General features: G+C 44.4%; 1 protein-coding gene across 2 annotated transcripts; it reads left to right on the top strand.

Moving 5' to 3' along the window:
- Nucleotides 1-27,700: 27,700 nt before the first annotated feature.
- TBC1D9B (TBC1 domain family member 9B) lies at nucleotides 27,701-202,077 on the top strand. Of its 2 annotated transcripts, XM_077474302.1 has the most exons (22): nucleotides 27,701-27,977; nucleotides 48,459-48,569; nucleotides 75,254-75,372; nucleotides 102,081-102,309; nucleotides 114,136-114,394; nucleotides 119,153-119,360; nucleotides 137,091-137,321; nucleotides 144,294-144,437; nucleotides 147,629-147,779; nucleotides 150,964-151,178; nucleotides 151,290-151,407; nucleotides 153,550-153,835; nucleotides 154,341-154,470; nucleotides 154,613-154,711; nucleotides 154,827-154,895; nucleotides 156,830-157,070; nucleotides 162,685-162,750; nucleotides 169,573-169,644; nucleotides 189,827-189,877; nucleotides 190,278-190,334; nucleotides 191,126-191,232; nucleotides 196,544-202,077. In XM_077474302.1, exons 1-22 carry the CDS (start codon nucleotides 27,860-27,862, stop codon nucleotides 197,240-197,242), a joined length of 3,780 nt encoding a protein of 1,259 aa, XP_077330428.1. In that variant the 5' UTR covers nucleotides 27,701-27,859; the 3' UTR covers nucleotides 197,243-202,077. The 2 variants fall into 2 exon arrangements, with proteins under 2 accessions (XP_077330428.1, XP_077330429.1); XM_077474303.1 differs by lacking the exon at nucleotides 189,827-189,877.
- The last annotated feature ends 61,623 nt before the right edge of the window (nucleotides 202,078-263,700 follow it).

The following is a 263,700-nucleotide window of genomic DNA, read 5'->3' as shown; positions in this document are numbered from 1 at the left end:
AAGGAGTTATAGGGAAAATAAATCAAGTATTTGGGACATCATTAGAAGCAGAGGCCAAAACATGAATAATGGGTTTGATAGAAGGGGAAGGTGTGTTGGGAGATACTCATACAGCAGTAACTAGAGGTATTTTCCAAGGGAGAAAGGAAAAAGAGATAGGAGATAGGAGATAGGAAAAAAAGAAAAAATTATAGGAAATTTGCAAGGATATGGAAAAATTGGTGTGAGAGAGGACAGAAGGATGTGTAAGCGTGGAAGGGATGAAAGGTGAATGGATGGTGGTGAGCGGGAATAAGGGAAGGGGGGAGAGGGAGGGAAAAATGAAAGAGATGACTGTTAAATTATTTTTTTTGTCATGTTAAAAGGTCATTTTTGCCCCTCTTTTTTTTTGATAAGCTGTGTACTTAACGCCCATGGGTGGGGGTATTGGGGGTGCAATGGGTTGATGGGGAAGGAGGGCATGCATATGCGAGGTTTGTGATGTATGTTTTTTTAAAATAATTGTATATTTTGTGGTTGTGTATCTTTTAACTTGAATAAAAAGAAAAAAGAGTTGGATTAGAAAAAAAAAAAAAAAAGCCTCTGGGGCTGCTAACCCCTGAGGCAGCCCATGGACTGTGTAGCTAGCCTATTTTTTGAGGCCTCAGTAATGACAGAGCCGAGGGCCTGAAGCAAATTCTTGTAAAGAGCTGGCTCTGGAACTTCTCTATAAGGGATCTGGTCTGGAGAAATATTTTCTCCTTCACAGGTGTCACTGGCAGGTGAAAAGATGTGATCCCCTGGCTATGATGAACGCTAACTCACAAGAAAACAATATCATCATGGTAACACTGGATGAAAGTAATCATGTAAATTATCAGCCTGCAGTTGCCACATGCTTTCTAATCCAAGATCCAGACACACACAGACGTACACTCTGTGATGTCCATGGAGATCCATGCAGCTGGCCACCTGTCATTGATTTGAACAGGTGCCTGCATCATGAAACACCTGTGTGTACATCCCGGGCAGCTAATGACGGCCCTTCACAAAGGCATATGGATGTGTTAATGTGGCCTTTTTATACTCCCTTCCTCCTATAGTTCTCTTACTGAATATAGACACTCATGTCCAGAGGTGGCCAAACAAAATTCCGAAATGTTATCACACTTCCCCTCTAACCTGGCTGTACTAGGTAGGTAATGGACCTGAAGGCCATTATGGTTAATACAGCCATGAGATTAGTACAGTATGCGGTTTTTCTTTGTTTCAGTGTTTTGTTTTACAGGCTGCACCAGACATGCTGTTGAGGTTTATAAAGCACATGTTTACAGTGTTGGTGGTTGGCAAATATAATGCAATAACTGAACTATTTTGTGTGTGGAGGAAACTTCTATTACTTTTCTGTCCTTTCAGGCAGCCTGCCTAACAAAAGTATTATAGTTTTTTTTTGCTGACCTCGGCACCCTGTGAAGGTGTAGTTATTATGTACGCACCCATTAAACTGTTAATGAAAAACAGTCAGGGTTCACAGTACACTTGTGAGATGGGGCCACTTGCCCAGCATGTAGGGGTACCTTTCGTGGGAAGCATGCTCATCAATGCCCGGGACCAGGTGAGGACTGCGGTCATGTGAAAGTCTAGCATTAAAATGGATGTAAACCGCATTCATGAAATCTGACCTGGGCACATATATCGGTAGTGTTTACTTATCTCTCTCCAAAGCCCTAGGTGCTGTTGCTTTCTGCTGCTCCATTCCGCTGTTATCAGCATGATAACTCCTGACAAGATCTCTGACACAAGAGATAAAAGCAGCTGAAAATTGTGTCGGGGAGGGAATGTAGAGACAGATAAGCAGAGAGCTGGTCTATTCACAGCACAGCTCTGCACACTTCTCCGTTCCTCTGCTATGGGGAGTGGGGGCGTGTGCCATTACTCCAAAATGCTCACACAGTGTATGCCCAGACTCCCCTCCCACTGCTGAAACAGGAAGGAAAATTTCTAACATGATCTGCACTTTCTAAAGAATCTCTGTGTATCATTTGAGGCTGTTCACTTCACTGTGTATATGTTAGGGTTTACATCAACTTTAAGGCAGTTCCCTGATTAACATACGGGCTGAATGTCGGGTGACATTGGCCAGTTCAATAAAAACCACCTAACATTCGGCCCATGTGTATGGCAGCCAGCCGGAAAGAAGCCAGCTGAATGGAAGAGCATGCTGAAAAACCAAGACGACAGGCTCCCGATCAGTGCTCTCAGCCAATGGCTGAAAGGCCTTTTCCTACCTATGTTACATCACACCTGGTAACAGAATGGGGTCCCACCATGAACGTGTGCACTTGTTTTCTCCTTCCTTGCCACCCCATGTGACCAGGACATGAATCTCAGTAACACGGGTTTGGAGACTGACTGCTAGGGAGGGAGCCAGATCACCGACCTCAGGGTGGATTTGATTTAAATCACTAGTAAAAATGCTTAATTTAAATCAACTCAATTTAAATCATTTAAATGACACTGGCAGTGAAGGGGTTAACCAGGGGGTGGCAGTGTAGGGGTTAAGTGTTGGGGGGCTGGGCTTTGTTTTATTGAAAGCTGATCTCTGCTCCAATCACATGGAGCAGAGGTCAGCGTCACTTGTTGCTAGGCAGAACGGATGCTGTTTACAACTGCATCTCCCCGTTCAGCCGCCCCGTGAGACGATTGCGGGTTTCCCTGCGGCGATCGAGTCCGCGGGACCCGCGACCCGGTCCCGAACGGCACGCAAGTGCGCCGGCGGCAGCGCGCGATGGCAGGGCTAGATATAAAAATGGACGTTACACCTGACTGGAGGAACATGTCCAGGCTCTACATCTACAAAAAGCTACCCCTGCAGTTGTAATGCTACCTCCAGAGCCCAGGGTTCCTACACCTGAAAGATTTACTGGTGATCACAGTAAATTTTGGACATTCCATAATGCTTGTGAGCTTTACCTTGCAACTACGCACCTTCTTCCTGGAAGTCACTAAAGTGAGCCCCAGTCCCCATCGCCTGCTGGAACAAAAATCTGATGCTCTGACCAACCTGACCAACTTTTTTGACTCCATGGACCAGCTCTATGAGGATCCTCAGCAAACTGCAACTTGGAAACAGCTCTACACACCTCCCAGCAAGGTCACAGAGCGTCTGAGGACTATGCTTCTGAATTCAGGCGCTGGAGCTCTGAGACCAACTGGAATGAGGTTGTGCTTCGCCATCAATTCTGCTTGGGACTTTCTGAACCTTTGAAAGATGAGTTGGCCTGACTTGGCATTCCCCACTCTCTGGATACTCTGATTAATCTGGCTATCCAAATTGATCGCCGTTTACGGGAACGGAGATCCGAAAGAGCAACGGAGCCATCCCATCTGGCCTGGATGTTACCTTGATGTCTCCAATTTCAACAGCCTGACGTCATCAGCCCCTGCTGCACCTTCGCCTGATGTCCCTGAACCAATGCAGCGTGGCATGCTCCGCCCCTCATTTTCCTTTGACGAGTATCAACGCAGACGACATAATAACCTCTGTCTGTATTGTTGGAAACCAGGACACTATGTGAGATCATATGCAGCCAAGATCCGCAAGTACCTAATTATATTTTCTGCCTGCATACCAACTCTGCCAACTCACTTGGCTTTTCCTATTGTATTGAAGCTTCCAGGAAGGAGTAATCCAGTTCCCACTATAATTGACTCTGATGCCTGTAGCTGTTTTATGTACTTGCCTTTCATCATGGAACACCAAATCCCTTTGCAACACAGGGCCCAAGGACTCTCAGTACATCTGGCTGATGGTTCTGCCATTAAATGTGAATTAGTCACACAAGAAACTATACCATTATCTGTCGTCATGGCTGATAATCATAAAGAACTGTTACGCCTGGATGCCATTGCATCTCTCCTGGTTCTTGTTATCCTTGGTATGCTGTGGCTTCAGGCGCATAATCCTCTTATCGACTTGGCCATGGGGGAAGTCAATTTCCATTCTCCCTACTGCCTCCAACACTGCTTGCAGGAGCTCTCATGTGACCCGCCATCCTTGCTATTCCTGGACTCTGACACTGAAACTCGCCTATCTTTACCAGCTGTATATCACAACTTCTTAGATGTGTTCAGCGAAAAGGGGGCAGAGACTCTTCCTCCTCATCCGCCCTAAGATTGCCAGATTGAGCTTCTCTCTGGGGGACGAAATCCCTTTCGGGAGGATTTTCCCTTTGTCAGAATTGGAGCTTACCACTCTATAAGACTATATTAATGACAATCTAAAGAAAGGCTTCATCCGCCCATCTACCTTTTTGGCACGAGCGGATACCTTTTTGTGGAAAAGAAGGATCATTCTTTTTGGCCGTGTATAGATTATCATGAACTTAACAAAGTTACTGTCAAAAAACGTTACCCTCTCCTCTTGTTGCCCGAGTTGTTCCAGAGGTTGGGAGCCGCAACTATATTTACAAAGTTGGATCTTTGAGGGACTTACAATCTGGTTCGTATCCGGGAGGGTGATGAGTGGAAGGCAGCTTTTCGCACCCGATTTGGGCATTTTGAATATCTTGTGTTGCCATCTGGCCTGTGCAATGCCCCAGCCACATTCCAGCACTTCATTAATTACATTTTCGGAGACTATCTAGACCTGTTTGTTGTAGTATATCTTGACAATATCCTAATCTTTTCTTCTTCTCTTGATAATCTTTGCACGCATGTCATAAATGTGCTGGGCAGACTACGACAACATACACGATACCCGAGAAGTTTGAGTAACAGAGCATCCGATTTTTGGGACTGATTATTTCTACTGAAGGTGTGGAACTTCCCCCATCAGATGGCTTTACCACCATCTTTGTGGTGGTAGACCGGTTATCCAAGATGGCCCACTTCCTGCCAATGAAAGGCACACCATCTGCCCTGGAAACAGCAAACATTTTTGTGAAGGAAATTATTAGACTCCACGTATTTCTAGCAAACACTGTATCAGCCCGAGGGGTACAGTTTACCTCAAGGTTCTGGAGGGCACTATGTGAAACCCTAGGAACTGAGTTGTCCATCTCTTCCACATCCCCAAATGAATGGGAAAATGGAGAGAATAAACCAGACTCTTGAGCAATATTTAAGCTGCTTCTCCTCATTTTCGCAAGATGACTGGGCTGCATTGCTCCGTTTAGCAGAATTTGCTTATAACAACTCCACTCACTCTGCCACAAAACAATCCCCATTCTTCGCTAACTACAGATTTAAGCCATCATTTCTGACCAGTACCTTCCCAGAATGTTCAGCACCAGCCGTTCTTGAAACCGTAAACTTCTTTAATACCAACAACAAACTGTTACAAACAACAATGGCTAAAACCAGGGGTCAAGTCCTGGGGAAAAAAGTGTGGGAACTCCCACCCAAGATCCACTCCCCCACCAAAAAAAAAAAAGAAAAGGATACGCTCATATGCACGAGCACACCAAAAGTGGTATTTTTCATCCAATTTTCGGATTGTGTGTATGAAGCTTAACTGTTAGTACATAAAAAAAAAACAGTCCTCAATAAACATAAATACGGTAATTCTCTGAATAATCAGCATTCATTCAATTGTGCTTCCATGCAAATGTGAACATCATGTTCTGATTTTTATTGGGGAATGTTATTTTGTATATAGAGTGTTTATGTGGTGAGTTTACACTTTTCATTGAACAGAGTTTGGATAACACAGAGTTAAACGGAAAGGTCATAAATTAACTACACATTATCTGGACAGAATGCTTGGGGAGATAGTGATGTGTTCCTGCTTAGGAGATGTATGTTAGTTTGGGGGGCTGTAAACTCTGCAGGGCTCCAACACACACTCGCTGCTATTCCAACCCTTCACATATTTCCACATAAACTTCCCTCCTGGCATTAAACTTTGCTAGTTATTGTGCTCAGCTTACCACCCCAAACTGATGTTCCTCCCTCAGATCACCTCTCTCCCTGCATGTCCTGTGAGCAGAATAGCTGTGCTCCTACTCTGGGTTCTCTCATCATATAGCACTGAAGATAGAGGAGGGGGGGATTCAGCGGGACACACAGGGCAAGTATGCAGGAGACTGGGGGGGGGGGATGAGGAGACAGAAAATCAGGAGGGGCCACTGGGGAGGAGCGCATCACGTGAGGTCCGACTAAATACAGTCACTTAGCAGCAGGGACCTGATCTACCCATCAGCTAGCTGTAATTGACAGGTAGATCAAAGCGGAAGCTGTCATGGGGCCCCCTACTGGCAATGCCTGAATGGTCAGTACACCCCTGGTGTGCGGCACTTACCATTGCGAGATGTGTCGGCGACTGCTGGTGTAGCACCTGCCACACAGCTCGCATACTTCAAAGTCTTGCAGGACGCGGCTGCTAAGGGGAACTGAGTTCCTGTTGTGTAAAAAGTACAGGAACTCTGTTCCCAATGCGTTCCCGCAGGACTTGAGCCCTGGCTAAAACACAAGAATATAACAAGAAGGTCCTTGATAAAAAGAGGCGGGGAGAGCTAATTCTGGAACCTGGTCATCAAGTTTGTCTGTCCACGGCAATCCTGAAACTAGCATGCCCTTCTAGGAAATTAGGTGCTAAATTCATGGGGCCTTTTCCAGTTAAGAGGAGGATTAACGATGTAGCCTATGAACTGGAACAGCCAGACTCTTTTAGGGTACATCCTGTCTTCCACGTGGCTTTATTAAAACCCGTGATCCATTTCCTGGATGGAATACGGGTCCATCTGTACCAGTTTTAGTCAATGGAGGAATTTGAAGTCGAGGCAATTCTGGACTGTAGGAAAAGAAGAAATCAAATTCAGTATCTTGTTAAATGGAAAGGGTATGGTCCTAGAAGAATTCATGGGAACCCAAAGATAATATTCACACCGGAAGACTTGTTCAGGCATTCAAGAGATCCCATCCTTTATAGTTGGCCCAATTGGGCATCCGGAGGCTGCCCATTGAGAGGAGGCAATGTGAGGAAGAGCACACCAATAATCAAGATGGCGGCCATAGAAGTTCCCCTGTTCTGCATGTCCCACTGAGAGGGGATGCCCGGGCACGCTTGCACACGTGACCCGTGACGGTTCTTGGCATTAACAGGCTATTTAAACTGACTTTTTCTCTTGGATCAGTGCTGTCTGGTCTACAGCCTTCCCTGTGATTCCTGATAACCAAGTGCCTGAACCTGTTCCAGTTTACCTACCTGGCTTGTCCCTATCTATTCCTTTTATCTGCCTGCACCCGACCTCGGCTTGTCTTGACTAAGTTGCTGCCTGCTCCTTCTGTTACTTTTGCCACCAGCCTGTTGCCGAACCTGCCTGTACCTGACTCTGTTCCTGTATCCCACCTGCTCTGGACTCGAGTACCTGCACTTCCAGTCTGTCTGCCTACACCTGCCTGAGCTCTAGTCTCCAGTAGGGATGAGCCGAACACCCCCCGGTTCAGTTCGAACCAGAACCTGCGAACGGACCGAAAATTTGTGCGAACTTTAGAACCCCATTAAAGTCTATGGGACTCAAACGTTCAAAATCAAAAGTGCTAATTTTAAAGGCTAATGTAAAAGTCATTGTCCTAAAAAGGGTTTGGGGACCCGGGTCCTGCCCAAGGGGACATGTATCAATGCAAAAAAAGTTTTAAAAACGGCCGTTTTTTTGGGAGCACTGATTTTAATGACACTTAAAGTGAAAAAAAAAAGTGAAATATTCCTTTAAATATCGTGCCTGAGGGATGTCTATAGTATGCCTGTGAAGTGGCACGTGTTTCTTGTGCACAAAATTACATTTTTAATGGAAAAAGGGTCATTTAAAATTGCTTCGGTTTTAATGTAATGTCTGGTCCCGGCAATATGGATGAAAATCATTGAGAAAAATGGCATGGGTACCGACCCCCCCCCCCCCCGCCCATTACCAGGTGCAGGTGGCACAATACAATGACTGCAATTGCTGCAGCTGCCTGCCTGTGGTACAGGATCAGCAGAACACCAGCAATTGGGGTAGCTTTAGGTGTACACTGTGCAGGTGGCACAATACACCGACTGTAATTGCTAGAGCTGCCTGCGGATAGGATCAGCAGAACACCAGCAATTGGGGTAGCTGTCATAGTTATGCAGTGATCTTCCTGTTTGCTTACCTCCCCTCATGTGTTCAGACTAAGAGGCCAGCCACTTCCACCTGGTGGTTTTTATAACCTCTCCTCTAAGCATGGCTCCACCCCAGGCCCTATCAGGGAACCTTATATTAACCTGTGCACTGCAAGCCAACAGTGCTGATCAACCATTGTGTATTCCTTTGTGTGTTTAGCTTCCTGTTACCTGCCGTGTGCTCTTCTGTTGTTCCGTTACCGACTTTGGCGTGTCTTTGACTATCCCTGTTTGCCTGTGATCCTGACCTTTTGGCGTGTCCCTGACTATTCCTGTCTGCTTGTGGCCCCGACCTTGGCTTTGTCCCTCACCATCCCTATTCTCCTACTGCCTACTGTGGGTGTGAGCTGGGGGACCCTGGGGGTCGCGACCTGGAGCCAGTTGCAGCCAAGTCCATCCTCACCACTCAAGGCTCTGGTGAACACCTGCTGGCTCTTAGACTCCGAGCCCCAGGGAATCTTACGCTCTAACCCTGGTGGGACCTGTCTCTCGTCCGCAGCAGTCAGCCGTAGGGTCCACAACCTTGCAGTGCACTCCTGATCCTTACGGTGTGCATCTGTCACCTCGCCTCAAGGTGACCTGACAGTAGCTTTAGGTGTACACTGTGCAGGTGGCACAATACACCAACTGTAATTGCTGTAGCTGCACCCCTGTGGTATAGGATCAGCAGAACAATAGCAATTGGGGTAGCTTTAGGTGTACACTGTGCAGGTGGCACAATACACCAACTGTAATTGCTGCAGCAGCTTCCTGCCTGTGGTATAGGATCAGCAGAACACCAGCAATTGGGGTAGCTTTAGGTGTACACTGTGCAGGTGGCACAATACACCAATTGTAATTGCTACAGCTGCCTGTGGTATAGGATCAGCAGAACACCAGCAATTGGAGTAGCTTTAGGTGTACACTGTGCAGGTGGCACAATACACTGACTGTAATTGCTACAGCTGCCTGTGGTATAGGATCAGCAGAACACCAGCAATTGAGGTAGCTTTAGGTATACACTGTGCAGGTGGCACAATACACCGACTGTAATTGCTGCAGCTGCGCCCCTGTGGTATAGGATCAGCAGAACACCAGCAATTGGGGTAGCTTTAGGTGTACACTGTGCAGGTAGCACCATACACCGACTGTAATTGCTACAGCTGCCTGCCTGTTGTATAGGATCAGCAGAACAATAGCAATTGGGGTAGCTTTAGGTGTACACTGTGCAGGTGGCACAATACACCAACTGTAATTGCTGCAGCAGCTGCCTGCCTGTTGTATAGGATCAGCAGAACACCAGCAATTGGGGTAGCTTTAGGTGTACACTGTGCAGGTGGCATAATACACCAATTGTAATTGCTACAGCTGCCTGTGGTATAGGATCAGCAGAACACTAGCAATTGGAGTAGCTTTAGGTGTACACTGTGCAGGTGGCACAATACACCGATTGTAATTGCTACAGCTGCCTGTGGTATAGGATCAGCAGAACACCAGCAATTGGGGTAGCTTTAGGTGTACACTGTGCAGGTGGCACAATAAACAGGCTGTAATTGCAACAGCTTCAAATGAAATTCAATCACACTGTCTCTCCGTCTATCTCTCTCAGCCGCCGAAAAACATTACACAAGCCTGCCGCACAGGTGTACTAAACCCCCTGAACCATAATCGGCCAAAGCCACCCATACAATGACTGCAGTTGCTGCAGCTGCCTGCCTGTGGTACAGGATCAGCAGAACACCAGCAATTGGGGTAGCTTTAGGTGTACACTGTGCAGGTGGCACAATACACCGACTGTAATTGCTGCAGCTGCCTGCCTGTGGTATAGGATCAGCAGAACACCAGAAATTGGGGTAGCTTTAGGTGTACACTGTGCAGGTGGCACAATACACTGATTGTAATTACTACAGTTGCCTGTGGTATAGGATCAGAACACCAGCAATTGGGGTAGCTTTAGTTATACACTGTGCAGGTGGCACAATACACTTACTGCAATTGCTGCGGCAGCTGCCTACCCGTGGTATAGGATCAGCAGAACACCAGCAATTGGGGTAGCTTTAGGTGTACACTGTGCAGGTGGCACAATACACCGACTGTAATTACTACAGCTGCCTGCCTGTGGTATAGGATTAGCAGAACACTAGCAATTGGGGTAGCTTTAGGTGTACACTGTGCAGGTGGCACAATACACCGCCTGTAATTGCTACAGCTGCCTGTGGTATAGGATCAGCAGAACACCAGCAATTGAGGTAGCTTTAGGTATACACTGTGCAGGTGGCACAATACACCGACTGTAATTGCTGCGGCAGCTGCCTGCCTGTAGTATAGGATCAGCAGAACACCAGCAATTGGGGTAGCTTTAGGTGTACACTGTGCAGGTGGCACAATACACCTACTGTAACTGCAACAGCTTCAAATGAAATTCAATCACACTGTCTCTCTGTCTATCTCTCTCCGCCACCGCAAAACACTACACAAGGCCACCGCACAGGCGGCCTTATACAGTGTGGGCCATGTACTTAACCCCCTGAGCCATAATTGGCCAAAGCCACCTGCAGAACACCAGCAATTGGGGTAGCTTTAGGTGCATACTGTGCAGATGGTACAATACACTGACTGTAACTGCTACAGCTGCCTGTGGATAGGATCAGCAGAACACCAGCAATTGAGGTGGCTTTAGGCGTACACTGTGCAGGTGATACAATACACTGACTGTAATTGCTACAGATGCCTGCGGATAGGATCAGCAGAACACCAGCAATTGGGTAGCTTTAGGCGTACACTGTGCAGATGGCACAATACACCGACAGTAATTGCTAGAGCTGCCTGCGGATAGGATCAGCAGAACACCAGCAATTGGGGTAGCTTTAGGTGTACACTGTGGAGGTGGCACAATACACCGACTGTAATTGCTGCAGCTGTGCCCCTGTGGTATAGGATCAGCAGAACACCAGCAATTGGGGTAGCTTTAGGTGTACACTGTGCAGGTGGCACCATACACAGACTGTAATTGCTACAGCTGCCTGCCTGTGATATAGGATCAGCAGAACAATAGCAATTGGGGTAGCTTTAGGTGTACACTGTGCAGGTGGCACAATACACCAACTGTAATTGCTACAGCTGCCTGCCTGTTGTATAGGATCAGCAGAACACTAGCAATTGGGGTAGCTTTAGGTGTACACTGTGCAGGTGGCACAATACACCGACTGTAATTGCTGCGGCAGCTTCCTGCCTGTTGTATAGGACCAGCAGAACACCAGCAATTGGGGTAGCTTTAGGTGTACACTGTGCAGGTGGCACAATACACAGACTGTAATTGCTACAACTGCCTGTGGTAGGGGATCAGCAGAACACCAGCAATTGGGGTAGCTTTAGGTGTACACTGTGCAGGTGGCACAATACACAGACTGTAATTGTAACAGCTTCAAATTTAATTCAATCACACTGTCTCTCCGTCTATCTCTCTCAGCCTCCGAAAAACACTACACAAGGCCACCGCACAGGTGTACTAAACCCCCTGAGCCATAATTGGCCAAAGCCACCCTGGCTTTGGCCAATTACGGCTCTCTGTTTTTTCCACGCTGTGATTGGCCAAAACATGTGGGTCATATTGCATGCTTGGCCAATCATCAGCCAGCAATACACTGCGATGTTGCAGTGATTTATGGCCCGTGACACGCTATGACGGGTGCGAACGGCCCATAACATTTGGAATTTGCCGAACGGCGAACAGACAATGTTCAAGTCGAACATGGGTTTCACTCGAACATGAAGCTCATCCCTAGTCTCCTGCCTGACAGCTGTTCCAGGTTCTGTTGCAGCTCCACCATCAGTTCCGGTCCAACTCTTCTTCTAGCAACTCTGCCAGACACTTGTTCAACTCTGCACTCCCACGCCACCTGTTCTCTTTATCAGGGGCCTCGAGTCAGAGGTGTAATGCTACGTACATACATACATACTTTTACTCAACCGAAAGTCCGTCGGAAAGACCGTCGTACCTAGTCCCTCGAAAAGTCCGGTTGTGTGTACGCGGCATTAGAGAAGTCTTCCTCTGCATATCAGACTCCACCACCAGGTACGTGACAACAGCTTAGTTTTGGATAGAGTGGAGAGGGATTAGAACACCTGAGGAAGATATGAAATTTCCCTTGTAGCGTCACACGTAGGGGAGGGGACACGATGGTATAGGAAGCAGCTGGTCTGCTTCACAGAGAATGGACATACGACCTAAACTAAAACCCAGCATTTTAAAGGCACATTACAGAGTGGTGCACTATATGCACCTAACAAATGTGAGTACACTGTACTGGGCTTTTTGTTTGTACAATAAATTTGTGTTTAAACGTTATCACACTATGGAGTTTCTCTCTACTGCTTGTATATGAAGACACAGCACCAGTGAGCAGTTTGGAACTTAGAATCCCTGGGGTGATTCATATGCATGATTAACCAAACTTAATTGCGAGGTCACACGCTCTGAGGAGAGCAGCCATTGCCTGAGGGTGGGGAGCACCTGAGTGTGGACACCGCAACACGTTGCTTTCATGTTTTTATGAAGTCACCATTATACCTTTAATAAGGACTATATACCGTATATACTCGAGTATAGGCCGACCCGAATATAAGCCGAGGCCCCCAATTTACCCCCAAAAAACTGGAAAAAATTACTGACTCGTGTATAAGCCGAGGGTGAGACATGCCTGTCCATCCCTGTGTGTCCGTCCATCCCTGTGGGTCCATCCATCCCTGTGTGTGTGTCCATGCATCCGTGTGTGTGTGTGTGTGTGTCCATGCATCCGTGTGTGTGTGTGTGTGTGTGTGTGTGTGTCCATGCATCCGTGTGTGTGTGTGTGTGTGTGTGTGTGTGTGTGTGTGTGTGTGTGTGTGTGTGTGTGTGTGTGTGTGTCCGTGCAGCCTACCTGTGTCCAGCCTGCCTGTGTCCGTCCAGCCTGCGTCCCGTCCAGCCTGCGTCCCGTCCAGCCTGCGTCCCGTCCAGCCTGCGTCCCGTCCCGGCCCGGCCCGGCCCGTCCCGTCCCGTCCCGAGCCGAGCCTCCGTCCTTCAGCTCTTCGTCGGCGGCCATTCTAGGATTCAAAAGCCGCGCCTCCGTCGGTGATAGGCGGAACACTCAATTTCCCACTGACTGCTGTTCCGCCTATCGGATGTCCGTGATAGGCGGAACACTCAATTTCCCAGCAGCCTGTGTTCCGCCTATCACGGGCATCGTCTCATCCTCGTCCGTAGTACGAGGATGAGACGATGCCCGTGATAGGCGGAACACAGGCTGCTGGGAAATTCAGTGTTCCGCCTATCACAGGCGAAGGCGGAGCCGGAGGCGCGGCTTTTGAATTCTAGAATGGCCGCTGTCTGTCTGCTCGACACGCTGATCGAGCGGGCAGACAGCGATGACTCGAGTATAAGCCGAGGGGGGCACTTTCAGCCTCAAAAAAGAGGCTGAAAATCTCGGCTTATACTCGAGTATATACGGTACTAATTATGTTGGACTGATGTTTGTTTGATTAGGATGTCACTGTTATGCCGCGTACACACGACCAGACTTTCCGGCGGAATAGGTCCAACAGAACGATCCCGTCGGACACTCCGATCGTGTGTGTGCTTCATCTGACTTTTTTATTCAAAAAATCAGACGGACCTAGAAATAGAACATGTTTTAAATCTTCCCACCGGTGTTCTGGCATATAGTGTCCTGGTATCATACAGTGTCTGCCCCGTACTGCACATGCGCAGCGCTTGCGCAATACGGAGCAGAAGAAGCTTTGGAAAATCTCCGAAGATGAACGACGCCTGCGCCGGGAGGGGAGGTGGTAGCCCCACCATCCAAGTGGACATAGGGCTGGGAAAATTAGAGGGCCCCTCGCGGGCTCGCCACGCTTCGGGCTCGGTCTCGCTACGCTCAGCTCTTTTTATTCCAACTCTATGTCCACTTGGATGGTGGGGCTAGAACCTGGACTCATGGCGCAGTTCATCTTTGGGTATTTTCGGAATATGTGTGTGCTGTATCTGATGGGGGACTGTATATGATAGGACACCGGAACTCCACCGGACCCAGTTCCTATCAGGAAACCCATTTGTCTGTATGCTGGTCCGACTGACCAAATACAACGCAAGGGCAGCTACAGCACCTGCCCACGAGAAAGTTTCCAGCGTGCTCCTATCGCGCTGGTTCTCGGCTACAGGGTACTGTACATCTCGTGCTCGCTGCAACAGGAAATACATACATTTTCCTATTGCAGTGAGCGAGAGAGAAGCGACAATGTCCCTTAGGTCTGGTATGGATTTTAAGGGGAACCCCCTACGCCAAAAAGACGGCGTGGGGGTCCCTCCAAAATCCATACCAGACCCTTATCCCAGCACATAGTCAGGCCGGTCAGGAAAGGAGGTGGGAATGAGAAAGTGACCCCCATCCTGAACCGTACCAGGCCGCATGTCCTCAACATGGGGGGGGGGTGCTTTGGGGAAGGGGGCGCCCTGCGGCCAACCCACCCAAAAGCACCTTGTCCCTATGTTGATGAGGACAAGGGCCTCTTCCGACAACCCTGGCCGTTGGTTGTCAGGGTCTGCGGGTGGGGGCTTATCGAATCCGGGAGCCCCCTTTAATAAGGGGACCCCCCACCCTATGTAAATAAGTATGGGGTACGTTGTACCTCTACCCATTCCCCTGGGGGGAAAAAAAGTGTCAATAAAAAAAACACTAACACACTAATAAAAAAACACACTAGGACAGGTTTTTAAAGTAATTTATTAGGCAGCTCCGGGGGTCTCTTCCGTCTTCAGGGGTCTCTTCTGATTCCTCCGTTCTCTCTAGCCTCTTCTCCCGCTCTCCGGCCTTCTCTCCCGCTCTCCGGTTCTTCTCCCGGGCTCCTCCGCTATCTTCTGCTATTTTGCCACTCTTTTGCCAGTGGTGGCCTGGTCTTTTCCGTCGTCTTCTTCCCTGTTATCTTCTTCCGATGTTGACACAACGCTCTCTCCCGCTGTAATGCTGTGTGCACGGTGCGCAACGACTTATATAGGCAAGGGGCGGGGTCACCGGGTGATGTCACCTGGTGACCCCACCCCTTATGACGCCACAGTCCCAGCATGCCCCGGGACTGTGCCGTCAAAAGGGGCGGGTCCCGGGGCATGCTGGGACTGTGCCGTCATAAGGGACGGGGTCAGCCGTACACACAGCATTACAGCAGGAGAGAGCGTTGTGTCAACATCGGAAGAAGAGAACAGGGAAGAAGACGACTGAAAAGTCTGGGCCACTGCTAGCAAAAGAGCAACAAAAGAGCATAAGTTAGCAGAGGAGCCTGGGAGAAGAACTGCAGACCGGGAGAGAAGGCAGAAGTGCGGGAGAAGAGGCCGGAGAGAGCTGAGGAGTCGGAAGAGACCCCTGAAGACAGAAGAAAACCTGTCTAGTGTGTTTTTTTATTGACGCTTTTTTTTCCCCCAGGTGAATGGGTAAGGGTACGATGTACCCCATACTTATTCACATAGGGTGGGGGGACAGGATCTGGGGGAAACTCCCGGATTTCGATAAGCCCCCCGCCCGCAGACCATGACAACCAACGGCCAGGGTTGTTGGGAAGAGGCCCTTGTCCTCATCAACATGGGGATAAGGTGCTTTGGGGTGGGGGGCCGCAGGGTGCCCCCCTTCCCCAAAGCACCCACCCCCCATGTTGAGGGCATGCGGCCTGGTATGGTTCAGGAGGGGGGGTGGCGCTCGCTCATCTCCACCCCTTTCCTGACGGGCCGGGCTGTGTGCTCGGATAAGGGTCTGGTATGTACTTTTTTCGGCGTAGGGGGATTCCCCTTAAAATCCATACCAGGCGCCGGCTCCCGCAAGGTGTCAATCTCGACGATAAAATCGACGAGATTGACTTCCTTTTCTAGTCCCGTCGTACCTCATCACGTTCAAAATGAACAGACTTTAGTCCGTGTGTGGTCCATTTATTCGGAAGTCCGTCATAACTCTGTCGGACCTAGTCTGCCGCAAAGTTCGTTCATATGTGGATAAGTCCGTTTGTTCAGAAAGTCCATTGGAACGCTGCCGAAAGTAAGTCGGGAAGACCGTCGGACCTAGTCTGCCGGAAAGTCTGGTCGTGTGTACGCAGCATTATATGCACTATAGCACTTTATGATTCATGTTTGTGGCACCATATATATCATTTTTAAAAAACCTTGTTTATTATTTTTATTTTGTCTGTGAAATGTGACACTTAACACAGATTTTATTATCACAGCAATCAAAAGGATTTTATATATATATATATATACATGTAGCTTGCAAGATCCTCATTTTGGGATTAGAACACCTGTCAGTTTTTATTGCGGTCTGTGCACCCTCTCTATTTGTCTTGTTTACCATTATCAGTGAAAGTGAAAGAAAATCCTACATTTTGGGCTGTTCCCAGAAAAGTAATAGAGGGGAAATCTTCCAATTAGAACACTAGTCCTGGTGTTCTAAGGGGGTCCAATGTTATAGCTCTCCTTTACTCTATTCAAAATGAAAAAAAAAAAAAAGTTTTGGCTGTAGTTCTGCATTAAGGTAAACAAGTTGAGACTTTAGAACCACCTTTTCTAAAACTAACTTTGTTTCATCTTCTGACTCCTTGTCTATCTAAGGGTAACGTTTGTCCAGTTACCCCCTGGCTCCTGGAATGTTCACGTCACAACCCTGGAGGCAGTGTTTGAGCGTGATATCCCATACAGACATGCCACAGGTCTCTGCCAGTCTCTAGGACCTGAGAGAAACCCCTGGAGTGTCCATGCATGTGTGGGGGACAGGGCCGGACTGGCCTACCGGGATACCAGAAGATTTCCGGCAGGCCCGGACTGGCCATAGGGCAGACCGGGCATTTTCCCGGTGGGCCGGGGCCGCCGGGCCGCATGTCTGGGACATGCAGTCGGCCGCGGGTTCTAACGCCGGCCGCTGGTGTTCCGCCAGCGGTGTAATAAGTGGGGGCGGGCCGCCAGTGACAGGCTCTTAGAGAGTGGAGCCGCACTCGAGTGACACACGTAGGCACGGGGGGGGGGGGCGGCGGCGCAACGATTCCCCTTCTCTCTAGCACGCTAGAAGCAGATCTAATCAGTCTCAGTTCGGCTGTCTCTCACAGCCGAGCAGACTGAAGCCGCCTCCCCCTACCCCTCCTCCTTTGTCTACACAGGAGGAGGGGACTCGACATGCAGTCCTGTGCTGATCTCAGGACATGAGACTCAGGTACATTATGGGTCTGAACTCTGAAGGGGAGGTCTGTAATGTAGGGGGGGGGGTTCTGAAATGTAGGGGGTGTTCTGTAGTATAGGGAGGTCTGTAATGTAGGGGGGGGGGGTTCTGTAGTGTAGGGGGGGTCTGTAATGTAGGGGGGGGTTCTGTAGTGTAGGGGGGTCCTGTCATGTAGGGGGGGTTCTGTAGTGTAGGGGGGTCTGTAATGTAGGGGGGTTCTGTAGTGTAGGGGGTCTGTAGTGAGGGGGGGTTCTGTAGTGTAGGGGGGTTCTGTAATGTAGGGGGGTTCTGTAGTGTAGGGGGGTCTGTAGTGTAGGGGGGTCTGTAGTGAGGGGGGGTTCTGTAGTGTAGGGGGGTTTGTAGTGTAGGGGGGGTCTGTAGTGAGGGGGGGTTCTGTAGTGTAGGGGGGTTTGTAGTGTAGGGGGGTCTGTAGTGAGGGGGGGTTCTGTAGTGTAGGGGGGTTCTGTAGTGTAGGGGGGTCTGTAGTGAGGGGGGGTTCTGTAGTGTAGGGGGGTTCTGTAGTGTAGGGGGGTCTGTAATGTAGGGGGGTTCTGTAGTGTAGGGGGTTCTGTAGTGTAGGGGGGTTTGTAGTGTAGGGGGGGTTCTGTAATGTAAGGGGGGTTCTGTAGTGTAGGGGGGGTTCTGTAATGTAAGGGGGGTTCTGTAGTGTAGGGGGTTCTGTAGTGTAGGGGGGTCTGTAATGTAGAGGGGTTCTGTAGTGTAGGGGGGTCTGTAATGTAGGGGGGTCTGTAGTGTAGGGGGTCCTGTCATGTAGGGGGGGTTCTGTAGTGTAGGGGGGTCTGTAATGTAGGGGGGTTCTGTAGTGTAGGGGGTCTGTAGTGAGGGGGGGTTCTGTAGTGTAGGGGGGTTCTGTAATGTAGGGGGGTTCTGTAGTGTAGGGGGGTCTGTAGTGTAGGGGGGTCTGTAGTGTAGGGGGGTTCTGTAGTGTAGGGGGGTCTGTAGTGTAGGGGGGTCTGTAGTGAGGGGGGGTTCTGTAGTGTAGGGGGGTCTGTAGTGTAGGGGGGGTCTGTAGTGAGGGGGGGTTCTGTAGTGTAGGGGGGTTTGTAGTGTAGGGGGGTCTGTAGTGAGGGGGGGTTCTGTAGTGTAGGGGGGTCTGTAGTGTAGGGGGGTCTGTAATGTAGGGGGGTTCTGTAGTGTAGGGGGTTCTGTAGTGTAGGGGGGGTTCTGTAGTGTAGGGGGGTTTGTAGTGTAGGGGGGGTTCTGTAATGTAAGGGGGGTTCTGTAGTGTAGGGGGGGTTCTGTAATGTAAGGGGGGTTCTGTAGTGTAGGGGGTTCTGTAGTGTAGGGGGGTCTGTAATGTAGAGGGGTTCTGTAGTGTAGGGGGGTCTGTAATGTAGGGGGGTCTGTAGTGTAGGGGGTCTGTAGTGAGGGGGGGTTCTGTAGTGTAGGGGGGTTCTGTAATGTAGGGGGGTTCTGTAGTGTAGGGGGGTCTGTAGTTTAGGGGGGTCTGTAGTGAGGGGGGGTTCTGTAGTGTAGGGGGGTTTGTAGTGTAGGGGGGGTCTGTAGTGAGGGGGGGTTCTGTAGTGTAGGGGGGTTTGTAGTGTAGGGGGGTCTGTAGTGAGGGGGGGTTCTGTAGTGTAGGGGGGTTCTGTAGTGTAGGGGGGTCTGTAGTGAGGGGGGGTTCTGTAGTGTAGGGGGGTTCTGTAGTGTAGGGGGGTCTGTAGTGTAGGGGGGTCTGTAATGTAGGGGGGTTCTGTAGTGTAGGGGGTTCTGTAGTGTAGGGGGGGTTTGTAGTGTAGGGGGGGTTCTGTAATGTAAGGGGGGTTCTGTAGTGAGGGGGGGTTCTGTAGTGTAGGGGGGTTCTGTAGTGTAGGGGGGTCTGTAGTGAGGGGGGGTTCTGTAGTGTAGGGGGGTTCTGTAGTGTAGGGGGGTCTGTAATGTAGGGGGGTTCTGTAGTGTAGGGGGGTCTGTAGTGTAGGGGGGTCTGTAGTGTAGGGGGGTTCTGTAGTGTAGGGGGGTCTGTAGTGTAGGGGGGTCTGTAGTGAGGGGGGGTTCTGTAGTGTAGGGGGGTCTGTAGTGTAGGGGGGGTCTGTAGTGAGGGGGGGTTCTGTAGTGTAGGGGGGTTTGTAGTGTAGGGGGGTCTGTAGTGAGGGGGGGTTCTGTAGTGTAGGGGGGTCTGTAGTGTAGGGGGGTCTGTAATGTAGGGGGGTTCTGTAGTGTAGAGGGTTCTGTAGTGTAGGGGGGGTTCTGTAGTGTAGGGGGGTTTGTAGTGTAGGGGGGGTTCTGTAATGTAAGGGGGGTTCTGTAGTGTAGGGGGGGTTCTGTAATGTAAGGGGGGTTCTGTAGTGTAGGGGGTTCTGTAGTGTAGGGGGGTCTGTAATGTAGAGGGGTTCTGTAGTGTAGGGGGGTCTGTAATGTAGGGGGGTCTGTAGTGTAGGGGGGTCTGTAATGTAGAGGGGTTCTGTATTGTAGGGGGGTTCTGTTGAGGAAGAAGTGGAAGGTGAACATGGAAGTAGAAATGAAAGTGGAAGTTGAAATTGAGGTGGAAGTTGAGGATGAAGTGGAAGTTGAATTTGAAGTTGAGGCGGAGCAGATGGGCCAAATCGTTATATAATGCAATGCAGCATATCCCAGAGTATGGGTCCCCTCCTGTGAGTCCCCATGAGTGGATCCGGTCTGTATTGTAGGGGGTTCTGTAGTGTAGGGGGGTTCTGTAGTGTAGGGGGGTTCTGTAGTATAGGGGGGTCTGTAATGTAGGGGGAGTTCTGTAGTGTGGAGGGTCTGTAATGTAGGGGGGTTCTGTATTGTAGGGGGGTCTGTAATGTAGGGGGTTCTGTATTGTAGGGGAGTTCTGTAGTGTAGGGGGGGTCTGTATTGTAGGGGGGTTCTGTATTGTAGGGGGGTCTGTATTGTAGGAGGGTCTGTAATGTAGGGGGGTTCTGTAGTGAGAGGGGGTTCTGTATTGTAGGGAGGGGGTCCGCACTGTAGAGAGGGCATCTGCACTGTAGGGGGGTCTGTGTAACATGCAGGGGGTCCAGAACTGGAGGTTCAGGGTGCTGTGTAATGTAAACGGGCCCAGAGGTTCAGGGTGCTTGTAAAGGGCTCCATAGGTGCATGGCACTGTGTAATGTAAAGGGGTCCAGAGGTGCAAGGTGCTGAAACCCCACATCCCATCATCAACCGCCCCCACGAAGCGCCGATGCTGTGAACCCCCCCCCCCCCCCGGGCTGCTCGGTCTAAAATGCCCGGGCCTATTTTTTGTCCCAGTCCGGGCCTGATTTCCGGGTATCCGCCTGCCCTGGGGCCGTTTTTAGTTGCGGCTGCATTTCTCTCCTCTCTACTGCAGATCACAGTGCTGGCTGGCAGTGGCTCTGTGTTCGGCGGCCGCTCTGTAACATGGCCCCGCCCCGTTAGACCGGCTCGTGTGATAGTAGATAGAATCAACTTTCCGCCTATCACACGAGCTGGTCTGAGGGGGCGGGGCCATGTTACAGAGCGGCCGCCGAACACAGAGCCACTGCCAGCCAGCTCTGTGATCTATAGGAGGAGATGCTGCAGGTACAGCCCGCCCTGTGTGCCACATTGCCTGGATAGGAGGATCAGGGGGGGGGGGGGGCTGCAGGGGGCCCCCCTGCCAATTCTCCTATCCAACTTACTTTACTGTCCCCAGTTCACCTTGTGCTTCCTGTCCCCCTGCTCTCCTCCCCCACCACACTCTCCTGCCCCCCCAGTGCTCTCCTCCCCCACCACACTCTCCTGCCCCCCCAGTGCTCTCCTCCCCCACCACACTCTCCTGCCCCCCCAGTGCTCTCCTCCCCCACCACACTCTCCTGCCCCCCCAGTGCTCTCCTCCCCCACCAAACTCTCCTGCACCCCCCAGTGCTCTCCTCCCCCACCACACTCTCCTGCCCCCCCAGTGCTCTCCTCCCCCACCACACTCTCCTGCCCCCCAGTGCTCTCCTCCCCCACCACACTCTCCTGCCCCCCAGTGCTCTCCTCCCCCACCACACTCTCCTGCCCCCCCGTGCTCTCCTCCCCACCAGACTCTCCTGCCCCCCCAGTGCTCTCCTCCCCCACCACACTCTCCTGCCCCCCCAGCGCTTTCCTCCCCCACCACACTCTCCTGCCCCCCCCCAGTGCTCTCCTCCCCACCAAACTCTCCTGCCCCCGCAGTGCTCTCCTCCCCCACCACACTCTCCTGCCCCTCCAGTCCTCTCCTAACCACCACACTCTCCTGCCCCCCCAGTGCTCTCCTCCCACACCACACTCTCCTGCCCCCTCCCTAGTGCTCTCCTCCCCCACCACACTCTCCTGCCCCCCCAGTGCTCTCCTCCCCCACCACACTCCCCTGCCCCCCAGCGCTCTCCTCCCCCACCACACTCTCCTGCCCCCCCCAGTGCTCTCCTCCCCCACCACACTCTCCTGCCCCCCCAGTGCTCTCCTCCCCACCACACTCTCCTGCCCCCCCCTGCTCTCCACCACCACACTCTCCTGCCCCCCCCAGTGATCTCCTCCCCATCACACTCTCCTGCCCCCCAGTGCTCTCCTCCCCCACCACACTCTCCTGCCCCCCCAGTGCTCTCCTCCCCCACCACACTCTCCTGCCCCCCGCTCTCCTCCCCACCACACTCTCCTGCCCCCCCAGTGCTCTCCTCCCCACCAAACTCTCCTGCCCCCGCAGTGCTCTCCTCCCCCACCACACTCTCCTGCCCCCAGTGCTCTCCTCCCCACCACACTCTCCTGCCCCTCCAGTGCTCTCCTAACCACCACACTCTCCTGCCCCCCCAGTGCTCTCCTCCCACACCACACTCTCCTGCCCCCTCCCTAGTGCTCTCCTCCCCCACCACACTCTCCTGCCCCCCCAGTGCTCTCCTCCCCCACCACACTCCCCTGCCCCCCAGCGCTCTCCTCCCCCACCACACTCTCCTGCCCCCCCCAGTGCTCTCCTCCCCCACCACACTCTCCTGCCCCCCCAGTGCTCTCCTCCCCACCACACTCTCCTGCCCCCCCTGCTCTCCACCACCACACTCTCCTGCCCCCCCAGTGATCTCCTCCCCATCACACTCTCCTGCCCCCCAGTGCTCTCCTCCCCCACCACACTCTCCCGCCCCCCCAGTGCTCTCCTCCCCCACCACACTCTCCTGCCCCCGCTCTCCTCCCCACCACACTCTCCTGCCCCCCCAGTGCTCTCCTCCCCACCACACTCTCCTGCCCCCCCAGTGCTCTCCTCCCCCACCACACTCTCCTGCCCCCTCCTGCTCTCCTCCCCCACCACACTCTCCTGCCCTCCCAGTGCTCTCCTCCCTCACCACACTCTCCTGCCCCCCAGTGCTCTCCTCCCCACCACACTCTCCTGCCCCCCAGTACTCTCCTCCCCCACCACACTCTCCTGCCCCCCCAGTGCTCTCCTCCCCCACCACACTCTCCTGCCCCCCCAGTGCTCTCCTCCCCCACCACACTCTCCTGCCCCCCCAGTGCTCTCCTCCCCCACCACACTCTCTTGCGCCCCCTGCTCTCCTCCCCACCACACTCTCCCCCCCCCCCAGTACTCTCCTCCCCCACCACACTCTCCTGCCCCCCCAGTGCTCTCCTCCCCCACCACACTCTCCTGCCCCCCCAAGGCTCTCCTCCCCCACCACACTCTCCTGCCCCCCCCAGTGCTCTCCTCCCCCACCACACTCTCCTGCACCCCCCAGTGCTCTTCTCCCCCACCACACTCTCCTGCCCCCCCCAGTACTCTCCTCCCCACCACACTCTCCTGCCCCCCCAGTGCTCTCCTCCCCCACCACACTCTCCTGCCCCCCCAGTGCTCTCCTCCCCCACCACACTCTCCTGCCCCCCAGTGCTCTCCTCCCCCACCACACTCTCCTCCCCCCCCGTGCTCTCCTCCCCACCACACTCTCCTGCCCCCCCAGTGCTCTCCTCCCCCACCACACTCTCCTGCCCCCCCAGCGCTCTCCTCCCCACCAAACTCTCCTGCCCCCGCAGTGCTCTCCTCCCCCACCACACTCTCCTGCCCCCAGTGCTCTCCTCCCCACCACACTCTCCTGCCCCTCCAGTGCTCTCCTAACCACCACACTCTCCTGCCCCCCCAGTACTCTCCTCCCCCACCACACTCTCCTGCCCCCCCAAGGCTCTCCTCCCCCACCACACTCTCCTGCCCCCCCAGTGCTCTCCTCCCCCACCACACTCTCCTGCACCCCCCAGTGCTCTCCTCCCCCACCACACTCTCCTGCCCCCCCAGTACTCTCCTCCCCACCACACTCTCCTGCCCCCCCAGTGCTCTCCTCCCCCACCACACTCTCCTGCCCCCCCAGTGCTCTCCTCCCCCACCACACTATCCTGCCCCCCAGTGCTCTCCTCCCCCACCACACTCTCCTGCCCCCCGTGCTCTCCTCCCCACCACACTCTCCTGCCCCCCCAGTGCTCTCCTCCCCCACCACACTCTCCTGCCCCCCCAGCGCTCTCCTCCCCCACCACACTCTCCTGCCCCCCCCAGTGCTCTCCTACCCCACCACACTCTCCTGCCCCCCCCCCAGCGCTCTCCTCCTCGCCACACTCTCCTGCCCCTCCAGTGCTCTCCTCCCCGCCACACTCTCCTGCCCCCCCAGTGCTCTCCTCCCCCACCACACTCTCCTGCCCCCCTTGCTCTCCTCCACCACCACACTCTCCTGCCCCCCCAGTGCTCTCCTCCCCACCACACTCTCCTGCCCCCCCAGTGCTCTCCTCCCCCACCACACTCTCCTGCCCCCCCCAGTGCTTTAGTCCCCCACCACACCCTCCTGCCCCCCCAGTGCTCTCCTCCCCTACCACACTCTTCTGCCCCCCCAGTGCTCTCCTCCCCCACCACACTCTCCTGCCCCCCTTGCTCTCCTCCACCACCACACTCTCCTGCCCCCCCAGTGCTCTCCTCCCCACCACACTCTCCTGCCACCCCCAGTGCTCTCCTCCCCCACCACACTCTCCTGCCCCCCCCAGTGCTTTAGTCCCCCACCACACCCTCCTGCCCCCCCAGTGCTCTCCTCCCCTACCACACTCTTCTGCCCCCCCAGTGCTCTCCTCCCCCACCACACTCTCCTGCCACCCAGTGCTCTCCTCCCCACCACACTCTCCTGCTCTTGTATCATGTCTGCAGTCCCTGACCATTTCCTGTATCATGTCTGCAGTCTGAGGGAGTCTGGAATTTGAATATATATATATATATATATATATATATATATATAAAGCCCTATGTGATTTCATATCTATATATAATACTCTTCATCAAATGTGCTTTAAAATGTATGGTTTTCCCTTTCGTGAAGAAAATAATGACGTTATGCTGTAGGGCTGGTATAATAATGCTGTGGGGCTGGTATGAAATTTTTTCCAGGGCTGGTTTTCATTCCCAGTCCAGCCCTGGTGGGGGATCTTGTGCATGCACAGACATGAGTTGGGTGCAGGCCAGGTCTACATTTTAAGATGATGGCATGGGAGCAAAGCAGTAAGGATGAACTTTGGTTGCAAGGAAGAGGATGCTGGACTACATGTACTAGTAGGGTTGCTACCTGTCCAGGATTCACTGGACAGTGAGCGTTTTGAATCGTGTGTCCAGGTTTCAGGCACACGTTATTCAAAACGGTCAGTGGCTCCTCAAGTGACCAAGATAGTCACACATATCTGTTGCCATTTGGGAGCTGCAGGCGGCTGTCTTGGGGCAAGTTTGGCATCACTGGTTGGCAGGGTAATGATGTCAGAAAGAGCAATTTGGCCACACTCACTGTTTGCTGCTGCACGCTATGCACACCACATTACTACTCTCCTCGGGGCACCCAAAGGTGTCCCAGGCCGCTAAAGTGTTTGGGTTTGGCTTGAAGAAAAGGTGGCAACCCTATGTACTAGTATTTTTTTTTTCTTTAGAGGAACTTTGATTAGACTTGAAATGTAATTTTAACTAGATAGGGAGAAAAAGAAGCAAAAGAACCTTCAACATTATTGAACAAGTCCAGCTGAATGTGAATAACCACTACTACCTATAGCTATCCTTCAAGTATACCCCCTCTATTGCAACCCCTTCCACCCCATGAAGGAGGCAGACAGCTCCCCTATGCCCCCCTTCACTGCACCCCCCTGCGAAGGAGGAGGACAGCGCCCCTATGTCCCCTCCATTGCATCCCCCTGAGAAGCACAGCTCCCCCATACCCCCTTCATTGCATACATGAAGGAGGCTAGCTCCCCTCAAACCCCCTGCGAAGGAGGCCAGCTCCCCATACTCTCTGCTCTTTCTGAATCATGCTCCCTTTCAGCCCACAAAACAAACATTACAAGTAAACTACAACGCCACCTGTCATTGCACCCCCGAGAAGGAGGAAGACAGCTCCCCTATGCCCCCTCCATTGCACCCCCATGGAGGAGGACAGCTCCCCTATGCCCCCTTACTTGCACCCCTGTGGAGGAGGACAGCAACTCTATGCCCGCTTCATTGCACCCCCTGTGAAGGAGGGAGACAGCTCCCCCACCCCTCTGAGAAGAAGGGACAGCTCCCCGTGTCCCCTCTATTACACCCCCAAGGAGGAAGAAGACAGCTCCCCATTGCACCCCCTGTGAAAGAGGGAGACGACTCCCTATGCCCCTTCCATTGCACCCCCCCCTGAGAAGGAGGACTGGAGTCAAGAAATCAGACAGTTGCAAATCAGTGGTCTTGCTATCAAACAAATTTTTTTTGGTTGGATATAAAACACAGAAAAACTAAATATAACATAATGTATGTGTGACAGCTCTGTGTAATCATTATTTTATATATTACATCACCCTCTCTAACATTTACAATATGGTATGATTTTACTGTGGAAATTTAAAGATATAGAGCCCAAAATATCAACCCATTGGCTAAAAACTGACATTTCCGCAATGCTTCAAAATGAGTCAGAAACAAAATCCCCCCATTGGACCAATACGTTTACAATGCAGATGTGTCATACAAACCCCCCTCCATGATATCTTACAATATGGTATGATTTTACTGTGGAAATTTAAAGATACAGAGCTCCAAATATCAACCCTTTGGCTACAAAGTGACATTTTGGCACTACTTCTAAATGGGTTCAAAACAAAATCCCCCATTGGACCAATACGTTTACAATGCAGATGTGTCATACACACCCCCCTCTATGATATCTTACAATATGGTGTGATTTTACTGTGGAAATGTAAAGATATAGAGCACCAAATATCAACCCTTTGGCTACAAAGTGACATGTTTTGTAAACGTATTGGTCCAATGGGAGATTTTGTTTTGAACACATTTAGAAGTAGTGCCAAAATGTCAGTTTGTAGCCACTGGGTTGATATTTGGGGCTCTGTATATTTACATTTCCACAGTAAAATCATATCATATTGTAAGATATCACAGAGGGGGGTGTGTATGACACATCTGCATTGTAAACGTCTTGGTCCAATGGGAGATTTTGTTTCTTATCCACTTTGAAGTATTGGAAAAAATGTCAGTTTGTTGCCAATGGGTTGATATTTGGGGCTCTGTATCTTTAAATTTCCACAGTAAAATCATACCGTATTGTAAATGTTAGAGATGTTAGAGAGGGTGATGTAATATATAAAATAATGATTACACAGAGCTGTCACACATGCATTATGTTATATTTAGTTTTTCTGTGTTGAATATCCAACCAAAAAAAACTTGTCTGATAGCAAGACCACTGATTTGCAACTGTCTGATTTCTTGACTCCAGGGACAGCTCTCCCCTCTATTGCACCCCTTTGAAAAGGAGGAGGGACAGCTCCCCCATGCCCCCTCCATTGCACCCCCAAAGAGGAAGAAGACAGCTCCCCAATGCACCCCCTGTGAAGGAGGAGGACAGCTCCCCATTGCACCCCTGTGAATTAGGGGGACAGCTCCCCATTGCACCCCTGTGAAGGAGGGGGACAGCTCCCCATTGCACCCCTGTGAAGGAGGAGGACAGCTCCCCATTGCACCCCTGTGAATTAGGGGGACAGCTCCCCATTGCACCCCTGTGAAGGAGGAGGACAGCTCCCCATTGCACCCCTGTGAATTAGGGGGACAGCTCCCCATTGCACCCCCTGTGAATTAGGAGGAGGACAGCTCCCCATTGCACTCCCTGTGAAGGAGGAGGACAGCTCCCCATTGCACCCCCTGTGAATTAGGAGGACAGCTCCCCATTGCACCCCCTGTGAATTAGGAGGACAGCTCCCCATTGCACCCCCTGTAAATTAGGAGGAGGACAGCTCCCCATTGCACCCCCTGTGAATTAGGAGGACAGCTCCCCATTGCACCCCCTGTGAAGGAGGAGGACAGCTCCCCATGCTCTCTGCTCCCTTTCAGCCCAAAAACAAACATGACAAGTAAACTACAACGCCGCCTGTCATTCTTCCGTCCATCCAGCAGGGGGCTCTGGAGATCGGCACGGCCTCCAAGGCCTGGGCTCCGGACCTCATAGGGAGTGAGGGGCGGAGGAGGCCAGTACACAACACCGAGCACTGACACTCATCTCCCCGGACATTGAGGACTTGCACCGGGCCGCTGCTCCTTCCCCCACCCGGGGCTCGGCTGGTCAGGATGTGGCTGAACCCGGAGGAGGTGCTGCTGGCCAATGCGCTATGGGTGACCGAGAGAGCCAACCCGTTCTTCATCCTGCAGAGGCGGCGGGGACACGGAAAAGGCGGAGGGCTGACAGGTGAGGGGGTCAGGGGAGGCCCATGGTGGGCTCAGGAATGTTCCGGATCTTCTAGTCTGCCTAGAAACTTACCTCCAGTGTGACTGTCCAATGTAAACATTGCAGGAGCCCTCCTTTCTGGGGTCATCATATACTCACATTACATTGTTATTACAGGTCATACACCCTGAGATCTGTCCTATCAAAGGTCTCTGGATTCTTCTGTCTGCTGCGTGCACCATCTGGATCAGGATCAGTACCCCCCCCCGATTCGTGATCGGTACAGGGCCCCCCCGATTCGTGATCGGTACAGGGCCCCCCCGATTCGTGATCGGTACAGGGCCCCCCCGGATCGTGATCGGTACAGGGCCCCCCGGATCGTGATCGGTACAGGCCCCCCCCCACGGATCGTGATCGGTACAGGCCCCCCCCCCACGGATCGTGATCGGTACAGGGCCCCCCCCACGGATCGTGATCGGTACAGGCCCCCCCCACGGATCGTGATCGGTACAGGCCCCCCCCACGGATCGTGATCGGTACAGGGCCCCCCCACGGATCGTGATCGGTACAGGGCCCCCCCACGGATCGTGATCGGTACAGGGCCCCCCCCCCCCACGGATCGTGATCGGTACAGGGCCCCCCCCCCCACGGATCGTGATCGGTACAGGGTCCCCCCCCCACGGATCGTGATCGGTACAGGGTCCCCCCCCACGGATCGTGATCGGTACAGGGCCCCCCCCCATGGATCGTGATCGGTACAGGGCCCCCCCCCACGGATCGTGATCGGTACGTGATCGGTACAGGGCCCCCCCCACGGATCGTGATCGGTACAGGGCCCCCCCCACGGATCGTGATCGGTACAGGGCCCCCCCCCCCCACGGATCGTGATCGGTACAGGGCCCCCCCCACGGATCGTGATCGGTACAGGGCCCCCCCCACGGATCGTGATCGGTACAGGGCCCCCCCCCCACGGATCGTGATCGGTACAGGGCCCCCCCCCACGGATCGTGATCGGTACAGGGCCCCCCCCACGGATCGTGATCGGTACAGGGCCCCCCCGGATCGTGGAGGCTACGCGGCCTCCCCGAATCGTGACGGTTACGCCCCCCCCGATCGTGGTCCTTACACGGCCCCGGATCGTGAGCGTTACGCGCCCGCCCCGGATCGTGAGCGCTGCGCGCCCTCCTCGGATCGTGACTGTTATCCATTGAGCTCCACATTCACTCTTGAACTTCCCAAAAGTTTCTTTTTTTTTCCAACCGCCCCTCTTCTCTATTGTATTAGAGAGGTTTTTTTGGGGGGGGGGTTGTGGGGTGCAGGTACTTAGTTTTTGAAGTTCTCCCCTCCACCCCCTTCTCCCTTTCTGCAACCTCTTGGGACACATCACAAGTCTCAGAAGACTGCAAGACCATTCGCAGAGCGCGGCTTGTGTATGTGCATTTGGAAGCTGGCCAGCCAGCTTCCCAGGGCAAACATGCTGGCATCGGGGACACAAAGATTGTTGAAGAGCTGGCCCGGGCAGCACTGGATCCCTGGGTAGGTATATAAGTCAGCAGCTTTAATATTTGTAGATGCTGGCTTGGGGGGGGGACCTCTGTACATTCCCCATGTTGGATACAGGGGCTAAACCTTCTTGCGTATTAAACTGTTTGACTCCATAGGGATTGTACATATTAGAAGTATGAGAGGTGGCATTGCTGACTAGTTTGTGTGGGCACACGCTTGGATGTAGTCCTCTTTAGGTCACCTTCACCTGGGTGAACAATATACCATAATGTATATGGATTTGAACATTGCTATGGACCCCACTGCCCCATTTTGCTTCATAGCATTTAGCAAAAAAAAATAAAAAAATTGCATCTACAGTCTTGACTGTATTTTATGTGTGTAAAGGTTTGTGAGAATGTTTACATGAGTAGACGCACATGGCCTTGTTGCTGCCTATGTATATATTGACTGTGCAGATAGCAGAGCTGGTGCAGAATTATTTCTGCTTTTAGTCATTCTGCGCTGACACTGCCTAGTGAATGATTCATTCAGACAGTAAATATTCACATGATTCCTCCATCAACACAGACAGTGATACAGGGGGATCCCTCCTGGTGAGCAATTGTCTGTTTGTCTTGTAGCCCACTTGATTGTGCAAATACATTAAGCCTGCCCATTAATGGTTCCAATCTCAGCCGGTTTCTGCTGAACCAGCTGAGTTTTGAACTGTCTATGGCCGGCCTAAGGCGTCATTCACACAGGTGTACTACAGCATACACCCATGAGAGGGTCGTGTTTGCCCACACTGGCATGCACAGGTGTTCGTGCACGCCTGTCAGATTGGAAACAGTGGCTTCATGCAAGACATGAATGGGACTGTCTGCATTTGATGCATGGAACAACTGTAAATCCATGTGCGGTAAAACATGGCCCTTGTGTGGGTGTACGCTGTACTACTCTCCTGTGAACGAGGCCTAAATGTCCACAATGTGTAGACGGGGCAGGTGCAGAATGACTAAATACAGTGAGGAAAAAAGGTATTTGATGCCCTGTTGATTTTGTACGTTTTTCCCACTGACAAAGAAATGTCTACAATTTTAATGGTAGGTTTATTTTATAACAGTGAGAGACAGAATAACAACAAAAATATCCAGAAAAACTCATAAAAAATAAATAAAAAGTTATAAATTGATTTGCATTTTAATGAGTGAAATAAGTATTTGACCCTTTCGCAAAATATACATTGGTAAGTGCATTACTTTGTTTTAATAAAAGTTTTATTGAGATTTACACTATGTGGAGCCTTTTGTTCCTTTGCGATACCATCTCAGCCTACACGCTACCATAGAGTGATGCGGTGGGGAGATCATCTGGACCCGATGTAAAGGCCTTGGCTGGGTTATAGCCACAAGCGTCATTTATCCCTTGTAATGAGGGATCGATAGGTGGAGGCACTTCTGTAGTGGTTGGTGAAGATAACTTCAGGATTCACTCTCCCAACACTTATGGACTGGTTATCAATGCATTATTTATGCGAATATTCACAAAATTTGTTGATTTATACATATTGGCGCAACCTGTTTTGTTTGTGATTTACTGTGTATATGTTCCACAGGAGGTTTGCTGCTTCACTATTAGGATTACTTCACAATTTTTGTTTTAGTGTGGTTTCTTCATTTTCCTTTTAAAACATGACTTGGTACTTGGTGGCAAAATCTTTATTGGCAATCAGAGGTCAGACATTTCTTGTAGTTGGCCACCAGGTTTGCACATATCCCAGGAGGGATTTTGTCCCACTTCTCTTTGCAGATCCTCTCCAAGTCATTAAGGTTTTGAGGCTGACGTTTGGCAACTGGAACCTTTCAGCTCCCGCCACATATTTTCATTGTCATACTGGAATACCCATCCACGACTCCTATTCAATGCCCTGGCTGAGGGAAGGAGGTTCTCACCCAAGATTTGACGGTGCATGGCCCCGTTAATCGCCCCTTTGATGCGGTGAAGTTGTCCTGTCCCCTTAGCAGAAAAACACCCCAAGGCATAATGTTTCCACCTTCATGTTTGATGGTGGGGATGGTGTTCTTGGGGTCATAGGCAGCATTCCTCCTTCTCCTCAGCAAACACAGCGAGTTGAGTTGATGCCAAAGAGCTCGATTTTGTTCTCATCTGACCACGACGCTTTCACCCAGTTCCCCCCAGAATCATTCAGATGTTCATTAGTAAACTTCAGATGGGCCTGTACATGTGCTTTCTTGAGCTGGGGGTTCTTGCGGGCGCTGCAGGATTTCAGTCCTTCACAGCATAGTGTGTTACCAGTTGTTTTCTTGGTGACTATGGTCTCCGCTGCCTTAAAGTCATTGATAAGATTCTCCTGTGTAGCTCTGGGCTGATTCCTCGCCGTTCTCATGATTGTTGAAACTCCATGAGGTGAGAACTTGCATGGTGCCCCAGACTGAGGAAGATTGATATCTACTTTGTGTTTCTTCCATTTGCGAATAATCACACCAACTGTTGTTGCCCTCTCACCAAGCTGCTTGGTGATGGTAGCCCATTCCAGCCTTATGTACAATCTTCTCCCTGATATCCTTGGACAGCTCTTTGGTCTTGGTCTTGGGCATGGTGGAGAGATTAAAATGTGGTTCTGTGGACAGGTGTCCTTTTATACAGGTAACAAGCTGAGATTAGGAGCACTTCCTTTAAGACCCCTTTCACACTGGGGCATTTTTCAGGCGCTTTAGGGTTAAAAAAAAGCGCCTGTAAAGCGCTTGAAAGAAGCCTCATCTGCAATCCCAATGTGAAAGCCCAAGTGCTTTAAGACCCCATTTCACACTGCCAGTGCCCGAAAAACGCTCGTAAAGCGCCGCTTAAACTGGCGGCGCTTTTAACAGCGTTTTTCGAGCGCTAGTGGGGCACTTTTAACCCCTGCTAGTGGCCAAATAAAGGGTTAAAAGCACCCACAAAGCGCTGCTGCTAAAAGCGCTTTTCAGGCGTTTTGCAGGCGCTAACCATTGATTTCAGTGGGAAGGGGCGTTTTAAGAGCAGTGTATTCACCGCTCCAAAAGAGCTGCAAAGAAGCTGCTTGCAGGACTTTTTTTGAAGCCCTGCCAACGCAGCACCTCAATGTGAAAGCACTCAGGCTTTCACATTGAGATTGCAGATGAGGCTTCTTTCAAGCGCTTTACAGTCGCTTTTTTAAACACTACAGCGCCTGAGAAACGCCTGAAAAAATGCTCCAGTGTGAAAGGGGTCCTGGAGAAGAGCGTGCTCCTAATCTCAGCTCGTTACCTGTATAGAGGACACCTGAGAGCCAGAAATCTTGCTGAGTAGGGATGAGCTCAGGCGTGTTCGTGTTGGAACACGTGCAGAGCCTGACAGGAAGTCGGTGCAGAGCTGCGCTAATCACAGGCAGCGAGACATTGCTCGATCTCTGCAGCCGCGCATCGGGGCAATGTCTCACTGCCTGTGATTAGCTCAGCGTGCACCGACTTCCTGGCGGGTTCTGCACTTGTTCCATATGAACACGCCTGAGCTCATCCCTATTGCTGAGTGATAAGGGATCAAATACTTATTAAAATGCAAATCAATTTATAACTTTTTTGAAATGTGTTTTTTTTTTTTTTTTTCTGGATATTTTTGTTGTTATTCTGTCTCGCACTATTAAAGTAGACCTACCATTTAAAATTATAGATTGATAATTTCTTTGTCAGTGGGCAAACGTACAAAATCAGCAGGAGTTCAAATACTTTTTTCCATCATACATCTCCACTCATAAGGACATAAGCGCACTTACAGTATGTCCATGTGAGTTTAAGTCCGGTACAGACCACTTTTTTTTACAGCTAAATGCATGGGGCCTTATACTTGAATTGAAAATATGTTGCCAACACACCTTAGTCTTCTAACAGAGATCATGCAATCGGATTATAACATGTGTGGCGAGCTTTAGTCTTCTAAAATAAGAACCGCCTTTTTGGATGTTCGTTCAGCATGTCATACAGTGAGTATGTATGACACACTGAACAAATGTCAATAAAGCTGGTTCTTATTGCAGATGATTAAAGCCAGCCATAGAGACTTTGTTTGAGATTTCAACCATGTATGGGCAGGCTGAATGTACTCAACTTGCTATCTGTTATTACAGCCACTATCAGTTATCACTAAAGTGGCTCCCCCTCCATCAGGAGAACACCATGGCTCCGCAAGAGGGATTTCCCTTGATGGAGGAATCAAGCCTCTACACGCCCCCCCCTGAAACCTGTAGGAAAAGAAAATCTCTCTGGCTGGCTTAAAGCTCACCACGTGGGTTCTAATCTGATTGCGCAATCTCCATTAGATGTATCCACCAGTTTGTAGTGCATGGAGGGGATCCTATGATTTTATTAAAAAATAGGACATTCTAAATGACTCAAGTAAGGTGTACAGTGGATATAAAGGGTCCACACACCCCTGTTAAAATGTCAGGTTTCTGTGATGTAAAAAATGAGGCAAAGATAAATCATTTCAGAACTTTTTCCACTTTTTAATGTGACCTTTTAAGCTACATTTTAATTTGAAAAACAAACTGAAATCTTTTTTGGGGAAAGTAAAAATAAAAAAAATAAAATAATGTGGTTGCATAAGTCTGCACACCCTCTTATAACTGGGGATGTAGCAGTTTTCAGAATTAAGCAATCACAGTCAAACGCATATTAAAGCGGGATTCCACCCTAAAGTGGAACCTCCGCTGATCAGATCCCTCCCCCCCCTCCGGTGTCACAGTTGACACCTTTCAGGGGGGAGGGGGGTGGAGATGCCTGTCAAAGACAGGTATTTACACCCACTTCCGGGCATAGACTCCCGTGGGAGTCTACGCCATTTCCTGCCCTGCCGCGCTGTCTGCTGGGACACACACGGGTCCCAGTGACAGCGCGGAGATTTCCTATTGCGCGGCGCAACTCGCGCATGCGCAGTAGGGAACCGGGAAGTGAAGCCGATTCGCTTCACTTCCTGATTCCCTCACCTAGAATGGTGACGGCAGCAGCCGAGGGCCGAGCGACCGATCGGCTTCGGCTGCCGGCATCGCTGGAACCCGGGACAGGTGAGTGTCCATTTATTAAAAGTCAGCAGCTGTAGTATTTATAGCTGCTGGCTTTTAATATTTTTTTTTTTTGGGTGGAATCCCTCTTTAAATAGGAGTCAGTACACAGCTGCCATCAGTTAAAGTGCCACTGATTAACCCCCAAGATGTTCAGCTGTTCTAGTAGGTCTTTCCTGACATTTTCTTAGTCACATCCTACAGTAAAAGCCACGGTCCGCAGAGAGCTTCCAAAGTGTCAGAGGGATCTCATTGTTAAAGGTATCAGTCAGGAGAAGGATACAAAAGAATTTCCAAGGCATTAGATATACCATGGAACACAGTGAAGACAGTCATCATCAAGTGGAGAAAATATGGCATAACAGTGACATTACCAAACACTGGAGGTCCCTCCAAAATTGATGAAAAGAAAACTGGTCAGGGAGTCTGCCAAGAGGCCTACAGCAACATTAACCACATCAATACCGAGCACTTTCACCCCCTTCCTTCCCAGACCAAATTTCAGCTTTCAGCGCTGTCACACTTTGACAGACAATTGAGCGGTCATCTAACACTGTACCCAAATGAAATTTTTTTTTTTAATTTTTTTCACACAAATAGAGCTTCTTTTTGGTTGTATTTAATCACCGCTCAGGTTTTTATTTTTTACATTACAAATAAAAAAAAAGACTAAACATTTTCCAAAAAAAAAGCATTTTTCTTAGTTTCACTTATAAAATTTAGCAAATAAGTAATTCCTTGTGATAAATTTTGACCAAAAAATGATGTTGCTACATTTCTTTGGTAAAAATAACCCAAATCGGTGTTTATTTGGTGTTGGCAGTCATGGGGGACAGACGGATTTTTTTTTTTTTATTGGGACAGTGAAATGTGTATAGAGAGGGGTGTATCAGTGGTTGGTGTGTTTTGTGGGGTGATCTGTTACAGCTTTCTGTGTAAAATCATCCTCGCACAAAGAGCTGTCACAGAGACACACGTCTCTTTTACATTGTGAGGGCTGTGATTGGACACAGCCGTCAGGTGATCGGGAGGACCAATCGCAGCGCCCATATCCTGAACTCTGCTCAGCTGGATCCTGTGATCAGAATGATCACAGGATCAAGCCGCAGCACGCCTTGTGGCTGCGCTGCAAACACTCGTTCTGAGGGATGTTCCTGGACGTCCACTCAGAACGAGGAAAGGACCACCCGGCTGTATATGTGCAGTGGCTGGGTGGGAAGTAGTTAAAGGAGCTGCAGGACTATCTGACAAGTACTGTCTGTGTGGTACATGTGACAACAATCTCCCGTATTCTTCATCTGTTTGGGCTAAGGCAGGGGTTGACAAATTTGCTTGGAATCTAGGAGCCAGCTAAAAAAGTTAGGAGCCAGGTCCGTGACGGTGATATGGAGACGAGTGAGGGGAAGATAGCCCCCAGCCCCCCACCTGTCTCCAAGTCATTGCCCATAGCTCTTAGAGGGACATTTTATTTTTTTCAAATGACGAATTCTTTTTAAATTGCATTTTAGTGTAAATATGAGATGTGAGGTCTCTCTGACCCCAGATCTCATATATAAGACCTGTCATGCTTTTTTCTATTACAAGGGATTTTTACATTCCTTGTAATAGGAATAAAAGTGACACACTTTTTTTTTTTTTTTTTTTTTAAAGAACAGTGTAAAAAAATAAAATAAAAGTTAAAATAAGAAAAATTCTTTTTTTTAAACGCGCTCTGTCCCGCCAAGCTTGCGTGCAGTAGCGAACGCATATGAAAGCAGTGTTCAAACCACACATGTGAGGTATCGCTGCGATCGGAAGAGTGAGACCTGTAGAATTTTTTAAACATCGCCTATGGAGATTTTAAAGGGTAAAAGTTTGTCGCCATTCCATGAGCGGGCGCAATTTTGAAGCATGACATGTTGGGTATAGATTTACTTGGCATAACATCTTTCACATTATAAAAAAAAAATTGTGCTAACTTTACTGTTGTCTTATTTTTTTTTTATTAAATAAATTATTTTTCCCCAAAAAAGTGCGCTTGTAAGTCCGCTGTGCAAATATGGTGTGACAGACAGTATTGCAACGACCACCATTTTATTCTGTAGGGTGTTAGAATAAAAAATATATATCATGTTTGGAGTTCTAAGTAAAGGGAAGGCTGGCAGGCAGGGGAAGCTCCATAAGCATTGCTGGTTGTCATTCCAAGGGCCACCACAAGAGGGCGCCAGATTCCAGAAGGAACCATAGGATCGCAGAAGGCCTCAAAGCCGGGGGCTCAATTACCGGTAGGGCGGCCCGTCGCGATCACGCCGGGGGGGTCCACAGAGACAGGATACCCCCAGCTGTGCTGCCTCAGGCGCCAGGTCGCTAAATCTAGTCGCAAATGCGACCTGGCGCCCGGGTTTTGTCGAGCCCTGGGCTAAGGGTTAGAGTGACAAGATGGAAGCTTTTTCATAGGCTGGATTCACACCTATGCAGTTTTAGTGCTTTTTGTATTTTGCAGATTTGCACTACAGTCCATTTAACATGGTTTCCTATGGAACACGATCTTTATTGCAAATCTGCAAAATGCAAAAAGCACAAAAAATGCATAGGTGTGAATCCAGCCTTACAAAGAAAAACATCCGAGCCCGGCCAAATTTAGTAAAAATGCACCTGAAGTCTCCCAAAAACATGTGGGAAAATGTGTGTGAAACCAAGGTTGAACTTTTTGGCCATAGTTCCAAAAGATGTTTGGGGCAAAAACACTGCACATCACCAAAAGAACACCATACCCACAGTGAAGCATGGTGGTGGCAGCATCATGCTTTGGGGCTGTTTTTCTTCAGCTATAAACTAATTTCTCTTAAACACTCATAGACTCACCTAAACTTTGTACAATATGCTTCAATTTGCATCTTTTATGGCACGTTTTTAAGCTAAAAACTTTGACCTTTTTTCTGCTCCTAGTGTGCATGGAGCCTTACATGTACACAGGGTCGTTTACAGCAGGGCTCGACAAAACCCGGGCGGCGGGTCGCATTTGCGACTAGAATTAGTGACCTAGGGCAGCACAGCTGGCGGTATCCTGTCTCCGTGGACCCCCCGGCGCGATCGCGTCGGGCCGTTCCGCCGGCGGTCGGTAATTGAGGCCGCGGCTTTGAGGCCTTCTGCGGTCCTATGATTCCTTCTGGAATCTGGCGCCCTCTTGTGGTGGCCGTTGGTATGACAACCAGCAATGCTAATGGAGCTTTGCCTGCCTATCTCCTTCCCTCTATTTAAAACCCTTAAACCCTATATATATTTTTTTATTCTAACACCCTAGAGAATAAAATGGTGGTTGTTGCAATACTGTCTGTCACACCGTATTTGTACAGCGGACTTACAAGCGTACTTTTTGGGGGAAAAATTATTTATTTAATAAAAAAAAATAAGACAACAGTAAAGTTAGCTAAAAAAAAAATGTATATTGTGAAAGATAATGTTACGCCGAGTAAATTGATACCCAACATGTCACGCTTCAAAATTACGCTCGCTCATGGAATGGCGACAAACTTTTACCCTTTAAAATCTCCATAGACGACGTTTAAAAAATTCTACAGGTTGCACGTTTTGAGTTGGAGGAGGTCTAGGGCTAGAATTATTGCTCTCGCTCTACCGATCACGGCGATACCTCACATGTGTGGTTTGAACACCACTTTCATATGCGGACAGGACAGGACAGGGCGCGTTTAACTTTTTTTTTTTTTTTTTTCTTATTTTAACTTTTTTATTTTGATTTTTTTCACTGTTCTTTTAAAAAAAAATTGTGTCACTTTTATTCCTATTACAAGGAATGTAAAAATCCATTGTAATAGAAAAAAAGCATGACAGGTCCTCTTAAATATGAGATCTGGGGTCAGAGAGATCTCAGATCTCATATTTACACTAAAATGCAATTTAAAAAAAAATTGTCATTTGAAAAAAAAAAAAAAAATGTCCCTCTAAGAGCTATGGGCAATCACTTGGAGACAGGTGGCGGGGGGCTATCTTCCCCTCACTCGTCTCCATGTCAGGCCAGGGACAGGTCCGGATCGCCGTTACGGACCTCGCTCCTAGATTCCAAACAAATTTGTCAAGCCCTGGTTTACAGTCATTTCTAGGCAGTTTAATTTAGAGGCTTTTTTCGGAATTCAGGCAAAATGGATGTTTTTTTGGTTCAGAAGCTGAGTTTAAAGGCATTTCAAGCGCAAACGCTTCTAAACGCAGTAACTCCCATTTAGCTGCATTTCGTTTACAGGCGTTTTTCATTTTTGGCTATTTTGAAAATACAAAAAAAAAAATTGTATTTTTATTTTTTAAAACGCTTCTAAATGTAAACGCAGCATGTAAACGTGGCCAAATGGATGTTTTAAATGTGGGTTAACTGTCAAGTTAAATTGTTCAGGAGAGGTTGTAAAAGGGTCCCGTGTACATGAAGCCCCCAAGTTTTGGAATAGCCCAGACCTGAATCTGATTGAAAATCTGTGGAGTGATCTGAAGAGGGCTGTGCACAGGAGATGCCCTCGCAATCTGACAGATTTGGAGTGTTTTTGCAAAGAAGAGTGGGCAAATATTACCAAGTCAAGATGTGCCATGCTGATAGACTCATACCCAAAAAGACTGAGAGCTGTAATAAATTCAAAAGGTGCTTCAGCAAAGTATTCGTTTAAGGCCTCTTTCACACGGGCGGTTGTTCTGCAGCTGTTAAAAGCATGTTTTGTTATTTTGAAATTCCAAGACTCCAGGCGCAGTGATCACTTGCAGTGGTACATTGCGATTAGCTGCGTTTTACATGCGGCTGAGTTGGAACATTCTTGCCATTTCTGATGTTTCCTGTTGTTTTTCTTTCCTTGTTGCTGCTGCTATCCGTAGGAGAAATAGTACACTGAGATTACCTGCAGTTATGTGCAGATAGCTGCAATAAATCAGTCCTGGGCGCAGTCAAATTAATTTTTTCTAACCGCACAAAACCTTCAAAAATGTACGGAAATCGTCGCTAAATGCAGTGTGTGAATGGGGCTATTGTCTGAGTTTAGCTGCGGTAGATAACGTGATCTATCGACAGCTAAAATCTGAATTCTATCTGCCTGTGTGAAAGGGGCTAAGAGCCGGTTCACACAGGGGCAACTCAGATCCGACTTCAAGTCGCCCCTAGTCACCTCAGGTCGCACAACATGTAGAAATCAATGTAAGTGAATGAGAGCTGTCTTAATGCACACTACTGAAGTCGCTCCAACTTCAGAAAAGGTTCCTGTACTACTTCAATCCGACTTGTAGGCGACTGGTACCCATTGATTTCAATGGAGGTCGCCTCCAAGTCGGATCTCCGTCTATACGGAGGCGACTCTCAGAGGATTATCAGCTCTCAAAAGGAGTTCCCCCTGAGAGCTCATTCTCTGATTGGCCACGGCAAGTCGCCTGGCCTGGGGCGACTTAAAGTAGTGTTGTAAGTCGTGTCCAAGTCGCATCCAAGTTGCCTCCAAAAGTCGTGTTGCCCCTGTGTGAACCGAGCTTAAGGGTGTGCTCACTTATGCAACCATATTATTTCAGTTTCTATTTTTACATCCCTCCACAGAAAAGATTTCAGTTTGTTGTTAAACTGAGTTGTACAGTTTATAGGTCACCCTAAGGCTGCATTCACACCTGAGTGTTTCAAATTGTGCGTTTTTTACCGCGATTTTGTACAGGTCAGCAATGTAAAAAGCAGAAAAATGCCTGTAATCTGCCCCAAAGAAGCTCCATGTTCTTTTTTGAGCTTAAGGTGTTTTTCAGGCGTTTTGCTTCAGGTGACAAAACGCTCACATGTGAACAGGTGAAAAGAATGGGATTTTTCTTGTTGGGCGTTTTACAAGCTGAAAACACTCAGGTCTGAATGCAGCCTAAAGGTGGAAAAAGTTCTCAAACTATTTATCTTTGTTTCATTTTTTTACATCACAGAAACCTGACATTTTAACATGGGTGTGTAGACTTTTTGTATCCACTGTATGTATAGTTTAAACCTTTAGTTTTTTATTTTGTAGGGTTGTAGCTGATAGTGGTATTGGCGCCGATACTAAACTTTTGCACGAATATTGGCACTTGTGTAAACCGATACTTTCAGGCTTCATTCTTTCAGCTGTCAGTAGGATTCCCCCAATGACAGCTGAAATGTAAAAAAATATATAAAAAGACCTTGATTATCGGTTGTTAAGGAGCAGGGCCGCTGTGTCCTTAACAACCAATGACTCATTCAGCGGTGTTCCCCTGTTGACAGCTGATGTGTTAAAGAAGTCTGGCAATTGGATCTGTAAAAAAATAAATAAAAAAAGTGGGGCAATCTTTATCAATAACATTGCTCAGCTGCTGAAACACTTATGCCCTGTATACACGATCGGACTTTCCAACAATAAAACTGTGGATTTTTGTTTGAAGGATGTTGGCTCCAACTTGTCTTGCATACACACGGTCACACAAATGTTGGCCAACAATTACGAACGTAGAGACGTACAAGACGTACGTGATATCTCCATTACGAACAATAGTTTTACAAGACCAATCGTTTCCGGCTCGTCCTTGAATCTGAGCATGCGTTAAATTTTGTGTGATGGACTTGTGTAAGCATGATCGGACTCTGACAACAAAGTTTTGTTGGCAGAAAATTTGAGAACCTGCTAGCCAACATTTGTTGGCAGAAAGTCCAACAGCAAATGTTCGATGGAGCATACACATGGTCAGACTTTCAGCCAACAAGCTCACATCCAACATTTTCCGTCAGAAAATCCGACTGTGTGTACGCGGCATAAGGCCTCATGTACACTGCTGATGGTAAACGGACGTTTAGGAGCAGTTGGGCGTTTTTTTTTTTCAGCTGCCCCTGAACTCTCCTCTGTTATCTTATTAGTACAGGTACACAGGGTCATTTATAGTGTTTCCAGGCAGTTTAGAAGCATTTTTTGGAAAGCAAAATAATGCATTCAGGACGGATGTTCAGAGGCATTTAAAATATCAAATGCCTGTAACAATGTGTAAACACGATAACTCGCGTTTATCCGTGTTTAGTTTACAGGCATTTTTAATGGAGATACATTTTTGACTGTTTGCAAAAAAAACCCCCAAAAACGCAGCATGTAAACACAGAAAAACGAACGTTTTTAAACGTCGGTTACTATCTGTCAAGTTGAATTGTTCAGGAGAGGTTCTAAAGCGTACTGTGTACATGTACACGGGACATTTTTACAACCTCTCCTGAACGATATAACTTGACAGATAGTAACCCACGTTTAAAACGTCAGTTTTGCCGTATTTGTGTTTAGAAGTGTTTCTTAAAATATATATAATAATAATTATTTTTTTAAAATTAAATGCCCATAAACGAAACGTGGGTTGCCGCATTTGGTGTTGGAAACTTTGACATCTGACATTTAATTTTTTGCCTTCAAAAAAAGGCTTATAAACTTGCTTAAAAACGACAGTACACAAACCTTTGTACATGTACACCTAAGATAACATTGGATGAGTTCAGGGGTAGTTAAAAAAAAAAGTGTCCAACTGCCTCTGAACTTCAGTTTAGCAGCAACTGTATACATGGGGCCTAAGATAAAAAGAAACATTGTTTCTTTTTGTATCTTTCTGTTTCTTCATCTGCAGATCAAAGGGATGAGCTTGATCTGCAGATAAAGTCAGTTTAAAGCAACCTGTCAAGTAAAAAAAAAAAAAGTTTTTTTTTATTAAATGTTCCTCCTGCTTAACCCCTTATTAAAGTGGTTGTAAACCCTTACAATCCACTTTTTACGACAGGTAAGCCTATAATAAGGCTTACCTGTAACTACCCCATATATCTCCTAAACCTAAACATTCATGCCATTGCTGATGCTAGTGTACCATTTACCGGCGGCTCACTTGCGCATGCCAATCAGCGCCAGAGCCCGTGATACCCAGAAATAACTCCGGGAGAGATGTCTTGCAGTGTGTGTGTTTTTTTTTTTTTTTTTTTTTTTTTTTGGGTTTACAACCACTTTAACCCTTAATTTACTCTAATCTACCTTAATTAACTCTTTATTCTCCTCCATTTAATTTAATATTTTCCTGCTGATTTACTGTTATTTTTTTAAATTATTGATAATTTAAGTGATTGTAAAGCTTCCTTTTTTTTTCCCATAAAATAACAAACACGTTATACTTGCCTCCTCTGTTCAATGGTTTTGCACAGGGTGCCCACGGCGCTCCCGGCTCCTCTTCTCGAGTGCCCCCACGGAAAGCTGCATTCCACGGGGGCACTCATGCTGGCACGCTTCTGAGTCCTGCTGTTGCGTCCATTGACACAGACAGCAGGACTTGGCCCTGCCTTCTGGGTCCTGTGTCACTGGATTTGATTGACAGAATGGTTCCTGTTGCTATCAGTTTATCCAATGAAGATCTAAGACAGTGGCTGGATCTGCTGCGCTTGTCCCTGTTGCTGGAACGAGTTCAGATAAGAAAAAGGGGGGGGGGGGGGTCTGGGGGAGCTGCAGAACAAAAGGTTTTTCACCTTTTTATAAAATTTGTGAGGGTTTGCAACCCCTTTTTTAAAACTTTTTTTTTGTTTTGTTTCTATTTTTAAACCTCTAACATATATTACATGTTTCACATTGAAAAAATCGCAAAATGGGAAAATAAAAATGTGTTTTCATTTGTATTCAATACTTTTTAGCATTGCTGACAGTGTGTGTAAACAAAAAAAAAAGTTGCGGTATATCAGTAATTGGTATCGGCGAGGGCTAAAAATAAATAAATAAATAAATAAAGTATCGGTGCATCCTTTTTTATTTTCAACAAAACTGGGAATGCTTAAAAGCCCTGTCAGATCATTTTTTGGTTGCCTGTCTGTATCCTGTTGGGGGTATTTTACTTCCATTCCCATCATGGAGAAGCAGCAGGAAGTGAGAACAATTCCTCTTTTTATACAGTTGTCACCAGAACAGTTGTTCTCGCTGTAAAGGCAGCCATAGACCGTTTGAATCTAGGCCAGTTTAGCAGGTATCAGCCGACATTTGAACCATGTATGGGCAGACTGAATGTTCAACTAGCCTGACGGATTTTACATGCGTTTATCACCTGCAATTATAGTCGCTTGCAATACTTATTGCAGGGCTCAACAAATCCCAGGCACCAGGTTACAGTTGCGACTAGAAATTGTGCCCTGATGCCTGGGTTTTTGTCACTGACAGGTGCCTCTGTTGCTCTGTGTCTGGAGGCACCAGGCACTGTCTGGTAGTCGAGATGGAGCAGGAAGAGAGCGGCTCAGCAGCCTCTGACATCCTCCTCCCTTCTCCACACACTGTTGGGAGAGCAGCGCCGCAGTGTGTGAAACTGTGTGTAGAGAGGAGCTGTCAAAATTGAGGCTGAATGTCGGGGTGGGCGGGACCCTGATTTCCAACACCAGCCAATGGGATGGGATCTGGGCGGGCCGATATGTGTATGTGGCCCCTCCCCTTTCTTAAGCAGCCCAATCATTGGCTGGATAGCTGACAGGTCCCGCCCACCCCGGGCCCCGCCCACCTCTGACATCATGCTGAATTTGTCAGCTCCTCTCTCGCCATACCGTTTCACACAGTGCAGCACTGCAGGGAGCATTCAGTCTCACAGTTACACTATCGGCTGTGAAACCTGCCAGTGCCACCTGCCAATGCCAGTTAGTGCCAGTGCCATCCTGTGCCACCTGTCAGTGCAATCCAGTGCCAATTGCCAATGCCAGTAAGTGCCACCTGCCAATGCCTTCTGCCAGTGCCACCTGCCAGTTAGTGCCATCTGCCAGTGCCAATCAGTGCCACTTGCCAATGGCAGTTAGTGCCACCTGCCAATGCCATCTGCCAGTGCCACCCATTGCCACCTGCCAGTGCCAGTTAGTGCCAGTGCCAGTTAGCGCCACCTGCCAGTGCCAGTTAGCGCCACCTGCCAGTGCCAGTTAGCGCCACCTGCCAGTTAGTGCCGCCTGCCAATGCTGCCCATCAGTGCCACCTGCCAGTTCCCATTAGTTGCACCTCAGTACTGCCTATTGGTGCCCATCAGTGCCACCTGTCAGTGCCCATCAGTTCCAACCTCAATGCTGCCCCATCAGTGCCAATTAGTGCAGCCTATCAAAGCACAGCATTGAAGGAGAAAAAAAATTTGCAAAATCTTATAACAAAACAAAAGTTGATTTTTTTTTTTTTTTTTTTTTTCATTTTTAAATATTGTCTTTTTATCTTGGCATCAGGCATCAGCAATTCTTATTGCCCGATGCCCCAGACATGCAGTTCTGGGCGCTGGGCAGAGGATTTAAATAACTGGCTCCTAACTTTTTCAGCTTGCTCCTAGATTCTAAGCAAATTTTCAAGCCCTGACTTATTGTGTTCTCCCGCCGGGAGATTACAATGGCTCCACAGGGGGATGGGCCTGTCAGCACTGTCGAAATTATCACTGTCTATGGCCGGCCTTAGATTTCCCCTCACTCTTTTTATAGCGGAGGACAGTGATCACCAGGACAAAGTGAGGTGACTGTCTGACAATGACATCTTGACAGGGGTTCCAACCCTTCCCCAACTGTATCAAAAACTAAAACGCTTTTTCATTTTTTTTTCCTACATTTTTATTTTTTATATTTTATTCACATTAGCCCTCATTTACATTAAATGCGGCTTTGAAATTGTGCGACTTTATCTTAAATATCATATCAATCATATCATATCAATAGCATGCTAGTGCAACTTTGAAGATATCTGTGCAACTTCATGCACAGATGTCTATTCAAGTCACACCCAAAATCGCCAGAAGTAGTGCAGGAACTACATTTTCAAAACAATGCGGTACCACAAAGACGGCCACCCGTGTTCGCTCCACAGTGAGGCAGAGCAGGGATCTGCCAGTGTAAACAAAGCGGATCCCTGTTCTGTCAGGGGAGTCAAGTGAGATTGTCGGTGATTAGAAACAGCAATCTCTTTCTACTCCCTGTCAGTCCACTTCCCCCACAGTTAGAAAGCATCTCCGTAGGGAACATTTAACCCTTTGAGCACACCTCGTGTTAACCCCCTTCCCTGCCAGTGTCATTTATACAGTAATCAGTGCATTTTTATAGCACTAATCGTTGTATAAATGTCACTGCTCCCAAAAAAGTGTCAACATCCCTGGGGTATACAGATGGAGACCGCAGTCCCATCCACCAACAACAGCAGGTGGCTCAGTGTGAAAGAATTTTAACACCTGTTGATCCTGTTAGAAATCCAGTGTCCTTCTAACTTCCTTTGAACCAAGCTAACATCTCAAATAATGTTTCTCAGCTATTTTCAATGAACTGCAAAACATCGCTGTCCATGTAATGGAGAAAAGGAGATATTTTGTAGTCCCAAAACATGCCCTGGCCTAGAGTGACAACTCTGCTTCTCCATAGACACTCTGTGATGAGTTAGCATTGTTATCTTGGGAAAGGAAGTATGTTACAAACAGGATTACCAGGTGAAAAGAATGCAATAATGCAACAAAGTCTTAAAACAATACCGATACAGCCAGGACTGTTAAAGCAGAAAGAACGCTATGGAAAACAAATGTGCACTGCATGGGTTATCTGCTCCTTTTGTCTAGCGGCGCACAGAAAGAGTATACTCGCCCGATCCTTTGATCTTCCGGAAAACATCGCTCCTCCGGCACATCCACCAGGATGGAGTCGGGAACAGTCCATTGCGCAAGACCTCTAATATGTGTGGGCAGGAGTAGCAGGGACCTGTCTTGTGCTCAGAGAATCGGCGGATTAGGTAAGTAGATTTCACCCCTAGACAAAAACTAGCCATTAACCCATCCACCCACTGCATGGGATTTTTTTTTTTTTTTTCCTGGAATTCTTTAAGCTGCAATATATTATATTGTTGTTTTGGAGTTTAGATAACCTTTTATCTATTTACAGTAGCTTTGTGATATTCTTTTTCTAGGTCAAAAGAACAAAGAACAATTTGGTGCTTTATAGCAAATAGGATTTATAATGGTAATAATGTATTACTGCAGTGAAGGGGCCTGGGAGTTATCTGTAGGTAATTGGAGTTGCTCAGCAATGACTCATTGAAGATGTAAATACTGTATCTTTGTGGCAGCTTGAGATTGCTGAACCCTCATGCCTGGAAAAGAATGTTATTCCACAAACATATGAAGCTCCAGCCCCAGGGGGGTCCAATGCTCTAGAGATAATCTCATGGTCCTCACCGCTCAGTAAAACGTGAAGACTGCTCTTTTCTGTGCTGTCGTTTCTCATTACATGAAATTGCAGTGCAATAAAGTGAATAACTTCCCATTATTTCTCCACAATCAGAAAATAGTTTTGCTCCCTGTATACCTTTTTTATATACCAGATTTCACCACTTCCCTTGAATGAACTATGAGAGCACTCATCGGTGTCCTTGCAGTTCATTGAGAACTAAAAGCTGTCTGCCACAGTGGAAGTCGGGACTTGTAGTTTTCTCATTCACGGACTGCTGTGAATGAATGACACTGTCATTCGTATTTCACCCTTTCACTTCCTGATTTTTCACCTAGGGGAGGGTGGTACAGAGATTGGCCACCCGCTGCCTCCTGGGATGTCCATGTCACACATCCCAGCTGGCATTTTTTTCAGTGAGGGCTGAAAAATCCCTGACGCAACTCAACTATTTGGGACCTGACCCAGTTCTGCTGCATGTCTGCAAAATTGAGGTTCCCGCAGAACCCATGCTTGTGGAAAAAAAAAAAAAAGAAGAGTCTTGCTATTGACAGGACATTGAAAAGATGGCGGTGTGGAAGCAGAGTGTAACAAGGAGAACTTAAAGTGATTTTAAACCTCACCTTGTAAAATAACCTATTCAGTGGGAGGAAAGGCAAACATTTGTGTATAGATATAAAAACATTAGAAATAACTTTTTTTTTTTTACGTGATCACATTCCCCCTGTTCTCAGCTGCATGAGAATTTGGAGTGGAAAAGAAGAAACAGCAGCACACTAATTTTGTCAGTGGATGGCTGTGCAGGGGAGGCGTGTCAGGATAAGTCTGATCATTGGGGGAAAGCGGGCTGAGTTTAAGATGGCTTTCACACCAAGCCGCCCCGGCGGTAAATCTTCACTATTTTTAGCGTCACTTTACCGTGGTTTTAGCGGTGCTATTCGCCTACGATCGGGCCGTTTTTACCCCCTGCTAACAGCCAAAAAGGGGTTAAATCTGCCCGCAAAGCGCTGCCCCATTGATTTCAATGGGGAGCAGCAGCGGTGGAGGAGCGTTGAGTTCACCGCTCCAAAGAAGCTGCTGTCAGGACTTTTTGTGACGCCCTGCCAGCGCACCACTCCAGTGTGAAAGCCCTCTGGCTTTCACACTGAAGTGAATGGAGCCGCTTTTTTCAGGCGCTATTTTTAGCACTGTATCACCTGAAAAACACTGGCAGTGTGAAAGGCTGGAATCACACCTATGCATTTTTAAGGCTTTTTGCATTTTGCGGATTTGTACTACAGTCCATTTACCATGGTTTCCTATGGAACATGTTCTGTTGAGCAAATCTGCAAAATGCAAAAAGCACTAAAACTGCATTGGTGTGAATCCAGCCTTAAAGCACAGCTAGAGAACTGACTGTGCTGTGCTCTCCTGCTTAGTGTGGTCAGTTTTTAATGGGAAAGCAGAGGGGCTGGCAGGAACACCAGGGAACTACATGCTACAGCACCATATCATACATATGAGATTTGGGGTTTACATATTCTTTAATCTGCATGGAAGACAACACTGGTCTCTGTTTTTGTTTAGGAACACATTAGGTGCGCTTTTTAGAGAGCTGAGATTTTAACCTCGGTAGGGGAAGTTCCTCTTTAGGTTCATTGTTGTCACAACAACTAGAAATAGTCTCTTGATTAGTCACATGGTGGAGACACCACAGGCAATCGCATGACACGCAAAAACAACTTCTGTTTTAAAACCACTTTGCACTCATATTAACTCCTGTCATTTACTGTTTTTTCCTTAGGCCTGCTGGTGGGGACACTGGATGTTGTACTGGATTCAAGTGCACGTGTGGCTCCGTACCGGATCTTACACCAAACCCAGGAATCTCAGATCTATTGGACCGTGGCTTGTGGTTCGTGTCTATACACTGCATATTGTGATAACAAGTCTAAGATGATGTAGATTTGGGTGGAACAGATATCTAAATATATTTTATGTGTGACATCACTACTTTTTTACATATACAATACATTTATGTGCCATTTTACACGAAATATATAGTATAAATGACGTGACTATAGCAATATTTCACAAGGGCCAATCTACTTATAAGAATTATTGTAAAGCCCAACTCTGGGCACAAGAATAAAAAAACGACCCTTCTTGTGCAACACAAGCGCACGCTCTCCTCCTCAATGTACAGTGTAAGCTCAATATCCTGTGATTTTTCTGTGATGACGTTGAAGAAAAAAACAAAATTCCTGAACTGAATCGCATAGGTATGAACACCCATGCGTTCGAGTTCCAGTGCGAACAAAAAAAGAAGCTGCCTGCACCATTGTGATGCGGTGCGATTCCTGTTCGACTCACATGCAATGTGACAGTATGAACCAGGACTTAATGTGTATCTAGAGCCAAAACTTTTCTTTTCATTTTGGATGGAGTAGGGAAGGGTTAAAATCCCTCTGTTTATTTTTTGCTTTGGATGCAACAGGGATTGAGGCTCAGTTCACATATGTGCGCTGTGCGACCTTGCATGTGATTCGCTCCGCATTGCAGTGCAAATCACATGCGAGGTCAGTGCGATGCAATTTCAGCCATACAGATAGTATGGCTGAATTCGCATTGCAGTCGGACCAAAGTCATGCAGGACACTTTTTTTTGGTCCGCATCAGAATCAGATCGCATGGGTGTTCACATCCATGCAATCAGATTCATGTCTGAATTGACAGTTCGCTGTACAATATGCAAACCGATCTGTGGATGTCAATAACTTTGTATTGACACTCCCAGCGGTTCGCATAAGGCAGTGTGAACTGCCTGCAAGTCAAGTGTGATGTGGATTTGCAGTGTTCCCGCATCGCACCTATTTGAACTGAGCCTGAGAGGCCTTCCTTTCTTTTTTTTTTTAACCAGAGTAAAGTTTATTGAGCATATAAGTAAAAAAGATGACATAACAATACTCAAACAAAAAGTAGGCGCAACAGGCGCCGCACACCATGAAAAAAAAGATACAGTCCATGTCCGAGATGACAGGTAAAACACAGCGTAATCAAGAATCATGAATACGGGTAATACATGTATACACACAATAGAGCGCCCAGACAGAATTGGTAGAGAGGATCGTTACCACCCCCCTATGTACATCATCTACCCCGTGCAGCTATGGGGAGTATCCAGCCACACATCCCATATTTTATGGAACTTGGTAGGGCACCCTCGGTTGGAATAAATAAGTCTTTTATAGGGTATAGTCTGGTTAACAGCTCCCTTCCACTGCTGGAACGTCGGGGGGTCTGGTCTGAGCCGCAGTCGGGCTATCTGCATCCTGGCCGCAAAGAGGGTCTCTTGTAAGAGTATCCTGAGGTATTTACTTTCGTCCTGAAGGGGGAGGAGGCCGAGAATACACTGGCGTGGGCAAAGTGTGAGGGGGGACCCCATATGGTCATGCAGGAATTGAATTATCTGAGCCCAGTACCTCTGAATGGGGGGACAAGTCCAGATGAGATGATAAAACGTGCTGGCCGGGTCGCCGCAGCGGGGGCATGCAGGGTCAAGTCCGGGTTTGTACTTAGCTAACCGTCTCGGGATGACATAGGAACGATGGAGTATATACAGGTGAGTCAGCCTGTCCGACAACTTGGGGGAGACCTCCGTCGACACCGACAGCATCTCACCCCAGTGCTCATCCTCTATCGGTCCAACATCGGCCTCCCATCTAGGTTTAAGACTATAAGCATGGGCCGTAGCCCGAGGAGTGAGGAGGTGTGCATAAATGGTGGAAGTGAGCTTATAAGAATCATTGCCAAGAGCCAGGCTCGCCAGGGGGGCACGTACCAGGATCGGAGGCGCAGTACCAAACTGAGCTTGCAGTGCATGGCGGACCTGCAGGTAGCGGAAAAACACATAATTCGGGAGGCCAAACTCATCCTTTAGAGCCTGGAAAGTCTTAACCCCGTGAGTTGTATAAAATTGAAACAAGTATATGACCCCTCTACATATCCATATTTTGTAGTCTGGTATACCCAGCAGCTCTGGGATGTCAAGGTTGTCCCAGAGAGGCGTATGTGCATGCAAGGAGGGGGCCCCAGATCTAGACTGCACCACCCGCCACAATCGGCAGTGGTGCGCAATCATAGTATGTTTATAAGACGGGTAGGGGACAGCTCTGTGCCTGCAAAAGAGTATTTGAAAGGGATGCGCAATGACATCTGTAATCGAGGCACACACCAGGAGGGAGTACCTTAGTTTATCATACGTGTTCAAATAATAAAAGTGGGAGAGCTGGGAGGCCAAGTAATACATCTCCAGGTCGGGGAGGGCAGCGCCGCCGAGACGAACCGGGCACTTGAGGGTCTGCCAGACCAACTTATGCCTGGAAGAGCCCCAAACAAAGGAGTTGAGAATCGATTGCATATCACGGAACAGTCGCGGCGGTACATGAAGTGGGGCATGCCAAAAAATGTAGAGGAGTTTGGGGAGTAGAATCATTTTAACAAGACCCAGGCGGCCCATGACCCCGAGGGGGAGCCTGGACCACACCTGGGTCTTCCGTTTCAAAAGGGGGTAAAGGGGCTCAAGGTTAAGGCCGATGTAGTCCGCGGGGGAGCGAGAGCAGTGTATACCAAGGTATTTGATGCGGTCCGTACGCACGAGAGGCAATAAGGTCTGTGCCCTCGTGGGGGCGGTAATATCGATGGGGAGAATTTGGGACTTGGACCAATTGATGCGGAGACCCGAAAAAGCACCAAAACGGCGAATCACCTCCAAAACCGCCGCCAGGGAGGGACCAGCATCCTCCAAATATAACAACATGTCATCCGCATAGAGGCTGATAACCTCCGACAGCTGACCCACGCGGAGGCCACGGATACCCGGATGCGCTCTGATGGCAATTGCCAGGGGCTCCACCGCCAATGCATACAACATGGGCGAAATGGGGCAGCCCTGACGCGTGCCTCTCGCCAGGGAAAAGGGGCTGGAGATCTGGCCATTGACAAGAACTCGGGCAGTGGGGGCCTGGTAAAGAAGCTGTATCCAACGCACAAATCTAGGGCCAAAACCAAAACTGTGCAAGCATTCCCACAAATACCCCCACTCCACCGAGTCGAATGCCTTGGCAGCATCCAAACTAACAACAACCCTAGAACCAATATTGTCATGGGAGGCCTGTAGGTTCATAAACAGCCGTCTTAGGTTAAAGGCAGTGTTTTTCCTGGGCATGAAGCCCGTCTGATCCGTGTGTATGAGATGGAGTATTACCTTGTTGAGTCTGAGGGCGAGGATTTTGGCCAAAATTTTAACATCCAACTGCAGAAGCGAGATGGGTCTGTATGATTCGGGGAGGCCTTCCTTTCTTAGGTGTCAACTGAATAAATTGGATTTACCCTCACTTCATATTTTCATAACTGTAACATTACTATAAAAAATGTAAATGTATTTTATGTGATAGACCAACACAAAATTGTGAAGTGGAAAATAAATGGTTTTTCATTTTTTTTATTTTTTTTTACAAATATGTGAAAAGTGTGGGTGCATTTATATTCAGCCCCCTTGAGTCAATACTTTGTAGAAACACCTTTTGCTACATTTACAGCTGAAAGTCTTTTTGGGGATGTACCAGCTTTTCACGCCTAGAGAGTAAGGGTGAGCCAAACCACCCCCCTGTTCGGTTCGCACCAGAACCTGCGAACAGACCTAAACTTCGTGTGAACTTTAGAACCCTATTAAAGTCTATGGGACTCGAACGTTCACAATCTAAAGTGCTAATTTTAAAGGCTACTATGCAAGTTACTGTCCTAAAAAGTGTTTTGGGACCTGGGTCCTGCCCCAGGGGACATGGATCTAGGGCTGCAACTAACGATTATTTTCATAATCGTTTAGTTGGCCGATTACTGTTTCGATTAATCGGTTAATAACCTTAACATTTTTTTTAAAAAAGTCATTTTGCTTCGATTTGCATTTTTACATTTTTTTTGGCCAATTTGTTGTTGGGCAGATTAAAAAACACAAATTGGCTGTGAGGACTGGATGGGGAGGGTAGCTGGTGGAGGCCCCACCCCCTCCCTAAGCCAGATTGCGCATGTCCCTCCTCCCTTCTCTCTCCCCCCCTCTTTTTTTTTTTTCCCTTTCCCCCCGCCTTATTGCCCCTCCCCCCCATCCTTCCTTCCCTGTCCCCCCCTCCTTCATTTGATCTCTAGGTTGGGGTGATGCGGTGCTCGGGACCGACCTTTCGGGAGGCCCCCGGTCCGCATCTCCCTGTAATTAGAATGTACAGACATCAGGAGGTCGGGCTTCCTTTTGGACCAACTCCCATAGGACAGACACACAATGGGAAATTGACCCATGCTCCATTTGACACATATAAGCCACTTTGCGTAATGTTATAAAATACGTGTGGTCAAATTGGGTTACTGTTGCATGATTTAATTCTGGATACGACCAAGTGCTATATAATCTTACTGCTTTGTATACGTGACTGTCTCTCTTTGTGAAACTGAAAACGTGCCAGAATTATCTGTTTTATTATTTCTGCATTATTTCTGTTGTATTTTGCATTATCTTTAATAAAAGAAACTCTTTATGGTAAAAAAAAAAAAAAAGACAGATTACCATCTCAAAAAAAAAAACACAAATTGCCACAAAAACATATTATTACATGCTTTTCTGCAGCTTCCCCTTGAAGTATATTGATGCAAAGAAACCAAATTAGCACCGTTTTGCGTTAAAAAAAAAAAAGTCCTTGCCTTTTCCAAATACGCAGCAGCTGAAAAACTCATGGATATGAACGTGTCCCATAGGAAACCATGTCAATTAACTAGTATGTTTCTGCAAAAAGCACCAAAAAACACAGAGGTGTGACCCAGGCCCGAGATGTTTAGTAACATAATGGGGTTAAAAAAAACTAAAATTAGTACAAAAAGAGCAAATAATCGCTACTGTAAGTGGTTAATTTTTTACTATGGGACAGTGAAAGTAATATTTACAGTAGCAATTTTCTCTTTTTGTACTATAAAGGGCTAATTTTTGTTTTTTTAAACCCTATTATGTTAGTGGCCGATTAATCGCTCATGAAAATAGTAATCGATTAATTTCATAATCGATTAGTTGTTTCGGCCCTACATGGATCAATGCAAAAAAAAGTTTTAAAAACGCCTGTTTTTTCAGGGGCAGTGATTTTAATAATGATTAAAGTGAAACAATAAAAGTGTAATATTCCTTTAAATGTGGTACCTGGGGGGTGTCTATAGTATGCCTGTGAAGGGGCGCATGTTTCCCGTGCTTAGAACTGTCCCTGCACAAAGTGTCATTTCGCAAGGAAAAAAAGTCTTTTAAAATTACTTTCAATTGTCGGCTCCCGTAATACAGAGAACACTCAATGAGTGTTCTCTGTATTACGGAGCACAATTTGTTCATTGATAAAAAAAATAAAAATAAAAAAAAGCGTGGGGGTTCCCCTAAATTCAATTACCAGGCTCTTCAGGTCTGGTATGGATATTAAGCTGTCCATACATGCATATATCCAGCGCTGTCCATACATGCATCCGTCTTCTGTCTCCACTGCGGAGATCCCAGTGCTGACGTTTCTGACCTTGCCCCCTCTGACCTGACCCCGCCTCCTCTGATGCTGGGGAGGGAAGCCATGGGGTTCCCCAGTGACGTATGGGTGACCCTGCCCCCCTCTGATGTAACGCAGGTTTGAGGTGGAGACGGAAGGCGGATGCATGTATGGACAGCGCTGGACTGAAAATCACCTGTCGCTGGATCAGATCAGCCATCGCTGGACCCCGGAGAGATGATCATCCATCGCTGGATAGCAAGACTGGATTACCACCGCTGGCACCGCTGGAATCTTCTTTTCTTTTCTTTTTTTTCTTTTTTTAATAAAGGAATTTTTCAAAAGTGTGTTTGTTTGTCTTATTTAACCATTTTTACACTTTCTTTGTGAAATGGTAGGGGTACTTTTGTATGTCCCCTGGGGCAGGACCCAGGTCCCCAAACACTTTTTAGGACTGTAACTTGCATATTAGCCTTTAAAATGAGCACTTTAGATTTCTCCCATAGACTTGTACAGGGTATTCCAGCTTTTCGAATTTGCCGCGAACAGCCCAAATTGTTCACTGTTCGCTGAACAGGCGAACAGGCAATGTTCTTGAAGCTCATCCCTACTAGAGAGTGACATTTTTGCCCATTTTTCTTTGCAAAATAGCTCAAGCTCTGTCAGATTGTATGAACAGCGTCTGTGAATAGCAATTTTCAAGTCTTGCCACAGATTCTCAATTGAATTTAGATCTGAATTTTTATCGGGCAGTTCTAACACATAAATATGCTTTGATCTAAACCACGTGGTCTACAATACTGCAGCCCATGTGCTAAATGTGGCCCTTTGCCTGCCTTTATGCAGCTCTTGGGGCACTTTTTCTTCTACTGACACCAATGATGGGACATTCTATCCTCTGACACCAACAATAAGTCCCTATTTCTTTACTGACACAAGAATTGGGGCACTGACCCTCCTACTGACACCAGTAATGGGGTACAATATCTCTCACGGACACCAGCAATTGGCAATATTTCCCTCACTGAAACCAATGATGGGGCACTATTCCTCAGCCTGAAACCAATGATGGGGCACTATTCCTCAGCCTGAAACCATTGATGGGGCAATATTCCTCACACTGATGCCAATGATGGGGCACTATTCTTCCCACTGATGCCAATGATGGGGCACTATTCTTCCCACTGATGCCAATGATGGGGCACTATTCTTCCCACTGATGCCAATGATGGGGCACTATTCTTCCCACTGATGCCAATGATGGGGCACTATTCTTCCCACTGATGCCAATGATGGGGCACTATTCTTCCCACTGATGCCAATGATGGGGCACTATTCTTCCCACTGATGCCAATGATGGAGCACTATTCCTCCCACTGATGTCAATGATGGGGCACTATTTCTCCCACTGATGACAATGATGGGGCACTATTCCTCTCACCGATAGCAATGATGGGGCACTATTCCTCCCACTGATAGCAATGACAGGACACTATTCCTCCCATTGATAGCAATGACGGGGCACTATTCCTCCCACTGATGGCAATGATGGGGCACTATTCCTCCCACTGAAGCCAATGATGGAGCACTATTCCTTTCAAGGATGCTAACAATTGGCAATATTCCCCCCCACCAGTACCAATGATGGGGATGTATTTTTTTATTCCCACTGGCAACCAAGCATTTTCTACTCCCACTTTCCTCCATCCCCCAAAGTCTGAAGTTTGGAGACCCCTGTTCTAAACCATTCATTTGTAGCTCTGGCTGTATGTTGAGGGCCATTGTCCTACTGGAAGGTGAACCCCCTCATTTAGTCTCAAGTCTTTTGCAGACTCTAACAGGTTTTCTTCTAAGATTGCCTTGTATTTGGCTCCATCCATCTTCCCATCAACTCTGACCAGCTTCCCTGTCCCTGCTGAAGAAAAGCATCCCCACAACATGATGCTGCCACCATGTTTCACGGTGAGGATGGTGTGTTCAGGGTGAAGTGCAGTGTTAATTTTCCGCCACACATAGTGTTTTGTTTTTAGGTCAAAAAGCTCAATTTTGGTCTCGTTTAACCAGATTACCTTCTTCCACATGTTTGCTGTGCCCCCCACATGGATTCTCGCAAACTGCAAATGGGACTTCTTATGGCTTTTTTCAACATTGCCTTTCTTCTTGCCACTCTCCATTTGTGGAGTGCAGGACTTGGGTTCCATGCACACTGCACATTAAAATAATGTTATAAAAATGCCAGTAGCTTTGCAGAGTCTTTCAACATTTTTCTTCATTAGTGCAATAGCGTTTTTCAGCTCCTGAATGCGATTTTAGGACGTTCAGACAACAGCCCAAAAACTCCTGCATGGAAACATAGGATAACATAAAGGAGAGTTTATGGGCTGTTAAAAAAAAATCTCAAACTCCCAAAAACTGCAGTTTATGAGCTTCATTGTGCATGGAGCCTAATAACATAGTTGACCTGTGGACAGATTCTCCCACCTGAGCTGTGGATCTCTGCAGCTCCTCCAGAGTTACCATGGGCCTCTTGGTAGGTTTGCAGTTGTGCCATACGCTTTCCATTTTTGGATAATGGATTGGATAGTGCTCTGTGAGATATTCAAACCTTGGGTTTTTTCTTTTTTTAAAACCTAACCCTGCTTTAAACTTCTCCACAACTTTATCCCTGACCTGTCTGGTGTGTTCCTTGGCCTTCATAATGCTGTTTGTTCACAAACATTCTCTAACACACTTCTAAAGGGCTTCACAGAACAGCTGTATTTATACTGAGATTAAATTACACACAGGTGGATGCCGTTTACTAAATGGGTGACTTCTGAAGGCAATTGGTTCCACTAAATTGTATTTATATAGTTAATTAGATATTTTATTTGTAAAAAAAAATCTTGAAAACCATTTACCATTTTCCTTCCTCTTCACAATTATGTGCCACTTTGTGTTGGTCTATCACATACAATCCCAATAAAATACATGTACATTTTTTGGTTGTAACATGGCAAAATGGGGAAAATTTCAAGTAGTAGGAATACTTTTTCAAGGTACTATAGGCTGTGCATTTTACTTTCAGGACCTGTTCACTCCAGTGCAGTTAGCTGTCAGTTTTTGACTGCAGTGAGTCTCAGTGACGAATTCCATAAAGTAAATGCTACATGAATCATCTGCCCTTACTTAAGATGGCCTCCGCCAGAAATGCTAGGAGGTGTTTTTCAAAGTGATTTTCTCAACACAATAAAGCATAGAGATGTGAATGGATGGGTTAGGTTGGGTTCATATATGTGCGGCTGCAAACTTAGTCGTGTGCGTTCCTCTTTACCAGTTCAGGTGCAAATTTTTGCCTAAATTTGTGCCTGAACCAGACCCAAAAATCCACTGCCTCCCCGGACATGTGTGAACTGGCTCCATTGAGAGCCAGTCACATTTGATATATTTGAATATTTGATATTCCAGTATTAAAAAAGCATATATGATAATCCACATACAATTGGCAGAATTTTCGCCACCTCCCCTTAGGGCCAGTTCACACCAGATGCAGTTCCGTGTGCTTTTTTTTCTGCACTAAAAATGCATGCACAGTGTTTTCCATGTATTCCAATGGCTCTAGTTCACACCAATGCAGTCAGTTCCAGTCAGTTTCTGCACCGGAAACTGACCGCACTGGTGTGAAGTATAGTCATTGGAATAGATGGAAAACACTGCATGCATTTTGCAGTGTGCTACACTTTTTTGAGCCATTGGACTACATTGAAAACACTGCATGCATTTTGGGTGCAGAAAAAAGTGCACGCAACTGCATCTGGTGTGAACTAGCACTTAGTGCAGAAAAAAAGCACACGGAACTGCGTCTGGTGTGAACTAGCACTAACTCAATTGTTGTGGATGAAGAGGGGTGTGTGGACTGATTAGAGGATAACCATAGGGACCAGGTAAATTTCTTAGGCTGCTTTCACACTTTGGAGTTGGGGGCGTTGGCGGTAAAGCACTGCTATTATTATCTGAACTTTTCAGTAGTTTTAGCAGCGCTATTTGGCCGCTAGTGGGGTACTTTTAACCCCCGCTAGTGGCTGAAAAAGGTTTAAAACCGCCCGCAAAACGCTGCTGCAGCAGCGCTTTGCCAGTGGTTTGGCGGCGCTGCCCATTGATTTCAATGGACAGGGGCACTTTAGGAGCGGTGTGTACACTGATCCTACAGCGCTACAAAGATGCTGCTTGCAGGACTCTATACTCTTTCCTATACCCAGTGAAGTGAACAGCCTCAGATGATACAAAGGGATGAAACAAATCTCCCTACATAAGTTTTACATGTATATCTGCTGTCTTCAGCTTTCTAAATACTTTAGAAAGTTTACATCCTGTTACAAATAGTTCTTCTTGTTTCAGCACTGGGAGGGGAATCTGGGCATACACTGTGTGTGAGCTGATTGAAGGAAAGGAACCCCCCCCCCCCCACATAGACAGAGGAACGAAAAAACTTGCAGAGCTGTGCTGTGAATAGACAAGCTCTCTGCTTATCAATCTCTACATTCCCTCTCGAACACAAATTTCCACCTGCTTTTATCTACTGTGTCGGAAGCATTGTCAGAAGTTATCATACTGATAAGAGGACTGGAGCAGCAGAATAACACAAGACTTAGGGCTCTGGAGAGGAGATAAGTAAACACTACAGATATATATGCACAGGTCAGATTTCATGAATAGGCTTTACATCCACTTTGGTGTTTTTAGGTTTCTGGTGCTCAGATACAGTGAAGATCTACTTTTTAAAGTGTCTATTCACACTTGTGATTGCACATTATCATGCATACACTACTGAGCATATGTGAATGGCTCCTCAACCCGTATATACCATGTGAAGAAACATTTCTGTTCAGTACATCACAATGCACAAATGTGAATGCATTGTGCATTGCAGTACACTCTATTGGCAAAACATTAGATCTTTTTTTGTGTGTTGAGTCTCATTAAAGGTCAAAGTGAATGAGATTCCCCTAACACAATGCTGCAGCTGGAGTGTGACTTTATAGAGTGGAGTTGGCAGGGAGGGGGGTTATTGGATATGAGAACATGGTGAGTGGAAGCAGAACCAGCTGTCATCATGTATTCCTCTAGCCAGGAGTAAGCTTGTGTGTTGGTTGAAGGGGGATGTTCTAATGCTTGAAGCTTGCATTTAATAGATGGCACATAAAACGCAGGCGCGGTGTGGAGTAAAGGCTGCGGTGTCCACTTTGCTCTTTGCTATAAACATGCCCAGCAGGTTTTCATTTCAAATAAATGCAAGTTGCCTAATTGCAACATTTTATCAGTGCTTGTTAACATTTAAAAAAAAAAAATTCTATATGTAGCTTGTAATCCTATATCTACAAGGGGCAGCTTGTACATACCTACACAAGCTTTGTTTCTTGGTTGTGCCTTGCTGATCTATCCAACTGCAAATCCATAGGATAGGTTCTGTATAACAACAATGGACTCTTTACACACTCTGTGAATCATCCACAGTGCTCACTGATAGCCTCAGGTCATGTGATCTAGGTTTATATTCTCTGCAAGATAGAGATTTCTCAACCCAGTTACTTGATTTGGTAATGCTGACATGTGCCCTAATTATTGCTGTAAAGTATAATTCTTAACAATAGTCTACTCCGAAAGGAAACCTGTCAGCAATAGCTGACATGCAAGCAGGGAACTGCCTACCCACTATCCACTGCCTAAGAACTAGTATATACCTTGTGAACTAGACAATAGCAGCTTCTAGCACACAGGTATTTAGCTTACCGTAATAACCAATAACCTTTTAAAACAATTGAAAGTGGAAACAGATTGACAGCTGTGTGATTTTCAGTGCATTAAAGTGGTTGTAAACCCTTACAAACCACTTTGACCTACAGGTAAGCTTAGATTAAGGCTTACCTGTAGGTCCAAGAAATAGCGTCTAAACCATTTGAACCATTAATTTGTTCTATCTCCTAAACCTATACGGCTTAGGGGATATTTACAAAAAGACAGGCACCGCTGTCAACGGCACATGCGCCGTAGACAGCGGCGCGCAGGCGCACTGGGTAGGCTGCAGATCATGGCGATATGCCGCTCGTGTCGGCTCCCGTATGCATGCGTGGGAGTGACGTCTTCGTGGCTCCGGCGAATCACAGCGCCGGAGCAGTGAGACCCGGAAGTCACTCCGGAATACATGGCAGCAGCGAAGATGAAGACGGAGGACCACTTCGGGGGCTTCGTTCTTGGATAAGTTATTCATAATGAGCTAGTATGCTATGCATACTAGCTCATTATGCCTTTGCCTTGCAGGTTGCATTTTTTTTTTTTTTTTTATTGCCTTTACTTCCTCTGTGTACTCATAAAGTAGTGACAGCTGCTGCATTAGGCTCGTGACAGGTTTGCTTTAAAGCATTTGGGGAAAAAATGAAAAATGGCCTGCAAAACAAGATGCTCCATGGGGCCATGGCTATTGAAGTGGGCAAAGTGAGAGGCAAGTATTAAAGTAGAACTTTAGGCAAAAGTTTTTTTATTTATTTATTTATTTATTTTGGATAGGGCATCTGTGTCCCATTGCAGAGGTTTCCTTTTGCTTCCTGTTCCATAGCCAAACAGGAAGTGAGAAGAAAGCCCTGCAAATTAGAATTCCTTGGGGACCCCCAGGCCACCAGAACCAGTGTGGTAGATTTCCCCTCTAGTACTTTTCTGGGGACAACACAAAATTTACGTTCACTTTCAATGATAATTCTAAACAGGACAAATAGAGAGGGTGAATCTCCTTAATTGGAGCACAGACAGCAATAAAAACTGACAAGCATTCTAATCCCTCTCTACTCTATCCAAAACTATACTTACCGGAGCCCCATCTCTGTCCAACGATGTCGGCGAGTGTCTCGGCCCTCTGAGACTCTCCCTCCGGATTGGCTGAGACACAGTAGTGGCGCCATTGGCTCCTGCTGCTGTCAATCAAAGTCAGTTAGCCAATCAGGGGATAGAGCTGCGGTTCGGCCTCACCCCCTCTGTTTCTGAAATGGATACACGGAGCTGCAGTTCGGCTCGGGTGCCCCCACAACAAGCTGCTTGCCATGGGGTCACTCAACAGGAGAAGAGAACAGGAGGATTTGGGCTGCTCTCTGACAATCCACTGCAACAGAGCAGATAAGTATAACATGTTTGTTATTTTATATAAAAAAAAAAGAGACTTTACAATTACTTTAACCGCTACCGGACCAGCCGCCGCAGTTTTTACTATACGTTGGCTCGCTGGGTCCGAATAGCACGTGCGCATGCGCCGCCAGAGCACAGCCACGAACGATTGTGAGCTGGAGACACAGAACAGGAAGGGGGTGTGTCTAAACACAAACTTCGCTGTTCTGTTCTGACAGGAGTGACAGATCGTGTGTTCCTATTAGCTAACTTCCTGTAGTTAGTCCCTCCCCCTTCAATTAGAATTACCTCCCAGGGAACACAGTTAATCTCTTCACCATCCCCTAGTGTTAACCCCTTCACTGCCAGTGACATTTTTACAGTAAAAAAGCATTTTTAATTGCACTGATCGCTATATCAATGCCAGTGGTTCCACAAATGTGTCAAAATTGCCCGATGTGTCTGCCATAATGTCACAGTTATTACTAGTAAAAAAAAAAATGCTATAAATCTATCCCCTATTTTGTAGACGTTATAGCTTTTGCGCAAACCAATCAATATATCAATAACAGAAATCGTTTTTTTTTATATATTTTTGGGGGATATTTATTATAGCAAAAAGTAAAAAAAAAAACTTTTTTTTTTTTTTCAAAATTGATGCTCTTTTTTTGTTTATAGCGAAAAAACAACGCAGCGGCGATCAAATACCACCAAATGAAAGCTCTATTTGTGAGAAAAAAAGGACGTCAATTTTGTTTTGGTACAACATCGCACGACTGCACAATTGTCAGTTAAAACTACGCAGTGCTGAATCGTAAAAGGTGCGATGGTCAGGTAGGGGGTAAATTCTTCCGGTGCTGAAGTGGTTAAGGACCAAGCCTCTTTTTGAGATTTGTTGTTTACAAGTTAAAGTTTTTTTTTTATTTTTTTTTGTACAACATTACATAGAACCCCCAAACGTTATACTTTTTTTTTTTTTTTCCCCTAACACCCTAGAGAATAAAATGTCAGTCGTTGTAAAACTTTGTCACACCGTATTTGCGCAGCGGTCTTACAAGTACACTTTTTTTTTTTATTTAAAAAATAAGATAACAGTAAAGTTAGCCCAATTTTGTTTACTTTATATTGTGAAAGAGTAAATTGATACCCCAGTAAATTGATATCCAACATGTCATAATTCAAAATTGCGCCTGCTCGTGGAATGACGACAAACCTTTTACCCTTAAAAATCTCCATAGGCGACTTTAAAAAATTCTACAGGTTGCATGTTTTGAGATACAGAGGAGGTCCTAGGGCTAGAATTATTGCTCTCACTCTGATTTTAGCGATGCCTCACATGTGTGGTTTGAACGTATGCGTTTGCTTATGCACACGAGCACGGCGGGACGAGACACGTTTAAAAAAAACCTTTTACCTTTTATTTTTTATTTTTTATTTTTACACTGTTCCTTTAAACATCCCTTGTAATAGAAAAAAAGCATGACAAGACCTCCTAAATATGAGATCTGGGGTCAAAAAGACCTCAGATCTCATATTTACACTAAAATGCAATTTAAAAAAAACGATTTGATGTCGCTTCCGCCCTGCAATGGTATGGAGACTCCATACCCAGCATGTGAAAGGATCCGATCGCCTCCGCCACTGATTAAAAGAGACCACTTTTATCTGAAAGCTTGTTGCTGACCAAAGAGGATACCAGGGTTATGGTACCTAGCTGCTGCCATAACAACGATATTCCTCTTCAAAGTTAGGACGTACATCGGTGGGCAGCGTTCCATAAGTGCTTAACCATTTGCCTACTGGGCACTTAAAGCGGGGTTCCACCCTAAAGTGGAACTTCCGCTGATCAGAACCCTCCCCCCCTCCGGTGTCACAATTGGCACCTTACAGGCCCTAGACCCTAGGTTTCGGGAACTAAAAGAGGCCGACCGTTCCCAGGTTCGACACTTCCTCATAAACGGACAGTGGATGTCCAGACAGCAAATCATGGTTGACCCATCACTGATGGCCTATCCTTCTGGCAAAAAATACAGCTAGCTCACTTCTTTGGCTCCCTACCTTCCCCGGAAACTTTTGGGAGTCGCCTTACTCATTTCCAAAGCTTGTGTCTGGAACAGTCCCCTGCACGCCACTTGTTCTCCCAGACATATCAGTTATTGCCAACACCAACCCTGAACTTCAGACCTCCATACATACTTAGGTGGGAACAAGACTTGGGAATTCAGTTCACAGAGAGACAGGTGGAGAGAATTTTCCTCTTTACAAGCAAGATATCTGTGTGTGCTAAACACCAGAAAGCAGGTTACAAGGTACTGAGAAGGTGGTACTACACGCCAGGATTCACAGGATGTTCCCTCAAAGCTCAGAGCTGTGCTGGAGATGTGGGGAGGAACCGGGATCTCTCCTGCACATTTTCTGGTCCTGTCGCCTCTTGTGTCCTTTTTGGACCGAGGTTCACCATATAGTTCAAAAATTCAGAGACCGCGAACTGCCATGGACCCCCACGTTCTTCCTTCTACATCACCATGAGATCCCAAACAAAATATATAGGCATTCCATTCTGCCTCTTCTGCTCACATCGGCGAAGAGTTGCATTCCGCTTTACTGGAAGCAGACACAGCTGCTGAGCGTGGCAATTTGGCTGAAAAATGTGGCTGAAATCTATGCAATGGAGGACCTGGTGGCTGGGGAAAGGGGCATCCAGGAGAACTTCAACACAAAATGGTATTTTTGGCACGAGTTTGTCTACTCCGAGGAGCATGCCGAGCTGTTGACCCTATTCTTGAGAGATGGGTCCTGAGGATGGGCTCCCCGCAGACATGGATGGCGGAACTGGCCGGGGGTGGTCCCCCCCTGCTCTTTTTCTCTCCCCTCTACTACTATACTCTTGACTCTGATCTTGATCTCTCTGTTCTCTTGGTATAATTATCAAGAGAAAGGGATCCTAAAAAGGAAAACTTCCTAGTCCTCCTAGCTACATTTGATGTGTTTTGGCCATTGATGCCAAGGGCTGTATGTACAATATCCAATGTGGATTTAAAGTTGTGGTTTCTGTATCACCGTTTCTAAAAAAAAAAAAAAGAAACCTGGAAGCTGATGGTTTCTATGTAATGCTGCACCAGATTTTGCACACTCCAGTTTTAGTAAATCAATCACACTGTGTGGTGCATGGAGCACATTGCACTTTATTGCTAATTTGTGGTTATTCATGGCAATTCTTTTTCTTTACAGTATTGTTTTCACATATCAATTTTGATATATATACAAGGATTATTGCACTTTAAATGTATATGCACATTGGATGTTTATAATGATTGATTTATAGGGGTGCAACGGATCGTCACTGATCCGTGATCTGAACGGGTCACCCCGCTCGGATCGGCACACGCCGCGATCCATAGAGCGCTTCACGGTCTCTGCCTTAGGAATGACCACGGCTTCGGCCTAGCTCTGGAGCGGTAGCCATCATTCTATACCCAGGCCGTTTACAATGTGATCGCTCTGTCAAATGACGAAGCGATCATTTGTAAACAAACTGGCGGTTCCCCTCTCTCCCCTCTCTGTACTGATCTGTACAGTGGAGGGGAGAGATCGGATGGAAGCAGCGCTGTGGGCTGGATCTGTAAGGCCCACAGCGCTGCTCTGTGACAGCCATCCCTCCATACCCAGCCAATACTCTGCAATACCCTGCCAATACTCTGCAATACCCTGCCAATACTCTGCAATACCCTGCCAATACTCTGCAATACCCTGCCAATACTCTGCAATACCCTGCCAATACTCTGCCATACCCCGCCAATACTCTGCCATACCCCACCAATACTCTGCCATACCCCGCCAATACTCTGCCATACCCCGCCAATACTCTGCCATACCCCGCCAATACTCTGCCATACCCCGCCAATACTCTGCCATACCCCGCCAATACTCTGCCATACCCCGCCAATACTCTGCCATACCCCGCCAATACTCTGCCATACCCCGCCAATACTCTGCCATACCCCGCCAATACTCTGCCATACCCCGCCAATACTCTGCCATACCCCGCCAATACTCTGCAATGCTCTGCCATACCCAGCCATACTCTGCAATGCTCTGCGATACCCAGCCATACTCTGCAATACTCTGCGATACCCAGCCATACTCTGCAATACTCTGCGATACCCAGCCATACTCTGTAATACCCAGCCATGCTCAGCGATACCCAGCCATACTCAGCCAATATTACAGTGGGGGGAGATGTCCATTACAGTGGGGGAGATTGTGGATATTACAGTGGGGACTATATGGTGGTAGAATTTTCACAGGTTTTTGCAAATTCAATTATTTGCGGATCCGAAAAATGATCCGATCCGTGACTCTTATCCGAGGAACGATCCAATCCATGAGTTTTTTTGATGTGTTGCACCCCTATTTATTTAGCGCTGCACTTATTTATTTTTATTTGTATTATCACACACTCAGGAAGTGTGGAAAGTGCTGGCAGCTTCTTTCTAGGAGCCATATAGCAGCTCACAAGGTTTTTTCACTTATTTGTGTTTCTTTTCTGGCCATTTTTATCATTTTTTTTTTTCATTTTATGATAATGTAAACTCCGTTCTTTGGTCTTTTATTTAAAAGAGTCTATAGCCAACTAATCACACAAATGAAGCATGAGCTGTAAGTCCAATACTCTTAGAGAGGGGTTCCCTGAGATCTTAAAAGGATAAGTTTACCTTAAAATAATATACACATCTTTTTGCAGGTAAAAAAAAGAAAATCAGCATTTATTTTAATACACTGGAGTCTGTAAACCATTACAGCCATGATCAGTAGATCGCGGGTGCAGTGTCAGTATTCTGCAGACTCCCAGTTTGCTGTCTGCCCGTACCTTTGATTTGGCCAGGCAGTTACTGAATTGCAGGAAGAACCACACTGGGTTCACACTGATGCGGCCGCGGGTCACAACAGGGGTTCCGGTGTGTCCCTGTTCACCGATTCAAGTGCGAAGCATGTCCGAATTTATGCCTGGATTTGCACCTGAAACTGAATCAAAGGCACGGTACCCTTTTCCAATGCGGACCGTGACCTCCCCGGAGGTGTGATCTGCCTCTATTGAGTGCTGGGCACACTCTCCTGTCATGCGACTTTGATGCGGGGAAAGCCGCATCCAAGTCACATCAGTGTGAACCCAGCCTTAATGTACTATGTAAGAAATCACCAGCGCCCTCGCAGCTCATTGAAAACAACAAGCCATCAGCCATGGTGGATGACGGTACTTGTAGTTTATTCATTCCTAGAATCATCGCTCATGTGGCTATTCTGTTTGTAAATTGTACCAGCAGGTGCAGGGAGAGGATCACCTGCCTGCTCTCACAGGGAAGGAGGGATTGGGGGAGAGGATGCAGGAGCTGGAACATGTTACATGTTCTATCCTAAAAAATAGTGGAACCTGTTACATGTTCCAAAGGTGAACTTAGCCTTTAAAACTCTCAAGTAATCCTTCATGGTAAAAAGGCTGCTCTGCTGTATGTACCTGACAGGTTCTCTTTATACACATCCATATATTATGAAAGGGGTGATCTCATCACATATAATTTGAGAATAGCTATTGCACACTTTTGGAAGTTTGGGGTTTGTCTGACAAATGACTCATAAGTTAATGGCACTGCTATTGGATAAAGATATTTACATGCCACTTTGGTTTCAATAAAATTGTTCCAGCTGATTTTGGCTTCTCGGTGTGGTAACATAGAGCCCCCTTCTTTTTACCGCTATAAGCAATATTGTGACACTTTTCCCACTTACATTGCATGTATGACTACGTTTTGTCATTTTTAACACAAAGTCTTTGAAGATGCAGTAGGGGGTGGGATGATCCTGAATTTTTAATAAGATTTTTCTGTTGACATTTTGGGAAATGTGCAATTCAGTAATGAAATATTGGATTTGGAAATGTTTACTAATTCATTAAGAGTTGGTGAATAGATGAAGTACTAAAGACACCAAAAATATATTTGTTAGTTATGCATTAAAATACATTACTTTGTAAATATGCTTATACAGTAGTTTATTTCTCTAGTCACTAAAATTACAGATTTCAGGAAAATTGGGTATTTCGTTATTAGTATAATTATAAAGCAGCGAGTCGGACGTTATCCAAACATTCACCACAGGTGAATCTTCCTGGTTGCATGAGGTTTAAATGACCGTGACTAATTCACCACAAGCGAATGTTTGGTGAACAACACATTCACTGCTTTATAAATATACCCCCAAGTGTAAGCATCAGTTTAAAACCACATGAATCATTTGCTACTTTTCCTTTTTGAATCCTGGGCATAATGTATTACTATCAGATCATGTGCACATCTAGTACAACCCCAATTTCAAAAGAAGTTTAGACACTGTGTAAAATCTGAATGAAAACAGACTACAATGATTTACAAATCTCATAAACCCATATTTTATTCACAGTAGAAAATAGAAAACTTGAAATGTTTAAAGTGAGAAAATGTACAATTTATTTTTTTTAAGAAAAAAAAAAAATAAGGTAGTTTTGAAAATGATTCCAGTAACATGTCTCAAACAAGTTGGGGCAGGGCAACAAAATGCTGACAAGTAATGCCACGTACACACGATCGGACTATCCAGCGGACTTAGTCTGGCGGACAACCCGTCATTCATTCCATTCATTTTGAACGTGGCTCCAGGTAGATGGAACTAGCAAAGGAAGTGAAAGTTGCTGCCTCCATCGGCGAGATTGACACCTCGCTAGCCCCGTCACCTGGTATGGATTTAAAGGGGAGCCCCTACGCCAAAAAAACGGCGTGGGGGGTCCCCCCAAAGTCCATATCAGGGGAAAAAAGTGTACATTAAAAAAAACACAACACAGGTTTTTAAAATACTTTATTAGACAGCTCTGGGGTTCTTCTCTTCTTCCGTCTTTGGGGGTCTTCTCGCTGGACTCCTCCTCTTTCTTCTGCTAGCTCTTTTATTAGCGGAGGAGCCCGGCTTTCTACTTTGTCACCGCTGCCATCCGGGGGTCTTCTTCCGACTTTGGGGTCTTGTTCCGCTCTTCGGTTCTTCTTGCCGGGCCTCCGCTTTCTTCTTCCAGCTCTTTAACTAGCGTTGGCCCGGTCTTGTCACCGCCGCCTTCTTCTGCTTCTTCTTCCGATGTTGACACGACGCTCTCTCTGGCTGTAATGGCAGGGAAGCATTGTGCGGCGACTTATGTAGGGACAAGGGGTGGGGTCACCGGATGATATCACATGGTGACCCTGCCCCTTATGATGTCACAGTCCCAGCATCCTCCGGGACTGTAACATCATAAATGGCGTGGTCACCATGTGTCATCACCCGGTGACCCCACCCCTTGTCCCTATATAAGTCACCGCACAACGCGTCCCTGCCATTACGGCCAGAGAGAGCGTTGTGTCAACATCGGAAGAAGGAAGAAGGCGGCGACAGAAGACCGGGCCAATGCTAGTTAAAGGGCTGGAAGAAGAAAGCGGAGGCCCGGCAAGAAGAACCGAAGAGCAGGACAAGACCCCGAAGTTGGTGAGAAGACCCTCGGACGGTGACGAAGGAGAAAGCTGGGCTCCTCCGCTAGTAAAAGAGCTAGCAGAAGATAGTGGAGGAGTCCGGCGAGAAGACTACTGAACATGGATGAAGAGAAGACCCCCGGAGCTGTCTAATAAAGTATTTTAATAGAAATGTGAAAAACAGTGCAGCGCTTAATGTGTAACACGTGACTGAATGTAATGAAACAATAAATCAGGAAAAAAACTTTCAAAGATGATGTTTCCAAAAAGTAAAACATCAATGATAAATAATACACATGTGCATATTGTGCAATAAACAAAAAATGGGTTATTAAGCCATAAAAAAGGGTCAAAAAAAACACTTTTAGAAGGACAAAAAATAATTATTTAAACTACAGCTTAGTGCTGTGAAGCACAAACTTATGATTAAGTGAAAAAAACAAACAACAAAATTGAAAAACAAATCAAAACAAATCCCATGCTTTGGATAAATGAAGTGATTTACAAGGCCCCATAAATGTGAAGATATAAGTTCATTAGATGGAACGTGAATGGAACTTTATAGTTGAACGTGAATGAAGCTTTAAAACTGGTCCCAGGTGTCACTGGTATAGGTGCTTGACCACGTAAATTCTTTCACTCTACAGTTTAAGTAAGTAGTAAAGGCTTACCAGAACCACCTTTAGTGTGCGCAAATACGAACTCCCCAAGTGTTGGGATCGGACAAGATCGTTCCTCCGACGCTCCTCGTGTGAATGGATGACTCGAATCACCTTTCCGGATAGGAAGGTAAAGAATGACCCACACCTTCGGGTGTTCCTTGAACGTCGTCCGTTCCGGTCCGTTCGAAAAATGTTGGCGTGTCACCAAATGGATGAAAAAAGGAAAAAAGCGCCCAATCGTGTGATAAAGTCTAAAACATATGTACTTTATTTTCCAACCAAATAGGCGTTGAAAGATACAAATGACTCAATGGAGTCGTATAAAATTGAACGAAAAAAAATTGCTAGCAAAAATATAAAATAAAGCAGATAAAATTAGCACGAGGTGTAGACGTATCTACCCGACGATCGTTTCGTCACAGATTGACGTCATCAGGGGTACGCCCACACCCTCGTGCTTAAGGTTTAAATAGCCTATGGGTGAGGTAGGGAGCCCTGCCATAGGTGCAGACCAAAACGTCCGTGCTTAATGGGATTAACCCACAAATGACCAGTCCCTTCGGAATGGTTACCACACATGGAAAAGAGGAAAAAGGGAAAAAACGGTCAACGACCAGTTAATTCAAATAAAGTTTGAGTACCATCCTAACTAAATGGTGGGACTCAAATATACAATAGACTAGTAAAAGTGACCACTGAAAAAAGCAAACAATGAGTTCTGTGAAAAATCACATTTGTTTGACAGATGGCCAAATACAATAATGGTGGCTGTCTCACTGTGTGTATGTCCCAAAAGGGTAACTTGGTTCAAAAAATATACGAAATGTATATGTATGCAATACATGCGTGTAAATTACCATAAAAAAGAGAGAGAGGAGAATAACCATAATATTGAGGCGGGGGCCTAAACAGCATTAGCTGCCCACCATCACCCTTAGTCCAGTTAAAGAAATACATGGATGAGACATAACCAACAGGTTTAGAAAGAACATTACAATCACTCTATTATCATAAATATAGTTTACATAAAAATCATATGAACTACCTAGCAAACATTGCTACAAAAATACAAATAATAGTAGTGAAAATGGTGTATGAGACCCAGACTGAATACAAAATCAGTACAAAAAAAGGAAAAAGGGAATATTAAATCAACTGTTGTTAATAAAACAATTAATGTCCCACTCAACGTTGAGCCCCCCAGGGATATGTGTCCCTAATTTGTGGATCCAGTTTGTTTCTGCCCTGGAAATGGTGCGCTTAGCGTTACTGCCGCGCCAATGTGGGGTATATTTTTCTAAGGCCAGAAAGGTGGTGCCTCTTGGGTCCCGATTATGTTTAAGATCGTAATGTTTACTAACGTTATGTTTGTCAAATCCTTTACAAATGTTGGTGATATGTTCCCCCAGGCGTACATGTAACATGCGTACTGTGCGTCCCACATACTCCAAACCACATGGACATCTAAGTAAGTACACAACGCACTTAGTGGTGCATGTGATGAATGTTCGTATGGGGTATGTAAGTCCATTGCTTCCTTTTTTTGTACTGATTTTGTATTCAGTCTGGGTCTCATACACCATTTTCACTACTATTATTTGTATTTTTGTAGCAATGTTTGCTAGGTAGTTCATATGATTTTTATGTAAACTATATTTATGATAATAGAGTGATTGTAATGTTCTTTCTAAACCTGTTGGTTATGTCTCATCCATGTATTTCTTTAACTGGACTAAGGGTGATGGTGGGCAGCTAATGCTGTTTAGGCCCCCGCCTCAATATTATGGTTATTCTCCTCTCTCTCTTTTTATGGTAATTTACACGCATGTATTGCATACATATACATTTCGTATATTTTTTGAACCAAGTTACCCTTTTGGGACATACACACAGTGAGACAGCCACCATTATTGTATTTGGCCATCTGTCAAACAAATGTGATTTTTCACAGAACTCATTGTTTGCTTTTTTCAGTGGTCACTTTTACTAGTCTATTGTATATTTGAGTCCCACCATTTAGTTATGATGGTACTCAAACTTTATTTGAATTAACTGGTCGTTGACCGTTTTTTCCCTTTTTCCTCTTTTCCATGTGTGGTAACCATTCCGAAGGGACTGGTCATTTGTGGGTTAATCCCATTAAGCACGGACGTTTTGGTCTGCACCTATGGCAGGGCTCCCTACCTCACCCATAGGCTATTTAAACCTTAAGCACGAGGGTGTGGGCGTACCCCTGATGACGTCAATCTGTGACGAAACGATCGTCGGGTAGATACGTCTACACCTCGTGCTAATTTTATCCGCTTTATTTTATATTTTTGCTAGCAATTTTTTTTCGTTCAATTTTATACGACTCCATTGAGTCATTTGTATCTTTCAACGCCTATTTGGTTGGAAAATAAAGTACATATGTTTTAGACTTTATCACACGATTGGGCGCTTTTTTCCTTTTTTCATCCATTTGGTGACACGCCAACATTTTTCGAACGGACCGGAACGGACGACGTTCAAGGAACACCCGAAGGTGTGGGTCATTCTTTACCTTCCTATCCGGAAAGGTGATTCGAGTCATCCATTCACACGAGGAGCGTCGGAGGAACGATCTTGTCCGATCCCAACACTTGGGGAGTTCGTATTTGCGCACACTAAAGGTGGTTCTGGTAAGCCTTTACTACTTACTTAAACTGTAGAGTGAAAGAATTTACGTGGTCAAGCACCTATACCAGTGACACCTGGGACCAGTTTTAAAGCTTCATTCACGTTCAACTATAAAGTTCCATTCACGTTCCATCTAATGAACTTATATCTTCACATTTATGGGGCCTTGTAAATCACTTCATTTATCCAAAGCATGGGATTTGTTTTGATTTGTTTTTCAATTTTGTTGTTTGTTTTTTTCACTTAATCATAAGTTTGTGCTTCACAGCACTAAGCTGTAGTTTAAATAATTATTTTTTGTCCTTCTAAAAGTGTTTTTTTTTACCCTTTTTTATGGCTTAATAACCCATTTTTTGTTTATTGCACAATATGCACATGTGTATTATTTATCATTGATGTTTTACTTTTTGGAAACATCATCTTTGAAAGTTTTTTTCCTGATTTATTGTTTCATTACATTCAGTCACGTGTTACACATTAAGCGCTGCACTGTTTTTCACATTTCTGTTAGTTGGACCTAGTATCTGGTTTTTTGTGCTCAGCTGCTTTTTTCTTAATTGATTTTTCCCATATCAACTATTTCTTTACCAAGCGCAAGTTTCACTCCTTTTGTTTTTTAAAGTATTTTAATAACCTGTGTTGTGTTTTTTTTTTTTTTTTATGTACACTTTTTTTTTCCCCCAGGTGAATGGGTAGGGGTACATGGTACCCATACTCATTCACATAGGGTAGGGGGCCCCCTTATTAAATGGGGCTTCCGGATTCTGATCAGACCCTGACAACCAACGGCCACGGTTGTCGGGAAGAGGCCCTTGTCCTCATCAACACGGGGACGAGGTGCTTTGGAGTGGGGGGAGCAGTGCCCCCCCTTCCCCAAAGCACCCCCCATGTTGAGGGCATGCGGCCTGGTATGGCTCGTGGAGGGGCTCACTCGTCCCCACCCCCTTTCCTGACCGTCCGGGCTGCGTGCTCGGATAAGGGTCTGCTATGGACTTTGGGGGGACCCCCACGCCGTTTTTTTGGCGTAGGGCTTCCCCTTTAAACCCATACCAGTAGATGGGGCTAGCGAGGTGTCAATCTCGCCGATGGAGGCGGCGACACTCGCTTCCTTCGCTAGTCCCGTCTACCTGGAGCCATGTTCAAAATTAACAGACTTTTCTCCATGTGTGGGCAAGTCCGTTCATTTCAAAAGTCCGGCGGACTAGCACACAGACAGGTGGATTGTCCACCGGACTGCTGAATTTGGCGGACAATTTTGAGTCAAAACTTCTTTCTAAGTCTGCCGGACTTTTGGGAACAAAAAGTCTGCCGGAGCCCACACACGGGCGCATTGTCCGCCGGACCAAGTCCTCCAGATAATCCGATCGTGTGTACACGGCATAAGAGGTACTAACGAGGAAGAGCTGGAAGAACATTTTGCAGCGAATTAGGTTAATTGCCAACAAGTCCCTAACATGATTGGGTATAAAAAGAGCATTTTAAAACTTATGGGGGAAAAAAGGGCATCTTGGAGAGTCAGAGTTGTCTGGGAAGTAAAGATGGACAGAGCTTCACCAATCATTGAGCAGCTGTATCTAAGAATTGGCAATTTCAGTATAATGTCCTCCAACATAATAAAAACTTTAAATTTATCATTGTCTACAGTACATAATATTATCAATAGATTCAGAGAATCTGGAGAAATCTGTGTGCATGGGACAAGGTCATAACACGTAAATGCACGTGATCTTTCGGGCCTTCAGACGGCACTGCTTTAAAAACAGGCATGATTCTGTGATACACATCACTGCATGGACTCAAGAATACTTCCAAAAATCACAGTCTGTGAACACCGTTTTCCTTCCCATTCAAAAATTAGGATCAATCTTCTATGCAAAGAAATCTTCTATGCAAAGAAAAAGCCATATCTGATCATGAAAAACAGAAATGTCTACTTCTCTGTGGCACAGCTCATTTAAAATGGTCTATTGCAAAGTGGAAAGCTGTTCTGTGGTCAAATGAATTGCAATTTGACATTCTTTTTTGGCAACCATAGGCACAGAGTCCTTCGGAATAAAGAGGAGAGGGATCTTCCGGTTTGTTATCAGTACTCAGTTCAAAAGCCTGCACATCTAATGGTATGGGGAAGCATTAATTCGTATGGCATGGGCAGGCACTATCAATAATGAAAGATATTTCCAGGTTTTAGCGCAGCATATGTTCCCATAAAGATGTGTTTTTTTCAGGGAAGGCTTTGTATATTTTAGCAGGACAATGCTAAACCACATACTGCATCGACGACAACAGCATGGCTTTGTAGTAAAAAAAAAAAGTCTGGGTGTTTAACTGGCCTGTCTGCAGTCCAGACCTTTCACCAATTGAAAATATTTGGCGCATCTTGAAATGACAAAACACAGCAAAAAAGACCCGGGACTGATGAGCAGTTAATCCTATATTGGGCAAGAATTGGACGCCATTCCTCTCCCCAAACTCCAGCAATTTGTCTCCTCAGCTCTCAGACATTTACAGATTGCTTTAAAAGAGGGGATGCTACATCGTGGTAAACATGGTCCTGTCCCAACTTTTTTGAGACATGTTGCTGCCATCCATTTTAAAAATACCTTATTTTTTTTTTTCTTTTCTTACATTTTCTCAGATTAAACAGTTGATATTTTGACTATTGTGTATAAAATACAGGTTTATGAGATTTGCAAATCATTGCATTCTGTTTTTGTGTCTATTTTACACACCGTCCCAACTTTTTTGTAATCAAAGTTGTAAACATGGCTCCATCCATCCACAGTATTTAGGTAAAGTACTCATGGCTTTCAAGGTCTGAAACCTCTGGAGCTTAGCCAATCAGACATGGTTTGAGAGCAGGTGAATGTTTTTTCCTGGGCTCAAACCTCTCCACCCTTTTATATCTAGTTGAAAGTAATAATTATATAGTGTGTGTGTGTGTGTGTGTGTATATAAAATGGCAATCATTACACATTTCAATAATGGGACTTTCCAAATATTTGGAGCAGAAGAAGATGGCCATTTGATGTTATTTTTGTGGGTCCTAACCTATATCTTTCTTCAGGGTCATCACGTAAAGAGATCACTGGACACTGGGAATGGTTGGAAAATAATCTGCTTCAAACTCTTTCTATCTTTGAAAATGAAGATGACATCACAACCTTCGTCAAAGGGAAAATTCACGTAAGACAATTCAGTGATCGTACTGTGGAATCTTTTTGTTGGCCATTTTTTTCATGTATATCCAACATCTTTTGACTAAATGTGACATTTTATGTGCTTGCCATTGCCAGCAACATGTCTTTTAATTTCAGTAATTTGTCAGTCCACCCCAACCTGTTTTTTTTTTTTATATATATCTCTTGGAGACTGATGGCGAGATCTCAGCTTTTGAGTTTCTTGGTTCACACACCTGCTGCAGTCATTATGAAAATGTCCCACTCTCCTGGTTGGATCTTTCACTTATTATATTTTACGAATAATTCACCAGGCGACTCTTACCCAACACCCAAAACACCAGAGGTGGTCAGGAAAAGATTTAGGGACTGTGACCTAAGAACTCACCTAAGAGGCGTTAGAAGCCAATAGGTGACCTGCCATCTGTAATTTTTAATATCTTTTTGGGATGCAATGATTTTTTTTTTAAGGACTTTAGGCACTATAAGAAACCAATGGATGACCTGCTGTATGTAACCAAAATATAATCTTTGGATGGGTTAACCTCCCTAGCGGTAATCCAGAGTCTGGCTACGGTTGGGATTTTACTAACACAAGCAGTAACCCCCGAGCCAGACTCGGGATCACATCGCTGGATGCAGGGAGGACACGGAGAAGTGACTTACCTTGTCCCCTGGATCCAGCGATGTCCTCTGCGCTGTGTGATCGAGCCGTCCTCCGCTCGATTCACACAGTGCCGAATGCCGCCGAGCTCCGTTCCCTGCGACGTTACGGCGCACGGGAGCGGAGATCGGTGCCAAATTCAAAAAAGTTAAAGTACACAAAACACACACAGTACTGTAATCTTACAGATTACAGTACTGTATAAAAAAATTGCACACACCCTTTGTCTCTAGTGGTCTGTGCAGTGCCCTGCATGCACTTTTATATTATAAATACTGTTTTTTCTGCCTGGAATTTGGAGATTGTCCATAGCAACCAGAAAGTGTCCCTTTTTCAGTGTTTTAGAATTTGATTACATTATTGAATAATTTTTATTATTATTTATTATATTCTAAACTTTATCATACCCGGGATGTCTGTTTAGACTCTGGTTTGAACAGATTTAAGAGAGTTATTCCTAAGAATTACGGGACTACAATATAAAACGCCAAATTTCCATGCAAAATAATTGTACCGCTTTCAGCACCTAAAACCAGAATGAATCATACCGCCAGGGAGGTTAACTATTTAAAAAACAGGCCTTTTCTGACACTTTATTTACAAGTAAAAAATCTAAGTAATTTTCTTGCAAGAAATACGGAACTCCAAACATTATATATTTTTTTCAGCAGAGACCTTAGAGAATAAAATATTAGTCGATGCAATTTATGTCATGTGATGTTTCCGCAATTTTTCAAACACAATTGTTTGAGAAAAGATACACTTTATTGAATTTTAATGCAAAAAAAAAACACAACATATAACCAAATGTTTTGGTAAAATATAAAAGATGATGCTATGCCAAATAAAAAGATACCTAACGCGTCACGCTTTAAAATTGCAGATGCTCGTGGAAACTACAATACTCTGAAATCTCCATAGGTGACACTTTAAAAATGTTTTTAGCTTACCAGTTTAGAGTTTCAAAGGAAGTCTAGAGGTTGAATTATTGCTCTTGCTATAATGTTCGCGGCTATACCTCATGTGCGGTAGGAACACTGTTTGCATATGCTTTTACACTGTTCCTTTTTCATTTTTTTTTAATTTTTTTATTGCTATCACAAGAAATGTAAACATCCCTTTTCATAACTGTAAAGCATGATTTGGTCCTCTTTATTGAAACATCTGGGGTCTAAAAGTCCCTAGATCTCTCCTCTACCCTTGAAAGCATCAAATCAGAAAAACCCATTGAGCAGATGCTTTCCAAAAAACATCTGCTCTAAACCAGAAGTAAAAATCATGATGTCACTTCCGGCCTCCTAGATAATAGAGGTGATCAGCGTTAAACTGGTCTCTCTTCCACCTCTATGGCCAGTTGCACTGACCATTGGATCGTTTCCCAGGCTCGCCAGTGAGAATGGCAAGACTGAGAAACACTAGAGAGTAGCAAAAGGGATGGGGATGACCCTTCCCACTGCTTCTAAAAGCAATCCAGTGGCTAATTAGTGGCTTTTAACGGAAACAGAATCGCCAGCCAAAAAAAACAATACTGGGGTTAACAGCCATAGCCCTGATAAACTGGTTCAAACCGCAACATGAATATATTTTCTTATTGTGGTCTTAACCACTTGCCGACCGCCGCACGACGATATACGTCGACAGAATGGCACGGGCAGCCATATGGGCGTATATATACGTCCCTGCCTTCCCGCGGGTGGGGGGCCCGATCGCCCCCCCCCCCCCCCCCGGTGCCTGCGGCAGTCGGTATTCGTTCGGGAGCGATCCGGGATAAGGGGGCGGCCATTCATTCATGGCCACCCCCTCGCGATCGCTCCCGACGAATGGAAATGCTCCGTGACATCACTTCCTCTCCTGTAATGTAAACACAGGAGAGGAAGTGATGTAATCTCTCCTCCGTGTCGGTATTTTTCGTTCCGGCACCGAGGAGAGAGGATCGGTGAGTTGCACCAACACGACACTACACAGTAGAACATGCCAGGCACACTCACACCCCCCCTTCACCCCCCGATCACCCCCCCAATTACCCCTGCCCCCCCCAGTCACAGTGACACCAATTGCATTTTTTTTTTGCATTGGTGTCATTTGTGACTGTAATAACTGTTAGGGCAGTTAGGGTTAGCCCCCTTTAGTTCTAATGTACCCCCCTAACCCCCCCAATAAAGGTTTAACCCCGTGATCACCCCCCGTCGCCAGTGTCACTAAGGCTGGGTTCACATTGCAGCGGTTTATGAGAAAGGATGTGATTCGCACCGCACTGCAGTGCAAATCACATCCGATCTCTGTGCGATTTGAGTTCAGCCATACAGATAGTATGGCTGAATTCGCGCCGCACCCGCCGCAAATTCGCACGGGACCCTTTATTTGGTCCTCAGCAGAATCGGATCGCATGGGTGTTCACACCATGCGATCCGAGTTTGCAGATCGCACTGCGATATGTGAACTGATCTGGGGGTGTCATTAACATTTCACTGACACTCCCAGCAGTTCGCATAGGGCAGTGTGAACTGCCGCTGGGAGGCATGCGATGCGGGAACCTGCCGCGGATCCGTGGCGTTCCCGCATCGCTCCAGTGTGAACCCAGCCTAATAAGCGATCATTTTTCTGATCGCTGTATTAGTGTCACAGGTGACGCTAGTTAGGCAGGTAGGTATTTAGGTTCTCCGCAGCTTTTTATAGCGCCAGGGACCCCCATATACTACCGAATAAAGCCCCCTGATTGCCCCCTAGTTAACCCTTTCACCAGTGATCACCATATAACTGTTACAGGTGACGCTGGTTGGTTAGTTATTTTTTTATAGTTTCAGGGCACCCGCCATTTATTACCTAGTCTCACTAGTGTACCCCTAAATTTAGGGGTGTCTACTTTCCAAAATGGGGTCATTTGGGGGGGGTTTGTGCCATCTTGGCATTTTATGGCCTTCAAAACTGTAACGCCCTTAGAAAGCCTGAAGGCGGTGCTTGGTTTCGGGGCCCCGTACGCGGCTAGGCTCCCAAAAAGTCCCACATATGTGGTATCCCCGTACTCAGGAGAAGCAGCAGAATTTATTTTGGGGTGTCATTTCACATATGCCCATGGCATGTGTGAGCAATATATCATTTAGTGACAACTTTGTGAAAAAAAAAAATAAAAAAAAATTAAAGTTTGTAATTTTCCCGCAACTTGTGGCAAAATATAAAATATTCCATGTACTCAACATGCCTCTCAGCAAATAGCTTGGGGTGTCTACTTTCTAAAATGGGGTAATTTGTGGGGGTTTTGTGCCATCTTGGCATTTTATGGCCTTCAAAACTGTAATAGGTAGTGAGAAGTGAAATCAAAAATTTACGCCCTTAGCCTGAAGGCGGTGCTTGGTTTTCGGGGCACCGTACGCGGCTAGGCTCCCAAAAAGTCCCACATATGTGGTATCCCCGTACTCAGGAGAAGCAGCAGAATTTATTTTGGGGTGTCATTTCACATATGCCCATAGCATGTGTGAGCAATATATCATTTAGTGACAACTTTGTGTAAAAAATTTTTTTAATAATTTTGTCATTATTCAATCGCTTGAGGCAAAAAAATAAAATATTCAATGGGCTCAACATGCCACTTATCAATTTCCTTAGGGGGTCTACTTTCCAAAATGGGGTCATTTGGCGGGGTTTTGTACTGCCCTGCCATTTTAGCACCTCAAGAAATGAGATAGGCATTCGTAAACTAAAAGCTGCGTAAATTCCAGAAAACGTACCTTAGTTTGTAGATGTGACAACTTTTGCGCAAACCAATAAATATACAGTTATTGACTTTTTTTTACCAAAGACATGTGGCTGAATACATTTTGGCCTAAATGTATGACTAAAATTGAGTTTATTGGATTTTTCTAATAACAAAAAGTAGAAAATATCATTTTTTTTCAAAATTTGCAGTCTTTTTACGTTTATATCGCAAAAAATAAAAATCGCAGAGGCAATCAAATACCATCAAAAGAAAGCTCTATTTGTGGGAAGAAAAGGACGCAAATTTTGTTTGGGTACAACATTGCATGACCGCTCAATTACCAGTTAAAGCAGCGCAGTGCCAAATTGTAAAAAGACCTCTGGTCATTTACCAGCAAAATGGTCCGGTCTGAAAGTGGTTAAAGAAACACTCTAAACATTAAAAAACATAATGGGAGACCTGCCATTTGTAGCCAAAGCACTATATGCATCTAAAATGACAGTGTTAACTCCATTATGACTTTAGAAATCTACATATGAAATCCATATGCTTTTTAAAGCCACCAGTCTTGTGCAGAAACCATTATGTGTTCTGTGTTTGGCCGATCTTTCTTTTTATTTGTTAGGGCTGGTTCACACCACAATATATGCGTTCCAGATTCCTTTCTGCATGCATGTTGTGATGCATTCCAGTGTGTTTTTCTCCCCTTTCTTTTTCTTCAGGACATGTGCATTCTGGTGCATTTGTGATGCATTCTGGTGCATTTTGTAGCCTTTCAGATGAGTTCCATGTAGCAAAAATGGAGCATGTTCTACTTTTGTTGACTGCAGTGTAGGACTGCAACTAACGATTATTTTCATAATCGACTAGTTGGCCGATTATTGTTTCGATTAGTCGATTCATCGGTTAATAACCTTAGAAAAAAGCCTGGTGTATAATTTAGTTAATATGTAAAGTTTAAAAAAAAGGCAATTTATTCTTTAATATCTCTATATGCAATGGTAACTATAAATAACCAACTATATGGTTAGGGAACAAAATATCTAATCCACTCTGAGAATAACAGACAGAAGAGATATACTGTATATTAGAGGGGATATATACTGTATATACTGTTAGAGGAGTTATACTGTATAAACTATTGAAGATATACTCTACTGTATATACAATTAGAGGATATATACTATTAGAGGAGTGATATACTGTATATACCATTATAGGAGAGATATACTGTATATACTGTATATACTATTAGAGGCTATATACTGTATATACTATTAGAGGAGAGATATACTGCATATACTATTAGAGGGGATATATACTGCATATACTATTAGAGGAGAGATATAGTGTATATACTATTAGAGGATATATACTGCATATACTGTTAGAGGAGAGATATACTATTAAATGGTCAATCTGGTAAATATCATCAGACTCATTAACTTTAACCCCATTTTGTTGCTGGCCGATTAATCGATTATGAAAATAGTAATCGATTAATTTCATAATCGATTAGTTGTCGACTAATCGATTAGTTGTTTCAGCCCTACTGCAGTGGAGAGCACTACACTAGTGTGAACTACGGCCATTGGAATACGTAGAAAATACTTTGCCTGCTTTTTCGATGCAGGATAAAAATGCACTTTACTGCACCTGGTGTGAATATTTTAACCGCTTGAGCCCTGGAAGATTTTACTCCCTTTCTGACAGAGCACTTTTTGCGATTCGGCACTGCGACGCTTTAACTGACAATTGCGCAGTTGTGCGTCGTTGCACCCAAACAAAATCGATGTCCTTTTTTTCCCACAATAGAGCTTTCTTTTGGTGGTATTTTATCACTTCTGCTTCTTCGGTTTTAATTTTTTGCACTATAAACAAAAAAAGAGTGTCAATTTTGAAAAAAATGCAATATTTTTTACTTTTTACTATAATAAATATCCAAAAATATATATAAAAAAACGATTTTTTTCCCTCAGTTTAGTCTGATATGTAATCTTCTACATGTTTTTGGTTAAAAAAAAATCGCAATAAGCGTATATTGATTGGTTTGTGCAAAAGTTATAGCGTCTACAAAATAGGGGATAGTTTTATGGCATTTTTATTATTATTTTTTTTTACTAGTAATGGCAGTGATCTGCGATTTGTATCGGGACTGCGACATTATGGCGAACACATCGGACAATTTTGACACATTTTTGGGACCATTGGCATTTATACAGCGATCAGTACTATAAAAATGCATTGATTACTGTAAAAATGTCACTGGCAAGGAAGGGGTTAACACTAGGGGGGGATTAATTGTATTCCCTTGTGAGTTTTGTAACTTTAGGGGAGAGGGGACTGTGTAGGGGAGATGACAGATCGTTGATCATACTCTGTATGAACAGATGATCTGTCTCTTCTCCCCTCAGAGAATCTGAAACCATGTTCCCCGGTTCTCCGTGTGTCAACCGTGATCCCGGGTGCCGGGCACTCACATCGGCTCCGGGGGCAAGCAGCGGGCTTGCTCACCCCTAGTGGCCGCAGGGTGAAGCGAGGTAACATAATGTTGTTTCACCCAGCCGTGCCATTCTGTCACAGTACAACTGCGGCAACTGGCTGACAAGTGGTTAAAATTATAAACGTGTCATACTCCACCTTCTCTGTGCAATGATATTGCACAGAGCGGGCCCAGGACATCCTCTTCTGGTGTCCCCTCTAATGTTTTTGGGTCCTTCTCTTCATGTGCCCCAATAGCAAGCCGCTTGCTATGGGGGTGCATCTGTAGGCTCGCTCCTGAGCTGAGTTGTGTTTGTGTTCATAGTTATCCACAGCATGACTTGGCCCTGCCCCATCCTCACAAGATTTGATTGACGGCTTGCCAATGACTGCTCCTGCTGCCTCTGTGTCCTGTGAGAAGAACACAGACCAGCACTGCTGCAGACAGACACAATCCTGGATTGAGGTAGGACTCGGGTAAGTACATAGGGAGGGGAGGGTGCAGTACAACTACTGAGACATTTTCAACTTGAATGCATTCCCTGCAATAAGGTAAAAACTGTATTGCCTTTAGAACCACTTTAAGTGTACAGTAGTTCTGTATATCCCTCCAACCTATTTAGTTTTACTCACATGACTGATTGTCTTGATGTTTTATAACATTGTAGATCCTGGAGCTGAATCCTAGACTGAATACTTATACTCCTTTTTATTGTTAGTTGGATATAAAAAGAGTGTTCCAGTTACAAGTCCACCCACTGCATTTTGTGTGGATCCTGGCAAGGTAATTCCCATGAATTCTATCTGTTGAGGATCCCATGGCAAGAGATCCACATTAGATCAGTTTTCCAAAATTGTCAGTGGACGTAACTTGGATAATAAGCAAATAGGACAATCTAGCAGTGAACTAGTTAAAATAAGGATAAAAGGGGTAGACAGGTTTTTAAAAGAAAAGTTGCCTTTGACTGTGCTTGTGATTTAAATCATTGATGAAGGATCAAAACTAAAAAAAAAAAATCCTTTGAAGAGGGTTTTTTAAAACTTTTTAGCTTCTTCCTAAAATTATGGAATATGTGTTCCATAGGGTTCCAAGTGAAGTTTGATGAAGATCACACAAACCAGTCCATTCTTTGACCACAAAATCTGAAAATCTAATAGTGGAACATTCATAAAATTAAAGGTTACCTTTTTTATCACCACAGCTTTCTGGATATGCTAAAACATTCACAAACCGAGATATCTTAATGAATGTAGAAATGTGTAACTGTAGTGATCTTTTATAAGGATCTATGTTGTAATTTTATAAGCAGATGACCGTATTCTGTCATAAAAAGGGCTTTGCTGTATCATATGAGATTAAAAAAAGGTCAAATATCACAAAGCCGAATTGCAGTTGGAAGTAATTCTATTTCTCCAATTATTATTTTTTTTTCTTTAATGTGTGCCCATTTGATTTTGTTTCACAGAAGCAAAGAAAACAGATGGAGGGGGTAGGTAGGCAATAGGTAAAGAATGTCATTCACATAGTACAAAATAGTACTTGCAGAACTCTGGACACATTGTTTTGGTTCCCATGCAGTGGGGCTGTGCCTACACTGCATAGGTTAACTGCTCATTTTTGTTCCTAGAGAGATCCTCCTAGTGCAAGACCGGACCCTTCACCTCTGGCCTCCCCCCATGGTCCAGTGGTCTTGTACGTTGGACTTGTTCTTGAGGTCATCATGCCCATAGACCGGATCTGGATGTGAAGATGTCAGGAACAGTCCACCGGTGGATGTGGTAGAGAGAGTCGTTTTCCGGAGGATCAGGCAAGTGTAATCCTGCACTTAACCTACTCCGGAAGTATGACTGTCGAAATGGAGAAATCAAACGCATAAATAAATGAAAATATATAGATAAAGAAAAGCTGCAATTTGAAAGGTCTGAACCCCTACCACAAGCATAGATAATTGAAAGAAACAGATGCGCTAATCTATAAGACTATTCACAGTGAAAAAATACACATGACAAAATGTAAGGGCATAAAGTCCACTCCTACATAAACAAGTGTATAAAAATAAATAAAAAAATTGGATGAAATGACTTTTAAAGTGAAACATATACAATTCAGTTCATAAAAGGTGCAAAAAAATGTGCACAAAAAGATTTGCATGAAAAATGTCCAAATGACAAACCCTTATACAAAAGGGAACTGAGTGAACCAAATATATGAAAAATTCTGCGCTCTTCAAGGGAATTGGGTGAACCAAATATAAGGGAACTTCAGTGCTCTTCAAAACACAAATACTTTAACCACTTCGCACCCAGGCCAATTCTGACATTTCTCTCCTACATGTAAAATTCCTAATTTTTTTGCTAGAAAATTACATAGAACCCCCAAACATTATATATGTTTTTTTAGCAAAGACCCTAGAGAATACAATGGCGGTCGTTGCGACTTTTTATCTCGCACGGTATTTGCGCAGCAATTTTTCGAACACATTTTTTTCAGGAAAAAAAAAGTTTCATGCTTAAAAAAAAAAAAACTGTAAAGTTAGCCCAATTTTTTTGCATAATGTCAAAGAGGAGGATACGCCAAGTAAATAGATACCCAACATGTCACGCTTCAAAATTGCACGTGCTTGTGGAATGGCGCCAAACTTTGGTATTTAAAAGTCTCCATAGGTGACGCTTTACATTTTTTTACTGGTTACATGTTTTGGGTTACAGAGGAGGTCTAGAGCTAAAATTATTGCTCTTGCTCTAACGTTCACGGCGATACCTCACGTGTGGTTTGAACACCGTTTTCATATGTGGGCGGGACTTACGTATGCGTTCGCTTCTGTGTGCGAGCTCATGGGGACAGGGGCACTTTACATTTTTATTTTTTTTTATTGTTAATTTTTATTTTTTTAGTTTGACACTTAAAAAAAAATAATAATTTATGACTTTTATTCCTATTATAAGGAATGTAAACATCCCTTGTAATAGGAATATGGCACGATCGGACATATTTACAGTGAGATATGGGGTCAATAAGACCCCATATCTCACCTCTAGGCTGGGAAGAATAAAACCCCAAAAAAAAAAGATCATGGCTTCCCTGCCAAATCGGCGCCGTTAATTTGAATACCGAGGCAGGCGTGACGTCATAACATCGCGCCCGGCCTCCGAACGATCATAGAGACTCCGCCGGAAATCTCTATGGTAACTGGCGGGGGCCAGTCTGATCCTGTCACCGACTCACCGATGGAAGCGGTGAGTCGGTACAAGCACCGGAGGGCGGCGGGAGGGGGGGCGTCCCCTCCCGCCGCCCGTAAGAACGATCAAATGGCGGAACAGCCGCTATGATCATTCTTATGGTGCAGGGAATCGCCGGCTGAAAACGCTGATATCTGAATGATGTCTGTGGCCTCAGGCATCTTTCAGATATAGCCACCGAAAGCCCATGACATCAATAGACGTAGTATGGACGCCAAGTGGTTAATATCCCATCACCACATAGATTCACTTCTTACCAGATGGCAGTAGTTTCAAGCATTGGATAATAATCCCACCATGCTCCAACAGACTGGGTTGTAAAAACAAACCAAATTCCAGATAACAGTCGTATCAGACACTGGACAATGATTCCATCAAGCTCCAACACCTTAAAGTGGAGGGCCACCCTGAAAAAAAATATATATATAAAAAAATTAAAAAAAAAACTAAAAAAAAAAAAATGAAAAAACATTTTTTTTTTTACTTACCAGAAATGCCTGTTGCTAGGCACATAATCCTAATCTTCCGCTTCCTCCTCCGCAGAGATCTTCTTTCTTCTCTCCTCGTCGCGTTGTCTTCTGGGTAATGGGTCGTGCTGTGTTCTGGGAACTGTGTGTCCCAGAACACAGCGCGTCCCATTCACAAAGCGCTGCGCGACTCGCGCATGCGCAGTAGGAAACGGGCAGTGAAGCCGCAAGGCTCCACTGCCTGTTTCCCTTAGAAGGAATGGCAGCGCCGGGACCCGAGGGACGGGTCGGCCTCGGGCGGCTGACATCGCGGGCGCCCTGTACAGGTAAGTCGGCTTATTAAGTCAGCAGCTGCAGACTTTTAATTTTTTTTTTTTTTTTTTTTTTTTAAACAGCCCTCCTCTTTAAGCTGTAAACGTGGACCCGTTTTTTCAATAGATGCAGCAATCACGGTATCTTTGGAAAAGCTGATAGATAATCTGGCAGCTCAAGGATAAATTCCAGAGCATAAAGGAAGAAGAGGATAGCCTCGTAGTGCAATATGTTTCAACAAAAGGGTTTATTAAAACAGCACACTAAAAACTTACATCAAGGCAACCAAACATCAGTAAAAAATAAATGCACATAAAAAAACAACAGTGGTTTGCACCAACCAGCTCAAACTGTTAAGACTTCTCAAAATGGGCTCTACCCGACTAGTTTCTTCATAATAATAGGCTTCTGCCGGGAAAGGAGACTCACCCAAGACGTCTGCTAATAGCATATAAATACAAGTGGATGTAGGTGACACTGGAAGTTGCATTGATCTATACATCCTTTTGGTGTCACCTAGATGGACACTAAAGAAATAGTTGCACTCCCAAGATCCATAAAAATTCTTATTTAATAAACGAACATCCCAAGTGTTACAGCCAGTTCAAATGGTAGAAGCGTTTCACACACTTAACAAGTGTGCTTATTCATTACAAAGATAAGTCAGCATTATTCTCCTTATATAAACCTATACAATATAGCAACAGGTGATATAGATCATTAAATTGCAGACTTCTTTCTAGCCACATGTGATTTACATAAACATTAATGAGAAAGAAAAAACATAGACATATAAACTTGCACATATTTGGATATCCATTCATAAACAAATGGTATCCATTCATAAACAATTGGTAGTAGTGAGGATATACCAATATAGATATTGCATGTGCTATGAAAAAAAAACAGGAAAAATGTGTACATATAAAGTATTTGTACAAAATAAAAAAATTAAAAATATTTTTGTTTGTTGTGTGCAACCCCACTTTAAAGTCTAAATCTTTTTCTGACACTTCTTTCTTAAGTTAAAATCAGTATTTTTTTTACTAGAAAATTACTTGGAACCCCCAAACATTATATATATTTTAGCAGAGACCCTAGGGAATAAAATGGTAATTGCTGTAATATTTTATGTCACACTGTATTTGCCTAGCGGTCTTTCAAATGCAATTTTTTGGGGAAAAAATTCACTTCAATGAAAAAAAAAAAAACGAAACAATAAGGTTAGTCCAATTGTTTTTTCTTTTAATGTGAAAGATGATGTTACGCCGCAAGAATCTTGACAGAATCGTGATCCATCTTCTAAGCAAAAAAATTGTGATTCTCATTTTAGCCAGAATCGTGCAGCTCTAATGAGATGTAAAGGAAGCAGTCCTCAGCGTTTTTGAATCCTTACATGTGTTACACCTTCTGCATGGATAAAAGGCCTTTTAGATTCTCAAACATTCTGATTTTGGGGAACACCTCCGTGGAACTAGGAGCTACCAAATCATTCTAGTTTTTCGGTTCTTCAAAAAATGACATTCGTTCGATCAGGGAGAGGTGGACCCAACACATTATCTCCCTTCAGGACTTTCCAGTGTTTTGTCAAAATTTTATTACCCCATTTATTTTACACTGGGTAGAGAAAGTGGTCAAAAATAACCATTCAAATTTATTAGAAACATAAAAATTTTTGTTTCTAGGGACTACGAGTGTGTTCCTATCCTGAGTCAATATTCTCTGGATTTCTGATTCTAGAACACAATTATCATAACCCTTCTCCATGAAGCGCTCTCATGAAGGAGTGAATTCCTGCAGACTAAAATCGTCTAAGTTAGAACAATTTCATCGAATTCGTTGAAATTGACTTTAAAGAACTGATTGTAACTAGTTGGGATGATAACTCCCAACTGGTATAAAACCATTTCTATCAGTGGTTTTAAAGAATTTTTTTGTCTGAAGTTTGTGTTGCTTTAATATGGTAACATACAAAAAGTTGATAGAAGTATCACTCCATTCATGAGTGAACCCAATACCCCAATTGTTAGTATTCAGTAAATTCATGAAAATATGAAGGGAGCTCACATTTTAATATTTGATAGATATTATGTCTACTTGTCATACTGGGTTATGTTATATTATGTTCAGTTCTACCTACCAATACATTGGGTTTATGATGACTCTTTAATATGTATATGTATCTGTAAATGGTGATCAACATGGAGAGAATCAGTGTATCTCTACATCCTGAACATATTTAAAATGAAATTATTTTTTTTCTTTGGAAAGAGGTTTTTTTAATTTAATTTGTTTTTTGGTAATCTGTTTTAATTACATTTTATTTACCTTTGGCCCTGGTTCGCACTGAAGCATTTTGACATGCGATTTGACATGTCAAGTTGCATGTAAAATCGCCAGCAATTATCGTCAATGGCACCATCCTAATCGGTGTGGCACCGCTGCACTGATTTCAAGGGCTAATTTCTGTACTGCTTTTTGCGATTTCAGGCTGCGATTTACATTGACATCTGTGCAGAAACCTGCACGGATGTCTCTGGGATTGTGGCCGAAATTGGGACTGAAATGCGGGGGTGAAGTCGTGCGAGTTCAGCTGAGCTCGGTGTGAACCTGGGCTAATGCACACCTAATACCAAGTATTGATTACACTTTGGCTTTGCTTATTTTTTTTCTTATCTAGAATTTCTTACATGTCCCATCTAGATGACACCAAACCGTTTTAGCTGGCTGGTGCAAATCACTGCTCTGTTTTTTATGTGCATTTATTTTTGCTGATGTTTGGTTGCCTTAATGTAAGTTTTTAGTGTACCGTTTTAATAAACCCTTTTGTTGAAATATATTGCACTACATGACCATCCTCTTCTTAATTTATGCTCTGGGATTTATCCTTGAGCTGCCAGATTGTATATCAGCTTTTCCAAAGATACTGTGATTCCTGCATCTATTGAAAATCAGGGTGCACTTTTACAGCTTAAAGTGGGGTACCCCCTAAAAAAAAAAAAATTAAAAGTCAGCAGCTACAAATACTGCAGCTGCTGGCTTTTAATAATCGGACACTTACCTGTCCCGGGTTCCAGCGATGCGGGGGAACGAAGCCCCCCCCTCGCTCCCCGCTCCGCTCGCGGCGCCGTCATGCATACTGTGGGCACCCGGCTGTGGCTTCACAGCCGGGCACCCACTGCGCATGCGCGAGCGGCGCAGGGCGCCGTGATACGCCGTACAGTCACCTGGGACACGTGACAGGTCCCAGGTGAATGTGCGGCGCGAGGGGAAGTGATGTCACCAGCCCGGGCAATGAAGAAGGCAGACTACGAGGGACCCCCTAGCAACCGGTATTTAGAGGTGAGTAAAAAATTTTTTTTTTGCCAATTATTTTTTTTTGATTTTTTTTAAGAATTTTAAGTAGTTTTATTTTTTGGGGGGCAACTCCACTTTAAGGCATTGGAGCTTGATGCAGTGGCGTACCAAGGGGGGGGGGGCGGGGGCTGGTCCGACCCGGGTGACACACAATGGGGGGGTGTCAGGCACTGCCTAGGGACCCCAGGTACATCTGGGGCTCCTGCACTTTCCCTGTCATTGCAGCTTTGTAAACAGTTGATCTGATCAGCAGTGAGCCCAACGGTGTGGGGGAAGCTGTCTGTAACTCCCCCCTGTCATTAGGCTGTCCCTCGGGGATGATAATTATCTGCCCTTGTGGGCAGGGTCAGGGTGTGGCTGCCTCCTTCACTTCTCCTACAGACTCCTCCCCTTAGGCTGACCCCCTCCCACAGCTAAAAAAAGAAAGAGGAGGAGAGACTACATCAGCCTAGGAATCTTCAGACGTGCTTTAAGTGACTGAACAATGCACATTGTCACTACATGCAGACCTAACCTGTCGCTATATACCACCATGACCTGGCACTATATACCACCCAGACCTGGCACTATATACCCACCTGACACTATATACCACCCTGACCTGGCACTATATACAGACCTAACTTGGCTCTATATACCACCCTGACCTGGCACTATATACCACCCTGACCTGGCACTATATACCACCCGGACCTGGAACTATATACTACCCCCACCTATAAATATATACCCCATCGACCTGGCACTGTGTACCCCCCCCCCCCCCTCGGTTCATGTGTTTATCTGATTTTATCAAATCGATATTTAAGGTCACAGGGATATTGCCTTTGGACACAGTAGGCTGCAGTACGAGTCCTCTGGCCTCCTGTTTTTTTGTTGTCTCCCTCACTTCAGTTGCCATTGCTATGGGACATCCCACATAGTAAGTACTATGGCTCTGTGTCCCCTAATGTAAGAAAAGAAAACAGGATTTTTAAAACTGCTTCCCTGTAAAAATCCTTTTCTTTGATGTACATCAGGGGACACAGAGGTTCATCCCTTCTTGGTATACACTTTAATTGCTTGGCTACAAAACTGAGGACTCCTCTCTTGCCTTAGGGCGTGCCAGTGTTCATCACCCATCGGTGACCCTATCACCCACATAGTATTAATTATGGCTCTCTGTCCCCTAATGTACATCAAAGAAAAGGATTTTACAGGTAAGCTGTTATAAAAATCCTGTTTTTGTGACCAATCACAGAGATCAACACAATAAATGGCTATAAATGCATGCCATTCATTGTGTACAATTGCCATATAATCTGCTGTTATTGATTACAGCGACCAGTTTCACTGATCTGTCACACAATTGGTGACAGATTGGGCAACAGGACAGCCCGATCATGGGAGGAAGTCATATGCCATCCATCCAGTTTAGCCACTCTTCCGCTCAGCTGTCAAATTTATTATAAGCCAGGTGGGAAGTGGTTTAATTGCAAAGTGCAGTTGATTGTATATATATATATATATATATATATATATATATATATATATATATATAAAAAAAAAAAAGTTCTTATTATCAGAAGGACAAAATCCATTGCAGAGGTGACGTTAATGTAAAATGGCATGATATGAGGAGGCGAGAGAACAACTTGCATTACATCATTTCCTGTTGCCAAAAACAAAACTTTAATATAAATAGAAGCTATAAGCTATAAAACTACAATAAAAACAATGTTTGAGGTGCAATGGGATACAAATTAAAAATTCCTTCCATTATGTTTTTTTTTCCTTTTGCCTCCCCTGCATCCTCTTGTCCTTCTCTTCTTTCCCCATCTGGATAATTTTGAGGTGCCATGGAATGCAGGGGAAGCAAAAGAAAAAGAGAAACTGGTAATATTATTTGAGATGTGCCCATTTTTCTAATTGATTGCTTAGAGAGATATTTCATTGTATTTATTTTTTAGTTTTAATTTTAATTTAATTTTATTCCTATTTTTATTTTATTTTGTTTTTATTTTCATGCTTATATATTTTTTCTATAATTTTAATAACATTTTTTTATTTTCATTTCTTTATTTTTCTTAATTGTTTATCATGTATTGTAAATCTTTTGCATACAGTGCCTTGCAAAAGTATTCACCACCCCCCCCCCCCCCCCCCCTTGGCTTTTTACCTATTTTGTTACATTACAACCTTTCGTTCGATGTTTTTTTTAATCTGAATTATATGCGATGGATCAGAACACAATAGTCTAAGTTGGTGAAGTAAAATTTGAAAAATATATACATAAAACTATTTTTCAGAAATAAAAAACGAATAATTGGCATGTGCGTATGTATTCGCCCCTTTTGTTATGAAGCCCATAAAAAGCTCTGATGCAACCAGTTACCTTCAGAAGTCACACAATTAGTGAAATGATGTCCACCTATGTGCAATCTAAGTGTTGCATGATCTTTCATTACATATACACACCTTTTTGAAAGGGCCCAGAGGCTTCAACACCTAAGCAAGAGGCACCACTAACCAAACACTGCCATGAAGACCAAGGAACTCTTCAAACAAGAAAGGGACACTCTTTCTGTGACATACAAAGACCTGTTTAAAGTTAGCCCTAAGGCATTACTTAAGTGTAGAGAATGCTGGGAGGTTGAGGTGCCAGAGATACAAGGGGAAGACTAGGACGACATGTCTTTTCATCATTTAGTAGTAGCAAGGGATAGGTTTATTCAGTTCAAATTTTTACACAGAATGTATTATACCCCAGCTAGATTGGCCTCGATATACCCCTCTGTCTCCTCGGACTGCTGGCGATGCTCATTTGCTCTGGCTGACGCACATCATGTGTTTTGGGGCTGCCCCCAAATTCAGATGTTCTGGTCTGGGGTCACTTCCTGTATAGCTGAGGTGTTGTAGGTGCCGGTACAGATGACCATTAATGTGTGTCTCCTGGGCTTGGTTGAAGAGGTGGTCCCCTCAAGGGCTCTCAGAACGTTACTTACAATCCTACTTTTCTACGGGAAAAAGTCTATTTTACTTGGAAAAAACAGGTGCTCCAGAGGTAGCCTTTTGGAAAGGGTTGGTAAATGCAATGATCCCTCTGTACAAGGCTACATACATTGCTAGAGGCTGTGGCAAGAAATTTGTAAAAGTTTGGAGAGCATGGTACGAGTCTGATCAAACAGTGGGTTAGTGCTAGGTTTATCTAAGTCTCTGTGATAGGTCTACTTTCTCCTGAATTGGGTGCAGTCTGGATATATGTTATCCGTCAATGGTTACGACCTGGAAGGCTTTCGCTCCTATGACTTGATTATGTTGTTGAAGGGGGGAAGGGAACTGAGTAATGGGGGTGGAGGGCAAGGGTATATGATTTTGCACTTTGTATTTTCCGGCCATGTTGGCCGTATATCTGACTTGGTGTCGGCCAAGCTGTTTGTTTTTATGTTGTGTGTATAAAACTTAATAAATAGAATTTTACAAAAAAAACAAGAAAGGGACAATGTTGTTGAGAAATATACGTCAGGGTTAGGTTATAAAAAAATATCCAAATCTTTGATGATCCCTAGGAGCACCATCAAATAAATCTAAACCTGCAAAGAGACGGCCACACACCAAAACTCACGGACCAGGCAAGGAGGACATTAATCAGAGAGGCAGCAAAGAGACTTAAGGTAACACTGCAGAGTTCCACAGAAGAGACTTGGGTATCTGTACATAGTATGTCAATAAGCCATACGCTTCATAGAGTTGGGCTTGATGGCAGAGTGGCCAGAAGAAAGCCATTACTTTCAGCAAAAAACAAAATGGCATGTTTGAGTTTGCAAAAAGGCATGTGGGAGACTCCCAAATGCATGGAGGAAGGTGCTCTGGTCTGATGAGACTAAAATTGAAGTGAAAAAGCTATGTCTGGCGCAAACCCAACATATCACATCACCCAAATAACACCATCCCCACAGTGAAACATGATGGTGGCAGCATCATGCTGTGGGGATAGTTGAGGGAAATATGGATGGAGCTAAATACAGGGATATTCTTTAGCAAAACCTGTACCACTCTGTGTGTGATCTGAGGCTAGGATGGAGGTTCACCTTCCAGGACAATGACCCAAACACACTGCTAAAGCAACACAGTGGTTTAAGGGGAAAGATGTAAATGTGTTGGAATGGCCTTGTCAAAACCTGACCTCAATCCAATAGAAAATCCATGGTCAAACTTAAAGATTGCTGTTCACAAGCACAAACCATCCAACTTGAAGGAGCTGGAGCAGTTTTGCAAGGAGGAATGGGCAAAAATCCCAGTGGTAAGCTGTGGCATGCTCATAGAGACTTATCCAATGCGACTTGGAGCTGTGATAGCTGCAAAAGGTGGCTCTACAAAGTATTGACTTTAGGGGGGTGAATCATTTTTTTTTTTCTTTTATTTTGTCCTATTTGTTTGCTTCGCAATAAAAAATAAAAAAAAATCTTCAAAGTTGTGGGCATGTTCTGTAAATTAAATGATGCAAATCCTCAAACAATCCATGTTAATTCTAGGTTGTGAGGCAACAAAACACGAAAAATGCCAAGGAGGGTGGATATATTTTTGCAAGGCACTGTATGCCTATCACATTATGTGTTTTTATTGTAGTTTTATAGCCGAACAGGCAATTTTGTCAGTTTGGGCTTCTGTTTATATTAAAGTTTTATATTTGACAACAGGAAATTATGTAACGGGAGGAAATTAGTGTGTGCGCTTTGTCCTCCCCAGAGGGAGGAGTGATCTACCCTTGGTTATAAGTTGTAATGAAACCAGAAGTAATGTCCTTTGATGGCCTTGAGGAGGGGCGAAACGCGTTGACGTACTTCCAGTTCGTTGTAACCAGTGAAGCAATTTCCGCCTCCGTGGAACACACACCACACAGCGCTGAACTCGGATGTTTTATTACTGATGACTGTCTTTGCCAAATATCCTGTTTGTTGCGCATTTAATGCGCTTGATAACTCATGTTAAACGGTATTTCACTATGAGTTCTCTCTCTGTTTTCCCATCTATGGAGTGTGGTATATCCATTCCATCATAAAATATCTTCTTGGAAGAGTTTGCTGAGGAACCATCCTGCATATCCCCAGATCATTAGATCACTGCTTTTTTGATCCCAGGCTGCGAAGCTGAGGATCTATTATTTCTGGTGAGTGGGGTCACCGAAGGGTGAGTCAACTCACTTGTTTACAGTTTTGGAGTACCAAGCACTTTTCAGATTTTGTGCATTTTTTTTTTTTGTTTATTTTTCAAATACTTTGATTTATAAGGCACCATTCACTAGGACATATATTGTTTGATATAGGCTACTAGCGCTGTTTCATACTTTATATCGCTTTAAGGTTTTTAGCACCTTTGTGCAGCAGCTGCAGTCTCATTCTTATTTTTCATTTGTATTCATTTTGATTTAACACTTCAGCGCAAGTTTTTTATTAGATATATTGTATCGCAAAAAATGGCCTGGTCAGGAAGGGGGCAAATCCTTCCGGGGCTGTAGTGGTGAAATGTGGAAAATTTCAAGGGGTATGAATACTTTTTCAAGACACTGTATAATATCTTAATGTGAAGCTGATAGCTGTGTTTCTGAAAGAGAATTCCTCTTTTGTGGTTTAAACATTTCCTCTGTATTTCCGTTTGAAATGAGGGTGAGAGGGGTGGGTAAGGTAGAAAACCACATTTCTCTCAGTTGTAGTCCCTGGGGAACCGTGGTTTACCAGTGAATGGGACTACTCGTAGATAACCCTTTTGAAATGGTATTTGTCTGTATATTGCTAAATTTGTATACAAACGTATACAAAGTAATAGATTTCTGTCCATTTGGAGCAGACCTTTACTTTTCTTTTCTTTACGTCCCCCTTTCCCCAACCCCCACCTATATTTTTTCACAAATACTTAAAAAAAAAAAAAAAAAAAAGCTGGTGGTGTCCTTGTCAAGTGTGAGTTGGGCATTTGACTGCTTAGGCCTGAACACTGCATCATGGAAGGAAATCACATTCTGCCCCAACCATGCAGCTCTGGATATTTACTGATGGTTGCAGTGGGTGGAGGACGAACTAGAGAGTTAAAGGTAGAAAAGAGTTGATGGGGACTGGATGAGAAGGTGTTATTGAGAGTGATAAAATGAGGTCTGCTTGGCTGTGAGGAGGTAGGAAATGTATTTTCTCTTTCGTTCATTGACTGACACAGCATCTTCATCTTGACCTTAGGGTTATATCGCCCCTTAGGAGAGGACTAAAGTGTTAAAAACAGCAACACTTGCACAGACTCACCCAGGGGGCTGTACTACTGGCTATAACCCCTCACACTGCATCCAGCAGCTCAGTTTTTTTCTGCCTAGTGTAGGAGAAGGACCTGGCTCCCGGTGGGACCATTGTTCCTGGGAATTTTTTTTTTTTTCTGCATTTTTGATTCCTGTGATCTTTAATCAACAGCTGGGCTGGGTGACAGGCTGGATAATATAGATCCTTGTAGTCTCCCCAGCCTGGCCATTGAGCTGGCCCTAGCTACGCGCTGGGTTGGCCACAACATGCCCCATCTGATCCAGGGGTGGCTGGTGAGCTATATTTTCCCGGGGCACACATATGACCTGGCTACTGCTGTCTGTGTCACAGTGTGCTGTGGCCAGGAGCCACCCCGTACTGGTCGGGTGATGGGTCTGTCTGTGGAATGCGTCCAGCAGTCCCTGCAGGAGGGGCAAGTATGGTTCCACCTGTCTGGAGCAGCTGAGCATTCCCTGGGAGGTCGACTAGGGAGTCTCTCACTCCTACCTTTCTTCTCACCCTGTCCCTTCCCTCCTCCCCATTCTATGGGTCACCGTGTGACTGGGCACATGGAGGGTGTGGTGCATGTACCTGGCTGGGTGGGGATCCTCCAGGGGGGGGCTCTGGGTCCTGGCAGGGGGCTGTGCTGGGTGTTGGGGGTCCGCTCATCTTCTTCCCTGTTTCTGGGCCACAGTGGGGTGTTTGTGCTGTTTGACATGTGTGGAGGCTGCCCTCGCTCCACGGCCATTTTCCTGGGGCCGCAGCCATTTTTTTGTAGCCACAGCCAGTATTTGCCTTTCAGCCATTTTCTGGTAGTTCAGTGGCCATTTTCTCGGCGCCCTCAGATATTTTTGCTGAGGCTGCCGGCAGCAATTTTCTATTAGCCTCAGTTAGTTTTGCCTCTGTGCTGGGTGCTTGTTTACTTCTAGAACAATGCGCTTTTCACACAGACACCTCTTGGATGACACAGAGGAGAGCGGACAGCAGCAGCACAGCGCAGTACCTGGGTCAGGGTGGTGAGACCTGCAGGGGGCCCCTCAGTCTGTGGCAGCTAGGAGGGTGGAGATTTTGTGTGACTTGCCTTCGGTTCCTAAGTGGTGACAGGCAAGTGTGGGACAGCATGGCGTCGGAAGCTGGCTCTTTTTCCCCAGACATCCCTGTTATTGCAACTGGTTCCCCTGCCTATGGACGCTCTGTTGGCGGTCCTGGATGCCTTTGTTGCCAGGGTGGAAGCAGCGTGCGGGCGCAAGGGGGGAAACCCCCCCCCCCACGTCTTCTGGGGAAAGCTCTGATTCAGACTCTGGCCCCGCTTTGACAGGCGGACCCTGTTCTGACATATTAGAGGATGCGGACCAGGACCGTTCGGACAGTGAGGATGGCTCCACGTCAGAGTAAGCACAGGAAAAGGCACTTGTAGGAGCACCTATTACAGCGGTGCGGGATACCCTAAAAATGGAGGATACGCCGGGGGCATCTACAGAGGTGTCAGTCCCTTTCGGGTCCCACAAGCCGGCCCACATTTCTAAGGTGTTTCCTTTACCAACTTATTTTGATACGTTTATTTAAAAGGAGTGGGGAAAGCCGCACCGGGCCTTTTCAGTCCTGAAATGCATGGTGGTGCCTTACCCCTTTGAGGAGAGTTTCCTGAAGAAATGGACATCTCCACCGATTGTCCAGGTTAAATAAGGTAACCAGGATTCCGGTGGAAGGGACTTCTTTGGGGCAGTACAGGGAAGGGAAGGCCCTCTTTGGGGCAGTACAGGACCTGCTGCTGTGCGGGGTGATAGTATCTGTACCGATGCCGCAAAAGTTTCAGGGATTCTACTCCAATCTGGGTCTGTCTGGTTCTGGTCCTCAAGGCTCTCAACAGCTTTGTGAAGGTACAAAGGTTCAGGGTAGAATCAGTTCGCTCAGTGGTCCCTGCACTCAATCAGGGTGATTTTCTGGCATCTCTGGACATCAAGGATGCATACTTGCATGTCCCCATATACATCAAGCATCAGAGGTTTCTGCGATTTGCGGTCGGGGGCGAACACTACAAATTTGTAGCTCTCCCTTTTGGCCTGACGTCAGCACTAAGGATCTTCGCCAAGGTGCTAGCCCCAATTTTGGCTTTGCTAAGGCAGTGAGGGATCGCAATCGTGGGTTACCTGGATGACCTCCTTCTGAGAGCAGCTTCTGCCTCTGAATTAAGGGAGGATGTGGCAATCACTATGCAAACTCTTCAGGAGTTTGGGTACTGAACCTACATAAGTCGGTGTTGGTGCCGACTCAACTCCTGGAGGACCTGGGCCTTTTTCTGGACTCCTCCGAGTGGAGAGTCTTTCTCCCTTCGGGCTAGCTGCAGACTCTTCATGCTGCAGTAAAGTTGTTGGTGTCCCGCAGGTGGTCGTCACTGCGTTTTGCATGCGAGCCCTGGGTCTCATGGTAGCCACTGTCAAGGCAGCACCGTATGCACAATTCCACACTTGAATCTTGCAAAAGGAGATCCTGTCCAAATGGGACAAATCTCCGTTGTCCATGGATTGTCAAATTCGGGTGAGCCAGCTAGTCAGGGATTCCCTGCTCTGGTGGCTGAGGTCACCGGCCTTTCGGTCCGGGAAGTTGTTCCTTTTCTTCATTGGACGGCTCATTCGGCCGTGTACATTCCGGGTGTAGAAAACTGGCAAGCGGACTACCTAAGTCGTCAGATGCTGGACCAAGGGGAATGGTCGATACATCCAGATGTATTTCGGCTCCTTTGCCTAAAGTGTGGGGCATGCCAGATGTCAATCTCCTGGCTTCTGGACTCAATCGGAAGGTACAGAGGTTTGTGACCAGGTCAAAAAATTCCTGGGTGGACACGGCAGACGCGTTGGTGGCTCCATGGGGGCATTATTAGCTGATTTATGCTTTTCCCCCCACTCAAACTTCTACCACGTCTGCTTCGCAGAGTGGAGGCTGAGGGGATTCCAGTAATTCTGATTGCCCCAGATTGGCCTCGGCGTCCGTGATACGCCGACATAGTACGAATGGTGGCGGATGTTCCTTGGCGACTGTCGATGCGAGAGGATCTTCTGTTGCAAGGTCCAATACGTCACTGACTTTAACAGCTTGGCTGTTGAAAGCCGGGTGCTAAGGGACTGAGGTCTGTCGGTTTCTGTAATATCCACTATGCTGAATGCACGGAAGTCCTCTTGTCTGAAAATGTATCATCGTACTTGGAAGGCCTACATTTCCATGTGTAAGGAGATGGGGTGGCATCCGCGCACATACTCGATTTCCAGCATCCTGCTGTTTTTGCAGTGAGGAGCGGATCAGAAACTTGCCTTAAGCACCATCAAGGGGCAGATATCAGTTTTGGCTGTCTTTTTTTCAGTGAACCTTGGCAACTCATTCATTGGTGAGTATGTTTGTTCAGTTGTTCAGGGGGTTCGACATGTTGCCCCTCTGGTTTTTTCATTCGATCACGGCTATAACTGACCGCAGCGATTATTGAGAAATCCTGCTGTCGGAATAACGCAGTAGGAGGGTTTCCCCCATCAACGCTCACTATGAGCGATTTTTCTTTCCTTCCACCTGTGCTTAAAGGAAAGAAAATAGAAAGAATATGGCCAGTCTTAGTTGTCAGGTATGTAAAGTGCCTTGGAAAAGTATTCATACCCCTTGAAATTTTCCACATTTTGTCATGTTACAACCAAAAACATAAATGTACTTTACTGGGATTTTATGTGATCGACCAACATAGTAGCACATAATTGTGAAGTAGAAGGAAAAAGATAAATGTTTTTCAAATGTTTTTTTACAAATATCTGAAAAGTGTGGCATGTTTTTTGTATTCAAGAGGAAGTAAATCCTTCTGCAAAAATAAAAATTAAAACACACCCTGCAAGATAAAGGCAAAATTAGCTAGTATGCATAGCATACTAGCTCATTATGAATTACATACCCGAGAACGAATCTCCCGCAGCCAACCTCTTCTCCCTCTCAGGCCACCGACATGTCGCCTGGGGCTTGCTTCTGGGTATCTTGGCTCCGGCGCTGGGATTGGCCGGAGCCGCGATGACATCACTCACGCATGAGAGTGGGAGCCGCTGCGAACGCATTGCTTCAGTTAGCTTAAGTGCGCATGTGCCGCGTGACATCGGCACATGCAAATACAGGGATATCTCCTAAATCGTGCAGGTTTAGGAGATATCCAGTGCAGCTACAGGCAAGCCTAATTATAGGCTTGCCTGTAGTTTAAAGTGGTTGTAAAGGGTTTTCAACCACTTTCAGCCCCTTTACTCTGATATCCCTAACAAAAATTGAGTCGAACCAATTGCCTTCAGAACTCACCTAATTAATAAATAGAGTCCACCTGTGTGTAATTTAATCTCAGTATAAATACAACTGTTCTATGAAGCCCCCAGAGGTCTTTTAGAGAACCTTAGTGAACAAACCACATCATGAAGGCCAAGGAACACACCAGTCTGGTCAGGGATAAAGTTGTGGAGTAGTTTTAAGGCTGAGTTCACACTATTGCGAATTGGATGCGGGTTTCTCCGCATCCAATTTGCATGATAGGAGATTGTGACGGACTCTCTATGGAGCCGGTTCACACATCTCCGGAGCAGCTCCAGGGCAAATTGCACATGAGTCCTGTATGTTTTCTGGTCCATTTCAGGTCCGAATTCAGCCAAAAGTTCAGGCTGAAATCGGACCTGAAACAGTGAATGGGGAAGCATCGGATCCCTGCTGTGAGCCACTCCATGCTTAAGTGTGAACCCAGCCTTAAGCAGGGTTAAGGTAAGAAAAAAATATCCCAAGCTTTGAACATCTCACAGAGCACTGTTCGATTCATCATCTGAATATGGAAAGCGTATGGCACAACTGCAAACCTACCAAGACTAGGTCGTCCATCTAAACTGACAGGCCGGGGAAAGGAGAGCATTAATCAGAGAAGCAGCCAAGAGGCCTGTGGTAACTCTAGAGGAGCACCACAGCTCAGGAGGGAGAATCTGTCCAAAGGACAACTATTAGTAGTGCACTTCACAAATATGACCTTTATGGAAGAGTGGCAAGAAGAAAGCCATTGTTGAAAAAAAGTCCATTTGCAGTTTGCGAGAAGCCATGTGGGGGACACAGAAAACATGTGGAAGAAGGTGCTCTGGTCAGATGAGACCAAAATTTCACTTTTTGACCTAAAAGCAAAACGCTATATGTGGCGGAAAACTAACACTGCATGTCCCCCTGAACACACCATCCAAACCGTGAAACATGGTGGTGACAGCATCATGTTGTGGGGATGCTTTTCTTCAGTAGGGACAGAGAAGCTGGTCAGAGTTGATGAGAAGATGGATGGAGCCAAATACAGGGCAATCTTAAAATCTGCAAAAGACTTGAGACTGGCACGGAGGTTCACCTTCCAGCAGGACAATGACCCTAAACATATAGCCAGAGCTACAATTAAATGGTTTAGATCAAAGCATAATCATGTGTTCAAATGGCCCAGTCAAAGACCAGACCTAAATCCATTCGAGAATCTGTCACAAGATTTGACACCACAAATCGTAACTGTAGCACCTGTTTAATGCTGCTAGGACTTGCATCCCTACCATGTGGAAACAACAATCCTGGCCACCATATAAAAGATTTGCCAGCGAAATGATATTCAATTTATGAAACACTTGACCACTGCCCTCAGGAACAAAACGGAGGAATGTAAAACATGCTTGTTTTAGTGGGATACATTTCATTATTCCTACGAATACTTATCTTTTCGATAACTTGCAGTGTTTTCCTTATTGTGGAGTCAATTACCCATAATGCCGGTGCTGGCTGGTGTAAAGCCAAATCCCTATTGTTGTGTCCTTATTTAACACTGAATTTAACTGAGCAATCCAGGATCTGAGCACCGTTCATTTTAGTGAGGGAGGTTGTGCCATGTACGAGAATGACAGGAGGCTGGAGAGAGTTTTGGACGCACTTTAAAAAGCTTTCTGAATTTGGTTGCAACGGATTGTACAGGTTCCTGCTTTCAGCACATTGAAAACAGTCCTGGATTGCATTGTTGGTTCTCAGATTTTACCTGCTGCCTGGAGTTGTAGTGTGAAGGCTAATTTATTTGGCAGCACTCTGCTAGTAGAAGTTTTTCAAAGCTGTGTGCTTTTTAATGAAGCACAAAATCTGACAGTTCTTGTTGCCATTTAAAATGAGGCATCTTTATAGTCATGATTTTAGTAATATGCATACATAAATGCTTATTTTCTTGTTTTGTAGGGCATCATAGCTGAAGAGAACAAGAGCCTGCCCGCCAAGGATGAAGAAGACCCAGGCAAGTTTAAAGAGGCAGAGCTAAAAATGCGGAAACAGTTTGTTATGCCGGAGGTGGAGAAACTGGTTAATTATTACTCCTGCAGTTACTGGAAGGGACGCGTCCCCAGGCAAGGTTGGCTGTATCTCACTGTCAATCATCTCTGCTTTTACTCATTTTTACTAGGGAAAGAAGGTGAGAAATTGATGTTCCTTTATTTACTACATTTATTAATTTAGCTGGTCCTTGTTATATGCTATTCTAATTGGCTGCTGCTGTCATTTATCATTGTTTGTCATTTATTACCTAACAACAAATGCCTAAGCTTTTAGACCCCTTTAACATGGGAGGTGTTTTTCAGGCGCTTTAGCGCTAAAAATGGTGCCTGTAAAGCGCCTGAAAAAAGCCTCATCTGCAATCCCAGTGTGAAAGCCGGAGTGCTTTCACACTGGGGCTCTGCGCTGGCAGGACATCAAAAAAGTCCTGCAAGTAGCTTCCTTGAGGCGCTTTAGGAGCGGTGTATACACCGCTCCTAAAGTGCCCCTGCCCATTAAAATCAATGTGCAGCGCCTGCAAAGCGCCTCGACAGCTGCACTTTGTGGGCGCTTTTAACCCCTTATTTGGCCGCTAGTGGGGGTTAAAAGGGCCCGAAAAGCACTGCAAAAACGACCTGTAAAGCGCTGCAAAAACTAACGGTGCTTTACCGCTGACGCCTGGGTGCTGGCAGTGTAAAAAGGCTCTTAAATATGCAACCAGAACTTGACCAATTTCTAGCATTTCTATTATGGTGCATCTATCCTAACAAGACCTGTAAGTTAACATTTGAGTATAGCTCCACCTTAAAATGATTCTTGATCTAGGTTTTTATATTTTTATAATAATTTTTTTGTATTTTGTTTTTAAACACACTTTTTTTCTCTCTGCAAGGACAGAGAGAGATAGATACAATGTATCTCTCCTCCATTCACAGATAAAGAAAACACAAGGGCAGATTTCACAGTAAGGCCTCATGCACACGAGACGCAGATGAAACCTCTGTTAAAAAAAAGCTGAAACGCGCGTTTAGAAACGCGCGTTTTGCCGCGTTTGCATGTCGCGTTTAGACGCGTTTAGACGCGTTTAGACGCGTTTGCGTTTAGACGCGTTTATAAAGATAACATCATGTAGACCCTCCCCAAGCTCTCAAAGCATTTTTTTTAACTATTTCTGCTATTTTGATCAGAGTGAGCAGCAGCAGCATAGAGAGCAGTTGTACACTTGCATTTGCCGTGTCACTTGCCACGGCACCTGCCACAAGTTGTGGATTGTCCACTTGCCACGTCACTTGCCACAAGTTGGGGATTGTCCACTTGCCACATCACCTGCCACGTCACCTGCCACAAATTGTGGATTGTCCACTTGCCACATCACCTGCCACGTCACTTGCCACGAGATGTGGATTGTCCACTTTCCACGTCATCTGCCATGCCACCTGCCACAAGCTGTGGATTGTCCACTTGCCACGTCACCAGCCACATCACCTGCCACAAGTTGTGGATTGTCTACTTGCCGCGTCACTTGCCACATCACCTGCCACGTCACCTGCCACAAGTTGTGGATTGTTCACTTGCCACGTCACCTGCCACGTCACCTGCCACAAGTTGTGGATTGTCCACTTGCCACGTCACTTGCCACAAGCTGTGGATTGTCCACTTGCCACATCACTTGCCACGTCACCTGCCACATCACTTGCCACGTCACCTGCCACAAGTTTTGGATTGTCCACTTGCCACGTCAGCTGCCACGTCACTTGCCACAAGATGTGGATTGTCCACTTTCCACGTCATCTGCCATGCCACCTGCCACAAGCTGTGGATTGTCCACTTGACACGTCACCAGCCACATCACCTGCCACAAGTTGTGGATTGTCCACTTGCCACGTGACTTGCCACATCACCTGCCACGTCACTTGCCACATCACCTGCCACAAGTTGTGGATTGTCTACTTGCCGCGTCACTTGCCACTTCACCTGCCACGTCACTTGCCACGTCACCTGCCACAAGTTGTGGATTGTTCACTTGCCACGTCACCTGCCACGTCACCTGCCACAAGTTGTGGATTGTCCACTTGCCACGTCACTTGCCACATGCTGTGGATTGTCCACTTGCCACATTACTTGCCACGTCACCTGCCACGTCACTTGCCACGTCACCTGCCACAAGTTTTGGATTGTCCACTTGCCACGTCAGCTGCCACGTCACTTGCCACATCACCTGCCACGTCACCTGCCACAAGTTGTGGATTGTCCACTTGCCACGTCACTTGCCACATCACCTGCCACGTCACTTGCCACGAGATGTGGATTGTCCACTTGCCATGTCACTTGCTACGTCACCTGCCACGTCACTTGCCACGTCAGCTGCCACGTCACTTGCCACAAGATGTGGATTGTCCACTTGTCACATCACCTGCCACATCACTTGCCACATCACCTGCCACAAGTTGTGGATTGTCCACTTGCCACGTCACTTGCCACATCACCTGCCACGTCACTTGCCACAAGATGTGGATTGTCCACTTTCCACGTCACCTGCCATGCCATCTGCCACAAGTTGTGGATTGTCCACTTACCACGTCACCAGCCACATCACCTGCCACAAGTTGTGGATTGTCCACTTGCCACACCACTTTCCACGTCACCTGCCACGTCACCTGCCACAAGATGTGGATTGTCCACTTGCCACGTCACCAGCCACATCACCTGCCACAAGTTGTGGATTGTCCACTTGCCACGTCCCTTGCCACGTCCCCTGCCACGTCACCTGCCACAAGTGGATTGTCCACTTGCCACATCACTTGCCACATCACCTGCCACAAGTTGTGGATTGTCCACTTGCCACGTCACCTGACACAAGTTGTGGATTGTCCACTCGCCACGTCACTTGCCACATCCCCTGCCACAAGTGGATTGTCCACTTGCCACATCACTTGCCCCATCACCTGCCACAAGTTGTGGATTGTCCACTTGCCACGTCAGCTGACACAAGTTGTGGATTGTCCACTCGCCACGTCACTTGCCACATCACCTTCCACAAGTGGATTGTCCACTTGCCACGTCACTTGCCACGTCCCCTGCCACAAGTGGATTGTCCACTTGCCACGTCACTTGCCACGTCACCTGCCACAAGTTATGGATTGTCCACTTGCCACGTCACATACCAGTCACCTGCCACAAGTTGTTGATTTTCCACTTGCCACGTCACCTGCCAAGTCACTTGCCGCGTCACCTGCCAGGTCACTTGCCACGTCACCTGCCACAAGTTGTCTATTGTCCACTTGCCACGTCAGATGCCAGTCACCTGCCACAAGTTGTTGATTTTCCACTTGCCACGTCACCTGCCAAGTCACTTGCCGCGTCACCTGCCAGGTCACTTGCCACGTCACCTGCCACAAGTTGTCTATTGTCCACTTTCCACGTCACTTGCCACTTCACCTGCCACGTCACTTGCCACAAGTTGTGGATTGTCCACTTGCCACATCACTTGCCACCTGCCATGTCACTTGCCACAAGTTGTGGATTGTCCACTTGCCACGTCACTTGCCACAAGTTGTGGACTGTCCACTTGCAATTGCAATTGTTTAAAATATTTTTCTAATGGTTTTTCATCATTTGCAATAATTTTTGAGATTTTTAATGTAAAAAAAAAGGTCACCTTTAAAAACGCATATAAACGCAAACGCGGCTAAACGCGGTAGCGGCGTTTTGCCGCGTTTTACCGCGTTTTGCGTCTGAAACGCAGAAATTTTTGTTTCTGAACGCATTTTTTTGCTTCTGGAAAAACGAGATTAAACGCAACTGCATATAAACGGAAAAAAACGAGACTGTGTGCATGGACACATAGGATAACATTGAATGAGTTCAGGTGCAGTTGAAAAAACTGTCCAACTGCATCTGAACGCGCGTTTAACTGCGTCTCGTGTGCATGAGGCTTAACTGATCATTGTGATAGCCAGTCAGAGGCTTCGGGATCAGAAGTTCCAGGTCTCCATCTTTAGAACATGCAACGTGCTCCCAACACAGAGGGAGATACACGGAAAAAAGCCAAGTCCATTGGGGCAGCATATTTGTATACACTCAGCCCTAAGGGGTTAAAAAAAGATTTAAATAGCATTTTTGGTTTATTGTGCTCAGATGAAGTATAGTTTCACTTCAAGCACTGGAAGAATTTTCCTCCTTTACCTGTTCCTGACCACCTGCTGCAGTTTTACTGGTACAGTAAATGGTACAGGAATGGTACAGCCAGGCGAGACGCCGTTATGCTACGTCGGGTGCGCCCACAGTACCCCCCCACCGGCCGCAACGATTGGATTTAGTCAGGAGCAGATCAATCCCCAGGCCCAGGCCAATGATTTCTGGCCTGGACCTGATGAACGCTCCTGACGAATGATATCCTTCCCCTGTCCGTGTAAGTGTAAACACAGACAGGGGAAGTGATGTCATCTGTCTCGTGTCGTTTTTTTTCCTTTCCAGATGGAGCGGAGAGAACATCACAAGTGAGTTGCACCAACAGCACACTGACACCAGGTCTTGTAGGCACCCCCCCCCCCCCCCCCGATCATCCCCCGATCACCACCTGTCACTGTGTCACCCAGTACAGCAATCAGATTTTTTTTTGATCGCTGTACGCTGTACTAGTGTCATTTGTGACACTAATCGGTGTTAGGGTAACTAGTATTAGGTTCAGATAGGACTAGAGACCCCCCCCCCCCCATAAAGGTTTAACCCCTTGATTACCCCGTGTCACCTGTGATCACAGTATAAGTGTCACGGGTGACGCAGTTTAGCTAGTTAATTTTTTATTGCATCAGAGAACCCGCCATATTTTACCCAATAAAGGTTTAACCCCCTGATCACCCGGCGGGTGATCAGAGTTAGGTTTTAGGGTCAGATAGGGTCTGCGTTGCCCCAGACAGCGTTAGGTTAGTTCCAGTACCGCTAACACCCACGCACGCAGCATACACCTCCCTTAGTGGTATAGTATCTGAACGGATCGATATCTGATCTGATCAGATCTATACTAACATCCCCAACAGTTTAGGGTTCCCAAAAATGCAGTGTTGGCGAGATCAGCCCAGATATCTGCTAGCACCTGTGTTTAGTCCCTCCGCCCAGCCCACCCAAGTGCAGTATCAATCGATCACTGTCACTTACAAAACACAGCATTCGCAGAGTCAGACCTGATCCCTGCGATCGCCAACAGTTTTTTTGGTAGCGTTTTGATACAGTCACTGACAGCCTAGGAGCTTTTTTTCCTGTGAGTCTCACTAGTGTACCAATAAATTTAGAGCCCAAAATAGCAAATCGAAGGTATACTAGTAAAGAGGCCTACACATTTCTGAGCATGACAGATAGTGGGGAGGAAGTCACTCATCTGTCAGATTCAGGCTCAGAATACGAACCAGTAGACAGCAGCAGCACCCTGACAGATAGCTCTGACGATGGAGTTGTGGTCCCTGGTATGTTCAGGCGTACCAGATCCCGATCTTTTGCTGTCGCTGAGGTGCAAGAACCGCATGTCCCTCGTATGGAGCAGAGCAGTACTAGTGCCGCTATTCCTTCTGGTGAACTGGCAAGCACCAGCACTGCAGTATCATGTGGTGATGTGGCGAGTCCCATAAGTGCATTTCAAGCTTATGAGGTGGCAAGCACAAGTAGTGTCCCACTGCCACCAAGAAGACAAAGACAAGCCCGTCGAGTCCATAGTGCCCTTCCTGCGGCATTCGCCAATCCTAATTGGGAACCCACCACTTCTGCAGCACCCGTACTTCCCCCAATCACTGGCCAACCAGGCATTCAGGTGGAAACAGTTGATTTTACGTCACTTGATTTTTATTCGCCGTTTTTCACAGAAGATCTCTATAGATCTATTGTGGACCAAAGCAATTTGTATGCTGGTCAATACATCGCCGCTAATCCCCAGCTGACCCTTGCCAGAGATTGGAGACCAATTACAGTCTCAGAATTTAAGACCTTTCTGGGCCTTTCTCTCCCCATGGGCATAGTTAAAAAGAGTGAGTTGCGGTCATATTGGTCCACTGACCCAATTCGCCATATGCCTGTGTTCTCTGCCTCCATGACCAGGACACGATACGAGCAGATCTTGCGGTTTATGCACTTCAGTGACAATGAACTCTGTCTTCCTCGGGGGTGACCCTGAATTTGATCGGCTCTACAAAATTCAGCCCCTCGTGAACCACTTCAACCAACGTTTTGCAGCCTTGTTTACTCCCAATCAAGTTGTCTGTGTTGATGAGTCCCTGATTAAGTTTTCTGGCCGCTTGTCATTCAAACAGTAACTTCCCAGCAAGCATGCCAGATACGGGGTCAAGATGTATAAGCTCTGTGACAGGGCCACAGGCTATACATGTAGTTTTATGGTTTACGAGGGAAAACATAGTCACGTAGAGCCGCCGAATTGCCCTGACTACATATGAAGCGTTGGCAAGATTGTTGTGGGACTTGGTGTCACCCTTATTCGGAAAGGGGTACCACTTGTATGTGGACAATTATTACACAAGCGGGCCTTTGTTTAGTCACTTCTTTGATTAACAGATTGAAGAATGTGGCACCATGCAACCAAATGCCAGGGTTTTCCCCAGCGGCTTGTAGATTCCCGTCTTAGGCTGGGGGAGAGAGCCTGCTTGAGATGTAATAATTTGCTCGCTATGAAGTGGAGGGATAATAAGAATGTTTTCGTTCTTACCTCCCTTCAAGCAGACATGACTGTCCAAATTCCTACGGTGACTGGTGTTGTGGAGAAACCCCTGTGTCCACGAATATAACCTTAATATGGGAGGGGTGGACCTCAACGACCAGTTGTTGGCGCTGTACACAGTTGCCCGTAAGGCCAGGCGCTGGTACAAAAAAGTGTCTGTATACTTATTTCAATTGGCTTTACTGAACACTCATGTGCTATACAGAGCTTCAGGACGAACTGGATCCTTCCTTAAATTCCAGGAAGAGACCATCAGAGCCCTTCTGTATCCAGAGGGTGCTCTGGCCCAACTTCCCAGTGCAAATGCAGTAAGCCGGCTGCATGAGAGGAATTTTCCACATGTCCTCTCTGGTACCCCTACCCAAAGAAACCCCCAAGGAAGATGTCGTGTTTGTAGAAAGCACGGATATAGGCGTGACACCCGCTTTTATTGTCCCTCCTGTCCTGACCAACCTGGTGTTTGCATTGGTGACTGTTGCGAACGCTACCACACACTAGTTGAGTATTCGCATATGGTACAGCACTACACAGTCATAGGCACACGTACACAGGGTCTTGGGGTCTCGAAAGATGTGATGGCCATCACATTTTGAGAGACCCTAACCTGCAACGTTCAGTTTATAGTTTTTTTTTTTTAACGGTTTTTATAAAAGTGAAAAAAAAAACACAAAAATAATAAAGCCAAAAATCGTTGGGGTTGTATGTTTCTTCTCTCTCTCTGTTTTCTCTCTTATGTTCCCTCTCTACTTTCCACTCTACTGTTCACTCACTATTGTTCTATAGCTATTGTTCTCTCTCGGTTTTATTTTTACTATGTTTTATTGTATTTGCTTTGCAGGTATAGTATGTTATACTGTAATGTTTGTTTTATTGTTAAGCATCATTTGCTTAGCAGGTACACCATTCAGTTGCAGCCTGTATTTATTTATCTTGACAGCAACAGCGTTTGCTCCCACGATAGATAACGCCGTGACTCCAGCGCTGTAGGAGGTGATTTCACCACCACAGTTAAAAAAAAGAGCATATATGCCGAAGCATGAGGACAGCAGGGTTGGAGGAGCGATTTGCTCCTATCTTTTGGGGAGGATGCCCTCATGCTTCGGCATATATAAATGGTGCATGTATACCCATCATTAAAAGTGGGTGGATGAATGTTACTGGACTTTGAGCGGTTATACCAGAATGATGCCTGCGGGTTTAGATATCATCTTGGTATCATTCTTTTCAGCCAGCGGTCAGTTTTCATGTAAAAGCAATCCTAGCAGCTAATTAGCCTCTAGACTGCTTTTACAAGCAGTGGGAGGGAATGCCCCCCATCCCACCATCTTCCATGGTTTTCTCTGGCTCTCCTGTCCCAACAGGGAAGCTGAGAATGCAGCTGGTGGTTCTGCCAGTTGACCATAGAGATGATCAGAGACCAGAATGGCTCCAATCACCTCTATGGCCTAAGAAACCGAAGCTAAGAACATTTTATGACTTAGATTTCGCCAGATGTAAACAGCGCCATTGGGAAATTAGGAAAGCATTTTATCACACCGATCTTGGTGTGGTCAGATGCTTTGAGGGCAGAGGAGAGATCTAGGGTCTAATAGACCCCAATTTTTTTAAAAGAGTACCTGTCACTATCTATTGCTATCATAGGGGATATTTACATTCCCTGAGATAACAATAAAAATGATAAAAAAGAAAAAAAAAAAAACGAAAGGAACAGTTAAATAAGATAAAAAAGGAAAGAAAAAAAAACACCCCTGTCCCCCCCTGCTCTCACGCAAAGCCGAACGCAAGCATCGGTCTGGCATCATATGTACACAGCAAATAGAAAAAAGGGTAGTGATGCACTGTACATAAATAATAAAGTGCGGAAGTGCTGTGAGTAAAGGCACTGAAAATACTGTGAGAGGCAATGCTGGTAATGACCAAGCCTAAGAACATAGATTAAAGTGCAAATGTCGCCAAAATATCCAATAGATAAAAGCAATACTGAACAAAAATAAACGATATTGATAATAGTAAAATATCAGTACTAACAATAATAAATAAGTGCCAGTAACATTTAAGGTGATATTTAGTGATAAGTCCTTTTATAGGTGAATAAAATATATCAAAGTGTCCGCGAAGAATTCCTTCTCGTAGAATAAAGTGCAGCATATATGGTGACTTGTAGACACAAAGATAAAGTGCTGGTGATAAATCTCTATGGTGTAATACTGGTACTGGGTGACTTCTTTATCCTCCGTGCTGTTTAGTGTATGGGTGTCCCCTTACCTTACTGCTGTAAGGTAACAGCATGTGAATATATGCCTTTGGTATTGGGAACAGTTAGAGATCCCCTGGTGGTCATCCTATTGTGGCATCTCCGGCTCTTCTGGTAAGTGTGTCCTGCTTACAATCAGCGTCCCCCTTTAGAACCCCGGAGGTGTCTCATTTCTTTTTTTTTTTTCTTCTGTAAACCATCAAACAACAACCTTAGACAAGAGCTGTGCAATACAAAAACACTCTGCATTGCACTGCACTTGTGCCGCCGACAGACATCGAATCCACCCGACCTGCGGGCACGCTTCCTCAGCGAGAGCCCGCCCGCAACTGCGCAAGCCAACTTACAATGACAGATGTTGTCGCAGGGGAGCCAACCTGTTGCACTATAAGTGGCTTGTCCTTAAGTGTTTAAAATCACTTTCCATTCTCGTCTATTGAGGAACGCAGGAAGTCGTTAACTTTTGGGTTATACTGCTGCCTACAGGAGGATTGGATACTGGCAAATAAAAGCAACTGTAGGTCAGTCCAAGATATCCCTTCCCACTACCTGTATGTCTCAGTTTGTTTGTTAAGTGTCCTAGGGGGATGAACTCTTCAGAATGCAAAATGCTTTTCAAGCACAGAGCCCCTGGCATTACTTCTGGACTCGCCTTTTCTCTGAAGCCTCATTTAGTGAGTAAGCCAGTCAGGCCAAGCACCAGGAGCTTACCATATTTGCATAGGTCAAATATTTCACATGCAGCTTCAGATGAGATCCGGCTGCACACTCCATGGTCACATCTCAGGTGCTGGCTCAGCTTGTGTCCACCAAAGCAATCAATTTTACCAGGAACAGGAATACTGTACACCGGATCTCTCTTTGCAGTCGAAGGATAATTTTCCATTTAAGTTCAGCCCTTCATAATTACATTACCTAGGAATATATCTTTCTCCAAACACAGATTTTTTTTTTTTTTTTTTATACTTAACATCTATCTTGAATGGGCCATCTAAATGTTCTTAAAATTGATGTCATTCCCCTATTTCTTTACATATTTCAGACAGTTCCATTAAAAAGTCCTCCTTACAAAAGCCCAACAGATGTTTTCTGTATTTCTTTGGCATAGTAGGCTTTGGTATTGGGTGCTTACGTTGCCCAAGATGCAAGGATTAGCTAGAGCGCCTGATGTGGCCCTTTATTATAAAGTAGAAGTCTTTTTTAGATTCCCTAATGGGGTCCAACTTGAAAACCTTATGACTCCCATAGATCTCCCGGCCTTACCGTGTATTTTTCCATCTCTCCGAATCTCCACAGGATGTCTCCCCGACATCACAAAACAAACTCTTTCTCTGTGGAACCAGACTGTTACAAACTTGCAGATCTCATAATATTTTGGTTCTATAACACTCGCACTTCTTTTTGGGAATCAAGCTTTCCCACCTGCCTTACAGGGTAACACTTGGTGGTCCTTCGACCAAAAAGAGATTCTTGCAAAATATCTAAAGTCTTTACAAGCTTGCCCATTCTCTTTTATCTAGTGGCCTGAAAGGGATATACCTGGCCCATGGCTTTATAAGCAATGACTTATCTTGTTTGTTTGTTCTATCCCAGATATTTCTGAACTTCATTCCACCCCAAAAGCTTTTAAGTACACTCCTCCATCTCATGCTGTATTTTAAGTATATTACATTTTTTTTTGTCTCTGGCTCATACAAATTTGCCCAATATACAGCAGCATAAGTGAGTGTACTTCAAACAATTATTCCTTCTCATGAACGAGAAAAATGTTTTATATTTGCCCACAAATTATCAATAGCCACCAGTGATCTGGAAAAGGGATTTAAATTAAATACCAAATGGTATAGATGTCCAGATCTCCTCAACCATATTTATCCAATCATGTCTGTTGTCACAATATGACACATACAGTTTATGGTGGAAGTACCCAGCGATTAACCCATTTAGAGAACATATTATTGAGAGATACTGCACTCTAAGATCACAATGACACAAATTCCAACTCGCCATCTATCTATAATATCAGGCCCTGTAAAAACAATGAAGAAAGATATTCTTCCCCACTTTAACTCAGCAGCAAGAGAAGTTATTCCTTGCCATCAGAAATCAGGAGTTCCATCTTTAGCAAAATCAGCAGTTTTTATTCATACAGTGTTGAAAATTGCAAGGTTTAAAACTATGTTTAACCTCATCCCCATGGCTTAATGTACATATGCGGCCTCTCGGCGAATGGGCCTTCACACGCCTATCACCTCCACCTCCCCATTTAAAACTCTTAACAGGCCGGGAGGCGGCCGGCAAGAAGGGTTAAATAAGCTCTTGTACGATTTACTAACCGTTAAAAATACTGTAACCTATAACAATTTAGTTTGCCTAAATTTAGAGTTAAAGGTCCAGCCGAGTTGTTAGCACTTAAAGCAGAGTTCCACCCAAAAAATTGAACTTTCGCTGTCCGGATTCCACCCCCCCTCTGGTGTTAAATTTGGCATTTCAGGGAGGAGGGGAAGCAGACTACCTGTCTAATACAGGTATTTGCTTTCACTTCCGGCGAAAGATCACTGCAGTATCTGCGGCGATCTACGAGGTCCCAGAAGACAGCAGGGACTGCTCAGAACCTGCAGTGCAACTTACACATGCGCAGTAGGGAACCAGGCTGTGAAGCCGCAAGGCTTCACTTCCTGATTCCCTTAATAGCAATGCCGGCGCCTCCACCTGGAGTTGAGGGGACGGGTCGGCTTCGAGTCAAGACATCATGTGCGCCCTGGACAGGTAAGTATCCTTATTTTAAAAGTCAGCAGATGCAGTATTTGTAGCTGATGACTTTTAATTTTTATTTTTATTTTTTTTGTCAGAACTGCGGTTTAAGTTTGTGTATCAATATGTATAATTTTGTTCTTGATTTTGTTTGATCAATCTGTTGTTTTGTTTGAAATATTGATAAAATAAGACTGAGCATATTATTTTATAAACATAATATTTTTTCATTGATGACTTCCTCCTATCTTTTTTAGTAACCTTAGTCATCCAGTGGCTTGATGTAACTCAACTTGAGAAGAATGCAACTCTGCTCTTCCCAGAATGCATCAAAGTTAACACACGAGACAACGAGTACTTTTTCTCTATGTTCCTTAACATCAGTGAGACCTTCAAGCTGATGGAACAGCTAGCTAACATTGCCATGAGACAACTGCTAGACAATGAAGGCTTCCTGGAAGACCGGAATCTGCCTAAACCTACACGACCACTCAAGAACATCTCTGCTCTGAAACGGTATGAGAAAGTCAAGACCTACTGTACTGTGCAAAAGTTTTAGGAAGGTGTGAAAAAAAATCCTGAAAATGAAGAATGCTTTCAGAAATAGAAGTGGTAATAGTTTATTGTGATGGACACTGTACTCAAGAGGAGTTTGTCCAAAGTATAAGCTTCCCTTGCCCAGTACCAGCACAATCCAAGATCCCTTAGCCCACCCATTCACTTGTCGAGACATCAGTGTAGGGTGGTAAGAAGCATAAGACTGTTTATTCAAACACAGGTACAAAGAGATATACACTCAGGGGACAATCCCCCCTTCTTTGCATAATGACCCAGGGCAGGGTAAAACTACATTCAGGAACGAGACACACAGACAGCCTTTAGGAAGGGCTGCAGGATAAATCCCCCTTGTGACAGATCCTATCCCACACTCCGCTTAAGTGCTTCCGTCAGTAATACCGCTTCCTCCAGTCTGACCAGCAGAGAGATATATATTATTCTAATTGAATACAAGTGTAGCTGAAAATAGCTTGTAGAATCTTGAATACTTTATTGGACAGGGTACAGCCTTTTTTACACTTTTAACACAAGGGGTTAGATAATGAGGTAGGGCTTCCCCCCTCCCCTATAGCAACAACTTAAAAGACAATTACATAATTAGCATGTTAATTAACACAGCACTTAAGGCAGCCTAGGTGACCAGACAGTCCGTCTCCACAGGTCAATGTGATCAGCTCTTTCAAGGATCATGTATTGTTCAGAATTAACAACCATGAATAGTCTTTGGGCATATACAGGGTTCCCAGCGTCTGTGTGTCTTGGGGGACATGGACCTGAATCTAAAGTAACACCACCTCCAGGGTATCCAGGCATACAGCTCATAAAGAGCACCATTCCCCCAAATGCCAGGGCCCATAATCGCAATGCAAGAGGCTAGCATTCAGTCCTCTCCAAAAGCCTCTGTCCCGGCTAGTTCTGTCACACCCCTCCCTTCTAGCAACTAATAGGTGACAGTGGTTTCACATAAGCATATACAGTGCCTTGCAAAAGTATTTACCCCCCTTGGCTTTTTACCTATTTTGTTACATTACAGTCTTCAGTTCAATGGGTTTTTTTTTATCTGAATTATATGTGATGGATCAAAACACAATAGTCTAAGTTGGTGAAGTAAAATTAGAAAACTATTTTTCAGAAAAAAAAAAAACTTGGCCTGTGCGTGTGTATTCACCCCCTTTGTTATGAATCCCATAAAAAGCTCTGGTGCAACCAAATACCTTCAGAAGTCACATAATTAGTGAAATGATGTCCACCTGTGTGCAAACTAAGTGCCACATGATCTGTCATTACATATACACACCTTTTTGAAAGGCCCCATAGGCTGCAACACCTACCGTAAGCAAGAGGGACCACTAACCAAACACTGCCGTGAAGACCAAGGAACTCTCCAAACAATTAAGGGACAATGTTGTTGAGAAGTACAAGTCGGGGTTAGGTTATAAAAAAATATCCAAATCTTTGATCCCTAGGAGCACCATCAAAGCTATCATAACCGCTTTTATCATAAAGAACTTTTTGGCCATCAAAGGAAACTCTATGTCTGGCGCAAACCCATCACATCACCCAAAGAACACCATCCCCACAGTGAAACATGGGGGTGGCAGTATCATGCTGTGGGAATGTTTTTCAGCCGCCAGGACTGGGAAACTGGTCAGAGTTGAGGGAAAGATGGATGGTACTAAATACAGGGATATTCTTGAGCAAAACCTGTACCACTCTGTGTGTGATTTGAGGCTAGAATGGAGGTTCACCTTCCAGCAGGACAATGACCCCAAACACAATGCTAAAGCAACACTTGAGTAGTTTAAGGGGAAACATGTAAATGTGTTGGAATTGGTCAAGTCAAAGCCCAGACCTCAATCCAATAGAAAACCTGTGGTCAGACTTAGATTGCTGTTCAAAAGCGCAAACCATCCAACTTGAAGGAGCTGGAGCAGTTTTGCGAGGAGGAATGGGCAAAAATTCCAGTGGTAAGACGTGGCAAGCCCGTAGAGACTAATCCAAAGCGACTTGGAGCTGTGATAGCCGCAAAAGGTGGCTCTACAATGTATTGATGTAGGGGGTGAATAGTTATGCACATTGACTCTTTCTGCTTTTTAGTCCTACTTGTGTTTTGCTTCACAAGAAAAAAAAAAACATTTTCAAAGTTGTGGGCATGTTCTGTAAATTAAATAATGCAAATCCTCAAACAATCCATTTTAATTCCAGGTTGTGAGGCAGCAAAACATGAAAAATGCCATGGAGGGTGAATAATTTTGCCAAGGCACTGTATGTCCCATAATAGTTTGCTCCCAAGGCAGACCGAGTCAATAGAACAATGGGAAACAGCCACTTAACAATAAACACATAACAACCCCCACCCCACCTCAAAATATCTGGCAATGGTCTGAGACACTCCTACAATATTCTAGCAGTCTGAACGGTGGAATTATTTATCTTCATATATATCATAAAGGGGATTGTTCATAAATATTACTGTCCCAAGTGAAAGAGCCCCTTCATGCTTTCAGCACAAACCACACCATATAGAACCCATGATAATAGGTAAAACGCAATGCTGCGTCCAGTGTGGTTGTACTGGGAGTCTGGTTAGTGCAGACCCGACTGAGGTTCTTGGTCAACCTGTGCCCCTAATAGACAGGGTAACTTACACATAAGAGGGGCAGAGGGAGCTAGAAATTGGATTTCCAGAGCTCTCTAAGGTAAGCTGAGTTCCACAAGGCAACCGTCACATTTATTTTTATCAGTTAACGAAATGGAAAGTAAATGAACAGTAGAAAAATTAAATTCAAATCAATATTTGGTGTGACCAACCTTTGTCTTCAAAACATCTTCAATTCTATGTTCTCTTGTATACAGTTTTTGAAGGTGCTCAGCAGGTAGTTCCAAACTTCTTGGCGTACCAACCACAGATCTTCTGTGGATGTAGGTGCCTCAAATCCTTCTGTCCATGTAATTCCAGACAGACGCAATGAAGTTGAGATCAGGGCTCTGTGGGGGCCAAACCATCATTTACAGGACTACTTGTTCTTCTTTCCACTGAAAATAGTCCTTAATGTGGCTGTATGTTTGTGGTCTCTGTTGTTGAATAAATTTGAAGCCAGTCAAACACCTCCCTATTGGTATGGCATGATGTATAATGCCGCGTACACACGACCAGACTTTTCAATAGCAAAGCTCCGACGGAACGAATCCGCCGGACAATTTGATCGCGTGTGGGCTTCATCGGACCTTTGCCGTCTAAAAATCAGACGGACTTTAAATTTAAAACATGTTTCAAATCTTTCCGACGGACTAGAGTTCGGTCAAAAAATCCGTTTGTATGCTAGTCCAACAGATGAAAACCGACACTAGGGCAGCTATTGGCTAATGGCTATGAACTTCCTTATTCTAGTCTGGTTGTATGACATCACGGTCGAATCCGTCAGACTTTGGTGTGATTGTGTGTAGACAAGTCCAATTCAACGGAAGTCCGTCAAAATCTGACACAATTCAGTCTGTTGAAAAGCCCGGTTGTGTGTACACGGCATAAGTTATCGGCCTGTATTTTTCAGCATTTTAGGACACCATTGATCCTGATCAAATAATTTCATTTGCAGAAATGCAGCCCCAAACTTGCAAGGAACCTCCACCATGCTTCACTGTTGCCTGCAGACACTCTCCAGCGCTTCAGCGAACAAATTACCTCCAGCTACAGACAAATATTTCAAATGTTGACAGTCCAGAGCATCTGCTACCATTTTTTTTATGCACCCCAGTTCCTATGTTTTTGTGCATAGGGCATGGAAACAACGCTAAGCATTGCATTTGCAGACCTCAAATTTGGATTTACTGGATGTGAGCGTTGCTTTTTTTGCTCATTTCCACCCTTTGTCATTCTTTGCTGGAAGCTAGGTAAAACTATGGTTAAAAGAGAACTGAAAGCAACCAAATCCAGATACAATGTGTATGACATAATCACAGTTTTCTTACACAAAACCACTCTAGGTACTTAAGCTGTGTAAGGGAAGTAGTGTGTAACTCCAGTTAGCACCCAAGTCCTCCATGTTACTTGAATGTCATCCAACCTGAGTTTCCTTTGCAGCAGATAACATTTACAGGTCTCCCCCACCCTCAAGCTTTTAACTGGACGGTGAAAGGAAAAGCAGCAAATTGATTAGCTCATCCCTCTGTTACTCAGCTGTCTCCTCCTATTAGCATATTTATGGCACTGCAGCATATAGTAACTATTTGGCTCATTGTGCTGCTTTTTCTTTCCCCTATTCTGAGCTCAGCTGCCCTAGGACTTTAGGATACTGATATTAATAAATACATGGCTATAAGTTATCAGTTTCCTTTGTCTACTTCATGCTTCAGACTGTCTTCCTTTGTACCCAAATAATGTCTGATGTCAGAGAAATAAAACAGAATGGGGTTATTACTCTACAGCAGCTGTGACATGATATAGTGTGTGCTGTGTATGAGAAAAATAATTTACTAGAAATGTATGTATGTTTTTTTGTTTTTTTTTAAACCAGCCATGCATATATGGATAATGGTATATTATAATGTACTATTTTCTGGATAATAGTGTCACTTTACATAAAAACAGCTTTTCATAATATACCTGATGTATTTAAATATTTTTTTCAAGCCACACTTTATTTTGCTCACTTTTCTGCATCAATTACTTTTCCTATATCTTGAATATCTAGGTAATGTCTTGTGTCTCTTCTCCAGAGATTTAGATGCCAGAGCAAAGAATGAACAATACCGATCCACTTTCCGACTGCCAAAAGATGAGAGGCTGGATGGACACACAGACTGCACTCTGTGGACGCCGTTTACCAAGATGCACATACCCGGTCAAATGTTTGTGTCCAATAACTACATCTGTTTTGCCAGCAAGGAGGAGGAAGCTTGCCATCTAATCATACCACTTCGTGAGGTGAGTTTAAGATTGTGACCAATGATCCTTCTGCTCCATATGTTAACTTATATGGGCAATAATAGTCACCAAGAATAGCAGGCCACATTTTTAGTAGGCAGAAAGTTGTTAGACCATTTATAATTGTCCAGTCAGCAGGCGAGGGTTGTGCCAAAGCTTCAGTAGGGTTTGAGAATCTGTCTATGCTGCCTAGATCACAAGTCTAATTGAATGGAATTAAAAATCCTTGCCAGATGAAACAAATTATATGTGAAGGTCAACTATTAAGGGCTTATGCAGACGGGTGCTTTTTGGCGTAAAAATGTTAAATTGCAGTTGTATTTCTACGACTGCTGCTCAAAGCCGACCATAGTAATTAAATTATTACGCAGGTGCACACCACTGCTTTTGAATGCTTGTGCATGTGTAAAACTGTACACCCCTGAATTCAGACTATCTGTGTCTGTATGCAAGTAGAAGGGTTACCCCATGTACAGTCACATCCAATCATTACTATGGTCAGCTGTATGCCACAGGTTTGTATTCCATACAAATTGTACAAACATATACACCGTCAATACAGTAGGTGCAGAACAAGACACACAGATATACCACCACAGTACAAGAAATACCTGCCGCTAGGGCTGCAACCAACACATTTTTTCGTAATCGATTAGTTGGGCGATTTATTGTTTTGATTAATCGGTTAATAACCTTAAAAAAAGTGTGGTGTATAATTTAGTTAATATTTAAAGTTTAAAGAAAAGGGCAATTTATTCTTAAATATCTAAATACAGTGGTAAATATAAACAACCAACTATGTGGTTAGGGAGCAAAATATTGAAACCACTGTGAGAATAACAGACATAAGAGATATACTGTATACACCAGCCCTCAAAAATTCTGCTCGCAATTTGCGAGTGGAATTTAATGCAGGGCGAGTGAGGAGCGGGGGTTGACCAGGCTGACTGTTTCCTGGCTCAAGCGATCAGCCAGGAAACTGTCAGCCAGAGGACACACAGAGGCAGGACCGGACTGCCCTGGCGCCGCTTTGAGCTGAGGTGAAGCTGCAGTGCTCCCCTCCCCCTCTCTCTCCTCCTCTTGTCTTGTGTATCACACACACAGCGGGAATGTCCCGCTGTGTGTCACAGAGCTGGCTGGGTCTGTTCAGCGCGTGGTGTAACAAAGTCCCACCCCCTAGACCGGCTCGTGTGATGGTATCAGTGTTCCGCCTTTGAAACAAGCCGGTCTGGGGGGTGGAACTTTGTTACACTGCGCATCGAACACAGACCCAGCCAGCTCCGTGACACATCCAGGGGAGTCCAGGTAAGTCTGTATTGATGATGGGCCACATTAAAGCTGCATTAATGGGGCTCCCAAAAGCTGCATTAATGGATCACAGTCAAGCTGCATTGATGGGGCACAGTGAGGCTGTGTTCACGGGTACAGTGAAGCTGCGGGCACAGTGAGGCTGCATTCATGGGCAAAGTGAGGCTGCGTTCACAGGCACAGAGAGGCTGCATTCATGGGCAAAGTGAGGCTGCGTTCACAGGCACAGTGAGGCTGCAGACACAGTGAGGCTGCATTCACGGGCACAGTGAGGCTGCAGGCACAGTGAGGCTGCGGGCACAGTGAGGCTGCATTCATGGACACAGTAGGGCTTCAATGATGGGCACAGTGAGAGTGCATTGATGGGCATAGTGAGGCTGCATTCATTGGCACCGTAAAGCTGCATTTGATGGGCACAGTGAGGCTGCATTGATGGTCACAGTGAGGCTGCATTGATGGTCACAGTGAGGCTGCATTGATGGTCACAGTGAGGCTGCATTGATGGTCACAGTGAGGCTGCATTGATGGTCACAGGGAGGCTGCATTGATGGTCACAGGGAGGCTGCATTGATGGGCACAGTGAGGCCGCATTGATGGGCACAGTGAGGCCGCATTGATGGGCACAGTGAGGCCGCATTGATGGGCACAGTGAGGCCGCATTGATGGTCACAGTGAGGCCGCATTGATGGTCACAGTGAGGCCGCATTGATGGGCACAGTGAGGCCGCATTGATGGGCACAGTGAGGCCGCATTGATGGGCACAGTGAGGCCGCATTGATGGGCACAGTGAGGCCGCATTGATGGGCACAGTGAGGCCGCATTGATGGGCACAGTGAGGCCGCATTGATGGGCACAGTGAGGCCGCATTGATGGGCACAGTGAGGCTGCATTGATGGGCACAGTGAGGCTGCATTGATGGACACAGTGAGGCTGCATTGATGGACACAGTGAGGCTGCATTGATGGACACAGTGAGGCTGCATTCAAGGGCATAGGGAGGCTGCATTTGATGGGCACCATAAAGCTGCATTGACGGGCACTGTGAGTGTGCATTCATGGGCACCGTAAAGCTACATTTGATGGGCACAGTGAGGCTGCATTTGATGTGTACTGATATGCTTTATGTTTAATATTTTTAAAGTTGTTATTTATTTTTGGAACTTAATTCTGCTTAAAACATTTAACAGTGTAATTTCATGAGATAATTAGGATAAAAAGGGTGTGTTTAGGGGCGGACTTAGGAGTGGAGCAGGGAAGAGGTTGGGTGAGGCAACTGGTGGTGAGAAACTCTTAAAGAGGAAGTAAACCCTGATGGGTTTACTTCCTCTTTGATTCCCTGCAAAGGTAAAGCATAATGGACTACTATGCATCGCATAGTAGTCCATTATGTGTCACTTACCTGACACAGGAGCCAGCAAAGTCACGGCTGTCCCCTGTAGTCTGGAGCATCCATCTTCTCGTGGGTCTCGCTGCTCCGACGCTGTCATTCGACGAAGCCGCGATGACGTCACTCCCGCGCATGCGCACAGGAGCCGCCACTCGCGGCATATCGCCGTTGACAGCGGCGCGCTCAGTGCGCCTGCGCACCGCTGTCTATGGCGCATGCGCCGTAGACAGCGGTGCCTGTGTTTTGGCAAATATCTACACGGTTTAGGAGATATTTCTTGGACCTACTGGTAAGCCTTAATCTAGGCTTACCTGTAGGTCAAAGTGGTTTGTAATGGTTTACAACCACTTTAAGGCCTGGCTAGTGGCTCAGGACTTGAATTTTTGAGCCCTGGTATACACTATTAGAGGAGATATACTCTATATACTATTAGAAGAGATAATGTTTTTTGGCCATTTTGTTGTTGGGCAGATTTAAAAACACAAATTGCTGCAAAAGTGTATTGCTTGCTTTTTTCTGCAGCTTCTCCATTGAAGTAAATTGAACCAAAAAAGCACTGCTTTGCATTTAAAAAAAAAGTCCCTGACCCTTTCCAAATATGCAGCGGCTGAAAAAGCATACATGAACGTGTCCCATAGGAAACCATGTAAATGAACTGTAGTGTGTTTCTGCAAAAAGCACAAAAAGACACATAGATGTGAATCAGGTCTAAGACGTTTAGTACATAATGGGGTTAAAAATAACTAAAATTAGCCCTTTATAGTACAAAAAAATCAGATAATCACTACTGTAAGTGGTTCATTTTTTTTACTGTAGAACTGTGAAAGTAATATTTACAGTAGCGATTTGCTCTTTTTGTACTATAAAGGGCTCATTTTCGTTTTTTTAACCCCATTATGTTACTGGCCGATTAATCGATTATGAAAATAGTAATCGATTCATTTCATAATCGATTAGTTGTCGATTACTCAATTTGTTGTTTCAGCCCTACCGGCCGCACAGGGCCTGACCAGTTACCTTATGCCTCTTTCACACATACGGACTGTTTGTCCATTTTTCATCCATCCGTTGACAGATAAAAAACAGGCATCATAGCATCTCTATGGAAAAAAGTATGAACATCCGTTTACATCAACATCCGTTTTCTTAAAAACTGACAAACGGTCCATTTTTAGCATTGGTAGTGGATGTAAAAAACAAATGTAGAAACTGATGAAAAACGTATGTAAACTTAATTCGAACATGAACTGACGAAGAGAACGGTCAGCATGTGTGAAAGGGGCCTTGCACTGAACAATTAGATCTAATAACTAAAAGTGCCCCTTAAGCCTAGTACACATTGACCAAATGTCAGGCACCATTGTCCAGTTCAATAGAAACTGTCCGACTTTCAGCCCATGTTTACTGCAGCTGGTCTGACAGAAGCCAGCATGGGCTCACAGGAAGGGGCATGACCAAAACTGTCTGAGAGCACTGACCAAAGTGCTCTATCATGCCGTCCCTCTGTCAGAACACAATAGAACAGCAGGGGAGATTGCTGTACTAACATCGCATAGTTAATACAGCAGCTCACACCTGAGCTATTCGTTTTTTCTCTTATATTCACCGACCGACACAGCTCCTCTCTGTAACAAAATGGTTTGTTAGCCCTATCACTGGAGATACTAGGCAAGTTGTAATACAACACTTCAGAACTTTTAGTTCCGCCCATGGGGTGGTCTCTAGGCTACAACCCCACAGCCTGCTCAGGCAGAACTCAGTTTTTTCTTTCCTAGTGAAGGAGATAGAACTAGGAACCCGGCGGGCCCACAGGTCCGTATTTTTTGATACAGAAGCCTGGCTTATTGCGCAAGATGAATGATCCTGTGATCTTCTATCAACAGCTGGCTGGGTGACAGGCTGGTTCACTTATCCTTGTAGTCTCCCCAGTCCGGCCAGCGAGCATGTGCAGGTCGCAGCTAAGGCTCGGCAGGCCACGACAAACCTCAGCTCCAGAGGTGGTCAGTGAGCTTTATGCTCCGGGGCGTACATATGACCGGGCTACTGATGTCTGCGTCACAGTATGCCGAGGCCAGTAGTCTTCCCTGTACTGATCAGGAGCTGACTACCATGGAATGTCTCCCAGCTTCAGGACTGGTAAGTACAGCTCTCCCTGCCTGGCAGGGTGGAGCAGCTGGGCATTCCCTGGGAGGTGGATTCGGGGGCCCCCCTCTCTTCTCTCCCCGGTCCCTACATCCCTCCCCCCCCCCTCATGGGGGGGGGGCTGTACATGTGCTGAGCGGTGTGTGTATGTCTGGGCTCTCACCTGGGGGTTTTAGCTGTGCTGGGTGCCTGGGTCCTGAAGCTTAGTCCCGCTGGATGCCTGTGTAGTCATACCCCTGTGTTGGTGCAGCACTGTGCCTGCCACATGTTCTCTCTAGTCTCTCATAGTGCTGTTCAGTGGCCATTTTAAGTATGGGCAAGGGTCAGACTGGCTTCAGTCGGCCATTTTCTTGGTGATTCCATATTAAGAACACCAGCGGCCATTTTCTTGTAGCCGGACCACGTTTTTGTGCTCTAGCAGCTGCCCCTGTGCCCTCTGCTTCCTGTTTAGTCATCACAGGGCGCTGGGAAGGTTACCCTGTGTTCTGAACATGTGTGTTTGATTGCCCACCGATCGTGCGACTGGCCGGCCACCAACACAGTTTTCTGCTATCTTTGCATCTTGAAGCGCTGGGGATATTCAGGCATTGCGGTAATACAGTGCGTAACGGCCCAGGGTGGTGAGTCCAGCAGGAGGGTGGGACTGTCACTGTCCTAAGTCCCCTTCGGGTGGCAGACAGGGTAGGGTCAGCATGGCTTCAGAAACTGGCGTTTCTTCCCCCGAAATCCAGGCAATTGCAACGGGGTCACCTGCGGACTGCGCGCTCCCTATGGACACCCTTACGGTGATCCTCAATTTGTTCGTTGCCAAGATAGAGGCGGTACGTGGGAAGAAAGGTGCTAAAAAGCGGCCCCTGCCCCCCGTCCGTCCGTCCTCTGGGGAGAGCTCTGATGCAGACTCGGGTCCTGTTGAGGCCGGTGACCCCTGCTCTGTCTTGTCAGATGACGCTGACCAGGACCGTTCGGGTAGTGAGGATGAGTCAGTCGGTGAATATAAGAGAAAATAGGATTTTTGTGCTCGCTGTAAAATCCTTTTCTCTGTAATTGACCGACACAGCACCCACCCCTCCTTTTTCTCTTTATGTTATACTGCTTGTTGACGTACTGAATTCTGCCTGAGCAGGTTGTGGGGTTGTAACTTAGAGACCGCCCCATGGGCGGAACTAAAAGTTCTGAAATGTTTTATTACAACTTGCCTAGTATCTCCAGTGATGAGGCTAACAACCCATTTAGTTACAGAGAGGAGCTGTGTCGGTCGGTGAATTACAGAGAAAATGATTTTACGGTGAGTACAAAAATCCTATTTTTTCTGTTTAGCCCATTGGGTTGAACGAAAAATAAATGGTGTGTACTAGGCTTTAATACAAACAAAAAACACCCTCTCCCTCCATCCCTTTTGGCAGTAAGGCTCAGTTGGCACGTGATGGATAGGTAGCAAATGTATACAGTAAATGCATTCCCGATCTGGACAAAGAGCTAAAATCAGTCTCCCCCACTCTTGTGAATACAGGGATGGATAGAAAACCATAACTACCAGTTGTTATAAACCAAAATGAATAGGTCCCCAATATAATATCACTCAAGTAAATGGTCAACAAACACCTAAGGTCCAAACAAGGTTAGCCAACAAGGGGCACCCTGCAAAAGAGATCCAGGACTGTTCATAATCCAGAGCAAATTGAAAACTATCAGCAGTAGTAGATGGGGATGATAACCATGCCTGCCACACATTATCATACTTTTTTCGAGACAGGTAAGCGGGTTTATAATAGGGAATTGTGGAACTGACCAGGCCTTTCCAGAATGACTGTGGGAGCCGTAGCTTTTTCTCTTTCGTTCATTGACGGACACATCTCCAGTAATCTTGACCATAGGGTTATTATGCCACCTTCAGGAGAGGACTAGGCAGAACATGTAATACATGTGAAAACAACAGAACTTTACAGTTCCGCCCAGGGGGCAGTCTCTCTGGTAATAACCCCTTAGCCTGCTTCCTGCAGCTCAGTTTTTTTCTGCCTAGTGAAGGAGAAGGACCTAGACTCCCTGCGGGACCATCGGTCCTGGGATTTTTTGCTGAATGTTTGCCTTTTACTCAAGTTTTTAGATCCTGTTTTTTCCTATCAACAGCCGGCTGGGTGACGGGCTGGATAATCTAGATCCTTGTAGTCTCCCCAGCCTGGCCATCGAGCGTGTGCAGACCCTAGCTACGCGCTGGGTCTGCCACAACATGCCCCTCAGGCTCCAAGGGTGGCCAGTGAGCGCAACGCTCCAGGGCACACATATGACTGGACTACCGATGTCCTTGTCACAGTGTGCGGTGGCCAGCAGCCACCCCTACTGCTCGGGAGTGGGTCTGTGATGGGATGTCCCCAGCTCATCCAGATGGTAAGTACAGCTCTTCCTGCCTCTGCGGGATTGAGCAGCTGGGCATTCCCTGGGAGGTCGATTAGGGGTCCCTCTCCTCCCTATCCCTATTTGCCCCCCCCCCCCCCCCCCCCCGTGGGGGATGCTGCATGACTGGCTGCTGAGCGGTGTGGGTACCTGAGCCAGGGGTCATCTTGGGGGCTCTGACTTTAGATTGGGGGCTGCGCTGGGTGTCTGTGGTCTCCCCGCTGGGTGTCTGGAGGTCTGCATGTGCTGATCGCCATATCGCTGTCTGTCGCCATTATCTCTGTTCATTCACTGTGTACAGTTTTGTCGGCCATTTTCGGTGTGCCTCAGTGGAAAACATGGTCGGGGGCCATTTTTCAGTAGCTCAGCGGCCATTTTTCAGTAGCTCAGCGGCCATTTTCTTTGTGATTGTCCCTTATACAGGGTGACCGACGGCCATTTGGTTGTAGCCCAGCATGGTTTTTATCCTCAGTGCTGGTCCCTGCTGCTCAGAACGTTTTTGCTCAGGACACCTGGGAGCTGATACTGGACGCAGACACCTGTAACTGAATGGTGCAGCACTCGGTCGGGGTGGTGAGTCCTGCGGTGGGGTTCCCTCGGTCTGCAGCAGCTAGGAGGGTGGGATTGTGCACCTGTCCTAAGTCTCCAAGGGTGGCAGACAGGATGGGTCAGCATGGCTTCAGAAACTGGTGCAACCGGCTCATCTGCAAACAGTGCAGTGCCTTTGGACGCTTTGTCGGTGGTCCTTGAAATGTTCGTTGCCAGGGTGGAGGCGGTGTGCATGCGCAAAGGTGGTAAAAAGCAGCCCTTGGCCAGGAAGACTAAGGAGCCACGCCGCTGGCAAGGGCCCTCATTTTCCGATCAAAAGAGGCTTTTTAGTCCATCCAGGACTTCCGCTAAACGCTTCCAGTCCGGCAGGACAACCTCTGAGGGCAAAAGCGTCCCTGGACCTACAAGCCTAACAAGCCTGCGAACAAAAGTGCTACCGCATGAAGGTTTGCCCCTGCCCGTCACTCGGGTGGGAGGTCGCCTTTGGGAGTTTGCAGCCCAAAGGGCCTCTCGGCTGTCCAACCAATGGGTCTGCGAACTGATTTCAGCTGGCTACAAGGCAGAGTTTCTCTCTTGGCCACCAAACACATTCTTCGACTCCAGCATACCCTTACTCCCGGCTTACCGGGAGGCCCTCTTGGGGACACTAAGTTAGTGCCTGTTCCGGAATTGGAAAGGTTTCAGGGGTTCTACGCCAATCTGTTTGTAGTCCCCAAAAAGGAAGGGGTACGTCCAATCTTGGACCTGAAAGCCCTCAATTGCTTTGTAAAAGTACAGATGTCGCTGCACTCCATCATGGGGACTCCCTGGCATCTTTGGACATCCAGAATGCGTACCTGCACATACCCATATGCCTCAGGCATCAGGGGTTTCTGTGATATGCAGTAGGGGGAGCCCACTACCAGTTTTTGTCTCAGCCGTATGGCTTGGCATCAGCACCCTGAGTCTTTACCAAGGTATTGGCTCCAATTTTGGCGTTGTTACGACAATGTGGGATCGCAATCATGGGTTACCTAGACGATCTCCTCCTGAGAGCAGCTTCCGCCTCAGAATTAAAGGAGGATGTGGCGATCACCATGCAAACCCTGCAAGAATTTGGGTGGCTGTTGAACCTCAAAATGTCGGTGCTTATATTGACTCAGGGCCTGGAGTACCTAGGCTTACTGTTGGACTCCGTGGAAGCAAGAGTGCTTCTCCCTTCAGACAAACTGCAGACTCTCAGAGCCACGGTGAAGCTGTTGATGAGGATGTGGTTGTCACTGCGCTTCTGCATGCAAGTCCTAGGCCTCATGGTGGCCTCCTTCGAGGTGGTACCGTAAGCCTAGTTTCACACCAGAGTCTTGCAGAAGGAGATATTGACAAAATGGGGCAAATCTCCGTTATCTCTGGATCAGGAGATTCGGGTGAGCCAGTCGGTCAGGGACTCCCTGCTCTGGTGGCTGAGGTCCCTAGCACTTCGGTCCGGAAAGTCGTTCCTACCTCTACATTGGAAAGTGATCGCAACGGACGCCAGTCTGACCGGCTGGGGTGGAGTACTGGGAGTACAGTCGGGGGAGGAATCCAAGTTGCCGATCAATATGCTTGAGTTCCGAGTGATCACGCTATGCCTCTCCACGTGGTCGATGAGACTATGAGGGTGTCCGATCAGGATCCAGTCAGACAACACCACGGCGGTGGCATATGTCAACCATCAAGGAGAAACAAGAAAATCGGCTGCAGCACAGGAGGTCGCTCACATCCTTCAGTGGGCAGAGCAACATGTACCAGTACTGTCAGCCATTTACATTCCGGGAGTAGAAAACTGGCAGGCGGACTATCTGAGTCGCCAGATGCTGGACCCAGGAGAATGGTCGTTGCATCCGGAGGTGTTTAGGCTGCTGTGCCTACAGTGGGGCACACCAGATGTGGATCTCCTGGCCTTCTGTCTCAATCGGAAGGTGCCGAGATTAGTTTCCAGGACAAGAGATCCTTGGGCAGACGCGTCAGACACGCTGGTGGCTCCATCTACGCCTTTCCTCTGCTAAAACTGTTACCACGTCTACTCCGCAGGGTGGAGGCTGAGGGGATTCCGGTGATGCTGATTGCACCAGATTAGCTTCGGCGTCCCTGGTACGCCGACCTAGTACGTCTGGTTGCGGATGCTCCCTGGCGACTACTGATGAGCGAAGACCTTCTGTCTCAAAGTCCGATTCTCCATCCTGCTTTACCATCACTGGTTTTAACGGCATGGCTGTTGAGAGCCAGGTGCTAAAGAACCGGGGCATGTGGAACTCTGTTTATAATGTTATTATAAAGCTTATGGCGCTACCTATACCAGAATGACTAATTTATCTATAAAATAATACCCAGGTTATATTTCCCAGTGCTTGTGCCAGTGTATAAACAATGGAATTAGCTTATCCTCACTCCACGTTACCAGCCATATATGCACTGTACTATTGTAAAGGAGATAGCAACCCAAAAAAGAAGAAAAGGAAGGGAAAGGAGGCTCAAATCAATATCTTATATGAAGACAGAATCCCTAACAAAAGGCCCCGCTAATGCGTGCTCACTTCCCACCTACCCCCTTTATGTACACCCCTCTGTGGTGTGCCCAAAATGTATTGTACCCGAGGTGGGTAATGGGCGTAAACTAAATAAATATTCCTTCAAATATAAGTGGTGAAAAAAAAAATAATGAAAATAGAAGATCCCAATTAAACAAATAACTATACGTGTTTAGTGTATCCTTCTTACAGGAAGGATCTAGGTAATGTCCACATGAACGTTCTATTGTATCTGATGTAGTACAAACTCCAGATCCTTATCTCACAGATACTATAGAATCCAACGCCATTAGAAAATATTATAAACTAATAAAGTGTCCTCAAGGTGCAAATAGTGCTAAAGTGCAATATATGCAAAAAAAACTTGATGCAGCAAAAAACCATCAGTAAAAATATACCCTAGACCCATGCAAAAAATCTAAAAGCTACAGTGCAGAAAAAACGATAATTGCAACAATATTTTAGACCGTACAGACAACCGTATTAGGTTGTCTATACTAAATAGCAATCCACAATAATCAAGTGCAAAGATTATAAAGTTTGCTAAAATATACAACAGTAATGTCCCAAAAAGTGCTGAGTGAAAGCTGTATATATAAAGTTCAATAAATGTCTCATGAAGTTCCAGATGCCTCAAAAAAAAGGGAGCAAAGGTGACTTTTGTGTTCACATAAATTCAGTGACTTCTGTGCTCGTGCCCCTTTGGGTCCCCACTCACCAGATTCCTCTCCCCCTAAGGGGTTACGGCATGTAGTATCTCCGCCTGTGTACGCCCTGTATCGAATACTTTCACCTCCTTGCTGTGTAGTTGGCACCCAGATGGCGCTCCTTTTCAAATGATGATCAAGCGGGCAGGTGTTTCCTGTATTCTGGTCTGCAGTCCCGGCGTACAGCGTTTACCCTGTCCTATTTTCTCCACAGCTCTTCCTAGTTCTTTGTGCATCCCTCTGTGAACTCTGTGATTTCTACCATTTTGAGGGCATGGAAATCTTCTCAGAAGATATACCATCGTACCTGGCAGGCCTACATCTCCATGTGTGAGGAGAAGGGGTGGCGTCCATGCACCTATTCCGTTTCCAGGATCCTTCTGTTCCTACAGCGAGGAGTAGACCAGAAATTGGCTTTAAGCACCATTAGGGGCAAATATCAGCCTTGGCTGTTTTTTCCCAACGACCCCTGGCGTCTCACTCTCTAGCGAGCACTTTTATACAAGGTGTCCAGCATGTAGTCTCTCTGGTGCGTCCACCCTTGCCCCCATAGGATCTGAACCTGGTGCTATCGGCGCTTCAGAAACCGCCGTTTGAGAATATTAGGGAAATTCCCTTGTTGACTCTTTCTCAGAAAGTGGTCTTCCTAGTGGCCATTACATCAGCTGGGAGGGTTTCGGAACTGGCGGCCTTGTCTTGCAAGTCATCCTATCTGGTTATCCACAAGGATAAGGTGGTGTTGCATCCGCAACCTTCTTTTCTGCCGAAGGTGATTTCGGCGTTTCACATCAATGAAGACATTGTGTTACCATCTCTGTGTCCTAAACCGACACATCCTAAAGAGAGGGTGGCCTTCATTCCCTGGACGTGGTCCAGGCTCTAAGGGTATATTTGTCTGCCACGGCTCCCTTTCGGAAGTCAGACTCTGTTCTTTTCGGTAGCTGGTACGAAAAAAGGTATGGCGGTCTCGTCGGCCACCATTTCCAGGTGGATCAGACAGATTGTGGTCCAGGTCTATGCCTTGAAGGGGCAGTTGCCCCCCTTTCCTGTCACAGCCCATTCCACCAGGGCAATTGGAACCTCTTGGGCTTTCTGACATCAAGCATCAGTCGCTCAAGCGTGTAAGGCGTTGACTTGGTAGTCAGTTCACACCTTTGCCAAATTCTACAAAGTGGATGTAAGCACATCTTCGGATGCCTGTTTTGGCCGCAAAGTTTTGCAGGCAGCCGTGTAATGTTGCAATTCCGCACTCTTTATTCTGTTTAAAAAACAGTTCATTTTGAGTATTAATGCACTGTTGAATTTGTTGGCCGCAAGTTCTGATGCGGTTAGTTAAGATGGTGACTCCCCTGTTAGGGAGCACCGTTGGTTGTGGGTGAAGTTTTATTGCTGTTCCCAGCCCTCATTATGACACTGCTTGGGGACGTTCCTACAGTCAAGATTGCTGGAGCTGTGTCCGTCAATGAACGAAACCGAAAAATAGGATTTTTCGACTCGCCGTAAAATCCTTTTCTCTGAAGTTCATTGATGGACACAGCACCCTCCCCTCCTATTGGTTTACGTTATACTGCTTGTTGATGTACTGAGCTGCAGGAAGCAGGCTGAGGGGTTATTACCAGAGGGACCACCCCTTGGGCGGAACTGTAAAGTTCTGTTGTTTTAACATGTATTACATGTTCTGCCTAGTCCTCTCCTGAAGGTGTCGTAAAAACCCTACGGTCAAGATTACTGGAGCTTTGTCCGTCAATGAACTTCAGAGAAAATGATTTTATGGTGAGTACAAAAATCCTATTTGTCTAGTGTTGAGTGATTGCCTTGCATGCATACCAGAATATGAGGAATAGTGACCCATCGTTGGGAGGAATAGTCCCCCATTGGTGGCACTGGGAGAAATGGTGCCCTATAGTCAGTTGACAGAATAGTGTCTCATATCAGTGGGAGAAATAATGACCCAAGGGCTGGCTAAAGGCAAGCAAAGGGCCACATCTGGCCCCCGGGCATCAGTTTGAAGACCAATCACCTAACAAATAGACTTTTTCAGTGCTTGAAAAGGTAACGGACAGCAATAAGGATTGGAGCTGCATGTAATCACTGTGAAATGCCAAACACTACTAGATCAACAGAAAAGGGAATTTTAATCATCTCATGTTTGGCAAGGAAGCAATATCCTGAAGTTATTTATATTCATATCCCTAGATGTGCTTAGTCTGCAGAATTGTAAGTAATGAAAAATTTGTTAGACTAGAATATAGCAATATAGACATTTTATTTATGTATCTGCCCCATCCAAATTTTTCTATACTAACTCTTTTTTTGAGAAATTTTGGTTTAGCTTCCTACAATAGTTATGCAATAATCAAGTATTGAAAAGGATTTTTTTTTCTCATGGCAGTGTTTACCAAAGTGAAGCATTCAACATCAGTGCTAGTTTTGGTCATTGCAAATGATAGCATTAGTAACTTGAACTTCTGAGGGCTAGATGGCACAGATATAGCGGTGTCTGCGGACTGATGGTTAGTGCTATCTGTGAGAATATAAGGTGACATTAGTGATAATTGCCTGTACTTGGCAAACAGTAAATAGTGTGAACATGATATAAAGTAAAATTTCCTCAGGCCTCGTTCACATCTGGTGTTTTGCGATCTCAGGCAGAATCGCAGTGAATAATGGCAACATGCATGTTTGGGTGCCATTCATTTTTAATGGGACCTTATAACGCGGTGGGGTTTTGCTGCAATTGTCATGCAATAAATCATGGCACCAAAATAAAATGTAACCTTTAGTTTAGTAATCTAAAAGTATGTCATGACCATAAATGTCAATTCCTATAGTGTGAGGTAACAATAAATATAGTATACTTGTTTTCAGTACCTCCAAGTAACATAAATCTATATACTGTAGATGTCAACTTGTGTAGCAGACAATCAATATGAATGGGACACAATGATCTCAATATCACTCCCTATATGGTACTATCATATTTTCTTGCTCACCGCTTTATTATTTTCACCTCCTGAAGAAGCTCTAATATAGGCGCGAAACATGCAAAGTTTAAAGAGCAAGTAAATCTTGATGGGTTTTACTTCCTCTTTATTCCCCTGCAAAGCAAAAGCATAATGGGCTAGTATGCATTGCATACTAGCCCATTATGTTACACTTACCTGCAAACAAACCCTGCAATGTCTGCGATGTCCCTGCTGGTGGCCGTGTCCATCTTCGTCCCTCTTCCTTCTGAGGCCATGGACTCCGACTCTGTGACTGGCCAGAGTTGCATGATGTCACTCCGGCGCATGCGCACGGTCACGGCACAGGCCCTATAGAAACGGCCCGATAGTACCCTTTCTTTAGTGCACATGCGCCGATGACGTCGGCACAACCCTGTATGGTAAAAATCCCCTAAACCATGCAGGTTTAGGAGATATTTCCAGTACCTACAGTTAAGCCTTCTTATAGGCTTACCTGTAAGAAAAAGTGGTGTGTAAGAGTTTACAACTGTTTGGTAGCACATACTTTTCCATTCCTTTTTTACTTGGGGCTCACAAGATTTAATATCTTTTCCAACTCAATGTTTTTCCTTTTTTGCTGGGGTGAGGGACGTACAAAATATGCCTGCCAAGACATTGGCTTTCTACTAGAGAAGGATTTTTGTGGATATGTTGAATGGTGGGGCTCATCCAATAGTGGTGTTTTTGTGTCCACATGGATGAATGTACCCGCATGGCATATCTGAGAGAGATAGGTCTTGATAGGTCATCAGAGAGAGAGCTTCAAATTCTGAGTGAGATAGGATTTTTAGACACTATTCCTTTCTCTATTAATGTACATTTAATGGGTGGGACAGGTGAACAGTGATAGACGCCATCTGCATCCTCTAAGACCATACTGGTGAGTATGCCCAATTATATATTTTACAACTGTTTTCGGTAAACGTAAGATACCATACTATATGGGGTTGATATTATTATACAGGATTTATATGGCGCCAACAGTTTGCGCATCGCTTTACAACATGAGGGCAGACGCTACCGTTACAATACAAGTCAATACAGGAGGAATCAGAGGGCCCTGCTTGTTAGAGCTTACTGAGTTCTTGTTAATCTCGAAACCTCTAGTAAATCAACCCAAAGTTCTTGTTAATCTCCAAACCTCTAGTAAATTAACCCAAATGTGTGTATTTAAGGATTGTCAGTCTTGTTTTCAAATGTAAATTCTGTACAATTACATAATCTATAAAGAAAGGACACTCCGTGCAATACTTCTATGCCAAATGTAATATTTTCCACTGTCTAGAAGTTCAAATAATATGATACTTGCTCAAAGCCATTATTTTAAGCAGCATCAGAACACAGGTTTGCACTGAAGATAGATATCACTTTTGAGTAACTCCACTTTTTTTGAAAACCCCTGCCACAGGCGATCTTTGTAAATTGCAAGGATTTTAACAAACTTTTTAGGAGATTCCTACCTTTTGTTATTCTGAAGAAATAGCTGTTTGTGTCCATGCACAAAGTGAATGTGAACGGAAGTGGTTTTATAATTATGAATCAGATGCTGCACTTGCAGGGTTCTAATGAGGAAAGCGGCAGGCTCAGAGGGTCTGCATCCCTTTTCGACATGATTTCCCTTTAAGAGTATCTCACCAAAAAATTACACTTGTTCTAAGAGATGCCCAAAATCTGACTGGTATCTTAGTACAGATTTCTGGGAAAATCAGTAGGCCAATCACACATGCAGGAAATTATATTTTTTGGGGGGTGTTGTATATTGAGATATTGCTATCATTATGACCCATATATATTGATAGGAATTTACATTTATGGTCATGAAACATACTTTTAGATAAATTAAATAAAGGTTAAATTTTATCTTGGTGGCCTTTGGTGCATTGGGATATGCACCCTCATCCAATTTGAATCTATAACTGCCACATAGGATTGGCTTATGACTATATAAGGCTTTTACATATTTTAAAGAAGTCCATATGTGTTGAGATTTGTCAGATATGAAAACCTATCCCAATAATTGTTCTCCCCCAATCTGTGTTGTGCTGGCAGTTTCTGCCATTGCTACATATCACCTCCCTTGTTGACATAAACTTCTTTAGACTTCTTCTAATGTTTCTTGCATGTGGATGAAAAAAGTCAAGTTTTTTTTGTTTTTTTTACTTATCTGAACACAGGTGCATTGTTGTCTATGGAACAATGCACACGGCTGCGTAAAAATCAATAATACAGCAGTGAGTTCAGAGCCTTAAAATACTGTATGTTTTTATGTTATGAGTACAGTAATTTATACACATACATGTGAACTTTAGACATGTATACACATACCCACATTTACACGGCTATACACGTATGGAACATTTTTACTCAAGATCTTTCTGCCACCAAGATCCTACATATAAACATCAGTAAATTATTACTTCTGTGTGCCTAAAAGTTGGCTTAGCAGGACTTACAAGATCAAATATATTTTCCTGAAGATGGTTGGATTATGCCTACACATCCAACCACCCTCTAAAGACAGTGGTCATCGGGTCTGGCAGTAGTGAAAACATTACTGGTTGGCTGTTGTTAAGCCCAGTACACACAGGCTGAATGTAGGGAGACATCGGCCGGTTCAATAAAAAACCTACCAACATTCGGCCTGTCTGTATGTCAGCTGGGCCGACAGAAACCGGCTGTTTGGCCAGCTTGTGTTGGATGTGCATGCTTGAAAACCATCAGCCAACCGGCTCCCAATCAGCGCCCTCAGCCAATGACAGAGAGCGCTGATTAGAGTATTCTGGCGGGGCTGTCCCTGTCTGAACACAACAGCGGGGGGGTCGCTGTACTAACGTCAGGTCATTGGTACATTGGCTCTGACCAGAGTTGCTTCTTTTTTTTTTTTTCTTTTTTTTTGTCCAAACCACTTGGTTGAACTAAAAAAGCTATTATGCCCATACAAACGAGTGGATTTTCCGTTGGAAAAAACTTGGATGGTTTTTCCGATGGAATTCTGCTCAAGCTTGGCTTGCATACACATGGTCACACAAAAGTTCTCTGAGCTTTCAACCGTCAAGAACGCGGTGACGTACAACACTATGACGAGCTGAGAAAATTAAGTTCAGTGCTTCAGAGTATGCATCAACTTGTTTCCGAGCATGCGTAGGAATTTAGCGCGTCGTAATTGGTACAGACATTCGGATTTTCCAATCGGAACTTTTTACGACCGAAAAATTGAACCTGCTCTCAATCTTTTACTGGCGGAAATTCCACAAGCAAAAGTCAGACGGAGCATACACACGGTCGGAATTTCCGACCAAAAGCTCACATCGGACTTTTGCTGGTGGAATTTCTGATCGTGTGTTTCAGGCTTTACACTATAACTGAGACTGGAGTTCTATTAGCTATTGTGTTAAATAGAGTGTTTTGTCTGGTTGGCGGCTTCTTGAGATGAGAATGTCAACCATATTAAGGTGTGCATGAAAAATAAATCAATAATTTATGTCATGTTAAACATGTTTGACTTCAAAGTCAATTGTTTGTGGCCATAGTTTTAAAACTTGCATTCAGTTGTCACATTTGGTGGTGATACACAAGTAACCACATTTTGGGAAATAAACATATTGACTATAGTGTATCTGATGCCAAATGTTAGCAGATTGCAATTATTTGTAGGTATTTGAGTGACTACTTATTGTGGAGCCTTCTAACCCATAGGTTACGATTGTGGAGAAAGCCGACAGCTCCAGTGTCCTGCCAAGTCCTCTGTCTATCAGCACCAAAGGAAAAATGACGTTCCTGTTTGCCAATCTGAAAGATAGAAATTTTCTGGTGCAGCGCATCTCTGATTTCCTGCAGAAGACCTCACTGCAGAGTGCTGGAGGGGACGATAGTGGGGAGCAGAGGACTGCTGCAAGGAAAGGAAGCAAGGGAAATAATACATATGAGGTAAACAGTCCCCCCCCCCCCCCCTTTTTTGGAAGAAATAAGAAACAAGAGGATATTTATAATGGTTGTGGTAGTTGGGTGGTTCTTAGTTTTCCATGGTTACCACATCCCTGTCCAATATAGCTAATGTGTTTTAGAAAATAAAATAAAACATCAAGCTCATACAAAATAATATCTGGTGTTGGTGAATAAACAATTGGTGCCAGCTGAACCAAATTTTCTAAAAAGATTCAGCTATCCATTGAATAAACCACAAAATAATCATCATGTTCTCTGTATCATAATTTTAGGCTTTCTCCACGGCGCTATGTAGACATCATGTGCTTTTTGGAGGAAGCATGCATGTGTCTGCTCTGTATTCCCAATGCTATTTTATTTGTACAGAATAAGAAACAAGGGAAAGTAGAGATGATTTTATGTCAACTATTTCCCCCTCATTCACATTGAACATGGCTTTAAAATTGCGCAACTTCATCTGAAATCACATTATTTCAATGCCGCATTGTCGGGTCCAACTTGTAAGACATCTGTGCGGCTTCATGCACAGATATCCATAGAAGTCGCACCCGAAATTGGCAAAAGCAGTGCAGGAACTACTTTTGCAAATTGGTGTAGCTGCAACTTCTCATGCGATTTAGCCTGTCAAATCACATGTCAAGTCGCTACAATGTGAACGAGGGCTTCAAGTCTTCAGGCGCCTCTGTACATCATCCACACCCTCATTCCTCTACAGTTTCATTGCTGAATGTAGCCAAAAAAATCCAGAAAGGGGAACCCAAAAATAATTACGTCTGTTTGTGAATTTTGAGACAGGCAATAATACACAAGTTGCATTTTGGTAAATCCAGCCCTGGCATATTCCACACCAGAAAATGTAATACTAGTTGGTGTGACCCATTGCGGTCTGGCAACATTTCTTTTACTACTGATCTAATGTACAGAAAGAAACAATTGGCTACTCTAGGTTACCACACTTTGCATATCGTTGCTCTTGCATGGTCTTATGGAGCAAGCCTGTATGTTTTGCTGTGACAGACAGCTTGTAGTTCATAGATTTTTTTTTTCCCCCTGCTATTCAGTAAATGTCTGCTTGTATGGGATGTACAGACAGACAGCTGATTGAGAGTCTAAAGGATCCTGGCATTGCACATATGATCTGCTCATTGTACACGCAGTGTAAAAAGATAACAAATGCACATTTCTCTTTCTTTCATTGATGGATTCAGCTCCTTTAAATCTTGACCGTAGGATTATCATGCCACCTTCAGGAGAGGACTAGGCAGAACATGCAACACATGTAAAAACAGCAAGACTGCATAGTTCCGCCCAGGGGCAGGTTCCTCTGGCTATAACTCCTCAGCCTGCTTCCTGCAGCTCAGTTTTTTCTGTCTAGTGAAGGAGAAGGACCTGGCTCCCTGAGGGTCCCGTTGGTCCTGGGAATTTTTAGATTTTTTCCACAAGATTTTGATCCAGTGATCTTCTATCAACAGCTGGCTGGGTGACAGGCTGGCTAATATAGATCCTTGTAGTCTCCCCAACCTGGCCATCGAGGGTGAGCAGGCCCTAGCTACGCGCTGGGTCAGCCACAACATGCCCCTTCTGCTCCAGGGGCGGCCGGTGAGTTATATGCTCCGAGGCACATAGATGACCGGGCTACTGCTGTCTGTGTCACAGTGTGCCAGCATCCTCCTCGTACTGTTCGGGTGATGGATCCGCTGCATGACTGGGTATGAGGTGCGTTGTATGTACCTGGGCCGGGGGGCCTCCGAGGGGGGCCTGTACCTTGGTAGGGGCTGCACTGACTGTTTGGGTCTGTTCGTTGTCTTTCTGCCCCTTTTTCTCTGTGTGTGAGGTGCCTGTGTAAAATTATCCTCAGAATGTGCTGGCACAATATTTCGGTGCCCGCCGCCATTTTCCTGTAGTTTCTATACAGAGCATGGCTGTTAGCAATTTTCTAGAGGCCCGGCTGGCATTTTCTTGGTGTTTGCTATACAAAAACGAACAGCGGGCATTTTCTTGTAGCCTCAGCACGGTTTTACCTCCAGTGCTGGCTCGTTTTACCTCAGAACAGCGCATTTTTTCGCTCTAGGCACCTGTGACTAGAGACAGAACACAGAGGTCAGTGGCAGCGCGGCACAGCACTCGGTCTTGGTGGTGAGTCCTGTGGTTGGGCCCCTCAGTCTGTGAGCAGCTAGGAGGGTGGGATTGTGTACCTTGCCCTAAGTCCCCAAGTATGGCAGGCAAGGTGGGTCAGCATAGCATCAGAAGCTGGTGCTTTTTCCCCAGATATCCCTGTAATTGCACCTGGCTCAACTGCAAACAATGCAGTGCCTATGGACGCTTTGTCGGCGGTCCTGGAACCGTTCGTTGCAAGGACGGAGGCGACGTGTGGGCGTAAGGGGGTAAAAACGTCCCCTACCCCCCCTTCTGGGGAAAGCTCTGATTCAGACTCAAGCCCCACGGTGACTACTGGCCTGTTCCGACGTGTCAGAGGATGCAGACCAGGACCGTTCGGACAGTGAGGATGATTCCGTGTCCGGGTCAGCGCAGGAAAAAGCGCTAGTAAGAGCACTTATAACTGCTATGCGGGATACCCTGAAGATATAGAATGCAGCAGGATCTTCTGCTGAGGTGCACCTAAGGTGTTTCCGTATTTGACTTATTTTGATAAGTTCATCTGCAAGGAATGGGGAACCCCGCAACGGGCCTTTTCAGCCCCAGGAAGAATGGCGGTGGGTTACCCCTTTGAGGAAAGCCTCCTTTAAAAAATGTCCGGCTCCTCCGGTCGTTGACCCCCCGGTATCCAGGTTGAATAAAGTAACCACGATTCCGGTAGAAGGGACTCCTGCATTCAAGGACCCTACCGACAGGAGAGCCGAGACAGTGGCCCAGTCCATGTTTAAGGTAGTGGGGTCAGCATTACGACCTGTACTGGCCAAGGCCTTGGTGTCGCAGACGCTTACTTAGTAGGCAAAGTTACGGCACCGTGAATTGGAGAAACAACAGTCTCCCCCTGTCTGCATAGAACTAGCAGACCAGTTGGTGCATGGCCTTATGTATGTCTGTGATGCAGCCCTGGATACAGCCGCCCTTTCTCTAGAGCATCAGTATCTGCAGTGGTGCTACGGTGCCTGATTTGCCTGAAATGCTGGTCTACGGACAAAGCATCTATAAAAAGCTCTGGCGGATTTGCCCTTCCTTGGTGAGAGGCTATTTGGAGCTTCACTGGATGACATTAAGAATGTTACAGGTGGGAAGAGCATGTTACTCCAACAATCCAAGAAGGGTAAGGAGCCACGTCGTAGGCAAGGGCCCTCCTTTTCCACTCAGAATCGGCTTTTTCGCACGCCCGGGTCAACAGGTAAGCGCTCCCAGTCTGACAGGGTGTCTGCTGATGGAAAAAAACGTCCCTGGTTTCGCAAGCCAAACAAATCTGTGAGCAAAATTGCTAATGCATGAATGTTTTCCCCCGCCCAACGCTCAGGTGGGGGGTCGCCTTCTGGAATTTGCAACTTGGTGGACCTCACTGCTGTCCGACCAGTGGGTCTGCCAACTGGTTTCATCGGGCTACAAGATAGTGTTTCTCTCTTGTCCACCAAACAGATTTTTTCCCTTCCAACATACCTTTACTCCCAGCTCACTGGGAAGCCCTGGTAGGGGCAGTAAAGGACCTGCTACTACGCAGAGTGATAGTACCTGTTCCGAGACTGGAAAGGTTTCAGGGATTCTACTCCAATCTGTTTGTAGTCCCCAAAAAGGAAGCGGTGCGTCCAATCCTGGACTTAAAAGCCCTCAACTGCTTTGTAAAAGTGCAAAGGTTCAGGGTGGAATCGGTTTGCTCCGTAGTCTCTGCACTCCATCAGGGGGACTTCCTGGCGTCTCTGGATATCCAGGACGTGTACTTGCATGTACCCATATGCCTCAGGCATCAGAGATTTCTGCGGTTTGCATTTGAGCACTCCCAGTTTGTAGCTCTCCCTTTTGGCCTGGCGTCAGCACCCCGAGTCATTACCAAAATGTTGGCTCCAATTCTGCCATTGTTAAGGCAACGTGGGATTGCAATCGTGGGTTACCTAGACGACCTCCTTCTGAGAGCAGCTTCTGCCTCAGAATTAGAGGAGGATGTGGCAATCGCCATGCAAACTCTACAGGAGTTTGGTTGGGTGCTGAACCTAAAGAAGTCGGTGTTGGTGCCGACTCAACGCATGGAGTACCTGGGCCTACTGCTGGACTCCGTGGATGTGAGAGTTTTTCTCCCTTCAGACAAACTGCAGACTCTCCGAGCTGCGTTGAAGACGTTGATGACCACAGGTCGTCGTCACTACACTTCTGCATGCGAGTTCTGGGCCTAATGGTAGCCTCCTTAGAGGCAGTACCGTACGCTCAATTTCACACCCGAGTCTTGCAGAAGGAGATCCTGTGGGACAAATTTCCATTATCCCTGCATCATCAAATTCAGGTGAGCCAGTTAGTCAGGGATTGCCTTCTCTGGTGGCTGAGGTATCCGACCCTTTGGTCCGGGAGATCGTTCCTTCCTCTCCATTGGATCACAACAGACGCCAGCCTGACTGGTTGGTGGTGGAGTGCTGAGGGTACAGTTGACCCAGGGCCTTTGGTTGCAGGAAGAATCCCAGCTGCCAATCAATGTGCTCGAACTTCGTGCGATCAGGCTATGCCTATCCACATGGTCAGTGAAGCTCCAAGGGCGTCCGATCAGGATCCAGACAACGCCACGGAGGTGGCAAATGTCAACCATCAAGGAGGCACAAGGATCTCAGCTGCAGCACGGGAGATCCCTCACATCCTTCGGTCAGAGTGACAGGTGCTGGCCCTGTCAGCCGTATACATCCCAGGCATAGAAAACTGGCAGGCGGACTACCTAAGCCACCAGATGCTGGACCCAGGAGAATGGGCATTGAATCCGGAGGTATTCAGACTTCTTTGCCTGCGATGGGACACACCAGATGTGGATCTCTTGGCCTCTCGGCTCAATCGGAAGGTGCAAAGGTTTGTGTCCAGAACAAGAGACCCCTGGGCGGGCGCGTCAGACACGGTGGCCCCATGGGGGCAGTATTGGCTTCTTTATCCCTTTCCCCCACTCAAACTGTTGCCACATCTGCTACACGGAGTGGAGGCCGAGGGGATTCCAGTAATACTGATTACTGATTGGCCTCGGCATCCCTGGTACGCCAACCTAGTACGCCTGGTGGCGGATGTTCCTTGGCGGTTGCCGATGCGAGAAGACCTTCTATATCAAGGTCTGATACTCCATCCTACTTTACCATCGCTGGTTTTTAACGGCATGGCTGTTGAAAACCAGGTGCTAAAGGACCGAGGTCTGTCGAACTTGGTAATTTCCACTATGCTAGGGGCACAGAAATCTTCATCTCGGAAGATTTACCATCATTCATGGAAGGCCTACATCTCCAAGTGTGAGGAGATGGGGTGGTATGCGCGCGCTTATTCGGTTTCCAGGATCCTGCTGTTTTTACAGCGAGGAGTGGATCAGAAACTTGCCTTAAGCACCATCAAGGGACAGATATCAGTCTTGGTTGTGTTTTTTCAACGCCCCTTGGCGTCTCTCTCATTGGTAAGCACCTTTGTACAAGGGGTTCGACATGTAGTCCCTCCGGTTCAACGCCCCTACCTCCGTGGGATCTGAACCTGATGCTATCGGCACTTCAGAAACCGCCGTTTGAGAACATCAGGGAGATTCCCTTGTTGATGCTTTCCCAAAAAGTAGTCTTTCTAGTGGCTATTACATCTGCCAGGAGGGTTTCTGAGTTGGCGGCCTTGTCTTGCAAGTCGTCCTATCTGGTTATCCACAAGGATAAAGCGGTGCTACGTCCGCAACCCTCTTTTCTTCCAAAGGTGGTTTTGGCATTTCATCACAATGAGGACATTGTATCCATCCCTTTGTCCTAAACTGACACATCCAAAAGAAGTTGCCCTACATTCCCTGGACGTGGTCCGGGCTCTGAGGGTATATTTTTCTGCTACGGCTCCTTTCCGGAAGTCAAACTCTGTTTGTTTCAGTGCCTGGTCCGAAAAAAAGGTCTGTCGGTCTTGTCGACCACCATTTTCCGTTGGATCAGACAGATCGTGGTCCAGGCCTACGCTTTGAAAGGGCAGGTGCCCCCCTTTCCTGTCAATGGCAAATGGGACCTCCTGGGCTTACCGACATCAAGTGTCTGTCTCCCAGGTGTGTAAGGTGGCGACTTGGTCGCCCGCTCACATTTTCACAAAATTCTACAAAATTGATGTGAGCGCAAAGTTTTGCAGGCGGCTGTGTAAAGTTGCAATTTACACTTTTTCCAAGTTACAGTGTTGTTGTTGTGAACGTATTTTTGATGCATACTTTGGCCGCAAAATCTGGTGCGGCCGTTTCAGACAACAACTCCTCCATTGAGGCGTTCCTCTGGTTGTGGGTGAAGTTTTTTTTTTTTTTTGTTTTTTTTTGCTGTTCCACCCCTCGTTTTTACACTGCTTGGGGGTGTCCCTATGGTCAAGATTTAAAATCCGTCAATGAACGAAAGAGAAAATAGGATTTTGTACTCACCGTAAAATCCTTTTTTCTGAGTTCATTGACGAACACAGCACCCACCCTTCCTATTTTACATTATACTGCTTGTTGACGTACTGAGCTGCAGGAAGCAGGCTGAGGGGTTATAGCCAGAGGAACCACCCCCTCGAACTGCAGTCTTGCTGTTTTTGCATGTGTTACATGTTCTGCCTAGTCCTCTCCTGAAGGTGGCGTGATAACCCTACGGTCAAGATTTAAAGGAGCTGTGTCCGTCAGAGAAAAGGATTTTACAGGGAGTACAAAAATCCTATTTTTTTTTTTACTTGTAAAGATATGTGCACTTATTTATTTATTTTTTTTGAAAGGTGTGTATTCTTTAAATATATGGTCACCTTTATAAGTGATTTTTACAATGTGTGCCTGATGTTTTTTTTTTTTTATTCTGATAGGCAACAAAGCTGCTCTCTGGAAGTCCAACGGATATTGCCACCTGCATTCCTCAGAAGTCTGTCTGTGAAGATGCCCCTACTGTTTCTCATGGACTTCTCAAACTCTTCCTGAGGGAACCAGCAGAAGAAGAAGGGCCAAAATGGGTAAATTATATTGATGAAATAACCATTTCAAGATAGAAAGTGCTAGAAGTCATAACGCCAATTGTAAAATATTTTATTTCCTGAGACTGCAGCAAATGAATGAAATCCTCTTGCTGGCACATTGGCATTCTTTTTTGTCATTTTTCTGTGTTAAATAATCCTATGATTTCATTTGATTTATAAAATTTAAAGTTGAACTATAGCCATTAATTTGAATAATTAACATTGTTCTTCCAAACCCCTGCTGGTATAGTACCTTTTTTTATTAGGGAATCCTCTAATACAGAAGTATGAAAAACCTTAAATTAATTAATTAGGAATTAAAAAAGTTAATGGTCTTGCAATAGTCTGTTTTCCATTCCTCTGGTCTAAAACACCGAAATGTGGATTGGCACATCATCATGTATAATGCAGAATCAACAGTAGATGCCAGCCCTGCGTTGTACATGATGAAGCTGGCAACAGAAGTGATGTCAAGATCAGTTGGAGACCAGCACAGTGGCTTGGGGGGGTCAAAACTGGAGTCAGCTTGGAGAAAGACTGGAACCATGGATTAACGCAATTGATCTTTTATAGTAGATGATCTCTGTGCTATGTGAGCACTACAGATGGGGAAGAGGGCTGTGGTAATTATTTTATTTATGACCCCTTTAGTTTGACTTACTTTATAACAAGAGCCTCATCTTAGACTGCTAATCATTCTCTGATATAATGATCAATACGTTCCCAGGTCCATCATTCAGAATCAATTGGTGAGCTGATTGGCAGGCCCTCTAGTTTTAGCCTATATCTGATGTGATCAACATATGGGCCACCTAATAGGCAGAGCTAAAACGGAATATCTGTAAAGTGTAAATCAGGGGTATAAAACAAAAAAGTGTAGCGCTAAAAGAATAAGTGTACACAATCTAGATACAATATGTACGTAAATGTAAACAGCCTATGTTGAATCACAAAAGGGAATCACCCCTGTTCTAAGATCCGTGTGGACAACACTATATGTAATGTATAGTCCCCAATGGAGTATACATACAACTTATAAGTGAAAATTGTGATATCAATAAGGTGACGTGGCATAAATCCCAAAAAGAAAAAATAATAATTTTTTGACAATAGTGTATCAGTCTATACAAGAGTCCTCATTTAATATTTGGGCAAGGTCAACCAATTTTCTCATGGAGATCCAGGATTAGGACTGCGGGAAAACCAACGAAAAAGATCTGCTTGTCTGTGGTGATATCTGAAGATACAGCACTCAATAAAAATAAGTTGGATACCCTTACCGGAAATGTTGGACCCACCTGTCATACGACAGTGGGTCTATAATGCGTGTAGTCCCAAAGGGATTGTGCTCCAGCTCTTAGCGAAATGGGTCCCAGCATACAATCCTACCATAGACGTCCTCACTCTCAGGTAAAGGTAAGCGATCCAGATAGTCACCAGCCGGTGTTTTCCACAGTCCAGGGTGGTGGTATTTCCAAACCAGATGTATCAGAACTTCAGTTTCGGATAAGAGCTCAAAAGGAAAGCATGCAAACCGAAAAAAAGAGGGGGGCTCCGGATAGTGTAGATCAAAATAAACATTTGACAGAAATAAAAATAATCACTAAAAAATTGAATCGATTCAAAAAAGCAATGTGGGGTGCAAGCAATGCGGGCTGACGCGTTTCGACACAAGCGGTCATCAACAAGGGCCCTGATTATTTTTATTTCTGTCAAATGTCATTATTTTTTTTCTTTTTGGGATTTATGCCACGTCACCTTATTGATATCACAATTTTCACTTATAAGTTGTGTGTATACTCCATTGGGGACTATACATTACATATAGTGTTGTCCACACGTATCTTAGAACAGGGGTGATTCCCTTTTGTGATTCAACATAGGCTGTTTACATTTACGTACATATTGTATCTAGATTGTGTACACTTATTCTTTTAGCGCTACACTTTTTTGTTTTATATCTATTGTAACTTTGTTTGCGTGCTAGCTGCTTGTTGCATTATAGTAGCGCTGTGTTTTTTTCTTTTTTTATTAAATCAGGGGTAGGCAACCTTAAAGTGGTGGAGATCTACCTGAACAACCTGAAAGAAGTTAAAGATCATTGGGCATATTGTTACTCAGTGTTGCTTCCACACACCTGATTTAAACCTCTAATTGCAGTACTGCTGTGCTGCATTTGGGTGCATTGCACAGGAATTATAGGTTTAAATCCGGTGGTGACGATGCAACATATCGCCTTCTCACCTGTCAAACAGGCTTGGATTTTATTTTATTTTTTTAGAGGAGCAGCAGTGCCTCCTCCACTTGTGAATGAGCCCTTAGTTGCATTCAGCAGCAGCTATCTTATCTTGCACATGTGAGGTTGGGGATGGTAAAACCCTGCAGTTGAACTGCAGCTTGCCACCCCCCAATCTTTATTCCCTTTAGCTGCAGAGGCATCAGCCAAGGATGCACACATGCCACAGCAGGATTATATACCCCGTCACTTTCGGTGGGCACTACCACCCACTAATCGCAACCCATTCAAGAAAATGGGGCCATTCTGCAAGCACCCCACAACTACATGCTTGTGTGGAGTCCAGGGAAAAAACTGTGGGGTTACAGCCCCCAAACCACAAATGTAAACGAGTCCTTCCTGCCCTGAGCCCCCATAAGAGTTGTTTGCCCTGCTTTAGAACTTTTATGTCCAGTTCAGTATTGCTTTTGTAAGTTGCACTGACATGAAGAACTGCTTTACAGGGGAGAAGAGAGTCCACTTTCAGTGCAAAGCAGAGCTTTTCTTTTTTCTGTCTTGCAGCTGCTGCTGGCACCACTCCGGATCCTACTCGCAGGGATGAGAGTTCTGTTAATATCACTCTGCCTGGGACTGCAGCCAGCGCTACAGAGGAACTATTGGCTTATGTGGCTGCTCTCTGCTCCCTCTGCGGCTGGTGCCGGCACAGCGGCTACTGCTTATATTGTACTGGCTGCACTGTGTTAGATGCTCTTTAGACAGAGGGTCAGCAGGCCAAGGGAGAGATCTTAACAGTCACCCAGCCACATTCAACTGAAAGATCACGATCAAAGGCTTGCCAACCCCTGGTGTAAACGCTTTCATCATCACTATATATGACCCTGTATATGAAAAATGGAAAATTGCACCTTTTCTTAGCAGTTGTGTTATAAAATAGTTGTTTTTGTTTTCTTAGACAAAAGAGAAAATGAAGGAGGAGTCTTGGAACATTCACTTCTTTGAGTATGGTCGAGGGATGTGTATGTACCGAACATCAAAGACTCGAGACCTAGTTTCAAGGGGCATTCCAGAGAGCCTACGAGGAGAACTTTGGCTCTTATTTTCAGGTCAGTCCAATGCATTGTATTATTGGATCTTTAGGATTGCGTGGCAAATGGAGTAATGTTCTTCATGAATAATAGAGTATACCTAAACCAGAGCCTGTATGATCTTGGCTTAGTAGAACAAAGCTCTATTGCCTATGACTAGTATGAGGGCAGAAACACCCGTAATGCTGCCCTGCCTCTCTTGGGCACCTTGGAGATGGCTGCAAGTGAGAGAAAGGCAGGGATTTTCACTGACCACATTTATTGCTGACTTCCAAAGAGCATTCTTACTGTATTTATTCTTCTACTGTCCTAAAAATGTGAAAAATTACTGTGTATAATAAAAGCAAGAAGTAAAGGTGCTCATCTAGCAAACTGATTCACTTTTCAAACGGAATTTTGATACATAAGGTGTACACAGGTACACCTTAAATATCCACTCGTTTAAGCAAGGGGAAAAAAAGGATTTTACTAGCATGTAATTGAGCATTTACCAATGTTCACCTAAACCTGCCATAGACAGTTCAAATCTCGGCCGGTTCAGCATGGATTGATCAATCAATCAACTTGGGTATGACCAGATTGTCAGACTTTTCTACATAGGGTTACTGCCAGCAGCTATAGCTGCTAGCAGTAAACAATGTATTCTGCCAGCTGGAATCCTCTCCATGCCCCCTGCTGGAAGAATACAATAGTGCAGCCTGGAGGATTCTCCCAGCAGTACTTAAAGCATTTGTTAACCCAAAAAAATAAAACAAAATTGATCCTGCCCCTTTAACCACTTCCCGCCTGCCGGCCGTCATAGGACATCCCTGACTTTGTGTGGGTATATCTGAATGATGCCTGCAGCTACAGGCATCATTCAGCTATCAGCTTTTTCAGCCGGCGATTCCCTACACCATAAGAACAGTCATAGCAGCTGCTCCACTGCTTGATCGTTCTTACGGGTGGTGAGAGAGGACGTACCCTCCCTCTCCGCTTCCATTGGATGTTTACCATAGAGATTTCCGGCGGACCAGATCGTCGCAGGAGTCTCTATGATCGCTCGGAGGCCGGGCGTGATGTTATGACGTCACGCCGTGCATCTGCATTCAAACAAGCGGTGCCGCCTCAGGAAGCCAAGAGTGTTTTTTATTTTTTATTATTTTTTTTTATTATTTCTGGCTTCCCATCCTAGAGGTGAGATGTGGGGTCTTATTGACACCATATCTCACTGTAAAGAGGACCAGTCATGCCATATTCCTATTACAAGAGATGTTTACAGTCTTAGTAATAGGAAATAAAAGTGATCAAAATATTTTTGTTTTAAAAAGGTGTCAAACTAAAAAAAAAAAAAAAAAAAAGTAAATGTGTGCTCACACGCAGAAGAGGACGCATACGTAAGCCCCGCCCACATATGAAAACTGTGTTCAAACCACACATGTGAGGTATCGCCACGAACATTAGAGTGAGAGCAATAATTCTAGCCCTAGACCTCCTCTGTAACTCAAAATATGTAACCAGTAAAAAATGTTAAAGCTTCGCCTATTGGAATTTTTAAGTACCAAAGTTTGGCGCCATTCCACGAGCGTGTGCAATTTTGAAGCGTGACATCTTAGTTATCTATTTACTCGGCGTAACTTCATCTTTCACATTATGCAAAAACATTGGGCTAACTTTACAGTTTTTTTGTTTTTTTTAACGCACATAATAAACATTCGAAAAATTGCTGGGCAAATACCGTGCGAGATAAAAAGTTGCAACAACCGGCATGGTATTCTCTAGGGTCTTTTCTGAAAAAAACCTATATGATGTTTGGGGGTTCTGTGTAATTTTCTAGCAAACAAATTACGATTTTTACATTTAGGAGAGAAATGTCAGAATTGGCCTGGCTGGCAAGTGGTTAAAGCATTTTATACTGCACAATACTTGTGCTGTGTCATTTGGCCCCCAATAACACCTGTAATACCTGTCTGTTCCTGACAGGTTCTGCTCTCCCCTATGTAAACTGACCACGGTTCATCATGGCTGCTGAGCCCTCTGTTATCCACAGCCCTCCTGTCGTCCTCTGTGCTCCTGTGTCCTTCTCACCCCCTCCCCTCACCTCACTGCCTGTCTGCCCCTGTGTCAGTGCCCACCCCCTCCCCTCCCTCCCTCCCTCTCCTGCTGCTCTCATAACTGTTAAAACTTTATATAAGCCCCTCTGTATCCTAATAACAAGTGCTCCTGTCTGTGTGCTTTATTTAAAAAAATGCCTCCTTTACCGGCTTTCACAGCGGTTCCTTGTGATCAAGTGACTGACCGGCTCTCTCCTCCTCTCCTCGTGTTCTGGCTGATGTCAGCAGGGGAATCTCGGCCCGCCCACTGCATCTGTCACCCGGGCACAGGAGAAAGCTGGTTGGTGATGTGATTGCAAGGAGCCAAAAAGGAGGCATTTTTTTAAATAAAACACACAGACAAGGAGCACTTGTTATTGGACAGAAAAGGGCTTATATAAAGTTTTATTTAAGTGGATTAACAACCACTTTAATGTGTTGATGGGGATTCAAATGATTTTCTTTACTTACACTCATAGTGTAAAAATAGAAAAATAACTTAAGAGCTCGGGAGGTGCCGCTGTACCTAACATTCTGATGTTAGTACAGCGATCTCCCCTGCTGAGCTTTTGTGTTCTGCCAGGTGTAAAGGCCCCCTCCAGAACATATTGGTCAACGGCTGAGAGCATTGCTCGGATGCCGACCGGCAGACCTTTTTTGGTTATGCCCCATCGACATCTGTCTAACCAGCTGCCGTATTGAAGCTGTACTGTACCTAACTAAAGGGCTGTACACACGGGCCGAATATCGGGTGGCATTTGGCCCATGTGTATAGCTCTTTGTTTAGGTGAACAGCTTGAATAAATCAATCACAAAATGCAAGTGCCAATGGTTCATTCAGGGATGTATTTGTTTCAGTGTTTTTAATTGCAGGCAAGTGAACAAATCCATACAGAGGTAGTCATAGGTTTTACATAAAGTATGATTATATAAATTCTGGATTTTTGCTAGCATGTAATTGGGTAGTCAAAGTGTACACAGGTTCACCTTATTTACTAACATTCATCTTGAAAATATTGTGAACATCAGATCATCCCCTCTGTTTTATTACTGCATCTCTACATCCTGAATAATGAAAATAATAAAAAAAAAAATATATATATATATATATTTTGTTATTTTTCTTTCAGGAGCAGCAAATGAAATGGCAACCCATCCTGGCTACTATGCTGATCTAGTGGAGAGGTCCACGGGAAAATGCAATCTTGCAACAGATGAGATTGAGCGTGATCTCCACCGCTCCATGCCTGAACACCCTGCATTCCAGAATGAGCTTGGAATAGCAGCTCTCCGTCGTGTGCTCACTGCATACGCCTTCCGCAACCCCAACATTGGGTACTGCCAGGTATTGCCACTCTTCTTTTTAGAAATATCTATCACAACTGTGTAATAGTGGTAACTAATCTTTTATTAATATCTCATATTCTATATAACAACAAGAGACTTTTGTTTGTAGGCCATGAATATAGTGACCTCAGTTCTGCTGCTGTACTGTAATGAGGAAGAAGCATTCTGGTTGTTGGTGTCACTGTGTGAGCGAATGCTGCCAGATTATTACAATACACGGGTTGTTGGTAAGTCATGATCAACATTCAGCTCTCTTAAGGATTTATACTGTCCTTAAACTTCCAAAGAACATCATTTCTTAATAATTGCATTAGCCATGTATGTAATAGTCATGTTAGAGTGGCAAGCGTCCAGATTGTTTTTTACTGGTGCATTAGGAATAATGTGGGAATGCTGATGTGTAGCAATAAACTGTTTAACTGCTTGCAGACTGTATAGTGCACATATACAGTGGCATGGTGACTCTCCTGCGCAGGATCGCGTACCTAGTACGTAATCCTACACTCCTGGGTCTGGGGCACACACACGCGCCGCCATCAATGCGCTCCTGCTATGATTATGCACAGAGAGAGCTGCTCTGTGGGTATGGTGGACTCGATGTCTGCCGATACCCGCCAATCGTTAGGCAGGGAACCAGAACAGTGATATACCTATGTAAACAAGGCAGATTGACATTCTGTCAGTATGTAAGGCTTTGATCCTGTGTTCCTGCAAAGCAGAAACATGGATTTTTACCTTCCTATAGTAAAAGCACTTCCCACACAGTGAGAAAGCACATCTCCCCTGATGGTAACCCCTTCTCTACCAGTGTCATTAGTAGTGCATATTTTTAGCACTGGTCCCCAAAAAGTGTCAGTGTCCCAATTTGTCTGCCGCTATATCGCAGTCCTGCTAGAAGTCGCTGACCACCACCATTGCTAGTAAAAAATGTAAATTCTATAAATATATACCATGGTTTGTAGACACTGTAACTTCTGCGCAAACCAATCAATATACGCTTAATGGGATTGTTTTACTGAAAATATGTTGCAGAATACATATTGACCTAAATTTCGGAAGAAATTTTTTTTTTTTTATTGGATATGTTTTATAACAGAAAGTAAAAAAAAGTACGTTTTTTTTTTTTTTTCAAACTTGTCAGTCTTTTTTTGTTTTATAGTGCAGAAAATAAAAACTGCTGAGGTTATCAAATATCACCAAAAGAAAGCTCTATTTGTGGGGAAAAAAAGACATCAGTTTTATTTGGGTACAGCATCGCATGAATGCGCAATTGTCTGTTAAACTAACACAATGCCGTATGGCAAAAAATGACATGGTCATGAAAGAGGGGGGTAAATCTTCGGAAGGTCAAGTGGTTAAAGTATAGTTTAATTACCTGCAAGTCACATGATGAAGCACTCCCAAAATTCTGATCATCTGGGGAAGTGTATTTCAAGCAAGAATACAGGACTTGTGGTGTCACTGCAGTATCCTGGACTGCTTTTCCCAGCATCCTTTGCAGCTAACTAATGATGTGGGTGGAACCATAAACAGCAGTGCCCATGTTGCTGTCTCAGTCATTGTGAAGCGGTATTAATGAGAGAAACAGGCAGTATACACAGTATTTGGATTTGACACACAAGCTGCAATGGATAACATGAAAAACCAATAGGGTCAGATTGGAGATGGCTTTGATACAGCAAACTACAATACAGTATTTCTACTAACTGCATAAAGCATAATGTTTTTAGCATTCTTAAAGACAAATACAACAGTTTTGTGTCAGGTGAGCCACATCTATCAATAATATTATGAATTGCACTTTGAAATGTTGGAATTTTATTTCTGACAGGTCTTTAGTTTTAATGTTTCGTAAATGCCCTCATGCATGAAAATGCTGTCTGTTTTTATATCTAGAATTAAAGTTTACTGTGTTCTTTGTGATACAGGGGTTTATTTACCAAAGTTGGAGAGTGCAAAATGAGGCTCAATTCTGCATATAAACTAATCCGCTTCTAACCTCAGCTTGTTCAATTAAGCTTTGGTAATAATAAAACCTGGAAGCTGATTGGTTTCCATGCAGAAGTTAGCCTGATTTTTCACTCTACAGCTTTAGTAAATGAACCCCATAGAGACTCGAGCCATGTCTTGTATTATTATTATTATTATACAGGATTTATATAGCACCAGCAGTTTGCGCAGTGCTTTACAATATAAATGGAGGCAATACACAAATAGTACAATTCAAAACAAGGAGGTTAGAGGGGCCCTGCTCCTGCAAGCTTACAATCTAAAATGACACGAATATGTTGAGCCAGCAGGCGTGTGAAATGACTGCTCCTACAAAATTTGCATTAGTGACTAACATCTCCTATTTGTTGGGTATATAGGGGCCTTGGTGGACCAGGGTGTGTTTGAAGAGCTGACACATGAGTGCCTACCTCAACTGTCTGAGAAGATGCAAGAGCTGGGAGTCATCTCCACCATTTCCCTCTCCTGGTTCCTCACCCTGTTCCTCAGTGTCATGCCATTTGAGAGCGCTGTAGTGGTAGTTGACTGCTTTTTCTATGAAGGCATCAAACTGATTCTGCAGCTGTCATTGGCTGTACTAGAGGCAAACATGGATGCTCTGTTAAACTCCAGCGATGAAGGAGAAGCCATGACTATCCTCGGAAGGTAATAATAACATGTACATTTTAAATGTAGGTTTAATAACATCAAAGGAAATGCAATTTTAACAACATCTGTAGAATTTTACTGAAGTAAAATTAAGTAAAGTAGGCACATTTAATTGTTTATGATAATGTAAATGATAATTAAATATGCTTTTTTTGCATTTAGCGTGTCGGCAGAATGCACTGTAACTGTTGACAGTTGAGTAAGAAACAGGAAGGTATCTGATCTAAATTTTTATTTATTTCAGTTTCCTCACTGCCAGAAGTCCTAAAGTATTATTTCTATGTTGTGACGCACTTCTGTAATAGCTGGAGATCACAAACTGCTAGGAGCAGGAAGTCGCTGTTTAGTATATTTTCTACATTAAACCATAAAAATTTAATTTTCCTCATGACCTATTGTTCCACCACTGGTACATAATCATTAAAAAATAATGGGGAATGTGTTTGAACTTAATAGCATTACCTTGTATACCTGTAGTAATAAAATGCTTGTTTTCCTCTAGGTATCTTGATAATGTGCTGAACAAGCAAAGTGTGTCCCCTCCAATCCCCCACTTGCACGCTTTACTTACCAGTGGTGATGAACCACCAGTTGAAGTTGAAATTTTTGATCTCATCAAAGCATCCTATGAGGTAAAAGCCCATAAGGTGATGCATTATTAAAGACCCCTTCAACCATAATTTTTGGGCACCCTACCTTTTTTTTTGTAACTTTGATACCTTTTTTAATAAAGTAATTGGATTGTTTACCTGAATTACTATCTTCTGCTTCTAGAAGTTCAGCAGTTTAAGAGCTGATGACATTGAGCAAATGCGATTTAAGCAGAGATTGAAGGTCATACAATCTTTGGAGGATTCTGCAAAGAGAAGCGTGGTAAGAATGAATAAATTATATATAATGTTGCAATTTAGTGTTTAAATTGTGTGCAACTTATATTGCAAGTTTAACAGGATGTTATATATGACCCCTTCTGTTTGCTAATATTTAGGTAAGATCCATTTCTACTGACCTCGGCTTCTCCATGGAAGAGCTGGAAGATTTGTATGTCCTCTTTAAGGTCAGTGTTTTTTTATTTTATACTATTTATCAGTTTGTGAGATAGACATGGTTAACCGCTGTTTCTAAAACCTGCATTTCCCGTAAATTTCAAGTGGGGCTTTGGCGTTATAAAATTGCATGTATTCTATGAGTTGCCAGCATTTCCCTCCTCTGATGTGTAGCAGTGCTTTGTGTAGATCCCTGGTGCCCAACATTCGGTCTGCCAACACTCCACACAGATTAGGTCTGGAGCACAATAGGCTGTGTGTTGAATGACAGAGGTTTCGATAGGACTTAGCACTGGGTCAACTGGCTGTCAGTGACAGCTGTAGTTCAGCAGTAATTGATTTAGCTCTTGGGTTTATGCTCCTGCTACAAAATGCTCAGCAGGAGAGCCCTGTAAGCTGAGCACTGTAAACACAATGTCGGATAGTGCTTCTGCATTGGGTTTAGATAGGAAGGAATGAAAGCTGTGACAGGAGCTCTGTGTGTGTGGACAAGCTGTGGTTTTATATGTGCAGCATTTGTGGAATCTATGAGCACTGTGAGACAGTATGTAGCTACATTGCATTCTTCTCTGATTGAACTTGCATTCCTTGCTGGCTGAAGCAGTGCAATGCAACCTACTTCTTCCTTCATTGTGGGATGGGCTCCCGGTTGGACAGTGCTATTATCAATCATATGTCATCATTACGTAGAGCACAACACACAATGGAGTAATTATTTTGTAAATATTTTATTTTTGAAACAATAAAGTTTTATTTGTATTCAAAATTAACAGATGTACAATCATATTAACATTTGTACATGAGGTTTGGAATGTAAGGTAAGTACTTAGTATAATTGAATTCAATGATAGAGTATTTTTAATAAAATAAACATTATTTAATCGCATCACGGTTTGAAATTGTATTTTCTGAGTTCAAATTTTCTGAGTTCACATAGAGACATGTGTCCATTTCTACCAGGCTACCTCCAATCTGTCACGTTTAGGTTTGGGAAAAAAGGATGCAGTCCTTTCTGTATTATTTTTCAGACCATCCAGAAGTATGTTTACATCTGCCTGCCCATAGACCTGCATGGAGCCTTTGATCAGGCCTGCCTGAAAAACCGAGAGGCCTGACCCAATCGGGTCTACCGCCACAGTACAATCTGGTGCCATTCAAAAGCACCATTTCATCAAAGCATAATCCATTCATGTCCTATTTTATTACTTTTTTTATGAAGTCTTAAGTGCATTTAAGGTTTTATGCATAGATCAGCAGGAATTCTTCCAAGCTTGAGTACCCATTTTGGGGGGGGTGTTAAAAGTTCAGTTCAGAGAGACTACCACATGAGGTTTTGCGCCTAAAAATACTGCTGGGTTCTGACTAGAGTTCAAGACCAATGCCAGACATTACCTTTATTTTCAGTTCTGGGAGAACCTCTGTCAACTGGTAATTTCTGGGTTCCAATCTAGGAGGGTTTTTCTTATGTTTTATCTATTCTATGGGAGACATGAAGAACAGGAATTGAGAGAAAATCTCCCCATTGAGGCACAGACAACAATAAAACACTTTTTCCAATACAGCAGGTGAAGGGTTAGAAACTTTTTTTGTCAGTTTTTTTTATTGCTGTCTGGGTTCCCATTGGGAGAGATATCAGCTAACTTACCATGAACATGGCAGAATTAGAAGTGACCGTAGATATACTCAACATGAAAGGAAAATAAAACCCTTTTGCATGACAAAATTAGCCATTGAAAGCTTTTATTTGTCATGAATCCTTTTTTTATCACCTAAGATGGTTCCATTGCCTACTGAATCTGAAATGTTATTCTCAGCCATGGTGTTCACCTATTCACAGATTACTTTGTTATGTGCAGTTTTCTTGCATTATTCCCAATAACAAAACAATAGGAACTTGTACATGAGGATTGTCTTGCAATGTAATATTGTATATTTTCTACTCTAGGCTCAGCATTTAATGAGCTGCTACTGGGGTGGGAATCGTGCATCCAGTAATCGCCATGATCCCAGCTTGCCTTACCTGGAGCAGTACCGCATTGACTTGGACCAGTTTCAGGAGTTATTTGCTCAGCTCACTCCATGGTCATTTGGCCCTCACATCACTATATTGGCAACACGGATTTTCCGCTTGTTAGACAGCAACAAGGACTCCTTAATAAACTTTAAAGAATTTGTCACTGGACTAGGTATGTAAACAAAACAAATACATTTCTGGCATACATTTTAAGAGATTTTTTTCTATTGAATAAAGTGAAACCTGGAAGATAGTTTATATGGTATTGCAGTTGGCAGACTCTCCACTCTCCTCCAACTACTTATAGCCCTGTTCCTCCCTCTATGGTGGTGTGCTTAATGCAGGTCCTGTGGGAAGTCTTAGCCCTGGGTCACATCTACACGGTTTACTCAAGACCATAGCAGCCCATTTTAATGCCACGGAAACAGGCAAAATGTCCCTGCACCCTTTAGAAAGACTTAGTCGCACAGTGCAATGCAGATCTTAGTGCAGGAAATTGTATTGTATGGGATGCCATTAGGATTAATGCTACCTCCACCCATCTCCTAAACTTCATCACATTTTTTCTGTGAGAATCTATGGGATTACACACCTTTCTGCTTCCTGCACTACTGTGGACCTAGCCTCAATGTGCTTCCATAGTGTTGGAGGATGTTTTCAGTGTTTTTTACAGTGGGAAAAATGTTCATATGTCTATAGGCACTAGCTGACCATGGCAGATGTTCCCTGCCCAGTCTTTCATGTCTATCAGCTGTGATGGATTCTTCTCAGCTGATCCCTATTCCCCCTCCTGCGAAAGGTATATCTAACTGCTCTACGTTTTGCTCCTTAGGCACAACAATATTCCATTTGTCAAATGTACTTTTTTTTTTTATATTGTGATCTTTCAGATCATGTATGAATAGCCAGCTTAAAGTGATTCAATAGTTAATGCTTAACCTAAAATAAAACCTTGAAAGACCTCAATTATCCTGACTCTATGATTCGTTATTGATAATCACGCTAATTGATATCTTTGAAGGTTTTATTTTAAGTTAAGCATACTTACAGTTGTGCTCATAAGTTTACATACCCTGGCAGAATTTATGATTTTGGCAATTTTTCAGGGAATATGAATGCTAACACTTCTTTCACTCATGGTTAGAGTTTAGCTGAAGCCATTTATTCTCAATCTAGTGTCTTTATTTTTTTAAAGCATAATGGCAACAGAAACTACCCAAAATACCCTGATCAAAAGTTTACATACCCAGGTGATTTTGACCTGATAACATGCACACAAGCAGACACAAAGGGGTTTGAATGGCTATTAAAGGTAACCATACTCGCCTATGATCTGTTTGCTTGTAATTAGTGTGTGTGTATAAAAGGTCAATGAGTTTCTGGACTCCTGACAGACCCTTGCATCTTTCATCCAGTGCTGCACTGATGTTTCTGGATTCTGAGTCATGGGGAAAGCAAAAGAATTGTCAAAGGATCTGCGGTAAAAGGTAGTTGAACTGTATAAAACAGGAAAGGGATATAAAAAGATATCCAAGGAATTGAGAATACCAGTCAGCAGTTCAAACTCTAATCAAGAAATGGATAATGAAGGGTTCTGTTGAAACCAAACCACGGTCAGGTAGACCAACTAAAATTTCAGCCACAACTTCCAGGAAAATATGCCACAAAATATCCTTCTTACAATACGCCAAACAGCACAGAGACCAGCCTTAAACCTTCTGGCGCAAAGTCATTTGGAGCGATGAGACCAAAATTTTGCTTTTTGGCCACAATTGTAATCTTTGCAGGTGGATCGCTGATGTTTTGGGCATGTGTGATCTACAAAGGCACAGAAATTTGGTAAAAATTGATGGCAAGATGAATGCAATATGTTATCAAAAAATACTGGAGGAACATTTTCATTCATCAGCCAGGAAGCTGCGCATGGGATGTGCTTGGACATTCCAACATGAGAATGATCCAAAACACAAGACCAAGTCGACCTGTCATTGGCTACAGCAGAATAAAGTAAAGGTTCTGGAGAGGCCATCTCAGTCTCCTGACCTCAATAATCATTGAACCACTCTCAAATGTGCAGTTCATGCAAGGCAGCTCAAGAATTTACAGGAACTGGAAGCTTTTTGCCAAGAGGTATGGGCATCTTTACCATCTGAGAAGATAAAGAGCCTCATCCACAAATACCACAAAAGACTTCAAGCTGTCATTGATGTTAAACGGGGGAAGACACATTATTAAGAACTGTGTTATATAAAGTTTTGATCAGGGTCATTTGGGTAGTTTCTGTTGCCATTATGATTTGAAAAGAATAAACACAGTTGATTGATAATAAATGGCTTCAGCCAAACACTAACCATGATTGAAAGAAAAGTTTTTGTGTTATCATTCATATTCTCTGAAAAATGGCCAAGAAGTCATAAATTCTGCCAGTGTATGTAAACTTATGAGCACAAATGTAAATTAACCACTTCCCACCCGGCCAATGTACATATACGGCCGGGTGGGAGCCGCCTCCTCCTGACTGGACGTTCAGGAACGTCCATCAGAAGGAGGGGGATCGCGCGCCCACGCAGTGGCGCGATCCCGATACGCTCGTGTCACACGGATCGGCAGGAGGGCTCTGTGATTGGCCCTCCTGATCACATGACAGCCATGTCTAATCACAGCCATCATGTGATGTAAACAAACAGCCGGTTGCTAGGCAATCGGCTCTCCTCACACGGAAGTCGTCGCTGAGGAGAGGAGAGCAGATCGCTGCAGCCGGCTGGTGCTCAGTGAGTATGAGCTGATTTACAGCTTTTTACTCACTGATCACTAGTCTAGTGTAATGGACACATGTCCCCAAATAATAAAAAGACATGTCCCCCACATATGTCCCACTAAAATCACATGTCCCAATGATTATCTGCACACATATGTCCGTGATCATTTGCGTACATATGTGCGTGATCACACAAACCAATTATACACAAACGGAATTTTCTTTTACCAAAAACATGTAGCAGAATAAATTTTGGCTTAAATTTATGACAAAATTTGATTTAATTGGACTTCTTTTAAAATAGAAGAAAATGTTGTTGTTTTTTCCAAATTTCCGCTTTTTTTGCGCTTTTTATCACAAAAAATAAAAAACTGAGTCGTGAATAAATACCACCAAAATAAAGCTCTATTTGTGTGAACAAAATGATAAAAATTTCATTTGGGTACAGTGTAGCATGACCGCACAATTGTCATTGAAAGTGCGAGAGCGATGAAAGCTGAAAAATGGGCTGGGAAGGAAGGGGGTGAAAGTGCCCTGTATTGTAGTGGTTAAGGGAGGTTTTTAGCACTTTAGCATTCTTTATGATGGTAGTACAACATTAATTATTGAATAACATTATCTTATGCCCCATTCACACCTGAGCATATCGGTTTCAGGCAGAAAATCACACTATTTTGCCGCGATTTTGTGCAGGGCAAAAGGTCCCCAATGTAAAAAAAAAGAAAAATTCCCAAATCTGCCCGATTCGAGCGACAAAAAAGGGTCCAGAACTTGTTTGACCTTCAGGCGTTCGGCTTCAGGCGACTTGGAGTGGAAATGTGAACCATCCCTATTGAGAATAATAGATTTTTTTCCCCTCCAGCGTTTTGTAGCTTCAAGCTACAAAACGCTCAGGTGTGAATGGGGCCTTAAGGTTTGGGAACACAAGTCAATGCGTACAGTAACCTATATAAAGCATAGTAAAATAAAGGGTTACATTTGCACATAGAAGTAGCGCGGGAGTAAAGCAGTTGTAAAGGCAGAAGGTTTTTTGTCTTAAGGCATTCTGTGCATTAAGATAAAAAAAACCTTCTGTCTGCAGCAGCTCCCCTAACACTTACCTGTCCAGCGATGTCCACGAGTGTCTCAGCTGTCCGAAATTTTCCTTCCTGATTGGCTAAACACAGCAGTGGTGTCGTTGGCTCTCACTGCTGTCAATCAAAGTAAGCTAGCCAATCGGGGGAGACAGGAGGAGGGGCCGGGATAGGGCTCAGTGTCTGAATAAACACAGGGAGCTGTGACTCAGTTCTGGTGCCCCAATAGGAATCTGCTTGCTGTGGGGGCACTGAACAGGAGGGAGGGGCCAGAATCACAGAAGAAGGACCTGAGAAGATGAGGGTCAGGGCTGCTCTGTGCAAATCCACTGCAATAGAGCAGGTAAGTATAACATGTTTATTATTTTTATAGGGAAAAAAACAAGACTTTACAATCATTTTAACATGGTTATTTATTTATTTATTTATTTTTTAACTTAGCTTAGTGTTCTTCCACACTTTTAATTAAATTGGCATAACACCTACTTTATATTTGCTATATGTCCACATTTACATGCCATAACCTAACTGCAAAAGTGAAAACTCACTTTAAAGTCATTCTAAATGCGGTTTTGTAAAAAAATAAAATATATAAAAAACAAATTTATACTTACCTGCTCTGGAATTGCAGAGAGCTGCCCTGAACCTCCTCTTCGTGGGTCCCTTGCTAGTGCTTCCGGTCCTCCCTTTTTGAGTATGTGCTTGCTCCTGCGCCTCATTGTCTCCGTCTGACATACACAGTGGAACTCAGCCTCGCCCGCCACTTCCTCATCACTGACTTTGACAGCAAGGATTGCCTTAACAAAACCCTAGAATCCAGAAAGTGAGAGGAGAGAAGAGCTGCAGATGAGCACATCACTGGATCGAATGAGGGCTCATGTAAGTAAGGGGGGTGGGGGTTGTGTACAACTACAGGGTCCGTACATGGATAGAAATGTATCCAGTCCCTACTGAACCACCAACATTTCGGTCCATATATGACCAGCTTAAAATTGTCCCCGTATAATAGGGACTGTATGATTTATACCCACATTCCATATGTCTCTTTTACTCTAAGCAATCATTGGATTGTACAGTCTACTGTAGCCTCACCAAAACTATCTAATATAAAGACAAACCTGAACAATCCTCATAAATAGAGCCAAATCAGGTCCCTGTTATGTTTTTATATCACATAGTTGATGGTAGATCTAAACAACATCATACACGTAGATGTGTAGTGTATGGTCAGCCTTAGACCTTAAAGTGATTCTAAAGGCAGAAGGTTTTTTTTTTTTTTTTTTTATCTTTAGGCATGCTATGTCCTCAGATAAAAAAAAAACTCCTGTGTGCAGCTGCCCCCTTCAGCCCACCTAGTACTTACCTGAACTCCCTCTCTATCCAGCAATGTTGCACAAGAGGCTCTGCTGTCCAGGACACTCCCTCCTGATTGGCTGATACACAGCAGTGGCGCCATTGGCTTCCACTGCCACTATGGCTCACTGACTTTGCTGTCAAAGTCAGTGAGCCAGTGAGGTGAGAGAGGGGACGGGCTGAGTCGTGGCTCCGTGTCTGGACACACAGAGCAGCGGCTCAGGTCAGGTGCCCCCATAGCAAGCTGCTTGCTGTGGGGGCACTCAGCAGGATGGAGAGGCCATGAGCTCCTGTGAGGGACCCAAGAAGAGAAGGATCTGGGCTGCTCTGTGCAAAACCACTGCATAGAGCAGGTAAGTACAACATTTGTTATTTTTAAACAAAAACAGATTTAACTTACACGTTATCTTGAGATGTCATCCACTTTATCTATTGCATTACAAGGAGATGGCCAACTGCAATAGTATGTAAATCTAAGTTTTTTATAGTGCTTTGTAATGTTTTGACAACTTGGGGACTGTGAAATTGGGACCTTTTCTTTTATTATAGCAGGATCAACCTTATACTACAATCAGTGAGTTTCTGTTCTGTTCCTTTGTTAGGTGGAATGTATCATGGTGACATGACAGATAAGCTGAAATTTCTATATAAATTACATCTACCCCCTGGTAAGTAATACAAGTTCATGTTCAAACACATGCTTCACCCATAGAATGGAGCCATGGTATGAGTTGAGTCATTATATGAAAATGCCATGAATTTTAACCGTGAAAAATAGAAGTCGCTATTCATTTTCACTTACAGAATTGCATGACTTTCTAGGCTACCCTTATATAGTTGCATAGTAGGTGAGGTTGAAAAAAGACACAAGTCCATCAAGTCCAACCCATGTGTGTGATTATATGCCAGTATTACCGTATATAATCATGTATTATCTGCATTTTTCAGCACATTTTTATTCGCTTTTATTCGCACATTTGGCTTATACTCGAGTCTCCCTGCCTCACTGTGCCCATTTGCAGCCTCATGCACCTAATCTCCCAGCGCTGTGACATGCAGTCTAGTCAGCAGCCATCCAGTGTAACAAAGTCCCGCCTTCTCGTCCTCGTCCGTGATAGGCGGAAAACTCACTCACTGCTGGGAAACTGAATCAGTGTTCCATCAAAGACTAGGAGGCGACAGGGCTTTGTTACACTGGATGGCCGCCGACTAGACTGCATGTCACAGCGCCGGTGTTCTGGAGATCGGGTACACGAGGCATACAGATGGGCATTATACACAAGTCAATTGGCTTTCCCAGTTTTTTGTGGTAAAATTAGGTGCCTCAGCTTATATTCGGTTTGGCTTATACTTGAGTATATACAGTACATTGTATATCCCTGTATGTTGTGGCCGTTCAGGTGCTTATCTAATAGTCTTTTAAACTGTCGATGCCGCCCGCTGATACCACCGCCTGTGGAAGAGAATTCCAAATCCTTACCGCTCTTACACTAAAGAACCATCTACGCAGTTTAAGGTTAAATCTTTTTTCCTCTAATTTTAATGAGTGGCCACGTGTCTTGTTAAACTCCCTTCCGCAAAAAAGTTTTATCCCTATTGTGGGGTCACCAGTACGGTATTTGTATATTGAAATCATATCCCCTCTCAAGCATCTCTTCTCCAGAGAAAATAAATTCAGTCCTCGCAACCTTTCCTCATAACTAATATCCTCCAGACCCTTTATTAGCTTTGTTGTCCTTTGTACTCTCTCCATTTCCAGTACATCCTTCCTGAGGACTGGTGCCCAGAACTGGACAGCATAGTCTAGGTGCGGCCACGCCAGAGTCTTGTAGAGCGGGAGAATTATCGTTTTTATCTCTGAGTTGAACCCCCTTTTTTTTTTTTTTTTTTTATATATTCTTTATTTATGGATTGTAGGTAATACAGAAACATACTGAGCAAAACATGTTACTCTTCTTTCCCTGATACCGATTAACCCTTTCATGACTAAGCCTATTTTTGGAATTTGGTGTTTACAAGTTAAAATCCATATTTTTTGCTAGAAAATTACTTGGAACCCCCAAACATTATATATATTTTTTTAGCAGAGGCTCTAGAGAATAAAACGGCGATTGTTGCAATATTTTATGTCACACGGTATTTGCGCAGTGGTGTTTTAAACGCAACTTTTTGGGAAAAGGGACGCTTTCATGAATATAAAAAAAACAAAACAGTAAAATAAGCCCAATTTTTTTGCGTAATGTGAAAGATAATGTTACGCCGAGTAAATAGATACCAAACATGTCACACTTTATAATTGCGCGCACTTGTAGATTGACGACAAAGTACGGTACCTAAAAATCTCAATAGGCGACGCTTTAAATTTTTTTTACGGTTACCAGGTTAGCGTTACAGAGGAGGTCTACTGCTAGAATTATTGCTCTCGCTCTGACGATCGCGGCGATACCTCACATGTGTGATTTGAACACCGTTTACATACGCGGGCGCGACTTCCGTATCCGTTTTCTTTGCTTCGCGAGCTCGCGGGGACGGCGGGCGCTTTGAAATTTTTTTTATTTATTTTAAAATGACTAAATTGTTTTTAAAAAAAAATAAAAAATTTGATCACTTTTATTGCTGTCGCAAGGAATGTAAACATCCCTTGTGACAGTAATAGGTGGTGACAGGTACTCTTTATGGAGGGATCGGGGGTCTAAAAGACCCCCCACCCCTCCTTTACACTTCAATGTATTCAGATCGCCGAAAACGGCGATTCTGAATACCGGATATTTTTTTTAAACCGGCGCCATTGGCAGCCGAGTAAACGGGAAGTGACGTCATGACGTCGCTTCCGTGTTTACGATGAGGAGACTGGAACGAAGCCGATTACGGCTTCGTTCCAGTTCCTCCCCAGCAGCCAGAGCCGACGGATCGCTAATCGGTGCTCCCGATCGAGCGGGAGCACCGGTAACAGCGGCGAGAGGCGGCGGGAGGGGGGGACGTCCCCTCCCGCTCCTCCGGCATAACAGCCGAGCGGCTTTTAGCCGCATCGGTTGTTATGGCTGGAAAGCCAATCGCCCGCTGTAAAAAACGGTACCGGGATGATGCCTGCAGGTGCGGGCATCATCCCGGTATACCCCCCGGAAGCCGAGTACGCAGATCTGCGTACGCTCGGCGGGAAGGGGTTAAGACACATATTACAATAAACAGGTCAAGTAGTAAAATATTATGTAATAGTCCCATCTACTGTGAGTACCTTACAGCCACGACTTTCCCACCCAGCTGGCTGCCTAGCGGCATACAGGCACCTGGACCTCTCCCCGAGACAGGTCCCTTTCAGTCCGTCCCGGAGAGATCCCCCTACGGCGCTGCCTGAACCCCTTTTTAATGCATGCCAATATTCAGTTTGCTTTCTTAGTAGCAGCTTGGCATTGCATGAGCCTATCATCTACTGGGACCCCCAGGTCCTTTTCCATCCTAGATTCCTCCAGAGTTTCTCCCCCCAGTGTATAGATTGCATTCATATTTTTGCCACCCAAATACATTATTTTACATTTTTCTACATTAAACCTCATTTGCCATGTAGTTGCCCACCCCATTAATTCAGATCTTTTTGCAAGGTTTCCACATCCTGCAGACAGGTTATTGCCCTGCTTGGCTTAGTATCATCTGCAAATACAGAGATTGAACTGTTTAGCCCATCCTCCAGATCGTTTATGAACAAATTAAATAGGATTGGTTCCAGCACAGAACCCTGGGGGACCCCACTACCCATCCCTGAACATAACTCCCCATTTATCACCACCCTCTGAACTCACCCTTGTAGTCAGTTTTCAAGCCATGTACTCACCCTATGGTCCATGCCAAGTCAGAAAAAAAGGAAGGGTTCCCCTGGGGGTGGACTTTTTAGGCACGTACACAGAAACAACATATATGACAAAGTACAAAATGTATTTAATAAAATAAAATCATGCCATAAAAAGGGTTAAACATCATCATACATGAAATATCGATATAAATCGTCCATACAAAATATCGTTATAGTTGATCACAATATTAGTTTCCCTATGTGTTTCGGAGCCTTGAGGATCTCCTTCAGGGGCAGATATACAGTGTGGAGTACAGTTCTATTAAAATACAAGCAGCAGAACATTAGAATAATGGACAAATTTGGTCGGACCTTATTTTGTACAGCAAACGTTTATGGGGAACTGTGTCAAATGCTTTTGCAAAATCCAGACACACCATGTCTACGGGCATTCCTTCATCTAAATGGCAACTCACCTCCTCATAGAAGGTTAATAGATTCAAGGTCCCTAGTTTGGGGAAGTTGGCTCTTTTGAAATTCATTGTCTTTCTATCCCCCTTATGTTTCCTATTTTGTGATTTATACTGAAACCAATTGACCTGTGATCGCCGTTTCCTAAATTGCCCTGTATTTCCACATCTGTGATCAGGTCTTTATTGTTCGTAATCAGTAGATCCAGTAACACTTTGTCTCTACCCGTGTGGTTCTCACATTCCTGCTGTATGTTGGTGCAAAATATGCTGGCTGTCATTCTTAGCGTTGGATGTATAGGGGTCCCACTGGACCCTGCAACAATAACTGCAGCTCCCTCTCTTCCCTATAACAATGACCGCAGCCCCCTCTGTTGCCTATAACAATGGCCGCAGCCCTCTCTGTTCCCTATAACAATGAATGCTGCCCCCTCTCTTCCCTATAACAATAACTGCAGCCCCGTCTGTTCCCTATACCAATGACTACAGCCCCCTCTGTTCCCTATAACAATGATTGCAGCCCCCTCTGTTCCCTATAACAGTGACTGCAGCCCCCTCTGTTCCCTATAACAGTGACTGCAGCCCCCTCTGTTCCCTATAACAGTGACTGCAGCCCCCTCTGTTCCCTATAACAGTGACTGCAGCCCCCTCTGTTCCCTATAACAGTGACTGCAGCCCCCTCTGTTCCCTATAACAGTGACTGCAGCCCCCTCTGTTCCCTATAACAGTGACTGCAGCCCCCTCTGTTCCCTATAACAGTGACTGCAGCCCCCTCTGTTCCCTATAACAGTGACTGCAGCCCCCTCTGTTCCCTATAACAGTGACTGCAGCCCCCTCTGTTCCCTATAACAGTGACTGCAGCCCCCTCTGTTCCCTATAACAGTGACTGCAGCCCCCTCTGTTCCCTATAACAGTGACTACAGCCCCCTCTGTTCCCTATAACAGTGACTGCAGCCCCCTCTGTTCCCTATAACAATGACTGCAGCCTCCTCTTTTCCTTATAACAATGACTGCAGCCCCCTCTGTTCCCTATAAGAATAATGGCACTTCCTGCCTTTTTTCCTTACAGCAATAATTGCAACCCCTGCTGTTCCCTACAGCAAATCACATTTTACTAAACCCAGCACCATCAAGCCTGCATTACTGTGCTCCAAACATCATTAAAAGCTTAGCCTGCATACTCTATAATTCTATATATCCATTAACCACTTTAAGGTCCTGAGCGTTTTTCAGCTTTTAAAACGCTAAGCTCTGAAGCTCCAAAACAACCAACAACCAAACTCCCATTCATTTCATTAGCCCCTGTTCACATATGAGCTTTCTGTCACCTGAAGCAAAACATCAAAAAATTACATGAGCTTCTTTTTGGCAGATTACAAGCGGTTTTGGCCCCATAGACTTCAATAGAAACGCCTGACTTGAGCAGAAAAACGCTCGTAAAATGCTCAAATAGCAGCTCTCCACCCATAATTTCCTCTCCCTAGTTTTTCTACTGGCTAACCAAAAATGCTTGAAGCTGTAAAATTCTTTAAAAAAGCTTGTAGTTCTTTCTATTGGCTAACCAAAACCACCTGAAGCTGTAAAATGCTTTAAAAAAGCTTGTAAAAAGCTTTAAAAAAAACACCCGGAAAACGGCAGTAAATCGATATGAAAATCCAATTAATTTCAATGGCCCCTGTTCACATATTAGCGTTCTGTCACCTAAAGCAAAATGGCCATCGCTCAAAATAGTACAGGGATTTCTTTTTTGGCAGATTCCAGGCGTTTTTAATTAGTTTACATTGGTGACCTATTGACCTGTACAAAGTCACGTGACTTTCTACCATGATAACAATACGCTCAGGTGTGAACGGAGCTAAGACCAAGCCTATTCTGACACTTTTCAAATATGTATAAAACAGCATTTTTTTCTAGAAAATTACGTTATATATTTTTTTAAGCAAGGTCCCTAGAGAAATTTTGGGTGTTGCAAATTTTTATGTCACACAGTATTTGCACAGCAGTTTTTCATACGCAGTTTTTTTTTTTTGAGGGGAAATAATTTTGATGAATTTTAGTGCACTGCATTCCTCCCTGACATGAACTCTCCTCCCTTGCTTGCCGTAGCAATGCTATGCAAGCTGTCTGAAAGCAGGTCCTGTGGGATGTGCTCCATGGCCATAGACCTGCATGGAGCCTCCAGTCAGGTCCGAATGAAAAACTGAAAGGCCTGACCTGATTATAAAACATGTGTGATAGTTCCAAAGAGGTAAACGTGTCCTAAAGATTAGTCTTGACATTTTTAACGCAACACACCACAATGCATGGTATGTATGTTGTAGTGCTCTTCGGTGTGGCTTTGTTGACTTCTACAGTAACAGTACTATGGGGTGCCATTCAAAATAGTGGGTGTATGCATTAACATGTGTTTGGTTATGCACAGCTTCAGTCCCTGGCTCCCCAGTGGGATAGGAGAGCTTGGAGAGTTGGGGGGGGTTCCCCTCCACCACTAGTCAAAGTGATCCAGCGGCTAATTAGCCACTAGGATTGCTTTTACAAAAAAGGGCATCGCCCACTGAAAAACATACTAGGGTGATGGTAGCTGCAGGCATCATCCCGGTATAACCACTTCAACCCAACAATGTACCAGTACGTCGCTCGGGCTGAACTTGTTACCGTAATATAAAAATCTCCCACCACACAATAACATTCTGTCATCCGCAAGTTATTCTAACAAAATTTACTACAGCAAAGATTGTCTGCTCAAATATAAAAACTAAACATTCACAGTGCTTGTAAGGATATTTCCTTTAAAAAGTACTACTTGTAACTCATCTAGGCACATCTAAGACAATGGACAGACCTGAACACACACTGGAGGTGATTATATCTGCTAGCTGATCAGAGTTTGGGATCATTACTGTCATTTTTCTCAGCCTTCTATACAGAGCAAAAAATAGAAATGATAATGGAAAATATATTCAGTTCCACATTGTGTCTGAGAGGAAAAAATATTCATTTGTTATATTGCCAGTAGGCTGTTTAGACTTTGTGCGGAAATTGTTGTTGGTTATCATTGTCTAATCTACAAGCTGTATTTTTACCCTGAAATGTGCAGGACCCATCTTGTCTCACCAAATTTGATTTACTACTGTTATAATATACTGATAACCATTATGGTTTTGCCTTCTGCATTGATTCATTTGATTATATTTTTTATTTTCTGATCTGGTTGTCTCTCTCATTGGCTGTAGCTTTGAGTTCAGAAGAAACAGAATCCGCTCTAGAAGCCACTAGCTATTTCACAGAGGAGGTCACTCCCGAAAGTAAGTAGGGCAACATCTGCAATAGTTTTGGTAAGCTTGGAAGTAACACTGCACAGTAAGATTGCACATGCTTGGGCTTATTGGCCCTTAAGAGGTTTAAAGTAAGTGCTTGGAGAAAACCAGTCAGTAATAAGTACCTGTAAAAATCTGAATCGCCATTCTTAGCTTGTTATTCTGGTTCAGTCTCAGGGATAGGTATATGTTATGTTATTCATTTGTTTTTTCTCCTTTTCTGAGCAAAACTATCAACTGTTATGTTGCAAGACACCATTAAAGGAGTTATAAAGGAAAAAGGCTTTTTTGTCCTAATGCATTCTATGCATTAAGATAAAAAGCCTTCTATGTGTAGCAACCTCCCCAGCATCCCCTAATTACTTACCTGAGACCCATCTCTCTTCAATGATGTCCATGAGTTTCTTAGCCATCTGGGACTCTCCTCCTGATTGGCTGACACACGGTAGTGGTGCCATTGGCTCCTACGGCTGTCAATCAAGGTCAGTTAGCCAATCAGGGGAGAGAGGGGGCAGGGCCAGGCCTCAGCTCTGTGTCCAAATGGATACACGGAGCTGTGACTTGGCTCCAGTGCCCCCATAGCAAGCTGCTTTCTGAGGGGGCACTCGACAGGAGGGAGGCACCAGGAGCAGCAAAGAGGAACCCGAGAAGAGGAGGATCCGGGTTGCTCTATGCAAAACCAACTGCGCAGAGCAGGTAAGTATAACATGTTTGTTATATTCATTTAAAAAAAAAACACTTTACAATCACTTTAAGGCTGTTGTATCTCCTGCTCGAGTTCAGAGAGAAAAAGTTATTGATAAGCAAGAATGAGTCCAGAGACAGGTAACAAAAATTATGAAAGGTCTGATGGATCCCGAGTGACTTCAGGAACTTGAAGTGGAGTTCCAGTCATTTGTTTATTTATGAACAGTAGCAGCTATAAAAAGTGTAGCTGCTGACTTTTAATAAACAGCCACTTACCGCAGTCGTGTTCTACCCATGTCTTCCCTCGGCGGTGCCGACATCTCTAATATGAGCACCCGACTGTGACAGCTTACAGCTTCACAGCTGGGTTCCCACTGCGCATGCATGAGCGGCGCTGCTGTCTGACTGGCCCCAAAGTCTTTTAGGATCTGTCATATGTCCCAGAAGACTTTGAGAGGGAGCGCTTCTGCTTCCAGTCGCCTAGGCGACCAAAACGGAAATGTCAAATTTGAATACCTGCTCCCCCCTCCCCCCCTTCCTTTCCAAAAGCTCTGTTTCACAAACAGGAGCTGGGGAGGAGGCCTTAAAGCGGAAGCTTTAATATGTACAGTCAGGAGGAAAGAAGGGAAAGGGGAGACGTGATTGAAACCTTTTAAATACATCAAGGGGGTGAATAAGGTTCAGGAGGGCAGTTTTTTCAATATGAAACCAAAATCAAGAACATGGGGACATGACCTCTAACTATAGGAAAACTATTTTAGAAGGCATTATTTTACTGAAAGGGTAGCTGATTCTTGGAATAGACTTCCAGCCGAGGTAGAGAGGCAACAGTAAATGGCTTCGAACATGCTTGGGACAAACATAGATCTATACGCAGACAAAACAGTTAACGAAAAAACAAACTGGGCATATTCAATGAACCATTTGGCCTTTTTCTGATGTCACTTTTCTATGTTTTTATAACTGTCTACTGGAGGAGATAAAACTGTCAATTGACAAAGCTTTTCATTACTGAAATGGATATTTTGATGATAGGCAACTCCTATCCTCATATTGATTAGTGGTTCCAAATTAATAACTACTGCAGTAGGGAACAGACACAAAAGATATGCTCAGCATCTTTCCAAATAACCGTTCTTCTTTATTATGACGCATTTGAAGGCTTTTATACACATGATTACGTAGGTATCACATTAATATTACAATTGTACGTTTATGGTAACAAGGGGCGTTACATAGGCAGGCTAATTCTAATCAGGACTTGAAAGAATGCAAAACATGTACTGAAAACATTGTTAGTGCCGTGTGCACAGTGAGGGCATTGTGCAATACATATAAAATAGAATACAATTATATACAGAACCTACAAATTTCCATTAGTCTCCTCTCTTTTGATCAATATTTTGATCACTAACCATACCTGCTATCACCTTTTAACCTGGAACCTCCACATGCTTAGGTGGAGGTAGTCCTGGCCAAAGAGGCAAAAACTCCATTGTGGAGAAAATAATAGCTGAGCAGCTTTTTTCATTACAAAATGACTTTTCACTGTGAAAAACAAATGATTGATAAGACATATTTACAGAGTACTGGCTGTACACTCCTGTGGCCAGAATGGCTTTCTAGCTTAATTGTTGGTATGCTGACTTATCAGCATATGTAAACACAGACAATTCTACATAAAATGGAAGCGGTACAAAAGACAAATATGACTTCAACGTGGCTAAACTACTTTTAAAATATATATATATCCCTTACAATTAAAGTAATTGAATCAAAAAGTACCCTAGACTGTTATCGCAAGAGGGAAACAAATCAAACAGAGATTTCTTTAATTTAGCCATTTTTGCAGTGTCTGGTGTGGATCCAGATGACTTTTCTTTCAAGTGTTGCAAAACTGTACACGAAATAGATGCTGTATTGAGTCTCCAAACATTTCCTTATATATAAATGTCTCTTAACAATCCACAAGTCACCTGGCTTTAGTTTTAGATCCTTCCAAACTTTTAGGATCTGTAATTGGGGAGAAAACACATAAATAAGCTTGTCAAAAACCTTAAAAGATCAGCAACATTCTCTGTGAGATCTGAATGGAGGACTTCAGCTGCTGAGACAAAATATAAGCAAGTGAGTAACACACTCCGAAACCAAATCCCAAAGGGAGAGAGTCCAACATCCCCTCACGGGCTTGATAAAATATAATAAAACATTCAGGCAAAAGTTTTCTAGTTTCTTACTCTACTTTGTCCGCTACATTGTAGACAGTAGGGGGTGTAAAAATAAAACTTCAAAACTTCTAGTAAGGACTCTCCTATAAAAATGATTTCCTCTGTTACTCTGTAGATTCTGTACTTAAAAACTACTTCTGAGAACACCTTTTTTTTTTACTGTGGCCTTTGCAGTAGCATTTGCCACTGGACATCCAGAAAACATGTCCATACAAACAAAATACATACTCGTAAGATCCTGACTTGGATATATCTTTTTGTTATCTCTGGAAGGGATGTTTAGCTTTTGGTAACACCTTTGGTAACAGGTAAAACAAGAAGTGGTATGTTATAAAAACAACTGTGGAGAACCCTGGCTCTATCCCACGCTCATTTACTAAGGCAGCCATAACTACTTGTGACTGATGAGACACGGTCCATGTGTCAAGCTGAAAGGAAAAGAGTGTCTGGCAGACATAAATGATCACCTTTTCCAAAGTCTTGTTTCGTAAGAAGTTGCCCTCTGTGGACCACTTGTGCTTCTCTTTCTGGGGTCCTTAAAGTTGAATTATTAATCCCAGCCATACTGGGCCAGAACTGGGGTGGAATCTGTGAGTTGCACAGACCCAGCAAGTGTCCGGGGCTGTAAATGCAGAATCCTTAGAGTCACCTGGTCTGCTTCCATATTTGAGTTTTACTGTTAGTATGGCTACCTCAGCAAGAACCTGGAAGGCTGAAAACAGCTGATCAAATTAACTTGGCATGCTTGATTGATTTACCCGCCGAAGTAAAAACAAACTTCTGGCCCTTCAAATGGAACCAAAAGCTCTCTATATCTCGACTATCTATATAAATATATACCCTTTTTATAGCTCACAGGCTTTTCTAAAACATGGCGCTCTGCTTCTTGAGCTGGGGAAAAAGGATCCAATGACTCTGAATACAGAGAATCCTTCTGGGTGATAAACTTCATCCTCGGTATAAAACCAGGAATAACACTACAAAAAAGTAAATACTCGGGTCTTCATGGAGTGTGTCCTGCACTGGGCTCACAGCAGCTGATTCCCACGTCATCAATTTAACACATGTGCTTTTTCTTTGTCTCCAGACTCCTCCAATAGAGGCAATAAGGTGGCTGGATTCAAATGTACACATTTTTCATTGTTAGATTTGTACATAAACACACAAAACAAATTCATATTTTGAACCTTTCATTAGACAAACACTTAGCTATATATTTGCTGTGCAGAATGTCGGACTATTAAAAATTAAATATTCAACCAAAATAATATCTGTAACTTTGTCTAATAGCAACTTTCCATAAAGTTACAGCTCTGATATATCAGAGTGAACCCTTCATTACTGGGTCCAGCTTGCATAAATATAACAATGGCTTTTTTTCTATCATGCTGTTTGTATAAGAACTCCAGTTTCATGTTTCAAAAAGACAACTTTTTCCTGGCAATATTTTAATAAACGATAACAATACCCTGCAGTCATACAGAGATGTCCATAAACCCTAAGTATTCTTCTACTTACACCCACTGCACTTACAAGAAAAAGGGGCACATCATTTCACAATCCACTCATTCTGCTTTGGATTTCAAAAATAAAAATACATAAAAACAAAAGGACCAACAATATGTATGACGGACCAGAAAGCACTTGGCCATCAACAACTATAAACCAACTGGCTGCAGGCAGCAGCTATCCTAACAGGGTGTGTGGACTTGATGTGATGGGTCTGTTATATTTACATTTTATTTATTATTACTCTCACATCACGGACCGCATATCAAGTTATTATCAGACTTTAAGATTTCATTTCTGTAGAAAAACTTCCTTATGTATCCCACCCATCTTGGCTTTGTTAAACATTATTGCAGCTGTATTCAAATTAACAACCTCATCTTAATCTTTTTTTTCCTTATACTCAATAAATGTAAAATTACAAAATTGTTATCTTAATCTAAACTAATTCCATTTTTACCAATTTCCCCATTAGCCTGGATTTCATTTCCAACCAAAGGTTGTCTAAACCAGTTTCAATATATATATAATATGATAATTTCAATATCACACACTAAAATATATGCACAGATAAATGTCCTTAAAGGGGGACATATTACTTTAATTTTACTCAATTTCTCTCTCTTTTTTTTTTTTTTAATGCACTATTTCCACTATCACAGGATATTAAATTTGTGTAAGACACGGTTAATTTGTAACCTTCATTTTACCATGTTTGGAAAACAGATTCAAAAATAATTGTGATCACATTGTTTATCATTAGATTCGTTAACCCGGCACATTTTGTTATAAATGTTTTGTCTAAAAAAAGTGAAATTGGCATGGTGTCCTTGCAGCTTATCACCAATCTCTCATGCCAGCCACATTCTTTCAGGAGAGCACAAAGGAGGGGGCCACATCTGCGTACATGACACAAGCGATGGAACTAAAAGTTCCAGCATTCACAAACATACACAAGTATCGCTCTAAAATCGCTTACATTATTCCCATTTGTACACAACACATGCATATCATTCTCTCACTTTCTTTTAACGCTTTTTAATACTTCCTTGCTTAAATTTCTGCTTTCTTTATTTTGTTCTGATATCCTTTGCATCCAATGTATTGTAATACCATGCTTCACATACTGTACCTTCTATGATCAGACGGGCAGCCATAGTGCTCATCCCATCTTTCCTCTCTGACAACATATAAAGCATTCTGTTTTAACTCTCATTACTGTTTCTTGACTTTACTAGTTGTAGTGCCTGACCAAAAATTCATCCCACAACTTAACATCAAAAAGTCCCTTTCTGTCTAGTGTTAATGTCACTCTTGATCCATCCTGCTCACATAAATAGCTGTTTCTCTAGCTGTATAATCTGCATGATTCTTTGTCCCTGTGGACTTTGGTGGTAACCCAGTGTGGATCCCTGTCCACTTTAACCATTAAACTAGGGGCTCAGTATAGGCGGAACCGCACCTTCGGTTCATATATAGCGCTCCTCTTGCGCTGGGCATTTTTGAGGGTCTCTTACCCTTCATTCCCTTACTTAATTTAATGCCCATAATGACTGGCCAGTCTTCTCTACGTGTGCCTATACCCTTTTGCCTCTAAACTACTTTATCTAGCAGATGTACTACATATACCTGTGAACAGCACTATTCTTCCCTTTCTCTATAACACTCCGATGGATAGTAGACAGTGACAACATAACATATGACCACCAATCAATACAGTTCGATTAAGGGGAGTAAAATAGGTACCCTTTGTCCTGAAAATGCCTTACCGATCAAGGAAGTCTGATAACTCAAATGTAAGCAAAAGGCTTACCTCAGCCGGCTGATTATCAGAAATTCCCGGATCGTCTCAAGCTCCTCATTTCGGATACTCAGGGTCACCTGATAACCCCTGCTGGGCTGGCTTCGCCACCTGAAATGGATATTTTGATGATAGGCAACTCCTATCCTCATATTTATTAGTGGTTCCAAATTAATAACTACTGCAGTAGGGAACAGACACAAAAGATACGCTCAGCATCTTTCCAAATAACCGTTCTTCTTTATTATGACGCATTTGAAGGCTTTTATACACATGATTACGTAGGTATCACATTAATATTACAATTGTACATTTATGGTAACAAGGAGCGTTACATAGGCAGGCTAATTCTAATCAGGACTTGAAAGAATGCAAAACATGTACTGAAAACATTGTTAGTGCCGTGTGCACAGTGAGGGCATTGTGCAATACATATAAAATAGAATACAATTATATACAGAACCTACAAATTTCCATTACAATTACCTTTTGCGTAATCTTAAAGTAGACCTTGCAGAATAATGCATGGTCCACATATACTGTCCAGCCCCCCCCCCCCTTTAAAGCAACATGATGTCAGAAGGTGTAAAATGTACCTGTAAAGAAAAAGTATGCTTTTTACAACCTTACCCCTGTCTTCTGCATCACTGGGTGTGACATCACCATCTTTCTGGTAAGATTCCAGGCAAATGCAGAGCAGGCCAAATCTCTCGAAAGGGCATTTTAGCCTATTACAAGAGCATCTTCTCCTGAGATTTTGGCTGCTCTGTATTCCCCAAGATCTCACTGGAAGTAGTACAACGCCACCTTCACATAGGCAGTGCTGGCGAAAGATGGTGGTAAGGTAACCATAAATCTGACCTTTTTATTTGCAGGCACGTATGAGATATGCGAACACTGAAAATTTTAAATGAAAACTTTGCACACTGCTATACACCCTTACAAATTTCTTGCAAACTTTTGCATATAAAACTGGATTTTTGCTTAACATACATTGCCATCCATGTTCAAGCGGACCAGCTGCATCAAAGTAATCCCTCTCTGGCCTTTATGCAAAAGTTTGCTAGAAATATGTAAATATGTAGCAGTGTGTAAAGGGTTGCCGATGGTGTCCCTGAGACATCCCCAAGGTCCATGAGCTCTCCGGGCTCTCCCTTGTGAGTGTAGGTGCTGTCCGGTGTTGCTACGTGCTGCTCTGAGCTTGGTGATTGCCAGGGCTCTGGCCCTTCTCTCTGACATCTCTCCTTGCCCTTCCTAACTGGCGGCTGTCAGTGGGTCAGAAGTTTTCGGCTCTCAGCTGTTCCTGGGTGGATCTGAGTCTCTCGGCTCCAGTCGGCGTATTCCAGCTGTTGTCTGTGGCCTTGGCGCCGGCTGGAGTGGGAAGTGTTCGTGCGGCACTTCAGGCGAGCCTCGAGGTACTTCGGCAGGACTTGGGGAGGCTGATGACTTTTGGTTGAGACTGGAGCTGCGGTCGGCATCGGCCTGCTAAGACTGTGGATCTTGGGACGTGCAGAGTAGAGTACTGGAGGATGGGAAGTATTGTATTGCATGCAAATATTTATGACAAAAATGTGGTTATGGTGGGAGTGTATTTGCCCCCCCCCCAACTCCCCTGCCCCCGCTTCTGTCATCACACTGAATAATATTATGCCACTGGTCTTGAGTTTTGGCATATGGAGTTCGGGCATATGGATTAATTGGTCAAAGACTATCCTCTTCCCAATTAACTACCGAGTAATTAACTTAGCCCCCTCCTCCCCACTACAATGGATTGAGGAGTTTAGGTATCTGAGAGTGCAAGTGACTAGATGAATAGCTGAATTTATTGATCGTAACCTCCAACCACTATTAATACTCAAAGCATGTTGTTCGACATGGTCGGGACTCCCATTGAATTCACTAGGCTGGATAAATTTGGTAAACATTATGCTTATCCCAAAATTCAATTACATATTCCATAACTGTCCGATTATGGGTTCCCACTTCATTCTTCAAAGAAATAGATGCCTGTTTTTTTTTATTTGGAATGGTGCCTCCCCCTATTTTGCTAAGGCTGCACTCACAGTTGGGAGGTCTGAGACTACGTAATTTTAAGATTTATGTCTGGGCGGCAGTACTGGTATCTATCTATTGGTGGTTCCAGAGTTCTAGAGCCAATGCAGCCACCTGTTTGGAGGCTGCCTTCTTGGGGTCCTTGTTAGATCTTCCTAATCTTATCTATAGGGGACCAAAGACATACTGAGCTTTACCCTGGGCCAATGAGATTCACATGGCGAATCTGGAAAACTGCGACACAACGTTTCTTCGTTCCAGGCCAGTTGTCTCCTGCCAACCCCTTTGGGGTAACCCTGCACTCCCTTATTTCTGTACCATTTAGTTTCCCCAGTTGTGGGCACGACATGGGATAAAGACTAATGGGGATATTATGCCCCTGGGTGCCCTCTTAAACTTCTCAAAATTGCCTCAGAGGTTCAATCTGCTGGGCTGGATGCTGTTCCGATATTTCGAGCTGCGACATGCTGCTGCGTCCCAGTTCCCTCGGAATCCCATCCTCAAAGCTGATCCTATTGAGGACCTTTTTAGCTCCTGGGGACCTAGATAAAACACTGTTGGCGCTTTGTACTGATATACCTAGAATGGAAAAGCTGTGGGAATACCGGAAGGAGGACATTCCCCCGCTTGACATAGAGGACTGGGGAGATAGCCTAGAACAAGGTCCTAAGCTTGTAATTTCATCCCGTGATAAGCTGATCCAGATTAAGTTTCTTCATTGGATCTATTACACTCCTGTAAGGTTGCAGAGAATGTTCCCCGAACAAAATCCTACTTGTGCCCGCTGTCAACTCCAAGTGGGTTCATATATACATATGTTCTAGGAGTGCTGATGACGACCAGCGTTCCCATCACTCTAAGCTTCTCATAGCCTACATCTATTATGCCAAAAAGGAGATTTTACTGAAATGGTTGTCCCCAGACCAACCCGCAGTGTCCGCTTGGGAGGCCATGGTAAACACAGCCTTGTCTTTATATACAATAACCTATTCAAATAGGGGTTGTCATTGGAAATTTGAAAAAGTATGGTCCCCCTGGACATTGACCTGAACACCCACTGCTGGGTTTTGCCCTGGTGTCGGAGGTAATATATAATGTATTTTATGATACCACTATTCCCCCTTGGTGATACAAACACATGCATTGTTTGTTTGACTTGTGAAAGATTGTCTGCAAAGTTCAAACATACATATTTTTGGCGCTCTATATAGCGGTTCTGTTGTATCATTTCTGTTCAACCTGATGATGACAATCTGTCTCTTTATATACGCTGTGAACGTTAATTTTCTCAATTAAGCACTTCTGTTTGTTAAAAAAAAAAAAGATTGTGTAACTCAGCAGAGCTTGTGAAAGCTTGGGAAAAATCATGTGAACACCGATCAAAGGGACCGTTAACTTTTTTTTTGTGAGGGTTTGTTTGAAAGAGTAGACCTGCAAAAGTGTAAAAGCAACAGAATAACTATAAAATAAAATTATTAGTAAATCAAGAAATAAATTAAGAAAAAGGCAATTAAAGAAGGATGGGAAGAAAAAGAAAGTAAAGAAAGAAGAAAAAATAGGGGCAATAAGAAGAGAGAGGAGAATAGCAAGAAAGAAGAGGTGGAAATAAAATCACAAAAATATGGAAGGAGGGAGAGGGAGCTTTAAATGCAGCAACTCCTATACAAGATAATGATGGACTTTCTCAGCAAGTACAAAGTGGTAAATCTGCAAAAGAGAATATTAATGAAACGGCTGCTGCTAAACTTGCAAAATTTGCATTAATATCAAAAGATGATGAAAATGAAGTGCCTCAGCATGATGTCATTAATTTACATTTTTTGTGAAGAATCACCAACAAGTGGGACACAATTGTGAAGTGGAACGAAATCTATTGGATAATTTAAACTTTTTTAGCAAATAAAAAACTGAAAAGTGGTGCGTGCAAAATTATTCGGCCCCTTTACTTTCAGTGCAGCAAACTCACTCCAGAAGTTCGAGGATCTCTGAATGATGCAATGTTGTCCTAAATGACTGATGGTGATAAATAGAATCCACCTGTGTGTAATCAAGTCTCTGTATAAATGCACCTGCTCTGTGATAGTCTCAGGGTTCTGTTGAAAGCGCAGAGAGCATCATGAAGACCAAGGAACACACCAGGCAGGTCCGCAATACTGTTGTGGAGAAGTTTAAAGCCGGATTTGGATACAAAAAGATTTCCCAAGCTTTAAACATCCCAAGGAGCACTGTGCAAGCGATCATTTTGAAATGGAAGGAGTATCACACCACTGCAAATCTACCAAGACCTGGCTGTCCCTCTAAACATTCAGCTCAGACAAGGAGAAGACTGATCATAGATGCAGCCAAGAGGCCCATGATCACTCTGGATGAACTGCAGAGAACTACAGCTGAGGTGGGAGAGTCTGTCCATAGGACAACAATCAGTCGTACACTGCACAAATCTGGCCTTTATGGAAGAGTGGCAAGAAGAAAGCCATTTCTCAAAGATATCCATAAAAAGTCTTGTCTAAAGTTTGCCACAAGCCACCTAGGAGAAACACCAAACATGTGGAAGAAGGTGCTCTGGTCAGATGAAACCAAAATCAAACTATTTGCCCACAATGCAAAACGATATGTTTGGCGTAAAAGCAACACAGCTCATCACCCTCAACACACTATCCCCACTGTCAAACATAGTGGTGGCAGCATCATGGTTTGGGCCTGCTTTTCTTCAGCAGGGACAGGGAAGATGGTTAAAATTGAGGGGAAGATGGATGCAGCCAAATACAGGACCATTCTGGATGAAAACCTGTTGGAGTCTGCAAAAGACCTGAAACTGGGACGGAGATTTATCTTCCAACAAGACAATGATCCCAAACATACAGCAAAATCTACAAAGGAATGGTTCACAAATAAACGTATCCAGGTGTTAGAATGGCCAGACCTGAATCCAATCGAGAATCTGTGGAAAGAGCTGAAAACTGCTGTTCACAAACGCTCTCCATCCAACCTCACTGAGCTTGAGCTGTTTTGCAAGGAAGAATGGGCAAGAATTTCAGTCTCTCGATGTGCAAAACTGATAGAGACATACCCCAAGCGACTTGCAGCTGTAATCGCAGCAAAAGGTGGCTCTACAAAGTATTAACGCAAGGGGGCCGAATAATTTTGCACGCCCCACTTTTCATTTTTTTATTAAAGAAGTTTCAAAAATCCACTAGATTTCGTTACAACTTCACAATTGTGTCCCACTTGTTGGTGATTCTTCACAAAAAATTAAAATTTTATATCTTTATGTTTGAAGCCTGAAATGTGGCAAAAGGTTGAAAAGTTCAAGGGGGCCGAATACTTTCGCAAGGCACTGTACAATATAGTAGGCAATATCATTCTACTTATACTACATATTCTAGAGGTGTATCTATATTGATAGCAAATGATCTTGATTTCTCCTACAGGCAGGTACTAATAGACATTAAAGGTCGCCATATCTTTTTATACTGTACAATGTATAGAAAATCATATGCGATAGCTATAACTGTGGCAGCTGGTCCGGAAGTGGTTAAAAGCTTATATGAGAGGCTTGTTTGTCTCTCAAATCTCAAGGGTTAAAAAAAGATTGAGGAAATGGGAGCGATTAGTGATGGAAGATGGTTTAAAGGCTGAACTTCAGTATATAGCGAATTCTAACACGGAAACACAACAGAAGTGGATAAAAAAACAATATATATATATATATATATAATTTTGATCTCTCTTGTAAAAAAGCAGAGCAAAACGTTTTTTCCTTCAGCAACCTAATTTTGAGGATGGGGAAAACACGGGTCGTCTTTTAGCAACAATAGTAACCAATAGAAACCAATGACAAAAGTAGTATAATTACAATTTCCTCCAACTGAAACTGTACAAAATACTTTGGAGATTTCATCAGTGTTTTTGGATTTTCATAGTTTCATATAGGAGGGCTGAACTACAACTCTTTCTTAAATCTAGTGTGTTAAGAAATATCAGTGACTGATAGGGAGATGTTGGACCAGCCTTTGACATTAGATGAACTCAAATTTTCCTCTGCTAGTCTGTCTAATAATAAAGCACCAGGTGTAGATGGGTTATCGGGGAGGTCAATAAGATTTTTGGAACCAATTTGTTACCTGAATTATTAGAGGTATTTAATAATGCATTGGAATTCGGATATCTTCCGCCCACCATGAATGAAGCAATTATCATAGTTGTGTTAAAACCAGATAAAAATCCTAAGAAATCTGAATCGTATCACCCAATATCAATACTTACATTGTATGTGAAGCTGCTGGCAAAAGTGTTAGCCATTATATTGGAGAAAGTGATATCTAAGATTGACCTATATGCACAATCTAGCTTTATTTCAAATAGATCTCTTTTATTCCAAATAGATGACCAATCTGCCAATATCTGATTCTCAAATAATTGTAGTTTCTAGATTTAAATATCTAGGTGTACAAGTTACATCACAAGTAAATACATATGTGGAGAGGAATTTAACCCTATTTAAGCGGTTTAAGCAAGCAGGGAAAATGTGGAGTAAATTGCCTCGAACGATAATGGGTAGAGCTAATTTGATCAAGATAATATGGATGCCACAATTGTATTTGCTACATAATTGCCCTGTATGGCTCCCCCAAACTTAGATACCCTGTTTAGAGATCTTATAAACATCCCCGAATTAGCTTGGAAATTTTACAGTTGCCTAAAGATGAAGGAGGTTTGGCCATTCCTAGTGCCAGAATATATTATCTGGCATCACAACTTCAGCAAATATATGGATGGAATGTTATAGATTCTGAGGATTCCATACAGCAAATTATATTTTGTCAGCTACCGATAGATCCACCGGTGCAGTTAACAGTAGCCTAACATTTTCTATAGTAAACGTAGATATCCTACATTTAATTTAATACATAAAATTTGGACAACTATTCAACAAGATACTCAACATGAGGGATATACTGAATACATGCCTATATGGAATAACTTGCAACTGCCAGAGCTGGCGAGGCTTGAGCATTTTGATCTATGGAAGAAGGCTGGCATTCAGCTTCTGTCAAGTTTTTATAATGAAGATCTGCAACCATTTGCTAAATTGGCAGAGAGATATCGGTTGCCTAATACATTATTTTACAATATCTACAGCTACAACATGCTTTGCAGAGTCAAGCAAGGACTTTTTTTTATTACAAATATAAACCTTCACCAATTTTAGCTTTGACAGTAACTGAAATGGTCCAAAATAGGAAGCATTTATTCATCTTTACAAATGACAGCCAGAACCAATTTACAAGAGGGAAAGTTTAGGCGGTGGTGTCGAGATTTGGAGATACTTAGTGACGAGGAATGGGAACAAGCTTTGAAGAATTTGAGGTATCCTTATCCTCCTCACAGGGCCTAACCCAGCTATTTATCATCCACAGAGCCCATTATACTCCTTTAAAGTTGTATTCCTGGGGTAAAGCGGCAACATCAAATTGTCCAAGGTACACTACTGATACAGGTACACTCATACATATGCTGCGGAAATGCCCCAAACGCTACTGGGAGGGAGTATTTGATACATTAAATTCCTTATGCTCTAGACAGGTCTACTTTGATCCAAAAATAGCATTGCTAGGGATTATATCAAAAGATACCCTCCCAGTTGAAATGCATGTGATGTGCCTGAGAACTATGTACAGTTGTGCTCATAAGTTTACATACCCTGGCAGAATTTATGATTTCTTGGCCATTTTTCAGAGAATATGAATTCTTTCATTAATGGTTAGTGTTTGTCTGAAGCCATTTATTATCAATCAACTGTGTTTACTCTTTTTCAATCATAATGGCAACAGAAACTACCCAAATGACCCTGTTTAAAAGTTTACATACCCTGGTGATTTTGGCCTGATAACACGTAGACAAGTTGACACAAAGGGGTGTGAATGGCTATTAAAGGTAACCAGCCTCACCTGTGATCTGTTTGCTTGTAATTAATGTGTGTGTGTATAAAAGATCAATGAGTTTCTGGACTCCTGACAGACCCTTGCATCCTTCATCCAGTGCTGCACTGATGTTTCTGGCTTCTGAGTCATGTGGAAAGCAAAGGAATTGTCAAAGTATCTGCGGGAAAAGGTAGTTGAACTGTATAAAACAGGAAACGGATATATAAAGGTGTCCAAGGAATTTAGAATGCTAATCATCAGTGTTAAAACTCTAATCAAGAAGTGGAAAATTAGGGGTTCTGTTGAAACCAAACCACGGTCAGGTAGACCAACTAAATTTTCAGCCACAACTGCCAGGAAAATTGTTCGGGATGCAAAGAAAAACCCATAAATACAAGACTCTCTAAAAACATGTGGCTGTTTCAAGATGCACAATAAGGAGGCACTTAAAGAAAGATGGGCTGCATGGTCGAGTCACCAGAAGAAAGCCATTACTACGCAATAGCCACAAAGTATCCCACTTGCAATACGCCAGACAACACAGAGACAAGCTTCAACCATTATGGCACAAAGTCATTTGGAGTGATGAGACCAAAATGTAGCTTACAGTACTGTGTGTGTTTTTACTTTTTTTTATTTGGCGCCGATCTCCGCTTCCGTGCGTTCTAACGTCGCAGGAAATGGAGATCGGCGGCATTTGGGCACTGTATGAATCGAACAGAGGACAGCTCGCTCACACAGCGCGGAGGACATCACTGGATCCAGGAGACAAGGTAAGTAACCTCTCCCTGTATCCAGCGATGTGATCCCGAGTCTGGCTCGGGGTTACCGCTTATGATAGTAAAATCCCAACCCGAGCCAGACTCGGGATCACCGTCAGGGAGGTTAATAATAATGTGATGGAGGAGTTTGAACAAAGACCAGAAAGAGTATGGTGAGCGCAGATATGGAAATAATATGAATTTTTTTTCTCTCCTCTGGGAAGCTGTATTTGGGGGGATGTTTTTGTTGTATAATGAAACAAATATATAAAAAAAAGTATTTGATTTAAAAAAAAGGGGGGGTTAATCCAGAATTTTTAGTTTTCACATGAGGTCACACACCTTTTGCACCTGATGTGTTATGTAAAATGTAAGCTGTTTGGATTTGAGTACAGGCATATTTCCTTGATTTGTAATGAATAGTAAAGGTTCATGACCAGACCTGAGTTTGGAGCTCTGCTCCAGCTGTGTCTGTCTGCCCCATATTTGGCACTATATGTCCCCTGAAGTATGCTATAAGCAAGCAAGCAAGTACTTGCATTTTGCAGAGTAGAATAGGGACTGGCCAGAGAGGAATTACATTGGCACAGATGATCTGCTTGAACATGTATTGCAATGTGGGTGAACCATAAATTTCAGTTATTATGCAAATAGTAGAACTATGTAAGGGAGAATAGCAGTGCGCAAAGGCTTAATTCTGTATTTTCAGCATTAACATGTGGTCACACTACTTTATCACATGATGTGTTTTTGTACTCAAATATATAAGAGCTGCACAGTTAATTGTTAAAAGATCCCGATTCAACCCCGCTCATGATCGTAATCTGGCATTTCCATTTATGTAACAAGTACAGAGCCGTTCTCTGCACACAGCTGTCAAATGTTGCCAGCTGCCTTTTTATTTTATTTTTTATCACAACATTGCTCAGCGCTGAGCGATAAAAAGAAACATTGTATTATTCGGTTCTTTTAGATCAAAAGGATGAACTTCGGTCTGTAAATGAGGTCAGTTTAACCACTTAAAGACTAAGCCTTTTTCTGAAACTTGTTGCTTTCAAGTTAAAATCAGTATTTTTTGCTAGAAAATTACTCATATATATATATATATATATATATATATATATATATATATATATATATATATATATATATCTTTTTTTTTTTTTTTTTGCAACGACCCTAGAAAATAAAATGTCTGTCGTTGCAATATTTGATATCACACTGTATTTGCATAGTAGTCTTTCAAAAGCATTTTTTTGAAAAAAAAATACACTTCAATTAACCCTTTCATGACTAAGCCTATTTTTGGAATTTGGTGTTTACAAGTTAAAATCCATATTTTTTGCTAGAAAATTACTTGGAACCCCCAAACATTATATATATTTTTTTAGCAGAGACTCTAGAGAATAAAACGGCGATTGTTGCAATATTTTATGTCACACGGTATTTGCGCAGTGGTGTTTTAAACGCAACTTTTTGGGAAAAGGGACACTTTCATGAATAAAAAAAAAAAAAAACAGTAAAATTAGCCAAATTTTTTTGCGTAATGTGAAAGATAATGTTACGCCGAGTAAATAGATACCAAAGATGTCACACTTTATAATTGCGCGCACTTGTAGATTGATGACAAAGTACGGTACCTAAAAATCTCAATAGGCGACGCTTTAAAAATTTTTTACGGTTACCGTTACAGAGGAGGTCTAGTGCTAGAATTATTGCTCTCGCTCTGAGGATCGCGGCGATACCTCACATGTGTAATTTAAACACCGTTTACATACGCGGGCGCGACTTCCGTATGCGTTTTCTTTGCTTCGCGAGCTCGCGGGGACGGCGGGCGCTTTAAAAATTTATTTATTTTTTTTATTTATTTTATTTATTTTAAAATGACTAAATTGTTTAAAAAAATAAAAAATTGATCACTTTTATTGCTGTCACAAGGAATGTAAACATCCCTTGTGACAGTAATAGGTGGTGACAGGTCCTCTTTATGGAGGGATCGGGGGTCTAAAAGACCCCCCACCCCTCCTTTACACTTCAATGTATTCAGATCGCCGAAAACGGCGATTATGAATACCGGATATTTTTTTTAAACCGGCGCCATTAGCAGCCGAGTAAACGGGAAGCGACGTCATGACGTCGCTTCCGTGTTTACGATGAGGAGACTGGAACGAAGCCGATTACGGCTTCGTTCCAGTTCCTCCGCAATAGCCGGAAGCGTCGGATCTCTGATCGGTGCTCCCGATCGAGCGGGAGCACCGGTAACAGCGGCGAGAGGCGGCGGGAGGGGGGGACGTCCCCTCCCGCTCCTCCGGCATAACAGCCGAGCGGCTTTTAGCCGCATCGGTTGTTATTCCTGGATAGCCAATCGCCTGCTGCAAAAAAACGGTACCGGGATGATGCCTGCAGGTGCGGGCATCATCCCGGTATAACCCCCGGAAGCCGAGTACGCATATCTGCGTATGCTCGGCGGGAAAGGGTTAACTTAAAAAAAACGAAACAGTAATTTTATTGTATAATGTGAAAGTTGATGCTAAGCCGAATCAAGAATCGTTACAGAATCGTGAGATATATATAGTATATATGCTGTTTAGATTTGAGCACAGACATATCTCCCACATTTTGGATGATGGTGATTTTTAAAGTGGTTGTATACTCATTTTTGGGACTTTTACCTACAGGAAAGCCTATAATAAGGCTTACCTGTAGGTAAAAAAAATATCTCCTAAACCTGTACGGTTTAGGAGATATTCCCCTCGGTATGCGCCGCTGACTGCAGCGGCACATGCGCACAAGGGGAATCTCGGCCTGAAAATCCGGCAGTGGCCGACCGGCCGGAATGAAATCTCCCACGCGCATGTGCGGGAGTGACGATATCGCGGCTCCGGCCACTTACAGCGCCGAAGCCGCGATACCCGGAAGAAACGCGGAGGGAGCATGTCGGCTCCCTCGGCGTGGATCGGGCCAGATGTCGGAGCCTCGTTCTAAGGTAAGTATTTCATAATGAGCTAGTATGCAGTGCATACTAGCTCATTATGCCTTTTGCTTTGCAGGTGTAAAAAAAAAAAAAAATAGCGGGTTTACTACCGCTTTAAGGGGAATGGGACCAGGACAATATAGGCAAACTTTGCATTTTATTGCAGGATCAGCCTTATGGTGTGTATCAAACCATATGTTTTTCATTTTAAATAGTATTGAGATGTTAGAACACCTATCAGTGCTGTCTCTGTCCCCACTGGGTAGTTTCACACTCTCTGTTTTCTCTGGTGACCATTGTCACTGGATCTGAAAGTAAACAAATGTAGTGCTAGCCCCGCATGAGCCACTTGAATTTTTGGGCCTGGGTCTCCCACTAATTAATTCACAGCCAGTCACAGGGTATTTTCACACAGCCAGGTGCACATACTCTTCCGCTCATTGTCTCCAATAACCAGTCTAGGGGATGTGTTTTTATCTTTTATATGAGGAACTTGAATAGGAGAAGGGATTTAATAGGAGACTCCAAATTATCTATTCACAGCGAGGACAACTTCTTAATAGAACTGTGTGGCAGACTGTCACGAGGACTATGCAGCAGACTGTACGGAATTAAGCAAGTCCGTTTGAAGCAGAAGGAATTTAGTGGACTTTACTTCTTCAAGACACTAGCCAGTGTCCCCTATAGCTTAGCCCAGTATGCTGACTTTTAGGACCAAGAGGGGGATTTAGCAAGAACAGTCTCTAGGATCCCTTTAGGGGGTCTGTACTCACAAGGCCCTGGTCGCAGGTCACCTTCCTCTATAATACCAGACAGGATCCGTGGGCATCCTCCCTCAGTAAGCTGTCAAGAGAACCATGGGTTTTAGCTTCAGTGTTTCTGACATTCATTCATATTAAAACAGATGTCTATTCTTTATGTATTTTCTTCGAATGAGTAATTCCATGACCCTGGCATCGGCTTTTAGAGTTAATTTCTGCTCAATCCACAATGTAATAACATGGATCACCTTTTCAGCATAAATATTTATGATCTTAGATTATCACCTTCCTTGTAGTCTGACAGCCTGATGTAGAGAAAAAAATGCAAAAAAGTATTGGCTAAGTGTGAACATCACTGTTAATTTATGCATAGGATAGGTTCACATTGATGTAGCTCGCCAAGCTGCTTTTTGCATGGGTCTAGCAGCCCATTCATTTGAATGGGCTGCTGTGCCTCCTGAAATACAGGCAAAAGGTCACACAGGAACCGGAAGTGCAGTGCAGGATTAGGATTAATGGCACCTGCACACATCTGCATTTTTTCTGTGCGGGTGGTTGCAGCTGCGGGAACAGTTGCGGACCCAGAGTGGGAACCACCAGCACAGATGTGAACCTAAGACATAGCCTGAATGTTTAAAGCTGGTCATAGATGGATTTCTTTTTTCTTTATTTCGTTCAGCCAGCCTACTGTACAGAGTACTCTATCCACACAAACAAGGTGGATGGAGGAATCTCCCCCCGCTGGGACATGTGTTCTGGAAGGGGGACTCTTCGCTGTCATAATACACTGATCAGTAGCTGCAGCTAATTGGCGACAGCCATTGACCAAAACAGTTTCCCAGCTTGTCCTTTTGACAGAAGTTGATCTAACTACTGACTTCTGTCAAATAGGGACTGCCAATGCCACACAAGGATTAAAATTCACTGGATTTTGATCTGTCTATGCCCAGGTTTAGATCTTCGTGTTACTAAAGCAGTATTGACTGTAAACATGTTTGTTTTACTGAAATATGCATATTCTTATTGATCTTTGTGCTGCCTTAATTACTAAGACTGTATCTGTTATGATTCGTGATATATCAATGTGTTTAGGTGTGAGATTGACATTTCCGTCTTCCACCGCCAGATATGGCTGCTGAAAGGATGCTCGTTTAAATGTACCTGACCTGACTTACTGCCAAAATGTGCTTATGGTAATATCAGGTCAGAAGTACAGGGCTTAATCTTGACTTGGTGACAGGTTTGAGGGCCTGTTCACAGCCAAGACCTTGGATGCACGGAGGGATCAGTTTGAAAGCAAAAACAGGTTCTTTTAGGTCCAGCATTGTTGTTGCTCTAGGCACCTACAAGGTCGTGTTAGGTCCATTTTAATAGAAGTTATCTTTATTTGACTTTCCCATCTTTTCTTCTCCTCATCTTTTTCTCTTGTCCTCCTGCCACCCTGAAATTTGTCCCCTCTCTTTCTGACTGCAGTATCTCCTTTTCTCTCCGAACTGGATCTTATTCTGCAGAGTGAGTTCCCAGGTTAGTTATTTTAATTGTGTGGGAACAGACCACCCAATGAGTGTGTAAAGCAGTCATTGTGCCATCATACAGGTTAAGGTGTCTTGATCATTTTTAAACATGTAGATGGCTTTCAAACATTTAGATTAGATCATATTTTTAAGTGTATTTTATTTATTAACCATCGTAGATGAAATGGTTTGGTATCACTAGTTGTTGCCCACATATGGGAAATGTTGCTATTTTGTATGCTTAGTAATCTATATAAAATACAAATGACCAAAAAAACAAAATCAGTCTTCACTTGACTGAATACAGAGTTGTTTATGAAGATGTTTAGCATACAAAATATGCAAGTGATTTTATTATGGTCCTTTGAACCTTAGTTCTGTTTTCCACCTCTGCTTTCTTTTTTTCCCAGATTCAGATGGGAGCAGTGGGTCTACACCTGAAAATGGAGACTCCCAAGACAAAAAAGGTATTTATACAATTTGAGTTCTGAGGTTGTTCTTGTCCATTTAGTCAAAATAGTTTCCATTTGTGTGTGTGTGTGTGTGTGTGTCTATTGGGATTAAAGTAATGGTTCACCAGTTAGCCATGAGGAGCTCTGCATAACATTTATCCATGTGGAAGTGCGCCAAACAGAAAAAGAACCAAATGAAAGCATGCCAGAAGTCTATCACCATATCTACATGATCCAATTGGGATGTGTAGGAAAAGGTGCTGAGGTCAGATGAGACCAAGAAAGTTCTCTAATGTTCACAGTGATGTGTACGGAAAACATCTACTATCAACACCTTTTATTAAAGTATGGTAGTGGTAGTATTATACTTTAAGGCTGCTTTTCAATTGGACAATTGTTAAAAATAAATGTATGATGGTAATTACAGGTGAATACTGCATTAAAACTTTTTCAATCTTCAAAAAAAAAAGTTAAGCTTGGGCAGAAGTTTATCTTTCACCCGGACTTTAATCCTGCAGACCAAGCCAAAAACAACTGGCGCTGTTTAAGGACAGAAGGTGACTGTCCTGCAATGAATTTGTCAAAGCCATAACTCAGTCCAACTGAGAATCTGTGGGATTATTTAAAAACCAGCAGCAGTATCACCCTGCAAGACTGACTAAAGGAATGGGCCAAAATAATTGTGTAATTCTTATACAAAAAAAAATAAAAAAAAAATTGCAGCGAATCTGCCATCTTGAACATTATAAAGTATTACTTAAAATCATTATACAGTTGATGTAATAATAATAATTTCAATCTTTCAGAGGAGAAAACAAATAACACTACTGACTACAAGTATTACTTGCGGATGTGGGCTAGTGAGAAGGAGCAAAAGAAAGAAACTATAAAGGACATGCCTAAAATGAATCAGGTAAAAATAGAAATGTATTATTATTGGATCACTACAGGGTTTTCCAAGAAAGCCTGTGATGTGAAAACCTGGAAGGCTGCCATAACTGACACCATCTTCTAAATAATAATTTAGTGTCCTGGATGTTTCTTGATTTATTATTTTCTAGGCCACTGACCCAAAAAACTATAAAGATTATAGTATTGTTATACAGGATTCATAGCCCCAACAGTTTGCACAGTGCTTTAAATCGTGGGCAGACGGTACAGTTATGATACAATTCAATAAAGGAGGAATAAGAGGGCCATGCTTGTTAGAGCTTACAATCGTATATGAGGGAGATGAGCATTGGCAGCTCAAATATTTCTCAGTTTCGTCTCCTTTTAATTTCTGGTTAGCAGAATTGATTTAATGAAACCAAGCATCTGAACAACGCCTTTCTTGTGTTTTTCTACATTTTCTTACCAATGTACAGTTCGTGACTTTAATCGGCTTAGATTAACCCTTTTGTTGCCACTGGTGTAAGGCTTACATCAACAGCAGCACCTGCATGCAACCAAACTCCCACCTTTAGCAACCCAGATTATGTTTATCCTTTCTTACTGAGCTGCTAGCTTGCTAGTAGAATTGATTCACTTGTATGTGTAATGTACTGTTTAATTATACTGATGAGTATACAGAAGCTATTGAGTTAATTTTGTACAGTATCTCACAAAAGTGAGTACACCCCTCACATTTTTGTAAATATTTTGTTATATCTTTTCATGTGACAACACTGAAGAAATTACACTTTGCTACAATGTGAAGTAGTGAGTGAACAGCATGTAAATTTGCTGTCAACACACAGCTATTAATGTCTAAACCACTGGTAACAAAAGTGAGTACACCCCTAAGTCAAAATTACCAAATTGGGCCCAATTAGCCATTTTCCCTCCCTGGCATCATGTGACTCGTTTGTGTTACAAGGTCTCAGGGCTGAATGGGGAGCAGGTGTTAAATTTGGTGTTATCGCTCTCACACTCTCATACTGGTCACTGGAAGTTCAACATGGTACCTCATGGCAAAGAACTCTCTGAAAAAAAGAATTGTTGCTCTACATAAAGATGGCCTAGGCTATAAGAAGATTGCTATGACCCTGCAATTGAGCTGCAACACAGTGGTCAAGACCATACAGCAGTTTAACAGGACAGGTTCTGCTCAGAACAGACCTTGCCATGGTCAACCAAAGAAGTTGTGTGCACGTGTCCAGGTTGTATTTGGGAAATAGATGTATGAGTGCTGCAGAGTGCTGACAGCATTGCTGTAGAGGTTGAAGTGGTGGGTGGTCAGTCTGTCAGTTCTCAGACCATATGATGCACACTGCATCAAATTGGTCTGCATGGCTGTCATCCCAGAAGGAAGCCTCTTCTAAAGATGATGCACAAGAAAGCCCGCAAACAGATTGCTGAAGACAAGCAGACTAAGGACATGGATTACTGGAACCATGTCCTGTGGTCTGATGAGACCAGTATGAACTTATTAGCTTCCAATGGTATTAAGCATGTGTGGTGGCATCCAGTTGAGGAGTACAAAGACAAATGTGTCTTGCCTACAGTCAAGCATGGTGGTGGGAGTGTCATCGTCTGGGGCTGCATGAGTGCTGCCAGAACTGGGGAGCTACAGTTCATTGAGGGAACCATGAATGTCAACATGTACTATGCCATACTGAAGCAGAGCGTGATCCCCTCCCTTCGGAGACTGGGTCACAGGGCAGTATTCCAACATGATTATGACCCCAAACACACCTCTAAGGTGACCACTGCCTTGCTAAAGAAGCTGAGGGTTAAATTGATGGACTAGCCATGCATTTCTCCAGACCTAAACCCTATTGAGCATCTGTGGGGCATCCTTAAATGGAAGGTGGAGGAGCGCAAGGTCGCTAACATCCACCAGCTCCATGATGTTGTCATGGAGGAGTGGAAGAGGACTCCAGGGCAACCTGTAAAGCTCTGGTGAACTCCATACCCAAGAGGGTTAAGGCAGTGCAGGAAAATAATGGTGGTCACACACAATATTGACACTTTGGGGCCAGTTTGGACACTTTCACTTAGGGATGTACTCACTTCTGTTGCCAGCGGTTTAGACATTAATGGCTGTGTTGAGTTATTTTGAGGGGACAGCAAATTCACACTGTTATACAAGCTGAACACTCACTACTTTACATTGTAGTAAAGTGTAATTTCTTCAGTGTTGTTACATGAAAAGATATAATAAAATATTTACAAAAATATGAGGGGTGTACTCGTGTTTATGCTAATTACCCATGCAGTCTCTGCTTACTGGTTAGTAGTGATACAATGCCTGTGCTATATCATAAAGTGCAAGTCCAAGGCTGGGTTCACACTGATGCGAATTGGATGCAGGGTTCCTCATATCCAATTTGCATGACGGGAGACTGTGACCGGCTCTCAATGGAACCGGTTCACACATCTCTGGGGCGGCTGCGGGAGGGCACAGCAGAAGGGTCCTGTGCGTCTTTGGGTCCTTTTCAGGTCCGCATTCAGGCAAAAATTTGGACCTAATTCAGACCTGAAATGATGAACGGGGACGCACTTGACCCCCTGTTGGGCCCCTTGGCCACACATAGTTTGAACCCAGCCTAAGGGTCAGTTCTTACCTGTCCCAGAAACGTCTTAAACAATAAAGGGTACATTTCACTAAGCTATGCAAAAATAACTTTAAAATCGTACATCACTGGAGAGTTAAATCTTAAAATGCTGGGTTATGCTCCACCTCAAGGGAATTGGACACTGGCAAATAGCAAAGCTTGACGACACCCAGGACAGTATCCAGTCCCCAGTTGAAGAACAGGAAAGCATTTTAGCCGCTCTGGTTCCTACCTTTGGCATTCACTTTGGCAGGTGGTTGCATCTGTGAATTAGCTGGTCAGGGGCCTATACAGATCCAGGGATTTGCTGTGCTGCAGCAGAACCCAGTCCCTGAGGACTGTCCAGGGTTTGTCTATCCAGGAAAGTCAGGGACCAATCTAACAGCACCATGGCAGTGCTGTACATCAATCACCAAGACAGCAAGTCAGGCCATTCAGAAGCAGAAATCATTCTAATTTGGGTGGAACTCAGTGTTCCGGTTTAGTCGACCTTACACACTCCTGATGTTAATGCAGACTTCCTAAGCTGCCAGTGGCTGCTTCTTGGAGAGTGTACCCTCCACCTGGAGGTATTTTCACAAGCTTTGTCTTCCGATGTAAATCTGATGGTGCCCAAACTGGATAGATGTGTGGTAAATGGCCCTAGTCACTCTGTGGAATCGGTTCAACCTTATTTATGCATTTCCCCTCTCAAACACCTACAGTATCCAGTATGCTTTGGAGATTAGAGAGTCATGGCATTATAATCCTCGTTGCATTGAATTGGCCCAGGAGGGTGTTGGACTTAGACATAGATTCCTTGCACACTCTCGGTGGGCCCTACTGGACCTGTTTCCACCCTGCTTTGACCGCTTGGATTTTGAAGCCCAAGTCCTGAGGGACAGAGATATTGTTGACTCCATGATTTCCATTTTGCTATCAGAAAGCTTTCCTTTCATAGGTTTCCACTACTTTTAAAAGGCATAGCTTCCTTTGTGCAAAGAGAGACATTTTTATCCCAGGAAATACTCAGTAGCATGGGATTTATCCATCTTTTAGTCAGGACTGAACAAGTCCTTAGGCCTGTGGATAAAAGGTCAAATTTCTGCCTTGTGCTCCCTACTAACTCCATGACACCTCAGTCTGATGTTGTTGGTCCGTCAAAAACTGTGTCATTTAAACCCTTTCAGGATATTTCTCTCCCTCTCTTGTCACACAACATTGCCTTTCTTGTTACTATCACCTGGATTAGGAGGTGTCTGTTCTTTCAGTTTGTCTTACAAGGACCCTTTTTTGTGCTTCAGAAAGATGAGGCTTTTTTTTTTTTGAAAAGATGGTCTCGGCATTTAATTTAAACCATAATGTTGCCTTCCTTTTGTCTGGTTCCAAAACATCCTAAGGTGATTGCTCTCCACTGCCTGGATGTGGTCAGTGCTGTATGCGTCTACCTCCTGGCCAAGGCATTGACATCTTTTTTCTATTGCCTGAAGGCTCTTTAAGGGGACAGCCTGCCTTTGGACCCACAATTGCTAGGTGGATTCAGAAAATCATTAGGCATACATGCTGAAGAGTATGGTTCCTCCCTTTTCTGTGAAAGTCCACTCCATCAGAAGTGGTTTTTGGTCTTTTCATCATCAGGACTTGGTTTCCCAGATCTGTAAGGCAGCCAGTTGGTCTTCTGTTTATACTTTCTCTCATTGTTACCAGGTGGATATTCAGGCCACAGCAGACACCAGCCCTGAATAAAAGTTCTTACATGCAGTCTTGAAAGGGTCTTATCAATTGTTCCACTTCTTGTATTGTAAAAGGATTGTTATTGTTGGTACTGTTAGCTGTTGTTTTGCTGTTGCCCACCCCTCATGAGATTGTTTTTGAACATTCAAGTAGTCTTATACTCACCATATGTTGATTTTCATTTTTTTTTTTTTTTTTTATGAAAAAAAAATTAGCCAGTTTCCCATCCGCACATTTCAATGTGGATGAGATAATCCTTTCCGCTGGTCTATTGTATTCTGACAGCGGGAAAATGTCTCCAACATCAGAATACAATGATCAGTGTTGCCAGCCATAGCCGACAGCACTGATTGTATGGTAAACACCCAACAGGCTGGTTGTACACAAGTGGATTGATAGAGTGACTTGTAAAACCAGTCTGCCTATACATGGGTTGAAATTCATCCAATCTCTGCTGGACTGGTCAAATGTTGATCCATGTATGCCCAGTCTTAAGAATTAACTCTCCTTTATCCTGTGATGTACAATGAGGAAAACAGGCTTTTTGACTGCCTGTAAAATCCCTTTTTTCGAGTTCATCACGGGGCACAGATCCCACTTGTCTGCTTTCACTATGATATTGCTTGCTGCCAAAACTGAGGAAATGCATAGAAAGGTTATGCTCAGAGGTGTCAAGCTTTGCCATTTCCCACTGTCCAATCACCTGGAAGTGGAGCATGACCCAATTGTCTAAAAGTTAACTTTCCTGTGTCCTGTAATGTACTTGAAGAAAGGGATTTTTACATCAAAGTCAAAAATGTTGGCAAGTAACACATATGGGTTAGACTTGGAAGTGAACCCATAAGTGTGCTTCATGTCTTTGCATTGGGGTCATGTAACAAAGTTCAGACTTCACTAGTTCTTTGGCATTTAAATGTAAATCTTTCTAATATTTTCTGTTGGTACTAACCTCAAATGTTATCTTTCACAAAGGAACAATTTATCGAACTATGCAAGACTTTTTACAACATGTTTAGTGAAGATCCAGTTGAACAGGAACTCTACCATGCAATAGCAACGGTTGCCAGTCTCCTTTTACGCATTGGCGAGGTGGGGAAAAAGTTCACCAATCCTCCTCTGAGAAATTCAGGGGACACCCAGGCAAATGTCACCGGGGAGCCCTCAAGCGAAGAAGAGGAGCATAATTCCAGCCCGGAGTACAGGCAGCAAATGGCTTCTGAAAAGAATCCATCCAGTGATGCCATCTCGGTTCCATGCAACTCCCAAGCTGGACATATGGAAGAAGACTTTCAGAAACTGAGAATGGAAAGTGGAAATCCAGAAAGAAACAGCCCGCCCACTCAGCCCACCTCAGATGATGAAACCAAGGATGACACTTCAGTCTCCTCCTACTCCATGGTCAGCGCCAGTTCCCTTCAGTGTGAGGATATTGCAGATGACACAGTATTAGTTGGGTGTGAAGCTGGCAGTGCAACCCCCAAATATGGCAGCACCATTGATGCCGAATGGTCTATCTCATTTGAACAGATTCTTGCTTCCGTGCTGACTGAGCCAGCCTTGGTCAGCTACTTTGAAAAGAAAGTGGACATTGTTCAGAAAATGAAGCAGAAGAAAGTTGAAAGACAAATCAGTTCCTCCAGTGAGCATGAACTTTCTTCTGTCTCAGGATGAAATCTGTTTCTAAGTTATTCAGAAGCTGATGACTAATTCATGGGATTGTTCCATCCAAAACAGAGTTAAATTTTGGGTAGATGTTGAGAAGTTAAATTGCACAGCACCTTGAGACTTCAGAAGCTGTCCACATCTGAATCTTCATTCTAGTGGCAAATATCAAAAGTTCTCACTTTTCCTATTGGGTGGTTCATATTGCGAGGTATGCAGGAGGAATGAGGGCATGTGATTGGAAGACGCAGGCCCAGGAATTCCAGCAAGAAGAAAGAGCATCTCTGAGAGATAAATGGTGATTTAACCCATTAGCATCTACTCAAAACCGACAAAATTGTTGCATGGAATGACCTTATATCAACAGACAGCAATTGTTTTTAATCACCTGGTTCCATTTAAGATACCCCTAGCTCCAGATTTTGTGCATCTCCCACCAGTAGCCCCTGCAAGCTTCAGGAAAGCACTGCTAGTTGGAATAATCCTGCACTGCAGAATAACTTGACTGTAGCCTACACCTCTGCATGCTTATCTTCTATTTTAATGAATGGGTTTTATACTCCTCCTATATGCGACAACATATCACTGTGTGCTTGGCTGCTCCTAGCAAGAGTTCTCCTGTTGTGTCGAACATACAGCACCAACACACGACACTGGAGTTCCAATGTGTGTTAAAATGGAGTAACCGTTGCCTTTTCCTCTGGTGACTCTTTGCTTGTCTGTCTTGTGCCTAAATTATGTACTGTTGGATCTTGTTTCTGCTACCAAAGTGTAGCCAGTCAGTAAGTACTGTGTCATAGGCATGTAGCTAAAGTGCAATATATTGGTATACAGAATAGTATCCCATTTTTTTTTCCTGAAAACTCCCAATCCATTGTATGTTGAGTTACATGCTTATTTCCTTTCATTTTTTCCCCCCATTTACATATATTTTTGTTTTCAAGATTTGTGGTATAGTTGTGACCTTTCCATGAATGTTTTTTTCTTTTTTCCTAGTTTAATTACTACTTATTTACACTAGATACAGCCATCATTTTGGCATAATGCACTATACTGCTGCTAAATCACTGTGTTTTGTAACATTTCAGGTATCTCTCCTATTTTTCCTTTGTCTTGTCTTCTTGTTTAAATTATGTTGTCTTCACATTCCATTTCTACAACATAAATACTCACATGTTGGTATTAAACTGTAATATAAAGCTTGACCTGTGACTTGCATCTAGTATTTGGCAAGCAGCAAAGAAATATAGAACAGGTGTAGGAACTGCTTACACTGAGAGATGGGGTTGCAAATCAATTTGCAAACAAAAGACACAAATCCCTGGCCTTAAACCAATAAAAGCAGTTTTCTCTTTACAGATTTATTTAGAGAAGAATGCAGTCGCCTCTATCAACCAATTGGACTCCTCTTTATTTGGCTACAGTACACTGATATGTGGTTGCTAATGTTTACTGCAATTTCACATTGTCTATGCATTGCGCCTATTAATAGCCATGTTAAACTAACACTCTCACAAGAAAAATATAAAGGCCTCTGTTGTTGACCACCTACTAAAACTGCTAGTTGACTGGCCATAATGCTTATCTTCTGCCCTTGGGACATTCTGAGATCATGACCTGGAGCAAATATGCAGGTCAGGAAATGCTGAGATAGGTATGTACCGCAACAAGAGAGACAGCATGACTGCCAGGTAACTGGCACTCAATGTTTCTCTAAAAGCAAGTTTCCTTAAATTACTACACTATTGATTTGGAAGGGTTTTTTTTAACAGGTGAACAAAGCAAACTGAGGTGGTAAAATAAAGTTTACAGTAGTATAAACCTCACTGACTTACAAGAGAAAACATCTGCTAATATGGTGGTATGGCACTTTGCCCCAAAGGGCTTTTTGCAGAGTAATAGCCATGACCATAGTTCAATGCTGGGTACCTTGTGAGAGTCTTGCTTATTTCCACATAGAATGCATGTGCTCAAATATTGTGAAAGCTAATGTACCTTTTAAACAGTGTAATGGAGCTTCAAAAGGACTCTAGGGAGTCAGCACAGAACAGTGTAGGTTTGTACTGGTGCCTTATAGAGCCTGATTCTGTAGGCATGTATAAAGTTTAAAGTATTCTCAAATTTTGACAGAGATCCTGCTATTAGAGGAAAGGAATAGTTCCGGCCATCAGAGAGCATATACAATAGAAAATTTGGGTGAATTGACAATTTCAGCAAACCTGTATGTTATACTAATCTTATGTGTTGCTAATCTAATACATGGTGAGCATAATTACTTCCTTCTATATGCCTCTGCTGCAGCCCAGAACCTTAGTTTTTCCATCTTCTAGGTTTGCATTAGACACATCATTCCACGATGCAAAGATGGTGCCTTGGTGAGAATCCAGATGTGCTTGCTTTGCATTGTGTCATATGATAAGCCTGTCTGGCTATCAGAAGACTCAAACATTTGAAAGAAACTGGAAGATATCTGTTCACAACCAATGAGGTCAGTTTTAACCTGTGTATCCAAAGTACAGGTTCATGGTAAATAAAAAGCATGCATAAGCTGCAATCACTGGAATCAATGTCTTCTTTGCTTCCTTCACCTTAGAAAGCTCTCCAAACAATGCACATGCCTAGCTAATTAAGTATAATTAAGTCTGCACTTTAAGGCCTTATGCACACTGGATGTTTTCACAGCTGCTGTTTTTGGCTTCAGATGTTTTTTTCCTGCAGCCAATAAAGTCCCCAGCATGTTATCCTATGTATCAATGCACACATAGGCTGTTATCAGCAGTTTTTGGTAGGGGCATTTTCTAGCTGGAAAAAAGCCAGAAATAGTGGGTTTTGAGAGGAGTTTTTCAGCTGTAAAAACGCTGTAACTCTGCATTTATCAGTGTTTTTGAGCCATAAGCTTTTATGGAAGTATAGTTTTGCTAAAAAAAAAACACTTAAAAATGCTAGTGCAAAAATGCTGAAAAACTCACGCTACAGCTTTCTACAGCTAACGCTACTGCCATTTTTATACACGTGACGTTTTTAAAAAGCCAGTAGCTTTAGCTGTAGAAAGCTGTAGCTGTAGAGCGAGTTTTTTTTGCAAAACTATAGTCCCACAAAAGCTTATGTCTCAAAAACGCAGATAAACGCCCAACAGCCGCATTTTTAAGCAGTTTTCAGCTTTTTTTCACAGTTAGAGCGTTTTTGCTATAGAAAAAAAAAAACATCTGAAAGCAAAAAGAGTAGCTGTAAAAACGTCCAGTGTGCATGAGGCCTAACACCAAAAAAATTGCATTATTTAAAAGTGTTCATGTAAAATTTCCCACCAAATCTAACAATTAATTAGGAGTTCATTTATGAAACTGTGAATGGAATGTGTAATTACATGTGTCAAACAGCTAGTGACTTGTCTGATAGCAGAAATAGTTTAGAAGATAAGCTGTCCAGTTTGTTTATGCTACAGGATGTTTCTTTTTTGTGCCATTTTAATGTCCCCAGCATTTGTTTAGCACTAGTGAGCTATTAAAGAGACACTGACACTCTGCCCATTCAGGACAAAGTGACAGTGCTTCCTGATAATCAGCCCTGCCAGCAAAATATAGTCAACCTTTTCCGCTCCATTCAGTCCCCTCACTAAGTTACTGCAACGTAGCAAAACTTAAATATTATTGGAAGTATGTCCACCCTCCTCCTTCTCTGTATTTAATTAGGATGGGTGTCTGCATTGAGAATTCAGCAAGGGACTGTGGGATCAATGAGTATACTTTGCTGGGGAGATGGGCTATCGGGAGGTACCTTTATCCCAAATGAGAAGGGGACAGTGTTTTTTTAAATAAATGTCTTCTAAGTCCCACTATTCTTTTATCCATATCACGTGAGCCCCCATATGCCGTAAGCAGCATAACAGAGAGCAACCAGCAAGAAAAAAAATGGGGTTGATATTGATTATTGCATTTATTAGTCATCATAGTTTTTTGCCTCATAAAAAACTATAACTAAGTAATATGCATCTCCATCCAAAATGTTTTCTTGTAATTTTGCAATGAGTGGATGAGGGTTTAAAAATCATCAGGTTTTTCACACTTTTGTGCTTCCCCCATTAAGGATATTTTTCTTGCTAGCGACACCCATCATCTAGACAGGAAATCTTCCCATTGGAGACACAACAGTAAAAACCCAAAATGAGGTTCTAACCCTTCTTTAGTCAACCCAATTCTAAAAATAAAAAAATGTTCTAAGTTTTACTTTAAGTGCATGTCCATGGAAATCAGCCAGTGATAATTTAGTAACCATGTTTTTTGTATTGTGCATACATGCAGACCCTTCCCATACAGTAATCACTGCTTTTCGTTAGCCTTGCAGTATGATTTACAGAACATATTCATGTGTTAAAATATTAACCACAACTCGCTTGTTATGCCAAGAGGACCACTCTCACATTGTAGCGAAACTTTTACCTAGATAAATCTGTTAGCCTTGGCTTCTGCTTTTGGTAGATCGTATCTAGGATAAAGCGAGCTTTTATAAGCCATCTTCTCTGTGTATAGTAAGAATATCATGATACTTTTTATATAGTTGATTTTCATGGATTTAAATGCTACACATTGCTTCACCAGACACGTTACTTAAATTACAGTCTTTCAGATAATACAAACTTGTCTAGATTCACTTTTCTGTTAAACGCTATATGGTGTATGAACTCTTGTGTTTACCTTTATTCTAGATGGCATCAATGGCCAACATTGATCACAACATAATTTATTATTATTTTTTAATCTGCTGAGTTGATAATATGTATGGTTTTTAATCACCCAATGGTCTTGTATTCTATATAAAAGATCTAAATAAACTTTGAATGGCTGTCATTTTTTTCCTTTTTTTTCCCCACAACTTGTAAATCGACCTACTTGCGAACAAGATGAATAAATTGTGTCCACAGACGTTTGTTACTCTTTATAGAGCTGGACAACATATATCCTCATTGATCTATAATACAATGGACCTTACTAAGCACTGGGCATAATCTAAACTTTCAGAAATTAGCGATTTGCAGGTATGAAATCAATGATAATATCAAATAATAAAGAATTCCCTTAGCACATCTACTCCAATTTCTCGCACTCACTTAGATGTACATACGTTTGATGACCTGCAAATGAGGATTTTAGCCTTAAAACCCCTATACTTAATCTACTCCTTATATCTGCCTTAGGTGAAATATAGAACTTCCCCAAAAAGCAGCAAATATAGGCATTGAGATGTGCCTTAATGTGCAAATAGTTTATAAATGTGCCCTTTCAATATCTTGGAGGGTTCAGAAAACAGATGACAGCTTGACAGGCTAGGGAGGTGTTCTTAAGAACCAGTTGGTTCAAGTGGCATGGTCAGTGAAGCAGACAGGCATCCAAGTTCAGCACCAAGCTGGACAGATTTGTCTCCCAAGTCCAGGGGTCCTCAGGCATGTAGATGCCCTAGTGCCATCTTGGATCTTTCCCTCCACTTCAACTCCACTCCACCTGCCTTGCCTGCTCTGCAGGATAAATGCAGATGGGATCTGTCACGGACTCCCATCCTCAACAGGATTATGTTGGCCGTATACGCTTCCTTTGTCCTGTACCGGCACGAGCCTTAGCCCACCCAGTCACTAGATGTAACTCAGTGTAGGGTGAAAGAAAACATAAGACTCTTTATTCAAACACGTGTACCAACAGATATACACTCAGAAGACAATTCCCCCCTCCTTTGCTTAATGACACATTACAAAAAGCACACAGGTGTATTAAAACTTCTCATCAATAGACTGTCTTATTAACAGGGAGTGCTGCTGGAGGAATTCTCCTCCCTGCCCCCAGTTTACATGCTAGAAACACATAACATCCCATAATAGGTTGCTCCCAAGGCAGACACAAGCAATAGAACAATGGGATACAGCCACACTTCAAACGATATAGTTAAAAGTCCACAACAGTCCATGAGACCAAGCTCATAAAATATGTTGGAAAGGTGAAATTATTTATCTTCATATTTTCTTGAAGAATATTGTTCAGAAATATCAATGTCCCAAGTGAAGGAGCCCCCTCACTCTTTCAGTACAACCACACACACAGAATCCAGAACAACAGTGTTAAAATCATACTTAGTCTGGTGTGGCTGTATGGTGAGTCGGGTTAAGCAGACCCGACTGGATTTTTTTTGGTCACCCTATGCCCCTAAAAGACAGGGTGACTTGCACATAAGAGGGTCGGGAAGCTGGTAAAGGGGCTTCCAGAGCTCTCTAGGGTAAGCTTGGTTCCACAAGCCCCCCACCCAAAGTGACTCCCGTCACAGGGTGCCAACGATTCTTTTTGCTCCAACTTGATCTCGAAGCATGTGGTACACAGTCATCTATCTACTAGCAGGCGAGCCATGGGCTTCCAGATCGACCAGATTTGCTTTTGCAGGGGTTGAACTCCAGCTTTTCAGCCGCTGGCTTTGATGGCATGGCTGTTGAGGCCCAAGTCCAAAGAGACTGGGATATTTCTTCTGACTCTTATTCCTACCTAGCTCAGAGCAAGAAAGGTGTCCTCTAAGGAGGTGTTACATTACACTTGCAGTCTTACTTTGTCTAATTTGAGGCTCAAAACTTTCATCTGCAAAGGTATGCTATAGTATGTATAAACAGTTTAGCGCCAGAGTAACTGTGATGATTAACTCAATCATAAGCTTAATGTGACAAAAGTGCAAAAAAGTAAAAAAAAAAAAATCAGTGAGCTGATATGAACATCCAAAAAGTTCTAAGACTATAGTTTTGTTAGTCCAAATGCATATAAAATGTAAGGAAACAATAGCTGCTGCATCTACTCCAGTGAACATCAAAATATTGATCAGATTGTGTCCAAATAGCTGAACACCACTGAGTGAATTGCAAAGTAACCTAAACAAATGGCTGCCAGTTTTTGGCAGAAGGTCCTGCAGGCAACTCCGCAATAGAGTTTTAACATGTTGTGGGTGTTGACTTGTTGCCATTGTTGCTTTGTTGCTCACCTTCACATTCAGTGCTTTGGGACATCTCAAGTAGACATAAATATGAAGAAACCCTGTGCCCTGAGATGTATAATTAGGGAATTAGGATTTTTGGTTTACCTGTAAAATCTTTCTTCTTGGAGTACATAAAAGGACACAGGCATCAATCCCCTCTTGTATGTTCCTCATTGCTTTCTACAAAACTGAGAAGATACTAGAAACACAAAACACTGAAGATGATTCTAATGATCAGAAGGCTTTTTTTTACATGCTCTGGGAAGTATAGGAATTGCCATGTTGGACTGATCAGTGTCTGTCCCCAAACCTATAAATCCACCACAGTTTAAGAATTTCCCCCAATCTTTTCAGCATTGTTTGTTTACATCCCCACTTGCTATAATCCACCTGCTGCTAGCCCACTATCTAATCGGAGCACCATCAGTGAAGCAGAACTCTGCAACTTCGGTGTGTGGAGAGTTTTGTAGGTATAACTACACTACACTAGACGTTCACTGACACCCACTGCCATCTGATTTTATCCTGTCCACCAAAAACAGATAGTGGGTCCTGTTTCTCATCTGTCCAGCGGATCAGATGACATCGGTTGGAAATGGACAGATGGTCCGTTTCCAACAGGCAGTATGCTGTTGGACACAACATTATCAAGTGAATAAAATTCACCTTTTCAGAAGTTGATGCGACTGACAATTCACTGCAGATCGCTCTTCACAGAGTGATGGAGGTGTGAGCGAGCCTTATAATAGTGTCTCTTGTTTGTCCATACTGTACACTATTAGGCTGCTGCACACCAAAAGTTTTTGTTGCATATAGTGCATGAAGGTAAAAAAAACCTTAAAGTTGTTGTAAACCCTTACAACCAACTTTGACCTACAGGTAAGCCTAGATTAAGGCTTACCTGTAGGTCCAAGAAATATCTCCTAAACCTATACGGTTATTTGCCGAAAGACAGGCACCGCTGTCTACGGTGCATGCGTAATAGTTATTCATGAACATTTCCATTAAATGGGATACCATGATTGCAACATTTATCATAATGGTATATATATATATATGTATGTATTAAATGGGTTTATATATGAATAACTAATACAGATATACCGTATTTATCGGCATATAACACGCACTTTTTCCCCCTTAAAATCAGGGGAAAATCGCGGGTGCGTGTTATACGCCGATCCTCCGCGATTTTTGAGCTTCTCAGCGGCCGAAAACCGCCGATAGCGGCCGAAAAACCGGCAAGAATGAGCGAGAGCGGCCGAAAGCTGCCGAGAATGGGGCGAAAGCCGGCGAGAGCGGCCGAGAACTACCGGGCGCCGCTGAGATACACAGGTACATCTCAGCCACGCCATTTTTAAAAATAGAACCTGAAAATAACACTGACAAGGGGACAACGATGGACAAGGCTGCATTACAAGGCTGCAATGATAGACAGGCTGCAATGATGGACAAGCTGCATATGACACTGACAAGGCTGCAGATGGACACTGACAAGGCTGCATTGAGGGGCATTTAAATGTAAGTTTTTTTTTTTCCTTAAACTTCCCTCCTAAATGTTTTTTTCCTTAAAATTCGCTCCTAAACTTGGGGTGCGTGTTATACGCCGGCGCGTGTTATACGGCGATAAATACAGTACTTCTATCCATATTATAAAAGAAAACATTATTTAAAATACAATACGATAGGAATTGTGAATAAGTCCTCTGGTTTCTGTGGCTCAATTCTGGAAATATTATTTAGTGTTTCAGACTCATTTGAAATACAGTTCTTTCCATACACAGACTGTAGAAATCCTCCCTTATCTATAAGTGTCAACGACAAGAGATGTATAACCTGGGAGAATGGTACAGACTCTAAATATAAGACAGAAAAACAATGTCTATTCAAGACAGTGAACATAAATTAACCTCTAAAAAGAAGCTCCATTTTACAAGATGGCTTTGGTTCTGCTCAAAGCATTCATGAAAAATATACATGATAGAAAGGCCTATATATAACTTCATTTAACCCCAAATGTTCTGACAGGAGAAAAGGGATTCATTAGAGTCACCTAGAAAAAGTAATGCGTCATCCGCATATAGAGCTAGTTTATCTTCGAACAGTCCCCTTTTGAAACTGACTGTATTTCTGGATTGGCGAATCGTCTCTGCCAGTGGGTCCACCGCTAGGAAAAATAAAAGCAGGGAAAGAGGGCACCTCTGGCGTGTTCCCCTATGAAGAGAAAAGGACTCTGACTGGGATCCATTGATCAACATAGAGACCTGAGGGCAGGAGTAAAGTAGCTGAACCCATCTAAGGAATCTAGTTCCTACACTAAAGCATTTTAAGACCTCCCACATCCTTCCCCGCATCCAATGATAGAATGACCCTGTTGCCCACATTATCAGAAGGAATTTGTTGGTTAAGAAATAACCTTTGCATGTTGAGAGACTGTTATCTGGTAGGTATAAAACTTGACTGGTCGGGGGCGTGTCCGGCAGCCGACCTGGAAGGACGCACATTGTGAGTGCTCTCCTCCAGCCCGCCGCTACAAGGCACTAAATCGGGGACTCACCTGCGCCTTATGGGGAGATCGCGGGCCACTCGTTCCTCCTCACTCCGGGGAACGCCTCAGCCTCCGCCGGGACCCGCCGCGGCCTTTAAAAACTACTTCCAGCCGCCCGAGGCCTTGCCGGGAGGCGGAAGCAAGATGGCGCCGGACGGCGCGGAACCTCACGGACGGACACCTCCGGCCCCCTTTGAACTCCGGACGGATGCCGCACATCAGCCCCCGCTCCCCCCCGGTGCCCGCGGGGGAGCGGGAAGCCTTCTGTCACCCCTTGGACCCTGCTCTGGACTGCCAGGAGGCCCCGGAAGGGCCGGCCAGGGATCCACCCCTCGCGCTAGGCCGCAGCGACAAGATGGCGCGGATCGGGCGCCCGACGTCCTCCCAGGTATGCCAGCCCTCTCCCCTGCCTGCAACCGCACAGCCCCTGTCCCAGCCTGCCTTCTCCCAGGACGTTTTGCAGGGCAGGCAATGTTCAGGAGAGGCCATCCAGGGTTCCCCATCCCCCACTCCCCCCTCTGTGCTCTGGGGGGAGCGGGCCGCGGATCCACCACCCTCCCTGCTGTATACCCAGTGCTCAGAGGCCTTCCCCCGCCTTCTCCGCTCAGCTCCTCTCCCGAGCACGGCCCTCAGCTCATCCCTGTCCCCCACATCCCTGGGCACTTTGGAGGACTCTCGGGAGTGCTCGGACTGTCTCCCTAGTGGGGATGCTGGAACGCCCCTGGCGGCTGTGGGGGGGGCCCCGGTGACATGGCCGCGGCCTGCCTCTCCTAAGGCGCAGAGGCCCCCCCGTTCTCGGGACTCTAGCGAAGTCAGGGTCCGCTCAGATGTCACCCCCTCCTATGCCCAGGTGGCCGGGGCCCCTGGACGCCTCCGAGGAACTGCCCAACTGGACCCCTCACCCTGCCCCCCCCATGCTACCTCCTGGGCTGACCCCAGGGGACCTCTGCCATCGTGGCCCCCCTCTCCCACCCGGGAACTGCAGCGGGGTGAGCCGCCTCTCCACTCTCAGCCCTCCTTGTCTTCATCCCAATGCCATGAGGCCGTCCGCCCTGACTGGCAGATATACCTGCAATCTATGCCGACGAAAGAGGACTTTAAACAGCTTATTACGGAGGTACAGGCCACTTGCCGCGCTGAGATCCAGTCCCTGCACACTGGCCTCAAACATCTATCTGACCGTGTGGAGATGGTGGAAGAGGAGGTCCAGGAGACCAAGCTGGCGGTCCACCGTGCTCAGGTGGAGACCTCGGACCACCGCCTCCTGCTTCGGGATATGCAACGCCACGTAGAAGACCTCGACAATAGAGGCCGCAGAAACAACATCCGCATTCGCGGCCTGCCTGAGTCGGAGGGCGCCGAGGACCTTCAGTCTTCACTGCAAACGCTATTCAACGAGATGTTGGGGGAAGACCCGGACAAGCACATCGAAATGGATAGAGCCCATCGGGCCCTGAGACCCAAAGGCCCGGCCTCCAAACCCAGGGACGTTATCTGCAGAATTCACTCCTTCCCGCTCAAGGAAGACATTATGCGCAAGTCCCGCACCATCCGAAATCTGGCCTTCGATAACTCACCGATTCAGCTTTATCCGGACCTCTCCTGGATCACACTCCAAAAACGGAGGCTGTTGCAGCCTCTTCTCAGAGCCCTGCAAGATAAGCACGTTTTATACAGATGGGGCTTCCCCTTCAGCCTGACCGCGAGACACCAAGGAAAATCGGCAACTCTCCGCTACCCGGAAGATCTTGTCCCCTTTTGTGACACTCTTGACATCCCTGTCCCTCATCTGCCTGATTGGGATCTGGTCGCCTCTCCCCCTCCGATGCCGGTGATCTGGCAGAAAGTCCCTTCAGCCAAACGGCGCAAAGGCCCGGATCCCCACCGCGGGTCACCCAAGCGTGACTGAAGTACTGGCCCTGTCCAACGGACGTCTCCCCTCTACGGTTTTTCCTTTTCCCCTATTTTTGGGGTTTTGCTACTTTTTTCCCCCCGATTGCCGGAGCTACATGTTTTCCCAGTTTTTTTTCCTCGGGCTGGCCTAGGTTGACTCTCGAACCGGATCGACTCCCGGGTTACTGCCCCCCCCCCGTGGTTTTCCACTTGTTGGTTCCTTTGGTGGAGTGGACTGTTGGTGCCTCCCTAACCCGACTTTTATTTTATTTTTGGGTTGGGGAGTCGATAAGGAACCGTGCGGATCCGGTGTCCCTATAGGACCTCCGGACCTGTTACTTGACAATGTTTTCTTTTATCTTGTACTGTGTTTCTGTCTCTCTTTTTTCCCCTCTCTCTAGGCTCTTTCCTCTTCTTGTTTCCTCAGGAGTGCCATGCCAGTGGTCCTCTCGGTCGCCGTCTCTCCTCCGGTGGTCGCCGCTCCTCCCGAGGCACCTGGGCCTCCAACGGACCGAGCTAAGTATGCCCTATGCTCTACCCCTACTTGACCATGGCTAAGATCCTGTCCCTTAACGTTCATGGCCTCAACTCCAACAAAAAGCGGCACCTGGCACTCAGGGAGTTCCGACAGGCGGGAGCGGATATAGTAATGGTCCAGGAGATGCATTTCAACCGGGGAGACTCCTTTGCGTTTGCCTCCAGGCATTTCCCTCAGGTTTACCAGGCCTTCAACCCGCGGAAGAGAGCAGGAGTAGCCATTCTTTTCCGGCAGGGAGTCCCCTTTACTTGTACCTCTGTGCACCTAGATCCACGGGGCCACTACATTATACTCCGTGGTCTGTGGCGCACGCAGGCACTGACCTTATGCGTCCTCTACGCCCCCAATGTTCATCAACATAAATTCTTATCTAAGGTGTTTTCCCGTTTGTTTAAGATGCCCCCCGGGCTCCTGGTGATAGGGGGGGATTTTAACCTTACTCAGTCCGCACTCCATGATCGCCTGGTGGTGGGCCTCCGGACGCCTCAGGCTAGGACCTTGAGAGACTCCAGGCTCTTCCGCCAAATTACCAGACGGCGGGGTCTTTTTGACGCCTGGCGAGCTTTGCACCCGCAAGACCGCCAGTACACCTTCTTCTCCACTCCCCACGGCACGCACTCGCGCATTGATCACTTTTTTGTTAATAACACGACACTGCGGGCGGTCCAATCTGCAAATATACTCCCCATCTCCTGGTCAGATCACGCCCCCATAACTCTGACTCTAGCGCTGGACTCCCCCCTTTACAAGCCCTGCACCTGGAGGCTGAATAACTATCTCTTACAGCATGCTCCGGCAAAGGCAGAGCTGGAGTCTTCGCTCCGGCACTACTTTGTTGAGAACGACACCCCAGACGTTTCCCTTACTACCCTTTGGGCCGCCCATAAGGCTGTCATCCGGGGGCGCTGTATAGCTCTGTCTTCAGCCTTGAAGCGGGACGCACGGACCGCCAGGTTGCTGGCGGAAAAGCGACTTAAGACCCTTGAGGCCCGTCTCTTGGTCTCCCCCTCCGTCCCCACCCTTAAGCGAATCGTCCAGACTAGGCAAACACTTCGGGACCTGGCGTTGGGATCGGTTGAGAAAGCTCTGGTCCGCTTACGACAACTGTACTATGACAAGGGGAACAAGGCACAGTCGCTACTGGCCCGGAAACTGGCGGACCGTACGGCGACCTCTGCCCCGGCCCAAATTAAAAACAGGGGGGGGGCCTTTTGACTCACCCCCAGGCGATAGTGGATGCGTTCGCGGACTATTATACTGACTTGTACAACAGACCAGACATCCCCCACAATCCCCCGACCTCGGACCAGTCCGCCCGCATTACCCAGTACTTGGACAATATAGTCTTACCCCGACTGCAAGCCGCGGACCTCCGAGAACTGAATGCCTCTGTTACTGAAGAGGAGCTCTTGGAGACTGTGAAGACCCTCCCTGCCCACAAGTCCTCGGGACCGGACGGGCTCCCCTATGAATACTACAAGGCGTTTATAACCCTCTTAAGCCTGTACATGACCAAGCTTTTTAACTCCTTTCTCCAGCAGACCCCGGTCCCGACCGACATGCTAGGCTCGTTTATCTCCCTTATTCCCAAGCCAGACAAAGACCCGACTGTTTGCGCTAGTTACCGACCTATAGCCCTGCTGAACGCTGATTTGAAAATTTTTACGAAGCTCCTAGCGAATCGCCTTAACACAATCCTCCCTTCCCTAATACACAAGGACCAAGTGGGATTTGTCCCCTTGAGACAGGCAGGGGATAACACTAGAAAGATCATTGATCTTATTGACGTGGCGAATAGGGATAACCTAGGATCTTTGGTTCTCAGTTTGGACGCCGAGAAGGCGTTTGACCGCCTTAGCTGGCCTTTTATGGAAGCCACGCTACACCGCATGGGCTTCCGGTGCCCGTATCTGCGAGCGGTGCGGCACCTCTACACCACCCCCTCCTCGCAGGTTAAAACCCCCTTCGCCACGTCCTCTACTTTTACTATCACTAATGGCACCCGCCAGGGCTGTCCGCTCTCTCCTCTCCTTTTTGCTCTATGTGTGGAGCCTCTGGCGGCTGCCGTTAGAAGCAACCCCAATATTCGGGGGATCCCGGTCAGGGGCAAGGAATTCAAGATTTCGCTCTTCGCAGATGACGTTATCCTTACCTTGGCTCAGCCCGGGATCTCACTCCCCAACCTCCACTCCGAGCTGGACCGCTATGGGGAACTCTCCGGCTACAAAATTAACCCGTCCAAATCGGTGGCCCTCCCCCTAAACATGGGGGCGTCTGAGACGACCCGCCTAAGCTCCGCTTTCCCGTACAAATGGGAAAGCTCTTCCCTTAAATATCTGGGGGTCCTCCTTACACCATCATTCCACTCCCTGTATCAGGCTAATTTCCCCCCCTCTTTCGGGCGATTAGGGATTTACTACGTAAATGGAAGGCCCACCACATATCGCTCATAGGACGGATCACGTCTATTAAAATGGTGATCCTCCCCAAGCTCCTGTATCTGTTCCAGACATTGCCGATCCCAGTCCCGTATGCACAGTTACGCGCGCTCCAGAAGGACCTGTTGAAATTCGTATGGAACTACAGAAAACACCGGGTCCCGAGCTCTGTCCTGACGGCCTTGCGCTCTGACGGCGGTTTGGCGTTCCCCGACCTAGTCCGCTACTACCAGGCCACTCAGCTGCGGGCCATAGCTTCCTGGTTTCCGCAGAAGTCTTATAATAGGTGGTCGGAGATTGAAAAGATCTGGCTGGCTCCTGTACACCCGAACAGTTTCTTATGGGGAGCGAGGATTGATATAGATTCGGGTCGACTACTGGGGCCGATGGCCCAGCTTCGTCTCCTCTGGCGGAAGCTCTCCCGCGACCGCAGCCTCCACTCGGAGTTCTCCCTACTGACCTCCTTCCTCTATAACCCGACTCTACCGACCAGCTTGACCCACCAGATGTCCTGGCCTTGGGCCTCGCGTGACCTGTTCCACTTGGGGCACCTAGTGGACCCCAGAACACGACGGCTGCTGTCCTTCTCGGAGCTCCAGGCTAAGCATGACCTCCCCCATCAGACGTTCTACAGCTACCTACAAATTAGGCATTTTGCACAATCTAGGGCCCCTCACCTACGGTTCTCCCCGCCCTCTCCCTTTGAACAGACAATCCTGGCAGGACGGGATCGCAGAGGGTTGATCTCAGATATATACCGCGTCCTCAACGCATACCACTTTCAAACGAAGGGGAAGCACTCCTACATGAAACGCTGGGAGGGGGAATTGGGTGAGGAGCTCCCCCTTGAGACCTGGCAGGGGGTGTGGCGCCAGGCAGCCAAATCCTCTCTGTGTACATTGTACAAAGAGAATTTCTACAAAATTCTTTTCTTCTGGTACCAGACCCCGGATATTCTCCACAGGATATACCCCTCTACCTCGGATCGCTGCTGGCGATGTCTGAGGGAGCGGGGCTCCCTGTTCCATATCTACTGGGCCTGTCCCCTGATTGCCCCATACTGGCTTACGACTCGTGAGCTGCTCCAGCGTCTATTCGACGTTCCCGTACCCCACTCCCCCAAATTTTTCTTGATGGGCCTGTCCCAACCCGCTCTGACTAGGCCGGGCCGGAAGCTCCTTAGGCACATCCTGACAGCGGCCCGCTGCCTGATAGCCCTTAACTGGAAGAATCCATTACCCCCGTCTAGGGAGGCCCTTTACTCCAGGATCAAGGACGTTGAGCTCATGGAGAAGATGACTGCCAGGGTGAGGGACAGGCTTGAAGAGCATGACCTGGTCTGGGGGAGATGGCGGCTGCTGGAGGATTGATGGTGAACCGGTGTGGACATGGTGAAGTGGACCGTTGGCACTCTTTTCCCTTTTCTCTGTCTTTCCCTCTTTCTTCCCTTCTCTCTCCTCTTTTCTCCTCCACTCTTCTCGTTCATACTACTGATGGTCCTTGTTTTGTTTTAAGTTTGGCATGTAAGCTACGCAGCAGACCCCTGGTGGCCTCTCGGTTTCCAGCACGGATAACTGACTCTTGGTGTCTTCCATCCTGCTGTGCACCCTGGGTCGGTTGGTTTGATCCCGCTGTATTTCCCGGTACTGTACTTTTCTGCACTGCCCACTTACGTTGGGCCTCCTGTGTTTTGGAAGCCATGTTACTATTGCTGTATGCCTGCACTACTACTTTTGTTATGCGACCACGAAAACTTAATAAATTGTTATTTGGAAAAAAACTTGACTGGTCAGTGTGTACCAACTGCTTTATCAACTTACTAAGTCTATTGGCCAACATCTTTGCAAGAATTTTGACATCCAAATTCAGCAAGGAAATGGGATGATACATAAACAGTCTTTGCCTGGTTTCAGAAGCACTATTATGCCTGCCTTATTCATAGATTCTGGTAGCGAATTAGACTAATATGCTGAGTTCAGAACCTCTAACGTAGTTACATAGTTAGTAAGGTTGAATAAAGACATCAGTCCATCCAGTTCAACCTGAGTGAGTGTCTACAATTGTCCCTATCCCTGTACATTGCACACTCACATCGGTCCCTACCCTCAAGGAGCCCACAATCTAAGGTCCCCATTCATATACTAGGGACAATTTTTTGACAGAAGCCAATTAACCTACCAGCAAGTCTTTGGAGTGTGGGAGGAAACCGGAGCACCCAGAGGGAACCCACGCAGGCACAGGAAGAACATACTGTCATGAAAAGGTCCACCCGTTGGTGGCGCTGTTGGTCTCTTGTATTACCAGTAGTACCAGTGTCCACCAGCAGGTGTCTTCTAATACCCAGTTCCTGTAATAAGAGGACTTACCTCCTGGTGGCACTGTTGGATACTTGGGCTGTAGTACCGGTGTCCACCAGCGGGTGTACTCCGGCAGTGTGGAGCAGACAGCACCTTCAGCTGTTACGTGAGGTTAATCACTGGCAGTCTTATAAATACCCGGCAAGCCCTCACATGCTTGCCTTGGTATCCCTCTCTCCATGTGCCCTGACCTTGTTGCCTGTACTCTGACCTTGAGCCTGCATCTGACCCGACCTGATCTCTCCCGATCCTGAGCCCATCCTGGACCTGTCTCTTGTCTCCTGTTACCTTAGGATCCCTGCTCTGTAGCCCATCCATCCGTCCTCTCCCTCTCCTGCTGGTTCCCCATCCTTATCCATCTACTGATTCCCCTGTGTATGACCTCGGCCTGGCTTTTGTTTACAACTCTGGTATTTCTCATTTATTCTATATATTACTTGTTGTTTGTGGTTGGTAGTGCACTGTTTGTTTTCACTTTCTTGTCACTTATTATAATAAACACTATTGTTACTTCACCTACACGCGTTTTGTGTTTCCTCTGTGCAGTCCACACAGTCTGGTCTACTAATTCCCTGATAATATACCAAGGCCATCCCTGACCAGATGTGGCTGCATTGAGGAACCATCCTGACCTGTTTTTCTGCCAATATGGATTTCAATGAAATCGCTTATTATTCTCTGCTGGCAGAAGAGGATGGTGACTATTGTCGCCAGCTTCTAAAAGGGTGGACTAGTGACCAGCTGATGGAAACCATCCGATCAGCTCATTCCCTGGTGGATAAGGGCTACATGTCATTTGAGGATGTTCAGCCCTTAATCCAATTATTTGCAAAGCCAGCCCTGTCATGTTGTCCCGAAGGAAGTGATGATTTTTCTCCCCCCTTCAATTATGGCCAAGTGGAATCTCTGGTATGGTTGTTAGAGGATGATCCAGCCTATTTCATGGAACATTATTCCTCTTGTTCACAGCAGGTGTTGTCTGATTGCACACATTCAGTGCAATCTCTGGTTAGTCAGGCTGTGTGTGAATCAGCGTTCAACCTGTGCTACAGGCATGGTCAGATCTCCTACATTTAACTAAGCCACAACATTCCAGCCCTGTCACTGATCACCTGTCTTCCCAAGTATCTATCTCCCTATTGCCTATGGCAGTGGTGGCGAACCTTGGCACCCCAGATGTTTTGGAACTACATTTCCCATGATGCTCATGCACTCTGCAGTGTAGTTAATCATCATGGGAAATGTAGTTCCAAAACATCTGGGGTGCCAAGGTTCGCCATCACTGGCCTATGGCAACCTCAGCTACAGCCCAATTTACCCCACTTCCTACCAAATACTATTACCCTGTCACCAAGTGTAGCACCTATCCTGCCTTCAGTCCACCTGCCTTTTCTCCACCTGTAACAATCCCACAAAACCCTCCTCCAGACACTGTTCCTTGGTCTTCCTTTTGCCTAGATACTTTCTTTTCTTACAGCCCTGCACCTACATACAAAGCTGCAGTGGCTAAGCCAAAAAAGGAATTAAAGTTCTTTACGACCTGCACAATCCTGCCAGTAACACAACCTACCTCCGCACCAACCAACCTATTCCAGCCTGCGTGCATGCCAGTTGAACCCGATGACCCACCTAAACCTGCCAAGCCAGTTCCTGCTACCCAGCCTGACGTCCCAGTTCCTGCTACCCAGCCTGACATCCCAGCCTTTCAGCCTGACGTCCCAGTGTCAGCCTTCCAGATCCGATGTGCTAGCCTTCCAGTCCAATGTGTGAGCCTTCCAGTCTGATGTCATGCTGCCTGCCTTCCAGTCCAATGTGCCAGCCTTCCAGTCTGATGTCCTGCTGCCTGCCTTCCAGTCCAATGTGCCTGCCTTCCAGTCTGATGTCCTGGTGCTAGCTTCCCAGCTTGATGTGCCTGCTTCCCAGTCTGATGTGCCAGCTTCCCAGCCTGATGTGCCAGTCTTTCCGTCTGTGCCAGCTTCCCAGCCTGATGTGCCTGCTTCCCAGTCTGATGTGCCAGCTTCCCAGCCTGATGTGCCAGTCTTTCCGTCTGATGTGCCAGCTTCCCAGCCTGATGTGCCTGCTTCCCAGCCTGATGTGCCGGCTTTCCAGTTTGATGTCTCTGCTTCCCAGTCTGATGTGCCAGTCTTTCCGTCTGATGTGCCAGTCTTTCCGTCTGTGCCAGCTTCCCTGTCTGTGCCAGCTTCCCAGCCTGATGTGCCAGCCTCCCTGCCCGATGTGCCAGTCTTTCCATCTGTGCCAGCCTGATGTGCCAGCTTCCCAGCCTGATGTGCCGGCTTCCCAGGCTGATGTGCCAGCTTCCCAGTCTGATGTGCCATTATTTCCGTCTGTGCCAGCTTCCCAGCCTGGTGTGCCTGCTTCCCAGCCTGGTGTGCCTGCTTCCCAGCCTGGTGTGCCTGCTTCCCAGCCTGGTGTGCCTGCTTCCCAGCCTGATGTGCCGGCCTCCCTGTCTGATATGTCAGCCTTCCAGTTTGATGTCTCTGCTTCCCAGCCTGATGGGCCAGTCTTTCCGTCTGTGCCAGCTTCCCAGCCTGATGTGCCAGCTTCCCAGCCTGATGTGCCAGCTTCCCAGCCTGATGTGCCAGCTTCCCAGTCTGATGTGCCGGCCTTCCAGTTTGATGTCTCTGCTTCCCAGTCTGATGTGCCAGCTTTCCAGTCTGTGCCAGCCTTCCAGTTTGATGTCTCTGCTTCTCAGTTTGATGTACCGGCTTCCCAGTGATGTTTTGATATTGGTGTTCCAGTCTGAAGTGCCCGTGTCTCGGCCTGAAGTTTCGGTGCCCGTGTCTCGGCCTGAAATTTCGTGCCCGTTACCCAGTCTGCGGAGCCGGTGCCCGCTACCCAGCCTGATGTGCCAGTCTTTCCATCTGTGCCAGCTTCCCAGCCTGATGTGCCTGCTTCCCAGTCTGATGTGCCAGCCTTCCAGTTTGATGTCTCTGCTTCCCAGTAGGATATGCCGGCTTCCCAGTCTGATGTGCTAGCTTCCCAGCCTGATGTTTTGATATTGGTGTTCCAGTCTGAAGTGCCTGTGTCTGGGCCTGAAGTTTCGCTGCCCGTTACCCTGTCTGCGGAGCCGGTGCCCGCTACCCAGTCTTCCAAACCAGACTCCATCACCTGGCCTGTTAAGCTTGTGCCCGTTATTCGGCTTACCGGACCAGTGCCCGGTGTCCAGCTCACTGAGCCGGGGCCCGTCACCCAGCCTGCTGGGCCAGGGCCCGTTACCCAGCTTGCTGAGCCGGTGCCTGTGATCCAGCCTGCCCTTACGGTACTTGCTGTTCTGCTTAAAGTCCCGGAGCCTGCTGCCCAGCCCGACGACCCGGAGCCCGCTGCCCAGCCCGACGACCCGGAGCCCGCTGCCCAGCCCGACGACCCGGAGCCCGCTGCCCAGCCCGACGACCCGGAGCCCGCTGCCCAGCCCGACGACCCGGAGCCCGCTGCCCAGCCCGACGACCCGGAGCCCGCTGCCCAGCCCGACGACCCGGAGCCCGCTGCCCAGCCCGACGACCCGGAGCCCGCTGCCCAGCCCGACGTTTTGGAGCCCGCTGCCCAGCCCGACGTTTTGGAGCCCGCTGCCCAGCCCGACGTCTTTGGAGCCCGCTGCCCAGCCCGACGTTTTGGAGCCCGCTGCCCAGCCCGACGTTTTGGAGCCCGCTGCGCAGCCTGACGTTTTGGAGCCCGCTGCGCAGCCCGACGTTTTGGAGCCCGCTGCGCAGCCCGACGTTTAGGAGCCCGCTGGCCAGCTCGACGTTTCGGAGCCCGCTGGCCAGCTCGACGTTTCGGAGCCCGCTGGCCAGCTCGACGTTTCGGAGCCCGCTGGCCAGCTCGACGTTTCGGAGCCCGCTGGCCAGCTCGACGTTTCGGAGCCCGCTGCCCAGCTCGACGACCCGGAGCCCGCTGCCCAGCTCGACGACCCGGAGCCCGCTGCCCAGCTCGACGACCCGGAGCCCGCTGCCCAGCTCGACGACCCGGAGCCCGCTGCCCAGCTCGACGACCCGGAGCGGTCTGCCCTGATGTGCCCGCTGTCTGCCCTGATGTGCCCGCTGTCTGCCCTGATGTGCCCGCTGTCTGCCCTGATGTGCCCGCTGTCTGCCCTGATGTGCCCGCTGTCTGCCCTGATGTGCCCGCTGTCTGCCCTGATGTGCCCGCTGTCTGCCCTGATGTGCCCGCTGTCTGCCCTGATGTGCCCGCTGTCTGCCCTGATGTGCCCGCTGTCCGATTTGACGTATCCGCTGCCCAGACTGAAGTACCCGGTGCCCAGCTTGACGTGCCCTCATCCGTTCGGTTTGAGGCCATTAACTTTGGACAATTACATCTAGTTGGAGTGTCCGGGGGCCGCTCCTTTGAGGGGGGGGTACTGTCATGAAAAGGTCCACCCGTTGGTGGCTCTGTTGGTCTCTTGTGTTGCAGTACCAGTGTCCACCAGCAGGTGTCTTCTAATACCCAGGGCCTGTAATAAGAGGACTTACCTCCTGGTGGCACTGTTGGATCCTTTGGCTGTAGTACCGGTGTCCACCAGCGGGTGTACTCCGGCAGTGTGGAGCAGACAGCACCTTCTGCGTTCAGCTGTTACGTGAGGTTAATCATTGGCAGTCTTATAAATACCCGGCAAGCCCTCACATGCTTGCTTTAGTATCACTCTCTCCATGTGCCCTGACCTTGTTGCCTGTACTCTTACCATGAGCCTGCATCTGACCCGACCTGATCTCTCCCGATCCTGAGCCCATCCCGGACCTGTCCCTCTCGTCTCCTGTTACCTTAGCATGCCCTGCTCTGCAGCCCATCCATCCATCCTCTCCCTCTCCTACTGGTTCCCCATCCTTGCCCATCTACTGATTCCCCTGTGTATGTCCTCGGCCTGGATTTTTTTTACGACTCTGGTATTTCCCATTTATTGTTTATATTACTTGGTTGTTATGGTTGGTAGTGCACTGTTTGTTTTCACTTTCTTGTCACTTATTATAATAAAAACTATTGTTACTTCACCTACATGCATTTTGGGTTTCCTCTGTGCAGTCCACACAGTCTGGTCTACTAATTCCTTGATACATACAAACTCCAGGCAGGTAGTGCCGTGGTTGGGATTTGAATCCGCTGCGCTTTTTACTGCTAGGTGAGAGTGCTACCCACTACACCACTGTGCCGCCCCATCAACTCTTGTAAAAGTATATCTCCATACTGTTTATATATCTCCGTAGGGAGGCTATCAATGCCCGGTGCCCTATTATTAGGAGCTTCAGCCCCCGCCTTACTTAGCTTCTTGAGTGAAATGGCGGAGGAGACTAAACTCCTTTTTCTCTGGGTAACCAGGCCTGAAGCTAAACTAATAGAATGCAATATGATTCATAGGGGATTGGGAGCTATTACCGCTAGTAGGTGACCAGTAGTTTCGCCATCCGCCAAATAGCAACGAGTAAACAGTTGTTTACTTTCTGCTTTTTTTTTTTCCCCTCAGTTTCTCTCTATACATTAACTGAGCATCCTTTTAGGAATGGAGGGATTGCGGGACGGGTTGGATACATAAATGTTCTCTGACAAAAAACTCTCACACTACCTGCTAGATTTCTTAAAATGGCTTATATCCTTGATTAATAGCCCCCTCAAATATGCTTTCATAGCATCCCATATATAGGATAGCGAGGTCGACTCTTTGTTGGTCCGAAAAAATTCAGTTATATACCCTCTGATAGATTCACCACTTGGGAATGCCTGTAGCCAAAATAGACTAACCTTCCAGAAGGTGCGTTTACGATAATGAGATAAAAAGATTTGGGGGGCACCCCCTAAAAGATGCATTAAACTTGGTCCAGCCATAAGACCATACAAACGGGACAAAATATTACAGCTCACACATGCAAAAATGACATTTAACTCCTGCAAGGCTTATGACAATGAGATAAACGCATCGTAAGAACTAAAGGGGAATGATCGGAGAGGCTCGTAGCTTGATAAGAAATATCAATTATGTGTGACAGCAGGGAGTCTGTACCTAGGGCCGTGTCAATTCTGGAAAGTGTTTGATATGGCCTGGAACAGCAAGAATATTGGGAGGCATGGGGATTACTTACACACCATATATCCCTAAGGCCTAATTCTTATATCTGGCGAAAAAACTGAGTCACAGATGTGGGGCCTGCAGGAAATCTATGGACACGGTTACAAACAGCGTTGAAATCGCCTATCACCAGAAAGGGAAACTCCAGGGTTATTGGCAATTATTTTTGCCATCACCTAGTTTACCTCGCTGTTATAGGAAGGGAGGAAGTAAATAAACATTTCCCAGTATACATGAGAAATTGTCAATAGAGCAGATAAGAAAAAAGGTATCTCAACTTGGTGCCAAAAATTGCTTGCTGGCAGGAGAACTGTACCTTAGCCAAAATTAGATTACTGACACCTCTAGCATAAGAGGATAAGACTGAATAGTATTGTATTGGGTATGTACGAGACCGTAACAGATCAATGGTGTCTTTAGTTAAAATGTAAATGGGGGGTGTGACTTGGCCGTACATGTAAGCGGACGTAAGTTACTTCAGCTCCGCAATCATCTTGCCTAACATCCTGCTGCCCCAACGTACCTGCCAACATCTCTGCTGCCCCAAGATGGCGGATACCCGCGGCTCCAGCCTGCAGTAAAGGACCTCCAAAGCAAATAAATATATATATATATATATATATATATATATATATATATATATATGATAATATACACACCCTGAAGAGTAAAACTACAGAATTTTATTAGCTATATATAGCAAGTTACAAAATAGTGATCTAAAATCCCCTAATACCTTACAAAATAAAACAAGAGAAGTTGCAGATAATAAATGACTTCCACTTGTTTTATATCCTCCACCAAAAATCATTTAAATCAGACCATCCATATAATCCATCCTATCCACAATGGAGATGGAGATAAGCATTCAGTGAATTCCTCCCTCACTTTGATAAAGAGCACTCCCCAAAATACCTGTTTTTAACCCCAGCTACCTAAAATTTGTTGTTTCTCTCTTGCTATATTTTCTCTACCCCTTGATATAAATAAATTCATCTACTCATTTTTCCTCTCTGATGGTCGCAAGCCTTGATGGACCTGATAATCTATATATAGAAAAAATAAATATAATGGAATTAAAAAGCCTACTGATACCCTAAAAAGGTATTTATAAGTAAGAGATGATCTGCAGGTATAAAATACATGAGCTCCGCTGTGAAGCACTGAAATTAATATACTAATTTACTGTTTTCTGTAAAATCTGTTTCTATTCAATGAAACCGATATTGACATGTGTATGAGGGTTGAAAGTAATGTTTGCTCTATTGTCTTGTGGACATAGGTGTGCCGGGGCTCACATTAGTTCTGAGATATGATCAGCACATATGTGGCAGCAGCAACCAATATGCAGGATATCACAGACAGGATTGAAAATGACTCCTACCTGCACTGAGGGTTTAGATACAATCACTGTGTCCATGCACATATCGATTCTATGTCCTGCATCCGATGGATCCAACTTAGGAGGGGCGTCTTTATATTAATGGATTCTATTAATGAATGGTGTATATATATATATATATATATATATATATATATATATCTCAAATGGGGAAGGGACCCAAATGAAAAGTCCATTCATATATATTGGGGATATACATGTAGATGGGTTAGTGATTATGGCATTCTCTATGTGTATATGTTCCCATCAGCTGTACTAAATATAGACTTGAGGGATAAATCTGTTTATCATGTCCACTCTAGAATTGGCAACTAATATGCAGGATATTATAGACAGGATTAGAAATGATTCCTGTCAGCGCTAGGGTGTTTGATACTGAGGTGAAATTGGTATGTATACGGATACAATGATTGTATGTCCTGCATTTCATGTATTTGACTTAGGAGGGGGGTCTTATAACACTGAAATCCCATTAGATGAGAACATACCAGTACTGAGATGTGATCAACATGCAAGTGGAAACTGTAACCAATATACAGGGTATCATAGACAGGATCAGAAGTGATCTCTGCCTGCGCTGAGGTTTACTTTAGTGCTGGGATGGAATCGGCACGTATATGGACACAGAGACTTTGTCCTGCATTCGACTGACCTGTTTCAGGAAGGGAGCCTCTATGGTTCTGATTACATCTCAGCACTAATAGATGAGAGTACACCAGTGAACAGCCGATCTATATCAAAAGGGAGATGGACTTAAACGAATAGTCCACTTATATATTGTGGATGGAGAAGGCTGGTGGTGACTGTGGTATTATCACATATATATATATATATATATATATATATATATATATATGAATAATTGTTGTGGGCTGCTGGCGCTACCTCAGGCTATTTTCTGTTTACAATATTAAATTTGAACCTATATTAACCATTTATTATCCCTAAGGACTATATATATTAGAATCGTGTTTAATGTTATATCCCAATTTCTGTGATTAAACCAAAAAGGTTTTTTCTCTCATACCCTTAATCCAACCAAATGTGACTACACAACACTTATATTAATTACCATAAGTGACCTGAATAAGTTCGTCACTTATTTCAACAAAGAGCTAGAAGCAAAAACCACAAACAAAAAGCAAAAACCACAAACAAAAAGCAAAAACCAAGTGATGTCCAAACTATTCTGTGATACTAAAAGAAATCCCCATATGTGGAAAGTGTAACAACTATACCTCCAATTCACATACACAACCCTTGTGCTAATTATTATTTATACTGTAGATCCCCAAAATTGATCAATAATAAATTTGTTTACGTGTAAAACCAAAAGTTATAGGAAATACAATCTCATCCAATATTTTAAAAAAGAGAAAAAATGTGAAAAATAAATGTGAAAAATAATGATGGGAAAAATGAAGGAAAAAAATATATATAAACAAAAATTATATATATATGTGTATATAGTCCGCGATAAATCTTCTATCAGGTATTCCCAGATGTACAATTATTCTGCTTCAAATAACAGGAAGGTGACTTTTGTGATTATGCCTGCTTATTGGTGACTTCCGTGCTCATTCCCCCTCAAGGGTCCCCACTCACCGAATCCATGCACCCCCTAGGGGGTTATACGCCTGTAATCTGTATTCCACTTTATTGAGGATTCCACTGCTCGGCTCTGTCTTCAACAGGTCCTCCACAGGTTTTTTTAAGGAGATGAAAAAAAACTCTTTTATCCGCCAGTAATTCCTCAAAAGGAAAAAAACCCACTCATGGTGTAGTATTTTTGATTTGCTGAACAATTATAGTTGGGGGAGGGGGAACAAGCTGAAAATCTTCTTTAGTTTAAAAAAGTTGTCTTTATATATATATATAAAGAACAACACACCGGTTCGCCAGCACATGAAACAATCCCCCTGAGCGAGCGGCGTGCGCTCCAGCTGCGCTCCAACGGGTCAGGCGCACCGGCAGTGACGTAGTGTGCGTAATGACGCTGTACGCGTTTCGTCAGAGAGGTCCTCAGCAGCGATACCACGCACACTCACACCCACGTCTTTGAAGGTACCTGCACCTCCCATTTCCAGACCTCAACCAATAGCTGATCTGGGTGGGACTGCAGGTTTGTTTACATCTTTCCTTTCTAGTTATGCCAAACGGGCCGATCTCTACATACATAATATCTATACTCATACAAACCCCAGAACTCATAAAAAGACCAAAGGGTGGTGGTAAATGCTATCCCATTGTTACTTGCCATATCCACATTACTTTGGAAAAGAAAAAGAAGAAAAACGGAGACACGCAACGAAGAGTCTCTTATTTTTGCCTTTAGCATATTAATTTAATGGTATTCCCTTATGTTAGTCTTATTATGCCAAAGAGAAGGGACAGTCCCTTTTTTTCCCTTTTTATTTGGATTTTTTCATTTACAATTAGACTCACATGATTCCTTAAACCTATTTACAATCTAACAAGAAATTATTTTTGTTTACCTACATCGGATTCCTCTCAGTAAAATTCCAGTTGTTCATACCAGATATTACCTTGTAAAACTCCTGGTGAACAAGGGATATATTTGTTTTAAGTATAAACCTCACATGGACACTTGAGATCTTTTGCCAGCTTCAGGGCTATGTCTACTTCTTCGTCCCCATCAGATATTACCTTGTAAAACTCTGGTGGAGAAACGAAATTCCCTGTTATAACCATAATATATCTCATTTATTTTTTGTAATATGATTACCTAGATGACTCGCTAAAATGCAATCATTATTAGACCTCCCCCCTTACAAACATTCTCCTTTTCCAATATTATGGTATAAAGTTTCTAAAGGACGGTTTTAATCAATCTGTCTTGATGTCTATCATTATTGAATTCAAATGGTGGAACCTTAGAACACTATTAAAAATCCTTTGAAAAATTTTTTTGAACATTTTTTTGGTTCATTCAACCAGAAAAATGAATGGAATCTATACACGCGTATATACCCACACTTACAAATCGCGTCCACATCTATATACACATGTATCCATATGTGTATATATAAAGGGGACAAACCCAGATATTATCTAGTAAGAATCCTTTGGTAAGGAAGGTTTTTTTTTCCCCCTTGGTCCATCACAGAGATAAAAATACACACATGCATACATATGCCTTCCTTCCATCACTTCTAGTTTTGGAAAATCATAAATCTATTCCCCCTCGCTTTTTATGGATTTGCTATAAAGCAATTAAGGTCTATATCGATATTTAGCCCTTTAGGGGCCAAAGTGTTCAATCTATATATCCAACTAGTCTCATTCTGAGATATGAGGGTGATCATATTACCTCCTCTCCAATTTTGCTTTATACAGTCAATTCCATAAAATACCATTTTGGAGGGGTCCCTTTGATGAAAAAGATCAAAATGTCTGGATACATTATGGTTAGGGAACCCCTTCCTGATGTTATTAACATGTTCCCTCACTCTAATGTATAGTGGTCTGGTGGTTCTGCCCACATATTGCAGATTGCAGGGGCATTCTAGCACATATGTGACGTGTGTGCTCCGACATGTAATAAGTTCTCTGATTTTATATTCTATATGGTCTGTTTTAGATTTAAATGTCTTTTTCCTTCGAGGCTGGGGTTTACTGACCCTACAGGCCAGACATTTATTGCACTTATAGAACCCTTTCAGTTCTTCCAAAAAGGTACTATTTTTAGGACCATCAATCACATTATGTGCTAGCATGTTTCGTAGTGTCGGCGCTCTCCTATCAATACATTTTGGTTTCTTTGGGAGGATTGTTGACAGGATTTTGTCTTCCTGGAGAATGGGCCAATATCTTTTCACTATTTTCTCTATTTCATAATACTGTGCATTGTATCCAGTAATAAATGCTAGGTCAAATTTCTGTTTTTCTTTTACCGATTTGTTTATCAGGGTATTTCTATCTATATTCCCAACTTCATTTTTTATTTTAACCAGCGATTCATATTTGTATCCCTTTTCAATGAATTGTGCAACCAGTTTGTCTGCTTGGGAAGAAAAATCCTCCATTGAGTTGCAGTTCCTCCTAATTCTTAGAAGCTGCCCTTTTGGGATATTTGCTTTCCATTTTGGGATATCAGCGGTAAATGCGATAAACAAAAGATAGAATTTCTGGATCTAGAAATCTTTAAGAAAAATGATGGCCTTCATACAAAAACTTTCTTTAAAGAAACGGACAGAAACAGCTATATCCCTACTTCAAGTTGTCATCACCCAAAATGGAAAGCAAATATCCCAAAAGGGCAGCTTCTAAGAATTAGGAGGAACTGCAACTCAATGGAGGATTTTTCTTCCCAAGCAGACAAACTGGTTGCACAATTCATTGAAAAGGGATACAAATATGAATCGCTGGTTAAAATAAAAAATGAAGTTGGGAATATAGATAGAAATACCCTGATAAACAAATCGGTAAAAGAAAAACAGAAATTTGACCTAGCATTTATTACTGGATACAATGCACAGTATTATGGAATAGAGAAAATAGTGAAAAGATATTGGCCCATTCTCCAGGAAGACAAAATCCTGTCAACAATCCTCCCAAAGAAACCAAAATGTATTTATAGGAGAGCGCCGACACTACGAAACATGCTAGCACATAATGTGATTGATGGTCCTAAAAATAGTACCTTTTTGGAAGAACTGAAAGGGTTCTATAAGTGCAATAAATGTCTGGCCTGTAGGGTCAGTAAACCCCAGCCTCGAAGGAAAAAGACATTTAAATCTAAAACAGACCATATAGAATATAAAATCAGAGAACTTATTACATGTCGGAGCACACACGTCACATATGTGCTAGAATGCCCCTGCAATCTGCAATATGTGGGCAGAACCACCAGACCACTATACATTAGAGTGAGGGAACATGTTAATAACATCAGGAAGGGGTTCCCTAACCATAATGTATCCAGACATTTTGATCTTTTTCATCAAAGGAACCCCTCCAAAATTGTATTTTATGGAATTGACTGTATAAAGCAAAATTGGAGAGGAGGTAATATGATCACCCTCATATCTCAGAATGAGACTAGTTGGATATATAGATTGAACACTTTGGCCCCTAAAGGGCTAAATATCGATATAGACCTTAATTGCTTTATAGCAAATCCATAAAAAGCGAGGGGAATAGATTTATGATTTTCCCAAACTAGAAGTGATGGAAGGAAGGCATATGTATGCATGTGTGTATTTTTATCTCTGTGATGGACCAAGGGGGAAAAAAACCCTTCCTTACCAAAGGATTCTTACTAGATAATATCTGGGTTTGTCCCCTTTTATATATACACATATGGATACATGTGTATATAGATGTGGACGCGATTTGTAAGTGTGGGTATATACGCGTGTATAGATTCCATTCATTTTTCTAGCTGAATGAACCAAAAAAATTTTCAAAAATTTTTTTCAAAGGATTTTTAATAGTGTTCTAAAGTTCCACCATTTGAATTCAATAATGATAGACATCAAGATAGATTGATTAAAACCGTCCTTTAGAAACTTTATACCATAATATTGGAAAAGGAGAATGTTTGTAAGGGGTGAGGTCTAATAATGATTGCATTTTAGCGAGTCATCTAGGTAATCATATTACAAAAAATAAATGAGATATATTATGGTTATAACAGGGAATTTCGTTTCTCCACCAGAGTTTTACAAGGTAATATCTGATGGGGACGAAGAAGTAGACATAGCCCTGAAGCTGGCAAAAGATCTCAAGTGTCCATGTGAGGTTTATACTTAAAACAAATATATCCCTTGTTCACCAGGAGTTTTACAAGGTAATATCTGGTATGAACAACTGGAATTTTACTGAGAGGAATCTGATGTAGGTAAACAAAAATAATTTCTTGTTAGATTGTAAATAGGTTTAAGGAATCATGTGAGTCTAATTGTAAATGAAAAAATCAAAATAAATAGGGAAAAAAAGGGACTGTCCCTTCTCTTTGGCATAATAAGACTAACATAAGGGAATACCATTAAGTTAATATGCTAAAGGCAAAAATAAGAGACTCTTCGTTGCGTGTCTCCGTTTTTCTTCTTTTTCTTTTCCAAAGTAATGTGGATATGGCAAGTAACAATGGGATAGCATTTTTCCACCACCCTTTGGTCTTTTTATGAGTTCTGGGGTTTGTATGAGTATAGATATTATGTATGTAGAGATCGGCCCGTTTGGCGTAACTAGAAAGGAAAGATGTAAACAAACCTGCAGTCCCACCCAGATCAGCTATTGGTTGAGGTCTGGAAATGGGAGGTGCAGGTACCTTCAAAGACGTGGGTGTGAGTGTGCGTGGTATCGCTGCTGAGGACGTCTCTGACGAAACGCGTACAGCGTCATTACGCACACTACGTCCCTTCCGGTGCGCCTGACCCGTTGGAGCGCAGCTGGAGCGCACGCCGCTCGCTCAGGGGGATTGTTTCATGTGCTGGCGAACCGGTGTGTTGTTCTTTCATTTTGGCTCCTGTTTGCGCAAGGATGCCAAATACTTATTAAGTTAAATAACTTTTTATTTAGCGTATAAGTAGCCTTACAGAGCCTGGAAAACGGCCCCCCTGGGGAGACAAGTACCCCTTAAAGAGTGATTAGAGCTCCCCACCATAGAAGGAGGGTGCAGGCTTGGGGAAATAGGCTTATATGACTGAGTACAGCTTTTTTGCATATATATAAAAAGGACTGCATTGTTTATTTTTATTTTTTATTTTTTTATTTTATTTTTATTTTTATTTTTTGAGCTGTATAATTGCTATATATATATTTTTGTGCATTTGTTGTGCAAGTTTTATTGTATTTTTGTGGAAAATCTTTTTTGTACAAAGTGCTGTGCAGAAACTTTTCGGCGTATGGAAAAGTTTTTTTAATAATTTTTTGCAATAAAGCATGTTTTAAGTGGCTATCGGTCTCACACTATATATATATATATATATATATATATATATATATATATATATATATATATATATATATAGAAAACTTTTTTAAACTAAAGAAGATTTTCAGCTTGTTCCCCCTCCCCCAACTATAATTGTTCAGCAAATCAAAAATACTACACCATGAGTGGGTTTTTTTCCTTTTGAGGAATTACTGGCGGATAAAAGAGTTTTTTTTCATCTCCTTAAAAAAACCTGTGGAGGACCTGTTGAAGACAGAGCCGAGCAGTGGAATCCTCAATAAAGTGGAATACAGATTACAGGCGTATAACCCCCTAGGGGGTGCGTGGATTCGGTGAGTGGGGACCCTTGAGGGGGAATGAGCACGGAAGTCACCAATAAGCAGGCATAATCACAAAAGTCACCTTCCTGTTATTTGAAGCAGAATAATTGTACATCTGGGAATACCTGATAGAAGATTTATCGTGGACTATATATACAATTTTTGTTTATATATAATTTTTTCCTTCATTTTTTTCCTTCATTTTTCCCATCATTATTTTTCACATTTATTTTTCACATTTTTTCTCTTTTTTAAAGTATTGGATGAGATTGTATTTCCTATAACTTTTGGTTTTACACGTAAACAAATTTATTATTGATCAATTTTGGGGATCTACAGTATAAATAATAATTAGCACAAGGGTTGTGTATGTGAATTGGAGGTATAGTTGTTACACTTTCCACATATGGGGATTTCTTTTAGTATCACAGAATAGTTTGGACATCACTTGGTTTTTGCTTTTTGTTTGTGGTTTTTGCTTCTAGCTCTTTGTTGAAATAAGTGACGAACTTATTCAGGTCACTTATGGTAATTAATATAAGTGTTGTGTAGTCACATTTGGTTGTATTAAGGGTATGAGAGAAAAAACCTTTTTGGTTTAATCACAGTAATTTGGGATATAACATTAAACACGATTCTAATATATATATAGTCCTTAGGGATAATAAATGGTTAATATAGGTTCAAATTTAATATTGTAAACAGAAAATAGCCTGAGGTAGCACCAGCAGCCCACAACAATTATTCATTTACCAACACAGGTTGTTGAACGCAGCCTGTGTATTTCAGGGAGGCAGCAACCTCATAAAATTAATAAAATTCCTAAAATTTGTAAAATTGATAGTCTTAAAAATAAATAAAAGAATTTAAATTAATAAAAAGCTATTAAGAGATTGAGGTTCTGGGGGTACATAAATACTCATATATATATCCCTGTTGATCGTGGCCCATTCCATAAGCGCTGCTTCTTTTGTATAACTGATATATATATATATATATCTCTACTCCGCGATATAAAAAGCATATTTCTGAGGGACAATTTTGTTCATTGTTATTCCAGGAAAATAAGTGTTGGATAGCTATAGGAAGAATCTCATGTCTGTATTGGTTCTGAAAAGATCTATGTGTGTATGGTGACTTGGGAATTAAATCAATTTGTTATCGATTTTGAAGACTACCCTAAACTGGAAATGTGTGTATTTGCTTTTTGTATTTGTGTGTGTTTTTTCAATACCGGAGTGCGGGGTAGCACACTGCAGCAGGGATTTTTTAAAGTTCAGGCACATGTAGATCACACTTACTTTAGGCTGACAGATGGGTAGCACCTGCTTTTAATTTTATCAATCAAGGGTGGGTTGTGGCCCCTTATTTAAACAGATGATGACTGACTGACCCCTTAGCTCTGACGAAGTTCCGCTCTGTAAGGAACGAAACATGTAAGCTTTTCATGCTGGGTGAGCACCCCCACTACTCATGGACCCCTGCCAACACTCCTGCATATTGGCTTTGAGGACTTTGTGGATTGATACCTGTTGAAAAACTATGGAATGATCAATTTATGCAACCGGCACATGGTAAACCATTTTTCAGTGCGGACACTACAATGATTTGAATATTAGTCTTTGGACTGCCATTTTTTGGATATGTTGACACACTACATGGAGCATGGTCTAAAATCTGATAGAACAAGCATCTAGCTGGATGAATCGATATGTGTATGACCGGCAAAAAGATTCTCACCACACTCGGAAGAGTCCATCGAATAACCAGCGATCAGTAAGTAACCAAAAAGCTTTGTGTATGATTAACCATGGCTTCAATAGTCTAGAGCAGTGGTCTCAAACTGGTGGCCCTCCAGCTGTTGCGAAACTACAAGTACCATGAGGCATTGCAAGGCTGACAGTTACAAGCATGACTCTCACAGGCAGAGGAATGATGGGACTTGTAGTTTCACAACAGCTGGAGGGCTGCCAGTTTGAGACCCCTGGTCTAGAGGATATACCTACAAGTTGTGGGCACCTTGACTGGGGGTTACACTGACTATATGTTTGCTTTGTTCATCTAATTAATCTGGACTGCAGTGTATATCAAAACAATTGAGTGTCACCTACCATTTATGCAGAGAGAAAAAACAGCAAGAAGCACTTTATCGAAAAGGACATAAGTATATATTGAGAGAAAAGTATCTCCTTCTTTTCATAAGAAATGTACTGAATGTTTACAACACACTTTTGATGTTTCTTTTTCCATTTTTTTTTTATGATGGTTCTTTTGATACTTTGTGACTGACCTCTGATATTCTGGTTATTTATCTGTGCACAGGTTTTAGACTGCTTTATTTGTATCATTCCGTATTGAGCAGTGTAAATAACTCTGTATAACAGTATTACACTGCTCTTTACTGGAATATTCACAGTTCAGTCCTTGCTTTAGGTAGCTGGGGTTAACAACAGGTGTTTTGTGGAGTGCTCTTTATCAAAGAGAGAGAGGAATTCACTGAATGCTTATCTCCATCTCAGTTGTGGATAGGATGGATTATATGGATGGTCTGGTTTAAATGTTTTTTAGGGGAGGATATAAAACAAGTGGAAGTCATTTATTATCTTTGCAACTTCCCTTGTTTTATTTTGTAAGGGATTAGGGGATTTTAGATCACTATTTTGTAACTTGCTATATATAACTAATAAAATTATGTCGTTTTACTCTTCAGGGTGTGTATATTATCATATATATATATATATATATATATATATATTTTTTTTTTTTGCTTTGGATGTACTACTGTTATTGATTACATCCCACGATAAATAATCGGTGAGTGCAATGAGGCGGGATTCCCATATATTCACATTTTTTTCTCAGTAAAGGACCGCCAAAAGGCAGCGGCAGTCAAACTCTTGAAATATGCCCATAACCTGGGTAAAAACATGCCAGTAGCGCAGCCGTCTTTCTCCATATCTCTCCGCAGATCACTCCTCTCCATCATCACATTTTTATTAGGCATGATATTCAAAAGATCAGGGAGAGAGTCACTGTTTAGGAGGGTAGAAAGAGGAATGTAGAAGATGAGCTGCCTCCCCTGATGCAAGAAGTATGAGCAATATCGGCTACAACATTGGATAATGCAAACAGGATAGAAGATATGGAGAATAGACTGAGACGCAATAATCTCCACATCTTTGGTATACCTGAAAAATCTGAAGGTAATAATCCTGTTGATTTCATAGAGCAGTGGCTGATGGCCACTTTTGGAAAGGATAATCTTACACCATTCTTTTCAGTAGAAAAAGGTCATAGGGTGCCATTCCGAGCTCCGCAAACTGGGGGCAATGATAGGCAATTCTTACTGAAACTTCTTTTTTCTTTTTTCTTTTTTTGCTACATCAGCGAATTTATCTGCGAGGCTCCAATCAACTTAACGTTCATTTTGTTTTCCTCGTCTTCACATCATTGTAGCTCATCTTTTAAGTTAACATTACCAACAATAATCTTTATTCATTCATATATATAAACTAAAAAAAAAGATAGAGCCACGTTATCCTATACTATCCCTAGTATTTAGCCCGTACCAACCCTCGCACTGCTTCTTCACGTTATTTTACCCCCCCCTCTTTTATTTCCTATGCTGGTAGAAGAAAGGAAAAGGAAACCCAAAGCACGCAACAAATCACAAATTTCCTTTCCCATTGTTACTATTGTGTTATTTCCTCTATGTATCGCCATGATTTTTTGAATTTTTCCCAGAGATCCCATTTCCTATCCCTCTCCTCCTTTATGGCTAATTCCTCTTCTCCTCCCTCCCCACCTTCCAGATGTTGAATTTCGGTTACCCGAAAAATCCATTCCTGGATTTTAGGGCTCTCTTTCTCTCGCCATTTTCTCGGAATTAGGCTTTTTGCGGTATCAAGTAATATGGGGACTAATGATGATTTATATTGTTTTATTGGCTCCTCTGTCCCGTGGAATAACACCATCCATGGGTCTTCTCTAACTTCTTTTCCTGTAACCACCTTTATTATATCAATTATCCTCTTCCAGTATTCTTTAATTGTGGGGCAATCCCACCATATGTGGCCCATGCTCCCAGTTGTCTTACACCCTCGCCAGCACTCCGGAGATTGATCGTTTCTGAACCTACTAAGTTTATCAGGGGTGGCGTACCATCTTGCTATGCATTTGTAGTTTGTTTCTATCAATTTATTCCCTCCCCCCGCGTAATGAATTAATTTAAATATTTTCTTTCTATTTTGGGAATTACATTGTACCCCCAGTTCTTTTTCCCATTTTTTGATAAACACCGGTTCGTCCAGCTCGTCCCCCTCTGAGAGTATTTTATATATCAAACCAATGTTTTTCCTTTTTTTTTTGGTTTATCCTTCTGACATATCTGTTCAAAAGGTCTAAGCTCTTCTTTACTCCGTAATGGATGGGGTAACTTTATGACAAACTGACGTAGCTGGAGGTACCGCCATTCATCAATCCTCATCAACTCTGTGTCTTCTCTTAGTGCTTGGTAAGTGCTTAAATTATCTTTTACTAAAATGTCTTTTAATTGTGCATTATCTTTTGTTATCCAATTTCCCCCTATTTCTTGTTGTCCTGGTGGAAAATATTTGTTATCTTTCAAAAAGATCAAAGGTGAATTGTATCCCCATTTATTTTGTGTGTGTATTCGATCCCATAGTTTAAATACTTGTCGTGTTATCTCATGTGTATTTGGGCCCAGTGTCCTATATTGTGGCGGATTCCATATTATTCTCCCTAATTGTGTTTGAGAAAGCGTGTTTTCTATACCTACCCATCTCTTTTCATTTGCCTCTTTCGCCCACTCTACCACCCGTGAAAGAACCACTGCATTATAGTATCTTTTTACATCCGGAGCTGCCACCCCCCCTTGTTTTTTCCCCCTCCTTAGTACCGCAAACGAGATTCTCGGTTTTTTGTTTTGCCAAATAAATTTCGATATTATTTTCCTTAAAACTGCAAAATAGGTCGCAGGGAGTGCAATGGGTATCATTTGAAATTTATATATTATCTTCGGAACTAAAATCATTTTTACCACATTTATCCGACCTAACCACGAGAGGGGACTGGATGAGATTTTATTTATCTCACTCTTAATTTCCTCTAATAAAGGGATATAATTTTTCAGGTATATTTTTCTTAAGGTATTCGATAGAAGAATTCCCAAATATTTAATTTCTTTACGCCAGGGGAAATAGAATTGTGCTCGTAATCTCTCCTCTTCCTGATTACTAATATTTATATTTAAGATTTCTGATTTTCCGAGGTTAATTTTCAGATTTGATATTTGTCCAAATTCTTCGAGTGTCTTTAGCAGGTTCGGGATCGTTGTCCTGGGGTTTGTAATAAAGAAGAGCACATCGTCCGCATATGCGGCTAATTTGTGCTCCTCTTCTCCCATCCTAATCCCTTTGATGTCTGAGTTGTTTCGAATTGCAGCCAGCAAAGGTTCAAGGGAAATCGCAAACAGCAGGGGCGACAATGGGCACCCCTGTCTGGTGCCATTTCCCATTTGTAACAGTGTGGAAGATTCTCCATTAACCCTTACCGTCGCTTGTGGGTTCTTATATAGTGCCTTGATCCAGTATAACATCCTCGGGCCCACCCCCATCTCTTTTAATGTTTCTAGCATGAGTCCCCAGTCTACCCTATCAAAGGCTTTTTCAGCATCCATCGACAGGAATAGCCCTGGGGACCCATTATCTTTTAATGCTTGTATGAGGAGCAATGCCCTTATTCCATTGTCCCTGCCTTCTCTCTCGGGAATAAATCCGACTTGATCCGGATGTATCAAATCTGTCATATTTCTTTTTAGTCTTGCTGCCAATACTTTGGCGTATAGCTTTACGTCCGTGTTTAGCAGAGCTATCGGCCTATAATTGCCACATAGTGTTTAGTCTTTCTCCTCTTTCGGGATCAACGTGATCGCGGCTCGCAATGTTTCTCTCCCCATATCATATTCTGTACCTATTCCATTTATATATTTGCATAATTGGGGGACTAAGATTTCCTTAAATTTTTTATAATACGAGGTCACAAACCCATCTGGGCCCGGGCTTTTCCCTGAAGCTGTCTCTTTTAAAGCCTTATAAATTTCATCTTCAGTAATGGGACTCTCCATATCCTCCCTATCCCCCTCTTTTATTCGGGGTACTTTCGCTTTCTGCAAGAATTCTTTAATTTTCTCCTTTTTCCCTTTACCCTGTTCCCCTTTCTGTTCCACGTTATACAGTGCTTCATAGTAGTGTTTGAATACTTCCGCTATTTCCCTAGAGGTATATGCCATTTTACCTTTTTTATCCTTTATTTTATCTATGAAATTGACCCCTCTCTTACTTTTCACCTGTCTCGCTAGGCTTTTTCCTATCTTGTTTTCCCCGTAATACCTTTCTCTAACTCTCCCTATTAATGCCCTTCTGGTTTCCTCGTCGTAAATATCTTTCAGTTCCTCTCTCTTATTAATCAGTCGGTGGAAGATCTCTTGTTGTCGGCCCCCTTGCTTTTTATGCTCCTGTTCCAGTCTGTGGACCTCTCTCATCAGCTTCTCCTTTTCTTCTTTTCTTTCCTTTTTTTTTCTAGTCCCCATGGAGATGAGGATACCCCTGACATACGCCTTATGGCCCTCCCAGAGGGCGGCACCCGACACCTCCCCTGTACCATTTGTCATAAAGTAAAATTCTATTTCTTTCTGTATCGTTTCCGCCGTTTTCTTATCCCAAAGGAGATCCTCATTTAGCCTCCATGTAAACGGGCGTCTCTGTATCCCGGGTATCCTCATCTTCATTGCCACCGGACAATGGTCTGAAAATGTTGCTATTTCTATTTTTGTTTCCATAACAGACTCTAATAATCTGTTTTTGACCAATATATAGTCCAGCCTGGAGTACGTCCCATGCACTGGGGAAAAAAAACGTGTAGTCTTTTATTTTTTCATGCTGAATCCTCCAAACATCTATCAGTTGGCTTCGCCTCAACCGGAGCCTAACATTTTTTAAACTCCTTCCACTCTTCCCCTTTGCACCGGACGTACTATCATAAGCCGTGTCCATACAGAAATTAATATCCCCTGCCATTATTACATCTCCTTTTTTAAACTCCGCGAGTCTCCCCAGTATTTGTATTATATATCTCTCTGGGTTTTTATTTGGGCAATATATATTAGCTAGGGTGATATTTCTATCCCCTATATTCCCATTAAAAAACAAATATCGCCCCTCTGGGTCAGTCAGCCTATCGGACACCTTAAATTTTATACCTTTCTCAAACCCAATTGCCACTCCCTTAGCCCTCCTAATTGGCGAATCTCCGTAAATCCAATTTGGGTAGTTTTCGGAGTACAGTTTCACGTTTGTGTCTTGCGTTAAGTGCGTCTCTTGTAGAAATACTACTTCTGCTTTATATTGTTGTAATTCTTTTAAAAGTTTGAATCTCTTATCTGGAGAATTCAAACCCTTAACATTATATGTCACAAACTTTATCTCTGTCATCCGATCCTACCCTGGGAAAGTTTATTCTGCACCTTATGACATACCTTTGAACCCCCTCTCTCTTCTTCCTTTTTTCCTTTACATTCCCTCTTCCCCTCTCCTACCAGGAACATTTCCCCCCCCCCCGCCTCTCCCCCCCATCCCTTCCTCCCCTCCTCCCCCCCCGGCCCTGTCCAGGCCTCTGCTTTGCATAGTAAGTTTTACTCCTTCTGCAAGCCCTTTCTCCCGGGGTTTGACCCTGACTGCGGCCCTTCTTCTTACCCCCACAGGGGTTCCGATCCCCCTCTTTTCCCTCCAACCATTCCTCCCCTCCCCCGCCTCCCTCCTCCCCCCCCCTAACCCCACAGAAAAGAGAAAGCAAAGAAGAACAGTTACACATCAGCTAAGTTTCATACTTTCCCTCTTCCTACCCCTCTGCTATCCCTACACCTCCCATGGATCTAACGGGATCAGGGGGGTTGGAATTCCTATTTTATTACAAAAGTCCTCTATTTCATCTAGGAGTTTGAGCTTAACCGTCCTTCCCTCCTTCTGCACTAGGAGAGCTGCCGGAAAACCCCAACTATACTTTATATTTGCACTTCTCAGTTGGTCCAATAGGGGTTTTAATCTTCTTCTCCGCGCCAGAGTTCCCGGTGCCAGATCTGGGAAGACCTGTAGCGTTGATCCTTCATATTGGATTGGAGGTATACCTCTGAGCTTACTCCAGATCTTAGCTTTGTCTTTATATAACTGAAACTTTATTATTACGTCTCTCGGGACCTCTTCCCTCAGCCCCTGAGGTTTCCTCACTCTGAGCGCACGCTCTAGTTTTAGCTCTGTCCCTTCTTCTTTTCCCAGTAAGGGATTGAATAATTTTCCAATTTTTACGCCCAGATCTTCTCCCTGTTGTTCTGGTAATGATCTAATCCTCAGATTTTGTCTTCGATTTTGATTCTCCTGTTCCTCCATCTTATATCGGATCTCTCTATGTGCTTCCTGCAATTTCTTTACTTGTGTTTTTAGGTCTAATATTTCCCTGGCCTGTCTTCCTGTTTGTTCCTCCATTTCCTCCACTCGCCTCAGCAAATGCCCCATGTCCTTCCTTACTGTTAGAATCTGAGTTTTAATTGTGTTTTCTAGTTTCAGGAACATTTCCTGCATTTCTCCTTTTGTGGGTATCTGAGGGGCATCCCCTTCCTGCCTTCTTCCACTCTCCTGATCCGAATCCTCTCCAGAGGAGTCTCCCCTTGCCCCCTCTGGTTTTCCAACCTCCTTCTTCAGCTCTCTCGCCCCCCTTTGATTTCTCTCGAGACCTGGGCTTTTTTGACTTGTTTCTTTTAAATATTTTTGAATCGAACTGGTGTTTAAACTCTCCCTTGAGTTTTTGGGCTCGTTCGTTTTGGGGTTTTTTCCCCTCATGTTCTCCTTTAACTTTCTTTTCCCCAGGGTTCTCCTTTAATTTTAAGAAATTCCTAGACTGGGGGTTTCTCTTATGCTGTCACCACCCGTCCTCTGATTTGCAGTCTTTTTAAGCCGTAGTTAAAGCAGTTTGAATAAAATATAAAACTGTCCCTTTAATTACCTTCGCTCGTCCACCACGGGAAGGTTAAACAACCGTAACGGGGAAAGGGATTGCAAAGACCTAGACCCAATGTGCTTTTATCACAGCTTCCTGGGTCCTGACTTTCAATTGCAGACAATACCACTTTCTCCCTTCCGGTCCTCTGCGTTATTATTTCTTATTTTAAGCGGTCCCTGGACTGGGAGTTTTTCTTATGCTGTCCCCACCGCTCCTCAGTTTTAGCAGGCTTTTTATACCATGCTTACAACAACTCACTTGAAATGTGGTACTGTCCCCTTAAATAACTTCAGCAGTCCTTGGGGAAATAAAACAGCCAGACATAGAAAAAGCAAAAAGAGAAAGAAGATCAGGGGAGTGCGAGTACCTAGTCCCTCTATGCTTTAAACATTGCCTCCTGGGTCCGGGCTCTGAATTACCAGGATTACCACTTTCTCCCTTCCAGACCTCAGCAGTATTGCTTATCCTCTCTCATCACACTGTCCGTCCCATTACTGTGTTTGTCTATAAGTGCATTCAATCACATTAAGACAGTTGCCAAATGAAAAAGATCTGACCTTATCTTCCCTCCTCTGAGTCCTCACCGGAGAGGAGGTGCTCCTCCTCGGGGGTCCGGGGTGGGTTCGTGGGGGGGTCCGGGAGAGGCTCCGCTGTCTCCGAAAGAGTCTCCTCCTTTCCGTCCGCCTTAGTGTTATTCTTAATTCATGCCGTTCGTGCCGCTGTTCCCTCCAGTCGCTCCCGCCCCGCTACTGAGTAGCCGGCGGGTAAAGGAACGGGCCGGCCAGCAACCCACGAGTCACTGTTGGCGGTTACTTGATCGGGGAGGACGGAGTTGGGGGTCAGCACGGATGATCGGTCTTCACGCCGGAGCAGAGCGCTCTCTCACTGCGCTCATCTCCGGCTTACGCCTCGGGACCTCTTCCATCTCCCACGAGGACGCCGCAGTCAAGCCCCTCCCCCCTCCTCTCCTCTCTCACATCCGCATCTGAAATTGAATGTTCCAGGTGTACCTTACTGAAACTTCTGCACTATAAAGATCAAGATAATATATTAAGAATGTCCAGACAGAAGAGAGACTTGGAAATACAGAATGCTAAGGTCTCCATATACCCGGATTTCTCGGCTGCTATCCAGAAGCAGCAAGCTTAATTTACAGAAATCAAAAAACGATTACATGCTATCCTATTGATATACTCCATGTTGTATCCTGCAAATTAATCGTGGTTGCAGATGGATCTGTCCATTTTTTCAAAAACCCACTTACAGCTACCAATTGGTTAGATCGGCATGAATGACAACATTGACAACTACTGCCTACTATATAGCAATCTGATATTATTGTCCCACTTTACCTACATAGGAGCTAAGAAACGGGAAATGCAATACTTGTTCACCCTTCTATTGGCGCTATTTGAGGCCAAGGACAAGACTCTGTTGGCTTCAGCCCTCTTTATTACCTCCTATGGAGAATGTTTGGACTGTTCACAAGAGAATCACATGGAGTCCTTGAATTACTTGCCGAACAACAGTTTTGTTTACATATGACTGTGTTTTTTACATGTTGCTTCTATGTGTCGCCATGGGACTGTGAACTGAATTTTACTACTTCTAATGATAATTGGATGCAATCATTTGGGATCTACCCTTACTATGTCTCACTTTTCTGGATTATTGATTCTTGCATTAGACAAGAGGTTGTCCTGTTTGCTCCAAGACACAGCGCAAGGAGCTACTCTATGACTACCCCATTGAACAATGCACCCTCCCAATTAAACTGTCCTCTCTTGGAATGTGAGAGGCCTACACAATACCAAAAAGAGAACTGTGGTATTTACTTTCTTTAATCATCGTGACCCAAGTATTGTCTGCCTACAAGAAACGCACTTGACGAGGGACTCAATATCATTACTCACTCAATCTAAATATCCGGTACAATACCACTCAACCCATATACAATACTCTACGGGAGTGAGTATTTTGATCTCCAGGACCACTCTGTTTAAGGTGATCTCTACCCAAATTGACCCTCAAAGCCGATATGTCTTTTTATTGGGAAATTGGGATTCTCATGTGTGTATTGTGGCAAATATATATATCCCTTCACCATTTGGGATTGAGGTGTTGAAGTGTCTGTCTCAGTTTATAGCCAATCATCCACGAATTCCTGTACTGGTCCTGGGAGATTTCAATAACATACTAGATGTCACTTTAGACCTACATAAAAAATGCTGCCCGCAAGGTCCTAGAGCTCCCACAGCTTTTGCCAGATACATTTCTGAAGTTGGATTGGCCGTTTTATAGCGTTGCAAATATCCCCTCAAAGCACAGTTTTAATGCCATTCTTTAACCCATTCTATGCTATCGCGCATAGATCTGGCACTGGGTACTGATCTAAGTTTTCAAATTAACACCATGGTTCAGTATCTGGCCAGGGAACTATCTGACCATTCACTAGTGCAATTAACTCTATCTTTACATTCCTCTATCTTTACATTCCTCTAACTTACCTATGCACTGGAAATTGAATCCTTTTTGGCTTATGCTCTTTAAAAACCCAGATCACATACGATCGCAAATTCAAGGCTTCTTGATGAAGAACAGACACGCAACATCCTCTACTGTTTTGTGGGATGCATTGAAGGCGTATATTAGAGGATTATGTATTCAGTAGATATCCTTCATTAAATCCATCAGCAGACAATGGGCTATAGATACCAGTACGGGTGCAACGGATCATCACCGATCCGTGATCCGAATGGGACACCCCGTTCGGATCGGCACATGCCACGATCTGCAGAGCGCTCCGCTGTCTCAGCCTTAGGAAAGGTTGCGGCTTCGGCCTAGTTCCGAAGCGGCGGCCATCTTGGTGCACCTGACAGAGTGATCACTTGTAAACAAACTGGCGTCATCATGTACAGATCTGTATAGTGGAGGGGAGAGATCGCATGGCAGCTGGACTGGATCTGTAGTGCCCCTAGCGCTGCTCTGTGACAAGTGCAGTCACAGCCATCCCTCTATACTCTGCCAATACCCTGCCAATACTCTGCAATACCCTGCCAATACTCTGCAATATCATGCCAATACTCGGCTCATACCCAGCCATACGCTGCAATACTCGGTAATACCTAGCCATTTTTTGAAGAGGGGGAAAAGACGGACACACGTTGTCTGTAATATCTAAGTCCCAACAACCACCCACGTATATACATAGGATAGTGTTTTCCCCAACGCAGGCGATTATTGACACCACCTCTGTTATACAAGGATTTGAGTCCTTTTATACCAATGTATATGCAGCGAGGGTCTCTTATGCTCCTAGCGAGCTCAATGATTTCCTTGATGGTATTCACCTCCTACAACTCCAAAGTTTGGAGAGATAGGAACTAAATGCTCCTATATCCTTGGAGGAAATACAACTAGCAATGGCCACATTTCCTAATTCTAAAGCCCCGGTAGCGACATATTACTGATAGAACGTTATAAAAATTCGGAGGTATCCTTTTACCTGAATTACTTACCACATTAAAATCCGCAAATGGACAGGGATCCCTCCAATTTTCCATGTATGAAGCCATAATAGTGGTACTCCTGAAGCCAGGAAAGGACCCTGATCATCCGGAGTCTTAGCACCGTATCTTGTTATTAACTACTGATTTAAAAATTCTTACTAAGGTTCTTGCCATGCGTCTCTCCAAGGTAATAACCTTGCTTATTCATCCCGATCAATTGGGGTTCATCCCTAATCGATAAAAAAAAGTTTACAGCCTTCGTAGACTATACCCAAGTGATTGATAAACTTAAATTAGGAAAGATGTTTATTTCTTGGCTACAGTTATTATGTAAAGCTCCCACTACTTGCCTTTGAATTAACAATGTTTTGTCTCCTACTTTTGAGCTGCATAGGGGCACGAATCAAGGATGCCCATTGTCCCCCTTGCTATTCACTCTTGCAATTGAACCATTGGCAGCGGCTATTAGACAAGACCCCAATATAATTGGATTTAGAAGGGGAGATAGGAAGGAAAAGGTGGCTTTTTAGGCCGATGATGCCCTCTTTTTCTTGGGAGATGCATCCGGCTCTGTCTTTAGCCTTATGTCGCTTATTGATAACTATGGGTCATTTTCTGGCTTCACCATCAATTGCGATGTCTACTCTATTGCCCCTGGATCCCTTAAGTTCTCCTTTGCCTTCAATAGGGACACAGATTAAGGTGGTAGACACATTTCGATACTTGAGAATACATATACATGCGAATCTGGATGTAAAGTTAAGTGTTCTCCACCTGCTACGTAATTTCAACAACAAAAAAATGCTAGTTGGATAAAATTTCCATTATCAGTGGTTGGCAGGTGTAACCTGATAAAAATGTTTTGGGGCCCTCAACTATTATACGCTCTTCATAACACACTGGTCTGGATGTTTTTAAAAAATGTATTACATTGTTTATATAGAGAAAACAAACTCCACGTATTTAACTCGAAACACTGCAGGATCCAAAAGATGCAGGTGGACTTGCGGTACCCAATCCATTATATTTACTATATGGCAGCACAATTGCAGCACCTTGCGGCATGGCAGGACCCCAAGCTTCATGACCCTGTGAAACGCATCCTTCCAACTGTACTGTCTAACAACAATCTGATTATTTGGAGGCTGGGGAATTTGGAGCATTATCTCAGTACCCTACCGTGATAGTAATAGATAAAATATGGTTTAAGGCAAAACAACACTTCCGCTGTTTGGGTTATGCTTCTTTTATTCACATATTCAACAATAGTCAATACACTGAGTTCCAGAAACTGCAAGGATTCTCCTCCTGGTCCTTATACTGTCTCACATACCACAGCTCTATCAAGGGCAAGTGTTGAAAGACTTGCAGACATTGGGAGAGGAATATGGGTTGCCAAATCATTCATTCTATCAATACTTGGCATGCTATCTCTTCTCAATCCAGTTAGTCAGTTTGGACTGATGGAACCAAAAATACTTATACAACTGGTTACTTCACTTTCTAGGAAAGAACAAATTTCATCCTTGTATTATTCCTTTTTATCACAGGTGTCCCTCGGTTGCAGAACTCTGTGATCAGAGGACATAGGACATATTTCTGATGGTGAGGCCTGCTGTCCTAGGTAATGCACCAAAGGTTTCTTTATCATATGCACAGAAGCTTACTCAGCTTTTCAATATCCATTGTCGTTCTCTTATGCAACATAAGCTATATGCATGGCACAGGAGATATTCTCCCCTGTGCATGAGGTGTGCTGTGGAGAGTGGCACTCTCCTTCATATGCTATGGAAGAGTCCAAAATTGGTTCAATACTGGATGAGGGTGATTGCTTCTATTAATAGGATATGGAATCTTAATCTTACACTGGATCCTAAACTATGCTTACTGGGCTGGCTAGTTGAGGAACAATACACTCCTCATACATTCATAGCTATTCTTAGAGTCTTGTTTATTTCCCGAAAACTTATTGCACTGAAATGGCTCCCTGCAATACCTCCCTCTTATGATGAGTGGGTTACAGCAATCAATACAAGCTTCCACAGAGAGAAACTGGTCTACCAGCATAGGGGTAGCCCAACAAAATTTGAACTAATTTGGGATGCATGGTTAGACACTCCTGGACTTGCCCCATTTCACCTAGTTCACAATAGAATCCTTGGTGGAAGAGTTTCCTCCGGCTTGGTGCAATATGGTTTTGGATGCTGTACTCTAAATATGGAATATCAACTCTTATGGGATTTCTTAGTATTATTGAGTAATGTTGCTATCTCTTCATGGTGCCTAGACATATAGAAGCTGTTTATCTGTTTCTCGTTTTGTTTTGTGTATTCCCTTCCTTTGCTTGTTTGAAGGGGAGGGAGAGGTAGAGGGATTGGGGAGCTACAGTTCATTGAGGGAACCATGAATGCCAACATGTACTGAGACATACTGAAGCAAAGCATGAACCCATCTCTTTGGAGACTGGGCTGCAGGGCAGTATTCCAACATGATAATGATCCCAAACACACCTCCAAGAAGACCACTGTCATGCTAAAGAAGTTGAGGGTAAAGGTGATGGACTGGCCAAGCATGTCTCCAGACCTAAATCCTATTGAGCATCTTTGGGCATCCTCAAGCGGAAGGTGGAGGAGCGCATGGTCTCTAACATCCACTAGCTCTGTGATGTCGTCATAGAGGAGTGGAAGAGGACTCCAGTGGCAACCTGTGAAGCTCTGGTGAACTCCATGCCCAAGAGGGTTTAGGCAGTGCTGGAAAATAATGGTGGCCACACAAATATTGACAGTTTGGGCCCAATTCAGACATTTTCACTTAGGGGTGTACTGTATGCAAATTAAATTCCCTGATCTCTTGTTGTGTGTGTTTGATGAATCTCAATAAAAACAATCTGATTTAAAAAAAAATGTGTTTCTTGAATGCAGGCAATGGAGGTGCTGTATTGTGAAAAGGAGTCCAAAATGGCCTTGCACTTTGTAGAGTCTTTTAAACCCCGAAAGTTCCATGAGGTCAAATCAATCTCTGATGTCATAAGAAGCAAACAGACAATGGGGGGCCCTATCATGAAATAAGTGTTACAGCTAGGTGGAGCGTTTAGACCCATAGTAAGCAAAAAAGTCAAAAGGGACTGAGCAGTAGCAACTATTTGTCAGACCATGGTGAATGCAGTGTGACATCGCAGGGTGGGTTGAATCGACCAAAAAAATTAGCAAAACAAGAAAAAAGAAAAAAATATCAAAACATACAGACAGGTATACAGAGCAATTCCTGCAGGAGTATCCATGGGGGAAAAAAACATGCCAAGGCCTCTTGTGAGCCTGCATCCTACTCCCAGTGTAGTCGGGAAAAGAAAAAGTGAACAAACATAAACTCAGAGCTAGAGAAGCAATGTCCACCTTATGCAGATTTTAAAACTTAAATACGGCTGGAAATTTTTTTAGAAAATACTGGTACTTAAGAGGGAGGATGGAGTCTAGCCAGATGTTGCGCATTATGATCCAACCATTGGGCAGCGAGTTTAGGGGTTTCAAATAAGTGGGTTTTCCCCTTTTGCAACCACTCGCAGCTTGGCTGGGTACAGCATTGCGTATGGGACTTGCAATGCCCGAAACCTCCGCTTCACTTCATCAAATTGAGCATGCAGCTTTTGTACCTCAACCGAGAAATCCAGGAAGAATGAGATCTTTGATCTGATAATTTTGTTCGGACCCTTCAGGCAGCCATGAGAATCTCTCCAGTCCCAGGAAACACAAGGTGGAAGTGGATCAGTGCCATCTTGGATGCCCCCAGACTGGCATCCCGGTCGTATCCTTGTTGTGACTTGTCATGGCTCTGGTGATCAGGCACTGCTGCAGTGTGATGCAGAAAAGAGAGCCAACAGTGGAGGATAATATGTGCCACAAACTGGAACTACAGGACTGGTGTGAGGCTGATAAAATACGAGGAGTCGGCGGACATGCAGAGGTCAGTATTCTCTCACATCGGTATCCCTTTAGAACAACTTTAAATTAAACACCAGTGCAGCCAGTGACCAAAGTATTTTTTCTCCCGAATAAGTGGAACAGAGCAAGTTAGAATCTCCAGCTAAGGTTCCTGTGCTATTTGGGACCCCAGCAGGATATGTCCTCAAACTCAGGCATGGCCATGACCAGTTAAGGTCCTGTATAGCTTCTAAGCTCCAGAGCTTGATCAAGCTCAGCAAAACTCTATAAATCATAAGTCTTCATTAACTTCTGGAAGTTACCTGCTGTAAAGAAAATGTTGGGCTTTGTTTTGAAAAATTAATTCGGAACTTCATTCTGAGATTTATATGAAGTTCATAATATGTAAAGTGTAAGCTGTTTCATTGGAATAACCTTTTTCTCTATATCTTTTTTTTTTTATCAACTTACAAGTATAAATGGAGTACAAGCCTTTCTAATTCTGATTTAACATTTAAGCTGCCTCAACCCCAGAAGCCCTCTTCAAGGACCTAGAACGTTGTTTTGACATTTGGTTGCTCTGGTAACAAATGCCAGTATGTGAAAAAGCTTGGGCAAAGTAGCTTAGCTTAAATAAGCATGTCACATTCTCAAGAACAAACCCCCTCAGTTCCATTTTATTAACTTTAACAGTGGGTTGATGTGTTTTGAAAATTAAATAGAACAGACAAGTAAATCCAATTTTTTTTTTCTTGTTCGATTTTTTTCTTTTTATTGAAAAAACTTTTTTCAGGAACACTAAGGTTGTGAGTACTGTTATACGAAGTTAGTTTGTCAATAGTACAGTTTATAAAAAACTAGGGCTTAGAATATATGTGAATTGGAAATCTTCTACGTTGTGTCACTGCAGCATCAGAGGTGAAGTGAGAGGGGAAAAGAAACAGGGGAAGGGGTATAGAAAAAGGGGGAGAGGTGCAGATCAGCTCAGCAGGTTAAGTATGTGGCATAGTATTAAGATTATAGAGCAAGAATGTTTCAGGAAATGTATCACCCAAGGTTCACAGACATTTTTGAATTTAGGCTCCAAAGGTTGTAATCAGTGCTTGCATTTGACCTCTGAAATGTGGAGCTTTCCAGACACCCATACTTTATCAACAGTTTGGTTTCCGTGGCTGTTAAGCCATGAGCCATACGTGAAAATGGATGCTTGTTTAATGATCATACGCATTGGGCCCATGAAAAGCTATATGTGGTGGCCATATTGTTCAGGTTCCTAGTCCCCCATGCCATTTTCTCATAAAAAGAGACATGGCTGCAGTGACCTTCCCCCTCCCTCCTCCTTCAGTTTATACACTCAACAAACTCTTAGCTGCATGCCAAACGTCCCTTACCGGTACATTAAGAGGACATGCAGGCTCCCACCCTAACCCCCCAATACACATTTCAGGCTCAGGCTTGGAACATCAGGCTAATTCAAACCCATTAACAGTCTGTGGCATGACAAAAAAAATCATCTTCCCCAGGGCCAATAGGTATCATAATGACATTCAGGCCTGGGGAGACCTGTTTCGAGACCCCCATCTCGCTCACAATTTCAAATCTACACACAACTCATAAAATGAGACAGGACCAAGACACATTAATATTAAATATATATTTGAATGGAGAAGATAATACCAAACAAATTGAGCTCATACATGACTAAGCTATAGTATACAGAAGGTGAGATAGCGGTCTCCTACCTCCTGGATGACAGGCCTATCCAAGGGGATCCCATGTTTAGTATCCCTGGACACGAAATTCAATGCTGGACAATAATCTACCATTTTCCAGAATGCATCCTGTATATATTTGAAGATATTAATATCAGTATGAAATAGTTTGTAAGGAATGGCCACGAGGTAAACACAGTGACAGTGACATGCTTGTTCATAATTTCTGTAACACCCTCCTCACCGACAGGAAAAGTTGCTCTCGTTTTAACATCAAACTGTAAAGCACCTGTCAAGTCTTATAATGGCTATTGTACCACCTTGCTTCTTGATTTGGACTCGATTTTGCTGAACCAGAACTTGATAAGTATTTTATTTTTTTTCAACCTCCTGGATGACAGGCCTATCCAAGGGGATCCCATGTTTAGTATCCCTGGACACGAAAACCACTTGTTGACCACTTGTTAACCACTTTTTATTTAGTTGTTGCCTTGTTGTCTCTTTGTTTCTATGTAATACCTTTTTCTGTAAATATTTAAATTATACCTTTGTTTTTCATTTTTTATTTTTTAAACCAGATTTTCAAAAGTGTTAAAATTGTCTCTAATGCACTAAAGCAGAGTGTAAAGGATCCTTGTCTCTTGACGAGCGTTACTGTAGTGTAAATTCCTGAATATACCTGTCTATGGTTACAGTGTGTGTTACAGAGATTTATTCTAAAGTCAAAATTACTATTGCTAATTTTGTGAATGGGCGATAGGTCGATGCTATCTGGTGGCAGTTTGGGTTTTAAAGAGTTATTTGCTTAGTTGACTAAACTGAGGAACAATCGTTCTCAGTCTGTTGGCACCTAGATTGTGGTCCTGCAAGCTGGAAAATCTTCACCTGAGGATGTCATTGCTGCGAATTGGTGACAGCAGGTTGCGAGGGGCATTGGGTCATTGCTTGGTAATACTCTCAGGTTTTAGTTTGAAGAGTTCTTTATTTTTTTGAGTTTTTAGAAAGTAACTTGTTAACCACTTGTTGACCGCCTACATATTTACTGTGGCAGATCGTCTCTATTGTGTTAAATCACATATCTGTATGTCTTTTTGTGTGATAGCTAGTGGGTTGCACACTCAAGCCGCCGGAGGAGTGATCGTCACTGATTGGACACAGGGGATGCCGCTGGATATCCACAATTATACACGGAAAATTTGGAGGTAAGGGACTTTACGGTACCAATGGATCAAACACAAAAAGAAAACCATATGGTAAATATGAATTTATTAAATCATACTAAAATTACTCAAACATATAAAATCTAACATTTATTCCAATTCCTTATGGTCTATAACAGAAACCTGATATGAAAAAGCAGGTAACAGTCTATTATGAACCAGCATATTCTCAATCCCAATGTGTTCAACATGTTTCACCTTAATAGGCTTCCTCAGGAACAAGGGAGTAGGAGTATCCAATCCACAGAGAAGTAATGTGTTACAGTCTAAATATACATAAAACAAAAGGAAAAAATAAATAAAGTAAAAAATAACACACACACATGTCATTATAATTCAATAGCGAAGCAATATGTACATAGAGCATAACAAAATATTACAAATCATAATTGCAAATGTGTGGAAGACAAAAACAAAAAAAAGGGGAAAGCTCCTCCCCCCAAAAATAAGCTTATACACAACTAAAATGTTGAGTTGAGGGGGAAACACCAATACATTAGGGGGTTAGTTCCCATCAAAGGCAATCCCCATCACTAGCACTGCAAACGATGCTGGAAAAATATATGCAATAATACCTGAACAGGCAATCACAAAGATAAAACTCTTCTTAAGCTAAGTAGGTATGGAGGTGGAGGCGGACGAGGACCCCAAACAGGTGTAACATTAAAGGGACCACACCTACCTCCCTCCCAATCACTTCAATAAAATTGTTATGGATCATGGAGCTCGGGTTAAGGACTTGAGCTCCATGTCTTCCACACATTTGCAATTATGATTTGTAATATTTTGTTATGATCTATGTACATATTGCTTCGCTATTGAATTATAATGTTGTGTGTGTTATTTTTCCTTTATTATTTATTTTTTCCTTTTGTTTTATGTATATTTAGACTGTAACGCATTACTTCTCTGTGGATTGAATACTCCTAGTCCCTTGTTCCTGAGGAAGCCTATTAAGGCAAAACATGTTGAACACATTGGGATGGAGAATATGCTGGTTCATAATAGAATGTTACCTGCTTTTTCATATCAGGTTTCTGTTATAGACCATAAGGAATTGGAATAAATGTTAGATTTTATATTGAGTAATGAGTAATTTTAGTATGATTTAATAAATTCATATTTTTTACCATATGGTTTTCTTTTTGTGTTTGACCCATTGGTACTGTAAAGTCCCTTACCTCCAAATTTTCCGTGTATATATGATGATTTTCGGGATGTTGGTACTATAAATGTGAGTAATTTGAACGGATCCCCATCAGAGAATTTTTTTTCAAATGGACATCCACAATTGTTCCCCAGAGAGGCAGAACTTCAATCTGCCTATGTAAATAAGCCAGATTGTCGTTCTGACAGGGAAGAAGATGGAGATCTGGTGTCCCTGATCACTGTCTTCATCCAGTCAGAGCAACCCCCACACAGTTAGAACGCACTCCCTAGGAGCACACTTAACCGTTTGATTGCCCCTTATGTTAACCCTTTCCCTGATCATGTCAAACGTGTCAGATTTGTCCACCGAAATGATGCAGTCCCACTAAAAATCACTGATCGCCCCCATTACTAGTAAAAAAAAAAAAAAAATTCCATCAAAATATCACATCGTTTGTAGACGTTCTAACTTTTGTGCAAACCAATCAATATACGCTAATTAGGATTTTTTTTTTGTACCAAAAATATGTAGCTGAATACATATTGGCCTAAATTGAGGAAGAAATTATATTTTTTAATTTTTTGTATTGGATATGTTTTATCACAGAAAGTAAAAATGGCCTGGGTCATGAAGGGGGTAAAACCTTCTAAGGCTGAAGTGATTAGGAAGAACACAAAGTAGCCGGTAAACCTTTGTTCAAAAAGTCTGGGCTGTTGGTTAAGTCTGTCACATATGATAGAATGTCCGTGGATCTGGGAAGCCGCTGAATACGTTTGGGGAATGGCTGGAAACTGAGCGGACTGGATGACTGAGCACTACCTTCCATCTGAATACTTTATAAGTTGTCTCTAAAACTGAAACTGAAATTATGGGAGCAGAATTTGGTTATTTGTGACCATTCTTAAATGCCCAAATTTGACTCCTAGATCCATTTCCTGCTGGCTGACGTACAGGTGCATCTCAAAACATTAGAATTTCATCAAAAAGTTAATTAATTTCAGTAATTAAATTCAAAAAGTGAAACTCATATATTTTATATAGATGCGTTAAACACAGAGTGGTATATTTCAAGCATTTCTTTCTTTTCATTTTGGCTTGTAGCTAGTGAAAACCCAAAATTCAGTATTTCAGAAAATTAGAATATTACATAAGAACAATAAAAAAAAGGATTTTTGTTACAGAAATGCTGGCTTACTGAAAAGTATGTTTATGTACAGTATAGTATGCACTCAATACTTGGTCGGGGCTCCTTTTGCATGAATTACTGCATCAATGCAGCATGGAATGGAGGCGATCAGCCTGTTGCACTGCTGAGGTGTTATGGAAGCCCAGGTTTCTTTGATAGTTTCAGTTCATCTGTATGCTTTGGTTCTGGTGTCTCTCATCTTCCTCTTGACAATACCCCACAGATTCTCTGGGGTTTAGGTCAGGCGACTTTGCTGGCCAATTAAGCACAGTGATATGATGATCATTAAACCAGGTATTGGTACTTTTGGCAGTGTGGGCAGATGCCAGGTCCTGCTGGAAATTAAATCAGCATCGCCATACAGCTGGTCAGCAGAGGGAAGCATGAGGTGCTCTAAAATTTCCTGGTGTAGGATTGTGCTGACCTTGGACTTGATAAAACATAGTGAGCCAACACCAGCAGATGACATGGCTTCGCACTGGACCTCATGCAACAAGGATTCTGTGCCTCTTCACTCTTCCACCAGACTCTGGGATCTGGATTTCCAAATAAAATACAACATTTTCCACAGTCTGTAATGATTTGGGGAGCCATGTCATCTGCTTTTGGTCCACTGTGTTTTATCAAGTCCAAAGTTAGTGCTGTCCTCTACCAGGAAATTCTAGAGCGCTTCATGCATCCCAGTAGAGGGGACTTCTAAGACTGACATCTAAAGCACTCACCTCTACAGAAACTTGGAGATCTGGAAATGTGGGGCCTTGGAACCCAGAAATTGCCTTATGATGGGTATCTGCTGATAAAGTTGGCATTTGAGTTCTCTGTAGTTGGACAGAGACATTTGGCACATTAGCCATTGTGTCCTCATCCTCCTGAAGTTCCCTGATAGTGAGGACAAATACTGCTCTTGTTAGGACACTACTCATTCCCCTTGTCTCAAAGAATGACCCAGCAGTCAAAGTGGAAAGTGTATCAGCTTGTAGTGTGGTGACTGGACAGGGGCAAGAAGATACTGCAGTCGAGGGAACTGATGTGCCTTTGAGCTTAAGTCAAGTTCAGCGTGGGAACAGCCAGGGCTCTTTGTTGTCCTTGAAGCCAATTCTCAGGGAAAGGACACTGGGGTGGAGTTGATCCCTGAAATCGTGTCAACCAGGGTCTGACAACAAAACCATAGGAGAATTACAGGCCCAAATGCTGATAGGACAAGTGAATTCAGCTACCTCAGGCTCGCCATCTAATTTGGTAATGGGACCAGGAAATGAGATTCCAGTAGAGTAGTTCTACCCACAGAATACCCTGATTACACCTTAATGGAGAAAAAGAGCCAAAGCCCAAATCTTAATGGCGGGAGATGTTCTCCAAGAATAATTTTGATGTGTGTGCGAAGAGTGCCCAGAACCGAATTTACCTACAGGAAGACAAGTTGTTTAGGGAGTGGGCCCATTGTATTCTACTGTGCTATTTGGAAGATACCTGCAAGTAGTTGGCGGGGTTGAAGACAACAGGTGTCATTCGAGAGTCATGCCCGTTATGCCTCTCCCATAGTGGTGGTGCCAAAAAACAACAATTCCCTAATAATATTCCTTGACTATAACATGCTTAACAGGAGAACTACCCCTCACCAGTATACCACCCCTTGAATATATTATATCCTCTAATGCCTGTCATGGGTGAAGTGGCTCAGTGTGTTGGACCAAAAGAGTGCTATCAGAGTCCCATGCACACAGAAGGTAGAGAGAAGACCGACTTTATTTGCCCACTGGGGTTCTAGAAATTCGACAGAATGCTCCAGCAACTTTATAGCAACTGATGGAATGAACGGTGGGGACATGAACCTGATCAAAGAGCTGGTGTACTTAGATCACATCATCATCTTCTGCAGAACCATTGAAGAGCATTAAAAGGGCCTGGAGAAGGTTCTGAAAAGACTTCATGATGAGGGTGTTGAAGTTGTCTCTGGAGAAGTGCCAGGTTACCAGCCTTCTGTCACTTATCTGAGACACATAGGGTTTTATTTACTAAAGGGAAATCCACTTTGCACTGCAAGTGCACTTGGAAGTGCAGTCGCTGTAGATCTGAGGGGGACATGCAAGGAAAATAAAAAACAGCATTTTTGCTTGTACATGATTGGATGATAAAATCAGCAGAGCTTCCCCTCATTTCAGATCTTCCTCTCAGATCTAAAGTGACTGCAAAGGCAAAGTGGCAAAGTAAATCAACGCCATAGTGGCCGTTCCTGAGACCAAAGTAACGTGACTAACTGAAGTTATTTTTCTAGGGTTCTGCTCCTACTACAAAAAAATTTGTAGAGGGATTCGCCAAGATAGTTTAGCCCCTAATGAATTGCTGAGGAGGAAACGATGAGGAAGATGATTCAGAATTACCAAAAACAGCCAGTCAAGTCAGGAGGCCCAGGAAGCCTTGAAAGTCGATTCAAGACCAATGGACCAATGTGTGAAGAGACTTTCTATCAGTTGCTGATCCAACCAGACCTTATGGGTTACATTCTTATGCCAGCTGTGATGGGCTGGGGTTGAGGATGTATCAAAAGTACGACGGGAACCTACGACCTGTTGCCTATATGAGCAGGATCCATACCCCTGCTGAGAACTATCCCACACACAAGATAGAGTTCCTTGACTTGAAATGTTACTGGATAAATTGAAAGACTTCCTGTATGGTGCAGACTTTGTGGTTAAGACCGATAATAATCCATTCACATATATACTCACTACACACAAGTAGGATGCCACAGGGCATAGTGGTTAGCCAACCTATCTGGTTTCTGTTTCAGCCTCAAGTATTATCCAGGGGTCAGAAACCGATTTTTATGACCCTGAGACTCCCTCAGAAGGGTGGACCCAACTAACGTCAGAAGGAGTCCAAGCTTTGTGCCAAGGCGTGGAACATCGTGTCAAGGAAGCGATAGGGGCTGAAGCTATTGGGGTTTTTGCTGCAGGTATTCCTACTCTCTACTATGACCTCACCCAAGTGAGAGATGAAGACCTGCCTACATTTTCTATAAAAGATTTGAGAAGGGAAGAGATGGAAGATTCTCTCTGCAGTCTGACTCTGAAAGCTATGGAAAGTGGACATCTACATCTGCTATTAGTAATATCTGCAAAGGACGCATGTCTGGTCCATACAGGTTGGGATCAGTTACAGCTTTTTGATCGGGTGGTCTACCGAAGGGGCCACTCGGACCCCAAAGACAGGTGGCAACTGTTCCATCCAGAAAAACAGAGAAGCTATGTTGGCTGACTTGCATAACAATCATGGCCACTTAGGGCCTGACAGAACTTTCAGTTTAGTGAGAGACCAATTCTATTGGCCTTGTAAATGGGCTGAAATAGCTACTGTCACTCCTGCATACGTTGCATACAAAGAAAGACTTTGCCCTCCAGAGCTGCCCCAGTGGGCCACATCCAAGGCCAAGAGCATATGGAATTGGTGTACATTGACTTTTTATGCAAAGAATTCGGCTCAAACATCCTGGTCGTGACAGATCATTTCGCTCTTCACACCCAGGCGTTCCTGACAAAAAGAGCAGGCATCCACAGTAGCGAAGGTCTTGGTGGAGAAGTTATTTATTCCTTATGGGCTAACCCAACAAATCTATTCTGATCAGGGGAGAAACTTTAAAAGCAGACTCCTCAAAAAATTGCTAGATCTGGTGTTCAAAAGTCGAGGACAACTCCCTATCATTCATTTGAAACGTTCAACCGTACCCTTCTTGACATGCTTGGGACTGTTACTACAGAGAAGAAACAACACTGGAGCAGGCTCATCTTAGCAGTTGTGCATGCTTATAACAACACTGGGAATGAGGGCACAGGGTACATCCAATATATTGCATGCTCATATTCCTGAGTGTCCTATTCCTTCAACCATGATCTCAATATCCGTTTTTAGAGTAGCCGTTTTTCCATAATGTAAAAGTAATCCAAGCAGCTTTACAGCTTTTTCTGAATGATTTTTACAGGAAGCAGAAAAGAGGGGTCCACCCCTCCTGCCATCGCCACTGCCTTTTCTGGGCTCTCCCGTCCCATCAGAGAGCCTGGGACCACTTAGTCCGGTAGCATCTTGTGCACTGCATTGATGTGTGATCAGAAACTGGAAGCAACAAGAATTTCATCACTTATGCCGCATACACACGATCGGACTATCCGGCGGACAATCCGACTGACTTTGCAGCTGAGGTCCGCCGGACTTTCAAGCGAATGGAACTGACCACACGCGATCACTCCAAAAGTCCGGTGGTTTCTAACACGATGATGTACAACACGTATGACGGGACTAGAAAAAGGAAGTCCAAGACCCAGTACGGCACCCTTTGGGCTCCTTCTGCTAATCTCGTGTTTATCTCGTGTTAGTAGAAGTTTGGTTAGAGACTATTCACGCTTTTCAGACTTCAGCTTATTTCGATCGTTTTCTGCAGTTCAGTCTGTGCTTGTGAGGTTTGTATCTGGTTTTCGGTGCGTGTGGATCAGTTTGTACCTGTTCTTACCTGTTAGCAGGCGGTTCTGGTCCACTCATTCCTGTTCTTCAGGTCGCTCTTCATAGGCCTTGCTGTTCTTCAGTGCATTCGGTTAAGTTTGTTTGACTAGCCAACCGTTTTGAAGCCATGGTGCGTGGATGTACTCGTTCTCGAGTTCGTGCTGTATGGGGGCTTGGTGCTGGGGTTAATACTTTGACCCGGATTCAGTCCATGAATAGGGCGAGGAGGAATTCATTCAGAATTGGCTGTGCCAGCGTGACCAATTCTTGCAAATGCCTTTGCTCCGTGAGATCCGAGAGAATAATCCTGAGGATTTCAGGAATTATCTCAGGATGACGGACCCCATTTTTCACCGTCTGCTGGCTTATATCAGCAGGCAGGATACCTGCATGCGGCAAGCCATCATTCCGGAGCAGAGGCTAGTCGCCACGTTGCAGTACTTGGCGACAGAGAGAAGCTTGCAGGACCTCAAGTTCACGACAGGCATCTCCCCCAGGCTCTGGGGATCGTTATTGCAGAGACCTGTTCTGCCATTATTCAGGTCCCGCAGAAGGACTATATTAAGGTAAGTTTTATCGTTTAACATTACATTATATGTATTGAATGTTTGCTATTGTATTAATTTCATCATTACCTAATTACCATGATAGGAATATGCTGTGAATGTCCCCTTTATATTGATGCATGCATTTTTAAAAATTGTTTATTTTTAATTTCTCCTTTTGTGGCCTACATGCAAATTTGCCTTCACTAACCTCCCCAGCATGCAATCCTAGGCCCATATCCACCCATAGCCTAGTCCCTATAATAATTTATATTGTACTGCTTTCCCCAAACCACCCTCTCAAATGTCTTCAAGTGTAATGTGTGGTCTTAAAATCATTTAGAACCCTCCCCCACCCCCATAAATTATGTTCTATGGGCCATCAGAGGGGGTGAGGAATCTGATAAGTGGGCCTTATCTTTTTATTTATTGAAATACTACTTATAAAAAATGTTATACTGCTGATGTTTTTGTGTAATTTGTTTGCAAAGTTTTAGGTTTAAAAGTACTTATCATTTTTTTTTGTTTGACTCCACAGTTTACTTCCACGCCACAGGAATGGCAGACTGTGGCTTCCCAGTTCGCTGACCGCTGGGACTTTCCCAACTGTGGAGGGGCGATCGACTAGAAACATGTTCGGATTGGGCCACCACACCATTCGGGGTCTTACTACTATAACTACAAGGGGTTCCATAGTATAGTGTTGATGGCGGTGGTGTCGGCACAATACGATTTTCTATACATGGACGTGGGGAAGAACGTCCGGATGTCAGATGGAGGAGTCTTCTCCCAGAAGGAGTTCTGCCATCATCTCCAGACTGGTGGCCTGGGAGTGCCATCTGATGCGGATAACGTGGAGGGACTCCCCTTTGTCTATATTGCCAATGAAGCCTTCGGTCTGAGCGACTAGTGATGGACGAACTTCCGACGGGACGTTTCGCGAACGCGAAATGCGAACGGACCCAAACGTTCGCGAAACCGACCGTTCGCCGCGGGCCCCATTGACTTCAATGGGAGGCGAACTTTGCAAACCTTCATGTCGAATTTGCGGCCACGTGGTAATTATTAGGGGGTAAAACGTAGTCCCACCATCTGGACAATGACATAATACATGTATGAGGTGAATTTGGGATCGATAACTACAAGCATTTTTATTTTATTTGGGAAATTGTTCTAACAATTCAGGACTATGGAGCTAATGAAGGCAATGGAGGAGAGGGAAGGTCAGGGACCAGGGTAGGCAAAGAAGAGGGTGCAGGAGATGATCACCAGCAGCGTGACATACCGGAATGACACATGCACCGTGATAGAGGCATCTGACAGCAGCACCGTAATACAGAGCACTGACAGCAGCACCGTGACATACAGCGCTGACAGCAGCACCGTGACATACAGCGCTGACAGCAGCACCGTGACATACAGCGCTGACAGCAGCACCGTGACATACAGCGCTGACAGCAGCACCGTGACATACAGCGCTGACAGCAGCACCGTGACATACAGCGCTGACAGCAGCACCGTGACATACAGCGCTGACAGCAGCACCGTGACATACAGCGCTGACAGCAGCACCGTGACATACAGCGCTGACAGCAGCACCGTGACATACAGCGCTGACAGCAGCACCGTGACATACAGCGCTGACAGCAGCACCGTGACATACAGCGCTGACAGCAGCACCGTGACATACAGCACTGACAGCAGCACCGTAAGCAGCCCCAGGAGGAAGTCAGCACAGCACAGGGATGGTGTGATCCCCTCATAATAAGAACCCCCAGGAGGAAGTCAGCACAGCACAGGGATAGTGTGATCCCTTCATAATAAGAACCCCCAGGAGGAAGTCAGCACAGCACAGGGATATCATAAGCAGCCCCAGTAGAAATATGACACCGCTCAACCTCTTCAAAGAGGAGGGTAGGGGCATATAGTACGGTGTGCTTTTTTGGGTCAAGGAAGTGAGCCAAATGAATTAAGAAGGTCTGTGTGCTTGATTAAAAAAATAGTTTATAGACATATACATGGTCTACTGGTCACATGTGTTGAATTCCTCCGAGATCCATGCCTCATTCATTTTTAGAAATGTGAGGTAGTTAACACTGTGGTGAGCTAGGCGAGTACGCTTATCGGTCACAATCCCCCCTGCTGCGCTGAACGTCCTTTCGGACAGGACACTGGATGAGGGGCAAGCCAACAGTTCGATTGCAAATTGGGCAAGCTCTGGCCAGAGGTCAAGCCTGCCCACCCAGTAGTCTAGGGGTTCATCACTCCTCAGAGCGTCCACATCGGCCGTTAACCCAATGTAGTCGGACACCTGACGGTCTAGGCGTTCCCTGATGCTGGATCCGGATGACACCTGTCGATGGGTCGGCTGAAAGAATGACCTCATATCCGAAGTCACCAACACATCTTCAAACCGGCCTCTTCTTGCAGGCGCTGTTGGATTGGTACCCGCAAATCCTTCTCTGGGAGTGGGAATTGCTCCTCTGCCAGCGCACGCAAAAGCAGAATGCAGCATTTCTCGAAGCAAGGCCTGGAAGTGCTGCATTCTGACAGCCCTCTGCGACGGCGGTAACATTTCCGCCATTTTGTGTTTGTACCGGGGGTCTAAGTACGTTGCCACCCAGTACTGGTCCTTGACCCTCATGCTTTTTATACGGGGGTCCCTATTAAAACACTGGAGCATGAAGGCCCCCATTTGCACTAAAGTGGAAGCGGTGTGGTGGCCTGGCTCCTGCTCATCATCCAGGATAATGTCGTCCTCTTCATTCTCCTCTCCCCATCCTCGCACAACAGGGATCCCAGAAAGGTTTAAAGCATGCTCTTCTTGCTCCTGCTCATCCGCCCCGGCACCATCCTCCTCTGACTCCTCATCAGACTCCTGTTGTTGACTTGTCTCAGATAGAGTAGCCCCCCCTGGGAATTCATCCAGCATTGCGACTTCCTCATCTTCCCGCTCCTGCTCCTCCACAGCCTGATCAATGACACGACGCAATGCACGCTCCAGAAAGAAGGCATAAGGTACCATGTCACTGATGGCGCCATGGCTGCGACTGACCAGTTTGGTGATCTCCTCAAATGGCCGCAGAAGTCTGCATGTGTCGCGCATGAGCAGCCACTGGCGCGGTGAAAAAAAACCCAGCTCCCCAGAACCGTTTCTTTCGCAGAGTTCATACAGGTAGACGTTAACTGCACGTTTCTGCTGGAGCAGCCTATCAAGCATATAGAAGGTTGAGTTCCATCGCGTCGGGCAATCGCAAATAAGACGTCTGACCGGCAGATGGTGTCGCCGCTGAATGTCAGCAAGGCGAGCCATGGCCGTGTAAGATCTTCTGAAATGGGCCGAGATTTTCCTTGCCTGCCGCAAGATGTCCTGGACCCCAGGGTATTTGACAAGGAATCGCTGCACGACCAAGTTTAAGACGTGTGCCATGCACGGCACGTGCGTGATTTTGCCCTGTTTCAATGCGCTAAGCAGATTGGCACCGTTGTCACACACCACTTTACCAACTGTCAAATTGAGCGGTGTTAGCCACTCATCTGCCTGTGAACGCAAAGCTGAAAGGAGTGCCGGGCCAGTGTGGCTCTTTGCTTCCAGGCACAACAGACGCAGCACGGCATGGCAACGTCTCACCTGGCATGTGGAATAGGTTCTGGGGAGCTTGGGCGGTGCAGTGGAAGAGACGCTAGCAGCGGAAAAGGAGGAGGCAGCTGAGGAGGAGAGGGAGGAGGATGGAGTAGGAGGAGGAGAAGAAGAGTCAGGCCTGCATGCAATCCGTGGCGGTAAAACCAAATCTACACGGGTGCCACGGGTTACATGCTTGACGGCCGTCAGAAGGTTCACCCAGTGGGCAGTAAAACTGATATACCTTCCCTGCCCGTGTTTGCTAGACCACGTGTCTGTGGTCAGATGTATCTTGGCACCGACACTGTGTGCCAGAGATACATTCACTTGCCGCTGAACATGGCCATATAGCTCTGGGATGCCCTTCTCTGAGAAATACTTCCTTCCTGGGACCTTCCATTGTGGTGTTCCAATGGCCACAAATTTGCGAAAGGCCTCCGAGTCCACCAGTTTATATGGCAGTAGTTGGCGGGCTATGAGTTCTGACAAGCCAGCCGCCAACCGTTGGGCAAGAGGGTTATCCGGCATCATCATTTTTTTACGCTCAAACATTAGGCCCACGGAAGCCTGCCTTTTTGCAGAAAAATGTGAGCTTGGCGTGATGGAAGGTGGAGTGGAGGACAATTGTGAGGAGAGAGGAGAAGGAGAAGTAGAAGACGAGGCTGGACGGTGAGAGCCTGCAGTGTGGCTTTGTGTGTTCCGTTGCTCCCACTGGGCTCGGTGATGGCTGCTCATGTGCCTTCTTAAGGCGGTCGTCCCTAGGTGAGTATTGGGCTTACCGCGACTAACGCGTTGACTGCAAAGATTGCAGATGGCAACGCTATTGTCAGCAGCGGACACGTTAAAAAAAGCCCACACTGCGGAGCCATGTGCCGGTGTCCTGGGAGCGCCAGATGTGACCGTACATGGTCGATGACTCGCTCCTGATACATTTGCAGTCTGCTTTGTCCCTGCTGTGCAATGTAAGTCATTGCTGCTTCTCCTCCCTATCTGCTGGTCCATATCTCCCTCTGAACTCCCCTCCTCTTCCTCTCTTGTGGGCACCCACGTGACATCACTAGACACGTCATCATCAACGTCACCTTCCCCACCGCTATAAGTAGAGATCTCGGAGTAGGCAGCAACACCGGGGACCAACCTCCTCCTTGGGCTGATCTGGGTACTGGCGTCAGACTGCTGAGTAGCGCTTGTTGCTACCTCCTCTTCCTGATCCAATACCAAGAGTGGCTGCGCATCAGAAATGTCCTCTTGATATGGATCGGAAAATAATTCCAGTGACTCAAGCGGAAGGTATGTGGTGGTGGTGGTGGTGGTCGTGTTGTTGGTGGTAGTGTCTTTGGGGGTGCACATAGCAGAGAGTGAAGAAGAGGGTGCAGATCGAGAGGATGAGGAGGGTGCAGAAGAGTAAGGCTGAGCGAGCCACTCAACCAAGTCTGGTGCATCCTTTAAAGTAATTGAACGCACCTTCTGCAACTTCCCACTTTGGCTCAAGCCTGTTGCTCCTGCCCTACCCCTACCACCCCTGCGGAAGGGCCTGCCTCTTCCTCTGCATGTCATTTTTTAAATGACCCTGTGACAAAACTCTTAGTCCCTATACCGCTGAAGGACTGCTGCAGTATAGGTGAGCGGTCAGCAGTGGTGCACGTCAACCCTATCTATTGTGGACCTATAGCGGTCCTTACAGAACAGCAGACTGTACCGCACTCAAGCCTATGTACCGTAGCACCCTATACCAAGTTACCAGTCCTTATAAGAACTTTTGTGGAACAAGCAGGTTGTGTGTTAGTGATTAGCAGACTGTACGTCAGTCCCTATACCGCTGAAGGACTGCTGCAGTATAGGGCAGCGGTCAGCAGTGGTGCACGTCAACCCTATCTATTGTGGACCGATAGCGGTCCTTACAGAACAGCAGACTGTACCGCACTCAAGCCTATGTACCGTAGCACCCTATACCAAGTTACCAGTCCTTATAAGAACTTTTGTGGAACAAGCAGGTTGTGTGTTAGTGATTAGCAGACTGTACGTCAGTCCCTATACCGCTGAAGGACTGCTGCAGTATAGGGCAGCGGTCAGCAGTGGTGCACGTCAACCCTATCTATTGTGGACCGATAGCGGTCCTTACAGAACAGCAGACTGTACCGCACTCAAGCCTATGTACCGTAGCACCCTATACCAAGTTACCAGTCCTTATAAGAACTTTTGTGGAACAAGCAGGTTGTGTGTTAGTGATTAGCAGACTGTACGTCAGTCCCTATACCGCTGAAGGACTGCTGCAGTATAGGGCAGCGGTCAGCAGTGGTGCACGTCAACCCTATCTATTGTGGACCGATAGCGGTCCTTACAGAACAGCAGACTGTACCGCACTCAAGCCTATGTACCGTAGCACCCTATACCAAGTTACCAGTCCTTATAAGAACTTTTGTGGAACAAGCAGGTTGTGTGTTAGTGATTAGCAGACTGTACGTCAGTCCCTATACCGCTGAAGGACTGCTGCAGTATAGGGCAGCGGTCAGCAGTGGTGCACGTCAACCCTATCTATTGTGGACCGATAGCGGTCCTTACAGAACAGCAGACTGTACCGCACTCAAGCCTATGTACCGTAGCACCCTATACCAAGTTACCAGTCCTTATAAGAACTTTTGTGGACCAAGCAGGTTGTGTATTAGTGTTTAGCAGACTGTACGTCAGTCCCTATACCGCTGAAGGACTGCTGCAGTATAGGTGAGCGGTCAGCAGTGGTGCACGTCAACCCTATCTATTGTGGACCGATAGCGGTCCTTACAGAACAGCAGACTGTACCGCACTCAAGCCTATGTACCGTAGCACCCTATACCAAGTTACCAGTCCTTATAAGAACTTTTGTGGACCAAGCAGGTTGTGTATTAGTGTTTAGCAGACTGTACGTCAGTCCCTATACCGCTGAAGGACTGCTGCAGTATAGGGCAGCGGTCAGCAGTGGTGCACGTCAACCCTATCTATTGTGGACCGATAGCGGTCCTTACAGAACAGCAGACTGTACCGCACTCAAGCCTATGTACCGTAGCACCCTATACCAAGTTACCAGTCCTTATAAGAACTTTTGTGGAACAAGCAGGTTGTGTATTAGTGTTTAGCAGACTGTACGTCAGTCCCTATACCGCTGAAGGACTGCTGCAGTATAGGGCAGCGGTCAGCAGTGGTGCACGTCAACCCTATCTATTGTGGACCGATAGCGGTCCTTACAGAACAGCAGACTGTACCGCACTCAAGCCTATGTACCGTAGCACCCTATACCAAGTTACCAGTCCTTATAAGAACTTTTGTGGAACAAGCAGGTTGTGTGTTAGTGATTAGCAGACTGTACGTCAGTCCCTATACCGCTGAAGGACTGCTGCAGTATAGGGCAGCGGTCAGCAGTGGTGCACGTCAACCCTATCTATTGTGGACCGATAGCGGTCCTTACAGAACAGCAGACTGTACCGCACTCAAGCCTATGTACCGTAGCACCCTATACCAAGTTACCAGTCCTTATAAGAACTTTTGTGGAACAAGCAGGTTGTGTATTAGTGTTTAGCAGACTGTACGTCAGTCCCTATACCGCTGAAGGACTGCTGCAGTATAGGGCAGCGGTCAGCAGTGGTGCACGTCAACCCTATCTATTGTGGACCGATAGCGGTCCTTACAGAACAGCAGACTGTACCGCACTCAAGCCTATGTACCGTAGCACCCTATACCAAGTTACCAGTCCTTATAAGAACTTTTGTGGAACAAGCAGGTTGTGTGTTAGTGATTAGCAGACTGTACGTCAGTCCCTATACCGCTGAAGGACTGCTGCAGTATAGGGCAGCGGTCAGCAGTGGTGCACGTCAACCCTATCTATTGTGGACCGATAGCGGTCCTTACAGAACAGCAGACTGTACCGCACTCAAGCCTATGTACCGTAGCACCCTATACCAAGTTACCAGTCCTTATAAGAACTTTTGTGGACCAAGCAGGTTGTGTATTAGTGTTTAGCAGACTGTACGTCAGTCCCTATACCGCTGAAGGACTGCTGCAGTATAGGTGAGCGGTCAGCAGTGGTGCACGTCAACCCTATCTATTGTGGACCGATAGCGGTCCTTACAGAACAGCAGACTGTACCGCACTCAAGCCTATGTACCGTAGCACCCTATACCAAGTTACCAGTCCTTATAAGAACTTTTGTGGACCAAGCAGGTTGTGTATTAGTGTTTAGCAGACTGTACGTCAGTCCCTATACCGCTGAAGGACTGCTGCAGTATAGGGCAGCGGTCAGCAGTGGTGCACGTCAACCCTATCTATTGTGGACCGATAGCGGTCCTTACAGAACAGCAGACTGTACCGCACTCAAGCCTATGTACCGTAGCACCCTATACCAAGTTACCAGTCCTTATAAGAACTTTTGTGGAACAAGCAGGTTGTGTATTAGTGTTTAGCAGACTGTACGTCAGTCCCTATACCGCTGAAGGACTGCTGCAGTATAGGGCAGCGGTCAGCAGTGGTGCACGTCAACCCTATCTATTGTGGACCGATAGCGGTCCTTACAGAACAGCAGACTGTAC

The sequence above is a fragment of the Lithobates pipiens genome, unplaced genomic scaffold (genome assembly GCF_037356315.1).
Source record: "Lithobates pipiens isolate NorthernLeopardFrog02 unplaced genomic scaffold, aLitPip1_a1.2 Scaffold_8, whole genome shotgun sequence".
NCBI classification, from domain to species: domain Eukaryota; kingdom Metazoa; phylum Chordata; class Amphibia; order Anura; family Ranidae; genus Lithobates; species Lithobates pipiens.
Note: the sequence above shows the minus strand (reverse complement) of the source record. Positions and strands in the feature narration are given on the sequence as shown.

What these genes read in the sequence shown, in the direction of transcription:
- TBC1D9B (XM_077474302.1), top strand. Translation starts at nt 27,860, where the DNA reads ATGTGGCTGAACCCGGAGGAGGTGCTGCTGGCCAATGCGCTATGGGTG. An exon ending in TAATCATACCACTTCGTGAG is followed by an intron (nt 119,361 to 137,090) that starts GTGAGTTTAAGA and finishes TCTAACCCATAG; the next exon opens with GTTACGATTGTGGAGAAAGC. An exon ending in TAAATTACATCTACCCCCTG is followed by an intron (nt 162,751 to 169,572) that starts GTAAGTAATACA and finishes CATTGGCTGTAG; the next exon opens with CTTTGAGTTCAGAAGAAACA.